Source organism: Anarhichas minor, unplaced genomic scaffold, assembly GCF_050575085.1.
Source record: "Anarhichas minor isolate MPS153535 unplaced genomic scaffold, ASM5057508v1 ptg000027l, whole genome shotgun sequence".
NCBI lineage: Eukaryota > Metazoa > Chordata > Actinopteri > Perciformes > Anarhichadidae > Anarhichas > Anarhichas minor.
The window spans coordinates 12,186,876-12,473,812 of record NW_027466473.1 but is presented as its reverse complement, the minus strand read 5'-3'; the positions used below and the strand labels follow the sequence as shown (position 1 = coordinate 12,473,812).

At 41.8% G+C, this 286,937-nt stretch overlaps 15 protein-coding genes, 1 long non-coding RNA gene and 8 other non-coding genes across 32 annotated transcripts; 9 read left to right on the top strand and 15 right to left on the bottom strand.

Annotated features, from left to right (window-relative positions):
- Positions 1-73,053: 73,053 nt before the first annotated feature.
- Positions 73,054-74,510, top strand: ovca2 (OVCA2 serine hydrolase domain containing). Its single transcript, XM_076102435.1, has 2 exons — positions 73,054-73,330; positions 73,712-74,510. Exons 1-2 carry the CDS (start codon positions 73,177-73,179, stop codon positions 74,257-74,259), a joined length of 702 nt encoding a protein of 233 aa, XP_075958550.1. The 5' UTR covers positions 73,054-73,176; the 3' UTR covers positions 74,260-74,510.
- A 16,366-nt stretch (positions 74,511-90,876) lies between these two features.
- Positions 90,877-102,161, top strand: smg6 (SMG6 nonsense mediated mRNA decay factor). 2 transcript variants are annotated; one of them, XM_076101255.1, is made up of 19 exons: positions 90,877-90,973; positions 92,084-94,478; positions 94,591-94,783; positions 95,002-95,112; positions 95,288-95,394; positions 95,737-95,815; positions 96,044-96,154; positions 96,266-96,481; positions 96,887-96,948; positions 97,075-97,220; positions 97,360-97,473; positions 97,581-97,755; positions 98,041-98,260; positions 98,426-98,602; positions 98,797-98,955; positions 99,079-99,223; positions 99,411-99,673; positions 99,850-99,931; positions 100,049-102,161. In XM_076101255.1, the coding sequence occupies exons 1-19, from the start codon at positions 90,883-90,885 to the stop codon at positions 100,177-100,179; spliced, it is 4,977 nt and encodes a 1,658-aa protein (XP_075957370.1). In that variant the 5' UTR covers positions 90,877-90,882; the 3' UTR covers positions 100,180-102,161. The 2 variants fall into 2 exon arrangements, with proteins under 2 accessions (XP_075957370.1, XP_075957369.1); XM_076101254.1 differs by having other exon boundaries at positions 96,044-96,166.
- A 2,428-nt stretch (positions 102,162-104,589) lies between these two features.
- taok1b (TAO kinase 1b) lies at positions 104,590-125,841 on the top strand. Its single transcript, XM_076101701.1, has 21 exons — positions 104,590-104,961; positions 111,680-111,940; positions 112,526-112,597; positions 114,172-114,273; positions 114,390-114,435; positions 114,622-114,718; positions 114,803-114,916; positions 115,363-115,454; positions 115,981-116,074; positions 116,169-116,250; positions 117,345-117,512; positions 117,759-117,965; positions 118,642-118,776; positions 119,065-119,301; positions 119,414-119,542; positions 119,736-119,819; positions 119,941-120,060; positions 120,168-120,407; positions 120,528-120,740; positions 121,143-121,325; positions 121,633-125,841. Exons 2-21 carry the CDS (start codon positions 111,809-111,811, stop codon positions 122,140-122,142), a joined length of 3,057 nt encoding a protein of 1,018 aa, XP_075957816.1. The 5' UTR covers positions 104,590-104,961; positions 111,680-111,808; the 3' UTR covers positions 122,143-125,841.
- A 443-nt stretch (positions 125,842-126,284) lies between these two features.
- LOC142960647 (protein ABHD15) lies at positions 126,285-128,291 on the bottom strand. Its single transcript, XM_076102584.1, has 3 exons — positions 127,542-128,291; positions 127,137-127,366; positions 126,285-127,032 (listed from the first exon to the last, which is right to left on the bottom strand). Exons 1-3 carry the CDS (start codon positions 128,289-128,291, stop codon positions 126,285-126,287), a joined length of 1,728 nt encoding a protein of 575 aa, XP_075958699.1.
- Positions 128,292-132,315: 4,024 nt separating this feature from the next.
- On the top strand, positions 132,316-140,301 carry LOC142960646 (von Willebrand factor A domain-containing protein 7-like). The gene is made up of 15 exons (XM_076102583.1): positions 132,316-132,512; positions 132,611-132,877; positions 133,162-133,255; positions 133,376-133,510; positions 135,676-135,862; positions 135,980-136,149; positions 136,466-136,578; positions 136,689-136,805; positions 137,186-137,398; positions 137,486-137,618; positions 137,817-137,966; positions 138,123-138,215; positions 138,302-138,567; positions 138,681-138,974; positions 139,675-140,301. Exons 1-15 carry the CDS (start codon positions 132,336-132,338, stop codon positions 140,155-140,157), a joined length of 2,892 nt encoding a protein of 963 aa, XP_075958698.1. The 5' UTR covers positions 132,316-132,335; the 3' UTR covers positions 140,158-140,301.
- A 5,757-nt stretch (positions 140,302-146,058) lies between these two features.
- On the top strand, positions 146,059-153,191 carry LOC142960119 (von Willebrand factor A domain-containing protein 7-like). The gene is made up of 17 exons (XM_076101746.1): positions 146,059-146,238; positions 146,333-146,599; positions 146,701-146,794; positions 146,893-147,027; positions 147,584-147,770; positions 147,865-148,040; positions 148,138-148,250; positions 148,365-148,481; positions 149,339-149,542; positions 149,628-149,760; positions 150,166-150,315; positions 150,810-150,902; positions 150,996-151,267; positions 151,407-151,700; positions 151,841-152,032; positions 152,306-152,410; positions 152,984-153,191. The coding sequence occupies exons 1-17, from the start codon at positions 146,059-146,061 to the stop codon at positions 153,080-153,082; spliced, it is 2,811 nt and encodes a 936-aa protein (XP_075957861.1). The 3' UTR covers positions 153,083-153,191.
- A 3,758-nt stretch (positions 153,192-156,949) lies between these two features.
- On the top strand, positions 156,950-163,542 carry LOC142960566 (von Willebrand factor A domain-containing protein 7-like). Its single transcript, XM_076102445.1, has 15 exons — positions 156,950-157,129; positions 157,218-157,490; positions 157,592-157,685; positions 157,843-157,977; positions 158,578-158,764; positions 158,859-159,034; positions 159,132-159,244; positions 159,359-159,475; positions 160,489-160,692; positions 160,778-160,910; positions 161,121-161,270; positions 161,645-161,737; positions 161,832-162,103; positions 162,243-162,536; positions 162,677-163,542. The coding sequence occupies exons 1-15, from the start codon at positions 156,950-156,952 to the stop codon at positions 163,082-163,084; spliced, it is 2,829 nt and encodes a 942-aa protein (XP_075958560.1). The 3' UTR covers positions 163,085-163,542.
- A 1,906-nt stretch (positions 163,543-165,448) lies between these two features.
- On the bottom strand, positions 165,449-179,549 carry coro6 (coronin 6). The gene is made up of 11 exons (XM_076102617.1): positions 179,328-179,549; positions 176,312-176,511; positions 173,327-173,449; positions 169,798-169,927; positions 169,493-169,671; positions 168,519-168,638; positions 168,302-168,406; positions 168,009-168,154; positions 167,470-167,527; positions 166,517-166,744; positions 165,449-166,150 (listed from the first exon to the last, which is right to left on the bottom strand). Exons 2-11 carry the CDS (start codon positions 176,507-176,509, stop codon positions 166,028-166,030), a joined length of 1,410 nt encoding a protein of 469 aa, XP_075958732.1. The 5' UTR covers positions 176,510-176,511; positions 179,328-179,549; the 3' UTR covers positions 165,449-166,027.
- Positions 179,550-181,387: 1,838 nt separating this feature from the next.
- ssh2b (slingshot protein phosphatase 2b) lies at positions 181,388-199,005 on the bottom strand. Of its 2 annotated transcripts, XM_076102566.1 has the most exons (16): positions 198,726-199,005; positions 197,954-198,022; positions 195,164-195,207; positions 188,915-189,027; positions 188,704-188,768; positions 188,493-188,614; positions 188,300-188,365; positions 188,109-188,174; positions 187,743-187,937; positions 187,568-187,661; positions 187,271-187,399; positions 186,846-186,892; positions 186,510-186,656; positions 186,169-186,369; positions 184,840-185,923; positions 181,388-184,393 (listed from the first exon to the last, which is right to left on the bottom strand). In XM_076102566.1, exons 1-16 carry the CDS (start codon positions 198,786-198,788, stop codon positions 183,068-183,070), a joined length of 3,831 nt encoding a protein of 1,276 aa, XP_075958681.1. In that variant the 5' UTR covers positions 198,789-199,005; the 3' UTR covers positions 181,388-183,067. The 2 variants fall into 2 exon arrangements, with proteins under 2 accessions (XP_075958681.1, XP_075958682.1); XM_076102567.1 differs by lacking the exon at positions 197,954-198,022 and having other exon boundaries at positions 198,726-199,001.
- A 2,299-nt stretch (positions 199,006-201,304) lies between these two features.
- On the top strand, positions 201,305-204,777 carry nsrp1 (nuclear speckle splicing regulatory protein 1). Its single transcript, XM_076102568.1, has 8 exons — positions 201,305-201,384; positions 201,496-201,528; positions 202,214-202,295; positions 202,422-202,478; positions 202,610-202,738; positions 202,896-203,103; positions 203,348-203,450; positions 203,557-204,777. Exons 2-8 carry the CDS (start codon positions 201,509-201,511, stop codon positions 204,413-204,415), a joined length of 1,458 nt encoding a protein of 485 aa, XP_075958683.1. The 5' UTR covers positions 201,305-201,384; positions 201,496-201,508; the 3' UTR covers positions 204,416-204,777.
- A 1,654-nt stretch (positions 204,778-206,431) lies between these two features.
- LOC142960639 (uncharacterized) lies at positions 206,432-209,466 on the bottom strand. Of its 3 annotated transcripts, XR_012956344.1 has the most exons (11): positions 209,196-209,465; positions 208,891-208,972; positions 208,651-208,694; positions 208,349-208,435; positions 208,055-208,141; positions 207,762-207,854; positions 207,468-207,561; positions 207,177-207,268; positions 206,882-206,968; positions 206,635-206,688; positions 206,432-206,549 (listed from the first exon to the last, which is right to left on the bottom strand). It is a non-coding gene; the product is annotated as an uncharacterized LOC142960639 (long non-coding RNA). The 3 variants fall into 3 exon arrangements; XR_012956346.1 differs by lacking the exon at positions 208,651-208,694 and having other exon boundaries at positions 209,196-209,466; XR_012956345.1 differs by lacking the exon at positions 207,762-207,854 and having other exon boundaries at positions 209,196-209,464.
- LOC142961467 (small nucleolar RNA SNORD65) lies at positions 206,762-206,834 on the bottom strand. Its single transcript, XR_012956873.1, has one exon. It is a non-coding gene; the product is annotated as a small nucleolar RNA SNORD65 (small nucleolar RNA).
- Positions 207,059-207,131, bottom strand: LOC142961464 (small nucleolar RNA SNORD65). The gene has a single exon (XR_012956871.1). It is a non-coding gene; the product is annotated as a small nucleolar RNA SNORD65 (small nucleolar RNA).
- LOC142961463 (small nucleolar RNA SNORD65) lies at positions 207,348-207,420 on the bottom strand. The gene has a single exon (XR_012956870.1). It is a non-coding gene; the product is annotated as a small nucleolar RNA SNORD65 (small nucleolar RNA).
- Positions 207,644-207,716, bottom strand: LOC142961462 (small nucleolar RNA SNORD65). Its single transcript, XR_012956869.1, has one exon. It is a non-coding gene; the product is annotated as a small nucleolar RNA SNORD65 (small nucleolar RNA).
- Positions 207,934-208,006, bottom strand: LOC142961461 (small nucleolar RNA SNORD65). Its single transcript, XR_012956868.1, has one exon. It is a non-coding gene; the product is annotated as a small nucleolar RNA SNORD65 (small nucleolar RNA).
- LOC142961460 (small nucleolar RNA SNORD65) lies at positions 208,231-208,303 on the bottom strand. Its single transcript, XR_012956867.1, has one exon. It is a non-coding gene; the product is annotated as a small nucleolar RNA SNORD65 (small nucleolar RNA).
- LOC142961459 (small nucleolar RNA SNORD65) lies at positions 208,524-208,596 on the bottom strand. The gene has a single exon (XR_012956866.1). It is a non-coding gene; the product is annotated as a small nucleolar RNA SNORD65 (small nucleolar RNA).
- Positions 208,776-208,847, bottom strand: LOC142961456 (small nucleolar RNA SNORD49). Its single transcript, XR_012956863.1, has one exon. It is a non-coding gene; the product is annotated as a small nucleolar RNA SNORD49 (small nucleolar RNA).
- Positions 209,467-210,458: 992 nt separating the features above from the next.
- On the top strand, positions 210,459-215,829 carry rab34b (RAB34, member RAS oncogene family b). Of its 4 annotated transcripts, none has more exons than XM_076102742.1 (11): positions 210,459-210,618; positions 211,026-211,117; positions 211,562-211,653; positions 211,998-212,063; positions 212,877-212,978; positions 213,292-213,356; positions 213,471-213,522; positions 213,599-213,704; positions 213,889-213,979; positions 214,110-214,217; positions 215,415-215,829. In XM_076102742.1, the coding sequence occupies exons 2-11, from the start codon at positions 211,070-211,072 to the stop codon at positions 215,474-215,476; spliced, it is 792 nt and encodes a 263-aa protein (XP_075958857.1). In that variant the 5' UTR covers positions 210,459-210,618; positions 211,026-211,069; the 3' UTR covers positions 215,477-215,829. The 4 variants fall into 4 exon arrangements, with proteins under 4 accessions (XP_075958857.1, XP_075958856.1, XP_075958858.1 ...); XM_076102741.1 differs by having other exon boundaries at positions 210,474-210,618; positions 210,994-211,117; XM_076102743.1 differs by having other exon boundaries at positions 210,491-210,814; positions 210,994-211,117.
- A 556-nt stretch (positions 215,830-216,385) lies between these two features.
- Positions 216,386-231,201, bottom strand: supt6h (SPT6 homolog, histone chaperone and transcription elongation factor). 2 transcript variants are annotated; one of them, XM_076102739.1, is made up of 37 exons: positions 231,072-231,201; positions 229,888-229,998; positions 229,634-229,798; positions 228,923-228,996; positions 228,628-228,808; positions 228,384-228,465; positions 227,942-228,197; positions 227,648-227,749; positions 227,375-227,488; positions 227,136-227,225; positions 226,794-226,936; positions 226,465-226,610; positions 226,211-226,321; positions 225,796-226,076; positions 225,546-225,700; positions 224,943-225,138; positions 224,681-224,820; positions 224,353-224,473; positions 224,164-224,240; positions 223,946-224,081; positions 223,626-223,763; positions 223,075-223,242; positions 222,860-222,987; positions 222,548-222,755; positions 222,225-222,372; positions 221,892-222,034; positions 221,671-221,811; positions 221,242-221,437; positions 220,822-220,967; positions 220,650-220,742; positions 220,434-220,547; positions 220,175-220,299; positions 219,440-219,552; positions 219,270-219,347; positions 218,989-219,176; positions 218,620-218,909; positions 216,386-218,301 (listed from the first exon to the last, which is right to left on the bottom strand). In XM_076102739.1, exons 2-37 carry the CDS (start codon positions 229,985-229,987, stop codon positions 218,109-218,111), a joined length of 5,280 nt encoding a protein of 1,759 aa, XP_075958854.1. In that variant the 5' UTR covers positions 229,988-229,998; positions 231,072-231,201; the 3' UTR covers positions 216,386-218,108. The 2 variants fall into 2 exon arrangements, with proteins under 2 accessions (XP_075958854.1, XP_075958855.1); XM_076102740.1 differs by having other exon boundaries at positions 224,353-224,470.
- Positions 231,202-231,490: 289 nt separating this feature from the next.
- On the top strand, positions 231,491-234,814 carry sdf2 (stromal cell-derived factor 2). Its single transcript, XM_076102745.1, has 3 exons — positions 231,491-231,726; positions 232,270-232,466; positions 233,551-234,814. The coding sequence occupies exons 1-3, from the start codon at positions 231,543-231,545 to the stop codon at positions 233,848-233,850; spliced, it is 681 nt and encodes a 226-aa protein (XP_075958860.1). The 5' UTR covers positions 231,491-231,542; the 3' UTR covers positions 233,851-234,814.
- Positions 234,815-239,530: 4,716 nt separating this feature from the next.
- On the bottom strand, positions 239,531-256,285 carry caln2 (calneuron 2). Its single transcript, XM_076102442.1, has 5 exons — positions 256,168-256,285; positions 252,836-252,979; positions 250,593-250,705; positions 241,732-241,879; positions 239,531-239,658 (listed from the first exon to the last, which is right to left on the bottom strand). The coding sequence occupies exons 1-5, from the start codon at positions 256,283-256,285 to the stop codon at positions 239,531-239,533; spliced, it is 651 nt and encodes a 216-aa protein (XP_075958557.1).
- Positions 256,286-284,063: 27,778 nt separating this feature from the next.
- Positions 284,064-285,966, bottom strand: mettl27 (methyltransferase like 27). Its single transcript, XM_076101620.1, has 6 exons — positions 285,849-285,966; positions 285,510-285,646; positions 285,150-285,278; positions 284,827-284,962; positions 284,534-284,626; positions 284,064-284,399 (listed from the first exon to the last, which is right to left on the bottom strand). Exons 2-6 carry the CDS (start codon positions 285,627-285,629, stop codon positions 284,191-284,193), a joined length of 687 nt encoding a protein of 228 aa, XP_075957735.1. The 5' UTR covers positions 285,630-285,646; positions 285,849-285,966; the 3' UTR covers positions 284,064-284,190.
- Positions 285,967-286,937: the final 971 nt, after the last annotated feature.

Below are 286,937 nucleotides of genomic sequence, written 5' to 3'. Positions count from 1 at the left end.
CCTCAAATATTTCTCTCTCTCTCACTCACACACACTCTCTCTCTCCCTCTCTGTCTTTATCTCTGTTTGTATGTCTCTCCTTCAATTAGAGCCCATATGCTAGAAGGCCCCCAGCTCTCCATGTGCCCCTTTGAAGTAAAATAGATTAAAAAAACAAACGTTTGGAAAACCATAAATGAACATTTGCAGAGCTGAGAATAGGGGAACACACACACAAATTCTGAGAAATACATTTATTATTGCATATATTTACAGTATCACAGAAATATACTCTATAGGTACAGAAACACGCAGATCTCCGAATAAATCAGTGTACATAAATACACACACAAACCCGCAGTCACCATATTAAAATTTAATTCAATATTCCTTCTGACCTCTGCCTTTTTCAGAAACGTACAGTATGACGCATGTACTGAGGGATGGGTAGAAATAGAAAAGAAATACCAACTTGTGCTGCATTCAGGAACAAGTATTCCCTGCTGAATGTAAAGCAGGTTTGGGAAATTGGATTTTGAAGCCATTTTGTCACTTCTTTAACTCCAAAGATTTCTCTGCTCAATGTATTCACTGCACAGGGATTTGTTACCTGTAGTGCAGTGCATTATCTATCTCTCACCGGTTGGCCTTAGCAAAACGTACACAGCGATTACACTCTGCAAAATGCGCATAACACTACAGACGCACTAAGGCACGCACCCACACTCGCGCGCACACACACACACATAGTACTGTGGCATACACATGCACTCGAACATCCTGCTGTGTTCAGCTGGTATTTACACCCCATCCCATAAGGCCTTGCAACGATCAACAACTAAATAATTAACAGCAATGCTTCTCAGCTGGGAGAATGAGACGAACCTCAGACACACACAAACACAAATATAAACACGCAACAAAATGTAGAGAATATGATGCAGTCATTGAATCAATCAATGCAATCTCATTTTTAAATTGGGAATATTAATGGAATGTTAATTTTCGTTTAAACAGCTCATTGGGAATATTGTCTTTTTCGGAGTAAGGGCCAAAACCGGAATATTTGGTGCATGTAAACATAGTCAATGTAAACCTCTCTAAGCTAAATCTAGAGCGCTCTACACTCTGATATTCTGGTACCTTGGCTTCCACGAGAAAAGTAGCTGTTCAGAACTGAAACATGGGCCCCAACCCCCAGTTTATTTCTGGATCAACTCTGACCTGCCGCTCTGACTGTAGTTGTGCGCACTCCCAATTTTTCTTTAGAATGTAATGAGGGATTATTACCATCATTTCCAGTGTGCTCACTTTCGGTTTAACCTCCGAAACAATCTGACTAAACTTTACTGATCACAGTTAGTTTTTTGCGGTGTCAGACTTCTAAGTAGCGATGTCGCGTAGATCTCAGCGATTACTTTGGCGAGAACGCCGTCATCATAGCCAATAGAAATGATGGCCAAAACATTGTAATACACCGAAAGTGTCCTTTTAAAAGTCCTGCTGGTAAACAAAAACTGATGACAAAGAACAGACCTGAGAATGTTTGACTAAACTGCCACAAAGCAAACATTTTGCTTATGTCTAAAGAAACCTGGACGACACCCCCGCGACAGAGCAACTTTTCTGTCTCCAGTGATGAGATGAAGTCTGACAGCACTTCAGGAGCAGAGAGCAGATTGTATTCTCTTGTTTCTCATGTGGTCTACGGAGGTTAAAGTATTTGTTTGTCGGGTTTTAGTGGCACCTAGTCTTACGGCTGTTATGTAACGGCTTTGACAGGACAAGAAGGTGAGGGAAGAGCAGTTGGAAATGTGAATTGCATGCGTGGGCAAGGTGTGTCTGCATGCATGTGTGATGTGTGTCTGAGCGTACGTAGGCACGTGCCTGTGTGTGTGTCAGTGATCCTCAAAACAGGTTCTGATTTGTACGCTTCCATGCAATTAAGTGCAGTCACCTGTCGGCTCAGGTGTGAATCCAACCCTAATTAGACCGCTAGAAGGAAAACTATCTGACACGATGGAAAGAAATCCAGAACGAGAAGATTTGGGGAACTCTGGTGCATATATTCGAATTGACACTGCAGAGCACTGAATCACACCTGCCTGTTGACAGGACTTACCTCCTCTCACAGACGACATTTACATGCACACCAGAAACCAGATTATTGTGAGAAATCAGTCCAAGCGACACGATTTACGCGTTTACATGTGCTCAAGTAGTCTCATTACATGTTGTAATCTGGCAGGTAACCGAATTTCATCCCTACCAACCTTCTGCACTGCCACCAAAGCAGTTCTTTACATGTCCTTGGTCTTTTGTCAAGCAAATAGTCCAGTTTAATCTGGTTTCTCGTATTTAGACCAATTTGCTGAAGAAACCTGTTTACATGATGTTTCAAAAATCTGGATTATGCCAAGAACGTTTTGTTAATTTGGCCTCTTTTGTTGTTATGCTGAAGTCTGCTGAGCTCCTCAAACTGACGGTGAGGTGCCACATTTGCACATCCATGCATAATGCCTTCCATTAAACCCACACTGCATATGTATATCCTGTGTAAGGTTATAAATCTGTAAAAGCAATAATGTGAGAGGGTTGAATTGGATCTCACAGGTCTTCGTGTGACATTGCAGTATTGCAGTAGGTTGGTATTGTACGGTCTTGCTCTCTAAGACGACTGTTTCACTTAGATCTCTCTCAACAGCTCTTCAGGTTTCTAAAGCAAATGATCAAACTCTCTCTTCTGACCTTCTGAAGCTGTCTTATGGCAACTACACAGCAGCAAACTGTTTACTGAGCAGCTCCCCAGTATGTTAACATGAATAGCATCTTTGGCATCCTGTGAAGCAGCACAGTGCACCGCTGTGATTGGCCATGTGGTGAGCCACATGTGAGAGCTGTTGCATTTACAGTAGTTGTTTCCATGAAAGAAACAGCAATGGTCTCTAGAAATACTGCATATTCAGTCAGGCTAAAGTTTGGGGAAATTGCCACACAACATACTGCTTAAAACATCGAGGATATCTCCACTACGTGTGATATCTGAGGCCATAAAAACATGAAAAGCGGATACAAAATGTGACAGTCGGGGTTCGAGGAGATAAAATAATCATGAAAATATCAATATTCTTATAATAAGTCTGTATTTATACATCACTTTTCAAAAACAACTATAAAGTGCTAAAATATCTGACATCTTTATGTTTCAATCATCCGATTTGTACAGTAAAACTATTTTTTGTTGTACAAATGACATGCATGAAAAGTTTATTCTTTTCCTCATCCCGTGTTCAGTTGGCATGTGGTTTGTTCTTTTGTTGTGCGAGTTTTCTCTTTGAGATCGTACTCGACATATTTGGGATGCGTGTGTGTGTGTTGTCAGAAGTGCACGGCGCTACACTTTACTGTACGCAGAAGAGCTGCCCTTATGGAGATCCTAAAATACTGCACAGCGGGCTTTCTGCCTAGAGACAGACGCACAGAAGGATTGAGTCAGAGAGCAGAGATGAAAGCGGGAGAAGAGCACAGCACAAGGCGAGTTTGGCCTGAATGAATAATAGGCAATCTATAATGGATGACAAGTTGACAAATTTCTATCTCTCTCCGTCTTTCTCCGTCTCTCCCCCTCACCCCACCCTTCGCTTTTTTCTCTTTCTCCTCTCTTCCTCTGTGCTCCTCTCACTATGACACCATGTCACTGCTTTGAGGCACATGTTCTGGAAGAAGACAGCGACTGCCATCCTCCCCTGAGCCTCTTAGCTGCCTTTGGAAGAGAGTCGCTTTACTTTATGGGCTGCTCAAATCTCCTGGAGCAGTCTCGCTCTCCTCGCTATACTTCTCAGAAAAGTCCGATTAGAGGACAAGGGATGTAAAACAGGGAGGGAGACGAAGGAGGGTGGTGGTGGTGGTGAGGGAGGAGGAAAAATGACTGGAAAACCGAAGTAAACACTCAAAGGTTTTCACAAGAATGTAAGAGAGGAAACAGCAAATGGGTGAGAGACACTCTGAGGTGCAACATTTAGCACCTGTTTGTGCTCCGTTTTTGCACTTTAAGTGGCGCGATGCCATTATCCAGCAAAAAGAAAATGGATAAAGGATGCATTTGAAACATGCAGACACTCGTTAAATGAGTGGGATATTTAACACAGTTGTAAAAAAAATCATTTATTATAGCCTCCGTTCTTTGTAATGGTTAAACAACTGCAATGGCTGCAGGAACAGACACTAAGAGAGAGTTTGTTGAGCCAAGTTTCAACCCCATCATATTTTTCTACAGCTTGTTTATTTCTTTATTCATTTGTTGTCATAAACATTTGCACCTGTTAGGAGAAAGCAACGCTGCATGATTTTCCATGCTTGGCAGCAAGCAGGATGTAGAATGGTTCAACTCTGTGTTGTTTTGTCTACAACAGCTGTGTTGGTTGTCCATAAGCTCCTAAGCTGCCTTCCCCACCGAGCCACTCCCAGTGTTGCACAGACCTCCTGCGGTGTTCCTCTGATAAGTTTATTGTCCACATCAAAACAGAGCGTTTTGCGCGTATTACGACAAGGAGAGAGATGAAAATAATAGCCGGGGAAACATCTACAACCCCTCGCCGCTTTGTGTGCTGCTATTTGAGACCGAGGCAGGAAAGAGGCAGGCAGAGGTGGAAAAGGCTCTTTCTTCATGGATCAGATTTCTTGCTTGTTATTGGATTTTAATGTCGCACAAACATAGATGTTGTGGTAGAGGCCGGTCCAGTGACGGAGACAGTGAGAGTAAACACAAGAAAAACGTGTGAAAGGAGGGTCTAAGAGCAACAACAGCTGAGGGGATTTCTTTCATTCCCCGTTGGTCTAACAGTTGTGTGGGAGTCAGCTGGGATCCAAATCGTACAGCTCACACTTTCACTTCAAATGATACTCTCAACAGCAGTTATTCTAACGTGGAAAACAAAGATAATAAACTATTATTGCCTTATTGTTATTGCTACTTTAGTTTGATCCTCATCCATTTTCCAGCTGTTAACCACATCAATAGTCCCTCTCTGTCTCTCTCTCTCTCTCTCTCTCTTTGAATACAGCAAACGCCCGTGAGGACATCAGCTGAAATATTTAACACTGCTCTCCCTGAATCCACACTCGGCATACAAGCGGCACAATGTGAGCAGCATTAAACACACTCCAAACAATGTTGATGTTGTCTCCGCTGTACTGCACTCACTGCTCACCGCTGATTGCCATGCTTTAAGGTTTGCGGGTTTCAAAACTTGATTTTAAATGGATTTGACTTTGTTTGCCAATTACGGCGCTGTGAATGAGATCAGGATGCATGCATACATACGGTAACACCCATTTGATACGTTCAGGCCAGATATATTCCAGTGAAAGCACATGCAGCCTTTAATGAAATGCAAACAACAATTTTAGGCTCTTGTCACTTTTGGAGGCTGTTTGCCGGAATGAAATAATAATTGGTTGTTGGTTTGTTTTGCACTTGAATTTAGTGACAACTGAGTGGTGTTATTTCATGCCAAACAACATGGAGATGATATTATAAAAATGTATACTTTGTATGATCCTTCGGGTGACTGACAGGGTATTTTCGTAATCTGTTTTGAAATGGGAGTGTAGGGTTTTTATTTTTATTGTGGATTTTTTCCATTTACTGTTGCCATACCCCAAAGACGTCTCTCTGTGTAAAATCCTGCACACCATTACGTTAATACCAAATCCCTGGCCTACAGATATTTTGTTTTATACTGTAGTACGCCCACCGCTATCCCTCTATAGCCTTATAGGAGAATTCCTTCAAAACATATCAACTAGACCTCCCTAATTAGCTAAGTATGTTTCTGATGTCTTAAGGTTTCCTCAAGCAACGCGAGATGACCTTCGGTGACTCACAAGAATCTTGCACGAGTCAGCAGAGACGAAACTGCCCCACAGAGACTTAAGCGTCATCAAAAATAAATCCAAGCAGGTACATGCACTTACATAAACAGGAGCACAAACACTAACACACATTTACACATTACACACCAGATAATTCTAGTCACTCGTACTGTAAGTCGCCCTTTGTTGACACAAGAACTGGGACACACAGCAGGATGTTGGGCAGAAGCAGCAGTATTTTCCTACAAAAAGTAAAAGATCCAAACATACAATTACAGTCTTACTGACTTCACAAGGTGTGTGTGTGTGTGTGTGTGTGTGTGTGTGTAGACGCACTGCTGTTTGACTGACAGCTGAGGTAATTATAGTTCCACAATGGCAGTAACCCCCGCGCAACCTCTCAGGCTGAGTCCTCACACTCTGCCACTGATGAACCCCAGCGCGGAAGGCTTAATGCCAAAACTGCCTCTGCTGAAAATATAGCGACTAAATGACCGGAAGAGGAGAGATGGACCGAGTGAAGAGGAGGGAGAAAGAGAAGATAAACAAAGAGGAAGAAGGCACACAAGTTGGCCGAGACTGAACCGACGGACCAGGAGGGTGGAAAATATGATCAAAAGAGAAAGGCGGAGATGAAGATTACCAGGAAGAAAATAATTTAGGCCAGTGTGAGGAGGAGGGAGGGGAAGAGTGAGGGGTGGGTAGCAAAGAGGTGGTGGATAAGGGTGACAACCGGCGTACACTGCTAACAGGCACAGGACCAAAATAAACCTGCAAGACCGAGCAGAGGTGATAAGAGGAAACTATTTTTGATAGTAAGAGCGGAAGACAAGGAGAGGGAGAGAGAGAGAGAGAGAGAGAGAGGCTGAGGGGAAGGAGAAAAAAGAAGTGATTGTATGAGCAGGGGGAAAGTGTGGTGGAAAACAAGGCATGGAGGAGATATAAAAGAGAGGAAGGAGAGCAACTTCTTTCTAACTTCGTAGTAGCTTCTAGCTAGTTTTAAACTACATCGGGTTACAAAATTAAACCTCAGAGCTGCAAAAGTGATGCATAAGACCTATTAACAGCTGTAGATGTGGATGTCCTCCCCTTGAGGATGTGGTCTCTCTCGCTCTCTCTCTCTCTGTCTTTTTTTTATTTCCAGGTCTTCACGAGTTTGATGAAATATTCATCATCTCCTGACGTAGCCTTTCTCTCTTACCCTCCCTTCTCTCCACCTCTTTCTTCCTGCACATTTGCCATTAAAAAAATCCAAATCACAGTTATCTTTTCTTTCCTTGTTCTGAACCCATCTGCACATCTCCTCCTTCTCTTCCATCACTCTTTCAATCACTCCCTTTATACCTTCCCACCTTTTTTCTTTTCCCTTTTTTCCAATCTAACCAAGCTAAAATAAATTGTAATTTGTGGGTTTAGTGCTATGATTGTACTGGAAATGTCAATGTTAAGGATGGCAGGGCAGGGGATTATATATACATATATATATATATATATATATATATATATATATATATATATATATATATATATACATATATATATATATATGTTAATGTGATTTACAGTAACAGAAGAGCTCAGAGAATCTGATATACAGCAGAGTGAAACATGCTCAGCGTAGCCTCACGGGACTCCAGTGATAGATGACTGATAGAAGAAATTCAAATAGAGCAATTTATCTGGAGGTAGAAATAATTTATCATTTCACATTTCATATGTTTCTCTTTCAAAGTTGCTGGTCTGTTGTTTATACTCTTTACGCCTAAAATGAGTAAGTCACAAAGCTGAAATGAGGAGCATCCCTCTAGCATCACTGCATTTGACGTATCAAGGTCAAAGTTTGATTATGTTTGGGGACGTTATGATTCTTTCACAGTTAAGTTCTGTTAGCTTTGGTTATTTCAGTTATTTTATGTGGGCTGTGTTTGTAACCTTTGCGAAGCAGGGAGGCCTATTTATAAACCAGGGCCAGAGCGCATACCTCTGTCAAGGCTGTACAATCCTTTTAAAAGTGTCATTTTAAAAAACAGTGAATGTGTAGAATTTTAAATATGCAGACAAATAGTTATAGATAGCCACATGATACTATTTTTCATTAAAGTAAGTATAGTATTTTATGAGAAAACAGTACAAATGTTCAAAAATGCCTTATATCGCACAATGTTAAGTCATAGTTTTTTGATTACTATAATAAAAACGACCTCCAGACGTACATTATTGTGATGATATGTGCACGTACAGTGTAGTGTTATGTTTCAAAATGTAAACATTGATTCCAAGCAAATTGCAATTAAAAACGAAGGGTTATTAAAGGTTTTGTTTTACCTATTTGATTGATGACGGTGATTGATGTCATGCATTCTAGTGGAAGATCATTGCATTGAATATCAATTTAATTATTTGATATAAATTCACCATGTACACACATCACTATAAATGTCACTAGTAGAGTGTTATTTTTACTAATCTTGTGATATTGATTTGAATCTTTGACCCATGATCAAACCATCCACAAAATGCACTGGACGTTTTAGCTTGACATTTTGGGAAATACGCTTATTCGATGCCGTGCTGGGATTTAGATAAGAAGATCGATACAGATTAAATCTTATGTCTGTGTTTTAAATGAATCTAGAAGCTGCAGCCATTTAGTGTAGCATACAAAGCTCAAACGGCTATGTGCCTATACCAGCGCCTCTAAAGCTCACTAGTTGACACATAAACACCAGGTTGTGGTTTTTTAAGGGGTTCCTGTATGTGCAGGAGTATTTTTTTTGGCCTATAGCTAATAACATTGCGGGCTTCTCTCCATCTCCAAATAACCGTGATAACCAATGAAGTCTTTTAGAGGAAAACGGCAAAGCTGTGACTGAAATAACCCCTTTCATACTGCGCTCAATATGACTGCAGACATGTTTAATAATGAACAATAAATTGTCTGTGCTCTGACAGGGTTATTTTTGGGGGGAGGAAGTGAAATCTTCAGATCGTTCCTTGAAAAATAAATTTCATGCCTCCGTGTGCTTTTGGTCTACTTTTTTTCCCCTAGCGATTGCAATTCCACCAAACGAATCATAACATTATTGTGAATTGATCTGAGTGACTAAATAATGTCTTGACTTGTGTTTTTGCTGTGCTGAGGGATAGTATTGAATTAAAAATTTTACGACTTGTAGGAAATGAAATGGAATGAACAAGATCACTAACATGATGACATGATGGACCTGATGCACACAGTCTCTGCGTCACATAATTACTTTGGAGAATAGAGTGCAGATATGACTGCATTTCAATTATTTAGAATCAATATCATAATATTGGAATGTTTGGGTGAAAAGAGGAGAACAATTTGCCTGTGTGAGGGAGTCTGCATGCGTGCACATTTGCGTGCACACAATTTGTGCGTCTCCGTGAGAGTCTGAAATAGAGACACGGCAGTCTTGTCTCTGTATGACACAGAGACGGCACAACAATGCTCTCTGAAGCTCTGAGCCAATCAAAATCTCCGGTAAGGGAGCTTGTCCAATCAAGAAAGAGGTAGAATATGAGGTGGAGGTAAAAAAATATATATATATATTTTGAGAGATGCAACGAGAGGAGGCAAGACACAGAGAGAGAAAGAGAGATGTTGTGCTCGATATATATATATATATATATATATGAGGCTTAAAGCAAAAGGTTCTCCTTTCTCTTTGAAGCATTGTAATACAAACACACAAATAAGCAATTTATCCCGAATAATTGGATATAATAATTATAATTGTCTCTTAGTCCTTCCATGCTGCTGACGCTGTCCTGTAATTGGCTATGTGCATGTTGATTGCATTGCTTGTATTGCCTGTGACTGTTATTTTCCTGCCTGTCCAGGAGTTTTAGATGTGTGAATGTGCAAGAGAATGTGTAAATAAACCAGTAGCACTGCAGAGAATTGCAAAGTTTTCTAATTCACGTTCTCGGCAAAGAACATAAGACATTTATTGTTCTCTCTCTCTCTCTCTCTCTCTCTAAATAAATATATTGATTTGTTGAGAGAAAGTCAACGTTGCAGCAGAGCACACACTGTTCAGGTGTTTGTCTTCATACATGTGTGACTTTAAATAACACCACATGTAGGTCTGTCACACACACACACACACACACACACACACACCCACACACACACACACACGAACATGCACTGAGGCAGAACTGCTGACAACAGTCTCTGGATTATCTCTGAGCCTTTCCATCCTTCTTTACGATTCACACAGCCATCCCTGTCTCTCTCTGTCCATTTCTCTATTCTCTTTGTTCGGCTGCATATTTTGCATTTGGCCTCCCACAGTCATGTTTTGACTTGATTTTTTTTTTACATTGTGTGTGTCTGTGTCTGTGTGTAGATACAGTATGTGTGATATAAGATGTACTTCCTGGCTTTCAGCTATTACTTTTAGAAATACTTTTTAAAAAACCCGCTCTCCGTACAACAACAACACGTGCAGGAAGCCGGATGTGTGCTTTTATTTATTTATGTATGTTTGTTCATAACGACAAATAAATAAAGATGTAAAATGTTTTCCATGACTTGACTTGGAGTGAGTCCAAGTGCAATGAGAATCGGCCGCCATAAAGTGGCAACAGGGCTGAAATACGTGTGTCATTGCATTAGTCATACTGTTGACTAGGGGCTGGGGCTGCAATGAAAAAGCTAAGCCACTGCAACCAGTGGTTAATGAGGTGTGTTCAGCACACTGGCAACTCTAACCATTATCCAGCATTCAGGGGAACAAAGCCACAGGAGGCTATTGATTATCTATTTGACATGCTGCTGGAGACGGGAGGGCAAGATGGGACAAGGATGAGAAAATTTTAAAAAAAGCAGAGTTGGTCTCGCAAATGGATGAAAACAGACAGACAGACAGACAGGAATTGAACACGTGTGGCATAAGCTTTAATAAAATGTGTATTTTGTGTGTGTTCCGGAAAATCAGACACAAGGGAGACGTGAAAAATGGACATTCTTGCAAGATGATTTCACTCCTTTGAAATAATTAGTTTGAAGCAGATTTTACTTTAACTCTCACACGATTTGCACACAGCCCCCTGATGGTTATAACCTCAAGGTAATGTTAAAAGAGAGAGTGGTATATGATGAGCAGTTTAGAAAGATTAAAGATGCTGTCATGTTCACATGCAATGTATCCTCACACAACGGTGCTTATTATATCCTAAGAAAAGTTATTTCTCATTTTCCATGTGTCCTCCTAGAGTCATTACAGGAAACAACATGCTTAGGTTCAGGCAACAGAACTAGATGGTAAGGTTTTGGAATAGATCGTGGTTTGGGTTCAAATTACTTAAGTACGGAAGACAAATAAGTCAGCATTGACTTCTGGTTTCCCACGGAACACAAACAGCCGTCTGCTGTCTGGAAGTCAGGGGATGTTGTCGCTTTTCATACTTCCCTGCAGCACAATTATGTGGATTGCATATATCTATATACATATTGGCTTTCATTTGATCTGTATACCCTAAAGCTGACCACTATATCCTTAATGCCACACCAATTAGCTGACATGTCATTGTTGCAACGGGTGTCCTGGCTGAAACCAGCATTATTGTTGAGTAAGGCGTTAAATGAACTTAATTGTCATTATTTTATTTGCTGACGAATAGTGTAAGGGTTTACAATTTGATAGGGTCTGCGCCAAAGAAGACATTTTGACTTGTCAAGTAGGAAAAGCACAGGTGTTACTAATCCATTCTATTCAAGTGTCCCAGTAAGCCGTGACAGTGAGCCTGCATTCACAATACCAGGACCCTGAAACTGAAGCGGCTATATGGAATACAGAAATACAACAGATGTGTTGGCTTGGTGCAGAGGCTAGAGGTGGTGAGAGGCAGAAAGCCTCTGCCAAAAGAGGAGGAATATGCCGCTGACTGACGGCGCTGCATAAAAAGATGCTAAATGAATGTTTTAGGCTGCAGTTGCCGATGTTGTTACCTCGAGTGGAGACTGTCGGACACAGTCCTCGGCCACAGAGGAGAGTCATTAAAACGGCGGTGTTCAGTTTTCTGGCTATTGGCAGAAATCAAGTCAGTTTATAAAATGGTAATGATCAAAGCCAACCTCGGTGTGGATGTGAGAATAAGTAAAAGAAAGAGCATCACTCCAAAGTCTACATAACAATCATAATGATCACACAGATGAATCATTTCAAGGATAACAGTACTTATATTGTGAATTGTTTTTTAAGTAGGACATCACCATTGTGTGTGTGTGCGTGTGTGTGTGTGCGTGTGTGTGTGTGTGTGTGTGTGTGTGCGTGTGTGTGTGTGTGTGTGTGTGTGCGTGCGCTGGAAACAAGAAAATCAAGACTTTAGTCTGTTATGTTATTCTTATTTGCATCTTGGTGACGCTCAGTTCACAGTTAATCAGACACCAAATTTGAGGATTTGTGATTGTTTGAATATCTTACTATTATACATAATAATTGGTTCTGAACCACGCTCGTCAGCTCTGATATATAAACCTGAAATATAAACGAATTCCATCTTAAAATGTGCCTATAAATATGTGGTACATCTCAACACAGCTGTCATACGTGACAGTTTCAACTGCAGCTGAGAGAATTGCATTTCTCAAGCATAATGCTGAATATACAATGGAGAGAGGAGAGTTGAAACAGGCAGTTATTTGTCTTTAAATAGAATATAAGGGTGTGGTGGGTGGACATATCTCGACTCATGAACAATGAATACTTTTTAATGTCTGTTGTTTAAAGGAATCCATCCAGTTCCAGGCTATTTAGTGCTTGACAACGTGCTAGACACATTTTTCAAAACTGCCTTAATGTTGCCAACAGTCAAGCTCCTATTTAATCATTGTCAAACAATAAACATGTTTGATATTTTCAGTGGTTGCAGCAGTTGCGGGACAAGTTTATTTGTTATTTTACTCCGGCTAATGTCAAGATAGAAAGTACAGCTGGGTAACACGACACGTCCTCTGATGAAATATCGTCCAGCATGAATCTGACCTCTGAACTCTGTTTACACATTAATACAAAGTAATCAGAAGAGTGCTGGCAGCGGGCGGAGAATGCCCCCCCCCCCCTCACCCTCACCCCCTGTAGTGAAGAGGCATTCACACCGTTCAGTATATAGTTCACAATCTGCATTTCATTAAATTTGACCAGACTATGCTGTTTTGGAGGTGTTGGATGTTGTGATTCTGTGAAGGGCTGGAGGGAGTGCCAGGCATTAGTGGAAAGGTCAGTGGGTTGCCATTACTAAAACAGTTGTGTTTCTGCCCAACGCAGCACAATGTGACACACCATCCATTCCCTCTCAGAATAACTGCTCCCTCAGGGATAATGTCGCCCCCCCGCCCTTCCCAAAAGTCTTCTTCACACAGACCGTCCGTTATCAAAGGCACCTGCTAAAGACGGACATCAATACGTACAATTGACCAGTGATGTCAAAGAGTCGACGGGTTACTTCAGGGTCACAAGATGATCTTCATGTTAAATGGTTAGTCTTAAAGCTATTCAGGTGTAGAGGTCAGTGCTTATATTCATGTGTGTGTGTGTGTGTATGTGTTACAATGTGTGTGTGAGAGTCTCTCTGAATGTTAGTGTGCAGGGATCTGTAAAAAGGCATCAAATAACCGGCTTCATGTTTCATTTCCCAGAGGGCTTTTCTCTGGCTTAGCCAAGGTCAGAGGTTATCGAGGAGAGAGAATAGGGTTTAGTACGGGATGTTTGCTACCTTTTAGCGAGGTGCAGACAGAAATTAGAGCAAGATTAAAACGTAGAACGTGGTGAGAGGAGTCGGCAGATTCTTAGAGGCACGGATACAACTTAATGAAGCCATCATGAATGTGTGTATACAGCTACTCTCACTTTTACACACGTCTGTAAACATCTTACTTTTTGCACTCTAACTTATAATTAACTTGCAAAGGCATCCAAACATAGCCGCAGCATGTTACCTGCACTACCTGCAGGCCCAGCACGCGGGAACATGTTAATATCTGCTTTTTTTTAAATTACAGGCAAGCTCGGTGCTGTGGGGTTTGTGAGGTGATTTTTGTTCTGCTGAGAGAAGAAGAGGTTAAAAAAAGAAGCTTTGATAGAGCCATAAGCCTTGAATAGTTGATGCATGTGGGTATTAATGGAGTAAGATTAACTATTATGATAAAATATTAGATAATGCTTCATAAATAAGCCTGCCTGTACTGAAAGTCCCTCTTATGAGGAAGCAGAACAGTGCAGCTGAGGCTGCATCATGTCCCGTTAACTGTGCTGATTGTTACGCGTGTGAACGGTACTGATTATGAGATAATGTTCTTGAAAGCATGCGGGACAATTCTTCATGAAACAAAATAAAACTTGTACCATCAGTTTACCTCAACGTGGACTCAGTAGGAGGTATTTGAAAACGTCTAATACAACCGGGCCTATGTAAAAAAAATCTCTCATTCTGAGCTCATGAGATTAAAACAGTCGGCAATGTTATAGATAGTAGAGGTCGAAACTAACAATGCCTGGAAGAACAGGCATTGTTCTCCACACACTCAAATGGTCACTTAATGAAGCGTGTCATTGGTTATTGGATGGTCATGCAGCGAGGAGGTGAGAGGTGGAGAGAGAGAGAGAGAGAGAGAGAGAGAGAGAGAGAGAGGGGAAAGAAAAATGTAAAGAACAAACAAGATGGACAGCAGGACGTATATTCAACATGCTGTCAAGTAGGTCAGCTCCATAGGGTTAATGAGCAGGAGTCACATGAACACAACCTCAGAATGTGACTCTTGTGTGCACGTGTTGGTGGCATATTGCCTCAAGAAAACATGCTAGAATAAGCTTTAAAGTCATTACGAACGAAGCACTGAGCTGTAAAATGCACATACAGTACCAGCGTAATCAAGAGTTTCAACCTATACTCAGTGACGTGGAAAGAGAATACGATAATTGTGCATCGCTGTGGGGATTTTTAAGAAACATGTGTGTTTATAATGCCGCTGCTCAACTCTCTTGCTGAGCGCCACAGTAAAGATGTTCAGGTCACATGAAGTGTACCCATGTGCTATATGTTGGCGCATAAACTCCCAGAGATGTTTGTGTTACAAACAAGTTACATGAATGATTTGTGGTGCAGGGTTTAGCAAATGGGGCTGCTGTATTGTATTTAGTGCTGTTTCTGTATTTTGGCTAAATAAGTCTAGATAACTAAATAACTAAATAAGCAGATAATAGTTAAATAATTTACGTCCGATGTCTTTTCAGATCACTTTTCATTGACCTTGATGTATTCCATTGTGAGGTCAAGGAAAAATGTAAAGGAGAAGTCATAAGGGCTTTTTTTTCTTATTTTACAAGGATTTATTTTCACAAGCAGCTTCATATGAATAAAGTTATCTTATTTCCTTTCCTAAAGGAGGGTCCAGTGTAGGGCTGCCCCCTCTAAATCAATTAGTCAACTAATTGGTCTTTTTGGTCTTAGTTGACTAAGATTTCTTTAGTAGATTCAATGTTTTTGATGCTTGTTTCATGTGGAATGACTTAATTTACAAGATGTAAAGTGGTGCTTTTGTGTGATTATTTGTGGAGTAACTCAGTTTTACAAAACTGTCAATTGATCAGACAACAAAATTGTGTGAGTCCATGCCGAATTTAGAATCTCCCCTTCTATACCACTCTGGAGAGCTCCAAAAGTGGACTATGAGTGTTTATGATTTTTGCAGTTTTGAACAAAGTGGTAGACTTTGCACAAAGCAGTGTGAAGAAGCAGCACCTAAACTGTGAGTGTACCTCAGAGACGTGTCCCAACCTGATGTGATACGACAAACTGGGTAGAAAAGAAGCTTTAAAAAAAAGATATTTCTTCTCCAAGAAATTATGACTATTTTTATTTCTAGTGAATTTCCAAATAAACAAAGGAAAACGGGTCAGAAGAAGACATTTCTTCATCTTAAGGCGTCACAAGTCTAAAATGTTTGGGAACCACAGCCCGAGTGTGCCGCGGCGGAGCTGAAGAAGCTAACAGCGACGGACGTGAACCAGCAGTGATGTGACTCATCCACACGGAGAATCAATTATCATCGCTGAACTGAGACTGGTTCTGACTGTAAAACATGAAAATGTACAACAGGAACAAGCACAGATAGATATATATATATGCAGACTGACTCATGTGGGTCAAACATTATGTGAGAAGCGTATCGACCAAAGCAGTGGAGCATCTACATCGACATAGCTCACACTTAAATAATAATGCAAACAAACACAACTGTTTGCATACTATTTCAGAATGCCCAACACTTCAACACAACTGTCCACTTATCATACTTAATGTAGAACTGCAGCGCTGCAGGCAGATGCCAATGGCATGGATATTGACGAGGGAATATGCTACGTTACAAGTCATAATTAAGAATAAAAGTGAGGGTATGCATATGGAAATAACCACAATGCAAATAGGTCATTGTATAAGAGTAAAGTCAAAGAATCGCTGCACTCCTGCTCGAGACAGGTTTTAGGGGAAATTAATTCAAGTGCAAAATGAAGGCAGGCTTGAATCAGAATAAGTATGTTTTTTATGCAGGAAATAAGCACTCGATTCCCAGAATATTTGCATACTGTTTTAAGCTGAAAGACAGCGTCTATACCGCTGGAAGTTAAGGCATAGCAGTTGGAAGAATCAAAGCGTTGACGCAGTGCATGTTCTGAACAATGATACTTCTATAATATCCCTGTCTTAACAGTTCCCTTCTCTGTCTCTATTACAGCACTCCCTTCAAATGCACAAACTCCGGCTTTACTCGCTCGTGTCACTTTGCTGTCACACAGACAAATCGTGGGCTCATTCATTATAAAATATTTTGATTTTATCCTGCGGTGCAGTGGATGTTCGCTGGCGAAAAAATATTTCAGAAATGAGTCATTTTGGTTTGAATCTCCCTCGCTGAGAATATCTTGGTTGGGAAAGTGCATGGATAATTCTAATAAATGAGTAGCCCTCAGTCTTCATTTCTTATGCATTCACCTCACAGAAAGCTGTTGTTGCTACATCGTGGCACCATATCAGCTTTCAGTACACACCTATAGTTACCAGACCATTGTTTGTTTTTCAACCTATGCCCTCTGGGAAAAGTGCGGCAGCAGCTCAGCAGAAGCTCCGTTTAAAAGGAGAACTTTTGACATTTGGAGAAAAGTTAAGTCAGAAAATTGGCAAATTTTCCAATTCAGTAATAAGCAGCAAAAATCACCGTTTTTGACTCGAGCTGTTTTGGAAGCAAAGAATGTGTGTGAGAATCTGAAATGAGGCCTCTGGATCTTTTGAGGGTTTTCTACACTGAAGAGCATATTGTAGTGTAGTACCACTATTCCCAAACTGGGGTAAGTGTACCTCCAGGAGTTTTGGAGCTCTCCAGAGTGGTAGAAGGGGAGATTCTAAATTCGGCATCAAATTATTAACAATGAACCTCATTAACTTTGGGAGCCTTCTGCTTATCATTGCCTCCATTAAATGTGAGCATTTGTTACTAGAATCCCTAAAATATGTTTTATTAACACAAAATAAGTTGAACATTTTGGACGTGATTGTGTTTTCTCTCCTCGATGGTCTTAAATCTTCAAGACTTCACTTCTATATTTCATTTTTTTTCCTACTTTTGTATCTGATGTCTGCTCTATTTTTGTCCTGCTCCTACTGTGTCAATCATATTTTGCAACTATATCTATCAGTATATCAACCTGCTCTGAATGCATTTCTGGCTCTCACTCTGTCATAAGATGACGGTATTTTATCAAGGAGTCCAAATGAGAAGTCTTGAACAATCTTGTTTAAAATCTTGTTGCGACATTGCACATTCACTTACTCTTTGATCTGCACTGTGTCTGTGTGTGCCCAAGGCAACAGAAGGATACAAAGCAGCAGGCAAACAGTAGATCAGTCAGGCACAGCGAAGAGATTTGGTATTCCTGAATTTCATCTGCTAGTAGTCCAGCCAGTGACAGTGAAGATTTATTTTCTTATCGGCATGCAGCTTGTCCGTTCCATCTCCTCTCCCATGGACGTTCTGTACGTTGTCTGTTTCCAGACTAACAGAGTAACTTGGCGTTCACAGCAACAAATCCTGCAACTGCCACACTGTTTCTAGACCACAGTGTGTGCTGTCAAAGTGTCCTTGAGTAATTGAACCCCTACCTGCTCACTCATTGAAAGCTACTACAGATGGAAGTGTGCTTTTAAATGAAAGCACCACGCTTCAACACTGTCAATCAGTTTGACTTCAGATAAGTCTTTTTAGTCTGGAAACCAAAGCTGAGAAGAACCTTTTGTTGAACTGCGAAAGATATTGATCAACTATTGTTTTACTGGAAATCAGCATGCATCAATCAATTGATCACCTAAAATGCACTCAGAGTGCATCTGAACCAATGCAGATCAATCCTCCAATGGATGTCAGACCAAAGAGCATCTTTCCTGTTTGACATTAACTGTTTTTAACTGTTTGGATTCCTCATGTGTTCAGTGGTTTCCATTTTGCCACTTGCATTCATTTCAACCTAGTTCATCCTGGAATTATTATGATCTTCTGTCATAGTTGTAATTGTCCAAATATTAACATTAATAAAAAAAAAGAAAGAAGCACAACTCCAAATTTGAAGCTCCAAATAACAGGAGATAGACATCTTAATTAAAATAAAACCAAAACATTGTGCTTGATAGATAGCTCAGACTTTAGATACACCGGATTAGAAAAATAAACAAAACTTTCAAACAAAAGTACATCACAAAATTGAATCATCTGTTCGTCCCTCTCAAGTAAGCCCAATTAAAAGTTTTTCAGAAAACTGCTTGTTTATAAAATAAATTAAAATAAAAGCCGCACTGCTGCTATTACTACTACTCGTCCTCTTTCTTTTTTTCTGATCAATACAAATAATAAGAATTCATCATTCTTCTTTTTTCATTCTTTTTACACCAAATATTAGTTAAAACTGAATACATTGACAGGTTAAACAAAGTTACTCAAGAGTAAAGTTGTTCAGAGAGATGAAATCACTAGATTCTCCAATTTACAGCTCTGAAGAGATTTGGTCATGAAAATACCTTTTTTTTAAATAGAGAGTAAGATGAAACCTTTTCATCCGACGTGTCTTCTAAAGCTCCAGGGCTCTGAATGCAAGAACCTGGTCACCTTTTGTCTTTGACTTAAGAAAGCACAGGACCCTGCGGAGTGGAGGCTGCATACTGGCTCGTGAGGGATTAGAAGGTCTGATGTGCAGCAGGGGGTTAAACCACGCAGCTAAGTGATGTCAGTGGAATCAGAAACGCTGTTTTTTTTGATTAAACATACTGGCAACCAGTGTGTGGAGGCTAATAAAACGCATTGCTACACCAAGTTCCTCTTTACTATGTATTTATTGAATATTTACCGTGATCAAGATATGGCCTATATGGTGATAGAAGCCATATCGCCTTATATAATTACTATGACAGCTGGCTTTGTCACTTGAAAGATATTATGTGCTTTTGAAACGCCTGATGCTGTTGTTCTTTTGGGGATGATCTCCAAAATCTCACTAAGAAGCTTTATGTTGATTTTTCCCTTTATTTGTCACCCATCTGTTTGGGTTGCAGTGAATGTTTTTTTCAGGTAAAGACAGGACATTTCACCTGGAGTCAGATGAAATGTAAATTCATGACCAAAACTTTGTGAACGCACAAAGACACATTATTCTTGTCAGATTTATAAAGCTGTGAGTAGGAATGGTTCTGTTTTATGAATCTCAATCATTGTAGAACGAGCCAGATTTGCCCCCCCCCCCCCCCCCCCCCCATGGTCAACCTGATAATAGATATAAACACACTTAATCAGCTGTCTTGTGCATATTGATACTTCTGGCATGACTTGTCAATGAAAATACCAGCACAGGTGTAGTGCCATTTTAGTGATTGTGTTGCATCCGTGAGGTTCATCATATTTACCTGTAAAACTTCATCAACGGTGGAATCTCAATCATACCTCAGAAAGATAATCCTTGATTCTATTAGAGTGCTGATATTGAAACAGAATTTACAAAGTACTTCACAAAATGAAAAGAGCATCAACAAGGAGAAATGGTGGCTCCAAAGTAATTAAAAACAATTATAAATGAAGCACGTAATACATAATTAAGTCATTTTTCTACAGATTGCTGTGTAGAAAATGTCTTTGCCAATGTATCATATTTTATGTCTACATCTGCACTGCAGTGTGCATGAGGTACGCACTTCCTCGCTACACATTCTGCTTTTATAAATACCAGTTTACATGTAAGGATATATATATATATATATAATATTTGTGCAGACTCATTGTTTATACATCTGGTCATAGATCTATGATGTTGAAGACAAACACACTAACACTAAATCCCTCTCCCCAGCCTCCATACTGTCTTTATTGCACTGGAACTGAACACTGCATTGTTTTTTGGCGTAAATCAAAGGACTTATTTGGTCCAGTTGAGAAAAAAGAAAAATCATATGGTCAGCCCACATGACTAAGGGATTAGGCCTCAGCAGAAGGGGTAAAGAAAGAGAAGTATTAAACAGCAGTACCATATAAAAAATCTCTCGCTAAGACTTCAATACTTAATTGATTTGTGTTTGATTTTCCATCTAGCTGGACATTTCAAAGGTGTCAAGGTTATTTATTTGCCTAAGTTATGGAATCTGCTCCTTTTTTTTTGAGCTGCTTAGCATCATACACTGTTATTAAATAAAACGGAGTCCGGGTTCAGAATATCAAAGGTTCAGTTTTCTTTTTGATTCTCTTTGTGAGGAATTTTTCTCTGCGTTACGGAAATCGATCAAATCCACCCTCTGTTAATCATACGCTCACTTGTGTGAGAGGGGAAAAAAGCATTTCAAAAAAGAAAAACTGTTTCTCTCCCCGCTCACCGCCTCTCTGAGCTCCGGCTCCCAGGAGTGGTGCTCAGTGGGCAGCCTGTGCTAACACACGCATACGCACTGACCGTATACGCCGGCAGACGCGCACATACACACCCTGACGTGCACGCTCGCATGAACACAGAGGCGCACACACACGGAGCGGGTAATCTGTTTGATTGAAAGAGCTTTCAGACGAGTAATTAAATTTCCCAATGATCCGCTGCGGTGGCTACACACGAATCTGGCTTTCAGAGGTGAGCAGACGTCCGAGGCCCACAGCAATAACACACAGCACAAGATAAACACTGGGGCCTTTAACGACCATTAGCTCAACCCTAACCTTCATCTTCAGCACTTCTGCCATCCCACTGTTATCCCAAAACAAGCACACATGTACACACACACATATACTCGTATCAGTGCTACCTGTCACCATGTAATGATAGTATCGCCAAAGACAGCCTAAACCATAATTAAAACATTTTATTTGACCATTTCTGAGGACAGAACACACACACACACATGATGACACACCTCCTCCTATCTTACACATGGGTAATCCAGGTGCAGCTTCAGAAGGCTCAACCATTTTCAGATTTTTACTGAAAAATAAAAGAATTGAAAGAAATGCATGATGGTTAAAAGGAGTAGCTCAACATTTTGGGAAATGACAACCTTTATTTGACACCTATGTGTGCGGAAGCTGGTAGTTTATGACTTTAGTTTGAAGATGTAACTCAACATTTTGGTGTATTTGCTTTCTTTCTGTTGGATGAGAAGATTGATATTTATGTAATTCATGAAGGAAGGATCTAGAGTCAGAACATATTCTACCATTGTGTCTGTACAGACGGCAAAAAACAAAACCTGTCCTCACCAACCTGTCCTCTATCTAGCCACCTGCACCATAGCCGGATCAGTAAACTCTCGTAATAGATCCAATAGATCGTCGTAAAATCAATAATCGTCAAATCAACATCTTGCTTTCCAAAATGTTCAACTATTCCTTTAAACTGTTTTTTACTCGGATTGTATGGATTGCCCAAGAATCCAAATTGTTGTTGTGTATTCTGCTGCAAGAAGACACTGTTCACTGTACACAGTGACAAAGACAGAAATGATAAGAATAGGCAAATAAGTTGCTGATTGTGCGCCCGAATGCCTCATTAAAAACAATACTAAACAGTTAAACTCCTATCCAATTTACCCACCGATAATTTGTTTTGAAAAATAAAATGCAAAAATAGTGAGCCCACAATCAGCTCATCAATGATCTCATCTTTGGTTTCGGGGGAGAAAAATCATTTGTTTTCATCTCCTCTTCCCTCTTAGCTTTTGGCTGGTTTCATTTACAGTATTCATCCTCCCAGGTGAACATAATGAGCAGCGTTACAAGGAGAACACGGTCTCTGTTCATTGCAAATAGAGGCCGAGAGACACAATAACCGCCGCTTGTCGGGCTAAATGTAGCGTATCGGCAGCAATGAAAAGAACAGAGGTTATAAAAGCACCGGTGTGATTTGATCACCAATTGGCATGGCAACCAGCCCTGGCCAAGCCGCCTAAATTAATCCAAGTCTCCCATGTGAGACAAAGGCCAAGCCAATCGAGCTGCTCAGACTCCGTCTGTTAACTTCAGGAGGCAACAACAGCATGGTTAGACAGACATCTGGATCTGTCATCAAACACAGCTAACAGTGGAGCGTCAGTAACTCATGTTGTTGTGCAGTTAAGAGTGAAAGTGTATTCATTCCTGCAGGGAAACTCTATACTTTTCAATATCTCTGCACAGAAAGGTTAGAGTGGAGAACTGAACAGGATCCCTCGAGCTCAGAGATATACAGTGTGTTGCTCAAGGACACTTCAGTAGGTGTGTGTGTGAGAGAGAGAGAGAGAGAGAGAGAGAGAGAGAGAGAGAGAGAGAGAGGAGGTGAGATTGAATTTGTATATATCTTTTAAATCATTTTGCTGTATTTTCTAAGTTGTCAGTTTACCTGAAGTTACAAAGGGGAGGTGACTTGTGTCAGAACAACACTTGCACACACACACACACACACACACACACACACACACACACACACACACACACACACAGACAAGCAATGCTCTGTCTTTTTTTTTTATACGCAGTTACTCAAATCTGCTGATGACAACAGCTCACGTCTACAGCTTCCTCGCCCATCTGGGCTGTGTGTGTGTGTGTGTGTGTGTGTGTGTGTGTGTGTGTGTGTGTGTGTGTGTGTGTGTGTGTGTGTGTGTGTATGTGTATGTGTATGTGTGTGTGTGTGTGTGTGTGTGTGTGTGTGTGTGTGTGTGTGAAGACGAGAGGTTGAGAGGAAAAAGAAAATGAAAGAAAGAACGGGGAAAGCAAGAGAAAGGAGGCTTGGAGGGTTGGAGAGAGGGATGTGTCTTCTTCTTTCTTGTTCCATCTCCTTTTTCTTTTCTTTTTTCACTGTAATTAGACAGGTCGGTGTGAGCAGCATAGCAAGCAGAAGGATGGAGGAGCCACGGTGAGGTGGGGAGGACGAAATTAGTCAGGGGAGACATGATGATGAGCCAAATACTAGAACAGTGCGTGGCGATTAGATCCGATCTGATCGGAAAAGACAGGTGGCCAAATAAACAGTGTTGAGTGGCTCAGATGAGACAAGCGGAAATGTGACATGATGTGATACTGGGGATGTGATGAAAATTCCCTACTGTGTTTTTAATTGCAGATGCACAAAGGTAGCATGCTAATCGCACAATCAGAAGAGAATGCAGAGTGCTGAGGCTCAGCCACTCTATCTGGGGTGTTTATCTGATTTCAGCTGTAATGTGAAATTGGGATTCGAGAGATAGACCGGGACAAGAGAAAGACAGTGAAGCTGAAGAGGGGGGGGGGGGGTAGGAGGAGGAGGTGTGAGCCGGTGAGAGAAAAGGAGAGGTGAAGAGGAGTGGGACTGGGAGCAATTCACAAGCTTGTTAAAATACCACTAATTACCAGCTGGCCTTGAAATATAATGAGTCTACCTGAGTGCTAAGAGCTGAGGGGCAACAGTGAGACGGATTTAATAGCAGGATAGGAGTAAAGCAGAGAGAAAATAGATGATGGGAGGGAAAGATAAAAACGGAAAGACGCCACAATCGGTGTCAAAGAGGTCACATAAACAGAAGCGGGAGAGGCTGTAATTGTAAGTGTGTGATAGAAAGATGCACATAGGGCCGTGACGAAAAACAGAGCCGAGACTATAATCACAGCAGGAAAAGTGATCAAGTTGTGCATTGTCTAAACAAGGGGTGCAGTTAATGATAAAGTTCTCTGTTGATCATTTAGAGTCATAGATTAATTCAATTAGTCTGTGAAATGTCAGAAAATAGTAAATAGCATTGCATGAGTCTCTCATAGGCATAATAGTGATTTGGGCTTATTGCTACCCGAGAGCAATGCTAAAAATAGCCATTACAGGTTCCCAGAGTCCCACATCTTCAAAGCAACAGGACCAAACTCAAATATATAGAAAATCCCCACATTTGAGGAAGCAGAAAACAAATTAATTAAACTATTAACTGGTTTATTAAAATTGTTGTATTCATATTCTGTCATTTTTAGCAATAGATTTGACCAGGTACATCTCGATGGATCTAAATAAGCCAAAGTGAACATAAATCACTTGAAATGTCCAACTATTTGGGTCCAGAGATTATAAAGTGCAGAGTAAACACAATCATGAGTTGACATGAGTGGTTTGTTTGAGTTATTGGGGAATAGAGAGTCTGCTTCACGGGGCGTGCACACTAACCACTACAGATCCACGGGATGGAGATAGACGTAAAAAGGTCAGCGCTTACAGCAGCATTGACAGTATTAAATGCAGTGTTCTTGTAGAGCACGACAGAGAAAGGACTGCAGTACCTTGTTGGGGGCACAGTGGTTGGAGAAGCTAATTTAGAAAGTCCCATGTGTTAACCGTGTAAAGGTTTTGGTGCATATGAAACATTTTTGCAGATTACTTGTGGCCTTTCTTTTCTTTTTTTGACAGGCTACTGTAGAGTGAGACAAAAAAAGGGGGCTTGGTGTTGACATGAGACAAATGTCACAGACATGAAACCAGGACATCAATGGTGCATGGTGAAACTGCTGAGCCAACTCGGTCCCCCAGGATGCTCTGAGGACTTCATGTGTGACAGTTTTTACAGAGAGGACAATTTGAAATGGGGGGAAAAAAAGGACGATAACACATAAATCTACACTCACATAATGTAAACGCTCATGCAGGACACTCGCTTCACATTCGATTGAAACGTTTGGGACATTTGGTCTGTAGCTCAAGGAAAGGTTTCTCTTTATATCATAGACTAAGTGAGTTGAAAATGACATTGTGCCAAAAGCCGTTTAATAAAACTGTGAATGTGTAGTCCAGTGTCACGTTAACATTTTGCAGCATCTTTTGATTTTAATTAAGCATTTCTGGGCTGCATCTCACTGCACACATACTAAAAGATCCTGGCAGACATTTTTCAAGGGACGGAAATACTTTGCTTGAAAAATAACTTGTGTCTGATGTTTTCCACAATTTCCTTGTTGTTTCTTATGATTACCTACCTTTCCTACCCCTACTCCCATCCCCAACAGCATCTAAGAATATGCAAATATTGTTCATGTCAACGTTGCTGCTGGGCACAAAAAGTTTGCAATATTTGCATATTGGATCGTGGTTGGTCTCAGACATCCAGGTGAAGTAACACCATGCGAATCACATTTTTGAGCGATGGAGGACTTTAAAAATAGATTAAACAATACATTTCAGCGTGTACCATTTATTTAAAAAAATAAATGTTATATGACACAAAGCTAGTTACAAAACACACATGATTCATAGGCAACATTCTGCTGCCATGTTGATGAGTAATTATGGTTCTGCTTAGAAAGTAGAATATGCATAATGAATTCAGGACTATTTATGGTGCATGCAGCTAGTGTTGTGTGAAAAGACAGTGTTTGGTAAGCATATACACCTGTACCAAAGTACTGTTGGACTATGGACAGAGATTTAGGCGTTCACATTTGGAGCACAGTGATCTCTGTCTGCAGAGTAAAAGTATGACTCTCACACAGAAATCATTATCGCACCAGTTTCACTGAAGAAACTGAATCAGACTGAACCAGTTGTTGATGAATCACCCCTTATAAGAAGAGATGATAATGAAAATACATGCAAATGTATCAGATGAGACTTATTAAAATGATATCACAAGACATTATTGTGTGACAAATGTTGAGCGTGTAGGTGGCTATGAACCTCTACTTTGAACATTATGCGGCATGCATGATTTCAAAAGCCCATCAGGATGTACAGACTACTTCTTTTTCACTGTTCAATCATCCAACTCAGCAGGAAACCAAAATGGAACGGTACTTTGTACATTGTAATCATCTCTGTCACAAAGGGTTTGTATTCAGCCAGGATTTCGCCACGCTGGGAAGCAGATCAACACTTCAGGGTTAAGTAGAATCTATAGGACGTTCTCCAAATGTTTGGCATTCTGCATCACGAGCGCAGGATCAATGGAGCTCATGTGTCTGACAGTAGCGCACATCAGAGCGGCTCTCAATCAACCTTTCAGCGATAGTGGCAGTCCGGGAGAAGCACTCTGTCTTCATCTGCTTAAAGCTCTGCTGGACTTCCTGGTGATGTTATGATGCTCTATCTATATACAGCTTACTTTTATGCAAAGACTGTCTTTTATGGCTTCATTTGACTGTTTTGTCAAGGTTGTCCAACTTGAGTGTTGTTATTTTTTTTGTCTACCCGAGTTAATAGGATGCCCTCTCTAAGTGTTCCAGTTCCTTTAACCAAAAGGCCACCACTGAGGCATCTATCTGAAATTTCAGAAATGTTTTAGCTGCACTACAACAAAGGAAAAAAACTGTGGCTCTGCCTCAAAGGGATGTGCACTTGGGGGGCCTGCTGTCATGCCACTCATGTGCATAAGCAGCAGTGGCCTTTTCCACAGTACTGTAGGATGCTGATGAGGTGCCTGGATGAGGACACTTTGACATCTTCTGCTTTACAAGTTGTATTTTTCTCTGGATGTGAATCTATTCCTGCTGGCTCCTCAACTGTTACATTTTTAAACCATCCGTTGACACAAAACTTTGAAGGAAATTTGAAAAGAAATAGTGGTGTGCAAAAACATCTAGTGGTGTATCAGGGAAAAGTTGCCTGAGTGGCTCTCAGGGCTCTCGCTGTTTCTGGTTAAAGTGTTGCTCTCATCTGTACTGCCCTACATCTTGAGCCGTAATGCAACCTCACTGTGCAATGGCATGCACCGACTTTCATTTGCAACATGTTTTGCCTTGAAGTTGTAATAAAGATTTAGGCCCTGAGTTCTTTGGCGACACCCGTGTTTAACGTGAAAACAGAAAGTGGCGTTTAACATCACAACACTTGTTGAGCAGCTACTCTGTCACAAATACGATAGTGCAGAAAGTGGAGTATCTGTTTACAGTGCAGTTAATAAACTCACGTTTTAGTGAAATATTTGGTCAAAAATGATTGCAACTGCAATAATTTGAATCCGAATCATTGAAAAGACTGATGCTACGCATGGCGTGAATGGTGTTCCACATGGTAAAGTTGGTTATCTTGCTGACAATGTCACAACTGACAAACAAATCCGACAATTACACATTTTTGCTCAACGATTGCGAGGAGGGTTGATGGCAAACAGTGAGGCTGATATCAACGAGATGAAATTACAAGCAGCAATGCCGAATTGCATTCATGCATCCTTTCCTGAGAATTCCTGCTGCAGTGAGGGATCGGTGGACTCCGCCGCGAACAATGAAAACTCTTTTATTGGGAAGTAATCACTGCATGCAGTGAATAATTATTGCAGTAAAAAGGCTGATGTCACAGACTTAGACTTTTTAAAATGCATGCGTTTGAACTCAAGATGCAAGTAAATGGCAGCAACAGCTTGAGTACATTTGAGCATTGAGTCTTCCAGTTAGTTGAATAGTTTTCATTGGTTTATTATAAATATTCAAGCTCTGAATCCAGGTAAAACACAACAACCATTCCTTCTTTAACACTCCAGCACTGTGAAACTATGCTTAAAAGACAGTGTCACTTTGTTTAAGCCTTTCTTCAAAAGATATGACAGCGCTCTTTGACAACCTTGTATAGCAGAGTGCCTGTCATCTGAAGCAAGATGACAGACCAAAACATGAAAGGGAAGGCTGTTTTTTGATGCACGACTTGAACATAACTTTGCAAGTTCAGCGTCTGGAAACATTTGCTCATGAATGTTGGACAAGTCTGAGCATGAGTTGAATAAGAAGTTCGATATAAGGTGCTGATGACCTGGACAATCTCTGCCTCATGCACGGCTTGGTCTGAGAATAAAACACTATTACTACCGTACAGCAGCTGCACTGTGATGTCGAGTGGATAATTCTTTTGTTCTACACCGGTCGCATCAAATGTTGAGCTTCCCTGATCTACATTTGCCTTCATTGCATTGGCCACTGTAGGCTTTGTGCTTCAATAGCTTTCAATTTTTTTCCAGCAGATGAAACTCTGTTTGTGTGATGGAAAGGTCATTTGGAAATTGTCTGAAACCCTCAGATGGGTTTGGCCTTGTGCATAACCCTCGAGTGCTGAACGATCTATCATCATCATTATCAACATCAAAGACTTTTCTTCACAATGTTTGCAGTATGATTTTATTTTGTATCTAGAAACCCATATCATCCTCATTCTCAACTGCAAACTCATTATTTGAATGCCGAATACTGTTACAGCCCACTCAGAAAGCCACGTACTTAAGAAATAATAAAAATGCAGTGTGTTACTAAAAGCTGCAATTTACAGGCTGATAGCATCAACAACAGCACTTTAATTGGCAGCTGACTTGTATCAACACTGCACGGTGAGCTTATTATACATCTTTTACATTTAATATAATCTAGTAGGGTGAATTGAAGTGAAGTGAAATTGCCTGTCACCTCAGTTTAAGCCTTAGAGAACCAGTGCAGAGAGTTAAGATATTTATGAGCTCTAAATGTTTTAGTGTTTTTTCAGCAGAACTGTCTTCACTGTTAAAAAGTTGAGCCAGAGTCTTAACACCTCAACCACAATTCGACCATCCACTGCAGAGCATACAGCAGCCCCCTTTTGTCTGCTGTGGAAGAAAAATAAGTTCCTGGCTCAAAGGATCATGCATTTATTCAAAATGAAGTGTTTAACCACGACAACGATCCAATTCCAAGTACGACTGACTCTTTGCCCATGTGATTTCCTTTAGCAGGAAAGGTGTGAAACGGGGTAAGCAAATGAGATCAGTTTGTGTTTAACTCTGAAAGTAGATTAGTCTAATCGGTAGAAGTGTGTAAAGTTAGACAAGGTGGGTTTTTATAGCTGTGATGGAACAACATGCTCAACAGCTTTTCTAAATGTGTCCGTGTTTACTTAAGATGCAGAGTGCTTGCGGCTATGTGCGACAGCGAGAGTATGGGATGGAAGGACTTGGCCGGTCACATCCAGACTGAGTTTGCAATTTCTCGCAATTTTCTCTGCAAGTTTCTTCTGAGCAGTGCTGGGAGAGGGGCTGTGATTCAGGTGGTTGAGGTCACGACTGTATTAGGCGTCCTCTCACGTCCACCACTCTGGCATGGTCGGTGGCTGAGATCTCACAGATTTGAGAACAGGAGAGGTTTGTCACAGAGGTGAAAGCTGACATGGGGTGGAGAAAATGAAGGAGGAAAAAAGCGTTTGGCTGCAGCCACTGTGTCTGTTTTGGTGTGGAGGAAATCTCGACATGAGTTACATTTGTCAGCAGTAATAGAGAGGATTTCCACAGTGCGAATCGGCCGTGTACGAAAAATGTACAGAGCTGACGGGATCCTGGTATATTTCTCAAGTCACAGAGGGTACGGAGCTGTGCACTGCAAGTGCAACACATTAGGGACGGTGTCTGTTTCTATCAACTTAACTGATGAAGTGAATCCAGGCAAAAGCCATTATCTCTTATTGGAGTTCCGTTATTAAATATCAATCATAAAGTTAAACAGAACATGCAAACAGGCCGATAAACAGGAGCTGATGAGAAACAGTCAAGAGATTATGATAATTAAAATGTGACTGCGGCTGGAAATCAGGAAGATGTCCCTGATGCTTTGTACTTTCAGTGTAGTTTTTCCTCAGCGGGGAAAAATTGTCATTTTAAATTTCAATTTCTGACACTAAGATTGCCTCTGATTGTAACTCGCTGCACACTGTCATCTCTCTCTCTTTTAATTGGTTTGTTTTCCAACTCGGAAAGGGTTGTGGTGCTGCAGACCTTCTCCGCCGCCGAGAGTAAAAACTTTACATTTGTGAATATTTGTCTTCTTTAAAGTCACACAACACACCTGTGCACGTGCATATTCTAACTCCTTGCATTGACTCCACATTTCCTTGAGTCAATGCAGGCTACTTACACATGAATGCTCTACGCTCTGCGATGTGCCGCCACAGCTGTCTCATCATTTCCAGTTAAGACAGATTTCTATTGCTGCTATACCTCTCATAGTGCGTCAGCGTTGACATGCTGGTGTGCTTGGGCGTGTCTGTGCGAGGTAAAAAGCAAACTATTTTGTTGATGGGAGGGCATTTATTTCCAACAAAGTTTGAAATTTGCATACATTGATATCAATGAAATCCCCTGTGAAACTGCTGTATTAATTGGCACCGTTTCATCTGGGACACGTATCTGGGAGGGAAAGAACATATGTGTGAATGCACTGTGTATATCCATATTAGTGCACTGGGCCTGTTTTGCATAAAGGCCTGAGGCTCTGTGAAAGGAGATGTGGATTGGGACAATAAAGGAGGATTAGATTGTGTCCTCTCTCTCTCTCTCTCTCTGTCTCTCTGTGTGTGTGTGTGTGTGTGTGTGTGTGTGTGTGTGTGTGTGTTTTGGCTGCTGTCAGAGGCACATGGGAACCTCCAGGCAACGGAGACTTAAAAAAATGATGAGAAAGCATCTCGCACAAAGGCATTAAATAGCCAATGAAAAAGTGAAGAACTGCTGTATTTGATTTGGACAGGGACACTAACATGTGAAATAAAATGTGAGTCCGTTCTGTTGTATTGCACAAAAACACATTTGACTCAAACACTGGGATACTTCTGTTTACAAACAGAGAGATTATTGTGAGATTATGTTCCTGGGGCGTTGATCCTCGCAAATGGGATCAGACTGATGAATGTGACAGTTGAACAATATTCGCTGAGGGTTTGAATGCTACGCCTCTTCCTGCCACCGTCTTTATAGGATTACAGGCATGACGTCACGTCACATGGACAAAGTTTTCGCACTTGAAGCGCCTAAAGACCTGGCACAAATCACCGTTGCATGTAAATATCAGCATTCAGTTCAACCTCATCAGACGTGTGGGCTTTAACCGTCAGGTCAAATCAGGTAGGTAGTCAGTCAGGGAAAACAAGGCTGAAATGGCTTTTAAATACTTTTCTCCAAGTGCCAAAACCTCTAAACTTGGCATCTCAGAAAGTCAGAAAAGTTTCTGTAAATGCTGTTTGACCCGGGTCTGTGTGCACGCCCGGGTATTCCATTCAGTCACTTCAGCCCACTCCCATGTCTGCTGTCTGCTTGTTTCACCCTTTTTCTCCCTCTCCTCCTATTTTCTCCCCTCAACATGTCTGTCACATCTCAAGCATTTCTTCGGCTTATATATCTACGAAGCCTCCGACGTCAGGCGGACGGGCTGAAATGGAAGAGTATGAAATATGAAACGCAGTTACATAAGTCCGTTGCTGAAAGTTGAGCCGAGTTAAGCATCTGTGTACAAGAAAAACACGCTCTCTGACACACACAAATACAGACAGTGTATTGTACTGCCCCCGTGGTGCATATTCATGAGGTCTAACAAACGGGTTGCATGTACTGCCTTCCTCATAAAACATGTGGAACTTTTGAATAATTTGAAACCTAGCAGTTGTCTCCTTGCCTGCCTTTGCCGGCAGAGTACTGTGATTTCGCACGCATTACCACCACCTGTCGATTAGTTAAATAATGTGCATATATAACCTGTGTGTGTGTGTGTGTGTGTGTGTGTGTGTGTTTGCTAATTTTCTGTCATCAGATATATCCAACCCTAATCCAAGCATGACCTCTGCTGAGTTTCATAGACAAAAGTGCAATCCCAGCCATTGACCTTTAGACATACACAGTACAACTCAGTTACGTCTGTGCTGAAACACTTGTTTTCTATACGCAGAAAGAAACAGGGGATTCTTCCTTGTGTCTATCCTGCTCTTCAGTCCTTATTACAGAACATAAGCCCCAAAGACCCTGTGTCTAATTCTGTGTACTCTGGCACTGGACAGTGTTATGAAACCTCCTCCTTGTAATCAGCAGCACGTCCTCTTTGACCTCTATCGGTCTGTTTGTGTTTGTGTGAGAGAGAAACGGTTCGTTTTCATTCTTCCGTCCACCTGTTGGTCTGTGACGCACGCATTTGTTCTGTGTGTGTTAAATAGCGTGTGTGATTTTGTGTTTTAAGGTATTGAGAGTGACTGTGATGAGGACTTTGAGAAAAAGAAAATGTTTATAAAGTAAGGGAAAGGAATACTGTTGCCAACTGGCTGTTTAAACGACGTATACACTTATTGTAACGCTAAGAGTACTGACTCTTTAGATATGACCACACGGTATGTGCGAGTCACCTCTGCAGCCACTCAGACTCAATCACACCCCGTCACTTGAAACCTCGAGACAAACCAGAGCTCTGCATTGAGTCGGATCGCTTTTACACGGTTATTTTCTGTTTCCTCCATGTGTAGGGAGACTTTTCACATTCATGGATCAAATAATGGAGAAAAAAAAAAAAATCTTTGTCCCATTGCAGCGTGGCTGTCGGGGATGCGGTGTGAAAAGATCAAAGCCACTGCAGCCCCATTTTGTTTTTACGCCTCATCAATTCTGCTCCAAATTCCTCTTTTCTGGCTGAGTCTGCTTAGCCTTTGTGAGAACGATTAGACTTGAATTTGATCCTTCTGCACTCACAGTACAAGTATTATGATGTGCACAATGGTCAAATAGGTCATTCACACAATACAATCACTGTTTTATGAATATTTTGTTTTTTGATTACAATTGCAAGAATAGCCACAGAGCATTTTTTCTAAAGCTCACATTGTTAACAAAATTTGGCAGAAACAAAATTCTCAAAATAACATCTTTTTTGTTTTCGTTTTTCTTTTCATGTAATTTACTTTCAAGCAGTAAAGCAAAAGTTCCATAAAATCCCTTGTGAGTAATGTCACCGTGTTACACTTTGACTCGTGCTGTCTTATTGATGAATCATCTCCACTTTTATGTTCTTTTTCAATCTTTACCAGTGGATAGTTGGTCTGTTCATGTGCCCAATACCACTCCAAAACATATTTTCATCAAATTTAAAAGTGATAAAAGACCAATAATACTGTGTTTGGAGACCCTGTGACATTCATCACTCGGTATTTAAAGAATTACAGACTTTTTAAAATAAAATTGCTGAGCACATTCGTGGTATCATGGGGATACATCTTATTCGATGTTATTGTCCACTTGGCCTCTCCTCAAGCATCACACCCAGCAACAAAAACAAATCCTGAAAATACTCTAAATCATCAAAATGTCGGTCATTCCAACACATCTGTATCCTGAAGTGTAGACTTTAAGCCTTGCTATTTCAATTGGTCATTCTTTATGGGAAACATAACCATGATTAATACGACAAATAATCTCTTCTCCCTATTGCTTTTCCACTTACTTAAAAGGTGTTGTTCATCCAAGGCTACATGAATGGCCCTCCACATATGAGTGAGCCGATTAACGTTGTATTTCTTGCATTTCTTTGATGTCCCCCTCTCGCAGTCTTTCCAGAGACTAGCCTTCAATCTGACTTCAATCCCGGCTGTACTTCAAGCTTCCTCTTTGCTCCCTCTTGATCCTCCTTCTCACGGTAGCGTTGCCCTCTCCTAACCATACAAGCTCCTAATGAGGCCAAACCCCTGTTTCACACACCAGAAATGCATGCGAGCTCACACCCGCCCAGTTCTCTGGGTGGTGTTGCAGACACTTGTGGCTTTGGTGCAAAATCTCCCCTCCATCTGTCAGTGTTTAACACATATCACTCTCTCCATCCCCGTCGCTTGCTCCTTTCGTTTTCTACTTCTGGTAAGTGGGACAGCGACAGAGATCACAAGAAGGGGTGACACAGATAGGATGCACACTATGACACAGCGTAAAGGACCCCTGGCCTGCTCCAACCTCTGTCTTTAACTCTTCTCTCGAAGGTATTTTCCAGCGGTCTGCTCACCCCGGCTGGAGAGCAGCAGATGTTACGGAGTTAAGCTGTAATCGTTCTGCTTTAGCTGTAGGCGACAGCTGCGCTTATATATTCTAAAACAGCGGCTCCATCTCCATATCTGCTGGATGAGTGATAGTTATTGGACCAAGCTTATATCACTGCAAATAAATTGAATAAAAACACTTTCTGCTCCAACACACTCTCAGCTTAAACGTTGTTCATTTGCATCAATCTCTTTCTTTTGGCTTGATGAGTTGCTTTCTTTTTCATCCATTCAAATCATTCTTTTCCATCTTGCCTTTGTTCAACACCATCAATCTGACTTCATGCACAGTCTCTCTGCGTCTTCGTCTTCCCATATTTCAGTATTTTGGTCTCACTGTCTCATCTCCATCCGGAGTTCTGTCTCCCTTTCTTAATTGGTCTGTCCATAATGCATAATGCCACTCTTTAGACGGGCTTAGTGCCTCTCTAACTTCCTAGTGGATGAAGAATCGATCGGTATATCCTGATACCATGGTGACACAGTCAATGAACGTCCTCAGTAGAATGAACTTCCTTCAATATGGCCAACACTGTGTGTGTGTGTGTGTGTGTGTGTGTGTGTGTGTGTGTGTGTGTGTGCGTGTGTGTGTGTGTGTGTGTGTGTGAGAGAGAGAGAGAGAGAGAGAGAGACTGAGACAGGCAAAAAATCTGCAGTGGAGTTTGAAAGACTAAAAATAACGTGGTACTTTTTTTGGGACCAGCCTGTTCTAAAATAGAAACCAGTAGTTAACTGCTCTTTCCCGAGAATACTTCAGTCCATTTAATATTTACTATGACGATGCTCTTACACTGAGTACTTAGCAATTAGTACTACGGTAGACTAAGCCTCTATTTATGCATCACCAGCTGTACAAGAAACCAAAGGTGAAACTCTGAGTGTGTTTACTGTAATAAGCAATATGGGTCATTAAAAATATCAATGACATGGTTTCTACAGTGGAATGTGACTGTATTACTCCACCCAGTCTGAGCTCATTAGCTCTCCTCTCCGGTGTTATCATGGTCTGTGGGTTTCCCGCGAAATTAAGATACTTTTCAAGGATTTCTACGTGTTGAGGGCTTTTTTGTATGCTTGTTGGGTGGACCTATTTTGCATGAAAATAACATGTATACCTACAAATAAAAAGCACACAAATGGACAGCACACACGCCCACACACACACGTGTGCTCTCCATCCGCGTCTTGATCTTAACTCTACTACTGAAAAAAAAAAGGTTATCCCCAGGGAGAAATGACGCCCGGCATGTGGGCATAATACGGGAAGAAATATGCAAAGGAATAGGAAAGTGGAAACGGAATTAACGAATGGTTAGAACGTGTGGCTGGGGATGATACCAAAGCTCAGTAAATACATAGTCTATTTACACATGTACTCACGTTATGATTGAAATGTTGTGAATTAACTGAATGAGGTGTAACAGTTGAAAAAAGGTAAACATAAATGCTAACAATAAATACATAACATATTTACACATAAGGCCCGCACAATATGAGGAAAGTCTGTGATGTGCGATAACGTTTTTTTTAATATTGCAATGGCGATATGCCAGAGAAGTTTGTGGTGTTATGAATACATAGTATGGAACTTTTACAGTTCTGGCACTTTCGGCTGTTGTCCAATATATGCAAGCTGTGGCAGCGTTATGTTACAGCACAGCCTGTTGATGCTTCTATTATTGGAGAAATCTGCATCACTACCTCTTACAACACATTTTATGAAAGTTTTTGGTCGTTTAAACTTTTTGGAAATGCTGCAATGTGACATTACTTCATCTGTGAAAGGTCATTCATCTGTGAAAGTTGTTATTGGTGATGCAATGTGCATTGTCACAGCTTGTGTTAATCAAATTACTCAGAGACATTTTCAAACATGTGCCACTGACTCATCACAGCTGAAGTGGAAAGACACAGAAGTACACTATGACCACAATGATTACAGTCACTGTACAGTGTGTTTATGTGTTTATGTGTGCTATCGCTGGACAAGGAACTCATATCCTTGTCTCTTTGAAGATAGATTGTGTGAATATTTCAGTAAACATTTTGCAAATGAAGAAAAATAACGCTTTGTTGATCTGTTAACAGAATAAAAGCAATCTGTGTCATGTTTCCACAAAAAATGTATAAAGCCCCTGAAAACTTGGTGTTCCTCTGTACTATTAAATATTTATGTCTAAATGAGAAACAATCCAAGCTAAAGTTCAGAAGCAAATATTCTTGGTTATTATTTAGTAAGAGCTTGCAAACTCTCCATTTTGGGCTATCTGAGGGTGTTGTTTGATCAGATGTGATTGACAGTGGCTGGCAATGTAAGCAAACAACAACACCCATTTTAAACCAAGTGACAAAACCCAGAACAGAAAGACATACAGACATCTGTCATGTGAGATAACCGAGAGAAAATACTCAAATACGTACTCTTACTAGGCTGATTGAGAAAAAAGGTTGTCAGGGCTTTACATATAATAATAATAAGAACAGTAATAATAATAACTCTTAAGATAAATGGTTGTAGGTACTGTATATATGTCTGGTGTGTGTGTGCTTGTGTGAGCACTCACTCACATCTCTGTGGGCACGCACATGCTTGTGCTTTGGATATCCGTGGCTCATTTAGAAATAAACTGATGTTCACAGTCCGATAAGAGGCTTATTGTGTAGTGAGACCATCTCGTAATTAAAGCCGAGTATGAATAATCTCTTGAGAACATGTTTCGCTAATGCAACGTAACTGGAGCGTTTACTCCAACATTTATCTATGACGCGTAACGACGCCCACGTCAGTCCTGTGATAATATCTCTGTCAGGCTATAAAAGCAATCGCTTGACATCTGATCATCTACCCGTAAAACATCACGAGTGCGTCTGGACTAGTGCTGATGTGTTTTCCAAGGAGGCTGGCATTAAAATAACACAGCTCATATCAAAGAAAGGAGAAATAACCTGCAACACAACCTGCCCCCCAAAACAGATTGAGTAATTGTTTTTTGTTCTGCCCTTGTGGAGAAGCGTTCAATTAAAAATGGAGGTCTGACTGGAAGGCAGCGGCAGAGCATGAATCAGCTCGTACAAAGCGGGATTGATAAACAATAAGCTGTCAGGATGATAAAATATGCCTTTAAAGTAAAGAAAGTAAACGGTGGCACAAATGGGCCAAAACTCACAAACACAACCAGACAAACACACACTCCACACACACACACACACACACACACACACACACACACACACCGTTGGAAGTGATGAGACAGCTCTACTTTTGAAATGAAGCTGCCCATCTTTGGTGAGCCCATAAAACTCTCCTCAGAATCACAGGTCTGGACCATAAAATTCCCTGTGATAAAGAGAATATGTGACAGCTCCCGTCCTCTCTGTCTCTCTCCCCCCCCCCTCCATTCTCTCTCTCTCTCTCTCTCTCTCTCTGGGGGCGATGGCTGTGGATGGCCCGTCCCCTTTGATGTGAGTAGAGCAAGGGCTTAACTCTGCTCTGGCCTGGCTGACTGACTCCCATTCCAGCAGGTATGACTATGCTAACTCTTTAAGGCGAGCCTGTGCTCAGCTGTCCCTGGACCACAGGGGGGCTCGTGGGTTAACTTGGAGGGCTCGTGGTGTGATGGGGAAATTGGAAAGTATAGGGTGTGGTAGGGTTGTAAACAAGGGAAAATATAATGATGTGACAGAGTTTGTGTGTGCTTACAGTTTTAGTATCTATTCCTCACATTCATATACTGGATTCAGAACATTGGTACAACAGCAAACCCCTATTAGCTATGTAAAGCGGAGTAATGTCTACCTGAGCAGAGAATGAAGTCGCTCTCCCTCTGTGTGTTGTTGTCATCGGAGCTTCTCCTTTCTTTGTTGACATAGCCGGTGCGGCCATGCATGCTCTTAGTGCATGTGAGCGTGCCCCACCTGTTAGCTCGGGGGCCACCGCTCTGCACTGCGGTCATACGCCGATTACAGCTGTTAAAGCCGTCTCGTACTGCCCAACCTCCCGTTTCCCCTCGGTTACAAACTGTTCGCTCTGTCAGCACTGTTGCCGTTGTTTGCACTGTTAGCGCTGTTAGCACCGTTAGCTGCAAGCCGCCAGCAAAAGAAATGTTCCCAATCACGTATAAAGCACCTTTAATCAAATCTATCCACCTTTGTTGAAGCGTCATTGTCTTTATTAAAACATAAAATAACTGGCAGCAATATTGAAGAAGTGGATGACAGGTTATACCCTCTTTTCTGGTGACATGCCAGAATGATTTAGGAGGAATTATGTCCCTCTATCGTATTCCACCTGTATAACAACACAACACTTTATTTACTCCACATCCTGCTTTTTCTTTCACGGTGGAACATGCGCTCTATTTAGCACACTCATGACATACACGTTAGAAGTAACGGTTATCAGACCGGCTGATCCAGACAAAATGATGGCGTCTAGAAGTAGACTCAACGCCCACACATTGTACAACCAGCAGTGCACATGTGACAACATGAAAAACCTCCTCCATGAACGTGTCTGGGGAAATGTTTGTGAAATGACATTCGGAGAGGATGTAGCTTGTCTAGATCTGTTGCCGAACGGAGCGTGTAAGGTCACGAAGACTAGCAGGGAAGACAGATGGGAAGAGAAGGGGCAGGTAGGAGCAGGCAGAGGGAAATGCAGACCAGAACACATCCTGAGAGGTAGGCGGGAACCCTGGCACTCTGTATTAGTGTCTCATAAATAACGTTTTATTTTTACATTTTATGATAGGATACAAAAATCTATTATTCAATTTGATTACATTTTTCATGTTTCATTTCATCGTTAATTTGGTTTGCTCTTGGCATAAAACTGCTTTTTTCACAATAGTGAATAAAAACAGATTAGACTTCAGTTTTCTGACACAAGAAAATTGTTTATTTTTATGCCCATTATTAGCCACAAAAATCAATATCTTCTTTCTTGCAGCCCTCATGTCCCCAGGTAACATAAAGAAATTAAACCGTGCTTTGCAGCACCACAGCAGTTCCTGGGAGAGGTCCATACCAATTAGTTTTTTCCAATTTCTGAGTCAATGAATGTTAGTGTACCTGATTCTGTTCACTAGAAACCTGAAGCTCTCCAGGATTGCATGCGTTTAGATCAATGGCAGATGACTGATTAGGTTAGGGCAATGACTCACTTTAACTTCCGGGATATACAGTATTTATCCTGGCAGGAAAATATATTTTTGTTAATAGCCAGGTTTAATATTCACGTATCAGCTCAGAGTCATCATCAGTCAGCGTGAAGACGGAGGATAACCTGTCTTTGCAATATAGACAAATGTACTCATCGTTGCCCTAAATCTTGAGCGGTGCTGCACAAATCTGCCCTGGGGACGGATGATTTGCTCTGAGAGTCGTCGCCTGACATGATGTTAGTCACACAAATTCAGAGCGAGAGAGGGGAGAGAGAGAGAAAAGGCATTAGAAGAGTATGATTGATAGTTAGACAGGTATGTCAGTAGGTAGCAGAGAGAGAAAGACACAGATGCACAATAATGATGTTTGTTCCGTTTAAAAGGTCGTCTTTTTCATCCTCCGTTTAATGTTTACTGTGGCATTTGGTTTAGTTCAGATGTTAACTGCAGTCCGACCTCAAGGCCTAGTGTTTGTACCAGGTGCTAAAGTCTGTAAGAAGTTACTTTCTGATAAATATAGTGTACTGCATTCTGTGTGGTTGCATACCGCTCTTTTATAAGACTGATTACAGGGGTATTGATCTGCGCGGCTGAGAAATCGACCTAAAACTTGTTTGACATCATCGTCTCCTCCGTCTCACTCGATCTCTTTCCCAGTACGCCCGTCGTCCTTTTCATCATTCAACAGCGGAAGGCCCTTTTTCCTCACCTCGGCTCCCTACCTCTTTTAACAAATCACTCTCTCACCTTTCCTCTCCTCTTGTTGTCCCTCTTGTCATCACTCTTTTCCAAACACTCACCTTCAACCCCACCCTTTTCCTCGCTTTACTTCTTGCTCCGCTTTACTTCTTGCTCGTCACACCTCTGTGTTTTTCCCTCACACATCCGTTCCTCATCCCCTGCTTCTCAAATCTGTCACCTTTTCCTTCCTGCTTAAGTATATGCGTTCCCCTCCTCTTCCTTCACCACGTCCTCACTTGTGCCCCCATGTTGTGCCTCCTCCATTGTTCCTATATGTGCAGTTTTCCTTCAACTCTCTTCTTCTGAACTTCCTCACCACTTGCTCTTTCTTTGAGTGAGTCTTTTTTTATCCTCGCAACTCATCCTCCCTCCCCCTCCCTCCCAGGGTTATTAAGTGATGGTTGGACTGGCACAGCTGGTGTAGTTGGGCAGGCAGCCCATCTTCATGACAGCTGTGCTGCAGTGTAGCCAGATCCTTATTGGGGCAGTAGCACTGTAGTAATCATAACAACAACGCAGGTCATACAGGCTTTTTGGGGTTGACTGTTTTATTAGTCTGCTGTGTTGTGATTATCTCTTAGTCTTAGGTCATTATATCACTAAATAACAAGTGCAAGCAAAGGTGTAAAAATTCCGTCCTTACCACCCATGAAGCTCATGAGCATGTTTGTGTTCCTGCCCACCCCTCTCATCCTCTGTCACGTTTTCCTTTCCTCGCTCTTTCACACATCCTTGCAGTGTTACAGCATTTGCTTCACACTGCTCCTGCATGCACACCTGTCAAAAACTCACACCTGCATAACCACACGAATGTCTCAAGCTGTGTGGGTGAACTGACATTTACTTATGAGCTAGCGATGCCATCTGTTAAATTGCACATCTGTAAAAACAAAAATAAAAAAGGTCTCAAAAGTCTGTGTTCTCCAGCCCGCCCTGGTTCACAGGGAGGTCACACACACACACACACACACACACACACACACACACACACCAGGCGGAGTGTTGGACTGACTTATGAGTGAGCAGAAACATCTGATCTAAGCACCATTCTCAAAGCAGTAATTGAATTGTGCCAAGGCGATGGCGCTACAACTCAGTTATGAGCTTGGTGAGCTCACTATTTGTCACAAGCTGTTGTTTACGTGGCGGGACTTTTTCCCCTCTTCTCTGCGCACTTGTGCATCATCAGATCATGGTATCAGTGTTGGTTTAGTAATTTGAATGTATCCCCTTGATATGTTAGACATAGGTTCTAACATATTTCCCCCATTTTAATCACCCAATCAACAATATACGGTTTATAGTACTTAATTTATTGTAACTTCCAGCTACAAAAATAGCATTTCCAGGCTTGAGTTCAATATGGCGAGGAAAAAAGAAAAGCTTTAAACAAAATATGTATAAGCCCATCCCAAGTATTCTGACTCACTCATTCCGGAAAAGAGCATTAGCGGTGCCTAAAATATAAATGTGATGTCATGAAAATGGCTGCCGGTTTGTGCAGCGATGTATAATAATGCTGCTGATACCCATTTAGGACTTTTCCAGCTCTGCAAAAGTTCGCCTCTGATTACTTTTTTAGTTGTGTTCCAAAAAAAAAAACGATCCAATAAAAGGCCGTCCTGGGATTCATCTTATAGTGTCCCCCAGCTGAGCATCGGATAGTTATGTAAGACTAAGTGTGACACAATCACACACACATGAATACACGTGCACGCACACACACAAGTGCCTCCGTGTTATAATGAGACTCAGACTGAAGACACAAACAAGCTGTGGCAGCAGACAAACAACACTTTCTCACACGTCCCTCATCTCCTGTTCTCTCACATCACTCCATCTTTACTTCCTGCCATCACTCTGAAGCACACATCAAACACTGACTGCCACAAGATAGAAGCTTCTTCCAATTCCAGCCATTTCATGCGTCAGTGTCTTCGTGTGCCGGTGCACCGATGCGTGGGCTTGTGCGATGTGAAGTCATTTTTGGCTTTTCCCTATTTGTTCTCGGGCTAAATTAGGAATTTAGTCAGGACTTGGATTTAGCATCAGTAAAAATGGAACAGGATGAGCTTCATTGAGCCCACTAGTAGGTCCTGGCAAATGTCTGTGTGTTTGTTTGTGTGCGTGTGTGTGTGTGTGTGTGTGTGTGTGTGTGTGTGTGTGCTGGGAGTAAAGGAGTCTGCTGTACAACCCAGTTCCCCCATAGAGCAAAGACGAATGGTATACAAGGGACAGGGGAAAGGCTGCAAGTAATGATCTCTGTTATCAATTAATCTCTCAACTATTTGTTTTACCTGATAAAACATCAAAACACTGGGAGAAAAAAATTGTTCCCAGAGCCCAACATGATGTCTTCAAACTGCAAAAAAAGAGAGACAACTGAACCAGAAAACATTTGGCATTTTTAGTTAATAAATTACTTTAACACTTATCCAGTTATCAAAGTTGTCAATTGATGAATTCACTGATTGTTCTGAGGAGCAGAAAAAAAGAAGCAATGCATAAAAAATATGACAATGAACTGTCAACTGAGTGCATACTGTATGTTGCTTTTTGCCTTGATTGTAACAAGTCAGTATTTCTCGTTTTGAACAATAATGTGCTCAGAGACGAACAATAAGGAAGCGTTAAGTCTGGTCAGTCTACTTCGGGGCAGTTCAGGTGGTCTTATATCGTTTTGCACTTGTATTGTGTGTATCATTTGAACGGAGCTCTAAGTGTAAGCACCAGTCAGAGGCAGATGGGCTCGTTAATGCAGTGATGTAGTTATGTAAGACCTGCTACTGCTGCCGCTCCTGTCTGTCTATACTGCAGTACAGAGAGAGAGAGAGAGGGAGAAAATGTAAAAGAGAGCTTGTGAGTAAGTCGCCGTGTGTCTGTTGGAGTGATTATGTATGTGCAGACACACACATGGTTTGTGCGTGCGTGTGTGTGTGTAGGAACACTGTGGGACGGACGGGAATTGATGTGGTAAATCAGGAGGAATTGACTTGTTGTCCTGGGTTTGATGAACTCTTCTCCCTCTTTCACCCATCTCCTTCAATTCACCACATGCTGGGCAACCGGAATACAGGGCTCTAAACACTTTAGTGCACAGCGGTAGCAGAACAAGAGAGAGGGAGATAGCAAAGCACAGCGCCTCGGAGGCCGAGGTAACAAATGAAGAAAGAAGGTTGTAGCTGTCTCTGCACATGCATATTAATACACTAATACATTTTGGGATACTCAAGTGCTCCATTTGCAGTTTGTTACATGGGGTAGACAAAACAGCATAAATAATAAATGAAAAATGACTTAACTATGAAGTAACTGAAGTGCACACAGCTTCAATGTAAACGGATCATATGAGGTTGAATGAATTTGTTAACGACAAAAGAGGTCCAGGGATCAGATTTTTGATATGAGCATTTTGAATGCAAAATCAGGACAAAAGGGCTCTATGGGGGCAAAGTCACCTGCAGTCCAAACTGCAGGTTCATCGATCAAAAAAAAAAACTAGACCACATCATTGTAACAGTGATCTGCAACATTTGGAATACACTGACAAGCAACCACCACCATCAGAGTTAAGGTAGGCATTAAAAACAACTTGTGGAAGGTTTGGAACAACTGTTGTCATGGTTCAAAGAAGAACCTCTTTGCTCTGCAAAGATTGCAGCCACGAAAAATATAAACCAGCATTATCTGTTGTTAGGAAAGGCTCAGCAGTCAAACAACCTTTGTGTACCCAGCCCTCCACCCCGACCTATAAGGTGTTGCGCTTCTTTAACAACACCATGCTACTCCCGTCTTTCTTCCTGATAGACAACAGTTACTGTTTGTATCGCCACCGGAGGATCTTGTTAGATAAGCATAGGCCACATTAGTCTTGCATAGCCAGACGTATTTCCACCACTGTGTCGGTGCTAAAGAAAAGTCTGGCTCCACACATTATCATTCTGTTATAGGGAGAAAAAACACTCTGGCTTGTTTGCATTTTTAATCCAAACACAATCATCTTGGGTGGCGCCAAGCCCAGGATGCGGTGACGCTGCCCTTGCAAAATAGATAACGGAAGGGGAGACGAATGCCGTGTGAAATACACAACCAATGGCAGACTTATACCCAGTCTAGATCCGGTGAGTCAGACGAAGGCCACATAAGCAGCATTCAGATCAAAAACAGCCCTGCTGAAAAAGAAAAGCAAAAGGCTGCGTTAGTAGGGTGTATTCTTTCAGTATCTGTGAGACGATGAAATATGGATCCAGGAAAGCTGATTTAGTTTAAGGAGGTTTTCTCTTGAGGACAGTGTCAAGATACTGCCTTATCTCAGTGGAATGACAGTCTCAGGTTGAAACTAACCTGCAGGGATATGACCATTTGCATGCCACCTATTCGAAGTGGATGAGTCAACACTTCTAGAGAGGTCAAAGCTGAATTATTTGGCATGCATGGAGTGTTATTTTGTCTACCTGCTGCAAAACACAAGGATAAAGCTCTGATCCTGAGTGAGATCTTATGCAACAACATGCATGTGATAGTGTGGCTGCTGCAAAATGAGCCAGCTTATGGATCATAATAAAGACCTTATCTTATTTACTTATTCTGTCTCAACAAGTTCTGATTTCATGGTAGCATCCAGAAAAAAAAAAATCAATGTATTAATGTTTGCAGGGTTGTTTGCAGTGGTGTAACGGATCGTTGTGCCGATCAACCCTCAAGGTTTGGCACACATGTGAACCGCGGATTAATTACACAGTTTACCATAACCATCACAGTGTGAAATAAAGCTTTACTGACATCGTTATCCGCCAATGACGATGAAATATGAGATCAGGACTTCGGCACTCATGCTTTTCTAGTCGCCGATCTCTGATAATGTTACATCGTAAACAAACAATCCGTGTTGACATTGACAAGAGAACGAAGGTTCCGTTTGGTTACATTATGATGCGTTCAGGCTCTGTTTGGTGAAAACGAGTAATGGGTGTGTTCACATGTGATCTCGTAAAATGTAGTGTTGGTGAGAAACCTGAATAAATCCAGTTGTTTGAAGGAGATGTTTTCACAAGAACATGCATAGATATTAGAGAAGGAACTATGACCTGTTTACACTAAGCTCTAAGCAGCTTATAATACATCATTAAAACTACTAATGACAAGATTTGTTTTAGTCAATGAAAATACAATCTTTTATTTCACTAATCATTTGAATTGTGTGCCTTTATGGAAAAACACTATAAATTACTTTTTTTGATGGTTTACAGACGTCAGAGTGGTTGAAATGATGTTTGGGACGGTGGCAAAAAAGCCTGGAGTCTTGTAGACCAGCTCCTATAATCAAACAACAAAGGGACTGTATCTGCCCATATGGATCATCAATGATCTGTAATTAGTATCAGCATGATCAGGGATCTCTAAAAGTTATATTTGCTCCCTTTTTTCTTTTGTGCTGATCCGATTTTTGATCCGATCCGTGAGTGTTATGATCCGTCGCACCGCTAGTTGTTTGTGATCAGGTGCAGAAGATGGATAGCAAGAGCTTATCTAGAGCAAAACCTGGAATAGGGGCTGTTGCCTGCAATACAGGACATGCATGCAAACATGTTACAGAGAATGTGAGTGGGGCATATCAGAATATTGTAGAATAGGAGACGAGATGAAAAAACAGGAGGGAGGCAGAGTGAAGGAGGGGAAGAGAGATAGAGTGAAAGAATGGACTTGTGATCTGCTGTGAGGAAAGCAGCAAGCCCATACTGCTGAGAGCTGTGGACCCCAAACGCCTTATCGTAAACCAAAACAGCTATCAATTATTCAACAGGTACAGAGTGAACTAGCTACAGAAGAGAAGACATGGGGGGGGGTAGAGAAGATATATCCTGCATGGGAGTGAGAGACAAAGGATTTGATTTTCTTTCGTTATTTCATCGATGCGTTCATAAACGTGCTATGTGGTGTTACCTTTTGACTAATACATCAGCAGCCATGAACAAATGTGGGACTTTAAGCCTGGTGTCAGTTAGTTGATTAATGGCTTTAGTTTAAAGGAATAGTCCAACATCTTGGGAAACGTGCTTCATTGCTTTCTGTCTGAGAATGAGGAGAAAATATCAATATCAATCTGGGCCGAACAAGGCGAGCTGTGCACGTCATGCACCGAGTGAAAAAAAGCAGCCTTACAACGCCTCTAAATCTCAGTAATTCGACATGTTGTATCTTGTTAAATAAATGCATGATGAGAAATGCCAAAACAACCGCTCATGGTTTTACGGGGAGTCTGCATCTGGATCTATCACCAATCTGGCAACCTGCGTTGTAGCCAGATGTATGAACTGCTGTTTTATGAAAGAGCTCAAACATATCATTTCCCCATACAGTCACAAATGTTTACATTTCTATATACTGTATGTACAAGTATAACAAACAGGGTACTTACCTGTTGTTTTGTAAGCTTTAGATGTCTTTGGGCATATCTTTGAACTTTGGACAGAGCCAGGTTAGATGTTTTCCCGCTTTAATGCTAAGCTAAGCTACTCTAGCTCTGTACTTTATGTACAGACATGAGATTGATCTTCTCACCTCACTGACATTTTAAATTTATGCCTTAAAATGTCAGGAATTCCAACCCCCCCCCCCCCCCCAACAACCCAGATTTTCCCTTCTGGGGATCAGTGAAGGCTTATCTTACCTTATCTTATATTATAAGATTAGACACGCCAGCGTTAACATGAGTAATAGTGTCTCATGCACTTCAGTCAGCAAACAAGGATGCTGCTGCAAGCGATTGGTTTGTCCAACTGTCTCTACCTCTGGAGGTAGGGAAATACCAGAGTTCCTGGTCCAAACAGGGAGAAACTGAAAATCTGCCTGAAACACACACACACACACACACACACACACAATCAGCTCCCGTCAGCTCAATATTCTCTCTCTCTCTCTCTCTCTGTGTTCATTCCTTCATCCTCCAGGTGAAGTCTGTTTCCAAATAATTACTAATTTTCTCCCTGTGTCCATCTTTCTGTCTCTGTATCACACTTTACTCTGCCTTTCCTCACTTTCTGCTTGTCTCTAGTACTCCAGCTCTGACATTTACACAACACTTCCTGAGGCTCATGCACACACAGACACACACACACACACACACACACACACACACACACTCACTCACAGACTCCTTATGATCACTGTTCTTGCGATCATGCACATTTGTCTCCCTTTCATCCAAAAACGTTCTCATGCTCACGTATGCTGACACAGCCATGCATCTAAATCCCTGTCTACGTATCAAGCACACGCAATACATGCACAACTAGCCTGGCTGTTGCTACGTGAACCTGCAATCCAAGGCCTCCGCAGGGCTCTTGATAGGGAGGAATGTCTCCTTTGATTGGGTTCTATTCACAAAGGACCTTCCTGCTGTGTGTGTGTGTGTGTGTGTGTGTGTGTGTGTGTGTGTGTGTGTGTGTGTGTGTGTGTGTGTGTGTGTGTAGCTGACTCTCAAGGTGAACCGCAGTGATTCATAAGCAAATTAGAGCACCATATTTACAAACAATCCAGTAGAAACTTGACTGCAGCAGCAGGTAGTAGCCTATAAGCCATTTCATTTTGCTAGCCTTATGGTTCTTACTACTTTTTTTTGTTTTTAAGAATGTCAAATTGTGCAAATGTTTCCTTTGGCTAGCTCTGTTGAGCAACTGTTGAAAGAGCAAAGCAGTATGTTTGTAGGTAAAGATAAATGGGACAGAGCTTTGTTTGGCAAGAAAGTTGGAATGAAACACCACAGGGCCGTTGTGAAATGCCATTTCATGCTAGGTGCAGCATCATTTCTAGTTGTTTGTTTCGCATCAAAACAACTCCTGCTCATTAAGTGTTTCTTTTTCTTTCTTTTTTTTTTTTTTTTGTGCATTGTGTTTGTGAGAGTTCATCACTTTAGAAGCTCGGAGCTGTAAAACATCAGTCCCTGTAATTATTTTAACGCATTTAAAGGCGGTGTATCGGTTGTGAGCGGTACACACATTATTCCGGAAAATTGTAGTGCAGCGTAATGATCAAATGTAATTGAGCAGGCAGACCACACTGAGCTCAGGGTGCAGCAGAAGAAAGAAGGAGTCTGTGAGTGACCTTGACACCAGGCAGGAGGAGCGGTTGCAAAGGGCATTGATATGCACGGCCATCGCACGGACGCCTGCTGTGTGTGCCGAAACGTTTCATCCTGCTCTCCACTGTGACTTAGAGATGTAATTGATTATCATATGAATTCCATTCCAGTCATCAGATCCCAAGATGATTTAGTTCTCTAATATGATACGTCCACAGAATTCACACAAAGTGTCACATTCCCTATACTGTGTGCCCCGGCCTAATCTGTAAAATCTGTCCACTGCCTCAGGATGTCGGTACTGCAAGAGCAAATTTGGATCAATCTCAGCACTCAATTACCCCGCCATTTGGTGCTTCACGACCCGAAAAAACATTTTGTCACTAATCCATATGTTATTATCATCCACCAAGGCTATCATAGATGCAAACAAACCCACACGCACAGCAACACAAAACAGCAACAGCAGCTTCTAATTGTTTTGACTGTAGACTACTTGACAGCCTGGAGGCAAAATGTACGTGTGTGCCAACGCAACTGTCAGCGCAGAGAGACAAAGTAAGGATGTTAGCATTAGTCTTTTTGCAATGCCATCAGATAAAATGAGAAAGTGCGTAAAAAGTGTATGAAAATGTTTGGGTTGAATCAGGACAGCGTTCTCCTTCGTTTAGGATCAAGTTAAGCAGGAACTCCATAAAACTGCCGGAGAGTTCCATAATCAGGGCAGACTTTATTCACATTTGGACCCGGAGAAAGCCATTGGCCCTCGAGCGAGGTTGAGGCGCTATTCTGAAGGAACAGCGACTTGCAATTTTGCCATCGTGTAGTGATATTGATCAGTGGATTTCAGTGCTGAGCTGAAGCTAGCTATATGTTATCGTGGCTGAAGGTAATATCACAGAACGTTCTTCAGATATTGCACATTTTCGTGGATTTCAGTATATTCATAGACGGGGGCCGACAGCGAGAGGATGAAATCATATTATGAAGTGATGATAAGAAGAAGAGACAGTGTCGTGCCTTTTAGAAGTTCAAGTTCCCAACTCGAGAAGAGGGAGTTTACATACATGTCATACACACTATTCCCCCAAAATGATCACGCTGTTTATGTAGAAATCTAAAATTCATGCTGTCTTCCACATAAATTGAACTTGTTTGTCTTTGAGACAAACAATATATATATATATATATAAATACCATGGTTATATTGCAAACAGGAACTCCTTATAGCTAATTTGGTATACAGTACTTTTAATGGTGCCATTTTGCCAAAATGTAAACAAATATAGGAAAAAAAAAGTTGAAGTGTAGATGAAACACCACATTAAAAAGTTTAAAGTGAAAGTACAAATAAACGTTTTAGATGATCGTTCACAACAGTTTTTCAGTTTCCAGTTGCCTTTTATCAAATTGCACAGCACAGCTCTCTGTCGACCAAACCATAGATTATGTTGTCATCGCTTTCACTCAAACCGCTTTCAACCACCAATGTTTTCAAAATCACTGTATTTATCCCTGTATGAAAGCATGCATACTCTCATTTTAGGTTCTGAATCTTATATTTGGGAAAACTCCTTTTAAAATTCCTTTTAAAATAATCGGCAGATGAATCGCTAATAAAAGTAATCGTTGGCTGCCGGCCTAGCTGAAACCATAAAAATCCAAATGCAACTCTGAGCGTGTGCACTTTTAAACAGACTGCGACAGAGCACAATAAAGCCTTTCATTTGTTCAGCTCTTTTCTTAATAAAAGAGCTTTTCTTTTCATAACTAATTTTAAGGTTTGGCATGTGTTTTGTTCAAGCAGTGCCAGTGCGTGCGTGTGTGTGTGTGTGTGTGTGTGTGTTACTGTGAAAAGCTGTGGATAAAGACAGAGGCAACTTAAAGTTGGAAACAGAGGCAAAGTCAAGTAAGGGAAACAAATCCAGCTTCAAACAAGCTGGGAAACAAAGCTTCGGCAGCTACCCAAACCAACCAGCTAGCAGCCAATCAGCCTGCCAGGCCTCTCTGCTCTCAGCCTGGAGCTGGCAGCAGCAACTGGCCAAGCAGAGAGATAGAGAAAGAACGAGAGACAGACAAAGAGAGAAAGAGAGAGGGAGTTTTCATTACACAAGAACACTTCTCCCCCTTCCCCTCACTCTCTCTCCCTTGTTTTATCCCACCGCAGAGAGAGACTGTGGGTAAAGGTGACAGACGTAGATAACTGTATCTCAGGCAGACTGTGCACAATTACCCTGAATTGTATTATTGTTACTGACAGCCACATATTTGTAGGAGGAGATACAAAGCACAACGCATTAGCCATCACCACTGTATCGAGTGTGTGTGTGTGTGTGTGTGTGTGTGTGGGTGCTATCCATCTGAAATGACAGCAAGATTAAAATTAAAGCTTGTCTGCCTCTAGCCAGCGAGCTCTCTCTGTCTTTCTTTTGCTCTGTCATACGTACACGCACATACGATGGGCAGCACTAATCAGCCCTCTGTCAGGCCCATTACGTCCCACCCTTAATGAGGAGGTCGCCCAGCTTGTGCCCCGACTCGGGCCAACCAAGTGAGCTAATAGAAAATGATGGGCACGTTGTTTCCCTCCTCTGCTTTGGCCCGCATTGACATGAGGAATGATAGACTTCCAGTGTCTCTATTAACGAATGTTTTTCTTTTATGTGCTCAGGGTTCCGTCAGTCGTGTGCTATCCGCATTAGCAAACTGACAATCTGCCTTTCACAGTAGCCACATTTGTAAGCCTATTTTTATTTTATTTTTTGGGGGGGGGGTTGGCAGATGACTGAATGCATGGTCTCTTTTAACTTGGATCATTAGTTTCTGTATAGGGCCTTTTATGATATGTCAAAAGTGACGCTAATTAGACCTTCTCTTTAACACACACACGTGCATGTTCACGCACGCATACATCGACAAAGAAATAGGCTTAACAGTGGGGTTGGGGCCTCCATGTCAACACGCACTGAGGCAAGGTCATCGTGGTAAAACCTGATACCTTTTCGCACCACAAAACCGCCGCGTGTCAGTGTGATAGTAAACAGCAAGGTGTTACGGGCGCGTGCTGTTATTCTCCTGCCTACACGTCCACCGGAGGAGCCTCCCTCTCTCCCTGAGCGCAGACAGAAGTCAAAATATCCGGTTGTTGGTGTGACTGCGCGCCTCATTCTGTCACGCCAATTTAACCACACGAGCGCGTGCGCTCCCGAGCCCTATAGGTGTGCGCACACAAAGTGCCCAAACAGGTGAAACTTTTATGACAAAAAAAAGCACAATTGTGAACTTTCTTTCCGACAATCTCATTCTCACGCGCTCTCCTAAGTTATCTTTCTTTCACGCTCACTGGCTCGCGCAAGCAACAGCACCAGCCATCCTCGTGCAGGCAAGTCCTACAAACTGCAGTGCGGCAGCAGGTCGCTATTTTAAGAATAATTTTCACATGAAATGGATAAATATTTAATTCCCCTTGCATACCCGGATAAAGAATTTATAAATAATAATAATGAAAAACACTCCCAAGAATTTGTATCAACTAACACACACACACACACACACACACATCAATAAACAGCTCAGCCACACGCGCTCCACACCATCAGCAACAAAAACAAGTGAATTCCTCTTTCTCTTACCTCGCCTAAACATATTGGCAGCCGCTGTTTGGACCGTCTAGTGGTGTCTGTGCTGGGGTAGCATCCTTGTGAGGGTCCAATCTTGAGCTGCCGGTTGCTAAACTGTTATTTTGATTCCCTTTGACCGCTGGCAGGCAGGCTGGAGTCTCGTCTCTCCGCGGTGGCTGTTGTTTTAACAAGTGAAGACTGGTGGAGGAGGATAAGGAGGTGGTGGTGGAGGAGGAGGAGGATGAGGGGGGTTCGGATGGTGTTTAACGAAATTTAAGACGAAGATACAAGGTCCGCCACCGGTAGAAGTTTTTTCTCGTCCGCAGTTGCTTTAAACGAGGTGAAGAAAAGAAAAAACACCCGGTCCCGTCCCAACACGCTCAGATGTGTTCTAGTGATATTTCAACTCACCGCCATCTGGTGTTTATGAATCAATAACATGGAGTAGCCTGTGACTTTGTTTGATGCCAAATCGAATTTGAAGAGAAGCAGTCGAGAGCGGATTGACCACGGCTCCAAAATTCAGAGAAAAAGTTCCTTTATGTCTTCCTGCTGTCAGGTTGCGGGTCAGGTAGAGTCTAAAAGGTGCTGAGTGCGGATCGTCAGCGTGAGTCAGCGCAGTCTACTGTGTCCGTTACCGGAGAGCTCCGAGGCAGCCGCTTCAATCCCCCTCCCACAGCGATGTGAAGGATGAAAGCCAGAGCATCTCTCTCTCTCTCTCTCTCTCTCTCTCTCTCTCTCTCTCTCTCTCTCTCTCTCTCTCTCTCTCTCTCTCTCTCTCTCTCTCTCTCTCTAACCAGCTTGCATCCTCTTACTCATTCACTTATGTCCAAGTGTCTTCCTTTCATCTCTCTTAATTTAATTTCAATTAAACAATTCTTGCATGCTTTATGTGGGCGAATGTTGCATAAACAATATCACCAAAGCCTCAATTACAATTCACGTGTACTCCCTTCTTCTTCTAATAATAATTCAATTAAGTGCAGCATTGCAAGAGCATGTTGTGCAAGATTTGCAGTGTGAGTATAATGAGTCAGAATTAGACCAACAGAGAGACAAGACCTGGTTTGGTTTGCATATTACAAGATAGCATAATTAGCATAATTATAGCACAACAATGTTGCAAAAATACTGTTAACAGTTGAAATTATCCTCACCTCGACCAGCTGCACCATTAAAAATGCCACTCATGTCACATAATAATAAAACTCTCGGAAAAAGACCAATCTTTACTTTCACTCTCTCTCCGGCTGTTTTTATGGGAATATTTTTGTTTTGCCCGACAGTGTGTCAAATTCCAGTTTGTTTGTTTTTCTTTTCTATTTTGCTAAAGAACTTGGTTATTCTATTTGAATGCAGACTGCAGTGAAGCAGGAGGTGTCACTTTGTTTTTTACTTGTGGTTGTTGACACAACTGACATAGTCTGTTTTCTCTGGGTTGCCAGGTTGGTCTGTGTTCAGCAGTCTCAATGGCCAGCTTGTGGTCACTCAGTCTGTGTCTTTCTCAGTTTCTGGCGACTCACGGTGCCCAGATGTTGTTGCTGTGTGATACCTGTTCAGTGCTAAATTGCATTGAAGTTGACTTTGAGTTTTTGCAGTAGATTTACTTCTCTTTTATTGTGGGGGGCCTAAAGTGCTCTGTCAATCAATAGTATATTTCCCAGTTAGAGTTTTTTATCACCGGTTTTAAGTTTAACAAACTTTACTATGAAACTGCCAAAGCAATTAATCACCGCTAACTCTAAAATGAGTGATTTTGAATGCTCCTGAATATGTGTTGGGATGTGCAGCAGAATCAATAGCATCATGTTTGGAGTCTTGAGATATATTTAGCCGTCTCTGGGGAGCTTTTCTCTTCCAGGAGGCGCTGCATTTTTAATTTGGTCAGAGAAGTCTCTCTTTAAATTTTTATTTAATTTTTGTAAAGAATGTGGCCTCTTTCTGTTTCTTATTTCCTAAAGTGGAGCAGAAAATGTTTTTCTGTCATCGCATTTTGAGGGCAGAACTGACGCATCCTGTTTTCCCTCTGCTGCCAGGTTTGTCTCTGTGTATCGTCCAGTCTTTAAACCCTCCTTCTGCTCGCTCATCTAACTTTGTGTTTGTCTCTGTTGTTGACGAGTGCTTTGATTGTGTTTAAATTATCTCCCTCTGTTGACGTCCACCACTACCACAAAGGCAACAAAGCCTAAACAATTAGAATGTGAATTGTAACCGTTTGAATGAACTGTAGAGTGTGTGATGTGACTGGTGTGCATGTGCAGGAGTGTGTGTTGGGGTAGTTGTGTATGTGATTGGGAGTGGATGTATCGTATGTTGAGATGTTTGTATGAGTAGACTGGGATGTGTCGTCGCAGCAGTTCATCAGTTTATGTCAGTTTCAATTTCCTACCTTCTTTTGTCAGTCCAGCAAGTCTTCTTGCCCACTTCATATTTATACATGCATCGGCTTTTCTCAGAGTGTATGCTGACAAAAAAAACAAGAAAAATGAAAAATAAATCTCGCTTAAGTTTACCAAATATGAGGAAACTGTCCTCTCGACAGATAGCATCCATCTTTGACGCCAAACGCGCATACAAAACCAGCTTTTAGGGTGTATAATTCAATTGAAAGCAGGAGCAAGATTCATCATGTTAGTTGACATTGTTTAAAAGCAGGGAAGGCCTTCCTTGGGTACAAAACAGTGAAAACTGGGGCTGAGCATCAGGACAGGAGAAAGAGATGACTGCTCCTATAGGTGCCTGCACGAAATAAGTCAGACAAGGAACCCATGAAGAGTTATACGTGTACATTTAAATTTACATTTAAAACAAATAAACATAAACATTCCTTCTGAGTTGTGTCTCTGCTACCTGACAAATGTAAGTCGAGCATTCAATTTCCTATTAGCACCGTATTGGACTTTCTTCAGAGTGGTTTAGCCTTAATGATCCCAAAGTTTCCCCGTTCTGCGATACGATATAGTAATAATTCATTAGAGACACGCTGGAGCAGATTTTGAAAATCTATTTTCAGTAACTGGCACTAGGAGTAAAGTACTATCTGCTCCTAAATGCAAATCATGCATGTTAATTCCACACTGAGATGTAAAAATGAACACATCAGCGGTGCTTGTATCAGTCCACGCCATCAGAGGTCATTTGACTTTTACAAAGTTTTTTGAATAGCTGCACTAGAGCCACATCCGCTCTGAAATGAGCGACAACTCTGCAATCAACAAAAAAATAATTGTTACAGAAAAGAATAATACTCGCAAATTTGCTGATTTGGAGCATAATAGTGTTTTGTTTCGTTGTCATTGGAGCTCGCTGCAGAATGAATTGAGTTGAATGCAGTGTTAGATTGGTCTTGGTCTCGAGACCAGTTTTTGAAGATCTCGTCTTGGAATCGATTGCATTTTTCTGGGTTTTGTCTCAATCTCAGAGTCTAGGACGGGATTTAGTTTCAAGACTAATCCTGTCCTGTCTTGACTTGGTCTCAACCCCTCAAAGTCTTGGTCTTGTCTCAGCCTCGATAAACTCTGGACTTGGTCTTATTTTAGGTGGTCTTAACTACAACAATGACGTATGAAACAACCATACAATTTGTGGGGGATGTAATCTTGAGTCCAGGTTAGGAGACACTCAGCTTTTCATATGATATCACACACACATATCTATATATATGTGTCTGTGGTGTATATATATTTCACATAAGCAAGTATCTATTAGTGTAAAAGAAGAGGAATATGTATAACTTGTGTTTAGTGTTGCAGTCAGTTCTCTTGTGCTCCAGTCGATTCTCTAACCTCATTTAGCCTAACGCTCTGTTTATTTTATAGCTCCCATGATTTGTTGTTTCTTTAAGAATTATGAATTTAAAACTATTGTAAATTGCAGGTCTAAGCATCTGATTAGTGTATTGAGAGTATCATAAGCACTCGTATAAAACATGCACCTGCGTGTAAAGCAAAAATCATGATACATTTGTTCAGATTATGTTACAGTGAGACAAATAAGTCTAACACTTGTATAAGTGGCCGAATAAAATATGCTGTGTGGTCCTCCTTAATTCTAATACTTCCGCATTATAGGGCCATAAAAAAGACCGTGCGTAAAATCCAACTCTCAGGTTTTAATGTTATACAAGATCAGCAGCTGATTGTGAGCGAATGGAGAAGAGAAAGTGATTTGTCTGGGGACTGGATGCAGGGTTTAATACATAAATTTTATACTTGAAAGTAATGCGCTTTTGGGCCCTATTGGAATGAATCCGCGTATATTCATGAAATTAAGATGATGATGGATTTGAAGATTTACTTGAGTAATCCATTAGCTAACGTTTGACATTCAGTCTTCAGTAGTCACACTTTATTCGGATGGTCCAGTATTGATACTCAGTATTAAATGACTCTAATATGTCACTAAAAATTGTCTAGCTTATTGTACAGCAATACTCTTAATTGTGTGAAAAGTTGTCCACATATGGTTGAGATCGGGGGTAGGATACATCTGTTGAGTAGAATACCAGAAATGTAGTCAGGGCTAGAGTTACGGTACATGGTTAATTTAGGATGATCACATGTGAGATGAATTATGAATAGGGCAGAGAGAATTATGTGTTATATAATGTATCTATGGAGCGCAGTGTTTTACACTGAAAAGGGTCTTGGGGAGTACTACTACAAATGTGGAAACAAGTTGTAAAGCCTTGTGGCTCCAGAGGGAGCTGTGTAAAGTCTGATAAATTGCCTCAAGTGATGTCGGTCGGGGCTCTAGATGTTTGAAAATAAAAGAAATCTGGAGGTGTGGAGTTGAAACGAAGACCTCTGTGGCTGGTCCTCATCGTCACTCGGATGTGTGAGCTTCACAGTGCAGAATGATGCAGGTGTTTGACGCTGTTATTTTGGTGATTTGCTGAAGGAGGAACATTTCTCTGTGCTCTTCTTAAATCTTACGTTTAACACGTATGAGTATCATTTTGTAGCCAATCCTTGTCCACCATGCAAACCTGTGTGATTAAGAAGTGGGATGTGGGAACTTGAAACTACTTTTCATTAAAGTTGGAGACATCTTGAGTCCAGTAGTTTAACTTTTAAAATGAACAATATTTGCATATTCATTGCGTTCTGGATTTGCCAATGATGGAGAAGGAGTTAATGTGCTTTTAAGAATATCAGACACTAATTGTTTTTCGAGGCATATTATTTTTAAATGTCTTAAAACATGTCCGGAGGGGATCTTCCATTTATTGGTACCTGACAATATTCACACCTCCTGTCGACCGCTATTCTCGACGAAAATAAGATCTGCAGTTATGCAACACTATCAGATCGTCAGAATAAATTACCTCCAAAGCAAGTTTTACTTCTGCCAAACAAGGTCTTCTTCCTGGTTTTGATGTCAGCCACCATCTGTCCATCCAGTCCCTCATCTGCCAAATGTTGCTGAGTATTATCTACTTACGGGTAATTCTGGCAGGTAACCAACCATTGTTTGGGGATTGAATTTCATTATTAAAACTGGTCGGTGGGTGAAACAATCAAAATCTTGAGTAAATACCAGGAAATATCTCCGTGAGAGAACTGTGGGCTTTTGATCATGAACTACAGCAGTTGCTTGCATGGATAAAGTACTGTATTATAGAGATGAAAGAGAAGTCATCAAGGACATCGCATTAGGTTCATTCATCTTCCATCCGATTCCAACAGGCAGTTTGTTACGGCCCTGTTCATCTTTCCTGATGATGCATACTACATATGAATTTGTTTAATTGGAAACATGTTTTTTTCCCCTTTGCCCTCTCCTCCTCCCTCCCAGCATCCCTGCATCACCGCTGTGAATTACGTGCTTCCCCTCCTTGTTATCTGCTCTTGTGAGGCTAATTTCTTTCTTAACCAGATGAACTGTGCCTATTTTCAGTTAAATGTTGTGTTGGTCTCACCTAAGCCAAATGTGTGCAACACCGAGACATTAATAAACTCCTCTCTGTCTCGCTTTCTTGCTCACCTTGCAAGAATAGGTCATTCGCAAAGATGATGGACAGGTGATCTGTGCCAGGCCGATGTGACCTCTATAGCCTTTGAGTGACCTTTCACAACCTTCTGACCAGCCGATTAGTGTCCACCCCGTCCCTCTCTGATTAGCCTGGAAATTGGAGGTATTTGGACGACCTTTTCAGCGGAAAGGTCCGCTCGCTACTCTGCTTTCCCTCTTCATACACTCGTCTTTCTTTTCTACCGCCTTCATTTGCAGCAGAACTCAACCTCACACACAAAATCCAACACTCCACATCAAGCAGCCCATCTCCCATCTCGCCTTTTTGCTTCTGAAGGGTAACATGATGAGGCTTATCGACCACCATGTTGTTAACCACAGCAAATTTGTAGTTTTGTTCTCCTACGTTACACTGTGTCCTCGCTGAGGACTCCAGCCCGAGAATGCTCTTCAATTACTCGCTGCATGCTCTCACTTCATACCTTTTGCATTACAGTATGTCATTCCTTGCCTGTTTCATATAACTTGCCGTGAAAACACCGCAAATCCAGTTACGTTATAAAACCAGTAATTCCACAAAGCACAAAGAGGCAGTGAGTCACTTTGTGAGGCAACCAGGGGAAACATAAACAGCATTTCTATCAAACTGATGAAAAGAAAGGACGGTCAGAGAATATCAAAAGACCACCAGCAGAGCTCACAATGTAACTTCATCCTCTGTGGTCAATCAACAGCTCAGGACTTAATTTCACCGGGGAACAGTGCCACAGCTGCAGATGGAAATGTTCAATAGATTACATAAAGCAGTTAGGCTAGATTGTAAACTGCCAGCAGTATCTGCCCACACACTGCATTTATTCCTCAGAGACTCAACCCAAATGAAGGAGTTATTTTATCTCCCCAATCCATATCTTTCACTTGTCCTATCATTTATCTTTCTCTCTCTGTTGTATTTTATCACTGTCTATCTTGTTTTACAGGGTTTGGGGAAATGAGATACGGGAAGAGATAGTGAGAGCGAGAGAGGAAGACAAAGTGCTGTGTTTACTGTGGAGCGCCCGTTGGCATTCACCTTGAGGTGTTTACATACAGACAAACATGCTCCTGCTAAGACACTGAAACATGCACAAGTGATTTAAGTGGTTGTACAAGTCAAATGTGGGCATTCATGTTGTAAACCTAAATCTAAAAGGGTTCTAAACGTCAATTATTATTTCTGTAATCAACATTGAGTTGTTCCTTAAAAGGTTTCTATTTTTTTTTTTTTTTTTTATATCAATCTTTAGCTTTCCAGTGGTGTTCCTTATTCAAATATGAACATTTAAATGTTGGTCAAAGTACGCATGTTTTAGCGTCAAAATGCAATTTTCCCAGCAAGCCCTTCTAAAAACATTTCCCCATGTGAGCTGATGTTTCTGCATGATGACGTTTCTACATATACCTGCATATATCCTTATGCACAGTCACAGTGCATTACCTACAGTAACTTAGGTGACGGTCAGCACGCTTCCAGTTTGTTGCAGTTTTCTGCTGAGACACCGACTTCGTCTGCAGATGATGTCGATGTCAATATCTTATCAGAGCTCTGTGCATCAGCTTCCGCGGAAGACCACCACTGATATCTCTTCACCAGGACTTCTTGCTAGTGATGACCATTCTGGCACGTCTCCGCCATTTTTATTGCCTGGCTTTCGTCTCGCCCCCTCTAGCAGACATCTGCCAGTGTGTCGAGTCATCCTGGCAGCAGACCCTGAAGACGGGAGGCGGGTTGCAGGTCAGGTGGGTTTTCTCGGGGTGCAGGTTCGCATGGAGATATCTAATCCAAGCGTGCCCCCGCACGACAAGGGCCTAGCAGCCCACCTGCTTCCACAGTCAGCCGTCTGGTGAGGTAGCATGAAGCCTCTACTACCACGCTGCTGCGTGACAGGGATATTATACAGGGATATTTTGACAAATATTTCAAACTCACGCCCCTACCCCTCCATCTCGGACTGACATTCTGGACCTTGTTTGTGCGTTGGCATGTTATATTGACCACACAGCCACCATCAGGCGCTCTGAACAACTGTTCGTGTGCTTCGGTGATGGTGTGGCCGGTAAAGCCCTATTTAAAAACAACTCCTGGCGGGATAGCTTTGTGAGTGCAGCTCCCAAGCCTATAGGCAGGCAGGAGGACACCCTTCCCCACTCTACATGCAGTGTGGCAGTGTGGCAGTGTGGCAGTGTCGGCGGCCTTGGGTTGAGTGTCGAGGACTTATGTACGGCAGTGTTGTGGTTTATGCCTTGTACATTCATAAGTTTCTATCTCTTGGAGATGTCAGGCTTACAAATGTAACTCACACAGGAGTAAATGCTGAATTGTGGACTGAATATGTTCAGTATTTTATAAAAGCCCCCTTTTATTGAAGTGATTATATCTTATCTGGATCCAAGTTTCATGATTGGGTATGTAATATCACCACCCTTCCTGTTTTATTAGTACATGTTGTCTTCGCTTGTTGCCAGGCTTTCTAGCACTTGGTAAAAACACTGCTTGCGGGGCAACAGTGTCACCATTAAAGTGGAAGCTGAAAAAAGACTGCTGGACGCCACAATTATCTGACTGCTATGAAAACTGCAAGTAAACATTTGCAAGCCGAGTACACCACCCACCACAGAGTGCAGAGCTTTCTCAGCCAAGCGACCGCTCAGCCCCTCGCTGCTCAACACATTTATTCTACTCACAGACAGCAAAATATCACGGACCAGAGCAAACAACTATGATTCACATAACTCCCGTCTCCCTCCAATAATTAGCCTTCCCCCACCATTTCATCCTCTGCAGTGCTGTCTCACTAATTGTTTTAAGTTGTGCCACTCATTCTTAACATTTAACATTTTCAAATATGAAACATAATGAGATAATAGTCTTCACTCAAATATTTTCGCAATAATAAGCTTCATGAATAATTCAAAAGCAGAGGGATATGTAAATAATGTTTAATTGAATACCACAGGGAAATGACAAGCCAACAATACCAGACCAAACGCATAATAACCTCGCAGATAACCTCTCTGTTTTTATTCACATTCTTTTCTTATTTTGTTAAGATTTTGAAGAACTGGATGAACTTATTAATTGTTGTTTTCAACATAAACAGATGTGGCTTTTGAAAAAGAAAATGAACCGAAACAGCAGAACATCTTTTGGTTGTGAATAAAATATGTTTGGTAGAACTAACTAATCAAATTGACACATTACCATTTGAATTTAAAATTGCCATAAGCCATTCAAATATGCCCTGCTCTTTTTAAGCCGTGCCTATTTTTTCTTTGAGGGTCGGCATTTGAGAGGATAGTGGAAAGTGATACACAAGCTATGGAGCTATTCATGAGAAAGATTTGAAAAGGAAATATGATAATTTGCTTTCTTGCAGAGAGTTAGATGAGAAGCTTGATAACACTCTCATCAGATATGACGCTACAGCCAGGAGTTGATAAGCTTAGCTTAGCTAAGCATAAATATTGGAAGACTATTTCTTGGTCGGTTTAGGACTTTCTCATATTTAGACAGAGCTAGGTTTGCAGTTTCCCTTTGCTTTCAGTCTTTATGCCAAGCTAAGCTAAAAATCTCCTGACTGTAGCTTCATATTTAACAGGCAGATGTGACAGTGGTGTCTGTTGATCTTCTCATCCAACACTCGGCCAGAAACCATATAAGCATATTGCTTAAAATATCTCAGCCATTTCATTTAACTTGATCAATCACATAGAGCCCCCTCGGTGGCGAGGGATAAGGGTTGGTTTAGGTTTAGGTGGAGGGAAACACATAACGACAGGGAAACAGTATTGAACACAACACCGGATTGAGCGATTGCTGCTGACTTTAGGTGGTAATTCAATTAAGTGTGTATATGGTGGGGCAGTTGCCCCTCCAGCTTGAATGGACATAACACTTCTGACTGAATCAACTCAACTTCTAGTCGTCTTCGTCTTCTAGTCGTCTTCATTTTCATCCACTATCATCCGAGGCCATGCCCAGCTCAAAACGTGCCCTGGTGAGTTGCTCCTTGGTGTTTGCAACACCTTCTCCCTCAACCTGAACCCTCGGTGGCTCGGCTTAGAGAGGGTTTTGCTGTAAAAAGCCCAACGTAAATAAAGATTCCATTAAGCCCATAAACGTAAGTGTGGCGAATATGGAAAATGCAGCGGTTTCAGTTGACTTTTTAATGCTTACTGTGCAATCATCAAGGTGCTGCCACCAGTATTTTTCGGTCGTCTCAGGATGTCCCCTGTCTGTGCAACCAATGCAAATCTTAATGTCTTTTGTCATCAATTATTTAGCTTTTTTATTTGTCAAACACTGAAGACGACTCGCCGCTCTTTAGTTGGCAGGACACGTACTCTCACACAAATTCATATAGAGCATCCGAGGGCGGGAATGATTTATGAGAATAAAAAACTATAAAATTGAGCAGCCAGCTTGACTTAAATGAGTAGTCGGTTGTTTGGCCGAAAGCTCTGCTCAAGACGGTGTTTTTGCAACGTTAGCTACACAGCGTTGGTGCTGTAGGGTAGCTGGGAGCACCTGTGAGCGTGCATAAACATCACATCCTTACACAGAAATCAGTCCGCAGGCCATTATAGGCAATCCAGAAAGTCAGGGAAAGTCTTACTTTTTAAGTTATGTTTCAATCCAGTCACACATTGGTAATACAAAGCGATTAATATATGTTAATTGTGACATAAAGTACCTTGAAATTGGGTTGAAGTAAGATAGAGTCGCAGTGAGAAGTACAGTGGGGAGAGAGGTTTTACATACCAGGTGTATTGAGGCTTCAGAGGAAGAGAGAGGAGTGCTGAGTGAGCTGAAAACAGACACACAAATCTTTAGCCTTCTCTTTTGTCAGTTGTATTGACCCAGTGGCAACGGCACCAGATCTGTATCACATTTAATGTAATCAACACTGAGTTTTCTGTCCAGAGTGCACTGTGAGTACAGATAGATACCAAAAGCACTCTTAGAGATAGTGGGGAGTAGTGATTAAAACCTCCAGCAGTGAAACTTTAAGCCCCTCCTGGCCGAGGAGTGGGTCCTTACTGTTCCCGCTCCTTGTCGTCATCCCATACTTTTTCTTATTTCTGTCTTAAAGTGAACGGCATTGTATATCGTGAAAGAATACGATCATGCAATTGTAGTCCACTCAGACCAGAGGAAGAGCCTGTGGGGAGCATTGTTTGTCACAAATTGAGAATTTTGACTCATGACTTTCTGCCCAGAAACGTTTTCTCTTTTAAAACTGGGTACGAGAGCTGGTCTGAAGTCCTTGAGACAAGTTAATTTCATGTAATTTGACATGTACAAACCAAGACACAAGTCATAGGCAAAGAAGAAGAAACACTCAGAGCTATTATCTAGGGTATAGACGTTGCAGTAGCTCAATCTATATTGTCACAAGTAAAATGGATGCATCAAACGTGTTAGCGAAGTACAGTATTATCAGCAAAAAGGGTACAAAAATAAAAGTGCTCTTCATGCAGAATATTATGATGTGTATTATATTGTTGGATTGTAATGATACAAGTGTCATTTTAATGTAGCTTTGTGTACATCTGGGTTATCTATAACTACGCATGGCATTTTATTTATTGATCATGTTTTGTCAAATCTGAATCTCTGAAATAGCTAGTAGCTAAATCCCTTAAATAAATGTAGCAGAGTATAAATGTAAGATAACATAAAATTTACTTCAAAATTGTACTGTTTGGCAGTGTTGTGGTATAAAAGCAGCATACAATATGAATTAGGAAACTGAATGTGCATACAGTAGGTCTTAGATGCTTTGTAATACGCAACATATTACATTCTTCTATCCAACGTAAACACACATCACTTCTGCACGCCACCTCTCCTGATAAAATGTTATTGTGCTAATTAATAATAATCATTAACAACATTGGCCAGCTCCCACATCTTTCATGAAGTCGGGCAGCTCATCGATACTAACACCTACTCTGCAGCCAAACCAAGGCAGCTTTGTCAGCCAATGTGACTGGAAGCCATGTCAGGTGAGTTACAATGTGGAAAAGAAATGTGTAGCCTCCCAACAAATTACAAGAGAGGCAAAATGTTTTAGTTGGGAGCTCATATTTCCTCTATAGAGCTCTAATTTACTCCTCTCTTATTTCTTTTCTTCCACCATGCCTGTCTCACCCTGTCTCAATATGTTTTCTGCACTGTTGGATAAAGTGAAAATTATTCATGAAAACCAAGCCAGCAGCATCTCTATTGTGTGCAGTCAAATACTGCATGGCCACTCCTAACTTTCCTGCAACTGCAGCTCTGAACTCTCGCAGAATACAATACCAAAAATACCAGTGAACAATACAGGGTACATTCCTGTTTTCTGGAGCCAAAACTCGTTAGAAAACATTCTTCTCACCACAGGAATCAGAGATGACACGGACAATCTATCTCCTCAAATGAATAAAATATAGCAAGGCTTCTTACTCATTTCCAAAGGGAATTGTGAAGGAAGCTACAAGTATCTTGGATCCTATTTTCATTGTTTTATCCATCATTCATACCTGCAATACTAACACCACTCACTACCCAGCAACATTGCTAGAAAGATGTACATTTTCCTGTTGTATATGTATTTTTGGTGTGGTATGTCTACTTTTACGTCATCTGAATACCTCTTTCAACTCTTGTTTTAACAGATACACTGTTAAACACATTCTGTACGGAGTCCATGTATCTCTGGTATTAACGGTGAAAGAAAGAGGTAGGCTAAGAATATGTTCTGTCTCTCTCTCTCTCCCTCTCCCTCTCTCCCTCCCTCTTTCTCGTTTTATAACCATCTAACCCAATCTGATAGCAACTAATGAGTGTGATTACTTTAGAAGCTGCTAATAGCTGTAGCTAATCCCCCCCTCTGCCCCCTTTCATTTCATCTCACTCCACTCCTTCTGCATCTCTCAGCTTTCTGACTTTGCATGCCATTATTATTAGATGTGTGCCCCTTGAATCCCCCTCACCACCTATTATCCATCACTAATGACAGGAGGAAATGTTGTAAATGTTTTACTTGAAGTGGAATTAGTTGGCGAGCGCGCGCGTGTGTGTGTGTGTGTGTGTGTGTGTGTGTGTGTGTGTGTGTGTGTGTGTGTGTGTGTGTGTGTGTGTGTGTGTGTGTGTGTGTTGTGAAGGGGAGTGTGTTAATGTTGTGCTTTTCTCTAAATGGGAGTGCTGCACATTAATACACCTGAGTGGGAGTCAGGCTGGCTGACCCGTTAATGACAATTTGTACCGCCAATTTACAGCACCAAAAGTGACGTTCACTCTGTTGGGAACATTTTCACCGTTTGTCAGATTTGAGAAGCTGTCCTTGTTTCTTTTCATGGCCGGCATTCACTTCCTCCCTCTTAAAGGAAAAAAAAGCAAAAAACGGGTCCATAGGACACAGTTGAAATCACATTACCGACATTTCCCGGTACAAGTTTTTGATGACGTTTTCAAAATGAAGGTTAAAAGGCGGTGCTGACTGGAGGTCCCCAGAGCAACCAGCGTAAACAAATTGCTATCAAGTTAGGTACACAAAAAATGTAAATGGTCTGCCAAAGTGAAAGATTGATTCGTCTCATGGTTCTCGATATTCTCATTAACTGAGATCAGCAGTCGAGTACCATCTGTGTATACCAATACCAATATTTCATTTTTATTATTATTATTATTATGTGGTAATTAAAATCTTGGAAATGCCACAAGCTCTCGTACTTGAAGCTCATAACTAATGTGTATGAAAGTAATGTATCAAACAACACTATAGCAAACCAGCGGGTATGCGGCACATAAACATGTTGGAATGTATGCATGTGTGTTTGTTGGGGGGTTGTTAGGTGAGACATGGTGCATGAATGAATGTGATGAGGGTGTGAAAGAGGCAATGCAGAGCAATACTTCAAAAGGAAAAGCATGGAGAGTTACATCGAGAGACCTTTTCTCAAGGTTATCGGTCTCTTCACGCTGTCCTCCTTTTCTCCCTGTGCATGTTCTGCAGTGATAAGGTAGATTAAAGCCACTAAATGAGCAATGGATACATGTACACGCGACTGTACCAATGCATGTAAAGCACAAATTTCTGGGAAATCCCATAAAGTTGCAGCTCTCACTCACTGAAATGAAATGAAAAAGAAGTCTCAAAATGTGAAACTGACAAAGCAAAGACATCACATACACGCACAAGATGTACACAAATCGCAAATGCATATCAAAGTGGTGTGTAGGTGCAGTTTGTAGATCAGGGGTAGCATGTGTTTTACTAAAGGTCCACTTAGTGTTTTGATATAGTTTCCTTTCTGGTTTTGGCTGAATTTTGCCCCTTTGCCTTGTTTGTCTTGGATGCACATACACACATATACAGACATTTTAAACCTCCTTATTCTCCTCTTGCTCCCATTTCTCAGATTTGCAGGAGCAATATTATAATATTTATGTTCCTCATAAATCACTGTGACAGGGAAGGGCCACATTACACCTGAGTATAGGAACTCCCCACTTTCATTCTTCTCCTCCACCTTTTTATCACAGCCCTCTTATTTGCTCTCTCTCTCTCTCTATCTCTCTCTCTCTCTCTCTCTCTCTGTGTCTCTCTGTCTCTCTGTCTCTCTGTCTCTGTCTCTGTCTGTGCCTCCCTCAGGGATCGTCACATGGCTCCTCATCAGTACGTTATAGAACGTCAACAGCAGCCATGTCCCCTGGGTGTGTTTTTTTAACTCTCCCTAATTGGCATGTGCATCACGACACAACAGTAGGCCCGTGTGCGCTTTCACAGCAACAAAAGACCTTTAATAAACCCAACTAGCACAGCCTATATGTGATACACCTCTCTAAAACTAGCGTCATATCTTTAAAAAATAGACAAATAAAACAATCACACACACTGAGAGGAGACGGAGGGACTGAAAACACTTCTGGGAGCTTAGTTGCCTTGGAGCAGGTCCAGAGACCACACCTATTAAACAGCTGCCTCACTACCAGGTCCCAGCTGGGCTCTTTGGTAGCATGTATGCTCACAAGACTCTGGTTACCTGCAGGGTGCAGCTGCCTGGTCGCTGGTGTCTCTCTTTAAACATGCAAGCATTACCTATTCTTATTTCTATCTGAAGCCTGTTGACAAGGCAGATCAGATGTGTGAGGTGACATGGATATTCCACTGGGATGATTCTCTCTAAAGGACAACCATACCATTGTTTCTGCATGTCTCAGCTAGTATGACAATATTCCAAATCATGCCATCTACTCTTCCTTCCTTCTGGAACACTTTCACTGCAGCGCAAATATCGACTTGCGAAGACTTAAAACCTGCTTGTTGCAGCAGGTGATCTGTCTGTAAGGTGATAATGTGTTCAATAGAGCTTTAACTTTGCCAGAAACAAAGTGGTTCTGGCTTTAGTCTACATTCAGCATGAAGCGATATTATCATCCCATTCGACTTTTGTTTCTCGCCACCTGACACTCTTATTTTAGTCCCCATCCCCCAACTTCTGAGAAAAGTATCTAGTTTGTTAAATGTTCAATTGACGTTGTTTCTGTTTCCATTTGAAAACTGGGTTAATGAGAGCTGGACTGATACAGTAAATGTGACATAAAACCAAGACAATGATCTGACAGCGTGTTCAGGTGTTGGTTAGGTTTGGGTTAAAATAAATAATTGTTAGAATCTAGAAAAAATCTTGGTTTGGGCTAAAATTTCTACTTTATTAAGATTATGGGGAACTTCTTGGTGATCTTGATTAATAAAACAACAACATTGACTTTTGGAAACAGGAAACACACAGCTGTCTCCAATGGCAAAGTATTGTGTTTTGTTGACCTATCCATCAACCTCTTCCTAACTATGGACTCTGGCTCTACAATAGTGTCACCCGACCTTGCGCCACTGGACAAGAGTTATAATTAGTACAGTCTCTCAAGAGGGCTTTGTTGCTAGCAAGTAAACAAATCTTGTTTCAGGGCATTTGTTCAAGCATTTGTTTAAGCGATGCTTCAGCCTCATTTTATTCAAGGTTGAGGAGAACAATATTGATTGGTGCAGCTTTTGTTCCCATGGCATGCAATGCAGTTACAAGCAACAACTCTTTCTGATTTCAAAGTTGCTCCAACATCCAAGACTTCATAGCTGCCCGACAACAACAACAACAACGTCTTAAATACAAGAAATTAACTAAATCATATGACTTGCACAGATGGTGTGCAATCTACAAGCACCACAGTATAGGTATTGGACCATAACATAAAGTAAACAAGGTTTTTAAGGAGTTCCCAATAAAATGTGAGAAAGTATAGTCTGCAACTTTTTCTCTGCCTCTCCTGCCAGCCTCTATTAAGTTTCCATTTGCTCAAGGCAATTGAAATGCCAGAACACCTTTCACCAGAAGTTGGACAGGGATGTCTTTCTCCACGGTTTAGGAGCTGTGAAAACTCTCTACACAACCCAAAGTCCCTAATATACAATTCTGCAAAAGTTCAGAGTCATTTGTCTCTCTGAATGTTGGATGACAGATGCACCTTTTTTGTTTTCGAGAAGATCACTTGTGACACTCGAGTCATTGCTTTGTGTTGACAGAGCAGCAGACTGGGTTGATATTTAATAACATGTGCAGGGGTTACTTGATCTTGAAATAAATGTAACACTAAATCGAATATTTAGCAGCATGTGAAGCAGATGATGGTGTGAGGATAAAGAGGGGGATTTCCCATGTTCAATGTTTGATTCCCATGCGTCTGATCATAAAATAAAATTTCTGGTATAGGGCCATGGTTTCCTCCCTCGTCTAGACTTTCATCAATTTGATCTCTTTGATCTATTTTTTTGATGGAAGCCTGCAGCCAAAAGCATCAGGACCACTTGTAATCCACTGAAGTTCTGCTAGCTCTGCATCAGGCAATGGGCTGAGAATTTGGACGGAGATACATCAGTGCATCATTTTGAAACACACACCAGAGAATAATGTTGAGCAGCTTTCTACAATGCAAGAAAACTCGACTGATGTTCTCCTCCCCACATGTGAGAAAGAATTATTTAAGGCTAAGGAATGTTTTTCTCTTTGCTGATTCACTGAAAGGATTGGTTCACTTACTTTCAGGTCTGTAACACGATACTTGCATGCCCATATATATATATATATATATATCTATATATACAGTTTCCTTGCTGTAATTTGTTCTCCTCTCCCCACTGACCTCGAAAAGATCTGTTGCTAATGTGATTCTGATGTAAAAGTAATGTCAAATCCACAGTCGTCATTCAAGTACGAGTCAATACAATCAATCATTACAGCATATGTATAACATGTGTAAAAGATCATTTTCAATAGGCTAAGATCATTTATATGACTTTTTTTCTGAAGAGTAACTAGGAGCTGTCAAATGAAACAAAAGTACAATATTTTCCACTGACATGCAGTGCAAGTGCATTCAAAATTGTACTAGACAGTAGTTATGCAAAATGCATCCCATCACTTAAGTTCAGAAAAATGATTACGAGGCTTCAGCAGTCTGATTTTGCCAATGATGAAATTCCTTCTTTATCCTTCTATCACAGCTCTGCATTGAAAATCTGTCCAAAGATGTCTTTAAACTTTCAGAACAGCTATGCAAAAAACACAAACAAGAGACACACAGGCCCCCATCCCCATACACCCATCGACATTTGATTTAAACAAACAAAAAGGATTCAAGAGAAGCAGATGATTGTTCATGAATGCCCAGGTAGAACACTAACCATTGAGATCACAAGGAGTCCCTCCTGTATGTAATCAGAATCTTACTGAATGCTTTAAATAAATACTAGCTCTTAGATTTCAAGGCTGCAAAGAAGAAATAGTCAGTGAGTCAAATGGTGTCAGGATTATTCCAGTGATTTCATAGGAGGGGACTACAGATCAGTTTCAGTCTGTCCATCTCTCACGCTGATTATATCACATACCTCTGATTCTCATTAGCCTTGTGGGGCACGACAGTAATGTTTACTTGCATTTGGTCAAAACAATAGTCTCACACTGATAAGCCGGATGGGAAAGCGCAACAAAAACATGGCAACAATGTCACACACTGACATTTTCAGTCACAATAAATGGCACGTGTCCAACTTTTGCTGGCTCACCTGTGACCGTTGTGCCACCACATGATGACATTTGTCATTTGACAACAATACAACAAAGCAGCCTTTTGCACTACGCTTGTATTGATAAGAATCGTAGTGGTGTCTCCCTCAAATACAACTTAAAATTTAAAGATAAACACTTCCAACAAGCATAAAGATGGGTTTCTTTTCATCCATCTGCTTTTCTCCGAGGGGCATTCACACTGTGTATGGCCTACATCACCAGCTCCAGTGAGGATCGGGAGCAGACAGCAGATTCGTCATACTCCTCTCCGTCCTCCTTTATGTGCACAGAGACTTCAGAGACCACATGGCAGAATGACAGGGTCTCCAATAATGTCACTGTAGAGGACAGCAGCACAGATCTTCCACTGGAGGAGACAACCTGCAGGCCATTCTGACCTCATGACACCCCCCCCACACTTTCTATTTTGGTTCCTGGCTCTGGCTGTGAAGCTTAACCTGTGTGTCCTCCATGGTCATCTGCACTGGTTCCTGCATCAGCAGCTGACTTTACAGTGAGAATAAACGTAGGAGTTTCTTGTTACAGATACTGTAATTCTCCGTCTGTGTGCACAGCGTAACTCCCCTCTCAATCATTATTCTGTGCAATTACTTGCAGTGGATTTGTTTTCTCGTGTTCTCGCACACACAGGTAGGTTTAGCTTGCTGGTAGTGTTTTGCAGCCAGGGAGGTGTGAGGTCTGCTTCAACCGTACAACCTGAAATTACAGTGCACCACTGCCCCCCTGTGGACTATTAGAGGGAAGACCTCATTTAACCCTACAGCCATAATTGGTAACTTTTTAAAGTCTTCTTCTAAAACAGATTTGTCAAGTTGTCTACCTTTGCCCGTAGCCATTCTACAAATATTAACACAAATGACAGTAATCCCAATCTTTTCCACAACGCCACTAGCATGGATTTGTTTTTAATCCAAGGGCTTTTTACATTTTGCTGGTTTGAAACGCTCCTGCACTTTTAATAAGCCTTATTGTGTTAAAAAAAATGATTGGATATAGATATTTCAATGGTCTCTGCCCATATGCAAGGCTCATTATTCACTGTTCATCTCATGTGTTGACTTCTGGTTACAGTTGTCATAATTTAAGTTATGTAGGTATCTTGACATCTACATTATAGTCTCATAATATAGACTAATTATCAAGATTATATTATGTTGCCATTATAGGCGTATCTAAGGGTTGTAATCTATATAATGTAGGAATTAAGATAATTAACACAGTGGTTCATGATGAAATGCTAATGTTAGTTATTTATTTTATGTTAGGATGTGATCCTGCAAGTGTGTTATTGTTATGTTGTAAGATCCACATGAGTGCTCAGGATGCTGAGTTTTGAATAACGGGGGATGTGCAAGTGTGGAGCTGGGACAGCCAGAGAGTAATATGTTGCAATAACCAATACTAGAAGGAATTAAAAACACAAAATGAAACAGGGGAGCAGTAGGGGAAGGACACATGGCTCCTCACCAGTGCTGGAGAACATCAACAGCTGCCTTGTCCCTTGGGTTTTTTTTTTTTCATTTTCCCTAATTAGCATGTGCGTCATGGCCAGGCAACACGTGAGCTCTTTCAGCAAAACAAAATACCTAATTGAGGGAACCTGTCTGTGAGACCACTCCAAAAACATCATCAAAGTAAACTATCACTCGTTGATGGAGACCCTGACACAGAAGCAGTGGAAACCGTCTCTCTGAATCAGAAGCTTGCATTGCCTTCAGGCCACACCTACGAAACAGTCGCCATCCTCCCTGCTTTATTATCACATCCCAGCTGGGTAAAGCCGGACCCTGAGCTCTTTCATAACACACAAATGCTCACAAAACATCTCGGTAAACATAGGTGTGCCCCAGAGCCACGTGAATTATTTCTTTTTTTATCAGTGAAAAGCAAAATAGGCTATATGTTAAAGATGAGTCAACAGAAAAGAACACACCAGTACTACATTAGGAAAACATAAAACACTGTTTTTGGATGTCGGGAATCGATGCAGATTAGACCTGATTAAACTATCATCCATTCTTTTTTTCATGGCTGTCACTGCTGTGGGCCATCCTCAAAACATTAGGAGGACTGGCTGAATGCCAACTCTTGCATATCATTCTGGAGTGAGAATGTGGTGTTTGGGATATTGCCTTCATATGTTTGTCAAAAGGGAATCTGGATCAAAGATAATGTCTGTATTTTTCACAGAGTCCTTTGGGAGAAGTGCGCTGCCACTGAAGCTGAAAGAGAGTCTGATAAGTGAGCTCCTGTGGCCTAGAATTAGCATTTCACTTTTATCAGTGTTGAAAAGAAAGTTCCTTGTCAGTTTTTTTTGTGTTGTTGCAGCGAGATAAAAAATGTAAGTACTGAAAAAAATGTCATGATTTTTTCAATAGCTGCTTTATATGACCTGGCTCGCCTGAGATGTAGCAAGAGACATTCTCATCTGAGTCTTTAGGGTCAGCCTCTCACCAGTTAGTAAAGAGTCAATGCTCCTGCCCCAGAAATGCATGCAAACACTATAGAGCATCAGTCAGACAGTAAAAGCATCTGTGATGAGGGTGAGAGGAGGAAGGAAGAATTCTGCTTGATTATTTTTCCCTTCTTTTTTTTTTTTGAATGGTTAAGATCATGAGTGTGAATGTGTCTTATTTTAAGTCCTTATGAATACAGATGAGAAACTGAGTTGCTCTGGCTAGTACTGGGCTTTCTATAGCCTGTTTATGGGGTGGCTGAGGCTCAGGAGGTAGAGCGGGTTGTCCTTTAATCACAAGCAGGCTGTTAATCAGAGCAGCCGCTGCAGGAAAGCAGTAATGTAAAAGAAAAAAGTTTGATTTGAAAGGCTGTCAAAAACTTCTGTCACTTTGAGCCACTACAGTCACTGAGTGTCATCTGAGGAAAAACAGACTGATGAATGTTTTGACACATGTCAGGGTCAAGCGAATCAGGTTGGCTTCTTTAAAAACATATTAAATATGACAATCTTGACAGGGTCAAGAGATATTTTAAAATGTCGAGGTCATGTTCATTTGCTGTGTATTCATCTTTGACTGTATTCTTTATTTTATACAGTGGTAATGAGAAAAACATTTCAGTCACGTTAAGCAAGTAGGGTTTTATTTTGAAAATAATAAACGGAAGTACTGTTGTTTTCTTCCGGCTGACTTCATGAGTTACACTTTCGGTATTAAGCTACACAACTCTTCGTCTTTCAACTGCTGTGTACTTTACCTTCCCCGGCTAGCTTTAGCTTGAACTAATTCAGCTAAGCTAACTCCTTCATGGCACCTCTCCGGGTCCTGTGCATCCACGGTTACCGGCAGAACGGCAGCTCTTTCCGGATAAAGACGGGAGCTCTGCGGAAGCTGTTGAAGAAACACGCGGAGCTCGTTTACCTGAGCGCGCCGCACTGTGTGCAGCAAGCCAGCGGTGAAGGTGGGTCAAACTCTCCGCCTGCCTTCAAACAAAACACACTGTAGGTGTAAGTAGAAGCTAGTTTACTTTTATGTTATTGAAAGTTTAGAGGTTGACAAGCTTGCTGCATATATGTAATAAGTGTTCTACAATGACCCATTAACAACTTAGGAATGAGTTACAAGAATATTAAGAATACAGAATGTTAAAAATACATCAAATTAAGGAAATGTTGACCTATTTCCATGCACTAATAACCAAATTAAAGATTCAATAAATGTTTAAGTCCTAATGTAAAGAGTAATAAAATAAACTTTGGCCCACTCATCTGTGGGGCCTCCCTTTTAAGTTGAGAAAGTAACACAGCAGGATAACCACTTTCTTCTTCTGTCGTTTCAAAAGCCCTGGAGAAGGAGGATGGACCTGGAGGCGACGAGGACTTGAGGGGTTGGTGGTTTTCCGATGTCCAGGCTCGGAGCTTTAATGCTCAGCAGCAGTGTGAGGACAGCCTGGGGCTCGACGAGAGCGTGGAGGCTGTGAGAGAAGCCGTGAAGACCCAAGGTCCATTTGATGGCATCCTGGGCTTTAGTCAGGGAGCAGCTTTTGTGGCCATGTTGTGCTCTCTTCAGGAGCAAAAACTGGAGCCAGAATTCAGCTTCCGCTTTTCCATCCTTGTCGCTGGTTTCCGCAGCGGATGCGAGGAGCACAAGAAATTCTACAGCCCTCCCCTCCAGATCCCCTCGCTGCATGTGTTTGGACTGGAAGACCAAGTCATCCCCGACAACATGAGCAGGGAGCTCCTCCCCTCCTTCCAAGACCCTCAGGTCTTGACACATCCTGGTGGCCATTTTGTCCCGGCTCCATCTGCTCACAGACAAGCCTACCAGGACTTTCTCACGAGGTTCCAGTCAGAAACCAAAGTTTCAGAAACTCGGTCAGGTGCTGAATAAGTGAAGAGCCGCGAATCAGACTCAAGCGCTTAAATAAGGCCGAAGAATTTTGATTATGTAATATTCAAAAATGAATCTTGTGATGCCATAATTGATTCTAGAGGCACTCTGGGTAAAAAAAAATGCAAAGTTCATGTCATGTGAGAAATGGCTTCTGATCTTATCTGTCCAAAACAATGCAATGACTGCTGTCCTTCTCAGGGAAGATGTGTTGTAACAGACAATAAAATTGAGTGACGATTGTTTCTTTCTTTCAAGTCACCTTTATTAAGACTCTATTGCTTAAATCATTGCTAATGCATTACTTAACATATATTTAAATTCATCATAGCAGAAAAAACATGTGTAACTATCATGATGGCTTTGTTACAATATAAACTGAATTTCAAACGCTGCAAGGCGATCCAACAAGTACTTTGTTTGCAGGACACTGATGCCTTTAGACAGAGACAGGTCTGGTTGGCAGATGGGAGCAATCAGGACATTTTTGGAAACTAAATGAATATATGGAAATAATTGTATAGGAATCAATGTAAATGTATTTTCCGTTCTTTTCCCGTGCTGCAATCTCATTTCATATAAGCAACGCCACGTCATCAGCGGACTGGATTTTTGAGGTCCTGAGAGCACTCCTCCATAATTGTGGAAAGTTATAACAAGAATTTTATTTCAGAGTCACAATGGAAAAAACCTTGATTTAATTAGTTTGAGAAATATTTTGCACAACATTGCTTTGCAAACTGCTTTACTCGTGTAGCTGTGTGACAATAGAACCTCATACGGAAACAAATAGGTGTTAAAAATGTCTTTGCCTCAGAGTTTGTACGAATGAAAACGATCAATTGTTGGAGTCATCTCTACACGTCGCCATGTGGTTACTGAGTCATTTTCACCCACATGGAAGTTACATGAGTGACTAGTTGGTCTGCCATCCAGAGGCGATGCATCTCAAAGACTAGTTGAGGTGTTTTGCTTACAGGGATGCATGAAGGTGGCACCTTATATGGGAGTTATATCGACAGGTTTTTGCACAAGTTTAAGGACATGTTGTTCTTTTACAGCTGAAGCATGTGCACGTCAGACTGCACTCTTGCGATTGTTTCCAGATGTGTGCTCTCTCTCCTCCACCTCTTCCTCTCCCTCCTTCCCGTGTTGCTTTCATCTCCTTCTACCTTGCTTCGAACTCTCCGCAACATCCTCCTCCCTTTCACATCCCGTGTGTCATGCGCAACATGTCTGCTGCATCCATGACATGGACAAAAATAGTCGTCTGGATATCTCGCAATCCACTCTTGATCTGAAAACTACAGACAACTGCGGGCTGTTGTGGGTTATTTGTCTTCCTGACATGAGATTCCACAGTAAGCATCAACTTCCTCTCCTGTGCACAAAAACTCTTGCTCTCTTAATCTGTCTTTGTGTTTTATTTTAACATGTTACCTGTTTCAACATCTTATGAGCCACTGCTGCAACTGACACATACACACCCACATACGTATATCATGGCTATGTCGTGGTCTCGTTTCTCCATAATAGTCCTCATATTCACTGTCTCCTGTGCTCCCCCGTGGCCCTTGTGTCCCTCCAAGACCTCACAGCACACACACACACACACACACACTCTTACACATGGTTTTGATAACAACTAGAGGCGAGTGAGAGTGAGTGAGCGAGGGAAACAGTAAAAGAAAAACACAGAGGTTCACTCTTGCCAGTAAGTTTTACAACAGAGCCGTGACTCCCTTCTCAGGAATCTGTTCCCCCTGTTGCACAACAACCGGGAAATAATGGAATGAGAGACAGAGACAGATGAGGGTGGAGTCATCCTCTCTCTCTCTCTCTCTCTCTGCCTCCCCCTTTTCCCCGCTCTGCCTGTCTCTGGCTTTTGCGGTTAAAAACATACAAGTTTTCGCTGCGATTGAAGGATCACTTTTTCCCTCTTCCCCCGGTGGAGTAGTTGGAGCAGAGGGGTGTGTCAGAGCACAGATGGGCTCTATTTTGATTATGGAGCGTTTGTTGTTATGGGAGACGGCCAGAGGGGAGGGGCCACGTGGTGAATGTGTCTATATAAGACTTGCACTTAAACTCCAAAGAGCCTGGTCATCCCATGGCCCAGGCTCATCCAGACACTGACAAAGCTGACCAACTCTGCCTTGTTACTATTGCTCCAGCTACTGACAGCTCCCACTGGAATAATCTGTGATACTCAGCAGGAGGACTTGAGATTGTATCACCTGGCCGACAACTTTTGGATGTTTGTACTTTTGTCATCGCTGTAATCTACAATTGATCTGATCCCCACAAAGAGAAGATGCTGAAGACAGAGGGATTGTTGTGTAATTTGGATTTTTAACTTGATGTTTCACACCTCTGAAAACGTAATTTAAGTCTACGCCGTGTCTGCATGTGTGTGCTTTCACCGTTGGTATGCAGATGGATGTGATGTAACATCGTGCTGGAGGTTTTCCAGAGGTATGGCCTGTGTCCAGTATCACATGGGATTTAGCCATGTCTCCCTGCTTCCTGTGCTTGTGTGTATGGGCTGGTGCGTTTGCGCCTGCATAGTTTGCATAGAGAAAAATAACCTAGCCTCATGATGTGAGAGCTGGTTAGATGTGCAGCGTGTTTGACGTGTGTGTGATGTGTGTTGACATATGAAAGAGGGAACAGTGAGAGTATATTTAGAGTTGTCAGTCAAATTGCTATTTAAAGAACGGAAAAGGCAAGAAAAGTCAATCGGTGTCAGCTAATGACATGAAACTACACAGTGAAGCAATCTATGCTGCAGTCATGGTGTGTAATCTAGGCCCATACAACGCGCAGAGGGTGTTTATGTCTGTGAGTGCATGGGTGTGTATCTGCATATTTTGTTTCCTCCATATGGCTGGGATTTGATCATTTGTTAGTTAATGCTTTCATACTTACACACTTCTGGTTTTCCTCTGCTTTATGGTTCTCTTGTTTGTGTGGACAAAATGTACATTGCCTATAGGACCAAAACATGTCTGGCTGTCTGTCCCTCACACTGATTTCAGACTTACTGTATAATGGACTGTCCTGTCACCTGGAAAAACTTCCTATTAACGGTCACATGTTTGATCTCCTGCAACGTTCTGCCTGTGATAGACCACTCAACCTGTTCATTGTGGTTGTATCTGGTTAAAACTTTAATCCCAGAGTAACTATGTTCAGAGGTTGTGTGGATCGTTGACTGAGGAGGTGCAGAGGTGAACTAAGGACACAGCGGAGGCTATCCATTTGATGTATGAGGTCATCTGCAGTCGTTTGTCTGCTTGTGTGCTTTACTCAACTGTTTTAGAGGCCGTGGCTGGGCCCTGGCGAGGACAGCTGTGGTTTGGCTGTCCTTATAGGTGCCTAACTGACTCTGCTGGGGTAAATATTAGTCATCGAGACTGTGGAGGAGAACTGTGGTAGGTTCTGGATAAAACAGAGAGAGGGAGGGGGGGTGGGGCACGTCTTGGCTCACATATCCCAAAAAAATGTGAACCCTGTTGTGCAATCTTGTTTAGTTTTATAAAATGTGTAAAAGGTTTGGGGGGGGGGTGTTATAATAATTCAATGAAGAGCCTTTGCTATGCTTGTGTGTAGCTCAGGGATATAGATGTAGAGGAATACTTTGCAGACTAAAGATCTTAAACAAGCGATAACAATTGCATAGCTACTGAAGTAAAGACCATAATAAAAGCCATAAAACCTTGATGGGTGTTAAGTTACACAATACTTTCAACCTGCTCTGGAACCTGATGCAAATGGGGTCTGAGACCAATACACTATACTATAATACACACAATATTGATTTGATATTGAAGATTCATAGGCTTCATAATAATTCAACATTAATTCACTTTGAGCCACGCTATCATATATACATATTTTCAGAATTGACAAGATTAAGAAATCCAAAGCAATGATAAACAGTAAACTGTGTGGTCTCTCCTTCATTATGGGGACAAATGTGCACGACCCCATAACTTAAATCATTAAGACTTAGTTTAAGATTTGGTTAAGGTTAGGTTAGGGTAGGTTTAGGATTAGGCTGGTAGTTATGTATAGGGTTCGGGTATAAGTCTCCAGGAAATGAAAGTAAGTCAATGTAATGTCTGCAAAAGTCATGTACTGTGTGTGTGTGTGTGTGTGTGTGTGTGTGTGTGTGTGTGTGTGTGTGTGTGTCAGATAACTTTGCTTCTCAGCCTTGAACAGTAAGAGTTTATGTGCTGTTGTTTATCTGTCAGCACATGAGCTTTTGCGGTACAGGGAGGCCGAGGATAAACAACTGTTCATCCAGCTTTCTTTTTCTTTCTCTCTCTTCTCTTCACTTTTCTTTTCTTCAGTCAGTCAGCACACAGCAAATATGTTACCATTTTAAAAGATCACAGACAAAGGAAATGATGCATAATTGGAATGTGATGGTGGAGGATGCAGTGAAGAGCAAAACAACTTCTGTAAATCTTCAGTATGCTTTGTGATACACAGTGACAACACTATGTGTCTCATATGACACATAGTTCCCCCCCCCCCCAAATACACCCTCTTTTTTTTTTTTTTTACAAATTTTGAAGAACTGCAACTGTGTAGCATATCTCAGAGTTTTTGAACAGCTGCCACACATTAATTGAAAGATAAATCAACCTGTTCTGTTATGGTGGAATCTGGAGTCACTCAAACAGCATCTGCCTAGTTTTAACCCGTTTTTCTACTCAGCCCTTAAATACCACCGCCATCTGTCCCATCAGTTACAAACTGTGAACACTGAACACGTGTTCAGTGGTACATTGACAGGTAGCTATGTAAGCAAGTATCCACAAAACACTGGCAAATGTTTTATTTTATTTTATTTCATTCTATTAAATCAGGCACATATTTTGCTCCAAAATATTTCAACTTGGAAAAGGTTTAGTAGCTCTGTTATAAGCAGATGACAGACAATTCCTGAACCTGTAGAGGGCAGAATAACTCTGAATATTATAGAGTAGTGCTTGAAGATGAGTAGGCCAAGGACTAGTACATTCTTTGTAAGTTATGTGTATGCTGGCTGACTCATCCATTCAGCATGTGCTCTTTGCATTCATTACTGTGATTAATGATCAAACCATGAAGAAAAAGCATTACCTAATAAAGTTAAAGTGAAAAGCCATATGTGTCTATATGTGTCATTGCAAACGTAATTGTTTATGTTTATATATATATGCAGTTAAGATAAACTATCTGGGGAAATAATTGTTCCAGTCAGGAACAAGTCAATCTGACGAATCTGCTCCTCCAGACAGTAGTGTATGTGGATGAGTGAGCGACCTCTGACCTGCTTTTTAAATAAGAAGAAAATGTCAACATCTTAATCGTGTGCGAACTCAACTATTAGCTACAAACTAACTTTTTACCTTCCTGGTGTCACCTGTCCCTAACGACCATGGCTGTAGACTGTTACCGTGGTGCTGTTGCTAGAGTAACAATCTAAAGCCACGGTCGCCATGGAGACAGCAGGGTGGAGGGAGATCTGGAGTTGTCATGGTAACTAGAAACCGCAGGTCTCATTGGTTCGAGCGTGGATACTACGCACTTACGTGGTGTAGGACTCCCCCAATGCAAGCCCACACAGCTTTCCTTACTGAGCAGGAGAAACACAGAGAGAAATATCTGACATACACAGTGTAGCCTACTGAACAGTGTCTCCATGATGTCTTTTTCCCTTTAGGTGGACATACGGCATGGCCTCTGCATGTCCACGCTGTCTTCAAGTGTGGTGTTTTGGTGCATTGCCAGGCTTCAGTAGCCATGACTGTAGACTGTTACTGTACTGTGACACTGTATAAGCAGTAAGCAGTCTAAAGCCAAGGTGCTGATGCTCTGGCCAAGTGAGGAGGCAGAGATGGCAAGATGGGCAAACACTCCCTTTGTGGAAACCTGCATTGGCAAAAAAGAGGAGAGGATATATAGGTATAGCATTACTGGAATCAAGCCTGACACAATTCCCAAGAGGTGGATGCTGATCAATACAGTCCTTGTTGACCAGGGGTATCCCAGTGACCTAAATAGTAATTGTGGGAGAGTAGATTAGATGCTGAATGCTACTGCTTTAACCATAATGGTCATATTTTCTTATGTTGTACCACCATCTCTGCATCATTATGCGTGACCCTGTGCAGTTACTTTAACACAACATGTTGCTGACTAAAACTTGAGGTCAAGACTATCCAAAATTTGCTTTTACTGCTATCCTCTGAACTGGGGTGAAATGAAACATTGGTGGATGGGTTTTTGTTCTTTTCAAATGTTACAAAGTGTCTAATTGGTAGTCTTGTGCTATTTTCAAGATAGAGTCTCAATCTTGTTCTCCAAAGCAATCAATGAATCATCTAAACATTATACTGAGTAGCCGGTCAGTCCGTCAAGGTACAAACTGTCATAAAATGTCAACAAATGTTCTCAGTCATTCAGCTCATAGTTTTTATCTGAATGTAAGATCCTAGAAAACTTTATGAAGAAGTGTTTGATTATTTTGATATAATGAAACAAAGTCATCAAAACAAGATGAGAATAAGAACTTTTTAGCAATATCCCCCAATTATGTACTCCTATGAGCTAACATGAGGTTGAGACTATGTTGAGTTTTTGGGTTATTATTGCATTGGCTACCATATCATCAAGCAGCCCCGAACAAGTAATTGTTAAATAGGAATTTTCGAATCTGTCTAACTCATTTACAAAAAGCAACTCTCTCCTATTCGACCTCACCACCCTCAAGCTGTTGGGGTTTTCGTCCCTTTAACCAGGACATGTACTTAATTAGATCAAGTGACTCACTGGCCAAGTATAGGGGCCTTTTAAAGCCAGTTATGGTGCATTATGCTAAAGATGACTGACAGCAGTCCACCTCTGTAAGAACCATAGGCAAAATAACAACGAATCAAGTCTGTCTAGGAAGAAGAAACAGAAAAGAAAGCCATCACTTTTCACTTTTGTGAGGATATTCCACTAACAGAGCTTAGTTTAATTTCAACAAGCAAATGTCTTATTTAAACAGATTCATTTCTGAGGGGGTTTCTGCAACAGGTTCCTTGTCATGTGTTTCAGCACCACGGCGCTGGGACAGCGACACAACGGCGCTGTCCGCGGTGCTGAAGTGGACGACACTGACAGCGGTGAGGCAACAGCAGATCAAGTCAAAGACTCAACATCCCAAATCTTAATAGTAATGTGTATTTTACCTCATAACGAATTAAATCTATAGAATGTGGCTCTGAAAGTACATCTCCCATTAGCTTCTGCAACTTAACCGTGTCTGAAGTGGACCACAGGCTCTGCAGTCTCTGCTCTCATTACCGAATAGATGTTGGTCAGGTGGTGAGTACCGTCACGCGTCTCACTGCTCGACAAGTCACGTGCCCGAGGGTACGGGCATATGACGTCACGTCACGAGCAAACCAATCGGCTCTCGTCCCATTCTGCTGCCTGGCTTATCAGAGCGCGTGGGCAGTGGCTTGGTCTGGCTCGGTTTCCATGGCACCCGGGAGAAACTGCTTAACCTGACGAGCATCCAGTGAAATATGCACGAAATCATAAAAAGTGAGTCGTGAACTTGAGCCTGGATTTTGGTGGATCTTCACTCTTTTTTTTTTTGAAGCTTAACAATAAGAAGACACCTAAACGCTTCTACTTCACAATAGTTCAGCATTATGCTTTTACATTACACTAAGATATAGCATTCAGTATAATGATGAACAAGGTTGTTTAAATTATTGTTCTGGTATCATACACTGTTCTATCATAACAGCCGGTTAATCTATTCTTATGTCTTCATATTCTATTAGAATATTTCCATAGTTCAGCTTGCTTTGCTTTAATTAACATTGTCTGATCAACGTCAGTGCAACAGTAGCCACAACAACGAGTTGTGAATGAACAAGGGGTTTCATTGACTCGCTCCACCCACTCCTCCCTCGTACTGTCCGCGCACGAGCTTCTCACATTGCGCATTCACACCCCCGCACGGCAGAGGATCACACTGCATTGAGCGTGCGCGTGTGCGTGCGCGCTATGCCCATAAAAGGGCTGTAGTAGATGACTGCGTATCATCTGCAAAGTGCGCAAGAATGACGCAGGGCTGACTTCACTGGCTGACGACGTCACAGAACTGAGACTGAGAAAAAAAGTTGAAGGAAAAAAGCCGACCGGAAGTGTACGAAGGGGAGGGAGGAGGAGGAAAAGCGGAGAGGCGGAGGCGAGGAGTTTACCGCCACACCGGAAGAAAGTGATGGCTATAATGTCATCACTATCACCGGAAACCTCTCGGTGCCACGCGCTCCCGAGAATGTAGAGGGGTTGGTGAGGAACACCCCCGCCTCCACACTCCCCCAACGCGCTCACACAAGAAACATGCATATATACACACTGTGGGGCTCAGGAGAGGTATGTGCGCCTCTGTGTCTGCGCACGTGCCAGTGACATTTGCACATCAGGTATACAATACCGGATACCCTGCAGAGGATCCAGTGCTGGCTGAGTGGCAAGTGGCAACCAAAACAGCGCCTACCTGTTTAATTGTGAACTAGTTTCAACCTGTGTGAACATTCATGACCAATGGTGATATATGTATAAAAGTACATTTGTCCCGTGCGTTATTGAAACAGATTGAGCCAGACTCTGACAGAAAATAACACATTTAGAAGGCAATTTTTGTCTGCAGTTTCTCCAAACTGAAATTCTATTTTTTTTTTAGGTTGCAGGCTGAATGCTGCCCACATGGGAGAGAAAATGAGTCACACTGCAGCAACTTCCAACCAGAGAGTGAAGATGGGAATAGCGTCAGTCAAAGAAGACTATGGGGTTAAGGGGATGGCCCGTCCAATACACCCTCTCTCTTGGTTGCACTTAATCAAAGCGGATTTTTTTTTCCTCCAGGGTTCAGATAAAGTCACACAAAATCAGGTCTGTAGGAATAGGAATTTAACTTACCCCAGTCAAAGTTCCCTCTGTGGCCATGGCTGCGGCGTCTTGCTGTAGAAATATGTCTGCATCTCTAAACTTGCTGTCTTCATCAACATGAAACTGTCAGCGCAAATGTGCCATCTTCGTGCACAGACGCTGTCGTCCCGATCTTCTCCAAAGTCGCTCTCCATACAGACCGGGCTCTCCCATCAACCGTAGGCTTTTTATAGAGATCCCGTAGTAACTAGTAGAGGGAACGGGGGAGGGGGGAGGGGGAGGGTGGGAGGGAGGGAGGGAGGAAGGTGGAGAGGGAGAGCTCATTCAAAGATTCACCTACACATGTACGTGCGTATCCCACGTCATTGAAAGGAGTGCAGCTATTTATAAAGGGGAGGAAAAGTATAGCCTGAATCACTGTGCAGGTCTTTATAAAGGAGGATGGAAATAGCATGTGTGTTGTGTATGTCGCTCTTTACGATGACATGTCATATATTAGACGCTCTTACGAGAATATTCCTATAATATAAAGACATTTGAAGTTTCTGAAGTCGCTCATTAGTGAGTGGCTAATCGCATTTCCATCTTCCAATATTGCTATAACAGCGTATTTATTGCATCGTCGTTAAATTTCGCAAGGGATACGTTTCAGGTTGTCTATTTTTATTTTTTTTGCCTCTGTCGCTGGATTTAGTTGTTGCTTCGGTGATGGTATTTTCTTCGGTTCAAGTATTTTGATGTATCGACAAAAAATATTCTGTATGTTTAAATCAGTCAACCATATAATCCCAAAACAATTGTACAGTTACAGTTCTCTCTCGATGCAGTCGATTTATTGGAGAATATCAAAAAAAAGAAAAAAAATGTCTCCAGAGCTCACACACGAATATATTCAAAATGTGTTTGTCAAATGATGATAGCGATGAGCAAATCGTTTTGTTTAGATAGGCGATGAATCACTGTCGCTGTCTGCTTAGAGTGACTGGGCATGTTTGATGCAGTGCGTTGATGTGTTTGTGTGCATATTGGTGTAATTTCATGAATTAAACTCGAGCCAACTATCCAGCGTAGTTTCCAACATATAGCTGTAGAAACCTCGGCAGAGATGTGACGGGAGTCGTGCGTAAACCATCCCGACGCTGTTGCGCTCACAACACATTCGGGGGAGACCCTCGTGCGTAAAGAGGTGTGTCAGCAGCCTCTAGATTAGATTCACTTTGGACGCAGGATTTAAATGCCCCTTTGTGTTTTCTAAGAAGTCCTCTTGAGTTGAGGAAGCACGCAGTGACGCCACGAGAGAGTGGAAGTTGAGAAAAAATTGATATGGCAATATCATATCATGCAGCTGCAGCCTGCAGGGTTTTTCAATGTCTCTAATTTGATACTTTAAGAATCAAATATGTCACAGCAGCAAATGTAGAATTACAATTCAATCCATTTTGACTCCAAGGTGTAATTTTAGACATTGTATGAGTCATAATTCATACATTCATAATGTGCTTGATTGAGTTTTCAGCTGTAAACATGTTTCCGACACAACAAACACAAACCCAGCACTCTTAGAGGAATACACCCTGACATGAAATTCACATGTGTGTGATTGGATTTCAATGAACTCATTGAAACAAACAGCAGGGACTCACCCTGTTACTCAAAGTTATTCATGTCACTCCCATTGAGCCTTAGCCTTCACCTGTGGAGAGGCTGCCAGGACTCTAGTAGCAAAGAATACAGAGTTTCCTGAGCTTGGAGGTTGGCTTTTAACATTGAGAATAAATATCTATATGCACCAGAGATAATCCTAGAATCGACAGGGGTTATAATCTCCCCCCATATACCATTACCTGTTATCAAGTGATGAAAATGCTGTACTTGACGCATACCACATTACCACAATGTCCTCTATTTGATTTCAACCAGAGACCTTTGTTGCATGCCATAACCCTCTCTCTCTCATTGTTAGATAACGTCAAAATACATGGTCTGTGGACAGTTCTTTTGGGGGGTTATTGTCTTTGATATCTTAGATTGTGAGCAGTGTAGTAATTTCAAAAACTTGAAAACTGGTTGAATTGTCACACAACTGACAAGCTGGTGACAATAATTAGAATAGCAAGGTCAAGAATCGAGATGTTTGTTGAAACAACTCTTTTTGAGGATGTCGGTACAATTTTTGTTCAGAACAATCATATATTTAGAAACTGAATTTGTTGTAAAGAAGATGTAGTGTTCTAAGCAAGGATATAGGATTATTTGCTGTGCATTGATGTTTGAAGGATGATGCAATATGAATAGATGTATTGATCGTTGCTCACTCCACCCATGACTTTAAAATTTACATTCGTATCCCCACTAGAGGCAGCCCACTAGGATGTATGCTTATCGCTTATCAGAAAAAGAAAGTATCCTTGCAGCACGGTAGGAAATCAACAATACATCCACAGAGGCCAGTGCAACATTAAGATTTGATTCACTTGGTTATCACATTTTTGGTCAGTGACTTGTGCTCTGTTTTCCTTCCTCTTTTAGCGTAAACTCCCCTCAGATATTATTGCAGAAGCGGAGGAGCGTGAATCTCTCACCCTTGGGCCTCAAAGCTGTAGAACATCCTTTGACTGCCACCAAACAGAAATATAAATGTGCTGACGTGAGATGGAGGGTGAGCACTGTGCAAGCGTGCGTACACAAGCATACACAGTCCAATTTTCTCTTTCTACACCCCACATGAATTTGCAAGCAGGGGGATGAATGACAAAAAAGTGTGAATGAAGTAGTCCCTCACTTACTCCCTCCTTAAATGTACACTATCTCTCATTCCTGGCCCCATGGTGCCATAAACACACAAACGCTGCAACAGTATCATATTCTTCAACTTATCATTTCAATATCTTTAATTTCATCGTTTGGAGAAGTTCACCTTTTGCTTCTTGTTTTGACATTAGTCCTCTGGCAGTCCGCCTTCATCTCGTATTCAACTTTCAGCTTACATCTGGAAGCTTGATTGTATATCAGGATGCAGATAATTTCCTGTTCAAATCTCTTATCTGTCTGTCATGCCCAGTTGTTGGCTCACTTTCTATCTCCTCATCTGTATTCCAAACAGAGATTGCAGTCAGATAAGAGCGAAAGAAACAGAAATTCATCCCTCCCATACACTCTTCTCTCTCCTCACGACCGCCTACCTTGCCTTCCCACCTCCCTTGCTCCCATTCTGACTCATACTGAAATCCCAGTGAGCCTCCTCTCAACCCCCCCCCCCCCCCTTCCCCCTCCACCCCCACCCCTCCGCTCTCATTTGTGTTTTCTCTCCCTTTGATTGCCAAGCTGGCTCAAACGCAGTAAGCAGGGCAAGAGAGAACGAGCAAATGAAAAGATAGAGAGGGAGGGAGACAGGGAGGGAGAGGAGGAGGAGGAAGAGGACTCCGTCCTGCCGAACGTGCCCGTAATGAGGATTCTGTCAGAGAGCAGGGGAGGAGGAGGCGCGTGTGTGTGTGTGATGGTGGTGGTGGGGGTGTGTGTCGGAGTGAGATGGAGGATTAGAAAGAGTGGGTGTTTATTAGTGAAACCCCTCTCGCCCCCGCGTCGTTACCTCCTCTGTCTCTGTGCACTTCTTGCCTGCAAGATTTGTGAGATCGCAAACCCACACTCACACACAGCAGCAACTCCACATCCACCCCCACGCGCACACGCGCCTAAGCAGTGACAGATATTGTGAACCCATATCTAGTCAGAAACTTTGGATATTTGTGTGTGTGTCTTAGTGTGTTTTTAAGGTTGTGTGACAGAGGGGGGAGGAAGAAACATGCGTGTAATGGTGCATTTACTTCCTCAGTGACATGTGTTCCTCAGCCTCTGGAGCCGATTAAATGGCCCCAGCAAAATTGACTTACCTGAGGTGCACATGACAAGATTATTCCCATGATTTCATTACATTTACAGAGCATCTGTGGCAAAGCATGCCTACATGGGCCGTCCTTTTGTGAAGTCATATGCCGTCTCGTCTCATCTGCTGTAACTCCAACAGTGACTCACACAAAACTTCACAACATTATGCCAAAGTCATATGCTGAATGTAATTACCGTGCAGTGCCAGCTGTATGTGAGTATGTGTGTGTACAAGCGGGGGCGTCGCGTGTGCTGCATATACAGCCTAGTGAAAATGAAGCAGGAGTTTCAATGACAGTGTATATCTCAAAATCAGCTGTAAAAAAACAAACTCACAGACCTGTGTCATTACAACCTCATGCTGTGTGCAATCAATTTCATGTGTTCCAGTCCTGGATACATATATTATAAAACTTAAAAGCATAATATTTAAATGCCTGTAAACTAGTTTGTTCTCATGTAGGCCAACTGGTTCCAGATAGTGGCACCGTAACACTGGAGGCCACTCTTGATTGTATTATTGGCTGCAGCCAAATATTGTTCAAATAAGCAGAACTTTAGAGCAAAGATCCAAACTGAAGTTGTAAATGATACCAACTATATCGTAATCTGCAGCACAAGAACATATAGGATATTACTATTTGGTGGATAAGTGCAGCCATTTAAAAGATATGGAGTTTGATACATTTACTCAGCTCCAATGAAGAGTTGGAACAAGATAATCCTGAAAATACAACGAGACAATAATTTATGTGGAATGAAATGATTTTAACAAGCCTGAAGCTACTTAAAGATGGTATATTAAGGGTTGAGGATAGTGTTGTTCGTGCACAACATAGTCAGGAGTAATGAAATGTAGTTTTTGTCTTTGATTAATGTCTTTAATGAAACTTTTATCAGATGATTTAATACAGTCAATAGCTTCCACTGCTACAATATGTGATCCATTCTGCATTCTTTGTTTAAGATTCTCGGTTTTCTGTTTGGCTCCTCCGCACCGACACATCACTCTATCTCATATTGTCTTTTAGCTCATTCCTCCCCTGTCACTCCCTCTATCTCATTTTGTGAATTATACATTAAAACAGTCAAAATGGATATACTCCAAACATCTAGTGCCAGCAAATATGCGTCACACAAGTCTTTCTGTCTGTCTTTCCTACACACGCCCTTTTCATTTCTGTCTCTCTCACCACTTACGTGGATCCCATTTCAGTCATCTCACTTTTCACTCTTGTTGATTTGTTACCCGATTCCTAACCTCAGCATTTTCAATCATCTCCATCCTCAACCACAATGTCCCACTCTTGTCTCTCCACCTTTCTCTGCTGACTGTATTCCCCCATCTGTCCTCTTCCTCCTCCACCACTCCAATCAGCTCTAAAAGTCATCTCCTCCCACCTCCCAGTGTCCCAGTGGGGGGAGACAGAGAGAGACGGACAGACAGATAGAGGGAGAGAGAGAGAGAGGATGAGATGGGGGCAGAAGACATCGAGATATGATTGGGCTGGAGAAACCCCCTGGTGTCAGAAATGCACCTGCAAAAACTCCCTGCTTCCCCCGCTTTTCTCATCTGTATTCACAGTGTCTCCCCCTCCTGCTCTCTCCTCCTGCATCATGCCTCCTCACCTCTTTACCTCGCTTCGTCTTTCTCTCTGTCTCCCTCCCTCACCACCTTCCTTCCTCCCCCTCTCTGTCCTTCTGTGTCTCTTATCATCCTGCATTGCTCCACCTGCACTGTGGTGCAGCACTGACAATCAGAACTCTGCACACATACATGGAGGCACGCAAGTACACACACTTACAGACTCACGCACACACAGGGAGACACACGCCCACCACTTCCGGCAGCCCCCCCTCCCTCTCTCACACCTCTCCACTGCAGACACGAAACATTCTACAACCCCTGGTGTGCCAGTGCTTCATCAAGAGACACTGCTAACACTACATCAAAACAGTATTCTGCATTCACACACAAAGTGGCTTATTGTTTGCACCTCAAACTAATTAGCGTTATTACACAATGAAAACGAGAGAAAGGGTTGATTAACGGAATAATGTGAATCATGAGAATCATGATCAACTTCTTAATTTAATTGCAAGGGCTTTACATAAAATATGAAATACATTAATAATGAAACATAGTAATAGACAACAACAATAATTTAATTGGAGTAAAACCAAACCTTGTGCAATTAGAAACATTTTGAAATAAACAGAAAATGCAAACAATAGATAAATACATGATCTACAATACAATAGCCCAATTTAACAGTTGCCTGCCTGTTTTGTGGTATGGGATATACTGCAATAGGCAATTTAGGACCAAATGAACTTATATTATATACACACATAAGTATGTGTAGACATATCTGATTACTATGCCAAAGAAGTGAGCCATCCAGCACCTTGGATGAATAATTTAGTGACAGGATGAAGGAGCGTGTACGGAAAAAGAGGAGGTTTGGCTCTGGATGAAGAATCATGTGTGGGAGATTTATAGGAAGGACACGAGTCTCTGTCCCTTTAATTTGGTGTTGCTAGGGAAATGAAGCTGTTTACACTGGCACCAGCCACACCGATGATGTCTGCCTGAACTCTCTACGCCCCCCCCCCCCCCCCCCCCCCCCCCCACACACACACACACATGCACTACTCAGTCTTTCTGTGTATGTCTGTCTCTGTCATTTGTTTCTGCCGTCCCACAATTACCCTCCTCGTGCAATGTGTCAGTTCACATCACAGTCATGAGTGGAAGACATGAGAGAAAATATGTGACAAGGAGGAGATGTTGCTTCATTCACATACATTACTTAGATGGAAAACAAAAGTAGATGGGAGAAAGTTTGCTGTTGGGCCAATCCAGAGGGTTACAGGACAGCTGAACTAAAAAGTCAAATAAGTAAGCAATCCTGACATCTAGTGGCTATTGTGTTGAATTGAGGGTGTGTATGTATATAGGATATCTGTCTGTCTGTTTCTTTATATAATGTGCAGAACTTTAAGCCCCCTTCACTCAGGTTTTATATGTAGGTCAAGGCCTACGTAAGAATTACATAACATTTTAGACTGACACACATGTCAGATTAAAACAGAAAATGCATATTATAATTATAGACTTAATTAATAGCTAAATATTTTGGAGAATTAACCAAGAGTCTATGACTATGAGGACTTCATGTGAAATCATCCACAATACTTTTTTAATCAAATAGCACATGTATACATAAACACATTTGGTGGCAAGATGTAATCCCTATTTGTTCATTTATTTTTTAATTTTTAGAAAATATTAAGATAAAATTGAATATACATATTATAGTATAGTATTCATAGATCATAGGTCACAAAACCAGCAATTAACCTACATCAAAACAACATATGTCTGATAACCTAAGGGGAAATTATGTTGATAGTCACAATAGAAAATAGATGGACAGATATGAAGACAATTAACCGAAAGGCTGGGAGAAAAAACCATAGTAAGGATTTACATGAGTTTATTCTGTGTGAGACAAATAAGGACTTTGTGTGTTTCCTTTAGTCTAAAAAGGGAAATTAACGTTAGTAGCCTATTAGTAGTAATGCTATCGTAGCCTAGTGAAATAGATGTATAATAATAAAATCTTGAATGCAAGACATTTACTTATAATGAAAAACCTGTCACTTAGGTTGAATTGACAGGGGACCGCACTCCATTACCCGACTGCCTTCGCTATTGTGTCTCCCGGTGAACATGTTTGATCCAGCTGGGCCACCGTACTTGTTGTGTTTGTTGTTTCAGTTAAAGCAAAGATGGCGAACGAACTGGACAGAGTACGAATCTCAGCTGCGGAACTCAGAGCTGTAGCGTCGAATTCAGTCGATAATATTGACTGTCAGAAAGGTGAGATGAAGTGAAGTAGATAACTAAAAGAAATGCATTCGTGAAAAAGTCGATACATCTAAGTAAAGAAGTATTCCAAGTTAGATAAAAGTAGCCTACGGAGTTGCTAAGTTTGTAACCAGCTAATGTTGTTAGCTAGCTAGCTATCTGCCTACCCATTCTTTGGTCCCGCGCGGTCTGTTTTAAACGCCCCCTTCAACCATAACGACACCAGATCGTTTATGAGCGACTGCTTTCACGACTAAACCCTGTTTCTAATAGCCATATTGTTAATTATATTTACTCCATTTACTTTAAGTCGATTAGTAGGACGAACGAGTCCGTATTATTTGAATGCAGCGTTGACGTTGAAAGGTGTTACGAGAGATAATCTCGACTCTCGTAACATTAATCCTTAAATGTTAGTTAACGTCAGATATTTAACTGTCGTTAACATGACTGTTAACTTTTCACAATTCCACTGCTGTCTGACATTTACTGTAAGGTAGTTTGTGTTTGTAAAACTTTGTGAACAGATTACCTTTTCCATGTGCAATGTTTAGTGTGTGTTGGGGGGGGGGGGGGGGCGTTATTGTGTGTACATGCACATGTGTGTTTCCAGCCTAGGTTCTTTATTAAGCTGATATATTGTTTATGTTTGTTATTGTCAAGAAATCATACTAAAAGTGCCTGTTGTAGCTGCAAAAACACATGCATTGGACACTCTATTGCACTGGATGCCTGTTGCAATGAAACAGGGACTGTAACTTATAGTTTTTTTAAATTTATTAGTCAATTCAACATACACCATTCTGCTGCCACCAATACTTGCGAGATCACTAAATGCATATTACGGACAGCTGAAAATAGTCTCCAACAAATGCACATTTTTTTTGTTTTTTATTTATTAACTGTATTTGTGACACATTTTAAATATTTTATAATGAATGAACAATGAATGGTATTGGGGCTGGTTGCCACAAACAAGGAAGGGATGTCAGAAAGTACTGAGAGACAGTCTGGGTCATTTTTAAATGAGTTTTTTTCATGGGATTTATTGACAAGAAGAGAACAACCTTATTTTAACACCCATACTCAATCTTTTTACTGTTTGTGTTTTTGCTTCTGCAGAGAAGCAGGAGGAGCATCTAGTAAACAAGCAGCATAGGAAGTGTGAAGGAAAACGCCCTGAACTACAGCGCTACCAGCCGGTAGCTGGACATGGACGGTGTCACCGTGACAGTGAAGAGGGAGAAACTGGTCAAAGTGATCCCCTGGCTGCTGATTCACATGAGCATAGTCAACCGTCACAGAGTAAGAAAAGGGGAGTCTCAGAGAGACATGGGTGCACAGACGACGGGGCAGACACCAACATAACGGAAGAAGACAGGATGAGAGGTGACGGTAGTAACACTCAGAACTGTAGAAAGGGCTTTCACTCACAGCCTAAATCAGAAGCAAATAAAGAGAAGGGCTTTGTTGAAAATGACAGAGAACACCAGGAAGCTGCTGGAGCTGCTAAGCCAACGCGGAAAGCCCGCAAACCTGACCGAGAATTTTATCAACCTGGGAGCCGGAGGAGCATCCAGGGAAAGGACTCTGGAGTTGGAACGGAGCAGGATATGCCTCCCCCCAGGCAGAATACGCAGCAAACTGAGCCAGAATGCCAGTTGAGTGCAGGGGAAAGAGAGGGTAACAAAAAAACATCCATTCAGAAGCAGGGAGGGAAAGCTAACGAAGTAAAAGGTCTACTGGAAAACATCAAATTGTCTAAATCCAGTGAAACAAACAGAAAGCATGGGAGCCGTGATGTGGAAAAAAACCCATTACCTTCTGATGCTTCAGTGGAGAAAATTACGAGCAAAGTAGAACAACTCTGTGTGAAAGACGGAGGTAAAGTGGGATGTGAAAGCCAAGCTGTTGAAGAATTAATTTGCGGGAGAGGGGAAACAATTGATAATGAAAGGCGAGACCAAGGGGGAGGAACAAAAGAGGAGGATGAAAAGGTAGAGAAGAAGAGGGAAAGGGGAAACCGCAGGAGAAGAGGAGGGGATAAGGAAAAAGAGAGGAATCAGGATTCCAGAAGAAGAGAAGATGAAGCAGGTGGTGGAGGAAGGAACGACCACGGGAAACCTGAGAAGCAAGGAGACAGGAGAGCAGCAGAAGCAGAAAGGGATACCAAAGCTGGTAAGACTGGAGACACACAACAAAGCAAAGGAAGAGAGAATCACAGAGAAAGCCGAAGAGGAGACAACAACAACCAATCCAGAGACGCTGAGAAAGATGCAAGGACAGAAAGAAATGCAGACAGGGCTGTTGAAAGAGGCGATAGAAACAAATCCAATGCAAACATCCCAACACCAACCTCAAAACGCTATTCCAAATCAGATATTCGGCGCTCACGAAATCGAACTTACAGCAGTAGCTCAGCTAGCAGCGTGACCAGCCTGGATGGTCCTCGACTAGGGAGGGAGGTGGAGAGTACCAAGCCCCGCTTGGAGCCTGTGCACAATAACAAAGAGGGGATGGCTAATAGTGGAGTCGGACGAAGGAGTCATTTACAAAGCTGGACAGCCAATGGGGAATCCTCTACGGAAGGGAGTGAGATGAGTGACATAGCAGAAGATAGGAGGAGAAGAAGAGGCGGGGGGGAAGAACTAAGTGCAGAGAGGCGGAGGGAAGAAAGGAACAGACTGAAAGGAAACAAAGGCGGAGGTCGAGGAATCCTGCGGGTGTCTCTCGAAAAAATGTCTGGCACCGCGTCACATAGCGGGACGTCACAGCAACGCAAGCCAGCCGTGGTTCCTCGTGGCAGAGGTGGAGGTATCCTGGTGCTTCCAGCTCGCACAGACATCTCCAATTCACCCGAGGTTGGGCAAAGGCTTCTTTTTGGTGGAATTAGGGGAGGCGGAGCTTGCAGGAGTCGAGGAGGCCGAGGAGGAATGAGACGACTCTGGGATCCCAATAACCCCGACCAGAAACCTGCTCTTACCAGCACCCAGTCCTCACAGCATTTAGCTCTTCAACAGCCTATATATCTCCAGACCGGGACCGGATATGGACAACTTCACTTTCTGGACACAGACGATGAGGTAGCAGGCAGTCCTCCGGTCCCGCAGGGTGAGCACTTTCAAACCCAGCAAGCTGCTGCCATGGCCTACTACAAATTCCAAAACTCTGACAACCCCTACAGCTACCCCATGTCCACCAGCAATTCACATAGTCCTGGCACTACCACCAACCAGCGCTATCCATATCCGTATCATATGGGGCCCTACCAAATGGCTTCCCCTAATGGTATGTACCCGGGTCCTGGTGTGGCTCAGTTCGGTGGAAGTTACAGGGGAGCAGGCTATTCCCAGCCTGCTGCAGGAGGTAGTTTGACATTTGAAGAGGTGGAGCAACAAGCCAGAGGAGAGCTGGGGAGGCAGCTGAGGGCTGCGGATGCACAGGAGCTCCAGCTCAGTAACCTGCTGTCCAGGGACAGAGTGAGTGCTGATGGACTGGATCGCATGGCCCAGCTCAGGTGAGGACAGGGGAGGGAAAAGATGCGTTAGTAGCATTTTTGCATGGTGTGTGTGTGTGGTTGTTTTACTCATTTGTCTTATACTGTCCTGTTATGCCCTCCCGTTTTCTAGAGCTGACCTTTTGGGGCAATACGAGCAGATCATCCTGACAGACATCGACTTCTCAGACTCTCAGAACGTGGATCAGTCTTTGTGGAAGAATGTCTTTTACCAGGTCATAGAGCGCTTCCGGCAGCTACTTAAAGACCCGACATGTGACAACACCCCTCATATCAGAAACATGCTGCTCACGCTGCTTGATGAGGTAAGGAATGTGTGGGGAAATTCAGACAGGGCAGCACTTCACAAAATCAGGAGGTTACTGCAGCTAGCATCGAACATCTGTGTGCCATATTCTTGCTTGAGGATATGTCAAGACAGATGATAACTAACTAGTCTCTTTGGGCACATAATGGGATACACAGTTGGGACCTTGCTTAGTAATTTTGATTGTCTGTGGTGATCATTGTTTGTGTTTTACAGGGGGCACTATTCTTTGATGGGCTGCTTCAGAAGCTGCAGACAGTGTACCAGTTTAAGTTGGAGGATTACATGGACGGCATAGCTATCAGGGCTCGGCCATTACGTAAAACGGTACAGCACCTTCTATTCTGTGTTTGGTTGTGTGTGCACTTAACATATGTTCAAAGATTTATCAAATGATGCATATTAAAATGATCGAATATACATTTCCAATGCCTATACCTGAATTGGGCAATTGAAATTCAAAAGTATGTTGTGAATTGTTAAATGTTTCTGTCTTTTCCAGGTGAAGTATGCTCTCATTAGTGCACAGCGTTGCATGATCTGTCAGGGAGATATAGCACGTTACCGGGAACAAGCCAGTGACTCGGCCAACTACGGCAAGGCTCGCAGGTAGGCTGTAACTCAAGCATTCTCTACGTATTTTGAAATTCCTTAACACACATTCAAAAGCACTGGATGTGTATTGGCATTGAATATTTGATTTTGACTGAGTCGGGAGGCTACCGTGTAAATATCTTGTAGCTGGTGGTCAGGAGTCAATCTTGGACTTATTTGTTCTGAGATGCTGGCTGCTAAAAATGTCAAATTTTGAACAATAGTAGACAAAGTTCCTTCCTCGCTAAATATTACCAATTAGATAAGAACCGTATAATTTAAAGTAGAAGCAGCAAATGTTGAAAGTCCACCTCGTCTCTCGGTATCTCATGATTACACATTTCCATTTTTCTGCAGCTGGTACCTGAAAGCCCAGCAGATTGCCCCCAAAAATGGACGACCATATAACCAGCTGGCCCTGCTGGCAGTCTATACAGTAAGTGACGTGTAGTTTAGTAGGGGTGGTAGGTTGAGAGCTGGAAAGGCTCTTTGCAGGCACAATTGGATAACTTGAATGTCACTGACTGTATTTTTCCTGGCATGTCTACGGGATAATTGAAAAACACAACTTAAAGAATAACGATCTGTTGTCACCCACCCAGTGTGCGTCCTTCTGCAGGATGCCTCCCTCCTCTTACTTGCTTTCCACTTTTCACATTTACAGAAGCGGAAGTTGGATGCTGTGTATTACTACATGCGCAGCTTGGCAGCTTCCAACCCCATCCTGACTGCAAAGGAAAGCCTGATGAGTCTGTTTGAAGAAGCTAAGCGCAAGGTCAGACATAAAGTTAAGTCGTTTAAATGTGCCAAATATTTTACCATTTCTTTTGGACCAAAAACTTTCGGCAGCGTGGGTGCTTCTTGTTGACAGACTTTGTTCTTGTAGGAAGAGCAGCTTGAGCAAAAGAAGAGGCAGGAGCATGAAGGAGGCTCCAGGGGGCCGGCAGTAAGAGGAAGAGGAAGAGGGGAAGATGGAGCACGTGTGGAAATTTGGATTCGCACCAGCAGACAAGCGGCAACCCCATCGTCTCAGAGGGGAGGTAGTGAATCCAGCAGAGACTCCGAACAGGATGGAGAGCTGGGAAGTCTAAGCGCCAGTGATGTAAGATCCCTTTCTTTCTTTTGCTCTCTCTCTCTCTCTCTCTCACTCTCTCACTCTCTCACTCATGCTCCCATTCACATCCAGTCTCATGTGCCTTATGCCTTTTATATGTATGCACTCAAAGACAGTATTTGTCAATGTATCCTGTTACATTGACAAAGAGGCATCTGTATGTGTGTCCTCTTTGCTCTTTCCAGCTTCAGTACCCTTTTCAGTCCGTTTCCTTCCACTCCTATTGTTCAAATCCTCTGGTGCATTTAAATGGTGACCTCCGCTCCAAACCTCACTGGATGAAGTCATGTGTTTTCTTGTCATGTGCTGTCGGGTTTTTAGCTAAATACAACTTGTTTCCCAAAGATTAGTAATACTTTATTTTTTTCGTCCTTCTCTTTTTGTTTTCTCCAGCTAAATAAGAGATTCATTCTGAGTTTCCTGCATGCACATGGAAAGCTCTTCACTAAAGTGGGGTGAGTGTTGTCTCTTGTATTCCAGCTCTTAAATCCATAGACTGAATTATTATGGATTATTTATTTTTGTGTGTGTCTGTTTTTTTCCCGTATGTTTTAATAAATGTGTGCGTCTTGCCTACACAGCATGGAGTCTTTCCCTGGAGTGGCGAGCCGTGTTCTGCAGGAGTTCAAGACGGTGCTCCAGCATGGCCCCTCCTTACTGGGCTTCACACACATGCTGCAGATCATCACCATCAACATGTTCACCATACACTATGCCCACAGCAGAGGTGAATACTGCACACAGGATCGCATGATAATAATACAAATGAACACGCACATGCTGGGGCTGCACACAAGTCATTCCTAATGTTGATATAAAGGGTGTTGAGGAAGTACTGGTTCAAGTTCTTGTTTGTGTTTTTTCAGGTGAAGACGGAGAAGTGCGGTCCGTTTTACAGGAGCAAAGCACTGCCCTGGGCCTCGGCATGTTCGCACTACTGGTGCAGCGCTGCACAGAGCTGCTCAGGGATACTCCTGCAGGTACGGACACAGAAAGTATCTGCCACATTTCTTAAAGTTGTGGCTCTAGACTGAAATTAAGGTCTATTAAGTGTTGTATTCAACAAAAATCTCGTTCTCTCTTTTAGAACCAGTCCCCATGATAGATGGAGACGAGCAGGGTAAAGGGGAGGAGCTGGAGGGTATGGTGCGGGTCTCTGCCTTTCCATTGGACCTTAGAGAACTACTGCCAAGTATCAAGGTCTGGTCTGACTGGATGTTGGGGCAACCAGACCAGTGGAACCCACCACCCTGCAGTATAGAGTGAGCATTTTAAACCTGCAGTACCTAATGTTATTTGGGCCACTTGAGTGCAGTGGAAACAAGTCGTGAACACAACATTGACATGTCATGTTTTTAAATTAAATGAAAAAGATTAGACAGAATTATGTATTGATTTATAGTCTCTTTAGATTACTACTATTGGTTCTGCTCATAGCCTCTACTGGTACTTGTACACAAACCTCACATACCAACTCTCTTCAGAGAGCAGTTCTTTAAAATACTCATTCCTCAGCATCAGTTTTGGCTTTTTCTCTCTCTCTCAAGTTGCAGCCCAGATGTTTGGCAGTGCCTGGCTGACCTGTGTAACATGCTGGCCCGTGTAGACCATGAGGAAGTGCCGCTGTTCAAAGTCGACACTGAAGAAGTTGAGGGCGATGAGGAGTTGACTGTGCTGCAATTGAAGGAGGACCGGCTGCTTGCTGGCTTTGTCCCTCTGCTTGCTGCACCACAGGAGCCGTGTTACACAGACAGACACACTGACGTGGTGAGTGGAAAGTAGAAGCGTTATTTATTTTTGATGCAACACTTCAGCCCTGGTACATGCTTCTTGTTAATTCTTCTGTCACCTTCAACATGCCAGATTTGACCGGTACCACTAATCATCCTCTTCCAGTTCTCATGCACATCTACCTCCGTTCTCGTTCCTTAGGCAATAGCAGCAGATTGTAAGAGAGTGACGGTGCTGAAGTACTTCCTGGAGGCTTTGTGTGGACAGGAAGAGCCTCTGTTGGCCTTCAAGGGAGGCAAATACATCTCTGTGGCAACTTCTCCATCTACTAACTCAACGGATACAAGGAGCAGGCAGGATTCTCTAACGGAGAAAGAGGTGACAGATTTCCTCCTACTTTCCCTCTAATATATTGTTTCCTCCTCATTGAGCTCCCTCTATGTTTTCACCCCTGACTGCACTCCTGTCTTTTAACATTTGACCTACACAAAATGGTGTAAATTAGATCTGTCTGTTGAAAATACTGGAAGCAAAATTGCTGAAAATGTGTCTTACCCGTGTCTGTTTGGCAGGCTGATGATGTCATAGTGGAGGCGGAGTCATCTCTCTCCGCATCAGAAGGAGAGGATGAGGCGGGAGACAGCGAGAATGACATAAGACAGCTGAAGGCGCGACGCCACGACCTCACAAACAAACTGGCACAGCAACAGAAGCGCAGGGACAAAATACAGGTAAAACAGACGTATACATTCATAACAATACATATTCAAACATGTATATTGTGATGGGTATTAGTCTGTATGTCTGAGATTCTTTATGTTCAGGGATTAATCAAAAAACCGTGTGTGTTCCAGGCGGTGCTGCAGACAGGCGGGCAGTTGGAGCTGGAAGTGAGGCCTCTCTTTTTGGTTCCAGATACCAACGGATTCATTGATCACTTGGGAGGGTTGAAGAAACTCCTTCAGTGTGGAACATACATAATAGTTGTGCCACTTATCGGTAAGACTGAAACGAAAAGAGGAAATACATGAATGGATGAGTGAAGAAGGATTAAATCGTGGTGTTGTGACGTGTGTAGAATCATAAGAATGCCCCATTTGGCCGAGGTTAAGTGTAGAAAAGGGACATCTTTGTTTACGTATACTTATTACTTTACTCATGGTGCGATGTGTGTTCTCTCTCACAGTGATTACAGAGTTGGACGGCTTGGCTAAAGGCCAGGACAACTTTGGTGGAGGAGTGGGCTCAGGAGGACGCGGCACTGGCGGTCGCGGCAACTATAATGTTAGCGCGGCCCATGTGCGGGCCGTGCAGGAGAACGCCCGGTTGGCTGTGGCTTTCCTGGAGAAAGGATTCGAAGGCAGGGAACCGTGCCTCCGAGCGCTGACGAGCAGAGGAAATCGGCTTGATTCTATTGCCTTCCGCAGTGAAGACACCTCTGGACAGCAGGTGAGAGACCAAATATTTATAGCTCGTATTATTTAATCTTGTTAAATTTTGGCGATTTGGTTTCAGATTGTGCAATGACGAGAGGCTTTTTCTTTTGCTGGGTAGCAGTGGTTGACTTCTGATTGAAAATGACAACTTACATCAAATGTTTGTACTGTTTTTCTGTTCCTCCTCAGGGTACCAATGATGATGTGATTCTGTCCTGCTGCCTCCACTACTGCAAAGACAAGGCAAAAGATTTCATGCCTGATCAGAGAAGTATGTAACATTGCCTGTCATTCATTCAGCGTAGAGAGTTCCTAACACGCATGTAATCTGATGTGAATAACGTTTATCTCTTGCTACTCTGGCTTATCCCCCCTTTTCCACTCACAGATGGGACAGTGAGGCTCCAAAGGGAGGTGGTGCTCCTTACAGATGACCGTAACCTGCGCGTCAAAGCTTTGACCCGCAACGTCCCAGTGCGAGACATCCCTGCTTTCCTTAGCTGGGCCAAAGTGGGCTGAACCAGGCTGAGTTGGAATCAAAGGAACCCAACTGCTGAAGCCTGCTTGCCACTCAGCCACGAGAGAAGACACACTTAAGCAGAAGAAGGAAGAAGAGAAGATACCAGGGGAGAGGAAACGATAAAGAAAGCGTAGAACCACTTCATATGAAATACAAGCAGATGCAATGACAGCAGGGTGGTTTCAATGAGCTTTTCCCCCTTGTGATGAAGTGTGCGTGTGTGTGTGTGTGTATGTGTTAAGATCAGTGGGCTTCCCCAGAAAGAGAGAGGGAGACTTGACAAGTCTCAGGAAGGCTGGACTGGAAGGAAGGAAAGAGATGGAGAGGTTGGATTTGTAAGTTGTCCGGTCCGGCCTTGAGCATCTGCGCCTAGTTGGTGAGTGTGTACTCAGCAAGCAGTGTTAAAATGTGAGGCTGATGGTAGAATGAGAGTGTTTATGGTCATTTAATTGATTAAAGACAACCGTAATGAAGGCCATAACTGGCACTTCCACACTTCTCATAGGGCCCAGTCGCATACACTGCTTCGGCCTCTACAGCAGCGATGTGATAAAGGTAGTCGGAGAGAAGCACAGCTGGAGGCTCTTTGTCGGGACAGTAAACAGAGGGTGACTGTAGTGAGGGTTAGTTGAGCCCTTGTGCAACTTCAGCACCTCCAAGTCATCACCTGCAGGTGTGGTATTTCCTGCAAACTCAGGAAGTGCTTAATGCTTGTTTGGTAGCTTGGGTTGTTCCTCCAGCTTGATGCTAATGTTAAGTCTGGATACTGTAACGACATGTTTTGATGAAGTCGACAACAACAACAAAAAATTGATTCAAACTTAATTTTTGGTTTTTACTTGTTTTTGAGTTAATGTGTAAAAAATTTAGTTTCCTCCTCGGGGGCCATTTCTCCAGAACCATGATTTTATCAACTTTTTTTTTTTTTTACAGATCTGGGTCCAAATGTATTTGTGAATTATCATTTGTTTCTGGGTTTGAGCAGTCCAAACATATGCATAATATTTGATATATCAATACTACTCTGTTGGTTTGTAGTGAGTTTTCAGTTGCAGAATATTGTGCTATGTTGACTATCTTTATGGGATTTAGCCTTTTTTGAACAAAATTCCACCCCATCATCATTTAAAACAAAACCAAACGATATGAAAATTTGCAATTAGTGTTTGATCCAGGTGTGCCTCAGACAGCCATGATGTTAGAAGAAGGCTTGGTCTCTGATATTGACTTGCAGACGCTATTATCGAGTACTTTTAGTGTCTATTTTGCTTTATTTTCTATTTAGCTTTCCCCTCATTCATTTTGTGCTTTTCAGTTCATACCACCACAGAAGTAATGTTTTTAATCACTAAGTTTTCCTTCTCAGTGTGTGATTTTTCCTTAACTTTTTTCAAGGTCGCATGACCCACTTTTCTTTCGTCGAAATAAGATACATGAGATATACCACCACAAATGACAGCATGTACAATTACCATCACGTTCAAGCAACACTTCACTGATACGCTGTAAACAAACATTTAACACAAATGTAGTATTTGTGTGTTTGCTTGCTCTGCATTGATTTGGGAGACACTTTCAGGAGAGGCTGAGTTATATATAGTGTATGTTTCTGTGTGCATATGCTGAAAATACATGTAATCTACACCCATGTTCTCTTGTTATGTTGCATCATACACAAGTCATTCACCCGTCACAGTTTGATCATATGGATTTAGAATAATACCGTGTGTAGAAGTGGCTACCTTGCTTTGTATTTGTGCTGTACATCTTTCAGCTACAATTTCCGTCAGCAGTTGATGTTGAAGTATTTGTGAGAACCTTGTTTTTTTTTCAGGCCCTCTGTTCTGGTGCTACTGTCGTGTTTAGCAATCTACCGTGTTAAGTGGCTCTGCTGCAGTGTTTGTGCAAATGTAGTAAATACATAGTCAATTTAACACGTATTACACATTCATCATCCATCATTAAAAATGTTTTCAAAGCATGTTTTTTTTTTGTGGTGTTTTTGTAAGAAATCTGCCTTTTTCCACAGCAGACATTTTTGACTTGTCTTGACAGGAAAGGCACAGGTGTTACGAATAACACTAATGAGGCCTTGTTATATTCAAGTGTCCTAGTAAGCGGCCAGCGTGCACAACACCAGGACCCTGACATTGAAGCAGATAAATGGAACTCAGCCATCATTCACTGTAGCATTTACACCTGTACGTTTCCTTCTGTGACCTGTCGAATGTCTGCAGTAACAGACAACCTGCTGCTGCTTTACTTTTTAGAATCACTGGATTTGTGAAGGTCGTGTTTTTTCCTACATTTAAATTGAATGACAATTTAGATTACAACAAACTACTTTGGACAGAGTTGAAATACTATATATACGTATATTTCTGAATACGAAGATAAATTTAGAACATGCAAAATGTTGACACAATATAAATGTAATCGAATCCATTAATACACCCAGATAATCAAAATGATTACAAGAAATGCATACTACACATAACATTTTCTGCAGAAAGATATATATAAATCACTTACCAAAACCTTTACATGTATGCCCTCATGTGGTAGTAGAGGAAGGTGACACAGGCGGGAGTGATGGAACCAAAGAGCCAGCATTGAGTTTTGGGTATAGCACTTCAATACAGGGAATATCTTGATAAACTGATAAAATAGACAAGCATGACAGATGTATAGGTTAAGGACGTCTATGGGGGGAAAAAAGTCATACTAATACAATACAAAATAATAATGAACTGCTCTGGTTCAGTCCTGATATATATTCTAGGGCTGATAAATGGTCAAATATACATAAAACTCCCATGATTTAACTCACTCTTTTATAACAAGTAGTTACTTGTGAACGTGCATCTTCAGAGAGCATATGTGAGAGAGATGCTTCCTCAGCATGTCACATCTGTAAACAAGCAGAATATGTTCAGTTCTAGTTTGAATACAACATCTGTACTCTGGGATTAATGCACATGCATGTGTGTGTATATCAGGGACAGGAAGTTCTGCAGCCTGTCCATCCATATCTTTTGCTTCAGTGTACTTCTGTGCCTGGATACAGACCACACAGACAGGACCCGATTCACATCATCATGACAACAGGGCTACCAAGCAACCAATCAAAGCCCTCTGAGCCCCACTCTGTAAGCTGATTGGTTCCTCAGCCTGCAGCCTGTTGTGGAATGCCCATCTTTAACCTCTTTGCTGCCATGCACATTTCATAGATCCTATATTTCCTGCATGCAGATTGCAGTTACTTGTGTAATCCTTTGAGATGTGGTGTCACGTCTATGCTGACATGAGAGCTTGTTTTTCATGCTAGAACTGGAACAGCTTAGTTAAATGTATGTCTGTGTATATATAGAATAAACAAAGGCTTAAGCTACACAAATGTTTGCTTCATAATGTTTGTAATCATAACATGATGTAAAACTGGCAGTACATGACATATAAACATATGTAGCACACCAATGGATTTAAATAATTTGCCAAACTGTTGGAGACTGGGGTGTTGAGCCCCCTTAAATTATGTATGGCATCCACTTAACTCTTGACTCATACTTCATATTATATAACCATGTGATACCAAGTAATATCCCACCAGGTCATGGACTATAAGGTACTGTACACACCACATGATTTCATAGGCTTCAGAGAGTGCACGCTGACAGGTCCATCAGAGGATCTAATAGTAATGGAATTAAATGTCAGTACAAAGTTAGACTGTATTGTTTTGACCACACTGTTACTGTTACTAGAAGAAATAATGGTGTTCTGATGCAAAACCCAATCTTCTCATCATACTAGGGTCAAGGACTGATGAACTGTACAATGTTGTCCCTGGACAACCAGTCCTGACATCTGTCATTGTTCTAGGATACATACAATAGTTCTTAACATTAGTTAAACGAGAGGCTATTTATAGTAGACACCAGATTAGGACTGAAACCGTTAATCAGGTTAGGAGCTCAGTGACTGAAAGTGCATAAAGCCAAACACACACAGAGTGAGAGAGAGAGATAGAGATAATGTGCAATACTTCCCCTGCTATAAAATGCATGTTGTGTTGACATTGTGTGTATGGTTCTCTCCATCCAGACCACAACCCTATGCTTGCATTTGCTGAATGGCACAGCGGTACCAAACAGTGGGATTAGGGAGGGGGCCACACTTTCCCTGCAGGATACAGCGAGACAGCATCAACAAGACTCCAGACCTGTCACACGTGTACTCTCAGTCAAAGCTGACTGTACCGCTACCACTTTAGGCTTTTCCTATTCATTGGCTCGCTGATTCATTGACGATGGAATGGAGGTGATTCTCATCGCCGCCATTTTTAGAGGAACTGCCTATTGAAGTGAGAAACTTTGCTGGCTACTGCCTAACGTTAGCAGCTAGCTGGTTGGCCGCTAGCTTGCCTGTCGTTGTGACAGTTAACGCTTGACAGTCGTCACTAGCCAGAGCAGCTTGCTTCACGTTGATGCAATTATTCCTGCGGCCGACCAGTATTTTTGACAAAGATAACGGTTATTGCTTAAGTCAACAGTTTGAGCTAACGCTAGACTTGAAGTCAGCGTGGCCGTCTTTATTGGGTAGGGCACAACTGTGTGGTTAGATGAGCGAATTAGCATTGCTAACTTATTAGCTTGCGATTTCACACTTTGATTTCTGGTGGACTGCATCGCCTCGTCTGTGATTTATCGTCAGCCACATCCTCTGTTCAGGGTGACTGGATTCATCAGCCGCCTCAACCTATGTGGATTCATTTTAACCGGGTGAGTCGGTTGCTAGCTTTAGCTTTCTGCTAACGATGGGTTCAACAACACGCTGCGGTGGATTTAAACATAGGTTAGCGTAGAGCTAGCCGGCTAACTAGATTGGTAGCTACTCGACAGCTAACCAAAAGTTGCTGTCACAACTTGTGTTGGTCTGTCGCATCGACACATTGTAGTCTTCAGTGACCCATTGTTAGCATACGGGTGTTTGTTTTGAATGCCAGGATAACACATCAGCAAAATATATCATTGTGCGATGAGCAAGGCAAGCGAGCTAACGCTACACTGTGAGTGGTGTATTGTAAATAGTAACGGTAATGATTGCTCTGCCTAAGAAGCGTTAGCTAGCTACGTTAGCTTGCTAATCCGCTTTATGCAACTATCGTTGCAAGCAGTGCCACTCCCTCGTGTTTGTTTTTGTCCACTGTGGCCGCACGTTAAGTGCAACTCTGCTGCTGGATGTGTGTGTTTCTGAAGTTTGATTGTTCATCAATTGATTCACATCCTGTTCGTATAGCTATGTGACGGTAGGTGACATTGATCAGGAGTCTCTTTCTGTGTCTGTCGCACGTACATGTCCTGGCATTGTGATTACAAGCATCATTAGTCTGACAAGTCATTGTGATTATCAGTGTGTCAGCGACAAGGAGCTAGCATCCATCTGCAGCTGATGGCATGTTGTTGTGCACCGACGTGAGTCGCATTCCTCAGTTTTCTGTGTTGATATTGCGTAACACTGGCTATCACTCTGCAAGCTAACGTTACTCTTCTGCTTAACTTATGCACGACACAGTGGATCAGCACAACACAACGATTTAATGTCATGCGATTTAACGTCATGCGATTTAACAACACATGCCTCCTTTAATGTGGTTTCAAGTGCGTGATTGAACCACACGTTTACTATTCACCCAACGTTAACCAAGACACTGTGCCATCTGTGGGAGTGATCTGTCAACTTGTGATGTCCACGATTTGATGGCTGATACACCCAAACACCTACAGCTTTGTGTTGTTTGTGCCATATATACTGCTGTTTTATTGTTCAATAAGCACTGCAGTATTAGCAGCCCACCTATCTTTGTTGGTGTCACTGAACAGACTGTCCACGTTATTAATGCAGCCTGTGACTTGTACTCTCACTCTGCTACAACAGATTTCTGCTAGGCTGCCTGTCCCCTGTCTTCCTGTCTTTACTTTCAAGGACTTGCTGGTGGCCGATGATGAGAGGTACGCGGCTGCTATCGACCGCGATCACCTCGGTGCACGAGAAGCCGACGCAAAGTTGTGTGTCGGTGTTATATCAGGGGGTGCTGAATATGGGCACACTGCATAATGGATTTAAGTGTCTCCCAGGAAAAATGGATTAGACACCGGAGCAAAGCCTGCCCTGCTCGCTAAAGTCTAGATCCAAGTCAGTGACAGTCAGCCACTGCAGAACAAGTGCTGTTTCCACAATATGAATCACTGCAGTACTGCCACCATAACTTTATTTTTTTAGTGATTTTGAATATGTAACGCAGTTATGAATCACATAGTATGGTCCTTATTTAGCTTACTGATTGTAAGACTATTGTGCTTTTATTGTACTTAATCTTTTTCTTAACCTGGCAAAACTAATCGCTAATCAAATGACAGTCTTTGCTGTGTGACATCTTCAGTGACATGGCAATTTAAAAGAAAAATGAGATAATAAAGTTATGGTCCTCTTCCTTAATTCCTTAAAGGAGTTCGTAAGCACCAGCTCAAGGTCTTTGATTGAGGCCGGCTGCTGAACAGTTGGATACCAATCACGCATTTGATGAGTCAGACTGAGAGAGAGAAGACGCGTGAGGAGGGGTTACACAAACGACACAAAATATCCACCATAATGAGGGTCTGCATGATTTTCTGAAATTATAAGATGCACATTAAAGGTGCTACATTTTACATTCAGAGCATTAATATAGCAACAAACAACCTTTTGCTATGTAAATATGTAGTGAAGTAATAACTTTTGTGTGCCTTGTTATCCTCTCTTTGTTTACAAATGCCGGGCCGGCGGCACATGCAGATTGTCGTCGTCTTTTTTTTACCCAAGTGTTTGTTGTTAAGAAGAAACGTGGGATGCTATTGATGTTTGGGGCATGTATCCCACACAGGAAGAGTGTAAATGGAGCTCAGTGAGTGAACTGGGATGGGTCAAATCCTCTTAGTGTTTGGTCGCTCCTTTCCTCTCCTCTGTCGCCATCATCTTTGTAGTAACCACAAATCGGGATGTGTTGTTGTTGACGTTGGTTAGCTAGAGAGCTTTCACTTCCTCCACTCAGCGAAAGCCACACTTCTGTGATCAGGGTGGGGAACAGGAGCATGGACACCCCACCCTCCATCTTAGAGATAGAAATGTAGTGTGTCGTGTAAAGGTCATGAAGTTAACATTGTCTCTAAAGGAACAGCTGTGGTGTTGCAGTGCTCTTTGTAATGGTTATCTTTAAAGCAGAGATGCATCGAACCTGTCTTTTCTCTCTCTTTATAGAATTTAATGCCTTACCGCAACATGTTTTATCATTAAAAAAACATTTGAATGATATTGTTAATACAACGTTGCATTGTTAGAGTTTTACAACAAGAGACAAGAAGTATTTCATGTGGACCAGTTACATCCGGATGATACATGATCGTTTAATAAGCTGTATCCGCTCTCTGCATTCCTACTTTGAATTATTTAGCAATTCAGCATTTAGCATCTTGCTGGAAGACATTTTTCAAAATGTGTATGACAGAATATATGTAGCATTTTCTGAGAGACTCCACAGTGTAAATGCCCTGCACACCCACACAGGTGATATCAGTTATTCTGGTTGATGGGATCTTCTTCTCAGGTCGACATTAAAGGTTGAAGCTTTGCTGAGATCGACTCCATGTTCCTTTTTAAGGGACAAGTTGTCCCGCCTCAGCAGGTGCAGCAAAACCAGAGTCAGGGAGACGTCTATCAAGTACAGTATGCAGAGAGGCGGCACAATCAGCCAAAATAACTAAAAACTATAATTGTAGTTAGTCAAAATAAGAACTGGGACAAAGAAAATCAGTGTTACATGTGAGTCTCAGTACTGAGTGCAACTTAAATGGTTTTATGTAGTTGTAATGGATTTTAACCAGCGAAAACATGATGAACTGGGATGGATAATGTATATTACTCTTGTGTATACCGCTCCTATATACATTCTTTTCTCTGCATTTTAATAAATCAGCAGACAGCGCGGTTGCTGCTCTGTAGCTGGCCCTGTGCAGCTAAGAGAATTCCACTATGGGGATCAATAGAGTATTTGATTATTCATCATCCCTCTCCATTTCTTTCTCTCTCTTCCTGTCCGTGACATGCCTTGCTACTCAGCTTGGTGTATTGGCTGCCTCTTCATTAGGCTCCTTGGTGATTTTATAGTGCAGAGGAAATCAATTCACATAATACACAAAGAGAGAATCCATTTTCTCGAGCAGTAAAGCAAAACAACTTTCAGTGCATTTCTTGAACACACTGTTCTTTGTGATAATGTGTGCGCTTGTGCACGCACGGTTTGCAGTCCGGTCCATCACTTCCAGATTCAGTCTCATGACTCAGTGGTGTGTGTGTGAGAGTGTGAGCGAGTGTGTGTGTGTGTGTGTGTGGATGTGATACCTGTGATACCTGATTGTATCTCTCTGTACACACAGTCCAACTTAGCCGAAGTCGAGTCTTGTCTAGTTCAATTATTCTTTAACCTTAAATTGTACAGTTTCATCAGGAAATCAAAATGAGGAACCAAGATGCTCTTGAATGTCTGGACGCACTCCTGTCCACTGAGCTATCAGATGAGATTACACTTCATGTGTGACTCATTTAAACCTATCAACTAAATATTCATAGCTGGTACTGTTTTAAAGGAAGCCTTTAGAAGACAGCCCATCATTGTCGTAAAAGAAACAATAATTATCAAAACAATTACCACAACAGGGTGTGTGTTTATGCTAATTTGTGGCATTTTAACTTTACCTGATGAAGATCCGAGGACCGAATCGTCGTAAATACGGTCCATAATGCTTAGTCGTCTATTCATGGTAATTGTACCAAGGAGTCGCATTTTATTTGACTTAAAGGATGATTCTGTGTCTGGCTGTCTTATTATTGCCCACAGTCATGCGTGCTGATTCAGGAAAAATATTTACGAGGAAGTGCAATCACATGTTGGATGGGAAAAGTCTTTAAAAAAGTACAGAAAGCTTTAACACATTGATTTATTGCTGCTGATGTTCATGCTTTGTCAGTATATCATCAGTAGTGACAGTAGTGAGTTAGTCAGTATTAGGAGGTTAGGAAGTTAATCATTTCGAGTACAGCAGTGATCTTTCAGTGCCGACTCTACTTCTTAGCCTTTTTGCCTTTCACATAAAAATGATCAAAACCTCAAAGTCTCTCTCTAATAGTTAATATATTAAATGTAAAATGCTCTAGAATGTGTACTGTTTATCTTAATAGCTTAAATCCATAATGTAATTAAAAAATATTATTATAATTCTTCTCTCTCGGGAAAGTCAAGCAAGCCAGGCCTCCTTGCTTCTCCTTTGACTTTCTACACATCTGGCATATTCATCCACAGTGCTTAATTAAGACCTGCTAGAAAATCAATCATTTTCCAACATTCAGTCAGATTGGATGGCGTATCTATTAAGGCAGTGCTTATCACCAAATGCACAGCTGCAGTAATCTGTCCTTGCTGCCTGAAAGCAAATGTAAAAGTTCAAACTTTGATTTCTTTTTTCAACCTTTTTTAAGAAGTCAACGTTTGGCGTTGTTGGTCCACATTTAGCAGCCAAACAATATACATTACAATGCTTATCTCGTAACACTGCAAGCATTGTGACAGAATGAGACAAAGAAAATGTAACGTCTCTGTTTGCAACACCAAAAGACAGGATTTCTGTTGCTGAAGTTTGCTCCCAGCAGCAGTTCTCTAGCTTCTCTCCACTAAGATATGTGTTGTCCTTGAGGACTGTGTGTGTGTGTGTGTGTGTGTGTTGGTATACCAGTTTCCCTCTTGTGTTTTTTTGTCTCAGTCAGCTGGATAGCTTTTTTAGCAGGATGAACCTTGTGACACCAGCCAGCAGTGTGGTTTTGGTACAGCAGGCTACCAGGCTGTACTGATAACTATAGCAGACCCAAAGATAAACCGAAGGAGGCGACTACTCCTTCCCACTGGTTGTTTTTGTAATGATATCCGTGCGGTGTTTAGGTGTGGAGGGGGTTGCTTCCAATTTCGGACCGGCTGAAGACGAGACAAAGAGGTGAGGTTGTGAAAGATGGAGTAATTCTTCCAGGCGGTGTGTTGGTGGTTATCTTTTGATAGGAAAAGTACAAAGGAGGTGAGAGGAGAGTGCTTGTGTGTTTCCTTTCTACTCTTTAGATGTACACCCAACATACACGTCAGGCATGTTTAACATCACGCCATAACGTCTCCGAGGAAACTTTGGGCTCGCTGTATCTCTGCTCAAAATGTGAAAGTGTCTAATAAATAAATGTTGGTAAATTATAGATGTTAGACACATACAGTAAAAGCTACAACCTCGACATGATTTCAGTGATTATTGTAACTTAATAAAGCCGATGGGACCCAACAAGTCCAGTCAAAACATTTTAAACAAGCAGCACATGTACATCAGAGCAGCGTCACTTACACAACACATGTATATAGGGCGTTGACATGCTAATTTGTATTGAACGTAATATAACCCCCATTTGTATAACTCTGTTTTAGTGTTTGTGCAGTTTATTCCAAGGAAATAGCTTTAGCTTTGACCGTTTTTAATGTTTCAATGAATGTTCTTAATTGTTTTTAAATCTCCTTTTCTTTTGCCGTATGTTTTGATGCTTTTAATGTTTATTTGTGAAGCACTTTGAATTACCTTGTTGTTGAAATGTGCCACACAAATAAACTTGCCTTGGTAGTTTGCAGTATAATGTTCGGTACACAATATGCATACACTTGCATGTACGCACATGCACAACAATGATAATCCTACATGCATGTTACTAGACTTAACTAGAGCAACACGTCTCCTACTCTTTAGAGTGCACGGCAACTCTAATTGATCGGCCGATGCCGCTCAGACCTCATTACTGTCGGCCCCCTCATGGCAGTGGACGTGAAATCGACCCGTGAGCTGGGATATTTGCATTGCCCAGTCGTTCCAGTATAGTTTACATATCTGCAAATAATTGCCGAAGCAATCTGAACCGATGCACTTGCGATGACTCTGCAATTCGTGGATTATATTAGGGTCAGCACTTGAAGGTGCGACTGTGACCTTTTCTGAAGAAACGTTATGTCGCTCTCGTCAGGCAGCGTGATGTTGAATGCCACCGCGTTACATTTAATACCCTTTTCAAACGCAATACTGCTCTAAGGAAAACTGGGGACATTATGTAGCCGAATACATCTTTTTAATGTTTGTATGTAGCCAAATTGTGTGCACGAACATGAAATCACTGAAGTAAAATATTGCACTGTAACCAAATGGAGGAGTTGTTGTGGTTTTATGTTACAAGTTTAAAGTTGTGAGGTTTCCTCCTCTCCTTTCAAAGTATGGCCTTCGACTTTTCATCACGTCAACTGAGCCAATGGACTCTTCTTCATACTGTGTTTGATCTGGTCCTTGCTAACAGCTCTCGGTCTCTGCTTCCCCTCGCCCCTTTTTGTCCATCCAGGTGCCCGTGTGCTGGTTCCTTAGGCCCATCAACTACTACAGATGAATCTTCAGCTGTTTTGGCGTAGCTCAGCACCCAGATAGTCCCCATCCCCTTCTGCGTGGGTGATAAGGGACTACATTAACCAGGATGCCCTCCACTGTAAGGGCGGGGAGCCTGAAGGATCCGGACGTGGCCGAGCTTTTCTTCAAAGACGACCCAGAGAAGCTTTTCTCTGACCTCCGGGAGATTGGCCATGGCAGCTTTGGAGCCGTCTACTTTGTACGGCAACTTCATCTTCGCACTGACTGATTTTAATCAGGGTCATGATCCGTTGAATACAAGAGATGTTTATTCTGTAAAGACAGAGTCTACACAGTCCCATGGCGGAGTTGAAGTGATCAATTGTATGATCCAAATGTCTCTTTATATTTCATTAGCGTCCGTATTCCTTTCTGTGAATGATGCAGTAACTCAAGGCTGCTTGACTTGCCAATTACAGATATCAACTGAGTCAAGCGTCGCTTATATTTCCTTTAGGTACATCAGTGGGCTTACAATGGGCCAGAGTTTGTCTCAGAAGTCTTCAAAGTGTAGCTAATTCATTAAAGAACAGAAAACAATTTAAATATAGCATTTTTTGCCCAATGCAGATTAAATGTAATAGCACCAAGGTACAGCGGAGTAAAGTGACTCAAACTAACTTTTCTGATCTGACTCTTGCTCTTGAGCGCTGCACACAGTGTGGTTTAAAAAAAAAAAAAAAGGTACAAGAGGTCTTGAAAGACGCCATCCTTAAAGAGAGAATGAGATGTAGTGTATGTTATGTTTGAAATGTGTACTGACAATTTACTTTTTGTTTCCAAGGCACGGGATATACGCACAAATGAGGTGGTGGCAATTAAAAAGATGTCCTACAATGGCAAACAGTCTATTGAGGTGAGACAAAATTGGTTTTATATATAATGTATGTATGTATGTTTGTATGCGTTTCTTCACACATTACAGTATCAAACTTTGAATTATTTACCTTAACTCTTTATTCTAAACCTTTAGTGACTTTTGTGCACTGTAATACACCTCACATAAATATACCTACTCTTTATGTTATACTTCCATTCTTTCTAATGAGTCTAAGTCTATGGGGAAATGACCCTACTTCTCTCTTGATTTATTACCGAATTAAACATGAGTTTATGGTCTCAAACCCTAGTTTCAAGACTTCTTCAATACAGCATGCTGTTCATTTAGTAAATTGTGGTCCCATTTAGAGTGAAATAGACAATAAAGCTGGTTTTGCTTTAGGGCTTAGCTACCTTGTGATTAACAGGTCGCTACTAGGACGTTGTCTGTTTTTGTCTTACACCCTCTTTAACCCTTTAACAGTGTATTGTCAGTTCATTAAAGTTAACTTTAACATTTTATATAACTCAGCATATTAACATATTCAGCGTTCGACTGTATCTAGCTCCACCCTCTCGTGTCCCTTCTGGTTGCAATAAGCCAAGATGGTGACGGCCGAAATGCAGATTTCGAGGTTTCAAAACGGCAGTCCACAAACCAATGGTTGACATCACGGCGACTACGTCTACTTTATAAATACCGTCCGTGGTTATACCTTCTGTGCCACGTTCTGACAGTACAGGATCTTGATATACAGTACGTATATCTTTTACTAATGTTTGCAACCAGATATCAAATGGTATAAAAATTTCATATCACGATTATTGTGACCCAAATTATCAGGTTACCTGTATTATTGTGATATTGTTAAAATGTGCTGAAAACATTTTTGAAAGTACTGATATACAGTTATTATTATCATTCTCTCACTGATACATATGCACACAGTCTATCTTCTGTGTTGCAATTGAGTAATTGCAATGAGCCCAACAATAAACATAAATACAGAGAAGTCTAGAGCAAGAGTCAACCCTCGTTTCCGAATGGCTGGTCCACCTTAAAGATCAGTCCACCTTAAGGTTAGGTTGTTGCTAACTTCAGGGCTAACCTTCACTTTAATCCTTTAATCAGCAGATGGCAAGCAAGACACGGGAACTTCGCTTGGGCCTTGTGGAGTTGTGACATTCACACACCGAACAAATAGCTTTAAACTGTACACGCACTGCTACATTCACAGCTATAACGTCACCGTTAACTTCATAAACTCTTTCTCACTCACTCACTCACTCACTCACTCACTCACTCACTCACACACACACAAACAACCGTTGCATCCCAGTTTGAAACAAATGGTGACTGCTGATGTCGTCAATGAATATCCACGTCAAATAGCTAAAGGTCACACTTTCAGGGTTGTCGTCCCACATACAGTTCACACCGCTCTGGATTTCAGATTAGCTATAATCAGATTACACATAATCTGTGAAGAGAACCACCATACTCCTATTTGCACTGAAAGACACTCATCTGCACACACACACACCTCTAGTGCATAAAGCCAAGCGATGCATGGCGTGTTTTACGTTTAAGACCCTTCTCTCCCCCAACAGAAATGGCAGGACATTATAAAAGAGGTGAAGTTTCTGCAGAGGATCCGGCACCCCAACAGTATAGAATACAAAGGTTGTTACCTCCGTGAGCACACAGCGTGGGTAAGTCACCCGCTAACAACAGCCGGTAACAACTGGAAGATTATCTCATTCTGCAATGTTGAAGGGCCTTCATGTGTCCATACATAGCTATTCACGACTTTATCTCTTGCTTCCAGCTGGTGATGGAGTACTGTCTCGGCTCAGCCTCAGATCTGCTCGAAGGTGAGCAGGTGTTGCATGTTTTTTTTTTTTGTGTGTGTGTGTGTGTGTGTCAAACAGATTTGACCCTTCCACAAGAGATGAAATGTAGGACTGACTGTGTGAGCTTGCAGGAAAAGAAACGCGGACATTGATGTGTCTTCATCAGCTGCTTTTGATTCCTGCTCAAACTGTTTTTCCTCCTTTTAGTTCATAAAAAACCTTTACAGGAAGTAGAGATTGCTGCCATTACACATGGTGCTCTGCAGGGGCTGGCCTACCTTCATTCCCACAATATGATCCACAGGTGAATGCTTTTTTACGTGACCTATATTCTTTAAGAAACCTGTAAACACCCGCTTTGACACGTCTATGTTTCTCTCTCTCTCAGGGATGTGAAGGCAGGTAACATTCTGCTGACTGAGCCCGGGCTGGTCAAACTGGCAGACTTTGGCTCTGCTTCCATCGCCTCGCCTGCCAACTCCTTTGTGGGAACGCCATATTGGTAAATGTAAACCCAAAGTATACGATGGTAAATGTTGACGGTCTACTTCAAGAAGCACGGACTCATGAAATTGGATTTGACTGTTAAGAGTATTTATTTATATTTGCATATCCACACATGAGTTAAAAGCGGCCTGCTGATGTATCCAATCATTTTCAGGATTGTGAACTCTATTGTCAGAAAATTTTGTTACTTATGCTTCTGAGAAAGTGCTTATGACTTATGAAAAACACCATTATTTAATTCCAAACAATAAAGTGACAACGCCTTTTAGTTTGCAGATTAACATAATTATAAATAAAACACATTTAAAGACGCGACTGCGTATCCATTAAAGTCATCTCGCTCTTTTTTTTTTTTTTTTTTTTAATTGACTGTTAACCTACTTTTTTTTTGTCCTTTTCTATTCCTCACACTCACTGATCTTCCTCCTCTGCTACATCCAGGATGGCCCCAGAGGTGATTCTAGCTATGGACGAGGGCCAGTATGATGGGAAGGTGGATATCTGGTCCTTAGGGATCACCTGTATAGAATTAGGTAGGTTGACAGTATGTGTGTATTTTATCTTTTAAAATAGAAAGTGTAAACTTAATACAAAGTATACTTGAATACACAGTCTGTGAGACAAATGCTACCAAATCATGACCTACTATCTGTTCTAAACACATGATTTGCTGTTGATTAAGGTCTTTGAGCGCAAGAAGTAACGCCAGTCACTACATTGTCTGACTAACATTTGTTTGATGGGCTTGTTTTGATTTAAGGTTCAGTTAAATCAGTCGTGTTTATTATCTCAGCAATTGAGAAAGGCAAAAAAAAATTTCTTCTAAAACTTTAATTCAGTTTAATTACATTTATTTAGTATCGCCAAAAATCATAAATCACAAATTTGCCTCAGACGGCTTTACAATCTGTACACATACGACATCCTTTGTCCCAGGAAGGAAGGAGGGATCCCTCTCCCAGGATGGACAGAAGTGCAATAGATGTCATGTGTACAGAATGCTTATAATCTGAAAAAAAACGAAGGAATACACACACTGACTTGTCATTTCTGTTCCAGCGGAGAGGAAACCTCCCTTGTTTAACATGAATGCAATGAGTGCCTTATACCACATAGCGCAGAATGAGAGCCCCACACTGCAGGCCAGTGAATGGTGAGATGCCGCGCCGCACCACAAACATGCTTGCTTTTGTTAAAAGGCTGTCGGTGTCGGTGTCTTACTCTACATCTTGTCATCTTTGTTTCAGGACGGATTACTTTAGAAACTTTATCGATTCTTGCCTTCAGAAAATCCCCCAGGACAGACCACACTCTGACGACATGCTGGGGGTAAGTGCGCGCACATACTGTGTACACTACAGCGCACATACTGTGTACACTACAGCGCACATACTGTGTACACACTACAGCGCACATACCGTGTACACACTACAGCGCACAAACAGAGAGCAGGGTCGGTGTGTTAAGATGGGAGATTGACAAAGCCCTCTGGCGATGAATCTCCCTCTGATGTTTGTGCTCTGTTCTCTCCCCCATAAGCTTCTATTTGGATTCACTAATCCTCTACTTCCAGTTTCACGCACACACACACACGCACACACGCACACACAACCAGAACTTGCATGGACACACACACACAGAGCTTGGTTTTGTGGAAAGAACACAGATGTAATTACTGTAGAGATGCGACTTCTGCATCCACTGTTAAGTAACTGAGCAGCTGTCACTTAGACCACTAATGGACTCACTCTTACACATGGAAGTTGTCCTTGGGGTACGAAAGCACTGCACGCTGCGTCTTTCTCCTTTAAATGTCAACTTCCCAAACCATACTTGTTCTTAAACTGAATTCAAAGTGTTACGATGTTCAATGTTAAACGCTCTTTAAATGCTTCTCAATGTGATTTTCTTCAGTTGGACTTCTGGCCCAACTTAATCTTAAAAAGGAGTTCTTGGATTTAAATATATTTTTGTCATTTCATGTCGATTTTGACAATTGGCCGTCATCTGCATGATCCACCGTACTGCACAGTTTTGCGTTGATCATAGAGCCTGACAAATGTTGTCCGTGTTAAACAAACAGCCGTACACATGGAGTAACCGTGTACGCTGTCTTACCTTAGTACAGACCTTTCTTTCTGCAGTTTCAGCGCAAAACCATCCACCACATCATTAAATCCAGATCGCTGAAGCTGAAAGCAAATTCAGCACTCTGAGCTAACCCAGTTCCTTCTTGGGATATATTTGATATTTTTCACCCATTACATTTGTGCAATTTATTGCAAAAAAAAAACAAGTTTACATGTTGATCTCCTCATAAGCTCTCAGTCACTCCAGTCGTTTTAGTTTTGAGAACAGTATTCTTCTTCCTCTTCCTCCTCGTCGACTCTTGTTTTCATGATGCTCTGTCTCTTCCTCTCCAGCATGCGTTTCTGCAGCGTGAACGTCCAGACTCCGTGCTGATGGATCTTATTCAGAGGACCAAGGATGCCGTGCGAGAGCTGGACAACCTGCAGTACCGCAAGATGAAGAAGATCCTCCTTCAGGAGACCCACAACGGACCCACAGCAGAAGCTCCTGATGGAGACGAGGTGTGTGGATGCTTGTTTAGTAACAATCAATCAATTTGTTTTCGTTTTTTTTTAAGCTCAGAAATACATTTGCCACTTTAAAGGCATTTTACTGTGCTGAGAAAATAACCAAGCATGCATTGGTTTGTATGCATGTCTGTCCGTGTCTCTTGGACTTTCTTGCGTTCCCCCTATCCCGCTCTCCCTCTCTCTCCCTCCCTCTCTCTCCCTCCCTCTCTCTTTGTGCTCTTTACTCTCGGTCTCCAGGAGCTGGAGCCGGGCGGCGGTCGGACGGGAACGGTGAACAGTGTCGGCAGTAATCAGTCCATTCCCAGCATGTCCATCAGCGCCAGCTCCCAAAGCAGCTCTGTAAACAGTCTGAACGAAGCGGCCCAGGACAGCCACAGCGAGCTGGACCTGATGGAGGGAGACCACACAGTCATGTCCAACAGCTCCGTCATACACCTCAAACCGGTGGGGAAAGTCACACGGACACACACACACCTCTTTAGAGAAAGTATATCGGCGTATATTCATGATTTATTAAAGGGGCACCGATTTTTACACATGAAGATGAGTTCATAAAAATGTCTGTGGCTCTAGTGGGAGCTTCGTGTACGGCATCGGTTTACCACAGAAATCCTGTATTGCAAATTGGGGATGTCAAGTTAAAAAGACATGGACACATAAACGTCTAATGAAAGATGCTATTTAGTTACACTACAGGAATAAAGGATCCAGTGTTTTGAGTTGAGTTGACTCATACTCCGGACTAAAAGTCAGGATATCTCAGGCTCTGCTACATCAGTTTTCACCGTCCGTCCTTTTAATCCGTCTCTTGCAAGCACCAAGATATGACCAGAAACATGTTGATGGATTAGAAGGTTGAGTTAAAAAAACACACAATGATGTTTTGGGAGGATGTTGTTTTCAAGTTAGTGAGAAGTGTTCTCACAGCAGTCTGAGACACACCGAGCACTTAACTGCTGTAATATCTTTGTCTCACTTTGGCAAGTCTTTTCTGTTTCTCTTCTGTCTCGATCTCTTTCTTGCCTTATCCAAGTCTCCCCATCCCCCCCCAATGCTTGATTTGAATCTGTGAAATACAGTAACTAAATAATATGTTCTTTCTGCTGCCTTATGTCTCCAGGAAGAAGAGGAGAGTCTCTCTGGGGAGCCGGCAGCCAGCAGCGAACCCTCTGAGCCCCAGCCAACACCAGCTCCGGCCCCGAGGAAGCACTACCGCAACAGAGAGCACTTTGCCACCATACGCACAGCGTCACTCGTGAGAACACACTTGCTCACTCCTCCATGCATCTCGCTTACTAATTGCATTTATTAGTGGCTGTATAACAGAAAGGGACAGATATTTAGTGCGTTATGTTGGACAAAAGGTCCGAAATGATTAGAAATGTTCAACATTTAACAAACTCTTTTAACATTGCTGTTATACCTACACACTTGAGTAGGATGTCTTCATCCCCATGTCATATTTCTATATTTTATAACCCTTTTCAAATAATCTGAACCCAAAGAGACTGCGATGATTCTTACCTGCGTCTGCGTCCTGCAGGTGACCCGTGAGATGCAGGAACACGAGCAGGACTCGGAGCTGCGGGAGCAGATGTCCGGATACAAACGCATGAGACGGCAACATCAGAAGCACTTGATGGGCCTGGAGAACAAGCTGAAAGGGGAGATGGATGAGCACAGGCTGAGGCTGGACAAAGAGCTAGAGAGTCAGAGGAACAACTTCACCCAGGAGATGGAGAAGCTGCTTAAAAAACACCAGGCGGCCCTGGACAAAGACGTAAGTGGAAAAAGGAAAAATACTGTGATATGCAACTATTCATGTTTTCGAAGCACGTCCCTACAACTGAAGCTTTTTTTTGTCTCCGACTCAATTTTGGTGTTTGGTTTAGCTGAAGACTTTTGCCAACGATGAGAAGAAGTTCCAGCAGCACATCCAGGTGCAGCAGAAGAAGGAGCTCAGCAGCTTCTTGGAATCACAGAAGCGGGAGTACAAACTACGCAAGGAGCAGCTCAAAGAGGTAACACGCTTCAACCACACACATGGTTAATACATGGTCACCACTACTATTTCATTAATTACAAATTAGTCGCTGATTCCTTTTCTGCTGGTTGAGTAATACATTAATGGACTAATTGTATCAATATCTGTAACATCAATAAGGCTAATGTCCTGACGTACTGAAAGAAAACAAAATAACACCTGTGTGGCAGGAACTGAACGAGAACCAGTCCACTCCCAAGAAGGAGAAGCAGGAGTGGCTGTCCAAACAGAAGGAGAACATCCAGCACTTCCAGGTCAGGAACTCTCAAACAGTACACTTGACGAGCCCGAGACCAAATGCTGGTTTTACACAGGCCTGGCAGTGAATTCACACAGTCTGTAGAATCTGTGACTTTAACAAAACTTGATTCCCAGGCGGAGGAGGAGGCCAACCTGCTGAGGAGACAGAGGCAGTACCTGGAGCTAGAGTGTCGACGGTTCAAACGCAGGATCCTCATCGCCAGACACAACGTGGAGCAGGATCTGGCCAGAGAGGTACTTAGTCACACAGAGAGAACCAGCCGCCACCACCCACTCTACTGTTTTTGATTGATTTGACTTATTTGATTGCTGTCAACCAGCATTTTCTCCTCTTGTTTTAGGAGCTCAACAAACGGCAGACACAGAAGGACCTCGAGCACGCCATGCTGCTCAGACATCACGAGTCGATGCAGGAGCTGGAGTTCAGGCACCTGGGGACGATCCAGAGGGCGCGGGCAGAGTTGATTCGGACCCAGCACCAGACGGAGCTCACCAACCAGCTGGAATACAATAAGAGGAGGGAGAGGGAGCTGAGGCGCAAGCATGTCATGGAGGTCCGACAGCAGCCCAAGAGCCTCAAGGTACGTGTACTTGTTTTTGAAACGGACCCCTCTACACACTCTCACTGATACAACACTTGCAGGGGTAAAGCTCCCTTACTCAACATTTTAAATGTTTCCTTTTTTTTAAATTTGTTTTAGTCTAAGGAGCTCCAGATTAAGAAGCAGTTCCAGGACACTTGTAAAACCCAGACCAGGCAGTACAAGGCCCTCAGAAACCACCTGCTGGAGACGACGCCCAAGTCTGATCACAAGGCCGTGCTCAAGAGGCTGAAGGAGGAGCAGACCAGGAAGCTGGCCATCCTGGCCGAGCAGTACGACCACTCCATCAACGAAATGCTCTCTACGCAGGCCGTGAGTACCTGGAAGAGAAGCCCTTAAGAGTTTAGGAAACAAAAATTAGTTTAGTCACAAAGCAGTTGTACAAGACCATGATAAAATACTCAAATATTCTAAATGATTATTTGAATTAGGAAATATCTAATTTAAGAACATCTAAACGAGACTTAAATGAACAGTGTGTAACATTTAAGAGGATAAATTGGCAAAAATGGAATATAATATGCATAACTATGTTTTTATTAGTGTACAATGACTGAAACTAAGAATCGTTATGTTTTATTTAGCTTTATATCTGTAGGATATAAAATATACTGCTTGTCACTGACATTGAGCCAAAAACAATGGTGCTTCCAAAGAAAGTCTTGTATATCCCGTCTTCATGTCTTTCTTTCTCTTTTACTTACTTGCCCTCAGCTGCGGTTAGACGAGGCTCAAGAGGGCGACTGTCAGGTTCTGAGGATGCAGCTGCTGCAGGAGCTGGAGCTGCTCAACGCGTACCAGAGCAAGATCAAGATGCAGACAGACGCTCAGCATGACAAGGAGCGCAGGGAGCTGGAGATGAGGGTCTCTCTGCGGCGGGCACTGCTGGAGCAGAAGGTAAGAAAGGCCCTGGACTTAGTGTAGTGTAAGGATGTGTGGCAATACATTTGGGAGCGACAATAAACACTTTTTGGTTATGAGACTACACTTCTGTTGACGTTCACTTACTGTGTCTCATGTACTGTGTCTTTAAGTTAAAGGCCATTCAACCCTTCCTGTTTTTCTAATTTTGCCGATTGTTCTATTTCCCAATAATATGAATAGTGTGGTCGAGTGATTAATTAAAGAAGAATTCATCGTCCTTTCAAATGGCAGACTTTGCTTTGTCTCTTGGCATGTATTTTAACTGTGTTTATCTCCGCAGATTGAAGAGGAAATGCTTGCGCTGCAGAACGAGCGTCTGGAGCGAATCCGCTCCCTGCTGGAGCGCCAGGCCCGAGAGATCGAGGCTTTTGACTCGGAGTCCATGCGGCTGGGCTTCAGCAACATGGTGCTCAGTAACGTGGCTGCCGATTCCCAGGGAGGCTGGGGGGGAGGAGGTGGAGGTGGCCAGGGGGCTCAAGGTGGAGGCCACTGGCCCGGAGGAAGTGGAGGTGGTGGAGGAGGCGGCCACCAAAGTCATCACCACCAGGGGGGCACCAGCTCACAGCAGCCCTGGGGTCACCCCATGCTGGCTGGGGGCCCGCCACCATGGAGCCTCCACCACCCCGGAGGAGGGAATCAGAGGGGGAGCGCGGGAGGCGCAGGAGGGGTGAGGAACAGCCCACAGGCTATGAGGAGGACGTCATCAGGGGGGAGAAATGAACAGGGCATGAGCAGGAGCGCCAGCATCACCTCTCAGATCTCCAACGGATCCCATCTGTCGTACACCTAGAACACACACACACACACACACACACACACACAAGCAACACGATAATTGTCTTAAAGTCGAATCCTTGTGCACCGAGGTGACACTACGCAGACGCACGCTATGCATGCACCACACATGCACCACACATGCACCACACATGCACCACACATGCTTTACATACACTTATGTCCCACAGTACGTCTGACACATACTGCACAGTACTGAGACTGGGTTTACGGCAGCCCAGTTGCTCTCCCATCACCACTGCTCTCTTAAATCAGTGTACTGATCGCGGTAGTCTGTGGAAACCCAAAAGTCTTGAGACTAATCCAAGATGGCTGAGGGCCATATACAGTATGCCACAGTGCAATAGTGTCATTTGTACTGTATCTTACAGTGCTGTTTTATGCGTTTTGCCATGTTGGTCTCTGTTGTCATAGACCCAAAGTAGTATATTCATATTCTCTACCACGGAGTTTGTTTGCAGTACGCTGTTTTATATATATATGCGAGGTAAACCTGAGGCTTTCAGATGTTGTGGTAGCACAATAATGTGCATCATGGGAAATGTTGCATTCAGTTATGCAATTTTTAGAATCACATAAAAAAAAAAAAAAAATGTGATCACTCAAATATCTCACAGCTTGAGATTGAAGCACAGACATCTTACCGTTTAGAACGTTTATTGAGATTATGGTTTACGTGCAGTGACAGAGGAGTGAGAAGGCAGGAGGTAATGTAGGCGTCTGATTTAAGATGGAAGAGCAGAATGTTTCGGAACACGTTGGAAAGCTCTAGAAGGAGCATAGAGAAATGACCAGTGTTGTTGTAAGTACAAGTGGGTTTCTCTGACTTTAAAGAAGTAGCACAGGGGACGTCTAAGGTGTCATGAACAGCTAAAAGTATGCAATCTTTCATTCCGGCCTGAGTGACTTCACTCCTCCACCAGAGAGGGAATCTAACCAGTGAAGTCCCCGTGTGCAGTGTTTTACTGGGATGAGTTAGTTAGGGCTGCAAAGATGCCAAAGGTAAAGGTGCAGAGTCAGCGTTGTCGTTATAATTATCCATGCCAACATACTGTTATGTATTTCATGAGATTGTGCCAGAGATGTAATTGGAAGTTCAGGTGATACTATGCGGCCAAGTTAGATGCACGCGTTGCTGGATTGGAGGGAGTCCATTCTCGTGCATGCTCGGCCTCATTGGCTCGGCTCTTGGGTTTCCACAGACCTCTGCCCACTCTTTGCTCATGCCCTGAGGGATACCGTGGCCTTACCAGTCCAAAGCCCTCATGACAGGGACGGGGTTTTCAGCAGCACCTAACCTCTACTTGAGTAGAAACTAGTGTTCACCTCTCACTTGTTGTTTGCAGCAGTGTTCTGGTCTAATCTGGCGCCGTGTTGGTCGGTGAAAGCGACGCCTGTTGGTCTATACCTCAAGAACACTCAAGCAGAGCTTCACAACAGGGTGTCGTGACTTGACAACGACTGGTACTTTGGCACAGGCTTTCATGCACACGAAATGATTGGTGGATCAGATTTACATACATGCATATAATAGTTATGGGTTTCTATTCCCCAGTCAAACAGTACGTCCCTTTGCACACTTGGTTGATGAATGCATGTACAGGAGAAACATTTGTGAAAATGGGATTGGGACATAAAAGTGTTTAAAACAATAAAAAAATGCACTTAAAAGTTGCTAGCTGAGTTGGCTGTTAATGAGCAACACAGCAGCATTTCTGTCGGGGCAACATTGTCCATCTCAGTTGCCTAGAAATGTGTGTTTTTAATTAATAAAGTAATAGTTTTAAGGGGCTAGAGTTGCACTGAATGAACAGGGAGCGTGAAGGAGGAGCGTCACTAGTCCTCTGCTGGTTGGTGACTGCTGAATGTCTCGTTGGGTTGATGGGCGGTGATGCTGGGATCTCCGCTGCCATGTCCCTGGAACCCCCTCTGGTCCGACATCCCGCTCTGTCTCACCCCCGGTGACCCCCGGAGTCGTGTTCTGACCGATGACCTCCCTGATTCCCTCCACGTTTGTTTCCTCCCCTCCTGAGCCTGATGTTGTCTTCACCCCTCCCTGATCTATCTGGGAAGAGCTCTTTAAGTGAAAGAAAAGAAGAAGAAGAACAAATAAATATGTATTATTATATAAATCTATTAAAAAGAGGATTATAGAGATAAAGGTGGACGTCTAATTGTGAAATGAAATGCAGAGATTATGCGTCGTATGATTTTCAGAGGTGGAATGTACAGTAAACCTGTTAATATTGTATATTTTGAATTTGAAAATATGAAAATCTAATTGACAAATCAAAGACAAATGAAGTAGTGGTGATGCTGACACAGTGATGTGGTTTTGGACCAGCGGTATTCAAATGAACATTTGATTAACAGCCGCTGGGTTTTCGCGGTCTTACTTGCAGCTGCAGGTTCTGAAACGTCTTACAGATATTCTGTTGTGAATGATAACAACACAACTCTCGGTCGGACTGCCTTGAGTAAAAGGGTAACTTTTTGTTTAATGCTGAATTAGGATGATTGTGCCCCCTTGTTAGGTGTAGCCTTTGCCTGAGCAAAGGTTATATTTAATTGACGTATGATACCCAATATAGAAGACTCAATCTGTCTGTTTAGGTTTTTCACGTTTTAGACTCTGACCTAAAGTCGAGGTTATACCATAGAAAAATAAATGTCTTTAAAGATCTATTAAAATTTGGAAATCAATATTTGGCTGTATAAACAATATTCCGTGCACTCCACAACAGAAATCCTTGCACAAGACGGTGAAAATATATCTGTTGTTTGATATCTATGAGGGTTACTCTGAGGGGTTGTGGGGTCCACGGATATCATTTGGACTTCATTTATGAAACATGCGCCCTCCTCTGTTGTGGTTGTACACAAAGCATTTTCACACTACACTGAAGTATCTGCCTTTTTTTTCAGCTTTTTTTTTTTTAATCTTACCACCCTGCACTCAGTTTGTCTGGGCTCAGTTCCAAAAACTGAAAAGAAAAACCCAGAATGTGGTGGTCCCATTCTTCTCTTCAGCCAGTATGCCATTGTTTCCAACATCTTTTAACAAACCTTTTTCCAGTTCTGCCGTGTTTTATTTGGTTTTATGCCAGAAAGGGTCATTTTATTTTCCAGATGATGTCTGCAGAGGGCCAAGCGAGTGGCAGGTTTTTACTCCCTCTCTTGTGTTTACTAGAACTCCCAGGGGGTTTTTTTTGCGAGGTGGTCGGGGGCAGAGTCTAGTTTTAGACCTTGGTCACTCTGAACTGGATCAGTTGCACTGCTTGCACAAGTGATTGACCAGATTAAAGAGTCTACTGTGATCCCCCTCAGTGTTGCTGAGGGATGGCTGCCATTGGTTGAAAGTAGGCGGGAGGCAGGGTTACGTCTCTGTACAGTCTGTTTATCAGTATTCCCTTTATCGCTCCTGTCATTTGGTGGATCTTGCTGTTTTATCTCCGTAGTCCAGAGACCTGTATTAAACTGTATTAAATTGTATAGATTGTGCAAAAAGCTGAATGTCGCATAGCAGAAGAGAAAAGCTATTCCTTACAGATGACAAAGTGATTTAAAATGTATAAAAGAAATCGAGAAACCATGTTTAGGGGATAAATGTAATATTTTGTTTGTAATTACAATTTTTTGTTGGAAGAGGGCTACTGGAGAAAGAATGATCTGTAATAAAGTAATTTTAATATTTCTTTGTCCCACTGTGTGTTTGTGTGTGAGGAGCATGACGGCTGAAAAACAACAAACTGACTTAATAACCTTTATATTTGAATTATATTGATGCAGTGCTACTCTCGACATGTATTGGACATGAACTGCTTGTTTAATTTGCTTCATTGCCTGAAAACCTCTTGCTTTATTTAGTAAGTAACATTTCTGGATTCGTCTTTCTTTATTTTCAAAGAAGAGTGAAGACTTGTTCTGACACCATGTTTTTTTGCTTGGTTTACCAAAAGTCATGTCTCCTCTTGGATCAATTTTACAAATTTTACCAAGTAGTCCAGTGTCCTTATTTTGCTGATTTGTTTTCCAGTTGTTTGTAGGAGTACTTTCATCCTCTTTAAACTCCAGCTGTGGACAAATATTGTCCAATTATTTTTTTTGCAGATCTCATCTCTCACCATCTCTTCCTCCTCAGCGTGTGTAAGACCTCTTCCAGGTGAAGTTCTCTTCCTCTTCCTCTGCATCTACGCTGCTCTCTTCAGGTGTCTCCAGTCTTTGTTTCCTGATCATGTTGGCTCGCCTCCTACGAGGGGGAGCCACGTCGCTGGTCCTGCTCCTCAGCCCAGCCTGACTGTATTCTCCTCGCGGACCATCCGAGCTCACCCCATCCCTCTCCTCCCTTTTCAGGAAATCAGCCACTACTCTGAAGTACTCCAAAACTGCAATATGACTCCAGTTACCTTTCTCCTCCACCTCATTTCCATCCCTCCCTCCCTCCATCTCTTCTCTGCCCTCCAGAGTGAACCCACAGTGCCCTCCTCTGTCTGTCAGCACCAGAAGGAAATAAGGATTGCTCAGGAAAAGGGGGATGGGCAAGGTTGAGGCAGGTGGGAGGAGAGGATCGTCCCGGCTGCGGATACATAGCACGGGGACCGCCACCTCATCTGCATCCCTCAGTGGTTCGTTCCTCTCCCAGTAGTTGTCCCAGTCCTTGGCTGGGTAAGCCCTCTCTCCGAGTGACCAGGCCACTGAGGGCGCCAGGCCCCGTGAGGAATGAGATCCAGTGCTCGGTCGTGACTTTCGAGAGCTTATTGGAGGGCTTGGGGTCCTCTGCTGAAGCTGGGCCGAAGAGCAGGACAGAGTTTCCTCCAAGTCTCTCAGGGAGGAACAGCTGAGGGCCCGGTCCACATCCAGGACTCCTCTGAAGGAGCTTGCGTATCTTATGACGGCGACATGTCAAGAAAAAAAGGCTTTAATAATCCTGCCCGATATTCCATTCATGTTATAACTAATACATTTTCATCTTGCTTTAATTTCTCTCACCTACTGAGCTGCAGTTTCCGGTGGAACAACACCCCCCAGCGATAAATTGAAGGCATGGCTGTTTCGAACCACAGCTGTCCCTGGAGGACAGGTGAGATGGCTGCAGCCGCCGTCAGTTTTGAACTTGATCCACATTCCCCCAAGTAGGAAAGAAGAAGCCCCGAGCCTGAACCCTCGCTCACTGCAACCATTACAGAGGATGGGTGGCGGTTGTGGACATAAGCCACCGCCTGAAAGTAGAAGACATCAAAGTTCTCATCATTGGTAAAATAAACCATTCAAATATTGGACATTTTGCAAAATAAATGACCAAAAAGTTTACAATGGGCTAATAAAATCACAATCTAAAAAAAACTAAAAAAAACATGATAAAAAAAAGAGTGTACACTTGGCATCTTTCCATACCTGCTCAAGATCAGCTGGGTCTCCAAACTCAGTCAGTCGTGCTGTGGTCAGCGGGCATCCCGCTGTGCCTCGAGCGTGAAATACTACCACATAAAAACCCAGACGCATGGCCTGATGGCACAGCAATTTTAGATGGGGGGTCATCCCTCCCCAGGACTCAGGTATGAGGAGGAGGACAGGAGGCGTCGCCGTGAAGCAGCCAAGCGACTTTCCCCCTGACTGATGCTCCTTCCTGCCCTCCCATCGCCTCCTCCCGACCACCTCATCCAGTCTTGTTCCCACCGCCCAGTCCAGAGCCACAATACCCCCGTCTCTCAGGAACACATTGTCTCTAGTGAACTGTAATGTGTGACCCTGTTGTCCACATAGCAGGCTGGAAAGAGTCTGGAGGTGGGGGTCTCCCTCGGGCCAGGAGGCCAGCCTCGGCCTGGCCAGAGAGCCACAGTGGTGGAGCAGATATCTGGCCAGCGCAGTGGGTTTGCAGATGAGTCTGTGACCATCTGAGGCCTGACCTGACCCAGACAACATATCTTCCCCTGGTGATTTGGGCTCCCTGGTCCATGCTCTTATATTTCTGTCTAGCGGCAGCTCCAAGATCACGCAAATAATGACCCAGAGTCTCCAGCTTGCAGCCCTGACAGCCAGTCTCGTCCAACCACGTATCCTGGACCTGCGCAGAGCCAGATACAGCAGCAGAAGAAGCAGCGATGGACCCAACCAGAGCAAATAATCCCATACAAATGATGCCATTGGTAAATAGAGAGGAGATTGTTTTAAAATCCAATGTTTTTCTCTTAGGGAAGTGTTGCTGTGATTTCCTCAGTATTGTCTAACCCCCATATTTTACAAACTCCTGCCTTGTTGCATCACGTACCAGAGTGAAATTGTTGCCTCTCAAGTGGACTGACGTTGTGGATAGTCGTCTTCTTTCTCCAGTTTGTTAAGAGGAGTAAAGGGAAGTCTTCAACGATTGGCAAACAAAGAAACACAAAAATAAGAACTGGAGAAAAGAGTGCCTCATGTAAACTGTTGTTTCTCAAATCCTGCTGCTGCACCACCTCCCCCCCCCCCCCCCCCCCCCCCCACATGTTCTCCTCCCTCCATAAATCATTTACTGCAAGCACGAGTTCAGATCGAAAGAGAGCAAACACAGGCCACATAAATCTGTCCCATTAATGTTATCATGATTACAGTCGTTGACCTTGCCAAGTCTTTGACAGTTTTATTCTATCACTAACGATATAAAGAGGTCTTAAAATGAACATTAAATTGTCATTCCCTTTTTAAGTTGGTCCGGGAGTGTTGTTGATTTCGTCATGATTTAGAATAACTTCCTTTATCAAAAGCAGTTTTTAGGACCGATGCACTTGTGATTCATGCACTGTTTGTGAGTTGCATGAGATTGCTTTGACAACATGCATTTAAAGTTATGACTACTTCTCTTTGCATTTGAATTAGATAATTCAAAATTCTAAGTGTTTTTTCAGTTGTAAAAATATGTGAGTATCTGTTAATGGGTGTATTGTCCTCTATCGGTCCTATAATTATACTGTAGCACAGTATAATTAGTCACTATTATACTGTTGTCGGGAACATTAGGTTACTCACACAACTTGCTTGAGAAGTGAAAGAATTAAAACGGACACAGAAGAAATCTCTGTTTGCTTCTTCCAATATGAGCAGTAAATCTTGAAGCATCCAGTCCTATGGTAACGGAGAGCTGTATGTTCATTGTATTGAATGCAGAAGAGAAGTCTATGAACAGCACTCAGCATATGGTTTTATTTTCAGTGCATGCAGATGTTTTGAGACAAGGTGCATGACGGTGGCAACAACATCTTCAGTGCTGCCCTCTCGCTTGTACATAAACTGGTTTGTGCTGTGTAGACCGTGTCAGCGTGGGTTCCCTCCGGCTTCCTCCCACAGTCCAAAGACCTGTGTCCAAAGACAGCTTAGGTTAATTAAGGACTCTAATTTGCCCATGGGTGTGATTGTGAGCGTGTATGGTTGGCTGTCTCTATGTGCCCTGGGATAGTCTTGTGACCTGTCCAGGGTGTAACCTGCCTTCGCCCAATGTCAGCTGAACAGACTAAGCGGTTCAGATAATGGATGGTTAGATGGACGTTTACGTGACATACCTGGCAGGTCTAACCCTGGGCCAAGCAAACCCTTCTTCAGCTTGATGACCTCCTTTGGTGTCCAACAGGGTCTAAGACATACGGCAGAAGAACTGATAATAGGACCACAAAGTTGATCATCTATCTTTGGCCTGAGGTGTTTTGCTACCAAGTTCATTTATGAATAGGGACAACACATTTAATTATCTCACCTGTCCAGTGATTTTTGACTTGGAGATATTGTTTCTCTTTAGTAATGTAGCGCCACGAGTAGATCTCATGAACGATGCACTTATGATTCATGCACTGACACGTTTTCCGTTATTGAACTGTTCAGATTGCTTTGAAAACATGCTTTAAGGTTATGAGTGTCACTGCAAACTATACATGAGCAGAGCATGGGACAGAATCTCAAGCTACTTCTCTTTGAATTTGAATAAGACAATTTAAAATTCTAAAAGTGTTTTCAGTTGTAAAAATACGTGAGTATCGGGAAATGGGAGTATTGTCCTTTCTCAGTCCTATAATTATACTGTAGCACATACTATTATCTGCTTTCAGGAACATTAAGTACAAAAGCAGGTTATACTCGCACAACCTGTCATCATGAGAAGTGCAAATTAAAGAGTTAAAATGGACACAGAAGAAGTTTGCTTCTTATTTAAACATCCAGTCCTATGATACCGGGTGAATAGCAACGGGTAGCTGACTGACCTTGTGAAGCACCGCAGCTAGTTGTGACCAGGGGGGAGTAGGTGTTTTTAAACCTAACCAGCTCTTGCCTGTTGAGCGGGAATAAGCAGCACCAATTGATGAGATGAGGGTTTATTGCCAGCTGATCCATTTTGTATTTAATGCAGCTGAGCATAGACTGAACATGTAAACTGCGTTGAAGTCCCCCAGCAAAACTATAGAATCCCTCTTACTGGCCCCTCCTCTGGGACCAATTTACCTTGGGAGACCCCACCAGGATTGCTTTGAAAACTTGCATTTAAAATAATGAGTGTCACTGCAAATTATACACCAACAGAACTTGGGAGAGAAGCTCAAGCTAATTTTTTTTTTTTTTACCTTTGAATAATACAAAACATTAAAATTATAAAATTAAAGCTGTTTCAGTTGTAAAGAGACTTGAGTAGCCGTGAATGGCAGCAGTGTCCTCTATCAGTCCTTCAATTGTACTGTAGAACAAACCATCTTTTTGTGTCGGGTACATTACTGCAAAAAATTGTTTGTATCACCGTGAGAAATAAAATAATTCAAACAGACACATACCATTAGCTGCTGTCATGTACATTTACTGGAAAATCAAGTTTGCCCAACCCTCATGGGTTTATAAGACACCAAAAGTACAGCTGCAGTGGACACACCTTTCATTCAATTGCAAAATGACAGGTTACTTTACCGCTCGGTCACTAAATATTCTGCCTTCTCTCCCAGGCCTGGCAAGTAAAATCTGCTACAAAAAAGGTTCCTTTCCTGAAGCACAAGTTTTTCATTGTCATGCAGCCAAAAGAAATCAACATAAATGGAAGTAATTTTACTACAGAGTACATCCCTTATGTCCTCGTAGATAGACAGTAAAACAATTGGAGCAGTACATCTTTAAGCACTGTGCTTCTCCATGTTACCTGCCTGCAGTGTTTGATATGATTAGTGCCTGTGTGTGCTTCTATTTTACCCCCAGACCCTATCAACACAAGTAACTCAATATAAGCAATATCGTCCAAAAGACATACCAGAAACCATGTCATCATGGTAAATGAACATGACCCACTTGATGTTACCGTGCCAAGGTAACAGGTCAAACCTGTTCATCACAGTAATGACTCCTCCCTGGACTTGGGGCATTATAAAGTAAGTTGCCATGATGGATAGGCAACAAGAAGACATCAAGACCTAAGGTACAGTGTATTCTTATGTGATTAGTATTCGTAATGTAAAAATACAATCTCAGATTTGAATATTGTCTAAATGGTGCAAGTGTGTGTTACTACATCAGAGTAAAGTAATTTAGAAATATAATTTTTATTATTTAGTATCAAAACAATTTAGTCACTGTTGAACTGTTTCCAAATCTTGGATTTTTGAGGCTGCAGGAATGATCAGTACAGTACATTATAATGATGTTTATAGAAAAGCTCCAAAGTGTGTGTTGAGGTCGTAGTCCTTAAACATCAACATCAATTTAGTAATGATGTATGAGCTGCTCTGATTCTTTGAGTGCTGGAGGGGATACTTGTTATGTTTTGGTAAAGTTATTTCTACACTTACATCCAGTTCAATGGAAAGATTTGTCAGCCCGAGAACAGTTCTCATTGAAAAATCTAAACTTGTCTTGGTAGCACCCTTTTGTGCAAGCAGTACATTTCATCTTACATTTGTGCCAGATGTAGTTTAGTAACGGGGCTCCATGGTGGTGCAGTGGCTAGCACTCTAGCATCAAAGCAAGAGGGGCGAGTGTTCGATCCCAGGCTGGGTACTTTGTCTTTCTCCCACGGTAGTCTAAGTATCATTAAGAGGAAATGACAACTGAAACTGTGATTCTCAGGGGCTCACTTAAGGGGGTTGTTTAATATTGGGAAGAATGAAGATCCTTACCAAATGTCATAGCAGCATATCAGACCATCTATGATAAACAATATATTTTTTTATCTCTTTGACAGGTTGTGTAGCAATGTCTTGGCTGGCTGTGTTGAGTCTGCTTCTTCTGCAGACTGAAGCTTTTCAAATTGGCCTATTTAGTGGAGACTCTCTGACTCATCAAGAGATCACTGAGAGAGCGATCTTAAATGTCACTGTGCAGGCGTGCCGCGCCTTGGCCCGGGCTGAGGGCAAAGACTTCAGTTTACCTGTGAGGATAAAATTCAACCATATTTTAATTTAAATGACCAATGTCTTTATTTTTTCGGGACTATCATTAGTTATTAATATCATTAATTGTGTCCACAGAGTTTTACTGCTGAGTCTGTTGCTGTTGCCTGTGAAGCGCCAAAATCATCCAAGAGCTTTCGCCAAACCATCAAATTAATCCAAGAAAAGAACAAGGGAGTAGATATTAGTTTTGTCTCTGACCCACGCTATCACTTTGACGATGAGAATTTTACAGAGGGAAGAAAAATCATCACAGACGGACTATCAGTTGTTAAGGCCAGCAACAAGCGAAATAACTTTGAGACAGCGAGAGACCAACTGGGACAAATCTTACACACTTTACAGGTACAGAAAAAGTTTAAGGTAGCTTATGTTCTATTGTTAAGACAGTTTCTTACACAAATGTTTCATTTCAAAAGTTCAGCAAGCAGCAGACAATGTATTTCTATTGGACTGTTTGAGAATTTATTTCAAGTTGTGTGCACTACAATTCTTTTTTTTCTTTTTACAACAGCCTCCTAAATCGTTAAAGTGAATATTTCTGAAAAAAATGATCTTGAAATTAAGAAATGTAAGAGTGATGCTGCCGTGTTGCAAATATTTAACTTGTCTTCCTTTTTAAATAATAGGACTTCTACAGTCATAGTAACTGGGTGGAAATGGAAAACAAACTGCCAAACTCCAATCTGATCAGATCAAACGCCGTCATTGGTAACATCGCAGGTAAAGAGATCTAGAAATGCCGGTGTGTGTTTGTTTCAAATCGAGGATGGATAATGATGGAGAGATCGTTTTACAGAAAAAAAAAAAAAAAAAACCCTTTCAAAATATTCTTTCCCACAGCTGAAAGCAGAGCAACCTGTCGCAACTGCATTGGAGACGACTGCACAAACAACATTTTGGAAGATATCCTACGGGAAAAGATACTTACCTCGGGATATTTTGGTTTGGTGCCTTTTTCATCCACCAAACCAACAGGTAAATGACGTACCTAACTGCCTACGTTAAGAATTGTATTTAATTAATTTACAGTACAAATATTATTTAGAAAATTGAGAAAGTCATGTTTGTCAGGGTTGCAAATGTAATTGTCAAGTGTGTCATATAGCTCTGAAGCTAAAATCGGTGTCATCGTCCCCATGTATGAAGAAAAACCAGCTGTGGGCAATGATAGCTGGCAAAATTGTTATACTGAATGAAATACACCAACAATTTGTCGAACCTGAATCTGCTGCTCCCCTCGGTACAGTTTAGTGTGTTGCTGACACGCCGCAACTTTTGGTTTGTGCTCACTGCTGTCATAAAGCTGTAAAAACTCACTAAACCTGCTCAGCACCAAAGAATAGACACACATTTAGCAACTAGCTAGTGAACATAGTGAAGCACTTTGCAGCTAGAGAGACAAACATTCTCCTCAGGAGTTGGTGGAGAGCAGAAACAGCACAAAGGTAAGGGTAAACATTGGAGTTACATTCATCAGATTGCCAGAAACACGACTCCAAATGAATGATAATGTTGCTTCATAACTGCAGGATGTGTAAATAAGCAGTTGTTTGTTAATAAGTTTGGCCTATCAAATGGTTGGATTCAAATTAAAAATATATAATTTTTGGAAATACAAAGCAAGTTATTTGTATATTTAAATGGTCTCAAGAATGCATATACAGACAAAACACAGTAATTCAAACAAAGCATAATTATCATGGTATCACCATGACAGTCGTGACGCATCATCCAATAGCCCAAATGTGTTTTGTCGCTGTTAGCTGGCTAACATTCGCCAGGATAACATAAAGATGACATAAAAAGTATTGTTTTTTTAAACAAAAACGTGATCTGAGAGACAACCTGTGCCCCTAAAAGCTCCAAAGTGTGTGCTGAGGTAACCTGACCCTGAATGCATTACATTTGGGTTCATAGTGGCAGTCTGTGGTGGGTGAGGTTAAGCAGAATATTTATTCTGGTCCTCACAGCTGACAGTCACATAACATGTCCACAGCGTAGTTTATTTTTTCTCCTTTTTATTTGTCATGTTATGTTTTTTTTTCTTAATTTTTTGTGAAGGTGGCCCTGATTTTTTTTAACAATCAGAAGTGGGCCTAAAGTTAGGAAAGGCTGAGAACCCCGTGTCAGTTCATGAGCATGCCGCACTGTGCTGATACAGTAGTTACTATCAACACCAATTTCATATTGAACACCTTTTACTACTTTATAAACCGTTGGGTAGCTGGTGAATACCCCCTGGGGATCAATAGAGTCTTAACTCAATCTGTAATGATATATCATTACTTATTTATTTATTAAATTGTGTATTCTTTATCTGAATCTGCAAAGTAACTGAAGATATTAGAACATTTCGTAAATTAGAGTAAAAAGTACTATTTTCTTGTAAAATGTTACAATATAAAGCAACAGAAATGGGGAAACAAGTACAGTGCATGGGATAATGCATTTAGTGACTTTCACCACTGTTTATGGTCTATTATTATTTTTTTTTGTTTATTTTTCAGATAGCACCAAGCTAGAAATCAACATATTTAACTTTTTTGTACTAAAAGGAAATTACATAATAGGTGCCCTGCAAAGGCAATCAAGTGACTTTAAGATACGCCAATTAAATTAAACAGAAACTGCAACATTAAATAGTTTTTGTTTTCTGAGCTTTTTCTGGAGACGTTTCATCACACATCCACAATCCGTTTAAATTCATTGTAGTTGTGAGCAGCCCACCCCTTTGTTTCCATTGTGCATTGAGGGAGAATAGTTTTATCAATGGCACACACAGAGTTTGTATATTGCCTGTTTTGTTACTTTCCAGCGTGAACCAAACACTACTAACTCTGCTAGAGTTTGTTTGAATTCTGGACACAGCTCTATGTTTTCAGGATATTGGTGATGTCATAATTAATCTGCTGGGCTCTCTAATTGTCCGCACAAAATATAATTACAAACTATCTGTTAGTTGTTGATACTTCAGTCTGGGCCAAAGTGGTGAACCGACCAACAAACAAACATTTTTGCTACTAGTGTGGCTAAAAGCACACGTTCACAGAGAAGTCTTTTCCCTAATATTTTCTGAAAAAGAGGATTTTTTAAAGCTGTATGAAACATTTAGTTCTTGTTCTGTTTCCAATGCTGAACAGGAAAGTGCAGCCATGGAGGTACATTTGATCAAACAAGTGGGATTGAACCTAAAGGTGGGATCAACAAAGACAATTTGGATGCCAGCCACGGACACCTCCACATGAAAGCAGCAAACTTGGCGATTGCTGCATCCAGTGAGCTACTGGACGACATTCGAGGGGCTGCTGGTGACATATCATTCCTCCAGTATGAAACATATTCTGCATGTTTCATTTATATTCTATATTATAAGAAGGTGGATTGCAAAGATTTTTTTAAATTTGTTATCTCTTTTTTTCCCGCCCTCCTCTCTTCATCCCTCAGAATGATGGGAATCTCCAAAGGTAAAGCTCTTTGTTTCGTGATCGACACCACAGGAAGCATGAGAGATGACATTGCAGCAGTGAGGGACGTCACTGCCTCTATAATCAACAGTAAAGTGGGAACAGAAGATGAGCCCTCAATTTACATTCTTGTACCTTTCAACGACCCAGGTAGGATCCAAATGTCCCAGACTAGATTTTACAATCCTGTTTGTTTTGTCCCTCTAAAGTGAAGTAACGGGATATTTGCAAATTTATAAATTTGCTTTTTATCTGCCTATCTGCTGAACTGTAACTAACTAAATGAAGTAAACCAACAGATTTGTGTGCACTGAATACTTGTTGGAATATTATGATTGTTCAAATCATATGTCAGCAATAAAATAAGAACAATAACAGTATCTGTAAATCCTGAAGTACTTAACAAACACAAGCACAAGATGAAGAATAAAATAATTTATTTTTCCTGTCTCTACCTGAACCCCAGAATTTGGGCCTCTGACAAAGACTACAGACCCAAAAGTTTTCAAGAACGCTATCGATTCACTATCAGCAACCGGTGGAGGAGATTTTCCAGAAATGAGTCTTTCAGGGCTTCAGGTGCTGTGATGTCTTTTAGACTACTTCCTTATTAGTCTCTGCAAAACTTGATCATAAAAAAAAATTAAGAGTTAATCTTCTGCAACATTGCTGTCCTCTCTTGCTCATAGTTGGCTTTAACTGGTGCTCCTCGTAATTCTGAGATCTTCGTCTTCACTGATGCACCCGCTAAAGACCAACACCTGAGAAGCACTGTGATCGCTCTCATAGAGCAGACCAAGTCAGTGGTGAGTATCTACTAGATGGGCCTGCTAAAACATAAAAGTGATCATTTTCACATTCAGTATTTTGTTTGCTAGATAGCTAACATTAGCATTTATCGTGATGATATTGTAGCTAACAGTAGGGCAGTGAGCTGAACATGTGCTCAACGTTGTTGGTACTTTATTTGCAGATGTTAATAACAAGGATAATAACATCGTATAAAGTTATTACATTATGAACAGTTTACTCTATGTATAGCAATAATAAAGATATAAACAGTACAACGTATACACATACATAAACAGCTATTTAAGACCTTTCTGATTTGTTAACTTAAAACATAAAGTCCTTATGAGTGGACGTTACACCTTCAATTTTCTGACCTTTTTCCGTTTCTTTTCAGGTGAACTTCATGATAACTGCCATACTGGGATTTCGTGGTCGAAGACAAAGTGATGATGGCCAACAACAACAATTAAGCAGTCGGATGGTGACATCAGATGGCCAGCTGTACAGAGACCTGGCTCAGGCGTCAGGAGGTCTGGCTATTGAAGTCTCAAAGAGTGAGCTCCCTGTGGCCACTAGCATCATAACAGAATCTTCCAGCTCCTCTCTGGTATTAACGCTCTCACTGGCCATTACCAATCACTTTTCTAGTTTAAACAAAATGCAGTTGTGTCACCAGGTTCATTTAACCTCCTAGGTGACCATCCTGCAGGCAGCCAGGAGTCCAGGAAAGGCTGAAAACTTCACCTTCACAGTTGATGAGTCAGTAAGAAACCTCACAGTTTACATCACTGGGACCTTTGTCACCTTTACTCTCATCAGTCCCTCAGGTAAATCGCTTTGCAGATTAGATATTTTGAAGTTTTTATTTGCATCATTGTAGCATTTTAAGCAATGACAACCACTTCACTGAAAAGCGCAGTCATTTTAAAGCATATTGATCTTGTTTATTGGCATAGAAAATTATTTAAAAGCCTCCTTATGTGGAAATTCTTGACTTAAGTTTCTTTCCATGGCTTTGCTTTTAGGTGTCTCTCAGGAGAGCGCTGACACCACAGGATCATTGATCACTGCATCCCAGTCAGTGGGAAACTTCAAGACTCTGAAGCTAAAAACACAACCTGGACTTTGGGAAATTAAAATGGTGTCAACAAATCCCTACATTGTGAAGGTCATCGGTGAGTACTCCATGATTATAGGGTTGAAACACATAATGACACAACTATCCATTACCTTGAAGTCCTGGTTCTTGCAAATCACAAAATGCTAATGCAGTCTTCTGCATGTGACTTCTTTGGTTGAATTTCTTTTGTAATTTTTTTTTTTATTTGCAGGTGAGAGCCTCATTGACTTCCTGTTTGACTTTCTGGAGGTATCACAGAGCCCGTTTGGAGATTTAGAGGTTGTAGACAATCGTCCCAGAGCTGGTAAAGGAAACAGAATTGTGTGATATTCCAAAGTAATTTTCTTCACGTCAGTGTATTTCAGTGGACTTCCTTATCTTTTTTTGAAGGTGTTAATGGTAGCCTGATCGTGACAGTAACTGGGAGTGACTCCACCACGGTGACAGAAGTCATTTTGGTTGAATCGTCGGGCTCAAGAGAGGTTAATGGCAGTGTGGAGGCTCTGGGCGGAGGAGACTTCTTAGCTAAGTTTGACAGGATACCAGCAGAGGAGTTTGTGGTGCTTGTGAAAGGGCAGAACAGCAATGGATCCTCAGGGATCTTACAAAGGCAGTCCTCCACCACCATCAAAGCGTCTACTTTGATTGTTACTTCTGTAAGTAAAATGCATCCATCTAAAAACCTATTATATGACTTTTGAGTATAAGTTGCACTGCCACAGTCTTTTTATATGTAACAGATACTGACTGTTTCCTTTTCTTTTTTTAGCCTAATCCAAATCGCGTCTTGGTTCCAGGAATACCACTTTCAGTTCCCTTCTCTGTGATGACGAGCGGTGCAGGAGGAAACTTCCGCATCCAAGCTACCAATGACCAAGGTTTTAATTCAAATTTCCCGTCCAGTTTATTCCTGGAAACTGGAGGCAGCGCTAATGGTACAGTGAACCTCACAGCACCCTCTACCACCCCGTCTGGTACTGATGTCACCCTGACCATTGAGGTCGAGGCTCCGACGAGTGCAGACATCAACTATGTTGTGCTGCGTTTTGCTGTCCTTAAAACGGTAACTCATCACAAATCACATTTCAATATATGTTAAAGGCAGTGAATGATCATTCTAGCTCATTAAATCCTTTCATCATTGTGCCCCAAGCGAGGGTGTTCAAGTATATCGGGCTCTTGTTCATGAGTGAGGGTAGAATTAAGCAAGAGATGGATTGTGCAGTACAGCAGTGATGCAGGCGTTGTACCAGAATGTTGAAGGAGGGAGCTGAGCCAGAAGGCAAATCTCTTGATTTACCAGTCCATCTACATTCTGACCCTCACTTATCTGGGACCGAAAGAATTAGATTGCAGATAAAAGTAGCCGAAATGAGCTTCCTTCGTAGGGTGCTGGGCTCACCCTTAGAGATACGGTGAGGAGCTCATCCGAAGTAGATGACCGAGTAGAGCTGCTGCTCCTTCAAGTCGAAAGGGGCCAGCTGAGGTGGTTTGGGCATCTGATCAGGATGCCTCCTGATTGCCTCACATCAGAGGACTCCCAGGGACATCCAGGAGGCCCCAAGGCAGACCCAAAACAGCAGGAAAAACTGGAAAATGTTGCTGGGTAGAGGAATGTTTGGCATAACCTGATAAGCCTGTTGTCCCCGCAATCCGGCCCGGATAAGCAGAAAGATAATAGATGTATGGAATAGATCATTGTGTTTATTGGTTGAAGGACTGATGTAAAACTGGCTGTATTCATCCACATTTTCTCCTCATAGGTGACTGATTTCACTCAGCCGGTGTGTGAGGTGCTCAGCCTGCAGTCAAACTGCTCTGACAACTGCAGCTTATCGATGTGGGAGCTCTCTGTTCAGGTGACTGATGGGGCTGAAGGGACGGGTGTTGAGCGTGTCAGCCTCAGACAGGGCAACGGGACCATGAACACCAGTTTGACCGCTGGCACCGGGAACATGACCGCTGGCAGCGGGAACATGACCGCTGGCACCGGGAACATAACGCTGGTGTCCTACAGTTCGTCCTGCTGTTCGCCTGATGTAGAGCTGCTGGTTGTTGATCGGGTGGGTAATGTAGCCTCCTGTTTCTACAGCGTCCGGAAAGCGGCCACCAGCAGCTCACAACCTGCAACCACCAGCAGCTCACAGAGTCCAACAACAGCTGTTGTGTCTTTGTCTACCAGAGCTGTTCAGTCTTTTCTTCTTTGCTTTAGCATCACAATCCTAGGGCTCAGTTTACCGTTTTAAATGGGGATCAACTGACCTTCTACATGTTAGTGTGAGGAAGAGTTGCGTTTTGTAATGTTCTTTTGGCTTTGGAAAATCACCTACATACTATATACCCTCAGTTGCCAGTTTATTAGGTACACATAGGTAAAACCAATGCAGTCTGGTACAACAAAGTGAAGTTTTGTACAACCAACACTCAAAACATAAAGATATGCAACTAAATGTGTAATATTAGATTGGTCAGCACCATGGCACGTAACTTGTACCATCGATGGACACAGTAGCATGGTAAAACTGAATACACGAGCCATTAACATTATTATACCACACTAGGTTTTTGTATGGTAAAAGTTATAATGTTCAGCTCTCTTTGAAAGCATTTATAAAGAGGTACAATTCAACTTTAGAGTAATTTTGGAGGCTGTATTTAGTTGTGCTGTTGAATTATAATGCAGTACACTGTGTTTCTAATATTAGGTCTATATTTGGTCATTGATAAAAATGGATTGAGCTCGATGAACCTAATAACCTGTGTATGTACAACTGGGTGATATACTGTAAAATGAATGCTGAAATCTTTATTACAGAGTACTTTGTTTCATTGTGCAACTTTCTTTAAAAGCTTAGAGGGGTTATAAAATTAAGACTTGGGCCATGTGAACATGTACATTTCATTATGATACTTCAATCAAGGATTATTCATTCATATTTTGATTACTACTGTTTATATTACATTGTGGAATAGTAATGCTGAAGGACTAAATCTATTTGGTCATTTAAACATTCATCATATATTATGTAAATCATATTTACATCTGAGGGTTGCTTAGTAATTAAGTGATGACACAATAAAGCAATGAAAAAGGGCCTATGTTGACCACTGTGGTCCTTTTGGGAGAAAATCATATGACAACATTTGAAGGAAGATATATGATGTAGAAGTGTCAGAGTACACCATCAGAGGGTAACGCCTTTATTAGATATCCACACAATTGGTAAGAAATGAATACCATTCAATACATTGGTTTGTGTTGTATGACTTAGGTTGAATATCTGCAGGTCCAGCATCAATCACCAATGCAGCAACATATGATTACATACATTACATATATGCAATAAAAATCATCAATGGTTGTTATCACCTAAATGTGACATAACAATGAAAGAAAATCATGTTCTATTGTTTCACATGGGGAGCAGCAGAAAACAAAAGTGATTCCCTCTTCAACCAAACAGGTATAAAATCATTTGAGCTCCCACTAGTGGAGGAGCAGTTTAAAAAGGTATGTGTTTATACAGACAGTATGTGGCCCTCAAGTTATGCATCTTCTGCTGTAAGTGATGAGGCAGGAGCAAAAGAAGGACACCTCAACTGGGCATACAGTTTGGGTTAGATTAGATAACATCAACCACGGTGCACAAAATAAAATACAGCAGACAACATATGAAAGACACACTGTCACAACAGCAGTAACACGATCACACAAACTAATACATTTGGTATAGATCAGTAGCCCCCATAGCTTATCAATCATGTTTCTACTGCATTTATCACAAATATCAGATGCTGTCAGTGTACCTGTGGTTCTAGAGGAAAGTCACTTTCAGGAGATGTGTTCTTACTCGGATCATGACGGATAACATCATGATCTGTTTTCAACAGTCACATTAAAGGAACCGCCCAATTTCCATCTCTACAGTATCTGCCTGCAATGTTTGCCTTGGTTCGTGTCCGTGTGTGTTTTAGTTTTCTTTACAGCTCTTGCCAATTGTTTCACGTGAAGAAGAATGCAGGATGTCATCCTATTGCTTCAGTCATTCCCACACAAGACAAATATTGAGTATGCAGCACACAAACCTTACCAGTAAAGAGACCTTTACATTTAGGTGAAGAACTCTGGAATTTGTAAGGTTTCACTATCACATCTGGGTTCATTGTGTACTTCTTTCAGATGTTTAAAATGTATTCCGTTACCAGTCTTTGCCAGGTATTGTTTGACGTAAAAGTTTATCAAAAGTTAATTTGAAATTCAGCAGACTCCACAATGACTGTTTAGTCAAATATTCTGAAAAACAATATAATCTTTACAGAAGTCAAAAAGATTATGACACATTTTAGCTAAACAAGGACTTTTGTCCTTAAAATAAATAATCAAATAAATAACTAAACAAAGAGTGTAAGATCATGGCATCAGTTGGACAGTGCCTCTGTTACCACCCAGACGGACATTGTTGGGGCAATTTATCATGTTCTTTTAGATATAACTTGTATCGCTTCAACCTAAACCCAATCTAAAAGAGCCAGAGAAAGTAAATGTAGTACGTTAACTAGTTCAGTCAACCGATTCAGTAACTGTACAGTGAAATATTACAGAGAAAACATTAGGACAAACCTAGGACAGTAGCAGGTCCACAAATGCAGGCATACGCTCTTTATTATGTTAGATATCCGACCAATGAAAATTAAAACATAGAAGAAACAAAAGCGTGAAGTACATGGACCTGAAGACCAGCGGGAGGTTCTAACATTTTTCTCGTATGAGTGACGTGAGTCACTCAAGGGGGGAATGTGGGAGGAAAATGTATTTGTGTCTTGAAGTATATTTGTGTAAAATCAATCATATCCATAAGCTGAAATGTATCCATGTATATTCACATTCATACTGTGATATTGGCCTGTATCATTGTGTTATTCACGTCACTTAGGCAGGGAGTCTAGTATAGCGGCCTTGGAGCCCGGGTGAAGATGGAGGGGGGATGACTTAGATAAACAAGTAGTGCAAGATGTCTAACGGAGGGAAAAGACGAGAGCCGGTCGCTGTGACGGGTGGCCAGAGGTGGAATCAGGAGAAGACGAGTGGAGAAGGAGACTGTGGTGAATCAAAAAACCCTCTGTTATGACTTGTCCGAGGTGCACAGTGTAACTTGTCAAGGTGAAAGTTCAGAGGAGGAGGAGGACATTGCCGAAGAGGGGGGAGACTTAGGGTAGACTGGAGGTATAAAGTAATGAACAATGCTATTGTGAAGCGAGTTGACAGCTCGGTTTAATTGTATACTTTGTGATGCAAATAAATCTGCGTGAACTGAAGACAATCCAATCTCTCTTGTGTTCTGTGGGTGTTCGTTACTGAGTTCCTAATAGTGAGATCCTGTGGTGTCTCACCACGAGTCAGATAGATAACAGTTACTGAGCCAGCCGTTAGGTAAAGTCAAAGAAGCGGCTCATCAACGGGAAAAAAACACAACATTTGGTTGAGCCACCACGAGGAGGACTCCACGGGGACCATGCCCGAGCGGGGCGACCTTTGCTCTCTCACAGACTGAACATGCCATGAGCTCAACATAAAGGTAAAGCAAATGTTCTGCATTGGTGGTGTCGGTCTGTGAGGAGGAAAGGACGGCTGCGAAGGTGTCGAATGTTCCCTGGGACGTCCTAAGACCGTACGATAGGAACTTTTATTCAGTAACAGTGTTTTTGAACCCCACTAACTAATTCACATTTTAATTATATAGTATAATGCTGAGTGACAATAAAGGGGGAACGGGGGGGGGTCATAACATTATAAAGGTGACATTTCAGTGACTGACATCATGGCAGCAAGATGTAGTGTGCAACAGGCCCTTGATCTGTTCTTCCAAGATGAGGAGGTTGATAGTGATTTTGAGGATGTGTCAGAGCAGGAAGATAATTAGCATTTTATTATGTAATGTTTTGTGTTCTAAGTGGTAAATGTTGAATTAATGTTGATAATTAGGATTTCTTGTGACATAGCAGTGAGGACAGCGTTTGACGGTTGCAATGATTAAACGTGGTTATATTATTAATTCCAACAGATCCTGAATGTTCATGCCATTTTCAAATTCAATACAATATATTTAAGTCATTATGGCTTTTATGTTTTTATGTCTTATGTAAAACAGGACATGATAATGTGTAATAGAGGTTTTTGTCCAAAGACGAATGTTGTAAAACTTAAAAAATACACTCTCCCTGCTCTCTGAAACATTTATTAAGGATTAATCATTAATTTGTTAATGAGCCATAGGATATTTAGACACTCTACATAGATCTGTAGTTTAAAATTTGGTATAGCTTACTATGAGGGAATTCTTGGTCTGGGTCAAAATTGGCCCGGACCATACTGTGAAGGCATTAAATATGAACAGTATGTAAGGATTAAGTCTCGGGATCGCTAAGCTGTATATTTTTAATAAGAAAAAAACAAAGTTAAAAATAAGAAATAAACAGAAGATTAATAAGTCTTTGGATCACTGAGCAGAAGCCTTTTAAGACTTACGCGGATAAGCAGATGGGCACTAAGACTCAGGATCTCTAAGCGGTATATTGTTTGATAAGAAAAAATAAAGTTAAAAATAAAAAATAGAAAATGAATAAGTCTTTGAGTCGCTGAGCAGATGCCTTTAAGACTTACGGCCGATATGGACACTAAGTCTCGGGACTAAGCGGTATATTGTTTGATAAGAAAATAAAAATACTATACAAATATTACTAACACTATCCGGGATCCCAGCGCTGCCTTGCATCAATATTGATTCAGAACAAATAATTAAGATAATTATTATTTTAGATGAATGCAGTGTGTTGATTTTATGCTGATACTGTTCATAATATTGTTCATATACACGATTTTATGCTATTTCTACTATTTCTATTGATGCTTTGTTGATTCTATGTTATGTTGTGAACCTACTTCATTTTGGTTCATTTCCGCTCTATATTATGCGGTATCTGCTTAATTACAATTATTAACTGACACACACACGCCCAATTTACATATCTACAGTATCAACCTGCAGTGTTTGCCTTGGTTAGTGTCAGTGTGTGTTTTTTTATTTCATTTACACATCTTGCCAAGTTTTTTTTTTTGTTCACGTTAATGCAGGATGTCATCCATGGACATGTCAACAACCTGTAAGTATCGTTTCAGTCATTCCCACAGAACATATATTGAGTATGCAGCACACAAACCTTACCAGTAAAGAGGCTGTGGAGTGCTGCAAAGCAGGTGCTAGAGTGGAGAGGACCGGATCAAGACCTAAGGTACGTTACTCTTTCAACTCATAGTTATCAGTAATGTAAAGATAGACAGAGTTGTATTACATTGTGCAGACCATATATTCTTATGTGTTACCTATCCTCTACTATGAACCACAATTAGAAAATCTTTAAGACAAATGTTACCAAAGAAAGCGTTATTGAGTTTAAAAATCAAATGACAGTTTTAAAGTGCTCTTTCTTTAATTTAAGATTTGATGGTGAAATAAACAGGATACTCAATAACAATATATTATTGTGAGCTATGAAGAGAAGTATGAGGGCTAAAACTATATGTGAAATGTGATATAGATAGATAGATAGATAGATAGAAACTTTATTCATCCCCAGGGGGAAATTAGTTATTGTATGTAATCACAAATTAAGTTTGTTACATAAAGTAGGTTATTTTAGTGAGGTGAGTGTTCGTGGCATTGGTATAAAGGTGCTCCACTGCATCAAAATTATGTTTTCAGAGTTTCAGGTCTACAGCACTGCTGGTGTTATAGAAACAAGTGATGTTACCCTCATATTTAGTGTAGTGTTGTGTAAACATCATCTATTTTCTGGCTGACAGCAGTTAATTTAAGGCCAACTATCTCAACTCTCTCAGTTACAATTAAAAAAGAAAAACATAAAATCATTTACACTCATTTGTCTCTAGCAGTTGTGACCATTTACACACCTTTATGAACTTAGTCGACTGTAGGAATTGTCGAGAGCACTTTTGTTTGAGACTAAATAAAGAATAAATTAAAGGACCAATAACTAATATACAGTCTACCAGGTAATGAACCACTGAAGGAAAAATGGAGAGAAATGTGTTTCTATCTCCCGCAGATTATTCAACAGGTTGAGCAATGATGTCTTCAGGGTTTGCTGCGTTGTGTCTCCTGCTCCTGCGCACTGGAGCGCTGGGCTTTGGGCTATTGCCAGGAAAGTCTCTGAATCACCAGGAAATCACGGAGAAAGCGATATTAAATTCCACCTTGCAGGTGTGCCGTGCTCTGGCCCAAGCTGATGGGACAGACTTCACTTTTCCTGTAAGAATTCCCTTCAATTAGGTTGTTTTACTAGAAATGTTATGTCGTCTTTTAGCAATGTTAATATGATTTGACTTTGTGTGTTTAGGCACAGCCTTTCACTGCAAAGGCTGTTGCTGTGGCCTGCGGTGAACCACAGTCGTGCAAGAGTTTCCGCCGAGCCATTATATTTATCGTGCTGAGGAATATACGGGTGGACATTCGTCATGCCCTGAATGCAAGCTTCCACTTTGATGATGAAATGTTTGTTCAAGGAAGGAAAATCATCACTGAGGGAATACTGGCTGTGAAAGCAAGCAACAAACAAGAGAACTTTGAGGCAGCGAGGCAGAAATTGGGAGAGATTTTACATCCCTTACAGGTTCATTATTTCTCAAAGCATTACTGAAGCCGTAACTGTTTTAAAATATTCAAGGAAACTTGATGGATTATTAACCTGTGTCTTCTTTTGTCAACTTTAAGGACTTCTACAGTCATAGTAACTGGGTGGAACTAGGAAACAAACTCCCAAACTCTAATCTGATCAGATCAGACACCAGCATTGGTAACATAGCAGGTGAATAGATTGTGTAATGTCAGAGATGGTAGGCTATGATGTGACTGTAGAGGAATTATTTCACGGAGGAAAACATAATTCAAATGTTTTTTACTCAGATAAAAGCAGGGCGACATGTCGCAACTGTGATGGAGACGACTGCAGGAACAACATCTTGGGGGACATCATAGAGGAGAAGGTACTGACCTCTGGATATTTTGGTATTGGGCCATTTTTCTCATCCAAACCCAAAGGTAAGTGATTCCTTACATTTAACCGCTAATGCCACAGCATTATATATTCAGATTCACATTAACAAGCGAATACATTCTTGAGATTTGCTATAAAATATTTGGATACAGTATAATGTCTTGACAGCAATAGATAATATGTCCTTTTAACAATGTTTACTTGTTACTTATGTTTCAAGTGCCTTGTACAGTATAGTATGTCCTGTTAGTGGCCTAAAATGCACAACCTTTCCCAGTCAGGATACACATCCACTGTCTGTTTGGGGCCAATAAATATGGACTATAAGATCACCTCAGGAGTCACATTCCTCTTCAGTTTCACTTTCCCCTGTTGTGTTTTCTGTCTTCTTGACTTTGCCTTCACACGTTGTTGTTTTGAGGCTTTTGTAAGCTTATGTTCTCAAAACAATTCAGGTGGAACTTTCCCTAATTACTGCACAATATCTAAAGTTAAAAAGAGGTCTATAGAAATAAAAGCACATATTTAACCACCAGAATGCTCTTTAGAAAATGACTAAAAAAGTAAACAGATCTCTCTCTTATGGTATCTATTGCAAAGGAAAATGCAGTCACGGAGGAGCATTGGATCAAACAAGCAACGTTGAACCTAAAGGTGGGATCAGCAAAGACACTTTCTCATCCAGTCACGGACACCTCCACACTGACGCAGCAAACTTGGCGATAGCTGCAACCAGTGGGTTAATGGAGGACATTCGAGGGGCTGCTGGTGACAGACCATTCCTCCAGTATGAAACCCATTCTGCATGTGTCAAGTATGTACTCTAAGGAGGTGTAGAGTACGTTTTTTATCCATTTGTTCCATCTCTCTTCATCCCTCAGGATGTTGGGAATCTCCAAAGGGTCCAGCAAAGCTCTTTGTTTTGTGATTGACACCACAGGAAGCATGAGCGATGACATTGCAGCAGTGAGGACCGTCACTTCCTCTATAATCAACAGTAAAGTGGGAACAGAAGATGAGCCCTCAGTTTACATTCTTGTATCTTTTAACGATCCAGGTACAATCTTGAGGATGCTATACATTTTGTTGTTGTTCTTGTTGTTGTACATCATCATCGAGGTGTTTTCTTTCTCCTGTCTTCAACTGAACCCCAGATTTTGGGCCGCTGATAAAGACTACAGACCCAAACGTCTTCAAGTCTGCCATTAATTCATTATCCGCAGCCGGTGGAGGGGATGAGGGGGAACTGAGTCTTTCAGGGCTTCAGGTGATGTGATGTGTGGTTGTTACTACTTCAAAATCTGCCCCCAGAAGCTTGTTGGAGTGTTTAAAGTTTTAACTAAAGCTGTCCTTGTTATTCCACACTCTCTTCCTCATACAGCTGGCTTTAACCGGGGCTCCTTCAAATTCTGAGGTCTTCCTCTTCACAGATGCACCAGCTAAAGACAAACGCCTGAAAAGCACAGTGATCGCACTCATAGAGCGGACGCAAACAGTGGTGAGTATCTAAGTACGAAATCATTTATGGTCAGAATAGAATTTCTTCACATCTACGTATGTTGTGATATTGTGATCATTTCTTGACATATGTTTTAAATTTTCATTATATTTTTTGCATTTGTTATGTTTTGTTATTGATAATTATCTTTGTACAGCACACAATGCTGGTCTGGGATGTGCTATGTTGAGACAGGCTCGGCGATGTACATCTATGTATGTAGATTACACACAGCCATTTGATTCCTCTAAACCTGACGAAACATTGTAGAGCTGCAGCAATACCATTAACACATTAGTTGATCGACAGAAAAATCATTGAATGCAATTTTCATAATTCAATAATTTGCTTTCAGTATTTTTCTAAAACAAAATTACAAAATTGTCTGGAAAAATGGATACATTGATAATTAGTTGCAGCCTTAAAACTTTGTAATTTTGTTGATTTAATAAAAGAGGAACAGGGGACAGCAATCCGGTCTCACTCCCAACGTGGGTCAGTGCCCCTCGGTGTCTGATACCGACGCACTGCGCTTTTAACTCTAATGTAAACCCGCCCGCGTCATTATTAGACGGTCAGAGGAACTGACATAGTATAGAGATCGTGTAGGTGTATGGATCAAACAAACAAGACATTCGTACAAAGATGGCACTAGAAGGGTACCTAGAGTGTCATAGTTTGAAGCTTAGGGCCGCTGACCAGGCGTCTGTATTTGACTAGTTGGCAAAGAGAATGTGTTGGGGACAGATGATGGTATTCCTACCTTCTTTGGAAGATTTGTTTGAGGTACTTTTTTCTCACATCAATGGTTACTCAAGGCCGTTTTGATTTGGTTGATTGTGCTTCTTGCTTTCCAGGTGAATTTCATGATTTCTGAGTCAACGGTGCTCAATCGTAGGAAACGCAGTGATGACACAAAGATACGTCCCAGGATAGCAGCATCAGATGCTCAGCTGTACAGAGACCTGGCTCAGGCTTCAGGAGGTCTGGCTATTGAAGTCACAAAGAATGAGCTCTCTGTGGCCACCAGCATCATAACAGAGTCCTCCAGCTCCTCTCTGGTAATATCACTTAGGTCTCACTACTACTTAGTTTGGTCAGTTCAAAGATTTCAGCTGTGTCATCTGTTTAATGTTTATCTCCTAGGTAACCCTTCTGCAGGCAGCCAGGAGCCCAGGAAAGACGGATACCTTTTCTTTTCTAGTTGATGAAACGGTAACAAACCTTAGAGTTTACATCACTGCGCACTCCCTCGCTTTCACTCTTACCGGCCCCACAGGTAATACTGCCTTTCTAAATTAAGTCTTCACTCTTTATTACGACTAAAGTTAAGGCATTATGTGTATTATTTCATATAAAAAAATAAAGTTACAGTATAGTAAGTATGTCATAAAAATGTCATTGTATAGTGTCATAAACAAATGCCAAAGTATGCCATAAAATAGTATGCCATTACATGTCATACAAAATTAAAAAGCATATGTTATAGATATGCCATGAAAAAAATCATATGATAGTATGCAATAAAAAAATGTAATTGTATAAAATCAATCACATACAATCTCATTAAAAAAGTCATATAGTGTGCCTTAAAAAAATCTTATTTGTAACAAATGTTTGAAGCAATGAAATCATTATCAGTCTGTCACATAATGAATTATTCTTTTAACTGTAATTTTTGAAGGGCAATCTCAGCAAATATCTGAGAGAACAGGATCATTGATCACTGCATCCCAGTCAGTGGGAAACTTCAAGACTCTGCAACTCAAAAGACAAGTTGGACTGTGGAAAATTAAAATGGTGTCAAGTAATCCCTACACTCTTATGGTCATCGGTGAGACCCCCATGATTGATTTAATGTGATCACAAAATGAATGTTAGAGCCATGTTGGTACGATGATGTACGGCTACTAACAACTAACAACATTGTCATCAAACTCAGCTGTATTTATTTTCTGGTGCTGTTCAACAACTATTAGCTAAAGTAAGATGATGAACATGGTAACCATTATACCTGCTAAACATTAGCAATGTGAGCATGTTACAGTAGCATGCTGATGTCAGCATTTAGCTCAAAGCACAGCTGCATAAGCTTTATACGTCATACATTTACGCAGATATTTGAACCCCTTGTTATTTTAACAAATTTAAAAGGCAATCTTTTAAAATGCAGCTCCCACATTTAAGAATTGCAGGATATGTTGCTCATACAGTAGTAGTAACCATAAAAAATAAAAAATAGAATACTCCAATATCGTGTGCTGTGTTGAAATAAACACTGAAAGAAACTCTGTATATTTGATCCTTTCTTCATGACTTTATTTGCAGGTCAGAGTGCTATTGACTTCCTGTTTGACTTTGTGGAGGCATCACAGGGCCCTCTCACAGGATATGATGCTCTTGACTCACGTCCCAGAGCTGGTACAGAAAATTGTTAAGATGTGAATTTGATGACACGCTGATGTAACATAAAATGATCAAGTCAAACATGATGAATTTCAACTTTCTTTAAAGGTGTCAACGGTAGCTTGTTGGTGTCTTTAACGGGAAGTGACTCTGCCACGGTGACAGAGGTCGCTCTGGTTAAATCGTCAGGGTCGGAGGAGATTAAAGGAGTCGTGGAGCCACAGGGGGGTGGAAGCTTCTTAGTTCACGTTGACATGATGCCCTCGGTGGAGTTTGTGGTGCGGGTGAAGGGGCAGGAGAGTGTTGCCCCCGGAGCTCCATTGATAGTCTTCCAAAGGCAGTCATCCACCAACTTCAGAGCCTCTAATCTGACTGTTATGGTGAGTACCCAGACCATCACTGTGCCACAGGAACATCACATCAAACATGAGAGGAGATGCAGCAACTAAAAATTGTTGTAATGTTCACTTAAATCATCATCACAAACACTGGTCCTTGTCTGATCCCCTCTGTTTTCAGGCTGATTCCGATAGCATCTTGGTACCAGGAACACCGTTCTCTGTGCCCTTCTCTGTGATGACCACTGGAGTCGGGGGAAACTTCACCATCCGAGCCACCAACAACCGACAATTTAACTCAACATCTCCAACCAATTTATTTCTGGAAACCGGGAGTAGTGCTAATGATACCGTGACCCTCTCAGCACCTCTTAACACCCCATCTGGTTCTGACGTCACCCTGATTATTGAGGTCGAGGCTCCTGGTGGTGGAGATACAAACTATGTTGTGCTGCGTTTCTCCATCCTTAACACGGTAATCCTCACGCTAAAGAATCCCATTTACAAGTACAATTCTTTGTTTTACAGATTTGTAACTTCCTAGATGTAATTTGTTACTGATTATAGGGAATATATTATAAAAAACTATATATCTACTTTTTGTTCTCCTCATAGGTGACTGATTTTACTCCTCCTGTGTGTGAGCTGCTCAGCCTGCAGTCAAACTGCTCTGATATCTGCAGCTTATCGATGTGGGAGCTCTCTGTTCAGGTGACTGATGGGGCTGAAGGGACGGGTGTTGAGCGTGTTAGCCTCAGACAGGGCAACGGGACCATGAACACCAGTTTGACCGCTGGCAAGGCGAACATGATTGCTGGCACCAGGAACATGACCGCTGGCACCGGGAACATGACCGCTGGCAGCGAGAACATGACCGCTGGCAGCGGGAACATGACCGCTGGCACCGGGAACATGACCGCTGGCACCGGGAACATGACCGCTGGCACCGGGAACATGACCGCTGGCAGCGAGAACATGACCGCTGGCAGCGGGAACATGACCGCTGGCAGCGGGAACATGACCGCTGGCACCGGGAACATGACCGCTGGCACCGGGAACATGACCGCTGGCAGCGGGAACATAACGCTGGTGTCCTACAGTTCGTCCTGCTGTTCGCCTGATGTAGAGCTGCTGGTTGTTGATCGGGTGGGTAATGTAGCCTCCTGTTTCTACAGCGTCCGGAAAGCGGCCACCAGCAGCTCACAACCTGCAACCACCAATAGCTCACAAACTGCAAACACCAATAGCTCACAAACTGCAACCACCAATAGCTCACAACCTGCAACCAGCAATAGCTCACAAACTGCAACCAGCAATAGCTCACAAACTGCAACCACCAATAGCTCACAAACTGCAACCAGCAATAGCTCACAAACTGCAACCACCAATAGCTCACAAACTGCAACCACCAATAGCTCACAAACTGCAACCAGCAATAGCTCACAAACTGCAACCACCAATAGCTCACAAACTGCAACCAGCAATAGCTCACAAACTGCAACCACCAATAGCTCACAAACTGCAACCAGCAATAGCTCACAAACTGCAACCACCAATAGCTCACAAACTGCAACCACCAATAGCTCACAAACTGCAACCAGCAATAGCTCACAAACTGCAACCACCAATAGCTCACAAACTGCAACCACCAATAGCTCACAAACTGCAACCACCAATAGCTCACAAACTGCAACCAGCAATAGCTCACAAACTGCAGCCACCAGCAGCTCACAACCTGCAGCCACCAGCAGCTCACAGAGTCCAACAACAGCTGTTGTGTCTTTGTCTACCAGAGCTGTTCAGTCTTTTCTTCTTTGCTTTAGCATCACAATCCTAGGGCTCAGTTTACCATTTTAAATGGGGATCAACTGACCTTCTACATGTTAGTGTGAGGAAGAGTTGCGTTTTGTAATGTTCTTTTGGCTTTGGAAAATCACATACATACTATATACCCGCAGTTGCCAGTTTATTAGGTACACATAGGTAAAACCAATATATGCAACTAAGAAGCTATAAATGTATAATATTAGATTGGCCAGCACCATGGCACATAACTTGTACCATCAATGGACAGTATCATGGTAAAACTGAATACACGAGCCATTAACATTACTATACCACGCTAGGTTTTTGTATGTTAAAAGTTATAATAATAATATAATAATATTCTGTTTCTAATATTAGGTCTATATTTGGTCATTGATAAAAATGGATTGAGCTCGATGAACCTAATAACCTGTGTATGTACAACTGGGTGATATACTGTAAAATGAATGCTGAAATCTTTAAGCTATATTAACTACATTATGTGCTGTATGTATTACAGAGTACTTTGTTTCATTGTGCAACTTTCTTTAAAAGCTTAGAGGGGTTATAAAATTAAGACTTGGGCCATGTGAACATGTACATTTCATTATGATACTTCAATCAAGGAATATTCATTCATATTTTCATTACTACTGTTTATATTACATTGTGGAATAGTAATGCTGAAGGACTAAATCTATTTGGTCATTTAAACATTTATTATATATTATGTAAATCATATTTACATCTGAGGGTTGCTTCTTTAATAAATGATGACACAATAAAGCAATGAAAAAGGGCTTATGATGACCACTGTGGTCCTTTTGGGAGAAAATTGTATGACAACATTTGAGGGAAGATATATGATGTAGAAGTGTCAGATAACACCATCAGAGGGTAACGCCTTTATTAGATATCCACACAATTGGTAAGAAATGAATACCATTCAATACATTGGTTTGTGTTGTATGACTTAGGTTGAATATCTGCAGGTCCAGCATCAATCACCAATGCAGCAACATATGATTACATACATTACATATATGCAATAAAAATCATCAATGGTTATCACCTAAATGTGACATAACAATGAAAGAAAATCATGTTCTATTGTTTCACATGGGGAGCAGCAGAAAACAAAAGTGATTCCCTCTTCAACCAAACAGGTATAAAATCATTTGAGCTCCCACTAGTGGAGGAGCAGTTTAAAAAGGTATGTGTTTATACAGACAGTATGTGGCCCTCAAGTTATGCATCTTCTGCTGTAAGTGATGAGGCAGGAGCAAAAGAAGGACACCTCAACTGGGCATACAGTTTGGGTTAGATTAGATAACATCAACCACGGTGCACAAAATAAAATACAGCAGACAACATATGAAAGACACACTGTCACAACAGCAGTAACACGATCACACAAACTAATACATTTGGTATAGATCAGTAGCCCCCATAGCTTATCAATCATGTTTCTACTGGATTTATCACAAATATCAGATGCTGTCAGTGTACCTGTGGTTCTAGAGGAAAGTCACTTTCAGGAGATGTGTTCTTACTCGGATCATGACGGATAACATCATGATCTGTTTTCAACAGTCACATTAAAGCAGGGGTGTCCAAACTTTTTTCAAAGAGGGCCAGATTTGACAATGTGAAAATGCCCAAGGGTCAACAGTCCCTGCTGACATTATTTTAAACAATACAAGTAGCCTATACATACATTGTTATTTAATCATTTTATTTTCAATGACAGCAAATAGCAATGTAACCAAATGTAAGCATTCCTGTGTGAACACATCTCAACAACTATTCTGCCTTTCTTTCACATCTTGAAAGTCAGATAACACAAAGAACAAGCCATCTAAAAGCTAATTACATAGAAACCGATCAATATTCTCACCTCAAGACAATCTTAAATATGATTAGTGAGGGTAATGAAACGTTGTCTCACATTTAAGTTCAACACACATGAAACAGGCTAACGAAACAAATCAAGTTGTTGATGATAGCTCTTCAGTGTTACGAACCAGGCAAACATTAGCAAACTCGGTCTTCTTCTCGGGGCAATTATGTTTTCTGCTATTTTCATAACACAGTCTTTGATAAACTCACCTTCCGTAAAATGTTTGTCATGTTTAGCAATTGCCATGGCCACTTGGTAGCTTACTTTGATGATGTTTTCATGTGAAAAGGACCGCTGCTGTGAGGCCAAGTTATCTTGGAGGTGCTTCACTTTTCTAGCTCGGTCGCTCTCTGATAGCTTGTTGTAGCATTAGCATGTTTGGTCTCGTAGTGTCTTTTTACATTATATTCCTTAAACAAGGCAACAGTCTCATGACTAATTAGGCAGATACAGTTGTTTCGGTTTTCGGTGAAAAAAACATTGCGATCTCCACCTCTCCTGGAAGCGGCGGCCCTCATTATCGACTTTCCTTTTGTTACTTGCCGTAACATGACAGGTCAAGGGTCAGAGCCAATTTCAAACAGCCAGACAGTTACAGAGTGGTGCTGCCACCATGAGGTAAAAAGAGGAATTGCATGTTGAATTTGTATGATTTATTCATTCCGTTTTGACTGTGCTGGCGGGCCATAAATAATGCATTTTAAGACAGAAGGTGCGGGCCATATACAATCTGACCTCGGGCCGTTATTGGACTTTGGACATGCCTGACTTAAAGGAACCGCCCAATTTACATCTCTACAGTATCTGCCTCTAGTGTTTGCCTTGGTTAGTGTCGGTGTGTGTTTTAGTTTCATTTACAGCTCTTGCCAAATTTTTGTTCATATTAAGAAGAATGCAGGATGTCATCCAAGGACATGTCTACAACATGTAAGTTTTGCTTCAGTCATTCCCACACAAGACAAATATTGTGTATGCAGCACACAAACCTTACTAGTAAAGAGACCTTTACATGTAGATAATGTGATAATAATTGTATTAGGTGAAGAACTCTGGAATTTGTAAGGTTTCTCTTTCTGTTACCACCCAGACAAACATTCAAATCATACCCAATGGAACAGGTAGAACAAGTCCTGCGTGATCCTGCCATAGGTGTGGAGTGCTGAAAAGCAGGCGTTTACAAAGAATGCTAGAGTGGAGAGGACCGGATCAAGACCTAAGGTACGTTACTCTTTCAACTCATAGTTATCAGTAATGTAAAGATAGACAGAGTTGTATTACATTGTGCAGACCATATACTCTTATGTGTTACCTATCCTCTACTATAAACCACAATTAGAAAATCTTTAAGACAAATGTTACCAAAGAAAGCGTTATTGAGTTTAAAAATCAGATGACAGTTTTAAAGTGCTCTTTCTTTAATTTAAGATTTGATGGTGAAATAAACAGGATACTCAATAACAATATATTATTGTGAGCTATGAAGAGAAGTATGAGGGCTAAAACTATATGTGAAATGTGATATGTGTGTAATCACAACTTAAGTTTGTTACATAAAGTAGGTTATTTTAGTGAGGTGAGTGTTCGTGGCATTGGTATAAAGGTGCTCCACTGCATCAAAATTATGTTTTCAGAGTTTCAGGTCTACAGCACTGCTGGTGTTATAGAAACAAGTGATGTTACCCTCATATTTAGTGTAGTGTTGTGTAAACATCATCTATTTTCTTGCTGACAGCGGTTCATTTAACGCCAACTATCTCAACTCTCTCAGTTACAATTAAAAAAGAAAAACATAAAATCATTTACACTCATTTGTCTCTTGCAGTTGTGACCATTTACACACCTTTATGAACTTAGTCGACTGTAGGAATTGTCGAGAGCACCATTGTTTGAGACTAAATAAAGAATAAATGAAAGGACCAATAACTAATATACAGTCTACCAGGTAATGAACCACTGAAGGAAAAATGGAGAGAAATGTGTTTCTGTCTCCCGCAGATTATTCAACAGGTTGAGCAATGATGTCTTCAGGGTTTGCTGCGTTGTGTCTCCTGCTCCTGCGCACTGGAGCGCTGGGCTTTGGGCTATTGCCAGGAAAGTCTCTGAATCACCAGGAAATCACGGAGAAAGCGATATTAAATTCCACCTTGCAGGTGTGCCGTGCTCTGGCCCAAGCTGAGGGGACAGACTTCACTTTTCCTGTAAGAATTCCCTTCAATTAGGTTGTTTTACTAGAAATGTTATGTCGTCTTTTCGCAATGTTAATATGATTTGACTTTGTGTGTTTAGGCACAGCCTTTCACTGCAAAGGCTGTTGCTGTGGCCTGCGGTGAACCACAGTCGTCCAAGAGTTTCCGCCGAGCCATTATATTTATCGTGCTGAGGAATATACGGGTGGACATTCGTCATGCCCTGAATGCAAGCTTCCACTTTGATGATGAAATGTTTGTTCAAGGAAGGAAAATCATCACTGAGGGAATACTGGCTGTGCAAGCAAGCAACAAACAAGAGAACTTTGAGACAGCGAGGCAGAAATTGGGAGAGATTTTACATCCCTTACAGGTTCATTATTTCTCAAAGCATTACTGAAGCCGTAACTGTTTTAAAATATTCAAGGAAACTTGATGGATTATTAACCTGTGTCTTCTTTTGTCAACTTTAAGGACTTCTACAGTCATAGTAACTGGATGGAACTAGGAAACAAACTCCCAAACTCTAATCTGATCAGATCAGACACCAGCATTGGTAACATAGCAGGTGAATAGATTGTGTAATGTCAGAGATGGTAGGCTATGGTGTGATGTCTGTCTGTGTGTGTTGACAAACAGATAACAACACTGAAGCGGAATGCAGTTTGGGTGTGACTCCGTGTGACTTCACGGAGGAAAACATAATTCAAATGTTTTTTACTCAGATAAAAGCAGGGCGACATGTCGCAACTGTGATGGAGACGACTGCAGGAAGAACATCTTGGGGGACATCATAGAGGAGAAGGTACTGACCTCTGGATATTTTGGTATTGGGCCATTTTTCTCAACCAAACCCAAAGGTAAGTGATTCCTTACATTTAACCGCTAATGCCACAGCATTATATATTCAGATTCACATTAACAAGCGAATACATTCTTGAGATTTGCTATAAAATATTTGGATACAGTATAATGTCTTGACAGCAATAGATAATATGTCCTTTTAACAATGTTTACTTGTTACTTAACCTAAAACACATTTTGCATTATGTCTCAGTAAAGCTGCAATAATGTTTCAAGTGCCTTGTACAGTATAGTATGTCCTGTTAGTGGCCTAAAATGCACAACCTTTCACAGTCAGGATACACATCCACTGTCTGTTTGGGGCCAATAAATATGGACTATAAGATCACCTCAGGAGTCACATTCCTCTTCAGTTTCACTTTCCCCTGTTGTGTTTTCTGTCTTCTTGACTTTGCCTTCACACGTTGTTGTTTTGAGGCTTTTGTAAGCTTATGTTCTCAAAACAATTCAGGTGGAACTTTCCCTAATTACTGCACAATATCTAAAGTTAAAAAGAGGTCTATAGAAATAAAAGCACATATTTAACCACCAGAATGCTCTTTAGAAAATGACTAAAAAAGTAAACAGATCTCTCTCTTATGGTATCTATTGCAAAGGAAAATGCAGTCACGGAGGAGCAGTGGATCAAACAAGCAACATTGAACCTAAAGGTGGGATCAACAAAGACACTTTCTCATCCAGTCACGGACACCTCCACACTGACGCAGCAAACTTGGCGATAGCTGCAACCAGTGGGTTAATGGAGGACATTCGAGGGGCTGCTGGTGACAGACCATTCCTCCAGTATGAAACCCATTCTGCATGTGTCAATTATGTACTCTAAGGAGGTATAGAGTACGTTTTTCATCCATTTGTTCCATCTCTCTTCATCCCTCAGGATGTTGGGAATCTCCAAAGGGTCCAGCAAAGCTCTTTGTTTTGTGATTGACACCACAGGAAGCATGAGCGATGACATTGCAGCAGTGAGGACCGTCACTTCCTCTATAATCAACAGTAAAGTGGGAACAGAAGATGAGCCCTCAGTTTACATTCTTGTATCTTTTAACGATCCAGGTACAATCTTGAGGATGCTTTACATTTTGTTGTTGTTCTTGTTGTTGTACATCATCATCGAGGTGTTTTCTTTCTCCTGTCTCCAACTGAATCCCAGATTTTGGGCCGCTGATAAAGACTACAGACCCAAACGTCTTCAAGTCTGCCATTAATTCATTATCCGCAGCCGGTGGAGGGGATGAGGGGGAACTGAGTCTTTCAGGGCTTCAGGTGATGTGATGTGTGGTTGTTACTACTTCAAAATCTGCCCCCAGAAGCTTGTTGGAGTGTTTAAAGTTTTAACTAAAGCTGTCCTTGTTATTCCACACTCTCTTCCTCATACAGCTGGCTTTAACCGGGGCTCCTTCAAATTCTGAGGTCTTCCTCTTCACAGATGCACTAGCTAAAGACAAACGCCTGAAAAGCACAGTGATCGCACTCATAGAGCGGACGCAAACAGTGGTGAGTATCTAAGTGCGAAATCATTTATGGTCAGAATAGAATTTCTTCACATCTATGTTGTTATTGATAATTCTCTTTGTACAGCACACAATGCTGGCCTGGGATGTGCATCTATGTATGTCGATTACACACACCCATTTGATTCCTCTAAACCTGATAAAACATTGTAGAGCTGCAGCAATACCATAAACACATTAGTTGATCGACAGAAAACTCATCGAATGCAATTTTCATAATTCAATAATTTGCTTTCAGTATTTTTCTAAAACAAAATACCAAAATTAATACACGGATAATTAGTTGCAGCCTTAAAACTTTGTAATTTTGTTAATTTAATAAAAGAGGAACAGGGGACAGCAATCCGGTCTCACTCCCAACTTGGCAAATATCGACATGGGTCAGTGCCCCTCGGTGTCTGATACCAACGCACTGCGCTTTTAACTCCAATGTAAACCCGCCCGCGTCATTATTAGACGGTCAGAGGAACTGACATAGTATAAAGAGTGAGATCGTGTAGGTGTATGGATCAAATAAACAAGACATTCGTCCAGGAGACCGCTGTTCGTGTCCTGTACGAAACTAAATTAAATGTTAGCATTTTGTCACGTTAAGCATGTGAGTCGTTTGTCACTCGTGAGTCATTTGTCAGTAAAGTTATCATCATCCACTCTCGTTTTCTAAATCTAACGAAGTGGTTTTGTTGCTTAAACCTAACTTACTGTGAAGACTTAAGTTTATTTTTAAAAGCCGCTATGAGCGTAACAAATGGAAACTGACACGCCGTCGCTGACACATACAAAGATGGCGCTAGAAGGGTACCTAGAGTGTCATAGTTTGAAGCTTAGGGCCGCTGACCAGGCGTCTGTATTTGACTAGTTGGCAAAGAGAATGTGTTGGGGACAGATGATGGTATTCCTACCTTCTTTGGAAGATTTGTTTGAGGTACTTTTTTCTCACATCAATGGTTACTCGAGGCCGTTTTGATTTGGTTGATTGTGCTTCTTGCTTTCCAGGTGAATTTCATGATTTCTGAGTCAACGGTGCTCAATCGTAGGAAACGCAGTGATGACACAAAGATACGTCCCAGGATAGCAGCATCAGATGCTCAGCTGTACAGAGACCTGGCTCAGGCTTCAGGAGGTCTGGCTATTGAAGTCACAAAGAATGAGCTCCCTGTGGCCACCAGCATCATAACAGAGTCCTCCAGCTCCTCTCTGGTAATATCACTTAGGTCTCACTACTACTTAGTTTGGTCAGTTCAAAGATTTCAGCTGTGTCATCTGTTTAATGTTTATCTCCTAGGTAACCCTTCTGCAGGCAGCCAGGAGCCCAGGAAAGACGGATACCTTTTCTTTTCTAGTTGATGAAACGGTAACAAACCTTAGAGTTTACATCACTGCGCGCTCCCTCGCTTTCACTCTTACCGGCCCCACAGGTAATACTGCCTTTCTAAATTAAGTCTTCACTCTTTATTACGACTAAAGTTAAGGCATTATGTGTATTATTTCATATGAAAAAATTAAGTTACAGTATAGTAATGTCATCGTATAGTGTCATAAAAAATGCCATAAAATAGTATGCCATTAAATGTCATACAAAATTATAAAAGTCAGTATAGTAACTCATTTAACTGTAATTTTTGAAGGGGAATCTCAGCAAAGCACTGACGCAACAGGATCATTGATCACTGCATCCCAGTCAGTGGGAAACTTCAAGACTTTGCAACTAAAAAGACAAGTTGGACTGTGGAAAATTAAAATGGTGTCAAGTAATCCCTACACTCTTACAGTCATAGGTGAGACCCCCATGATTGATTTAATGTGATCACAAAATGAATGTTAGAGCCATGTTGGTACTATGATGTACGGCTACTAACAACTAACAACATTCTCATCAGCCTCAGCTGTATTTATTTTCTGGTGCTGTTCAACAACTATTAGCTAAAGTAAGATGATGAACATGGTAACCATTATACCTGCTAAACATTAGCAATGTGAGCATGTTACAGTAGCATGCTCATTTAAAAATTGCAGGATATGTTGCTCATACAGTAGTAGTAACCATAAAAAATAAATAAAAATAGAATACTCCAGTATCGTGTGCTGTGTTGAAATAAACACTGAAAGAAACTCTGTATATTTGATCCTTTCTTCATGACTTTATTTGCAGGTCAGAGTGCTATTGACTTCCTGTTTGACTTTGTGGAGGCATCACAGGGCCCTCTCACAGGATATGATGCTCTTGACTCACGTCCCAGAGCTGGTACAGAAAATTGTTAAGATGTGAATTTGATGACACGCTGATGTAACATAAAATGATCAAGTCAAACATGATGAATTTCAACTTTCTTTAAAAGGTGTCAACGGTAGCTTGTTGGTGTCTTTAACGGGAAGTGACTCTGCCACGGTGACAGAGGTCGCTCTGGTTAAATCGTCAGGGTCGGAGGAGATTAAAGGAGTCGTGGAGCCACAGGGGGGTGGAAGCTTCTTAGTTCACGTTGACATGATGCCCTCGGTGGAGTTTGTGGTGCGGGTGAAGGGGCAGGAGAGTGTTGCCCCCGGAGCTCCATTGATAGTCTTCCAAAGGCAGTCATCCACCAACTTCAGAGCCTCTAATCTGACTGTTATGGTGAGTACCCACACCATCACTGTGCCACAGGAACATCACATCAAACATGAGAGGAGATGCAGCAACTAAAAATTGTTGTAATGTTCACTTAAATCATCATCACAAACACTGGTCCTTGTCTGATCCCCTCTGTTTTCAGGCTGATTCCGATAGCATCTTGGTACCAGGAACACCGTTCTCTGTGCCCTTCTCTGTGATGACCACTGGAGTCGGGGGAAACTTCACCATCCGAGCCACCAACAACCGACGTTTTGACTCAACATCGCCAACCAATTTATTCCTGGAAACCGGGAATAGTGCTAATGATACCGTGACCCTCTCAGCACCTCTTAACACCCCGTCTGGTTCTGACGTCACCCTGACTATTGAGGTCGAGGCTCCTGGTAGTGAAGATACAAACTATGTTGTGCTGCGTTTCTCCATCTTTAACACGGTAATCCTCACGCTAAAGAATCCCATTTACAAGTACAATTCTTTGTTTTACAGATTTGTAACTTCCTAGATGTAATTTGTTACTGATTATAGGGAATATATTATAAAAAACTATATATCTACTTTTTGTTCTCCTCATAGGTGACTGATTTTACTCCTCCTGTGTGTGAGCTGCTCAGCCTGCAGTCAAACTGCTCTGATATCTGCAGCTTATCGATGTGGGAGCTCTCTGTTCAGGTGACTGATGGGGCTGAAGGGACGGGTGTTGAGCGTGTTAGCCTCAGACGGGGCAATGGGACTATGACCTCCAGCCTGGCCCCTGGCAATGAGAACATAACACTGGTTTCCTACAGTTCGTCTTGCTGTTCACCTGAAATGGAGCTGCTGGTTGTGGATCGAGTGGGTAATGTCGGCACCTGTGTGTACACTTATCGGGGAGGTTCAGCAGCTGCTTTCTCTTCTTCCACAAAAGTCGTTCAGTTACCTCTTCTTTGCCTCAGCATAGTGGTATTCGGCCTCCATATACTTTCAGAACTGGGCATCCATTGACTCCATGTCAAAGTGGTAAATAGCTAAAGCTGCATTAATGTATATTCTTTATACATTGAATCAATTAACTGTGTGTACTGTGAAAAGGGTTACCTGTAGCAGCAAACTCACAACTTTAAGCTGTTTTAGCTCACTGTAGGTTTTACTGTGCATAGTTCAGTCTCACTCTTCTAATTAACACAGTTTTTTAGAACACAATTGTTTTCAGGGAAAACCCACTGGACACCGTTGCAACCTGACCTGAACCCAATGGCTGTTTTTGTGTGTGTGAGCATCGCCAACAGACAGAAGAGGCAGGAATGATGAAAAAACACTGTTTTTTTAATTGTTGTTATAATGTGTCGAATGTATAATCATCATACAAAAAACACAAAGTGTTCTGCTTTTCACATTTTTTCTCCTGTTTCCCTTGTATTACTAATTAAATTTCCAGAGAGACTTAATAGACTGGTCAGTGATCATCTGATTCAGTGTGTGGTCTTTGCTTGATGTCTGTCTTTCATGGCGATATGTTTCTTAAACTATGTAATTTATGGAGTTTTTAGATGCAACTTACCAAGCCCAGACCATTCCAGGCAGAAAGAATTTTTCTGTCGTAATATTTTTCTGTTATTTCTGTAATAACAAAATCATAGTTCAAAAGCCATAAAGTATGGCATAAAAAATCATATAGAATGCCCTAAAAATGTCAAAAAAGCCATTACATAGTATGCCATAGACGTGTCAAGACAACATATCATACTATAGTATATTATAAAAGGTCAAAAAAAGTTTGCATGCCTTTAAAAAATATATAGTCACAGCATAGTTAGTCATAAAATGTCATCAAAAATGTCATGGCAGAGTAGGCCATTAAAAAGTAAAGAAAATGGTATTGTATGTTAGAAAAAGCTACAGTCATAAAAAGTCTTTTAAAAGTTATATTGTTGTTTTATTTTTTTTTAAATCACTGTATTGTGTGAAAAAAAAGTCATGAAAGTACATAGAATAGTATGTCATAAAAAGTCCCAAAAAAGTAATTGTACAGTATGTCATAAAAAGTCATAGTATAATATGTCATAAAAAATCATAAAAAGTCAGTATGAGTCTGGCCTTTGTCTCTTTTGCGACGGGTTGTTACTCTTTGTGTGGCGTTTGGAACACATTGTTATTGCGAGTGAATTCCAGTGCAGCCGTATGCCCATGTCGCCGTGTGATGTGACCACAGGAGCCACATGGTGACTGAAGTTACCGGTGTCAAGTCGAGGGTAACCACGGACGTTCTTGCTTCATTGTGAGGAAACTATTTGATGTAACGTTTACGGTAATTCTGTGGCATCCTGGATGCCCGGGTAGGAAATAATATGATACCTTTTGCTTCATAAGAGAGCTCACTTTCTGGCGGTGTGTTCTGGTGCAATGCTGCAAATGAGGTACATATGTTTATATTTGTCGATATATATATATATATATATGTCGAAAAAAAAGTCATGTTGAAAAAGTCATTAAAAATCAAAATTTAGAATGTCGAAAAAACATCATAAAAAGTCATATCATAGTACTGTATGTCCAAAACCATTGTATTTTACCGAAAAAAAAGTCCTTCAAAAGACCAATAGGCCTATATAATATTTAGAAAACAAGTCATAGTATAGAACCGTTTTTGATATGGCAACCACCTCAGCTGGGTAAGCCAAGCCCAAAAGGCCTATTGATTGATGACCTCCTTCACTGTCCAGCAGCAGGTTCTTAGGCTGCAGCAACGGCAGGCACCAATGATCTTCTGACCAGAACTCCTGCAGCCGCTTCCAAAATGTACACTTTCCATTAAGGTTCACCATCTGCTTTCCTTTCTCTGTGTCCTTACTTCAGTTACCTGTTCTTTGCCCAAGCATAGTGCTATTAGGGCTCCATGTTCTGACAGAACTGGGGAACCAGTGACTCCATGTCAACGTTGTTAGTTAAAGTTACTACAGGGAACTTTAATTTTGTGTTGATTTTGGAGGTTCTTGTGGACAAAAGTGGTAGTGTTTCAGAGCACCAGATTCCCTTTAGAAAAAACTCTAATTTTACTGCAGCAGGGTCTGACAGTGTACCCTGCATAGTCCTGGTTCTGATTCTTCTGCGCCTTCCTTCACTCCAGTGTGCCCAGCAGCGAGGTGTCAGTGTTGACTGCTAGCGGGGACCGGTGGAGCGGCTTGGAGAAGTTCTTCAAATGGCCGGAGGAGCAGCTGCTTTCCTCCTCTCACCAGAGCTTCCAACTGCAGGTCGAAGGCAGCAGCGAAAAAAGCAGCAGGAAAGCTCTGATAAACCCAGAACGCTAGAGTTGAAACCTGACCTGAACCCGATGGCGGGGAATATTTTTTGTGTGTAAGCAGCACCAACAGACAGAAGAGGCAGACATTATTAAAAAACACGTTTTTTTTATTGTTGTCATAATGTGTCTAATGTATAATCCTTTACAGAACACAAAACATTATGCTTTTCACATTTTGCGACATTTTTTCTACTGTTTCCTTTTATCACTATTTACATTTTTAAAAGTTTTCAGAGAGATTTAATGAACTGGTCAGTGGTTGTTTGATACGGAGGGACGAGGCAAATACATGTGCTGAGTGTGTGTGCTTGCTTGAGTCTTTTATGGTGATGTCTGTGTACTGTGTCGTTTGAGGAGATTTGTAGATTCAACTTAACAAAAAAGACTCGATCCATTTCATGTAGAAAAGTATTTTTCTGTCATTTGAGTTTTGCTACTTTTTGTAGACCTGTTCTTCTCTGACAGTATTGTATTAGTACAGATGTAATTTATTCAAATTTGTTGGACTGCCAATTAACATTTACAATGTCCACATTCATATTCTTACACAATGGTATCTTTTAAACACTGTTGGACTTCTTGAGTGGTTAATCCTATAGATATTCTAAAATTTAGACCAGTTCTTCAAAAGGTGTGTGTCATGCATGTCAGTCAGTGCCATTGGTGTACTGGGAAAGCTTATTCTCCAAATCACAGATTCGCTTCTCTTGGGACAAAACTGTGGCCTTTAGATTATGAATTTCCTCCAACAGCGTCTCAAGCAGCTCAGGCTGGACGGGAAGAGAGTGAAGAGAAGGAAAAAAAGGGAAACAGAAGAAGAAGAGAGGAAAAAAGACAGTGACAGGAAGGGGGAAATTAAGGATAAAGAAAAAAAGATGAAAAATAGGTCAAGGACAGTGTGCAACTAGGAGAAATAAACCAAAACAAAGAAGGGAGCTTCTGGAGAAAAAAAGTTGAGGGCAGGTACAAACAGAGAAGAAATAAACAGAAACGTGTTAAACAGAGAGGCAGATGTTCAGGAGTAACTGTGCATTCAGATTACAGGCTGAAAACCTAAAGTGAGTCTTTTTTTTAAATTAAAAATGTAATAGTAGGTACCTGAAGGTATCTGAAGGTATCATAATGCCACAACTTACCGGCAGACTGTTGGTGTCCAAAGTGGACATGCTTCGTCGGGTGGTGGGTTTGGAATCCAGCACGTTCTTCTTTGCCACTTTGAGCTCCCGGCTCTTGGGCGGCATGTAGCCCTCCCTCATGGACACCAGTATTGGATCTTCATCACGACCATCCAGCCACTCTTCAGCCTCCATGGCGGGTTCGGCCCCCGCTGTGTCCGGGTACAGGTCATCTTGGAAGAGATCCGACTGTGAAAGGGAGTTGGCAATGACGAATGAAAGAGCGACAGATGTGGTTTTGTTTTTTTTGTTTTGGGAATTTACTGTACAGTGGTTGATAAAAATTATTCATTTATTTCTGTTTGTCTTTCTTGGAGGATGGGTGGAAGATAAGATGAAAACACAGCAGAGAAGGAAACAGTGTCAAAATAAAACAAAACAATCAAGGGAAAATGAATAAGACTCAAAGAGCATATTGTGGGAATGAGAATCAATTAAAAGTTCAGTCGTGGAAGTCTTCAGATCCTTTGCTTTAGTGAAAGTAGAAATACCACACTATAAAATTGCTCCACTGCGTAAAAGTAAAAAAGATTTACGTAAAACTACAGAACTTATTGGAAACAACAAAACAAATCATTGAAGCATTGAAACAAGCAGCTCATTAATGTTGTAGCTGGTGAAGGTGAGGCTAATTTGAATTGCGTTACATACTTTTTGGGAGTTTAATCCTTAACAATGCATCACAAATCGCATGTTTTGTATTAAAAATATTGACCAGAAGCTAACAAGTAACTGTAGCTTTGGGGGAAAATAATGTCCCCTTGAAATGCAGTGGAAGAATATGAAGAAGCATAAGATGTAAATAAAATAAAAGTATCTCAAAATCTTACTAAAGTACCGCATTTGTGTAAATGTAAGTGTAAAAGTAATCCTCCACCACTGTAAAGTAAAACGCTTGTAGAGTATGACCTTACTTTTCTGGGCACTGTCATTGTGATGGGTTCACACTTCTTGTCAAGGAGCTTGAATAACCTAAGAGGACGTTAAGAGATGAGACAGAGCAGAGAGATAAGAGACCCATCAGTTGTGCTTTTGTTACACATGAGTGTATCAGTTTATACTTATTATTACTTACTCTGAAATGATCTTATACACACCAGGGGTCACAGTTCAGTAACGATAAGAGAATAAGTGTAAATCGGGAAACTGGATATAAATGCAATGTCAAATATGTAAATAGACAATTCATTAATGGACCATATCTTCAGTGATGGACAGTGCAACAACTTTAACATATTTGGAAATGCCATTAACCTATACTCTGGAGGGTAAAATATTGTCAAATCCATTAAAACAATGGAATGCCAAAACACGGAAAAAAGCGACAAATGGTTGTAAAGAAGACAAATGGTCAGCACTTTGAGCTGTATCACGACTCTCATGCAACATCTGTAGCCTTTACATCCCATCAAACAAATACAATCCCATGAAACAATGCTGATTTGTATCTCACCTAGCGATCTCACATTTGGTGACGTCCACACCTCTCTTGGGCATGAAGCCCATCCCTCTCTGGGGCTCCTTAGTGCTGAAGGTGCTGAGGTAGTGGACATATGGCGGCTCATCTGTGATCTCAAAGTAACGGATACTGCTGTCCCCCTACAGACAAACACAGACAAACACATATAAAATATGTCAATAACGTGTCATTATTAAGGCTGGAAACATAATGACACTGCACACACATATATATTACACAGTACTTTTACAAACATGATTAGAACCAATAAACCAGTATCTCTGTACCTTTCCACAGAGGTAGACCATGTTTGCATCTGCGTCATAATATGGTAGCAACACTCCGTTACTTGTGTCCAATTCCAACAGTGCAATGGGCTCCTCAAAATTTGTCTGTGGAGAGTAAAAAGGATGAACAAAAGCCCACAATTTGCATGTACGTGCATGTACATTTCTGCACCTTTTCATGTCCATGAACAGCACATGAAATGTTATTGTTTGTTACCGGGTCCCAGAGTCCGAGCTCTCTCTGGCTCATCCTGGTGAATCCTGTGGTGAAAATGTTTCCATCTCTGGTGAAGATGGCTCTCATTGGCCGGATACCCTCATGTGGAGCCAGACGTTCCTGTCGATCGGACGAGGGACAGACAAGAGTTACTTCCTTGTTCACCTTTTCAAACCTTTTAGGTGTTTATTGGACTGTAGGCCTATGTGCGTACTCCAATGTCAGTGGCTTTAGATCAACAAACCTGTACACAACCATTGAATTGTTAATCTAATGATGTATAATATAAACACTGTGCTTTATGTATTCAAGGAATAGTTCAACATTTTGGGAAATACGCTTATTTGGTTGAGTTAGATGAATTAGTACTGATCAGTATTCTCGTGTGTGTCCGTTTTAAACGTAAAGGTACGCAGCTGGCTAGCTTAGCTTAGCATAAAGACATGAAACCGTTAGCCTGGCTCTGTCTTAAGTTATCAAAATCCGCCTATCATCAACTCTAAAGCTCAGTAACTAAGATATTCTATTGCTTTTCGTTAAATCCGTACAAAAACTGAAGGAAGTTACTTCTCCCAGCCAACAAATAGTCATAACCCCTGAAAAACGTCCAGATATAACGAAGCAAGGTAAAACATGTTAACTGGTGAGCTGTAAAGGTGCTGTTAGACTGATTTTGATACAGTTGGACAGAGCTAGACCAGCTGTTTCCCCCCCGTTGCCAGTCTTTGTGCTAAGCTAACAGGCTGCTCGCTGTAGCCGTATATTTAAAGGACAGATATGAGTCTGGTATCAATCGTCTCATCTCAATTAATCCAAAATATCAAACTATTACTTTAATGGGTCCTTTCCAGTATCAGTGTTCAACAGATATACAAATAATATACCCCTAATATGTTGCGCTCATCGTGGTGTTATTGTATTGGAATTAATTATAATGTGAGACATGTATTTATTAGTATTTTCTACTCACTCACCGCAACCACCTCCCTCTTGCGTGGGTCGCAGACACGCAGACGTCGGTCCTTACAGGTGGTGCAAAACAAGCTGCCGTTTCGGTTCCAGCTGATGCTGTAGATGAGGTCTGGGTGGTCATCCATGGTGATGAGGGGCTCGCCTGTCCCCACGTTCCAGACTATAATCAGGTTATCACTGCCTGGGGAGAGCAAAGGATGTACATTTGAATGTAGTTACACTCCTAACTGTTTACATCAAGTCAAACGTTTATACAACTTTCAAGGAAGCAAGTGTGTGTGTGTGTCTGTCTGTCTGTCTGTCCTACCCGCAGTGAGTAGTATGTTGCGTGCGGTGGGGTGCCAGGTGACAATACCGACACGTTTGGAGTGTCCCTCCAGGACGACAATGGGGTCGGAGATGGGGCGGGTCAGTGAGTGATCTGGGATCTGCCACACCTGGAGAGGAGGGAGGAAGGACAATCAGATGGATTCTGTTTCTGATGTTACACAAGAAGTGTTTTCTGTCAGTGTATTGTAAATTATAGTACATTGGTATCTTAATGTTTAATCCATTTAACCTATTTAATCCTCCTGGTTTATAATCAAAATTACAGCTTTTTTTAATTTAATGTGAGAAGTGAGAAGAAGGCACACATCAAGAGTTTGACATTCTGCTATATAACAAGAAGACCCAGACGATGGAAGATGAAAGTAACTGCACTTATATACTAAATCAGAGTAAAGTATTTCTATGTCCCTACTCTACACCTCTGTACAAACATCCCTTGCACATCAGATGATTCACAGAATAGTTGTGAAGGCCGGCATCTTTCATTTTTCCATTAAACTCAGCACACTGCCGCAGATTTACTGCTTAGTAATTTTAGTTGGTTCATAAATTTATTGGCAGTCACTGCTATCGAAATACATTTCAGTTGCTTCATAGTCAAGGTGACAACCAATGACACCCACACACTAATGTCCACACCTGTGTGCCACTCCAATAGGCTGCTTACTTTTGCTCTTAAAACTATGATTAACACTAATTCATGATTAATATTCACAAATACAATGGCATGTTTGTTTTAAATATTAGCACTTTTTCATCCATCAATCCATTCATTTTTGCCTGTCCCAGCATACACTGGGTGAGCCAGGAATGTAGAAATACCAAGATCAGGAGTCCACGATCGTCCTGCACAATCCAACCCCCTCAAAATATGTTTGACAGGCCACTCAAAAAGTACATTTCCTTTTCAACATTTAATCAATTTGTTTAACTATTATATTTTGTGTAAGTGTCTTGTCTAAATTATGTTCCAAAGCCTTCCCCTTACTGTGAGGAATACATCGTAGAAAGTCCCTTTATTTAGAATTTAACATGTTTTTGTCTGAAAGGGTGTAATGTAGAGATATTGGGTTGAAGACATAACAGAGTCACCCTTTAAAAAAGACATCATGTGAAATGTCTGTATAATTGTATAATACACAGAAACAACAAAACATATTCCTCATTAATGTCAGCATTCTTTTTTTAAACCAGTTTTTAACCAGTTTTTAAAAATTCCATAAAATTTCCATTACAGCACTCAGTAGGTGATTGGTTGATCCATATGCTCAAACACAAACACACACACACACACACACACACACACACACACACACTAGTGAGCCTTTTCAGATGACACAATGAGCCGTCTCTGTGAACTGAAGAGAATGACTTCACAGTTATGACCTTTCTGCTTCACAGACGCAACACTGCCAAGATTGGACAGCTGGAACTGTCACACACACACACACACACACACACACGCACACACATGCACACACAGCACTCAAACAGCATCCCAGCAGCTGTTGCCATAGGAGAAGCAGCGATTCAATCATGCGATTGCGCGAAGATTCCTGCGATATCATTGTGAACAAGTGTGGGCAAATCTGTCCTCAGTGACAACTGTGCTGATGTACAGATACATGCTGAGTCAAAACACATGTTGTCATAATACAAACAAAGATTCTTTTTGAGTTGACACACGCTTACATACTGCACATTTGTGTGCGCACACACACACACACACACACACACACACACACACAAAAAGCAAAGTAATGCGTCTTAAGGAGCATATCATCTCTTAAAACCGAAGTGACTATTTTATCTGTCTATTAAGCTGAAAAGATTTGAGATTTCCTGACGTACAGTGTATTGGTTAATTTTACTTGGACATCTGACTTTAACATTGAATATTAGAGTAACTGATATACAATATTTTTGTTGTATTTTACATCAAGTACACATTCATTTGTGCTACCATTACAAAAGAAGAAAGGTATCTATATTAAAGCTGATACATGGATGTAAACAATTTATCGATTAGTCTGTCGACAGAAAAATGAACCAGAAGTTATTTTTAAAGCTTGCTGCTCCTCCAATATTAGGTTTGTTTTATATAATTGGAAACTGAATATCTTTGTGTTTTGTACCATTAATCAGGCAAAACAAGACATTTGAAGATGTCATCTTGAGACTCCAGGAAACTGTGATTTTTTTTTGGTCATTTTATCAACCAAAACAACTGATTGATCCTTTTCTTATGTCAGTGGAGCAGCTAATCACTTAATTACATCCCAGACACTAAACCTGGTTCTCATTTCCTGCGTTTGAACAGTTTATGTTTATGTCATAACTCATAATCAACTGTTAAACACTATGGAATGCAATTGTGTTTATAATGGCAGGGTGTGAGCAAATATTGCATATATAAAGGGCGATTATAAATCCTAGATGCCAAAATGGAATTTTACAATGGTTAATCTGTCATTCAGGGTCACAAGTTATTTGCATAAATAATAATACATAGTTATAATATTTTATCCATCTCTACTCATCTCTCTGTAGTGCAGGTCTCACAGTGGCCCCTGCTGACTGCACTCAGTTAATGAGCTTCAGGGCCACAGATGCAGTGTATCACAGCAGGTTTGAAAGAACTACCAGAGCCTCCGTTTTGTCTTCAGTTTAAAAGTGTAAAATGTTGTGTTTAAGATGGAGCTACAAGGTGTGTTTACAATCCCTCATAACTAATCCTCTATGTGTGCATGCTTTAAGATTTGTTGTTGTGCTTTTCCTTCACTGTCAGAACTAACTTGTCCAAGTTAAACACAAGAAGACTTGGATGCCACAACATAGTTGGTGACAAGGTGTCAGTGATTTAGTGATTTTAACAGGTTATTTCCTGTAGGTGTGAGGTGATTGACAGCAGGTAGAGCAGAACATAATCACTGCAGACTAATGGTGATTATCTATTATATTATTGTCCTCCTGTGTGTACCAATCCTGCGTTCTCCACCATTTTCTGATCTGATAAAAGGAAACTGACCGATTATCAAAGTACTTCACGTAGGCACGGTAAAGTATTAGAAAACGAGAGTCTGTCATAAAAAACATCCCACTGTGCCAAAAATCAGCCACAAACCCCCCCAACAAACACACACACACACACACACACACAAATACTTTTCTCCTAAACTGGACTTTTATACACAAACACATGGAGCAGCAGGAGTAGCAGCAGGCTCAAAATGACGAGGTCGGTTTCAGACAGACAACTTGTCAAGGACAAAAATATGACGAGCAGCTCGATGAAGAGATAGAGATGCGACTGAGCAGGTGGGTGGACAGTCAGACAGGTATACACAATGATGCCTTGACTGACTCACTTCGCTCATTTAACAGCCAGCCAGATGTGACAAACTCAGCTCAGCTCACCTCTGTGGCTGTTATCTGAGTCATCGGACAACAAACTCCTCCACATCTCCCACTCAGAACTTTTTTCCACACACACACACACACGTTACCATTGCAGTACAGTCCTCCGAGCAGCTGGCCAGGATGTTGTCATCATGTGGGCACCAGTCGATATCGAGGACAGGTCCAGAGTGCCCAATCACAAGCGGGTAGTTTTTATCCACACGACCTGACTGCAACACACAACAGCAGTGACACACAGGACTGTGTTTGTACAATAACCTACCATTAATATTCATCAATTTCTCATAAGTAAAAAACAGTAGTAAGCATTGATTTGGTGATTTGCAGGTCAAGAAATGTCTGGAAATGTAGGTTAAAACAAGGGGAAAAGTGAAAGGTTATTTAATCGTCTAAAGTTACAGTGACTTTATTTCAATGTGAAACAGTTCCAAACTAGTTCAGATTGAAAGTATATTCATGACTTCGGAAAAAAAGCAATCTCACCCAAAGGTCTATTTAGTAGATGTTCCTTGGCTTTTGATCATGTCACACATCTTCTTCAGCTGATGAAGTTTGCCTAGTTGTCATTAAATTCCATTTATTTTTTGAGTATTTTTATGGTAAAACTTTCTCAACTTCTATTTCCAAGGTCATAAATGAACTTTCAATCTACATTTTTTCAGCTTAGATGAATGAAAAGTCCCTAAAGCTTTCAGAAAAAAAATTAATTTGAGCAGCTACAATGCCACAACAACTGGGCAAACTAACTCTGATAAAGGTCATGTGATATGATCGAAAAATTTACCTTGAGGTGATATTATTGGTCCAGAGAAGTACATAGAATGAAATAGTCAAACACTGAAATGGAGTAAATTAATTGCTGTTGAAACAACCATGGATTTATCCTGCTAGCAAGTCACAGAGTTTAAATTACTGTTGGAGCCCCCACCTCTTGCCCTCAGCCATCACATTTTGACACTGGGTTCCTCGACTACAAGATTAGATAGCAATGCAGGGCCCACATTAAGTTAAGTTAAGTTTTAAGTTTATTGTCATATACATATACACATATACGAAATTTGTCCTCTGCATTTAACCCATCCCTAGCTTATTGGGAGCAGTGGGCTGCTGAGAAGCGCCCGGGGAGCAGTTAGGGGTTCAGTGTCTTGCTCAGGGACACTTCGGAATAGGACACGTAGCAGCCAAGGACCGAACCGCCGACCTTGCGGTTGCCGGATTAGTAGGTATTGAACTGTAATGGTGCCCTGTTTAAGTCAAGGCTGCTAAAGGTGGTGTCAAAACCTTCAACATGCACCCAAAACCTTTAAAAAAAACGTTCAGCATTGTGGTGGACTTCCAGGAAACAGATAAAACCAAACATTTTAATATGATGCACACTAAAATCATGATGTCACATCGAGGTTAGTCCATGTTGCCCTGTTTCTATAGTGTGAACACATGTACTTTTGAGGTATCGCTCCCCCCGCACACATACAACGCACACCCCAAGTGAGGTGTATTTATAGCTGAGCAACGAGGCGTTGAAAGGGGAGTTTTTCTTGAGGCCTGTTGGGGACTCAGAGGGGGAGATGGAGGACGGAGAGCACGTTGGTGTGTATTAATAGCATGTCTGTTCACCATGACTCCAGTATATAATCACATCCATTTCCCTGTGCCTCCAAAAAGCTCTTTGTAACTAATTATCGCTGCCGACACACTGATGAATCTCAGAAACGATGACCATGACATTTCTAAATTCTCAAAAAGTAAAACATTGTTCGTTCCACTCTTTATTAAAGTTCAATTATAACTCTACAATTTTTTGGCCTGTAGTCGATTAACTTCTCAGTTCTCGTAATGCTGGACTGTGATTGGCGTCCTTCCCAAGGCTTCCCCAACATGACAGCTAAAGCAAATATTATGTCTTCTGCTATTAGAAGGAAATCATTCAAAGACAAACAAAAACTATTATACTAAAATAACCATTGCTTTGCCGATACTATGACTTGACACTGATCATTTTTTAAAAGCAGCTCGTCTTCCGTCTTCTTGCCAACTTTAGAATTACGTTAATAAAACAGGAGATTGAGACATAGGCTTTTATGTGTATTTTAAATACCTGGGGTCACAGGAATTATTTGACCTCAGCACAGAGCTTCTTTACTGTCCCCATTACGGTCTGCTGATTATGTCATGCAACATCGATCCCGTCATAGCTCCTTATAGCCAAACATTACAGAACGTCAGTTACTGAGACAAGCCTCCAAACAGGACTACAGCTTAGTCAAGGAATCTGATGCCACACCTGTGAGAAATGAGTGTACGGTGTTTGTAGTTTGGAAAATACACTATAGCGTAAAATGTCATGGATATATGAGCATTCTTAAGGTCTGTCTAATGTGCCTGTAAGATTAGCTCAACCTTACGGTTACTTATTTATTATGTGGATATCATATACTGTATTTCTCTTGATAGAAACCTCCTTTTGGTACAAAGATCCGAAACTAAAGAGGCCGCACTGATTTCAGTATTCAACATGGCATTGCCTTGCGTGGTCTTGATGAGCTGAGCAATAAAGTCAGCTCATGTACACCGAGATGCAAAAGGTTACAGACTGTCACTTAAGGGAGAATAAACAAGCAAACTATCTTTTTTTGTCTTTCTTTTCTTCTTCGCTCCCTGTAAAGTTCTGCCTCTCTTCTCTCTCGTTACCTCCCCTGACACATGTATGACACAGACAACCCATGCTGATAGCATCGGAGATGTACGACCCTGGAAGTTGATTAGGACTACAGTTTTTTTTTCATAAAACACAATTTGAAAATGTATATTTGTCCGCAGCATTCACAACCAACATCTTAAACCCACACAAATCCCATCCAAACAGGAAGGAACAGCGTGTAGCTTGGATTGATAGAACAAGAGGATTATTGATGTGCAGATTTGATCCCATTTTTTGGCCAGTTTTGGGATAATCAGCATTTTGTCTCAACTTCAGTGGAAGTTATGGTCACATGAAAACTGAACTCATGGACACTCTGTTGTGTTTCCAACCTGCCACCAAGAATTCCTTCCCCTTTGACCATACTGACCTTAGAGATTGGCAGTACAAGGAACGCTCCTCCTCCGCTGGATTCAACGATGACTGCCAGGAACTTTGGGTTGACGGCACAGAAGGAGCTGTCCCACGTCACCTTGGAAACACGAATGTCATCGTAACCCTGCTCAGCCTTGACTGTCTGGCCAAAGACGTGGCGAAACTTACTCTGCCGCACGATGCTGCGACTCATGGCTGAGGCAAGCGGAGGAAGGTGGGAGGATATAAAGAGGAAGAAACCAGACATGGGAGAGGATGAGCGAAGAGGGACGGGGGAGTGAGTAAATGGTGAAAAGGAGGAAAGAAGGGATAAAGAGATTTTTAGCAAAAGAGTTTGATCAGATCTCAACCGAACAAATGTATTTAGCCTGTCACTGTCACTGAGGCAGGCCGTTGGACAGCGTTGTAACAGCTTTTATTTTGCGGAAAAGTAACTCTCAGTCAATGTGTTGTTATGAGCAGCCTTCTGCTGTTTTGACTTCTTTTGTTTTCAAGGGTGAAGATCATGACTTGGTAGCTTGATGGTGGTTTCCAGCCTTTCATTTTGAAAATTGAAAAGGGCAGTTCACTCACCTTTTATATACTTTTTTATTCAGATTGAAAGTCACATAAAATAGATACAATATTTTGTCTATGCGATGCCAGCAATCACTGAATGTCTTTTGCTTTCTACTCCATTCATACTGTATGTCCATCAATACATTGTGAAGAAAACCTTTTTGTCTCAGTCACCTTGACTGACGGGATTCAAATGAACACACTATTTTCTGTATTTCCGATTACAATTCAGCAACATTTGATGGATGAGAATCTGAAGACAGTTGGTGGGTCGTCACTATCAATAATAGGGTACATAAAGATTTGTTTACTATTTTTTACACGGATGTTGCTTGTTTATTAGTCTTGAATACATGATGTTGTAAATATATACTTTGAATTGAAGCCAAGCTTTCAGTGACTTTAAATAACCTTCTGCTTATCTCTGAACGACGATCTCTGTCATGCGTTTGTTGACGGACAACTTGTTGTTGTGCGGCTGTCCCAGGCACCCGGCCAGACGGCCTGTAATCCTCCAAAACTCAGGAGATATTCTATAACAGTGCCTGCCATCAGTGCAGATATTAATAGTTGATTGTCCCACCAAACACTATGTGATGGCTGAACATGAAAGACAAACACTAAGGAGACACAGAGAACTGATAAAACGCAGGGACAGAACAGATACAATGACCATACACAGCATATCAGTCACATTTAATCACACCCATGTGCTACAATCCTTATGAGAATATTTAGTTTAACACTTATCTAACCAGACTGCACTGGCTTACATAAGGCCAAAACTAAAAACCCAAATCTGGAAATAGGTCTGCATCGGTCCCTGAAGACGTCTGATGAATGCAGCAGAGTTCTTCCTCTTTTTAATAGATGATCAGAACTCAAATGATCAAATCCTATAATCAAATGATCTGGCTCCACACAATCAAAAAGAAAACCATATGAAGTCCGGTTCTGGTTCAGGCCTGTGACAAAGTAAACATAAAGTGACCCAAATCCTGCTGTCATCAGTGATGATATCTGAATGTCACACTAGAATATACAACATTTAGCCGAAAGACTGTGGGATACCTGACCAACCCGACTGATGAGGAGACAGAGGCTCTCGTTTCTTTCCTGGAAGCTCTCGGTTATCAAAAGAATTTGCATTCCAACGACCACTTCAGTCGGGCCAGCTGTGAGGCATTTCAGGGCGGGCTCAATATTATACATACTTATATATTCAGTGTCAGTGACTTGTAATAATCATTCTTTATATTATCTTTTTTTCCTCAACATATCTGTCAAGATAAGATGCTCCGCGGCATGAATCAAATACGCCTCTCTTAATTTTCTTAATTCGTTTCAACCATTTGACAAAACAAATAATTAGAAAACTGAGTATTTATTTATGGTACATGCCTTATCATCTCATTTGAAAGTGAAAATGCCTTTATCGTGGTTTGCTTTAAATAAAGAGGGTTTGAAAACGTCAAAAAGCAACAGGCGGCCTTATTGAAACGGTGTAATGGTAAGATTTGAATCATTTAACAATCTAAAAACTTGTATGCTCTGGGAATATGTGATGTGATTTATAATAGGCCTAAATTAAAGGGGCATTACGCCAAATTCCAAAATGCATACATCTTATTCCTGTGGTTTAAGACAGTTAAGAAAGTATAAGTAAATATGAACAACTTTCTTCCAAATCCCAAAACTATTGTGCCAAAGGCTAAAATTGTGATGGAACTGCTCCATAGACAATGAATTGATGTTCAATTCATATTAATTCATGTTCATTGACAATACAGCGCCTCCAGAGTTGATAGTCTATACTTGATGATATAGGTTTGAACTTCTTCTCTGGTTTAAAAAACAAAGTAGCTCATGTTCACAAATACTTGAAGAATTCCCCTCGGTCATGTTAATTGTGCCTCAGGTTAATGAGATAGCCCTCCTCTGTCGCGCGTGGCACGGCTCTGGAGAGTCGACACAGAGCGAAAGAATGACACTGCCACTTTCCTAATATAGCCATGACAAACTGCACTGTCCCACCACGGCCAGCCGCTCCTCCCACCCGCCAAACGGATCCTAAATAGTCCCAGAATGAAGGCAGTGCACTCGGTGGCGCTTTGTCGTTACTGAACCGGACCGTAAATGAAAACGCAGCTTGTAGAAACACACATATAACAGGGGAACATGCGCTGTCGGGGGCGCAGGAGGTGTGAGAGAGAAGGAGTGTGTGTGTGTGTGTGTGTGTGTGTGTGCGTGCGTGTGTGGGTTGTAGGCTACAACGTGCTCCTTAAAGTAGCCCACAGACGCCATGTACGACGAAGATTTTTTTTTTAAGATAACCAAAGGTGGGGACGCACTCACTCCTCTCCAGCAGTGCAGTACAGAAGCTGACGCACTCTCAGCCCACTGCAGTACCGACACTGACACACAAATTAGGAAAGGTAGTCTGGACAGCTCACCTCAGGTTATGGGGAGAGCCCTCTTCCCTGGACAACTCTCACTGTTGATGTGCTGTGATCTACTCCTCCACCTTCTGCTTCCTTTTTGAATAATATTCCCCGAGATCCGGTTTCCTGGAGTTGCTGAGGAGACTCCGTGCGTGACGCTCCTCGGCAGGGAAAGAGAGAGGGGAGAGTACCGGGGCCGAGCGTGTGTGGGTTGGTGGGTGTTGGGTGGGTGCCGTCTATTTTGGAACAGGCTCTCTCAGTACGGGGGAACGTGACGCGCGCCGGTTACAGGGGGCCAGCGCGTCCCCTGGGCGTCAGTGTCACAACTATGGTGGCTCTGGACAGTGGGACATTTTAACTAACGCACGTATTAAGACGCAGACTAAATAAAAAGGTACACGGGTGATCTGATCTCCCATGCTGCCAACAAGTGCTCCGTGTTTACTCCTGCAACCAAGGTTTCTTGTATGGCCACAAAGAAAATACACTGTTGACCTGCAGAAGCTGGTTTGAATAGGGCAGGATGGAAATAAAAAAAGGGCCAGATGTTATTTAGAAAAAAGAAAAGTAAAATGACCCAAGTTTGTGTTTGTTATTTTTAAAAAGTGGGTTATACATTTTACATATTTAAAACTCTTCACACAGTTCTCTGCGCCAACTCTGCTCAGCACTAAAGTGCCGTAATCCAAAATGCACAAATGCAACACTTCATACACATCTTCAGGCTCACCATAACACTGACATTTGCCTCCCAACTATACCTTTCATAAAAAATGTACAATTAAACAATGAGCGATACAGAAAGTAGCTATGTATTCACAAGGGACAAACTCTCACTTTGCAGTTGTTGTTCTAGTTTGTAGTCCAAAGGCTGTGAAAAGGGATATTAAAAAGTAGTTGTCTGGTTTTGTAGTTAGCGATAGTGAGTCTTGCATGCTACATATTAAACATGCTGGGGTCATGGTGTTTCCTTGTTGCTGTCAATCTAGAAAGAGGTCAAACTTTTCACTGCGAAAAGAGAAAAATGAACAGAAAATCAGAAGACTTACCTTGCAGCAGGATTACTGTACTCACTCGGTTTTATACTACAGTATTAATGGGTAGTGAACTGCAATAACTTTGACTAACAAACAGAATATCAAAGTTATAAAAATGTCACGGTGGTTGTTTCTGCTATATTATATTGGTCAGTGAAGATACTGCACCGTACACACTGCCATCATATTCACAGCGAGTCACAAAACACATAACTGAGCCTACTGACCTGCTGAAATATATATTTTTCTCTATTTATGGTTTAAGGCCTTTCCACTGGTGTGTTATGACTGTTTAGATTACAGTACAAATGAAAACTGCAGTTATTCTGCACTGTTTGCAAGATATTGTACATGTACAGTATACATGTCAGCTAACAAACCCTGCTGTATACAGTACATCAGTTCTGAGTTTCCAAACTGAAATAACCTTAAACTGTTTGTTTTCCATTTTTACTCACTATTGAATCTACTTATTTGAGCTAAAAAGCATACTTCTGTATGATATTAAATGTACCACAGACTGAATAACTTTCTTCACTATGACTAGATTAGAGTTTAACATTTTTTATATATATTAAAAATTGACCAGGCAGGCTTTACCTGCAATTTTGTAGTGTATTAAAGTAAACTGTTTTCCATGAAACTACTTTCTATCAAAGAAACGGGCATTATGACAACGGACCATGTGCTCTGTGGATGATCAAGAGTAAGAGTGACGCCTTTAACATCAACTGAAAACTTACAGCCGTTTAAAGTAAGAGAGAATACTCACCTCATAGAATCCATATTAAAGTACGGATTATCTGCCTTTTATTTTATATCGTAGTAAGCTGAATATCTTTGGGTTTTGAATGGTTACTCGAACAAAAGAAGCAAGTTGAAGATGTGACCTTATGGCGTAAAGGGGAAATTGTGGACATTTTGTAGACTAAAGCAATTAAAAATTGCTAAACGCCAAATACTTAGCAAGATTGTTAAAAACGTATCTTGCAATCTTACAATACTGTAAACAGTCTCACAGCAAAACAGACTCAATAATTTCCATTATTTAATGGTCACAGTTGAAGCACAATATATAAAAGAATATTTACACTTGACAGTTTAAAATAAAACACAAGAAAATCTGGTTTTTGACAACACACACGCAAACCCAACAGCTGCTACTACCTAAGCATGCTCCCCAGAAGTAGCAACCATACATTAAAAAAAGCCACATTAAAAAGAAAACGGGAGTAAAGTGCATGTATGACAGACCTCCCAGTACAGACATCTCTGATAGACTGCCGAGAAGCTTCACTTGCCCGTCACAGGCACACTCCTAAAATTTGTACAAAATAGATAACGATTATCAAAAATAAAAATAAAAGTTACATAGTAATGTTGTGCTACACAGTCACACACTGACAAACCAGATACAAAAACATGTACAGTTCCTAGAAGGTTAACACTCACGATATAGACCTTTACATCCCAAAGAAAACAGCAGAAAACTCACAAATATACACGGGGCCTTCAACGCCCAATCCCCTAACCTACCCTTCCTCCCACACAGCAATGCATACATAAAATGTCTCGATTGAGAGGACATGAGAGAGACGAGTTTGTTTACTTCAGTTCATCAAGCTGTGAAGTTGAAATTATTTCTGACTGAGACATTCCAGGAATCCTGACGTTTACGCAGGTCAGATTTGGGTCACACTTACTGAGGTATTGAGAAGTCAAAACAAACGTTAAAAAAACATTTTTAAAAAAACAAAAAACACTCAGCATGCCTCTTCTCTTTGCATCGTGTTTCAAAAAGAATCCTGCCGCTATTTTCAGTAGATTTTTCCCGCTCTCTGCATACATCTTCCTTTCGGGTAAAACACGAATCTGTTGCGTCTGCGGTTCGACTCTGTGCATGTGTGGATGAGCTGCTGTTAGCATAATAACCCACGTTTAAAAATCGGTCTGCAGACAGCAGAAGTAACTTTAATTGGAATTATTCGCCAGTATGGTATTTCTGCCAAGTAATCAAAGTTTCTCTTTACATTTTTTTCAATTTTGAACCAAATCTGCAGGTTTGAGAAGTGTGTTTGAATGTTGGGTTGATTCATTTACCTGTGAGATTGTACCAGCTGTATGATTTTCTTGGCAGCAACCCAGCACAACCGGCAAATACTGAAGAAGCGACATTGGACGCAAAAGAAGAGGAAAACAGAGGCTACATTCCACCTAACGCCAGGTCGAACTATTCAACGAACAAACAACAAGTAAATATCAAGTTCATGATGGAGAAACCAGCGATGACGTGAAGAGAATATGTGCAGGCTCAGGCATGTTAACATTTGTAACAAGTTATTCACTTTTGATGATCGTTTTTGCTGCTTTTTGAATGACTTCTTCTGAAAGTGTTTCAAACTACTCAGCGCTTCTTCCAATTTCATTCAAATGTTTATTTTCAATTGACTGGACCCTTCATAGCCTTGTCGCTGTTCCTGCATTGAAAAGCATCTCATTTCTCGGATTTCACTGAGAGGAAAACATGTACAGAAACATATTCTTTAAGGCAAGAGGCATTGGTTTGTTTTGCTGAATGATTCCAACATTATGCACTTGATTTCCAATTCTCACAGGTGTGCATAATCCCTCTTTCTCTCTCATACACACACACACACACACACACACACACACACACACACACACACACACACAAACACACAAACACGGTGAGGGTTACATGGTGTGGTAAAGGGTACTAGCAGTTTTTTTCGTAAGCTGCCGCAGGGGGTGAGTCCTTCCATATTGCTGCCTTGTTGCCATAAGTGTGAGCCCAGACACATGCAGAGATTCTTGGTCAGAGTTCGGGAGTTCTCCTGTTTGTGGACTGGATGGTGGAGAGGCTCCCGGTGAGGTTTCTCCAGCTTCAGAAAGCCTCTTCACACCCGTCCCGAGGACTTCCGGCTGCTGGCCGGCTGAGGAAGAAGAGTTGTGGACCCGTTGCTTCTTGGACTCGTCGCTAGCTGTGTGGATCAGAGGTTCTGCCGAGGACGGAGCTACAGAGGAGCGGCTGAGCTCCCACTCACTCAGGTCCTTGGCGAGCAGCTCCAGACAGCCCAGTTTGGCCAGAGAGGCGGAGCGCTTCATCAGGGATGGAGGGGTCAGTCCAGCCTGGCGAATCCTCGCTTCCACCTCTCTGACCCTCTTCTGGAAACCGCAAACTCGATTCTGAGCGGTTCCAGCACTGAGGCCAGAAACCTGGCCCGCACACCTTCCCCTACAGGCTCCGTCCATGCTCACCTGCTGCAGGAAGGCACCCAGCTCGCACAAAGTCTCCCATGTCTCCCTCATGATGATGTCACTATGAGGTCCCTCTGTGGAGCAGTCCCAGTCTGTGCCTGACTCCAACTCTGTCACGCCCTCCAAACACAGGAAGTTCACAGAGGCAAAGGGAGACTGGGCCGAGCGGTGGAAAGAAGACGAGGTAGAGAGCAATCGAATATCAGCAGGCTTGAGTTTGTGTCCTTTTGTGCTTTTGTCATTATTTCCTAGTACACCCACATCAGCTACATCACCACTTCCCCTTTTAACTGGTCCAAACGTATTACCACCGTCCTCCTCCTGCTCTTCCTGCACAGCGCTAACTTCTGACACTTGCGGGCCAACTGATGCGTTCTGTGGATTCGACGTTGTTGCAGCATGGATGCTGGTTGGGCGCTGCTGAGAGCAGGAGGAGCTGCCGGAGAGGGACGGAGGAGATAAGGAAGGTGACGGAGTCTCATGCTCCTGTTTCATTCTTTGCTCCAGCTGTCGCGTGACGCGCCGCACGGACCCCCTCGTCCAATCGCTGCACAGACGAACAGGAGCCTCCTCCTCCTCCTCCTCTTCTTCTTCTTTGTTGTTTTTCACTTCCTCTTTAACATTCTCGGCTTCCTTCTGTGATAAAACATCTCCATCATCAATTTCCTGCCTCAACTTGCTCACTTCCTGGTCCTGGGGGCCCTGTGGCTCTGTGTGCACGGAAGGCTTCAGTCCTGTGACCTGCACAGGGATGGTCATTTCCTACAAAGACAAGAGAGATAATATAATAAGATAATTTGGTTTAAAGGCCAAACAAAACTATATCCATATATTAAAAAAAAAAAAACATTCAAGTAAAATGGATTCTGATGTTACACCAATAGATGGCGCCTTGGACTAAAGAAAACACAAGCAAGCGAACAAGACACTAATTTGAGAACAAATTTACTTGCTGTGAGCTCAATACACTTCCAAATGTCACCAAAATTCAAATGTTATCTAAGAATTATTTGGATAATCTATATTACAATGTGCATCTTACACAAGTGTAGCCATGAAAAAAGACTAAAACATCCACACACTTAACTCCAAACACCCAAAATGACACCTGAGGGACGCTCTGATGAAAATCTATGTCTCCCAAAGTTTAGAGAACAATGTAACTGTGCAGTAGTTCTGGAAAGTTTTGCTACACGCAGTAACCTTACCTTTGTTTTCTCCTCCTCCTCCTCCTCCTCCTCCTCCTCCTTCCCCTCACTAATGGAGACCTCCTGAGGCAGTGGTTGTTGTTCCTTGCCACAAGTCTTCAGCTGCGGCGACTGCTGCACTGCAGCACAGTGACTTTTACCATCTTGACTCATTTCCTTGAACTTTTCTCTGGCACTGAAAAAGTTAATGTGATCGGGGCTGTGGCTGAACAACACCTCGTTGTCGTGCGGAGTGGCACTGGGGTAGCTCGTAAAATCACTATTGGAGGGAGAATGTGCTGGTAAACCGTCCACAGACGAGCCACACATGTGCTCGTCACAGTCGTTTTTTTTGACAGGCACTGGTGCAGACAAACACTGGGGTCCAGCCTGTTGTGTGCTCGGTGTTTGTGTTGTCAAGGGCTCAGCAGACGACACTAGCGTCGGTTTCATCACAGGTAGAGAGCAGCACAACGCCTGCGGTTTGATAACCTCATCCATGCAGACTGGAGTTGGGGATGGAGCAGGGGAGAGGGGGAGGTGGTGACAGGATGGAGGCAGGTGAGGCTGGTCCACGAAAACACTTTCTGCAACAGCCGCCACGTCCGTCTTTTGAGGTTCAGGCACCACGGCGGCGGCCCTCGGATGGGGGAGAGGAAGGGAGGAGGGCTGCTCCTCAGAGTCACATAAGCCGTTGGAGAGTGGAGGAGATAGCAGAGACACAGAGCCAGCTGTGGACTCGGGACAAGGAGAGTCCAACTGGCTGAGTTGGACTTCAGCAGGATGAGAAGGGGCTTCAGGGTTTCGAGCTTTAGCATCGCCTGATCGAGCTGCCACGCCTTCAAAGGACGACGAGCTGAACTGATTGGAGTGGATGCCGGTATCAGGCTGGCTGGTGGAGTGCGTTGCTTTGCCAGTGATGGTCGAAGCTCCCAGTGAATCCAGCAGTTCTTTCACGGAGGGACCAGGCGCGCTGCTGGCCTGGTTATGGGGGTCGGAGCGACCCAGGCTGTGCGGTTGGCCGTGAGATTTAGACAGTGGCTCGTGGTGCTCAGACAGGTCGCTGTCGGAGTGAGAACGCCACAGTTTGTTGTGCCTCTGCTTGCTGTAGGAGGGTGGGAAGAAACATGAAAAAAAAACCTTATACTCTTTTCACATAACTATATACGTGCACATACATGCTTTTAATGTCATTTTATAAGGTTATAGTGCTAAATGTGTCACAAATAAAATAAAAAAGGTGCACTAATCAATATTTTTTTCTTAACAATAGATCAAAATCCTGCTGTACATGCATCAGCTACACCCTCAAATTCACATTAAATATGTTGTGTGTGTTTGTGTGGGTACCTGGCCAGCAGTATGCCCTGATACTCCTCCAGCTGTCTCATGAAAGACGGGTTAGGTTTGGTCACAGCTCGACGCTCCTTGACGTAATCAAAGGCTTTATTCAGATCCCAGCCGTGCTCCTTCATGGCGTATGCAATCACTGTGGCTGCAGAGCGACTTACGCCCATTTTACAGTGCACCAGGCACTTGCCTCCGGCTTTCCTGGAGTAGATTTGAAGAATCAATCATATCAATCAGTGTCAACAGTTCTGTACGGCATTTTGTCTTTTTTTATGTCACTGCTCTCACGAGGTGAGCCGATCTGAGAAGAAAAAGAGAAGGCGCAGCCTTCAGAAACTCACTTGGCTCTAGATATAAACTTGTAGGTGTCATTCCAATAAGCAAGCAGGTCGGTGGCCTCCTCATCGTAAACACGGATGTTGTGGTACTCAAACACACCGGGGAAGAAATTATCTATCTCCCTCGTTACATTCAGGATGTACTGGACCCTGAGTGAGAACATGAGAGGAAAGATCAGAAGAAGGCGAGAGAGATGATTGTATATGCAGCCTGTTAAGAAAACAAAACATTTAATCTAATTCTAACAAAATGATTGCTCGGGTCTTATCATATAATACTTTGTCTTTATTGACTTCAGTACAGCTTGTGTTGTTGTTTTTGCCCCCCCCCCCCCTTACCCGCTCTTCTGCAACTCCTCCAAATTGGATGCATTCCACTCAGATCCCTTTAGGAAACAAAAGCAATATTCAGACTAGTTCAGAGCCTCCCAGTGATTTTTTCATAATGCTTAAATCCTGTTGCAAAGCATGCCAGACATCCAATGTGCACTCCAAACCAAACAGGAACCTCAAGTTCCTCGAAATTTGAATTACGAAAGACAATCTCATATTTTGCCAAGTTCCCCACACACGGATTAACCCTGTGCATACAATTTAAAATTTAAAAAGAACTGAGAGACTTTCAATAGTTAAGTGTTCTTATCAAATTGATTTGTGATCCAGCTTCTCTGGGACTTTTTCATCCCGTGGACTTCAATGTAATGAGACCATCACTGTTGCCAGATGCAGCAGTGGTACTCTAGAGGTGTTTTGAGGTCACCTACCAAGAAGACGTGATCAAAGATCTCCGTAGGACTGTCCATCTGGCCCAGAATGATAATCATCTCATTGTCAATGAACTCCTTGAACTCTCGCAGGTTGCACGTCATGTGCATTTCCAGCTCTGTTCGAATCTACGGAACACAGGCACCAGAAAATCTTAAAACAGCAAATCTAAACCTAAAACGAAGATATTACATTTTATTTTAAGATAAATACTGGTGACTAAAATAAAAATGTCCCTTTAAAAAAAAAATCCGTTTGAAGCATCTTCAAATCCAACATCTGGAGCACCGACTCACCTCTTTGCAGGTGACATTCTCAAGATCTTTCTGCATCATAATCTCCCTCAGACTGGTTTTGACCCGACGCTCTGTCAGCTCTCTCTCTGTAGGTCTGCACAAACAATAAATCAATTCTAACTCAAGGGAGGAAATAAAAAGTGAAAAATACATGCCACGTGATCTCGATACTTACGCATCAGAGAAGAGCACGGGCGAATCGGCGCGGTGCGACTGCACGTCCTGCATGGCGTTCCACTCGTTGATGCGCACCTGGTCGGAGCAGACCCTGCTTTGATAGTAGCAGACCCAGGTGAGGAACAAGCTGCCTGGGAAGTAGTTGTGACAACGAGCCACGTCGCATGCTTTATGGAGCGACTGGAGGGCCGACCTGCGAGTAAGACATTGAGAGTGAAAAATGACATTGAGAGACGGCAGATGAAGGGGAGAGTCAAGTAAATGCCAGGGACACGCTTTAGAGACTGAGATGAACGCTTGCAAACAATAAAATGGCAGATATGGATATCGGTTTCTACAGAGTGATTAATGCAGTGTGACTCACCACATGGCCTGCACAGAAACCGGCTTGAATACATGCACTTTGTTATCAGTTGACACACTGAAACCCCTGGGAGCAAGAAGAGAGGGGAACACCAGAGGAGAACAAATAAAAAGACACAGTCAGCCATCTTAGCATCCTGGTGTTCAGTGTGTGTTCGCTCTGTGATTAAAACATGCTGGATATTTTCTTACCCATCTCCGTCCAGATGTATCAACGTGTCGCTCCATAAGGGCAAAACCATCCCTACAGAACAGGAGCTGGGAGGAGAAAAAAAAACTCCATGTTACAACTTTATGCAGAGTATCAAACAGGCAGGTACATATATATATATATATAAATATATATATATATATATATATATATTCATGTATGTTTCTGTCTCACCTGTCTACAGGACTGAAATCCATTCCCAGCACCACGCTCTCCTCCGTGTCTTGGCGACCGTTGGTTGAGACCACCACCATGTAGCGAGTGATCGGAGTGTGTACGCTCTCCAAACGAACCGCCTGCAGCAGGAAAAACACAGCTGATGTCTGAGCAGCTGATTGGCAACCTTAAGACTGAATGTTGTGTCCGCGCTGAAGTGTGTACCCACCAGTTTGATGTTGTCCTCTGGTCTGAGGAGAGTGAACATTGTTTGTAGATGCTGCTGGATGTCTCCTGGTAAGATAGGAGTAATTGAACACATCTTTGATCAGAGTCTAAATCTGCAGCCATGCATAAATAACAGCTGCTTTTTATTTAACCAACAGCACTATCAACAGTCGAACAGTCGATTGTTCTTGAGTAAGACCTTTTTAGCTCACCTGCATGTTTGCTTCGCAGCTGTGAGAAGCGAGAGACAGACGAGGGAGAGGAGCCATTTCCTCGAGGTAAGAAGAGAGCAGCTCCTTTAACTGTCAGGAAACTTTCACTGATGCTGGACAGATAGAGAGAGGAAAAACAAAATCAGTGATAGACACCCATACGTAGTAATAAGACTCATCCTGGAAATTACTTTTTATTATTTTTACAGGTAAGTTTACCCAACAATCAAACACTACTGGCTCCAGCTTAAGAAGAGATGAGTTTTTGTGCAAATGTATAGTTTGTAGAACTGAAGTAATCAGTGGAATAATTAGTTCAACAGAAATATAATCAGCAGTGCTGGTGTTGTTGGGATGATGTCTCTTTATTCCCCAACGTAATAAAGCAGAAGCTTTTGTTCCTCATCATGAAAACATCTGCTGAATATTGAGTGACCCTTTGTCTAAAGGTTAAATGTTTTTCAATAATAGTGATTTAATCTAAATCTAATCTAATCTTTTCTTTTCTTAGAAAACACACATTACACCCCCTACACACACACACACACACACACACACACACACACACACACACACACACACACACACACACACACACACACACACACACACACACACACACACACACACACACACACACACACACACACACACACACACACACACACACACACACACACACACAATACATACACAACAACAATGGGAGAAATAAAGTGCCTTTATGAGTTGAAGACACTTCACTGAGTAGTTTACTACACACTGCAGCTGGTTCCAATAACATACTGGCTTACCTGGACATGTTCATAAAATGTCAGAAGGTACAACACACAAAGACACTGAGTCACAGTGAAAAAGAACTAACAAACTGGTCACCCATTTAACTATCAAGTTCATTTTTCACATGAACCAGCAGACATACCTGCAGTTGTTATCTTTGTGCTCTACAGGCAATTACAAACTGGCTGTCTGAGCCTTTAGTACTTTATGGCACATAACTAAACAAATATACCTGGCATGAAATTGGCATTTCTGGCTGAGTTACTTGAAGCTACTGCTCTCTAAACAAAGAATCATTGAAACGGACTAAAACTAACCGATGCAAACCTTTGATTTCTTTTTTTTAAATCACAGCTGAAATCATAGCAAACAACGATACATCCAAAGTTCGACAAAGTGTTTTCTCGCCTTGGCATTAAGCTGACATCCTTGTGTTATGAAACAATGGAGTGAATGCACCACTAACACCAGTAATACTGTCCATACATACTGATGGCCAACGATAAATATAGGCCAAGGAAGGACTATAAGAAACAGGAAGTCCTATTATGTCACCTTCTGCTGTGAAGACAGAGGGGGAGAAGGGCAGCAGTAATTAAGAAAGTGATAATTAGGCAATCCGTGACTTCAGAACAGCAGCTTTAAAAAAGTTTAAAACATTTAGTTAGTTAGGTATTTGTGACATCTACATATTGGATGTTACAATTTTTTCTGAACAGTCACAGCCCACATATTACTCACATTAAAAAAAAGGTTCTACCATTTGTGAAAAAAAAAAAGAAAAATCACAGAGAACTGGATCTGAGGCACATAGCATGCTAGTAAGCATAATTGTCTCCCAGAGATACTTTTACATTTTCAAGTGCAAAAAGCCTCGACGTCCTCCTCAGGACAACAGGGGATTGCGTGCCGTCAGTCCCTTCAGGACAGAGGCTGACAATTGAGTTTGCTCTCTGTCACCAAGTATAAATCCACTCACAGTGGTACTAGACAGAGGTCTTCTACCACTAAACTATGGCTTGACTCGGTTGATCAAACCCACACAAACAGAAAGTAAATGCCAGGGTTCATTCTCTAGAGACACTCGGCTGGCATATCAATCACATCCTCTGATGCATGAACAATCTGTACACAGTGTGCCTTTCCTGCTGTGGCCCCTCAAGATGCATTTTAGTCACATCCAAAAAAATGCATGCGAGCAGATGAGAGTACATCTGGCAGACATGCACATGGAGCAGAAGGGAAGGAAACCTCTTCCTGCAGCCACCGACTCTGCTGCTGATGTGCCGTCACATCCTTCCCTTTAAGTCATCGTGGGGGGAAAACCACATGCCTTTGTCATTCCAGATCACTGGAACCAAATATTGTAAAGCACGGTAATTGAGAATATGAACCGTGCCCATAGAGACTATGTCAGGACGGAATATAAGGAGACTGTTTAAGTAAGCTTCAGCTGGCTTCATTGGGCATCTCACTGATGATAATACAGTAGCCTCAAGACTGCAATTCTTAGTTAATTATTTGTACACAGAGAGCCTGCGTCTCTGGGTACAGTTTAAACTTACAGCTGATAAATTTCCCCCTGAGAGATCACGGAGTTCTCGGTGAAATAAGGTCTCATCTCAACCACGCTGCAGAAGCATCCGGCTGATGAGCTCCGTGGTGCGGTCACAACACCGGGAGGCATCGCTGCTCTGGTGGCGGGGGCAGGTCGCACAGCAGCGCGCTGTAGTGGAGGACGTCACTCCGCACTTAATAGTGAAAACGCAGAAGCTCTGGTGAAGTCCCACTTTGATATTTTGCTTTTGGTGGACATTCAGGATTTAGGGAAATATCCGATAAACACGATAAAGCGCGGTATTATAAAATTCAGAAGCGGCAAAAATAGACATGATTAGCACATGTCGTAGCAGGACAGGTGTCTCTACATCTGCTCAGTGTGATAGTGTTATGTCTGCAGCAGGCTGCAGTAGAAAAAAAAAAAAAGAAAAAACTCCAGTGGGAGGGGAAGACACACTCGTGGTCCAATCGGTGAAAACAGCATTTATTGTGAATGTAAATGTGGATCGGTTGTTGCCGTCTTGGTGCCGACTACAGAGCCTTCGTGTTATTATTTCATTACTTTCATAAAGTATAAGTCCAACGCAACCCTCGGCTCCACAAGATAAACCAAAAGCTGTCTGTATGTAGGCTAACTGTTTAGTTTAGTCTGCCACGTTTCTTAAAATTTGGCAAATCCTGAGAAAAGGCAGCCCCTCCTCCCTCTACCAGCAGGCAGTGATTTACATCATCGGATGGAGTTCAGTTTGGTGAACAACTACACAACATCACATGCTTTTTCCTATCAAGACGTTGTCTGTCTCTGTCTGGAGAGGGTCTTCTTAGTATAGGAGAGTGTAATTTTTGTCAATAACTGACAATTTTGTATCTTCTCATGACTACAGCAGCATCAGAAACCAAGTAACTTGGTAGCAAGTAGCTTTAATTACGCCCCACAAACACAGGGGCATCCTCTGGAGAGTTTGGGCCACACACTGACCACACATTGTGGCGAAGTTGTGTAACCTACTCTAGGTCTGTAGCCTTTATGGAAACTTCTCACCAGAGTAGGAGACACCCGACACCTAAATGTGCTGTTGCTTCCAGCAACAGAACAACAACAACAGCAATGGAAAAAGGATTGAGAAATCAAAGAAAGAGACACCAGGGGACCTGATTTACTCCATGATGTTACAGGCCCTCAACAGTCTCAGTGGTTCAACTTATCAAAGTATGTATTATAAATGTTGTAACAATACCATCATTAAAGGAGACAAGAAATATGCAGCAGAAGGTCAAGAGTTCAGTGTAGGCGTAATCACGGCTAAAGATACACTAATTAAACTTAATCTCATGAGATACTCATCAATGACTGATATATGCTGCTTAATCTGACTGTTACCCAATCAACACCGCCGCTTCCTGTTCAACTCTCTGTGCTCGGCCTTCCTTTTCTCGTCATGAGTTTCCTCCTCTGACTGACTTTCTTCCTTTGCACATTGACCCCCACTAATCCCTTCCATCTCTTTATCCTCTTTCTTTCGTTGGTCTTATCCATTAAGGAAATATCTGTTACAACTGTTGTAAGCGTCTAGCTAGGACCAGTCCTGGGTCATAGTCCTGTTCTCCAATCCCATCCATGGACTCTTAACAACCTACATGCTTATGTTTGTGGTGTTGGACCCATCTCTCAAATTCCAACTTACTGTTCTTTCATTCGACTGCTGAAATGTACACCGTCCAATGACAAGCAGTGAAGGCTTGTGTGGTTGTTACGTACATGCAGGCGGACACCGAGCACTCGTCTGTTACTCTCGTGTCTCCATGTATACAAACAGACAGGCAGTCACCTTAGTGATTACAACATCACATATATAATACAGTACACAACTTTGCTTCAATACACACACACACACACACACGAGTGATTAGCAGCTCTCCTATAAACAGTTGAGTCTTGTATGAATTATGCACAGACAGGAAGTCAGTCTGATTATTTACAGTCGAATCAATCTGCCAGAAAACATACATTAGATGACTTTTAGAGGCACACAAATGACTTTTAGAGGCACACAAACTAAACAGTAAGGCACATGGGAATGATTAATGCTTGCACCATTATTGCATCTGAAACAATGTGGATTATAAAAAGACAAGAAATAAGCCGCATCATAATAAATTCCTCTCTGTACTTCCACCACTGACGTTGCTGCTTTAGCTGATGTCACCGACTTTAATCAGCAGCGCTGCAGCCTTGCTTATGCAGACAAACACACTGCATCACTAAAGCCTCATTACAGTCTGAATGTTACTCCCCGTGTCAAAGATGAGCTCTGCAGCAGCTGCTGGCTTCTAAGGCACGACACAAACACAGACGACGTCATCATACGGGAACATTAAGTCAGTGTTTCAGTGGGCAGGCTCACTTATATTGAATGATTTTTTTTGTCTCTTTGCCAAAACACCTCAGCCCATGTGAATACATTACAGCTTGGACTGAATTAAGACAGTAACATGTACAATACTTTGTGTTAGTTGTTCACAATTGCTCAACAAAAAAATATGTGACTATTTTATTAGACACGACACAAGTGCTGGCCCTAGACTAACTGTTAAACTAACAAAAACTGAAATGAAAGTGTCCCACTCGAGAAGGAGTGAGCCACTACCCAGAGCAATACAAATGAACCAATCTTAACATCCAACAACACTCCACCATTCAGATGTCAAACTAATTCCAATATCTCCTGGCCTCTGCAGCCCGGTATAACACCGCTATCCTGAAGTCAAGACAAGGCCCAGCTCCTAACTTGATATTTATACATTGATATTTGCTCATTTGAAACATTTAATGGCATGTTCATACAAGTAAAGAGGTCGTGGCGTTGCATATTCCATAAAGGACCCCTGCTTTTACAGTCCATGATTGAAAACAATACATTTAGCTGAATGTGTATGTCTGTATGAAAGGGCAGCATCAATGGTCAAATAGTCTTAGAACTTCAAAACAAGAAATTTAAAAACAATATTAGTTGACAAAATTCCGTAAATGACATCTGCGCCCATACCTATCTGTGTTCAAACACACACAAACACACAGCCTCACTGTGTGAATATAGATTTCACTCCCAGCTGCACAAATAGAGAAAGCCCTCTCAGTATGATGGCAGAGAGCTCCAATGACCAGACAGACACAGAGGCGCTCTGACTTTGGGAGGGGCTACCGATCTGCCCCTGGATCCCTTGACCCACATACACAGACCTGACTCACATGGGGCCCACTGCCCTCTATTGGACAGCTAGCGAACCGCAGTTAATCGTCTTTAAACGCGAGAGCATTTCAAGATTCCATCCGTTATTAAAAGGGCCAAACAAAACAAAGCTGGAAGAGTGTCACTGAAACTTAAGTTCACGGGTATCATGTGTGTCTAGAACAAATAAACGCCGTAGGCGGTTGAAGGAAATTGCTGATTGCTGGTGGACTAACAAAACAGTTGCAAATGCATTTGAGTGAAACAGGATAAACCAGATTCCGACTTCAGTACAATGCCAGAGGCAACGAGGGACAGAAGCCGATTGTAAGACCACAATAGCACAGCAGCTCAATGTATCAGGACGGGAAGGAAGTTCTGCAGGGTCAGACATATTTAGTGATTCATCATCAAGTGCTTCTTCACGTAAAGTCCATTTCCTCCGCCTTTGGTCCAGGTCAGAGGTCAGGGGCAGCAACATAACAGGTCCTCTGTTCAGACACTTCAGTAGACGCTCATTGTCTTATTAACCACTCGCCTGGCACTACAACGTCACCGTTATCCAAACTCCTGGTTTATAATAAATCTCACCGCACATCCTTTTTGTGGGGAAACTGGAAAAAGGTTTAGTTTTTTTTTTTTTTTTTTGCACCGAGGTGACATAAGGGACGTGTCTTACCTCCTCGGCTGAGAGCGGCGGTCATCCTCCCCACTACCGGACTCCTAAAGAGAGAAAATGACGTTCACTTCATTGTGTAGCACTCTATTTACATAACACAACACACAAGCTCTTATCAGCAACGTGCAAACATTTCTCTTACAACTTATTTTAAAATAGCAGTAGATAGGTTAGGTGTGTATTTACATACTAGCAAGCACAAATACAGACACAAACACATTAAAAGTGCAAGTAGCATCCAACACAATATTCAGTATACGGTCTGAGCAAAGAGCAAGAGTGCAGAGAGACGGGAGGGAAAGAAGAGTTCAGCTTTAACTCAATCTGTTCACTCTCCAGGAAAATGACCTCAGCCTGTTTTTAAGGTGTGGCCGGTCAGAGAATAACATATTCACATACAAAAACAAGTGGCGAAGAGAGAATAAGAGACAAATCCAAATCACACTGTGAAATATGTAACTTTGCTAAATGAGCGGGCGAAGGATTAGTGGCGGATTAACACCTGGCACTTAACAAGTCTTATCTTGTTTACAACATTACAAAAACATTAGCAGCTTAATAAAAGAAAGAAGTGGATTACAGGTTGATGAGCACAGACAAAAACTTGCACTTGCAGGGCTGCTGGTCAATTTCATTTCCAGTATGAGTGTAACATGGTATAGAATGGTCAAGTTATTGTTGAAGCAAAGTAGGAAAGGCTCTACCAGAATGTACTGCCGGATCTTGTGACTGTGTTGCATAAGCACTCTCAGCCACATTATTCAAAGCAGGTTTCCATTGAGGGCTCTCTGACTCATTACATTACATTACAGTCATTTAGCAGACGCTTTTATCCAAAGCGACTTACAATTCAGAGGCTATCACATTTCTACACCGTAGGCACAACTACGGGAGCAATTTTGGGGTTAAGTGTCTTGCTCAAGGACACATCGGAGCCGGGGATTGAACCGCCAACCCTCTGATTGAAAGACGGCCCTGCTATCCACTTAGCCACAGTCGCCCTCAAAAGCACAAGAGATACTTAAAACAGATCTTGTGGATTGTTGAACACCTCATGTAAAGTATGCGACTCTGGAGACAATGTGTCCAAAAGATTTCCATTCAGAATCTTGATTGTACATCATTATGTGAGGCAACCCTACATCATAGTGGAGTTTATATTTTAGTTTCTATTTCAGTTCACTAGATGGGAAAGGGTTTTAGCGGTTGTGCCCTACATCAACCAAACTTTGTTTAGCTGGCAAAACACACTGAGATTTTACATATATGAAAATGTGCGAGGATTTTCCCCAAAGCTTATGGAAATGTGTAGCCTGAATGTGAAAGCTGGGCCGGGATCTTCACAACAGGAGACAAGTCTGTGCTGCACTGGGAGTCACAAGTTACAGCATCTAGAGTCACCGGGTTAAAACTAGTAAAGCCCCCCCCCCCCCCCCCCCCCTCAAGGCAAAATATGTAGTACACAGTGTGTGTTTTCTACAAACACCCTTATTATGAAGCAGACACACACCAGTGAGGCTGAACAGGTTTAACATATGGTTCAAGGAAAAACAGCTAGTTTGCATCTCAGAGAGACCTCACACACACACACACACACACACACCACGGCAATACACCGGAAACCAGACATGTCTGTGCGATGCGTTATCACTGTATGTGTGTGTGCGGGTTGCAACTTGAAAGCATATTTCCACAAGAAAATGCTTCACATCCTTCACCGGTCTGCCTCACCTTGCTAAATTACACATACGCATCTTCTTCTTCCTCTACTTTTACAGCTCGTTGTGATGAGAGACGTCCTGGCTCACATCTCTAACATGCACGATCAGTCAAAAGGAGAAGCTATCGTGAACACTGAGTTACTTAGATTCTGTACTCCTTTATACTGATGTTGACAATCTAAAAATGCTTGTTTCATCTACTGTTGTATATATTTTGAGTCGCTCTTGATAATAGAACAAATAACCTAAAATGTGTGTGTACAAAGCAAGACAGTTATCATTATGCTTACTCACAGAACCTGTTTTGATGAGAATACAAAAAGGTGTGAAGGACGGGGTCCCTTTCAGGGCCACATAACTCAGAGCTTTTTATTGACTGACATTCTTGGTTCAAAAAAAATTACTTGACTGCAGTTTTTGTGACAGCGGGGGTGTAGAAAGTACATTTGAACACAGTTATTTTAATAGCTAGTAAGGAAACAGACAAAACAGTTCTGGTTTTACTGTAGGGTTGGGCAATAATATGCTAATACACACTGTTAAGCAAGATAAAGTCATCAGAAATTAAAGATTATATTCCATGGAAGCTATCTCTTCGGTGTTTTGGTAACTTGCAAATCAATGAGGAAGACTGCTTAACGACAACATTAGACTTTTATTGGATTTCTTAACTTGATTTGTCACGTATTTAATTAAAAAACAGACACTGCAGTCTGGTCATCTCATTCCAAATACACCTATATCAATGTCACAATATACAATTATACATATAGATTAGACCTTAATACTGGCTTTAATCCATATCGGCCACTCTTCTGGTCTATGTCTTACTGGTAATATACCCATATAGAAGTTACAAACAGTAACGCTGTCTAGTTAACCAGCTATGGGAAGTAAAGCAGATCATTTCTCACATAATGTCACAATGACTGAATCACTCTGAAGAACATAAGGACTGGCGCAGACACGTCAACAACACACGCAGCAGAACTGACACAGGAAGTGTGTAAAGTTGTGTGAAACAGACAAGAGAACACCGCTTGAATGGGAAACAGAGAGTGCTACTTCCTGATTGTCTGGTGGGATTCCTTCTGTAGAAACAAGACGAGCAAAGAGAACCGAAAAAACACCTGCTCCTCTGCTTTGAAAGGGCACACACACACACACACACACACACACAGGCAGAGAAAACGTGCAGAAAAGGACTGATAGTCTGGGGAGGACACAGACAGAGAGACAACACACAACAACAGTTCAAGAGTAAATACCCGCATTTATGCAGGTCACAAGGCGCTTATTACGAGCGGAAGTGCATGACATATTTCTCGGTAGATAGCTAAACTAAAGCTCCATTTACGCTAGTTAGCTAGCAGTATAATTTGCTGTTAACTCCACCAGCCTATCGATGAACGTCGGTATTTTCTCCTTTATTGGACGGTAACGTTAGTAGCTGACGTTACCGGCCACTCGGACCTTTGAACTGGCGGAAATGTGCACACGAGAACCATGTCAACACTAGAATAGAAACACTAACAGAAGGCTGTGCTTTCTTATCGAGATAACGTTACTAAAGGCACTGTCTTGTCAAACTGCAGTAAAAAAAAAAAAAAAAAACATTCCCGAGCAGGTTAATTTAGCAGCGAGTAACAATACTGATAATGATGAGCGGCTATATGTCACGCATGCGCAGGAGTACAAAGGCAAGGCACTTATGATAGTCGGCAGCCGACGAAAAGACAGCGGAAATGGAGCCTAAAAAGCACCTTCGACAGCTAAAGACATCTGTGTTTGGTAGTGGTGTCAGCGGTAACGGAGGAGGGTTAAATAAAGGCGACTCTCACCGAAACGCAGGGGCTGGAGCTGGTGCTGGGGGTCGGTGAGCGCTGCACGGTAACCAGCGCCATTCAGCGACCGGGAAGCGGACATCAGAGATGAAGCGACAGCGGCGAGACGAGCATAATGTATTTGAGACCCGGGGTTGTTGGTCTACTCTCGTTTAGCTCGCCCCTTCTCTCTCTGACTGACCGTAGACTATTTGACTACTCCCCGGCTCTTTCCTCAGTTGGCGCCACCTGCGCATGCGCAACTGTCCATAGCTTGTCCGTCTCGATTAACCCAATGTGTGCTGGACGTAAACAAAGAAGCCAGAGTAGTGTCTCTCAGTCAAACAAAAAGCCTGCTGCAGCTACTGGTTTAGTGGTGAATTATGGTAAAAGATGAGTAAATATCGACCTCCATTGTCAGGCAATCAACCAACAACAATTACTTTCAGATAAGGTATATTTTAAAGGTGTACTCTAGAAATTTATATTGTATTTCCATAAAGTTGGGGGATTTGAGAGACACTAAATCTTTTAAAATAGTGGTCAAAATCGATGCAGCAGAGGCCGAAATACTTTTACTCCCTTAATTAATTCTGCCCGCCCACTTTTAATAGTTCCCCTCAGTGTTGCCAGATTTGGCTAGTTTCTGCTCAACTGGGCTACTTTTGTTTAAGTTGTGATTCCTGATTCCTGTTATACTTCCTCTAAACTGTCACGTCAACTTCTAGTAGCTTAGCTGGTCAGACGATTTCGATATCAAAACCAGGATCTGCTTCTTAGATTTATTTTATTTATAAAAATAATTAACATGATATACCTTTTAGATATATGTCAATTTAAGTTTTAGCAATTTTGCTCAGATGCAAAAACAGAAAAAGCATGACACCCTCCACGCCTGGTAAATCCTCAGGCCAAAGTCAGACATAAATCCAAATCAACATAATCCTGATGACATTTTTGAAGACTTTGAAAAGCACAGAGCAAAGAAAAACACTATACAACTGTTTTTACAGGCTGAATAGTAATCCTCATGACAAGTAAACTGATCTGGATGTGTACAGTTGGTTGAGGTCCCCTTTAAAAAATACCTTAATATGCTATGTATGTGCATGCATTACACTTATTTACCGCCTGATATTATGCAAACTATCAATTTAATGCATACATACTACCCTTAAGTGTGAATTAAATCTCAAGTCACTGGAATTTATGTCAAGTCAGCTCTTCCGTAATTTTCTTAAAATCGATTCAAACTTCAGGTTGAGTAACATAACTACATGTTATCCCTAAATCAACCTCTACAGTCAATGTGTCAATTCTAAGCATGAAATAAAAAATATGTAGGTTTACTGTACAATATCCACAGAGTGTATTCATGTATTGGTTTAAGAGAGTTAACCTGTGGTACTCTAACGTAAGGCTGCAGTTTAGAAAAGAAAAAGTATTTGAAGTATGTGTCATTGTGAGATTCAAAGGTCTGGAGCCAGGCAAAAACAATACACAACAATCAAAATAATGAACTGTATTAGCTTGTCTTTCATCAGCAAGAATGGGCCTCTCAGTTAAAAAGGGTATTTGTTCAATTTTCACGCTAACTTTACCGTGTATAGTTTCTTTCCATAACTCCATCCATCCTCCTGTCCTACCAATCCATTTATCTACATGCCCCGTAATTCATTTTACGACCATTACATCAGTCCATCCACCCTTCCATCCATCAGGCAGCTTTGGTCATTCTGTTTGTACCAGAGGGATTAGCAGTGAGGTCAGAGATGAGATGGAGATTACGACAGAGATAATGGTGTTTTGATTTAGAGTCACTCAGAGGAGGCACTGGGAATTCAAAGCTGCAGCTTCAATCACAGGTGAGCCACATGGTCTCTGATCTGATTTAAGACGAACAGACCAGCTGACATCATCGAAAGTAACATAACATCATATAAAATCAGCGAATAACGTGAAATGAGAGCAATTTCTTTGCTCTAAGACAGATAGTAGCCGCAGACTGTCATGTCTTTGTTTCCTCTCCAGTAAGAATAGCAGACTCACTTTCATCGCAGTATTTTCTGTATTTTTAGTGTAGCACTTTGCAGCTATATTATGTATGGTTGCAGGAACATTATATAAAATACTCATCTACTCTACTTATCTATTATAAGCTTTTATGTAGATATTGTGGTTGTATAAAGTAGAAGACTGGTTCCCAACCTGAAGGTTAGGACCCCTTCAATGGGTTGTAAAATGAGTTTTGGATGATTACACTCAGAGTAAGCCTAATTGAGACTAGATGTTTAATGTTGGTCTGTTTAATGTCTGCATTTTAACTTGATAAAATGCAGACTATGTAGGAGACTAAATCAATAAAATCCCAGTGATAAATGGTGCCTAGGATTATCAAAAATAATCATTGGGCCTGTCTTTTAACAGCTTTACATTAAAAGCATTTGTGTCCAGTTAAATTCTGTTATCCCTTTACATCTTATTTTGAAAACCGGATGTTGTCTCACGTTAATCTTTCCGCTAACTTTGCAAAGTCCTCGCGTGCTCCCGATCTTTGCCGTTAGAATGCGTTTACCGTGAATTTCAGCATATAGGCGCACTCAAATTGAAGTGTCTGCTGGGTTGACCACGGAGATCCGAGTATCTGCTGATTTGACCGCAGTCCAAAAACATACATGTCTGTCGTGTACATAGCAGAACTTGTCATTTATGAGTTTACTCAGAGAGAGTTATAGAGCATATTTGGTTTAATAAAATATTGTGTCGAATCTGTTGTTCTCGTTCACAGTCAGCAGAGCAAGATGGCGGCCCCTACTAAACAGTAAGTTGTAGAAAAGCTAACGCACCTACGACACTGTGTGATACACATTTAAAGACGACTGTTTAACTTGGTCGGGGTTGTAGTAATTTCAAAGAGTTTAGTATGTTATATCAGCCGTATTGTTACGGCTCAGGATTGTCTGTGAAAACGGTGGTTCTCCCTCTGCTGCTCCTGCAGCTAACGCTAACTGACGTTAGCTAACGTTATGCTAACCTCGCGATTAAACCAGCTACGTTAGTAAACCTACACAAATATGGTCCTTTTTTTTGTACGATGCTTTGGATTTGCACCGTTTCATACCTGACATTTATATATCAACTTGCCCTTCAATTTCTTAGTGTTTTTTACCTCGCCAAAGACAACCTGTCAGGGACTGTGTCACAGCTAAAGTTAGTCATTCAGAGTTACCTCATTTGGTAGATTTCGTATCGGTTTTAGGCGTTTTGTGTTTCTCTTTCTTTGGTGCTCAACGCACTGCATTAACTTATTGTTTGCAGAAAGTCAACCGTCTCATAAAGCATTTAACAAACTATGAATATCGCTGCCCTCGCCACTGGAAAATGGAAAATATATAGTTCGCTCTTTACGGGTTGTGTTGTCTAATTCTAAGATAAACTTTATTGATGACAGATATGTGTTTTTTGGTATGACCTGGTTCACGAAGCCTTGCTTCCGTATTGTCCAGGTACGGGCTGATCTTGTCACAGAAGAAAGGAGTGCAGAGCCTGCAGAAACACTCGGTGTTCGAGGATGACTCGGACGATGAGGTGAGTCATCACTGCATTGGAATTGAATGTATTCCCCCTATTATGGTAACTAAAAATAATTCTGTAAAATAAATGATAATTAAAAAATACTGATACAAAAAGTGCTGGATGTGTTTTGTTCCTCAGGCCACAGTTGGGGAGACTCTGCAGAAAGAGGCTGTCAAAAAGAAGATGATGAAGCAGGTGAGAGGAAGAATTAAAGGACCCAATGTGATTTCAGTCCATGTAGCTATACACTAGTTTACTTTTTATTTTTCAACAGTCATACCTCTGTGATTTACATTTCTCTGGTCTCTCTCGCTCTCGTTCTAAAGACCCGTTTGGAGATGCACAAGGCCCTGGAACAGGACAGCACTGTGTATGACTACGATGGTGTGTACGATGACATTCAGAAACAGAGACTTGAGACCAACAAAAAAATGCTGGGAGGCGCTGACAAAAAGGTAATCTCATTATGTCAAACACCTGTATGGCTGCAGCATTTCAAAGTGCTGGTTAGAGAGAGAGAGAGATAGAGACTGTCCAGCGTGCACTAAAATATGTTGTGCTGCCGATATTGAGTTCTGACATCCTACTGGTGCGTGTTTTTTTTTGTTCCAGCCAAAGTACATCCACCAATTAATGAGAGCAGTTGAGGACCGAAAGAAAGAACAAGAACGAAGGGATGAGAGGAAGATCCAGAAGGAGAGAGAGGCAGAAGGAGAGCAGTTTGCAGATAAAGACGCTTACGTTACGTCCGCCTACAAACTCAAACTGCAGGAGCAGAAGGAGGAGCTGGAGAAAGAAAAAAGAGTGGACGCGATGGAAGGTTAGAGCGAGACTTTAAACTCCAGATATGAACATATGAATGTGTTTTAAATTGTATTTGTTCATAGCAACGCTTTGTAATCTCTAAGACATCTGGTTATGTAAAAAGTCTTTGGAGAAGTATCTCCTTCCTTCGGGCACACAAAGCATGACCTGAAGAGACGGTCTTAAACATGTGGAAAAGAGGCCACTTCATACGAAGGTATGTAAATGATGTGTTTTGAATAATTTTTTGTTTTAATTAGCGGCTTTGGACGTGAAGAAACAAAAAGATCTGAGCGGCTTCTACCGCCACCTGCTGAATCAGACTGTAGGAGAGGAGGCGATACCGGATTGCTCAGCCAACAAGTCAGTCACAGCTTCGCATCACTTGTTCATCCGTAAAGGAAACAAGAACACGCACATCATTTTAAAACTATTCTTTATGTGCATCTTTCTGTTTCTGCCTCCACAGAACTGAAAACTCAAAGGTTTCAAAAGACACAGAGACGACTTCACCCGTTCCCTCATCTACGTCCCGTGACAATGTTCCAAGCTCCTGCAGCGACAGCGAGGAGGGGCATGAGCCGAAATCTGAATTTAGCAAGCCTGGGGCAGGCTCTGCACACTCAAAACGCCAATATAGACAGAGGTCACCTTCCTCAGGGAGCGGAGAGGAGAAGGAGAGAGAGAAGGAGAGAGAGAGACAAAAGAAGAGGCACAGAGATCAAGAGAGGGACCGAAACAGGGGAAGGGAAAGGGACGACCGACACGGGGGGAGGAGAGACGACAGGGACGGAAGGAGAGACGACAGGAGAGACGACAGGGACGGAAGGAGAGACGACAGGGACGGAAGGAGAGACGACAGGGACGGAAGGAAAGACAGGGACAGGGGCAGAGAAGACGACAGGAGCAGAGGCAAGGATACAGACAGGGAAGACAGGCACGGGAAGAGGGAGAGGAGCCCGAAGGAAAGAGAGAGGGATAGGAATGGGGAAAGAGAAAAGAGAAGGAATCAAGAGGAAGACAAGCGTAAGGACAAAGATCAGGAAGAAGAGAAGGAGAGAAAGAAGCAGCCAGAGAACGAGAAGGCAGTGAAGGGGGACGAAAAAGATCCAGAAAAGAAGGAAGCAGTCGGAGAACCGAGCACGGAAAATAAAGATGAAGAGAAAGAGAAAGAGAAAGGCGAGGAGAAAGAGGATACGGAGGAAAAGGCGAACAAGTTTGCCAAGCGCTGCACGGATCATACCGTTAGCACGGCGAGGGACAGGTACATGGCCAGACAGATAGAACGCTCGTCCTGTAAGACGTATATAGAGAAGGAGGAGGACTGAGAGCTGTGCAGCACAGGGTAGAAGATACGGCTTCTGTTATTTTACGTCTTTGTTTTTCAACAGATCCTATGAAAATACCAAAAACCAACATTGAGTTAGTGTCTTCTACTGTCAACACCTTCCGACTTCCAAGCCCACTGGTGACTGAAGATGTAAATCTTTCAAAACTTTTCAAGGCTCACTGATTTTGCTAAACAGCTGAGCACTGTAGTTTTTGCAAGCTTTCTTCTATCAGGAATAAATATCATGTTATATTGCTTTTGTTGGGTATTATTTTTAGCCTTTATTTTTTGGTGCTCTAGTGAGTATTTACTGGAACAAAGTTTGTGGAATTAACTCAAAATAAAGTCGTGGTAAATGGACTGTACTTGTAAAGCGCTTTCTAGTCTTCCGACCTCTCAAAGAGCTTTTAACACCACGTCATCACTCACACACTGATGGTAGGGGGGGGGCTACCACCTGCCCACCAGGACCATCTAACACTCTTACAACATTCACTATCCGAAGGCTGCGGGAGCAATTTTGGGGTTCAGCGTCTTGCCCAAGGACACATCGACACGGACTAGCGGAGCCGGGGATCAAACCGCCGATTGAAGGACGACCCTGCTCTACCACGGGGCCACAGTTGCCGGTATAAGTCCCGTGTTTGTTGTAATCAAAGAACATGTCACCCAGTTCCATAGTGTGGCTTATTGATGTAATAGTTTCGGACAATAGAGGTAGCTGTGGCATCGACTAACCAGATAACTCACAGTTTTAGTCTTTTTGTGGGATCTGCTGACGATATGGAGAATATTGCCAACCGTATCCTGTATGTGCTGACTCCACTTATTCACTGCAGTGGACGGATCCAAACAGCAGAGTGTGCTGGTCTTCAGTGACGACACAGAGCTGGACGATCTTTCTTTTGAACTAGAATTGGTGGATTTGGACTTTATTATTGTTGAAATGAGAACACAAACTTCTAAACGTGAGACCCACGTCACACACAGGAATGAGTGTATAAAGTACATTTTATCTTGTGTAATTCAGAAGAAGTGTGGAACGACATGTGAGCCAGTGATGTTTCTGATCACTTGTTTAATTCTTTTGTATTTTTGCCCTGTAGTCCAGTGATGAGTTAATAAATCATTAAGAAACAAGCTTTTTATGATGAGTTCTCACACATGTCACATTCTCCTCATGTATCGTGTAAAGCAAAACAGTTGACAAGGAATGGTTGATGGTTGCATGTGATACAACACAGCATGCCGTGTTTGCTCCAATAAGACTATAAACACAATTGTACTAAGTCTGCTGCTTGAACGAGCATTTCTGCAGTTTGAATGCACGTCTAAAATAGATCATGAAATGAAGGCAACACTGACTCAAACATTAGGACATGTTCGCTGCAGTGAAACAGGAAAGCAAACTAAACTTGTGTTTAGATCTAATCATCACTGGGTAGTGCAACATGGTACGTTGATCATGTGACAGGATCTACATTCTCTGCACACTTGTCACAAACATCAGCCCGACCAGACATGTTATTACTGTCAAAATAATCTCCATGTCTTCAGAAAAATATGGGGTTTTGGACTTTGTGTAGCCAGCAATTATGTTTCTCGAAGATCCACAAACCCTGAAACAAAAAACAGGTGGCATTGAAAGTTAAAATATAAGAATTTGTTCTTTTTTCTGCCAAGGAGGTTATATTGTTGACTTTGCAAACTCATGAAAATATTTTTTAAATACACAATTCTGTGAACTAGTGTAAACTATACAGTTTACCACCAGGGCCTAACGAGATGGGTGAAGCTGCTGCAAATTAGTCTTTGATATCCGGCTGACTAGACGTCAGCTTCAGGCGGAGATTGGATTCAACACCCCTCAACGCGTTACCTTAGTTGGTCTTTAAGGCCACAAGCACCAAAATACACCACTTCACAACTCAAAATAAATCTGCTCATTACTTCAAAAATGTTACCTTTATATTTGTGTGTTAGTGTAAGATCAACAAAAGGCAAGACCAATCAGTTTTTTTAGGCTGTTATGACACTTTATTGACAGTTAATTCTGCTTCTTGCACAGCGAGATGATTTTTAAACAAACATGTTGACATGCAGCTTCAGATGGTGCTCACAGATCTTGTCATCTGAAGAGAAGAAGTCTTGATTAATAAACAAAAAATACTATTATACATAATTATTCTCATTAAAATGAATCGGATGGCTTCTCACCAGATGCAGCTGGCAGGCTTACAAAGGCAGTCGCTGCAACCACTTGATCCAATTCTGAGGGATAAGAAAGAGGAAGTTGAGTCCACAAGTTATGTCACCAGTGCACTGTGTAAAGCCGCCACTAAAAGTTCAGAAAACCGAGTCTCACCACTAAACAATCTGACGGTAATTCCAGCATTTCAGTTTAGAGTTCATCACAACAGGAGCAGCGAGTTGTAGTTTTTTCAGACTCAAGAAGCATATTCACCTGCATGATCTTTAGTCATCTGGTGTAGTTGGACAAATACACAGGATGGCAATATCACATCTTACTGCAGCTCACGAGCCTTTTCATCTACAAAAGGGGGAAAACAAGGTTACAATCCGTTAGCGACATTATGTCAAATAACTTTGAGTTACAAGTTACAGAACTGCATCTTCTAATGTTCAGAAAACCGAGTCTCACCACTAAACAATCTGACGGTAATTCCAGCATTTCAGTTTAGAGTTCATCACAACAGGAGCAGCTAGTTGTAGTTTTTTCACATAGAAAGTATATTCACCTGCACAATCTTTAGTCATCTGGTTTAACTGGACAAAGACGCAGGATGGTAATGTCACATCTTACTGCAGCTCATGAGCCGAGCCCTTTTAGCTACAGAAGGGGAAACAAGGTAACGTTTTGTTAGCGACATTAACTTTGAGTTACAAGTTAGAGAACTGCATCTTCTAATGTTCAGAAAACCGAGTCTCACCACTAAACAATCTGACGGTAATTCCAGCATTTCAGTTTAGAGTTCATCACAACAGGCGCAGCTAGTTGTAGTTTTTTCAGACATGAGAAGCATATTCACCTGCACAGCATGAATCTTTAGACATCTGGTGTAGTTGGACAAAGATGCAAGATGGAAATGTCACATCTTATGGCAGCTTACAAGCCTTTTTTATCTACAAAGGGGGAAAACAAGGTTACGATTTGTTAGCGACATTATGTCAATTAACTTTGAGTTACAGAACTGCATCTTCTAATGTTCAGAAAACCGAGTCTCACCACTAAACAATCTGACGGTAATTCCAGCATTTCAGTTTAGAGTTCATCACAACAGGAGCAGCGAGTTGTAGTTTTTTCAGATAGAAAGCATAATCACCTGCACAGCATGAATCTTTAGACATCTGGTTTAACTGGACAAAGACGCAGGATGGAGATGTCACATCTTACTGCAGCTCATGAGCCCTTTTAGCTACATAAGGGGAAACAAGGTTACGTTTTGTTAGCGACATTAACTTTGAGTTACAAGTTAGAGAACTGCATCTTCTAAAGTTCAGAAAACCGAGTCTCACCACTAAACAATCTGACGGTAATTCCAGCATTTCAGTTTAGAGTTCATCACAACAGGAGCAGCTAGTTGTAGTTTTTTTCAGACTCAAGAAGCATATTCACCTGCACGATCTTTAGTCATCTGGTGTAGTTGGACAAATACACAGGATGGCTATGTCACATCTTACTGCAGCTCACAAGCCTTTTCATCTACAAAAGGGGAAAACAAAGTTATGATTTGTTAGCGACATTATGTCAATTAATGTAGAGTTACAAGTTACAGAACTGCATCTTCTAATGTTCAGAAAACCGAGTCTCACCACTAAACAATCTGACGGTAATTCCAGCATTTCAGTTTAGAGTTCATCACAACAGGAGCAGCGAGTTGTAGTTTTTTCAGATAGACAGTATATTCACCTGCACAATCTTTAGTCATCTGGTTTAATTGGACAAAGACGCAGGATGGCTATGTCACATCTTATGGCAGCTCACAAGCCTTTTCATCTACAAAAGGAGAAACAAGGTTACGATTTGTTAGCGACATTATGTCAATTAATGTTGAGTTACAAGTTACAGAACTGCATCTTTCAATGTTCAGAAAACCGAGTCTCACCACTAAACAATCTGACGGTAATTCCAGCATTTCAGTTTAGAGTTCATCACAACAATTTGTTTAATAAAGCTTCAAATCTACACAAATAAAGACACATTAAACTAACCTCAGTTGTGACTTGGCATCTAGAATGGCTCCATTTTGACTAGTCTTAAAAAAACAAAAACATAATGGTATAAGTACCATTGACATTTTCTAAAGATTGATCACAGAAATGCAATTTTGGACTCAGAACAGTGAGAATGAAACATCGTCAGTTGTCGCATCAGACGGCACTTCCTATTCACAGTTTTCATCACAGACATCTGCATTAAGACACATTAGGGTTTTCATCACCGTAACTGACCTTGTAGATACATCAGGAGGCCCAGTTTATCCAATGTATGGCCTGTAAATCCTGTGCAAAGAGCTGCCAGCAGGAGGGCAACCTATGGAGAAAAAAAACAAAATTAGAAATATTTATAATAAATAAAAATCACGAGTTTAATTTAAGATTACACTAAAAGGACAAGATTCTAAACTCATAGGTAATGTTTTAACATGAAAAGCCAACAAGGTAATTTTGACTCAACTTGTATATGAAACACGAGTTACAATAATGCAGCGAAACGACAGAAACTCATTGAAAGCAAGGCTGAAAGAAAATCTCACTTCTTTTTCATTTTGTCCATCTTTCGGGTGTTCTCCACGTGGCTGCTTGAGGCCCTGTCAGGATAACGCTAACGTTACACTTAAGCTAGCAGATACCTCGTGTCAATCACAGTCTCAAACTAAAGCTCTACTAAGGTGTTGCTGGGTCCGGCAGTGGTGCGTCTTTCTAAACGTTGACTACTTTTAACAAGTTAAAAAGTGACCGCGGTGGCGGACGCACCTCTAGTCTCAACAGACTATTCGGAAAGAGGCAGAACAGTCGCGATGGCGAAATATTTAAACCCTTAATGTCGCAGGAATACAACGTCACTTGGTCTTTAGTTTTGGCGCGCGATCAACCAACTCAAAAGGCATTCTGTCGCCCCCTGCTGTACCGGAGGGTAAACAACACGACATCATACTGGGTTTTTGGATGAATTTACTCTTGTGTGAATAAATAATTCAAGTCAAATTTAAATACGTAATATACGGCACTATATTTAAGCGTAGGGTTATAGACAAATACTACAATATCGTTCACTTCACTATAATTATATATTGGGGCAAATTATTGAATTACTTTGCAGATTAAGATTAGAACCTAAAGACATGTTCTTTGTGAAACTACTAATACAGTTATTGATTAGTTTGATTACTGTTGTTTACTCATTAGAGCATGAATGGAAATATTCTAAAGTGTCGATGTTTTAATTTATTTTAAAACATAGTTTATTTAACTGAACGTGTGTTAAACTCTAGGGCTCCTGTTACAGCTATGGGCTATAAATTAGGTCTCTTTTCTCGTCACCTGGGCTTGGTTACAATCTATTTTTGTGTTTTACCTTTTAATTGATTTTCTGCTGGTATAAAATGTGTATTAGTTCTGCTGCTCAAATCTCTGCCTTTTTGTTTTTACTGTAAACTTGCTTTCTTGGTCGATAGCTTTCTCTAGTTCTTCCGGACTGAAGACAACACATTCTCTTGTGTTTGGACTTTCTTTCATCAACACCAAGACGACACTAATGTGATAAAGACAGTGTAGGCTGCGCCCCACTGTTCCACATGATACTCACACCTGCCCCCCACAAAACAAAACCAGAAACTAAAATTACTCTCAAGCACGCGATGGCAACTTAAATGTTGCACATGTAAATATATACTAGCCACATCCTATGAATTATAATGAACTAATCTAATTATTGTAGAATATAAAAAATGTAAAAATACCAGTTGGCCACACGTTGGCGCTGTTTCACGGTTTATTGGCGGGTTTCCCCACTAATTACACGGAGAGTCTCATTAGTTGCATGCCTGTGAGCTTCTCAGTCCGGAGACTCAGTTCGTTGCTGTGAGGATCATTTTGTTCCGGGTTTATTTTCTCGACAGACTTTGGATATCACATCTCGCACCTTTCCTTCTGCATTTTACCACCCAGCAGTTTCAGGTGAAGTTGATCAACTTACTTAAACCTGTTTTTAGATTGTTTTTGTTTTACACAGTAAGTTTCTTTTTCGCTCCATCCCTTATCTGCAAACACACTTATAACACACCCTTCCTCAAATCTTGATCTACAAATTGTCCAATGAGAAATGTCACGCAGTGTTGCCACTTCACAATTTGATCCAACCTGATTTGATGAGGTTAGTTCACTGCAAACTGTTTCTGATTTATTCTGCATATATTTAACAACATATTAACTTTCTGTTAGTTGCTCTCTTTCAGGAAAACTGTGTAGACATTACCTATCCTTCCCTAGTTTTGCGGAAGGAGTAGTGGAAAAGAAAGTTAACTGTGTGTGTGTGTGTGTGTCTTCTTGAAGTGAATGAAAAGTGTGTGTTTGCTGTCAATCAGAGGGGCACTTTGAAGGTGTGTGCGCATTGATCCACTGCAGCAGCATGTTGCCACCTGTGAAGAAGGACCGGGTCATTGCTCAGCTTCCAACTGTTAGTGACACACACTCACTCACACATGCCTCGTAATACAATTACAGCTAACAGTGTTACTGCTGATGATGAGGGTATTTAGAGTCTTAAATGCTGCTCTTTGTTTCTCTGGAAATGGCTGCACATTTGGAAAATGTTGTCCTCACAAAATGTTGTTACTCCAGCCTTCGATATGTGATATTTGTGTTACATTTACGATAAAGCAATGCCTCTTTTCATTGCCATATGTAAAGCTGACTGTTTAGTAGCCAGAGGAAGGAAGGGATGATTCAAGTTTGTAACATTGCAACTTCTCCACTTTTTAGATTTTCTAGGATTGTTTTAATAGCCAGGGAAAAAAAACACTCGGTGTACCTCCCCTCTACTTTTTTTTTTTTTTGTTGACTGTCCAATGAACCTTTTTCAATTCATTTCTTTCCATTTCCTCTCCCACTTTCTTTACAGTGTTTCAGTCCGAATGCAGCGCTGCACACCAAAGATGGCTTCCACCCACAGGTGAAGGCTGCATGCCAGGTACAGAAGACAGACACAGTGAGGTAAAGTCACAGAGGGGTGAACCAGACAACACACCACCCGGCCGCCCTTCCTGCTACTACACACACTGTGATGTCTTTAAATTCAATGAATCAGTTCAGGCCGGGCCCTTTAAGTCATGCTGAGTCAGCTGACAGACCTCGACCTCACCCTTCACATCTGACTGCATTGATCTGTTGGTCTATTTAAAGCTACTTATTTAAGAATATCTAAACGTTATCAAGGGGGCTGTAAGGCATAGAAAGCATGTTCAATAACGTCTGCATGTCATTGATCACGTTGCCGTGTGTTTCATGCTATTGTTGTCTGGAGTCGTGAATGACTGTTTTAGGCTTTCTGTTGCCAGCTTTAATATCGCGAAGGTCATCGTGGTGGGAGATGTTGCGGTTGGGAAAACGTGTCTGATCAGCAGGTAAGAAGCAGTCATGAATAATTAGATCAATTAAAGGATTGTGTGGCTGTCTTTAGATTTGTTAGTAGATTTTAGTCTGATTTGAATTATGGCTGTATTACTTGTTGAAGCGTTTTCCTCTGCAGATGTATATAGCTGCAGGGATTTTGGGCATTATTCAATTTTTTTTACATAGTTCTGGATGACTAAAATCTTTACAGGTCAATGACTGTTTTGCCTTTTTTCATTTCACATTTTTGTGGAAGTGCTACAACCCTGCTACGGAAACACTTGAATACGTAGAAACATATGTTTATTAAAGCTACACGTGTTAACATAAAGTTGTTGTGTAATGATGTGGCGTTCAGTCACACACGGAAACACAGACTTGACTGTTTTTTATATGGATTTATTAGATCTGAAATGTCAGTCAGGGTTAAGAATATGATACTGCAAACCTGTGACTATTTGTTTTTTCTCCAATCATTTAGTATTTAATTAATCAGGTGAGATAAAATGAATGTATTAGGTCTGACTGTTGATCAGTCAACATTTTCTATTCATCAGAATGAGTAATCTCTTTAAAATCACCTCATAAACCCGTTTCAATAGACTTGCTTTCTCTTGTGTTTTTCCTGCTTTTATTCTTTTCATTTTATTGACATGTTTTATGACTAAGATTGTGATTATTGTTAATAAGAAGAAGAAGAAGAACACGATGTAGAAGAAGAAGAAAAAGTAGAACTCAGTTATGCACCACACACGTTTATGACATTTTCCAGACATGTCAGAAACGTCTCTCTCTCTCTTTCACTGTTCCCTTGTTCCTTTAAGGTTTCGTAAGGGTGCGTTTGATAAGAACTACAAAGCAACCATAGGAGTGGATTTTGAGATGGAGCGTTTCGAGGTGCTCGGTGTTCCCTTCAGCTTACAGCTGTAAGTATGTCGCCACACCACAGACACACACACACACACACTGAGCCCTCAGCAAACTAACTCACTTCCTGCACTGACTCATCGGGGTCAAATGGGTCAAAAAGGTCTTTTTAATGCTACACGACCTAAGTTTGACTTAAATTGAAGGCCTCACATTATGTAATTACATTTCTCTGTGTTGGCTTTGGTCATGCAGGTAAGTGCACGTGTGTAGAATCAGTGTCATTAAAGGGGACAGCGTCCCACAGCTCTTCTCTCTCCTCTTCCCGTCATCGGCACCAAATATCTCAAAGCTGCATCTGATCTATTTCAGGTGGGACACTGCAGGTCAGGAGCGCTTCAAATGCATCGCTTCAACGTATTACAGAGGAGCACAAGGTGAATGTAGCTCGGTCTCCAAAGTCTAGTGTTAAACGTCTCACCTCTTACTAAAGTGAATGAACAGTGTCGTCTCCAACACCTTCTCATTGTTCATACTGTCTGTCTCTCCAGCCATTATAGTGGTGTTCGACTTGAGCAGTGAGAGCTCTTTAACACATGCCAGGTGAGGAATTATAATCGAATTATTGTACCACTAAAATGCCATTTGAAGTCTAATAATTGTCTGTCTGTCTATGCAGGCAGTGGCTGGAGGACGCCATGAAGGAAAACGACCCGTCCAGTGTTCTACTGTTCCTTGTCGGTACCAAGAAAGACCTCAGTGTGGGTGGAATTAATCAAAAACGAGTCAGTTAATTGATTGATTGTCGATCGACAGAAAATAAATCCTTAACTGTTTATTTGACTGATTGTTGCAGCTCTGAATATCTTACCATGATCAGCTTATTGCTACAGTGACTAATGGCCTGAAGCTTCATCACTTTCATCCTCTGCCCCGTTCCAACTGCCTTCTTTCTGTTTCCCTCCTCAGTCTCCTGATCAGTTGGTTCAGATTGAGGAGGAAGCCATCAGACTCTCTGAGGAAATCAAAGCAGAGTACTGGGCTGTGTCTGCCAAGTCAGGTGGGAGTCAATCACATGTTATTATCATGAACAAATCCCCATCAGTCATCATCCCTGCATGCTTTTCATGTTCCGCTTTGTCCTGTTTCTGTCTCGCTAAACTCTGTCCTCCATCTCTTTATTGATCCAGGAGACGGTGTCGGGGACTTCTTCTTCCGCGTGGCCTCTCTGACATTTGAGGCAAACGTTTTGTCCGAGATCGAGAAAAGTGGCTCGAGGCACGTCGGTGACATCATCAGTGAGTCAGTTTGCTCAATTAAGTCTCGTTAGTAAGAAGGCAGCGTCACACTTTTACCCATTTCTTTTGATTTATTTACTAATTGATTAGTTCCATAATTGAAAATCTGTTTTTCTCATGACATGTGAACCCAAGCAGTGCTTCAGCCTATGTTCTGTATCTCTGGCATGTCTAAAGTTGGGATCAGAAAATGTAGAGGACAAGACGGATGTTATTAAGACAAACATAATATTTTTATGATTTTGTCGACAGAACTGTAAAACTGAGTTTCTCCACAAAAAAAATCATGCATCAGCAATGCCTTACTCCATCTTCAACACCTCAATACGTACAATTTGTTCTTACCGAAGATGTAAATCTGAAACAATTATTAATTAATTAATCACTTAATCAGTAAACATTTCTCAAACAGAAGTAAATAATGCGTCTGCACGGGGCTAGTTTCAGACGCAGATTAATAAAAATGTAGTGCTCAGTGGTCACCAACCGTCTTTGCTTGTTTGTCCATAAATTTAAATGTGCCCTGTGTTTTTATCTCACCAGAGTTTTATAAAACAAGGGTTACCATGTAGACACGACCATCACTTGCTAGCAGTCTTCTTCTTCCTCCCTGCTTCTGTGGAAGGTAGCATCGCACTGGTTCTCTAGATGAAAAGACGACGGGATTCTTGCATTGGATTTAGAATTTTTTTTGCAGAAAATAAGCTCTGTGGCAAACAAACGTTTATGACACTTAATGAAATAATCTTTTTTTGGATTTTAAGACTCATTCCTGCAGCTCTGTGTGTGAAACCACATCAGGAATGCGTATCACATCACATGCGTCTGTTTGCACGAGCACGAGACAAACAAGACCCTCCAGAGTGCTACTAGTGATTGTAATCTCTTATCACACATTATACAACTGAGAGCAGGTTTTATCACAAAGTGATTTTTTCTACTCAGATTGTTTGCTGTGAAGGGTTTTAGACATACTGGATGAAAAAGTCTTATTTCTTTCTTATCCCTTGAATCATTTTGCGTCCTCCAGGTTGGGAACCACTGCTCTAATATATATATATATATATATATGGCATCCTTCATATACTTAAAATGATCTACATTACCCACGTTTATGGTTATGAAGGAACACGTCTCCCAGTACAACAGTGTGGCTCACTTAATGTTCAGTTCCTTGTTTGTATTTGCTTCACACAGGACTCACAGACAGAACAGAAGACGACGACGAACCGAGCAAGAGGAAATCCAACTGCTGCTGATGAGAGAGAGAGAGAACGGCCGCTTGGAGACACTTTACCGACAACACAGAGCGGCACAATGAGGCGGGAAATTAAACTCTGCACGCTCATTGTGGATGTCATAAACAGGCCGCGTCAATAGCGATGTAATATCTGTAAAAGCTGCATTTGTGTTGTTCTGCCAAACAGCCTGAGAGGAGGTTGTACATAATGAGTTCTAAGACGAGGATGTAACCAACAAAACGTCCTCTCAGGAATGTTTGCGCTGCTGGCCGGGGTTACAACAAATAAAGCCTTGTGAGATGCTTGTTAACATTTTTATGAGAGAAAATCCCTCTAGATGTGTTATTAAATGGCTCTTGCTTTCATAAATAGTCCGTCTGTGGCAACTTCTTTCTCACACATTGGAGAAAATATCAGCACCACACTTGGTGTGCGTTTTTTTTTTTTTGTTTCCTCGCTGGTCTTTCTTGTCATGTGTCTGTGGTGCTAATGTGACGCATACGCCGGCTCCCGTGACCGCAGTCAAACCCACAACACACTCTCTCCTCTGAGAGAACCGTTCTCATGATCTCGAAAAAAAAGGAGGGATTGTTTCCAGGGACAGAAACAAACAGGAAGTTACATCCGAGACTAATTGATTCCCTCACTCAGTTAAGTCAGACAGGAGGGAGAAGTCTCCATAAGTTCTCTCGTCTATTAAACAAACTTTTATTACAGCTCTTTAACTGCTTTTGATCACTGTGTTGTCTTTCTATTGAAGTGGAAAAAAAAAAAGATTGTGTAAACGAACCATGAAGAAAATTCCTCACATTCTGTTCCCAGCTAATCATATTTGTACCGTGAAGAAACACACACACACGCTTATATGTACATCACATGTCCAGACTGCCAGTTTGTTTCCCAAATTAGCACGAACAAGACTCAGGGTTTTAATATGAACACTTTTATTAAAGGGCTCACAGGTAGAAAAGGTCATCAGCAGTGCCAGAGACATCATTTCTCCTCAATCACCAACTACCGCCGAACCAATCGCAGCCACGCTGAGAAAGATCTCAATCTGGCAAGAGACGTAAAACCAAGTTTACTCCAAAAACAATTATTTAAAACAATATGCATATTATGGGACTATGATACTTTGCACACCGCAAAATGAAGCATACCATTGAATACCAGCGCTGCTCGTTTGTACTGTGGCATAGAGGCACAGCAGAGAATAAGAACAACCCGATGCATAAGTCAAGAGGGATGCAGAGTGTGGCTTAAAACTGCCACACGACGATCACAATAGAGAGTCAATGCGTTTTAAACAACAATATATTCATTCTACTGAAATAGCTGCGTGCAGTTCAGAATATTATACATACAAACGCAGTGGGAAGTCAGTCTGATAGTAGCTTCTTCTGACAGTGAACTCATCCACTGGAACATCTTAAATTAGTTTTTTTTTTTTTTACTGTTGATACTGTCTTGAGCTGAAATGCAGCAGCTGTGCTTCGGGAGATCACATCCTGCAAGGTGGCAAACATCAAATCCCAAAAAGTGTCAAAGGCTAAAATACTCACTGAACAATGAAGACACATGAGAGCCAAATTTGAGTGAACTTTTCAAAAATGACCGTTACACTGACATGACGAGGTACTTCCACTTATGGGTTACTAAAATCAACTGTTTAAAAATGCGAAACCGGCTTCTTCTGCGCCGCCTCACATAGACGCAGACCAAGTCTTCTCAAACAAGCACTGGTGCCTTGAATGTTAGTCCACACAGAATGCTCAGGCTAAAGAAGAGTGAACAATACAATAGAGGCTATCTACAGGAGCCAAATAAATGAAGCCAGCTGATCATAATACAGCACGTAGTGGAGACAGACGACTAGCAGTAACTCAAGCTCACATGAAGGTTTCTCCTTGAATTCATTTAGATTTTTTTCTTTCTTAAATCAGCCTCAGCCCTCACACTTGACGCGTGTCGGTACGGTCCCAGGTGTGTTTGGTTTTGACAGATGTGAAGAGCGAAGGCTTAAGGTTTAAACAGAAAAAACAGGCTTTATTTATTCTGACGCATTCCATACAAAAAATTATATTTCCTGATTGGCTTGGCATAACGCTATTTTGGCAACTGCTCGCAAAAATCCAGAACCCATAAAAGGAGGAAAAGCGGATTCTGGAAACGGCAACTGTGCCCCTCTGTCAAAGCCATTCATGGATCAAACTACAACCAGTCGCAAAAAATAAAGAAAGAAGGACAGCTTGTCTGACATTGTCTGTTTTAGGTCCATATCCTATATTTAACTGCTGTCTGATATTCAAGTTTCTTTTTTTTGCCATTGAAATGACTTTCTGCATGACACATAACGTGTTAATCTGACTGTACAGAATACTGTGCAGCCAGAGGGCATGGCTGCATTTCAGGAGGTGAATCTGTCTGGGGTGAGATACAGGAAGGCAAGAGGAAGGAAGGAGAGGAGCCATGATACCAGACAGATAAACTGCAGCTACAATATCAGCGGGCGAGTATGAATGGACAGCCAGGGGCTCATGGGCTGTGGGAGAGAGACAGTAAAGGTGGAGGGTTATCCAGACGAAGAAGCGGCACGAAGGATGGAGTTGAGTTGGGGGGCGGGGGGTGTAGCGACTCCCCCCTCCATGTCCTATCGGTCCATCTCGTCCAGTAGGGGCGTGGCGTCTCCGGCGATGGACATGGGTGTGCTCTCTATCATTGGGCTGGGCGACGGTCGTGGCGTCATCCTCTGGGTTTTCTTCCGCCCCTCCGCCTCTTTTTCCTTCAGCCACTGCTCCGCCATCTTGCCCCAGTCCACTGCAGAGGCGTTGCTGCCGCCGGCCCTGCAAGGAGGGAGGACAGACGGGGGAGGTATTTTAGTCAAAGACAGTGACAGTTTGAATGGCTGGCTGCTGCTGCTTGGCCTTAAATGATGCAGATTGTGGGTTTAGCACCATCTAATGGCAGCAAAACAAACACTCAGCCATATCGTTCAACAACTGGTTGGATTTGAGTTGTTGAGTCTTACATTTCTTATAGCTGGGGTGATTACTAGGATCACTGTACATGAATACATGAATGAGTACATGAATAATCAGTTTCACTACCAAAGAACCAGGATGCCTTTTCAGGTCGCCCACACATATTCCCGTTGTACTTACTTTGGCGGCTGCGGCGGCTGCTGCTGCTGCTGCTGCGGCGTCGTCCTTCCTCTGGATGAGGTAGAGGACGACGGCGTGCCGGATGAGTGGCTGTTGTGACTGCTGTGGCCGTGATGGCTGTGGTGTGACACATGGCTTCCTTGGGGATGGCCTTGTGTGTGAGAGTGCGAGGACTGCGGAGTGGTGCTGGTGTACTGCGGCGTGCCCAGGGCCTGCTGGCTCGGTGTAGTGTAAGAGTAGCTGGGTGTCATCAAGGGCGTCGTCATGGGCTGCTGGGGTGTGGCAAATACCTGCAGAGGAGGAAGTACTGGTGATGAATGTGGCTCAAGGAGTTACCAGAGAAAAGTCATTACATGCACCTGCACTCACATGATAAGCAGAGGAGCTCCCTCCTCCTCCTCCTCCTCCTCCCGTGCTGCCACCGTAGCCGTACTGGCTGGAGCCCCACTGTGCGGGGGTGGTGTTGGGGTTCTGGCCCTGGCCTGTGACTGCGGCGATGGCACTGAACATCTGGGAGGTCATGTTGCGTGGGAGGGCGTTGACAGCTCGCGTCAAGTCTGGGGAGGAAGGAATAGATTCGGAAATAGTAAAATGTACTACAACTACACTCAAATGTAGATTGTGTGTGTACGGAAGAGAGCGGGACTCACCTGCGATGTTGATATTGGCTGGCGTGGCGTTCAGGGATGCGGGCGTCCTTGTTCGGCTGCTGTTGCTGGGAGTGATACCTTTGACGGAGGGGAAAACGTTCATAACCCACAACATCCTTCGACTGGCGTAATATACACTACGATTAACATTAGGTACAGTGCTTCCATACCCGGCACAGGCTCTTGGTAATGGTCCTTAAACCAACGGAATAGTCCATTCACTGTGGGAAATATCTGTGAACGATAGCGGAAGCCATCCGGGGTGATGGTCAAATACTCGACCCTAGATAAAGAAAGAAGATGACATGTTGAAATTCAGTTCTACTTGTATTTAAACCCTGTTGTCAATAAATGACGTAAAAAAATGTCTGGGCAGATAAACAGCTGTGCGCGGTAGAGTGGATAAGAAGGATGTGGTGTTTAGTAATTTGGCACAACATGAATGACATCTGAAGGACCTGCGCATGTCACCATATGTGACTGTGGTATTTAGAGCAGCGATTATCAAACTTTTGTAGCTTAAGGCCCATTTCGGATTGTTAAAAATATTCAGAGGACCTCCATCCCGTATAAATAATGAACAAAACATGACAATAAAGGAAAAAAACGGGGTGTATAATTACATAATATATATTCTGCTTACCCTCACCCATCACTGCCGCCATTATGAATCATAATTTTGTGTATTCTCCCACATCCCTTTTTTTAATTAAAAAAAATGAAAAAGACATTTTGTGTCAATGCATCCGAGGGAACGTTAGCTCGGTGATAAGCTATTCAACAATTATCTTTTATATCAGCCTCCACTGAAATCAGTCCAACTTGTTCATTCAACGTGTTCAATTCATGGCATCATGACAGCGAATAATCAGAAAACAGAAGAGTCAAAAAACATTCCTGCTCACCGTGGTTTTCCCCGAGGCTGGTAGCCCAGTATGAATTTTCCGGGCATCTCTTTACACGCCGAAAGAAAGTAAGGGATAAAAGTAGGCTTCTCCCGCTTTGTCTTGACCAACAGCTCCTCCATTTTCTATTAGAGAGAGAACAAGACAAAACGAGATATGAGAGGGGTGCAACTCGTGGCAAAAAACAAGTAGTAGAATGAGACGAGTTGTCGAGTTATGTAAGAGTAACGAGTAATGATATCAGAGTAAACAAGTATACCTCCTTGATCCCCCAGAGGCCGTCCTGGAAGTACTTATGCCCCAGTAGATCCCTGGCAAATGACGCCATAGGCTGAATATACCGAGCAGTGATTTCATCCAAATCTTCAAACTCCTGCAGAGAACGCAACAGACTCTTGAGGAACATGGAGCAGCCAAAACAGCACTGATGTGTCACAACACATCTTCAGGCTAAACAAAGAGGAAAGCAGCGTACTTCACTGTTGATCCAGAGAGTGTGGCCCAAGCTGAACGCGTTCTCTTTGCCTTCTTCTCTCACATCCACATGCTGGTAGATGCCATCCGCCACCTTCAAAACGTCACAGTTAGAGACTGGGATATGTTGAGCGACTGCCACGTTAATAAGTACCTCTCTATCGGGTTCTTACTTTCCAGGTGACTGTGAGGTGGTTCTCTCCCTTGCTGCTGGGTCTGATGATCAAGTCTCCCTGGTCCAGGGCCTCCATCATCTTCTCTGCCTGGTTGAAACTAATATTGTGGAAGTTGGGGTGGGCAATCACACGCTTTATGTATGCTGAAAAGACAGAAAGCAAACAAACAGTATAAGGACAGTGATGTGGAGGTAAATGTTAACCAAAGTGCATTATGAGGAAACAATACCCAAAGCGCACTGTTCTATTAGTTATTTCTATTCAAACAACTTTTATCATTGTTATCTCCGCCAGGAGGGCCGTGCAATCGCTTGTGTGCGCGCCTGTGTCTGTCCACAGCTAATCTTGCATTCTGCTGCAGCAAACAGAGTATTCTCAGGAGATCTGCATTCTCGTTAATGCTGTTATTATACTAACGTGTTCGCTGTTGTTTCTTTTTGAGCTCCTCCTCCTGTTTTTGGTCCTCGGTCTCTGTGTCAAAGTCATAGTAGCTGTCTTTGGGGAGCTTCCACTCGTTGGCCTTGTCCATCAAATCGGAGGTGCGGCACGTGAGGTCGACGCTGAACTTCTCAATGTCGATTTTCATGATGCGACAGTGAACCGTCATGCCCACCTGAAGGAAGAGGAACAAGCGAGTGTTACACAGGGGACACAATAGACAGAAACAAGACAGGAAGCGCAGAAATAAGACAACAATTAATCACGGATAATGTCAGGATTGGGATGTTTAACTGGCACCGACTGCAAACTCTCAGACATTCAAATGTTTACAGGTGACATTGATAAAAGTAAAAGAAAAACATCAGCAAAGCACAACAAATATCACAAAAACAAACGACGCCTCACCTTGACCCTCTCCTCGGGGTGTTTGACCACTTTGTCACTGAGGAACTTGGTGGGAATGAATCCCTGGACGCCATTATCTAATCTGGACCGCACCCCGATGGCCTGACCTGGACATGAACCGCTGTCAAAGTGATTCCACACCTAAAGCAGGGACACAAGAGAGTTTAGATGTCAGACTCTCAACTAAGTCGTCAAAAGAAGAACACTCGGGTGTGCAGTACCTCGCTGAGTTCAGGGAAGTTGTCCTGCTGGCAGAAGGGACACTGCCACAGCCCCGTAGAATCATTACGGATGGCCTGGTCGTAGCTCTCTCCCTGAGGCCGCCGGTGAGCAATACCAGTTACTATACTGGTGATCAGCTTACCTGGAAGAAAAGGAGGAAAACACATAAACCACACCGGCCGACAGAGCTGCATCTGTACTGTGACTGGTGCTCCAGCAACATCATTCTGCGCCATCGTCTTAGTGCTAGTGGGTAAGAATATATTATTGATTTTTTGGGTGAAAATTAATTCAAGAGATAAATATGTTTACTTCAGTGTGGTGTATATTACCAATATAAAAGGTCTCCGGAGTCTCCTTGGTGAGCAGGTTGAAGACCTCCTCAGTGTTGGGGACTCTGTAGGCAACTCTCAGGTCTTTGTATCTGCAGCTCAGCTCTGCACGGATATCATACAGAGTAATCCCCTTGTTGCCGTAACCCTACATGGAACCAAGCAAAGAAGAAAACAGGAGTGAAAACTTTGTGAGAGGTGAGTGGGTGTGACACACTTTTGTCGGACGGCGTTTAGAGTGCACAGCTGGAAGGAGCCTGGTTTGCTGTTCATGAATGCCAGACATTGCTGCGGTCAAAGCCACAACACACACACACACACACCTGTCTCTCAAGCTCTTCAGCAAAGGCATCCAGGTCCAGATCTTTGAGACGTTCTGGGTTTTCCAAAATCTCCTCCAGAGCTCCAGCCGGGTTGGCATCTTCTGCCGACTCATCATACTCGAGGGCGTCCACAGCCATCTTGCGAGCCCACTCGTACGTCTCAGGGTGGACACGAGATCCATCCAGAACCTCAATGTAGGAGTCGGTACTGTGTGGAAGAAAGAAATGCTGATTTAAAAAGCTGAATGGTCGATCACAACTTTGTCTGACAATAGTCTGAACGTGTAACAGACCCCTATACAAGGTACCAACCTGTCCCCAAGCGATGCTGTGTCGATCTTGATGAAACCAGCGCAGTTGATAAAAACTTTGGGTCCCATGTGACACATTGTGACCAGCTGAGTTCTGTTTTCAAGTCGAGTGTTGTTTTGCTTCAGAATCTGCACCAAATACGGTGATCATCAGTTCAGCAGAAAGAGCTCAATACTTTAGTATGTGACACAATAAATGAATGAATAAAAACGTACCTTGAGCAGCTGGGAGCCCTTTCTTGGTCCCAGACCACAGACATACTGGACTAGGCTCTGAGTGTGAGGATGGGCGATGGCCTTGTTCACATCCACTCCGACCTCATTAACGCGGTTGATGAACTCACAGTAAAGAGCGCAGAGCAGATCTTCCTTCACCACATGTTCCTGAGAGAGACAAAAACTCTCTTTCACACAATTGTAGCTACAGAATCACGCTTGATTTTATATCTACAAGCGTCTAATCATTTTAACAGCCATTAGTGAGGTTGGAGGAGCAAAACGTCACATTATTATCTAAATACTGGTCAACTGATTGGTTGATATATTATGCATCGGACTAGGCTGAGAAGAATATTTAATGCTTGTTCCTGACGGATATGTGATGGTCTGTGTGACGCTACAGGAGAATAAAATGTGGACAAACAATGACAAAAAAGCAAATGTCACAGGAAACATTGTAAAACTGGCCTTGATCATTTTTAAACAAACTATGTTTCAACAATATACAGCAATAGATGGAGATAAAATAACTTTCTTCAATGTCTCACCTGTAGCGGGTGTAGTTTGAGGCAGAGAATGTCATCATCACTGCTGCAAACCTGAGCATACTCCATCAGCGGATCCTGGATCTTCCTGGCTATCGACACAGCCTGTCGCAGTAAGGGAGGGTAATCCCTAAAATCCGTCTGCGCAGATAGAAAGCAGACGGTCAGGAATAAATGAGCAGCAGAGGGAGCATTGAGCCACATCTGGGATCCACCAGTTAATTAAATTGCTGTGGTTACCTGCCATAGTCAAAGAGCAAAACCACTGATGTTCCTGTGCTTGTGTATGATGAAGATAGCACGGTGAGGTGTTAAGCATTTACCTCAGATCTCTTGCTGTTCATGTACAGTGTGGCCAACTCATTGTCAACAAGTTCCACACCAACAGCAGGCAGAGAGGACTCTTGCTCAAGCTCGCTGACAGTCCTCTTGATGTCCTCCATGATCATTTGAGCATCTCTGCACACACAACATTATTTTACCATCTCCTTTATGACTTGTAAATGCTGTTCAAAATGTCCAGATGAAATCAAGTATTTACCGGCTTTCCCCAGCGACAGCTACCACATGAGGCTTCTTGCCAGACAGAAACTTCTTGAGACTTTCGATGTCGTGGGCCTGAAGATACACACACACACACACAAATGAGCGATCATCTCAAAAGATCCATCCACCCGAACAAAAGCATCTGTTGGCTGCAGAGAAGCACGTTTGTGTCCTCTGCACGTACCTTCTTCTCTCGGTCATCCTCCCTAAAGGCGTTCCTCCTCTTCATGAAGTAGGGCAGACGCAAGAAGTCGACCACCTCCCCTTCGCCATTGATCAGAGCACAGAACACCGGTGTATCTCTGCTGGAGTAAAGTAAAGTTCACAAGTAAGAACCTGAACTATTTGCCACATAAGTGTGTCTTTTATGCACTAAACTTTGCTTGGTCTTACACGGTTGTAAGAACGTGCAGTATTTCTCCCACATTTTAAAGTGAGATCTCTATTGTTAATACCAAAAAATTGTAGCTACTAATATATATGAGGAAAAGAAAATTGTGTGGGGTGTATACCTGCTGGGCGCATAGGCTACACCCAGCACGCGAATGCCTTTGCCCTGACTCTCGTCCATCAGATCATCGTCTTCCTCAACCTGCTGATCTGGCCGGTAAGGAGACACCTTGAGCCAGTTATACAACCGACGACAGCAGGACTGTGAGGAGAAATGAACAGCAAAATGTTCACAATGAGTTTACCGTGTTATTTTTCTCTGCGCAACACTACTTCAATAATGTAATATTACAATGTATGGCGACAGATATCATAGGAACTTACCCTGACAATGCTCTCTTTGGCCTCAGTGATCAGTTTGCTCTTGAGCTCCTTGGCCATCTGAGGGTAGAGGAACTGAGTGAGAGCTCGCTCTATTGCTAAAGTTCGCTGCCTGTTCCACTCCTGCACCTGGTGACTGAACTCATCCCTGTAGTAGAACTGCTTGATCTCATCAAAGTACGTCTGGTCTCCAGCATACCTGAGGGAAGACACAGGAGAGAAGCGGAGACAGAAAGGAGAGCCTTAACATTTCCACGGTCATAATTCAAAAGCGGCACGTTCCACTGACAAGGATGTGGATTAAAAAAAAATGTAAGCTGCAGCTTAAAAAGAAATTAAACTCTGTAGCTCTGTAGTATAAAGCTATACAGATGCTAAAAATGGCACAACACATCAGGTCCTGTGCTTAATAAATGTCCTATGACCAATGGATGTGTACGAACAACAGAGGTGACAAGAATTATAAGACCTCGGGATGTTTGTATATTTATGATTTCCTCCATCTGGTTGATTCAGTCTGACTTAATGTAAGTGGCCAAAATCATGAATTATTCAACATTGATCTTTCGCCATTTTCGTTTGTGTCAGTGTTGTCACTGTGCTTACCCTTTGACCCCTATAAGGTCTATACAGATGTCAATGGAAAGCAGTCCCTCCTCCTCTGCCAGGCACATCTTCAAGAACTGATCCCCATTCAGCTCTTTTACAGCCTTGTTCTTAAGATACTTGAAGGAGTAGGCAAAATGAGCCTCGTCTACCTCCTACAGGAGGGAAGCAAATGGCAAAGCAGATTTAGATTAACCCTTTTCTGTTTATTTTTTTGTTTTTAAATGTCTCTGAATAAATGTATCCGTACCTTTTTGCCCTTCTTCGTAGGCTTGATGTTGATCTTGGCCCTCTCCTGAAAGGTCTGTCGGAGAACATGTCTGACCAGCGGTTCACGAGCAAGCTGCATGGCCACCATGTACCTGGTTCCTTCCAGCACTGCCTCGGGAGTGCTGAACTGACTGCAAACATAATCTTTGGCCAGCTCCACAGGCTCGGCCGGGAACTGCTCGGTCTCGTGACGCTGGTAACTGTCTCTCAAATTTTCTCCAAACTGCTCTGGAGTTAAGCCAAACTTTTTAGCCAAGCCATCTGCAGGAAGGAAGAAACAGAGAGAGAAGTTGAAGTGCTACCAAGCTAGGAAAAAACAAAACAAAATACAAATGAATATAGTGATACTTGAAGACTGGGACTGTTGTGTGCAAAGTAAAAAAAAGAAGACCAACCAAGTCCCACGCTCTGACAGATGGTGTACATATCTCTACGAGACGCCAGCTTGAGGTCAGGTCCTTTCTGTTGTTCTTCTTCTTCTTCTACCTCCAATTCCTCTTCTTCACCTAAAGAGGCAACAAGCAAAATCGGTCATGGAGCAAATTGTTACAGTAAGGCTCTGAAAAATTTGTTTCAATTAGAACTGAACAGTTCTGCAGAATCTGTCCATCATCTAATGAAATTTTCAATTCAGACGCGTTCATCTTACCATCCTCGGACACTTCTTTGATCTTCTTGAGCCTCTTCTTGCTGGACTTGGCAGTGTTCTGCATCTTGGGGATGTCTCGGCCGTAGTAGAGCAGGAAGTGGTTGTACACATCACCCAGCTCTTCAAGAGTCTGCACATCTTTTAGCCTATAAGAAAATGATAAAATAGGTTTGAAAGCGACAGAAAACTGTGTTTATCGTCGACCACCATGTGAACTTTATCACTTTCATCTCCTGCAATTATTCCTGGCTTCGTGCAGTCACAACTAAATACAGAACACAACACATAATAAGATATTATCTTTTCAAGCCTCGGCCCTTGAGACGTACCTCTCCGTGTCAGCGGTGTCCAGAGGACGGACGCCGTCAGCCAAAGGTTTGTCGGGGTCGGCTGAGATCTGCTCAAACTGGTAGGACTGCATCTTCCGAAACAGACGGGTCAGGTTCTGCTTGCGTGACTTCAGTTGAGTCCACTGGTGGGTGACAATGTTGAAGTCAAGAAACCAGAAGTGGCAAACAAAACGCCAAGATGGTGAAAACAAATGATTGATAATGATTTAAAACAATGTTTAATTCATCTTAGAATTGATTATTGTAAGATTGGCTGTGCACCCAGAGGATCATACAACGGCTTTCCGTTCAGTCTGTAATCTATTGCAATACCAAGTCTACCTTTTCATCCCACTGCCACACCTTCCACAGGTCATTGATGTTTAGCTCAGGCTCCACATATTCTTTCCTGTAGAAAGCGATGAATGGGACCTGGGGAAAAGAACACGATGAAATTGGTTCTTTGCGATAATGCATCCTTTCTTAAAAGACACAATGTTATAGTTTTTTTTAGAAAAAATGTAACTCAAAGGAAACAGATGAAGGAAATGTATTACATGGGTACGGTGAGCTCACTGTACCTCAAATTGTTGATTCCTCATGAAGTTGAGGGCCTCTTTGATCTTAGCAATCGTGCTGGGGCCTTTCCGGCTGAAGTTCGTGGTCGTCCCTCTGTCTAAATAATCTGTGCTCTCCTGGTTAGGGCACAGAAAAAAGAAGAAAGCATCTAGATGTGATCTAGAGCTAAGGAGAATCCAATGATCTATCCCACAGAAAGGAGAATCTAACCAGGTATCATGACTGCATATCGCATGGATGCATTCCTGAGTGTGTGTGTGTGTCAAAGGACGTACCTGCATGGAGATAGTAAGAGTGGAGAAGCCATGTCTGAAGATCCACTCTGCTTCCTCTTCCAGCTCGTCATCCTCAGCAGGTTTAACAGGGATGGATCGTAACTATAAGACGGAGCACAGATCAGGAAAATAGGCACTCAAATTTGATCAGTGACTAAATGAGATGTCAAGGCTTAACTACACATAAACCTGAGAAAGCAGTCATTAAGAACCTATATAATAATTTATATGGTCCATATAAGAACGTAACAACAGTGACAACACTGTTAGCATCAAAAACACTGACACACACACCTGGAACCTTTCGGGCATATCTGTCGAGCGGATCTCATTGTCTTGGTCAGTCATGTGACTACTTTCCAGCTCACTGGGCTCGTAGATCTCAAAGATGCTCTTCCTCCCCTGCCTCCTCTTCGTCTGCTTCTTGGGTCGATCCCAACTCTCTTCATCCTGGTCCTCTTCCTCCTCCTCCCCCTGGTCGTATGCGTCTGCGTCAAAGTCAGCAAAGTCAAAGTCTCCGCCAAAGATTTCTTGGGCCTCCTGGAGGGCTCTGTGGGAGGATGAACAGCGAAGAGGAGAGAAGCAGTGATTGACTGGTTCACTTCACTCATATCTTAAAGCAGTTTGCCATTTTGTTGTCTCATTGTTACCAAATATAAATATGTATTAGCACGCTTCTTGTCCTACCAATGTTGGATCTTATATTGGATAGATTTGCTGTATAAACTATACTCACGCGTCCGTGTATCCTGAGAATTTTTTGCCCCTCTTTCTGGTGATGGGTTGGCCATCATCATCAACAATAAAATCGTCTATATCTGTAAGACAAAGGCAAAACATTTAAAACAAACCAATTATATACCACGTTATTTAGAAATCAAGCGTGGGACTGAGTTTACATTAGTCTTTTTCTCTATTATCACGCAGCTTTTTAGATACTCGGGTCCACACAGATCGAACCACCTTTATTCCTGGCCTACCTGACTCCTCGTCCTCTCCTTCTTCTTCGTCATCTGCGTGGTGAAGAGGCTCATCGACAGCCTCGCCTTCCTCCAGCTCTCCCTGATCATCTCCATGAAAGATCTCATCTGCGATCATGTCCTTCTGGTCGTCATCCTCTTCGTCATCATCAAGCGTTTTTACACGTTCATATTTCTTTTTCTGCGACACAAGACAGGTACAACATCAGTACTGCTAGAATAAGCTTTTTCAAGAGTACGAAAATGTTTGTACACACTTACTACCGAGATAGTAGTAATGAGAAGCCATTCTTACCCTCCTTTTCACTTTTACACCCAAGTTTTCCTCAATTAGGTCCAGATCATCGTCATCGAGGTAGTCGTCATAATCTGCAAAGAGGAAAAGTCTCAGTCAGAGGAAACAACTGCTACGACTGTAAAGACAGTGCTCTTGTTCTTGTGTGTGATACACGTGAATACGGTATAGGGATGGGAAAATAATCTATTTAGACATAAACCTATATTATAAATATATGGCACCTTTGTACGACGATGATTCAAAATTCATATTTTCTGTCTTAATAGATGCTGCCAGCAATTATCTGTTTACAGAGTTAAATGCAGGTAAATGAAAACACACTTACACTTTGTTCGATAATGAAAATATTAAAGTAGATTATACACCACACCAGCAGAGAACTAACATCAAATACCACCTGTTGCGGTTAATGCACCAGAGAACTTATTTAAAGAACAATTAAATGTTATTGGAGTATTACAGAATGGCGATTCATCTTGAATTGGCACCAATCAATTCTGTTTTATGTTGGTAAATAACTGCTGACTAAGATACTTGGAAAAACACTAATATGAGGTCAATTGTATTATTTCTTCAAGACAAGGTACACAATAAGGACCTGATCTGTTCCGAGTTAAGTTTGTGTACTACGGTGACTAACCCTAACCCGGATAAAGATATTTTAAGAAAACATATTTTATTATACTTTATAACATATGATGCACTTACTGCGCTTTTTACGGCGATGCCTGACTTCCTCTTCTGAGTCACTCCCCGCTGCACTTGCAGTTTTTGGACGCTCTTCCTCCCCCTCTTCCTCTTCTCCATCATCAATGAGTCCGCGTAAATTTCCTCGCTCATCCTGGTCCTCTGTGTTCTCTTCTTCCTCTTCATCTGTTGAGAAATTAAGAGATAAATGGTTCACACGTCATGCAGCCCCACCTTTGAAACACATATCCAGAACTGAACAATTCAAATCGTACCATCTTCCTCCAGAAACCTCTGGGTCTTTTTAGGCTTGAGGTCTTTCTCATCAAACTCCTCCTCTGACTCCTCGGCCTCGCTCTCAATAAAGTCGGACATGACTGCTGTTCCTAAGAAGAAGATAGATAGATAGTTACTTTATTAAGAAGTGCAAGAGGCTGTCAGTAAACATTCCCAACACCATCAAAGCATTAGTCAAAAAGCAAAACACACACATGCAATATGCTCTAGTGTTATGATGTCTTTGCAATATCACTGCATAACATCCAATTTTCATTCATTCCTGCTTCAAGATTGGGAGAATAACATATGTTCTTCATCAGCTTGTTCGAGCTCTTCGTTAACATTAAATGACAACATTGAGTGAAATATTAAAATGTAAGTTTGTTATGGTTGCACCACTCCACCAAATGGAGACATTTAGGTATCTTTCTAAGGCTTAAGATCTCCTCCAGAATATCAAAATAAAGTGTTGTGTGTTTGAACAATTGTATTATTTTATTTTCATTTAAACTGACCATTGATTTCATTCTAACTCAGCGATATAGCGTGCAACAAAACTAGATTTAGCTGGCGTTTAAAGAATAAAATAAAAAATAACGTGACACCTAACGTTGTCGCATTGCGCACACACAACACCGACGCAGTCGATCACTCAAACGCATTAGCGCCTTGCTTTAACGTTAAATGTAACAGTAGCTAACGTTATCGAGATGATAACTCAGCGTTTCGGTCAACAAACTGTCACGCTAACGTTATATTGGGAGTTCTAGTCAACAAAGTTAGCTTACTTTACTGTAAGTTACCTGTGCGCTAGCAACCACCAACTAACGTGAGCTACGACCTATGCTAGCATGCTAGTTAGCTAGCGAGCAATCTCTTACCAAGTAACGGTAGCTGGCATTTAACGTCATTCTCACGTTGTTGGTTTGAAATATATATTGTACGTAGCAATACATCGACTGACAATGAAATAACAACCAAACCTATTTCACTGTTTGTAGAAATAGACCAAGGCCTCTGAGCCAACTTCGCAGTCTAACGTTTAGCACATCAGTGTGTTAGCCTAGCATTAGCTAGAACGACAACAACAGCCAACTGCATGCTCGTTGGCCAGTTAACGGCGGTTAGCTGAGCGGCACAGTGATAAGGTCGCAAAGTATCACGGAACAACTGGACTTACGCGTCTCACTGCAGTGGTATACTCCGTTAATGTTTACAAAAATAACGGGATTGTGTTGTGTTTAGTGTTTCGGGGAGCTTGTACTTGTAAAAATGGCCGACAACGAGCGGCGTGATGGCGATTCCGGTATGCTTCCATCCTTCTCAGTAGAAATGTGACGACCCCTGCTGGTTCACCTTGATTCTACACAAAATAAAACAACTAAATAAGACTACACAACCTAACCATTATTAGTATTTAATGGGGATATTGATCACATTATCATACACATAAAAACATATCACAATGACGCCAAATAAACCCCAAAATAAACTAAAACACCTCGAGAGGTCTATGCAATGAGCACTCCGAGTCACTAGGGGGCGCTGTTTCACGAGCTCCCCCTTGGCATACGGTACCTCTTTAATGACGTAGCGAAAAATAATACATATCTTTAACAGTCATCGGCCGCTGTATTTGGATTTAATAGGAATGGGTTATTTAGAATATGCTGTTCTTCCACACTCTCTACCAACCCTTTTATTATTGCTAACCTGTATATTTGGACTGTCACTTGGTACGGAGCTGGGTTTTGTGACATGCGGATCCGTCCTTAAACTGTTAAATACAAAGCACAATGTGAGACTACACTCGCACGACGTACGCTACGGCTCCGGTGAGTTTCCTCTCAGAAAACGATTATTACGCATTAATAAACATCATTTGTGTTTTTCATATACATTAACTTAATTCACCGTTGCCCACCTCTGTAATTGTAATGACTGATTTCTATGTACAAAGGTTAACAGTGTTTGACATATAATGAAGGCTGTCACCATTATGTGTAACCAGACTGTCAAACACATTCTCTTTTTATTTTAAGCAGCACCTCACAATCATAAAAAGTCCAAACTTTCAGCAAATATAGAAATGTTGTAGCCCTCAAAGTTAACCACAATCTGTTTGCCAACATGAGCCCTTGGGTTCAAAGTCAAACCCAAAACAACAATCACCAATTCAACTGTAAGTGACTTTACAGACCTTCATACCATGAACAAGCTTCCTTAATTACCCTATATTTATATATATATATATATTTATTTTTTTGTGTCAAAATCCTAGTTTGGTCTTCTGCTCACTGCGTGAACTTATATGTGTGTGTGTGTGTGTGTGTGTGTGTGTGTGTGTGTGTGTGTGTGTGTGTGTGTGTGTGAGGCAGGTAGCGGTCAGCAGTCTGTAACAGGGGTGACTACAGTGGAAGACAGTAACAGCTACTGGAGTGTCCGTGGGACAAGGGACACCATGTGCCATCGTGGCACCCCGGTCAAATGCGGGCAGAATATCCGTCTCACCCATGTCAACACAGGCCGTAACCTGCACAGCCACTACTTCGCCTCCCCGCTGTCCTCTAACCAGGTGGGTGGTGTGAGGAGTACAAGGGAGAGAGAAGAGGTGTCATGTTCTGTGAAGCATCATCCACATAGACGCCTGCAGAGATTGGGAAGTTATGTTAATGTTTTAAAGATAGTTTGACATTTCCAGCATAATTCAAAAAGTTGGACATTACTGATATGCAGTAATCTATGTAAAATAACAAGATGTTGATGCTCACATTTAGTGAAGACCAACATTTTGAGGGGGAACTGAGTTGACAGCAGCTTTTTACACTTCAGGAAATTCACCAGACTCTCTGGGAAAACAGCCTCGGGTCAACAAAAACCCTCTCCAATGCTGAGGAAGTGTGAAAACACTGTCGTTGAAGTGTAACAGGGTTGGAAGACGTGTACCATGCGATTTTAGAAAATCTGTCAACTGTCAGACATTTTTGTATACTGTTTACACCATGGTAGTTATTCTCTTAACATCCAGCTTGTGCGGCTGATCTGAGCCCGACTGGTGACTAAGAGCTATCCATCTAATATGTTGTAAATCAATAAACAGCTCGCCTTTATGTCACTTTGGGATTTTCAGGATTGTTGCATCAACATGATGGAGTTCCTTTACAGATGGGTATGGGAAGAAAATAGACATTCTTGTCTGGTTGTTTTATTTGTAAGCAGTTTCTCAACCTGGTTTCCAGAACATGTACCAAATGACGTTTTTCACATTCCACAACAGAAGATTTCATCCACATACACACGACGTATACAACGTAGGCTGTCTGGCCTCCCTCATCCACTATACATTAGTATCAGTAGTATTAGTACACCCTTCACTGGAGACTAAAGGGTGGATGTAACTGTACGTTTGGGGAAGAAACAAGAAGCCAGAGACAAAACCAAACATGTCTTTACGTTTACTGTGTTGGATATCTAGCTTGGTAAATATTGGCGTCTGTGAAAGCTGTTCCTATTGTACAAAAATGGAAGTCGGCTGATAGCTGAAAATTGAAATAAAAACAAGTTTTGTCTGGAAAGTTAAGAGATTGTAAAATGTCACAAAAGCAAGGTGCGCCATCCTCTCCTCTATGTCTTCTAATCTCTTTCTCTCTTGTCCACAGGAAGTGAGTGCATTTGGCGACGAAGGGGAAGGGGACCACCTGGACGAGTGGACGGTTCAGTGTGGGGGATCCGTATGGAAGCGCGAAGAGGCCGTCCGCTTCCGTCACAAGTCCACTGATGCACTACTGTCAGTGACAGGGGAGCAGTACGGACGGCCGATACACGGTCAGAGGGAAGTTCACGCCATGTCGACCCCCAGCCAGCACAGCCTGTGGAAGGCCATGGAGGGCATCTTTATGAAGCCCAGCGAGAACCTGGCAGGCAGCCGAGACTACAGTCACCTACACACGGAGTTCTGAACACGACTTTTCTTCTTTGTTTCCGTCACTTCCCATTGTCCTCTCTGTCTACCATCGTATTCCTACCTCTGTCCCTAATTACACATGTTCCAGCAACCTCTTGTCTCATTGTCCTCTCCCATCACCTTTTGACTATCATCTTTTGAGGAGACTGTGCCAAAGTCTGTCATGGATCAGGGTGCAATAACTTGATCTTATCAATCCATACCAACCTCTCTCATTCATTGCGTTTTACGAAACACAACTTGAATCCTCAAAAATCTAGCAGCTACACGCAAGAGCGCAAATAACATTTGACTAGAGTTATAGTTTGCCTTAAGGTACAAGGAGACACAAAGGTATTAAAAATGCTGTTTTACTGTACAAACACATTTTTATCACAGTTTTGATGCTTTACATCCTCTCAGCTGTTCTTTTTTGTTAAATAACTGGCATCATCAGTCACACCACAACACAGCAGGCAGGTTTTGCAGATAAGTATTAATTCATCAAGTGAGTCTTATGCTTTGTTGGATTTAAAAAAAAACATTGTTACACTTGTGCCTTTATGCTTTTTAGGTGTTTAAGCTGCGGAGCCTTTTAAACTTTTGGAAACATAAGAATTTTATTGTGTTTTTATGGTATTTGTAAGCCATATTATACTCAATGGATAAGCAGTATTACCTTTGTAAATTACCTTTTTTCCCCCTTGAAGTCTAATTAAGTGTTTCATATAAATTATTTACCACTAACTGACAAGACAGAATAAGCAGTTTTTTCCTTCGGAGGTGTTTTTCTATATGTACATCATTGAACTGGATGCTGTTTGTTGGTTTGATCAGTTTCTAAGTGCTGGGAGAAAGTACAGTATTTTACATTCATGCTGTCTGTGCATGCATCCGTGTTATATCAACTCTTTGTTCGAGAGGTTCATGTGAGCAACAAACATGCAATGAATACCTCATATTAAAGAGATTTTTTTGCATACCGGTATTAGCGTCTCTTCTTTATTGGATTCTTTTCTTTTTACTTTAGTTACTATGGTGCAAATTTTCCTCTTAATATAATTAAAACATGAATTTAAAGAGAGCATCTGCCGTTTGGAGTTTTATTGCAATAAATAAGATCCACATTTGCAAATGCGGCCCTCCCACCCAGCCGGTCTGTTGAAGAGCGAGAGCTACTTAATGAAGTTCAGATAAAGACAGATATTTTCCCCCTGAGTAGGTGTCCTTAAACACATCTTCTCAGTGCTGTGGGGATTAACAAACACCACATAGTCTGATGATCTCAAAACTAATGGGCAAATTGCAGGAAATGTACACAGAGTAAAGCAACTACCAGTTGTAGTTCTCTTGGGATGCTGCCGACAAAAAGTCAAGTTGTGGTGTAAATCTTCCTCTTAACAGAATAAAACTCAGAAAGACAGATGCTCTCAGTGAATTCATGTTTTATATTCTGTTAAGAGGAAAATTTCCACCAGTTACCACGACAGTTGAGACGATCTGGCAACTCTTCTCAGCTGGTCCTTCATGCATGATTACTTGTAACGAATCACTGATGTCATCAATGACTCTCCTGATAACTGCAATGCCAACATGAATTATGAGATAAAAGCAGCGCAATGAAGATAGACAGATAATGTAAAGCTTCTTTTTTATGGGTGTCCCTTTCCTGGATCAAACATTAATTGAGCAAGTTGGAATCACTTTATAAAAGCCAACACCCTCATTTTACCCACAAAGATAAAACCAGACGAAAGGATTTGCAAGTAAGGCAAGCTGTTAATGTCTGCCTGGGCCATTGAACTTAGCATAATGCCTTGTTTGTCCACTTAATGGAATGTTTTGGTTCATTATCTGGCAGTTAATGGGGTTTGAGGGCGTCTGCTTTGAGGCTATTCTCACTTGTGTTTGACCAATGCTCCCTAATTATCACGATTTAGAATAAGGGCTGATGTGTGCACTGCTCCATAGGATGCCTTTTTCTAACACATGTCGAAAAAAATGACCAAATTGATCTCGAGCCGTCACATATGGCATCCAGCTACATAGTATTTTTAAGATGCACACCTCAGTGGTGGAGGGGTAACCTTTGTGCGCATGTCTTTCACAAATGCCAAGGTTAACCCACTCAAAGCAGTTATGTTTGTAGTGCTACATGACGTGCATATAAAAGGTGATATGAGAGCTTTCTGCACTTGAAGAGGCTGCTCCTCTGACTCACAGCTCCTTTATGTACGCTCTGGCACCTGCATGGGGAGACTGCAGTAAAGGGCGCTCAGTGAAAACCATGCTGTGTTGTCATCCTATTTTTAGGGTTAGTATTCAAAATGGCACCAGCGAGTTTGATAACAAGTGACAAGTGAAGCAACAAGCCTACCTAATACTGAGTTTTATAATTTGGAACAGTCAGTAAAAATGTCCCTGCTCACCAGCTTATTGAAAGCCAAAAGTTATATGAACGTTGGAGTCTTATGTAATGATGTTTTATCTTTTTATAGTACTGGGTATTATTGTTTGGTTATTAGGTACAAAATTGCAGAATCCCAAGGCACAAACATCTCTCACAAATAAATACAGATGCTTTATATTTCTATCAAAACAAGGTTTTATTGCATAAACATATATGGATATATTTTTTTAGATTAAACAGATTAAACTTGTTATTTGCATTTTTAAATACCCATTCGGTTGGCGACTATTGCTGTTTTCTTTCTCCTTTTCTAGGCAGCATGCCACGGTTGTATTACATATCTGTGTTTAATTTTATCTCCACAATCTACAAGGTAAAAACATGTTTTGGTAAAAACAAAATCTCCAAAGCAACTTTCAAAAACGTGAAAATCATGAACTGATTCCGTCCTGTTACAGATGTACAGTATCATAATGTAAACTTCAAAAGTGTTGATAAAAGGTCTTTCAAATAAGTTCCCTTACATAGTCATGCAAGGATGTCTGAATGGCACAATTATTCGAGAATTGTAAAGATAAAGTGGTCTATGCTGGTTTCAAAAGGACCATGAAGTTAATAGACAAAGGTGAAAACATGGTCCCGCTGGTCAAATGCCAATGTGCTGAGAATATCAAAGACCTAAACTGACTCACAAAGATTAGTGAAGCAAACATTATACAACAGTTTATACAGGACTATGAGGCAGTGAAAACATTCAATAAAAACCTAATGTGACTAAAACACACAATATATTGTATCCAATGTCAGTTTTAACCAACCACAGTGAGGCCTACAGACTCTAACCTAGAAGACGTGAAACACAGACGATGACGATAATGATGTGACCTTGTATTTGCATATTTATGAAAATGCCCTCTCCTGCACTCTGATTTGATTAGTAGCTGGTAGAAATTAGAAAAAAATGGCTGTTATAGTATAAACTGGAAAGTCAAATATGTGGGAGTAGTACATACTTACATTTAAACCAAGGCAGTGCCACCACAAAGAAAGATTAAATGGATTTCCCTGTCTTTCAAAGACGTGAAAATCTAAACAACAACATGCATACTGATTTACAGTATAATACATTTTTGCTGTGATACTTGATCTTACAAAGCTATTTTTTATTTCAAGAGAAAGCCCTCTCCCCTTTATATTTCGTCTTACCCGGACAGCGTATAAACTCACACGGCTGCACATTAGTGTGATTGAAATATCTCGTCTGGTTTTCATCAGAACAAATAATGGCTTCAAAGGTAGTAATAAGTCCAAACCAGTCTCTGATCCAATCAGGTCCAACGGGAGCACCGTGCAATTTAGGAATCCACATATGTCGCTGTTATGACACATAATGTTGCAATCCGTATGAACGAACAGTGTATTTCAAAGATGGCATCAACATAGGGCCGGGTGATGTGGTCAAATGAATTGTCACAACATTAGTGAAAATATGTTTACCATATCTATTAATATCGCAAAATAATCACATATAAAATCATAGAACTGATGTTCACCGTAATGAACTGTGTTCCACTGACTCTTTAAATGTGTTTAATAAAAACTTAATCGTAATCTTAGCTTTGAATGACAAGAAATGTTTGGAAAACAATACCAGAATATGAACATATAATTACAACACTATTCCAACATAGATAAACAACGATGTTTCTCTGTCTCCCAGGTGTCACTAGGATGTTCAACATCGGGAAAGGGTGTTATTATTATCCATAATAAAAGAAGAGGAACATGATTGTAAACTCCTACAAGGTCTTTTCCAAACATTTTCACCACAGTATGGTTTATAAAATTGTAGTGCTATCAGGTCTAAACCATAACACATAGCTATGACGCCAGAAACTACCACAGCTACTTCAGCGGTCACTTCCACGCTCTCATCCAATCCTGAGCTGCACACTGGTACGATGACACAATTTGGGTTGTGGGGGAAACTATTTGTAGATTTGCCATTAAAAATAGTGAATGTTCACCTACACAGACCAAACCGCTCCAGTGACACTGACGCAACACATGTCAAAAGCTCAAATTCAGTGGCGTTGTTCCTCCCTTCTGAACACCTTGTAAACGTGGCTGTTGAAGCGTTTGGATGCAGATCTCATTTTAACCACTAGACTGCAACCTTTTCTAAGAAAACAGCTGCTCGAACAGCATGTCAAAGCTCTACTGTATATCCCTGAATTATCTCACTAGTTTCCACCCTTCATACACTCTGCTTGAGAAAAAAAATACTTTACACACAAACAGTAGGCTACTACTTTATGTAGTACATACAGTGAAATCCATGGGAGTTAGAGTATTGTTTGATATGGCAGTATATATACTGGCATGCTTTTTGTGCGGCCTATTTTACCACAGTTGGGCAGTATTACAATGAGATGCTGAGGTGAAATATATCTATATCTGGTCTTACTAATAACCAAAACCATAGCTCCGCCTTCATACAATTTTAACCTCTCAGACAGCCTGAGCTGACATTATGTACTGCCTTACACACCCACACAAATGTCAAGGGATCATTCAATCAATCACTCAATCACTCAATCAATGCCAAGACTTAACTTAAGAGAGGCGGACAGTGATCATTCTTAACTGGTTCCTCACTGAGTATTGAGTTGTGCTCCTTGTAGATACACATAAAGACTTCATGTGCCCCAAGATTAGTGGACTGAGTCGAGTATGTCGATGTTTCACAGAAGGAGTGATGTTAAAACATCACTAAATGAGATGTGAGGGATTTACTATGCATCTAAATACTGTGCCCAACATTCAGCGCCCACATTCACTCACATTTAACGCTACTTCTCTAGGGTAAATATGCAGTTGTCCATAATAACCACTGTTTGATTTCCAAATTAGGAATGACTCAAAGCACCTTATAAACATTTTCGTAATTAGAAAATCAAGTTTAAAGGGCGGTCAAAATAATACCCTCAATTTATTCTCACAGTTTTTATACAAACAGAATTATTTTCCAGTTCAGGTTCCTTGTGACCAGTGAGTCCAGTAACTCTACGTGATGACATCTTCAATGCAAGACAAATATACCTTCACTTCTCTTCATTTCACCCACGTTGTCTGCTTCTATAAGGTAAGTTCAAATTAAACTTAAAAAAACTCAACTGATTGTTTAGAGAAGTGCTCGGGTTGTGGCTGGTCCTGCTTTGGCTGCAAAGACACGATGTGAGGTCATGGCTGTTCTGTCCACTCCCCATGCTCACAGGGCAATTGGTTACTCCATGCCGTTCCGCAGCATCTGATTGGCCGCGATGAGCATGACACTGATGATGAATGCCATAGCGAAGGCGCAGATCAGGCTTTTCCTGACACACGTCTGTCGATTCTTCTTCTTAGGATGGACTGAGGGGAGTGAAAGAAAAGAGAAAATAAATAATAGACAGGAGTATGGTTGTTATTCTTTATCCCCAGTTTTTGCCTCTCATGTGATAGTGATTAGTTAATTAATTGATTAGTTTATTGACTACAATGTAATGATACAAAAGAAATATAAAATACAACCTTAAAGGACATACACTTTTTGCTTTTTGATGGAAGTTAGAGCGCAAGGGCGATACCACATGGAGAAAGAGCCAGGACACATGTTAGCTTAGCTTAGCATAAAGACTGGGAGCAAAGGGAAAGAGCTAGCCTGGTAACATGTTATATTTCACTCATTTAATTTGTTAAAAAACAACAACAGTGACTCCACGAAGTCAATAGAAATAGTCCAGCACATAACCAGCTGTACATTGTAGTTTTTACACTTTGGTTTTTGTATGGATTAAATACACAAGTTATTACATATTAAGTTGTGTACGTTAAAAAGAGCTGATAGGCAGATTCTTTGGATAGAGCCAGATACATTTCACATCAATGACCATCCTTAAACAGGGGTCATGATCTCCCACCCACACACAGTATGAACAGCTACCGAGCGGGTAACTGGACCTTTCAGTTAAGGTTTTGCAACTTATCTGTGACCCAAATCATCAGTGGAAATATCTCCAATATAAAAACGCCGAAAAAATGAAGGGCACAAACTTGTTCTAATACTTTCTATGATGCAGCAGAAACAAAGACAAGAGGAGTCCCCCCCGAAGACAAATAGAAAAAGGAAGAGGAGCAGAGGAAGATGTGTCGTCCAACAGCAAGAGCAAGCAGCAAAAGTGTCCTCCCTGTCAGCCTCCTTGTCTCAGTTTGTTATATCACACGCTGCATCAATAAATCAACTCAGAGCTCTGAGTCGTGGATCTAAGAGGGACTGTGGAAGGCGTTGAAGTCCCGACGGACAGGAAGAAGATGGAAAGGAAGCACGCATGAAAGAGGGAACCTGAGGATGAAGAGGGTTAAATAGGGAGTAATTCAATTGTGCCTTACAAGAGAGGCTCTTTACCTCTTCATCCCTTCTTTACTCTCCAGCTTCCTACTCCTCCTCTTTCAACGCCTTTCTACAGTTTCCTCTCACTAACTCCTTCCCTCAACCCCAAAAACTTTGTGAAAGAGAATGCCAAGCCAGCAGTTCCCTGATCCCTTCTTTAGCCTCTTATCTCCTCCTTCACTGTCCCTTGTCTGCTAAGTTTCACCATTTCCTCCCAGCTGTCTCTTTTTAGGTTTCCTTGAGACTGTAGGCCACTACCCAATGGATTCATTAAGACTTTCCTGGTTTTCTTGCGTGTTTGATCCGTCTTTACTTTTGTACTAGTTTAACTTGTGGATGTTTCACAGCAGAAAGGCAATTTCTTGCTCTGCACCATAACTGACACAGGGTCAGATTTAGGTGTTTGCCTCTCCTCTCCCCAAAGCAGCATAACTTGGTCTTACATCTGAAGAAAAATGCCTTTTGTGTTTCACTTTGTCTCTCAAACACTGGCTTTAAAACGTAACAAAAAAATGCATTACCTTGAGACTAATATAGTTTATCATTTAAATATCACATCTGTTTTTTTGACCTTGACCTCGCTTTCAGGTTCCCCCTGTTACAGATGAAACCCTCTGTGATGGATATTCATGTTGATAGAGCAGCAGATTAAAAATGAAGAATTTCACCTTGAATATTTCCAAGCATGACTTAAAAAGTCATTTAAAAGTGTGTTAGTTAAGAAGTGTTTTTTTCCACTTTATTCTTACTGAACAAAAACTTCAGAACAAGTTTCCATACTGTTGCTGTTTGTGTCCTGATTGAACAAACGAGAGTTAACACTAGTGAGCTTTAGAGGTGCTTATAGTTGAATGTTTGAACTTTGCAGGGACAGACTAGCTGTGACTGTGTTGGCCGATGTCTTGTAGGGAGGGTATTTTGCTTAATTTTGCCCTAACCAATAAGTAGTGACATATCTCCCCCATGGACGTAATTTTTAGTTAATGCAAACTCCACGTATATTATATACCTATATATTTATAAAAGCAAAGTTTCCACGAGAACAGCTTCCTCACCTCCCTCATACTCAGGGCAGTAGTTTTCATTGAGGCTCTCCTCCTCGGTGATGATGATGTTCTCTATGTCCTTCATTGTCAGGTGGTCTTGGAAGGCGTGGAACAGCACCTGCTTCAGCTCATCCAGAGACATCTGCTGCATGTCAAACTGCAGCGGGAAAAGGCGATCAATGCAGAGACACAGTCATCCACAAACTGGCTTTATGAGGGCAGATAAATACAGAAGATAAGAATGAGGTGTGAAATGTATAAGCTGCACAAATTTATGGCATGTACGAGTTTGTGTTTTATTGCCTAAATGTGTAATTTATAGGCACAGTATGAACCTTGGAAAGGTGTCAGCTGTAATGTAACGGCAGCATGATGCCTAGCATCACTGGTGCTATTTTTGGGTGCCTGAATCAGTATGCAAACCAGTGTGTGTGTGTGTGTGTGTGTGTGTGTGTGTGTGTGTGTGTGTGTGTGTGCGTATTAATAAAGGAAAATAAATGTATGCAAGCCCAATTGGTTTAATGGATGCATCAGTGGCAAAGGACAGACAGGCACATGTACGCCCCTTTAAGTGGTTGTATTCTCAGTTGTGTGTTCACGTCTGTGTTTAAAATGATTAACGGGCTCTGACCAATTCCTGACTCGAAGTATGAATCTTAGCCTCTGTCCTATTCCCTATCTGCCTTTCCAAAACACCACGTCCTTCCTGCCCCCCCACAGCTGATGCCCTCTAAAACCCATAGACACAGTTGAACACACCATCCTCAAACCCACCAGTATCTATGTCAAGATTATTTACCTCAGTGACAGTCTCAAATACAATCAGTCGCTTGGTTTAGCACAACAGATGGACATACTGAGGCAGGCGACGCAAAGAGGAAGAAATGGGGGTATATACTGTATATATCGAGAGAGAAAGACAGAGATACGTACTGTGAGATGAAAATAGGAAAGTATGGTGTGGTCAGAGCAAATGAGGCAAAAGAAGTAGTAGGAGACACAGATGGAGAAAACAGAACGGTAGACAAATTGTGGTAGAGACGTAAAAGAGTTGTGATGGTGATGAGATGTTCATTTCAAGAGGGAACGGTATTTTCATGTTCGCTAAACCCTTAAAACAGCATCTGTTATGCTCAACCGCCGTAGGTAAAACGTCAGATGTTGTTTACCAACAGCTGATAGGACTGGGCATCGAACCTCAATATTGGCACTGACCGAAATGACTGAAACCTGACCTTGAATGCTTGGTCAGATTTGCAGTTTAATCCAAAGGAATAGTTTGACATTTTGGGAAAGCTGCAGAGCTGCATAGCTCTCTTGCTGAGAGTTAGATGATTAGATTGATACCACTCTTATATTTGTCCGTTGAAATGTGAAGCATTAGACCGGAAACAGAAGAAAACAGCTCAACCACTGGAAATACTCCACAGTTCTGATGTGACTGATGCTATTGCAGCATCTACGCTAACACACACATTTTATACATGCATTAAAGTTGGAATACTGAGTCTGTTTTTCTTATGTATTTTGCATGTCTGCTGATGTGTGTATATGCAGTCAGAAGGCACTGCAAATGTGTATTAATTGCAATCATTCATACTGCTTTTTCAGGTGATTTACACCGTAATTATGAAAACATGCCTGTGGATGCACACTCATGTATGTCACAAACAAAACATAACAGCAAACCTGGGACATTGCAGTAAATAGAAAAATGATCTCACTTGTACAAAAACAGACACACTCATTAAATCATTCTGGTTTCGATGCAACATGTTTTTGTTTACTCTTCCCTCTGTCACATGCAGAACACTCCATTTGGTAACTACAGTAAATAGAAAAACAAAAAAACAAAAGAGCCTAACATCAATATTATTCTCAATTTGGCAAACTTGGATCGAACTAAAAGTACCCTTTTCTCTTCATTTTCAAAGGGCTTGGTTTCACAAGCAGGCCTTTTTTGAACAGCAAACAAGCAAAAGTGACAGCAGAAGATGAAGATAGAAAAGTGGTCTGACACATAAATTATATGCACCTTTGCCAAAATCCAAAATGTAATTGTTGCGTTAGTCCATGGACTAACAATAGACAAAAACTGAATCTCAGATTAATCTTCAAAATGGTCCTACAATTTTAATGATAATTTTTTCAATCTTTGTTTAAGTTCTTTACATTACATTACAGCAGACGCTTTTATCCAAAGCGACTTACAATTCAGATTCTATCACACCGTAGGCACAGCTACGGGAGCAATGTTTGGGGTTAAGCTCAAGGACACATCGACATGCGACTAGCGGAGCCAGAGTCGGGGAACGAACCGCCGATCCTCTGATTGAAAGACGGCCCTGCTCTCCACTTAGATTATACCTTGAATTTATACGGTGAAACAAAAATACTGATTGGATGTTTAACTGCTCTGACTCATGCAACCTTGTGTGGCCCTCCAGGCCAGAGAAACAGGGAACGGCAGCAGCAGTTGGAGGGCCTGAGCTGCCTGAGCTGCCTGATCTGCTCACCTTCTTGCCAAAGCTGTCTCTGCGTTGAATGGATGCTGGGAAAAGGAGGAACAACTCTTTGGATCGCAGCCGTAGGACAGACAACATGACAGCTCAGAGCAGGAGCACGGAGAATGTGCAATGTTCCTGTCTGTCTGTCGACTGGGGAAAAGGCCACAGTGGAACCGCTACCTGTTACAACCAACAGAGTGATATCTGGTCTCTGAAGGACATCCACAGCCACAGAGAGAAAAACAAGTTTGTAGAACTTGGCTGGCCACTAGTTGTCCCGAGGACGCTCTTTGGGATACTTTCTTCACTAAAATTAACCTAAATCATCCTGGACAACCAGTCTCATGAAGCTGGTTATCACCTGTCACTGTAAACACCCGGGTTTCCAGCTACGAGCAGAAGAGGCTAAGTTACAAGCCACATAATCAGAAACATGAATACAGGTATTGAGATAAGATATAACAGTCAGGTGATTGTGCAGCAACAATTAAAAGTGATATCAGACAAAGTAAAATGCAAAAAACTAGAAAATAATAATAAGCTTTAGAAAAATAAGAAATAATTTCCAACTCTCACTCACTCAGTCTCTCTCTCACTTAGTCATTCGGTCCCCCCGAAATCTGAATGAGGATTTCGTCCTTGGCGAGCAGTGACCGGTGACTGAAGGAGCCAGGACACATCAATCAGAAGAACAGGTGCTTACACTCCGTCCCTCCCGTCCTTGCTGCCCTCCTACAGAACAAGCTTGTTTCGCCAGTCGTCCACCTGCTTTGTCTTCTGACCCGTCTCTAAAAAGTCACGCACAGTGACAACCTGCGAGCATTGTTTCTTTTATTCTGTACTCCTTTTGTCTTGTTTTTCTGTCTCGCAGCAGTGCTGTCAGGGTTAGCTGGCACATTCAAGTTCAAGTGAAGCTTCTGTCTCACTTTGGACAATAGTTCTTTAGCTTAAAGGAAACTGTATGTACACAAATACAAAAACATATAGGGGACATATCTTAGTATGAAAGTGCAGGTGAGATAAGTTATTTTTAACAAAGAAAGCAGAGGCTACAGTCAACTGCAAACGAGTAATAGAGGAATTAGATCAACAGAAACAGAAACAGAAAAAGTCACAATTGAATGTGATTAAATGCAACAAACACTGCAGCAGCATCAAAAGTTCTTCATTATCATCTACTCTGTTCTTTTCTCTCTGCAGTGGTGGATATTTGCATTTTGAAGACAATACTCAGTATGTGTTGTGCCTTGAGAGCACTCTCTGCCAATCGGTGCCTTGGTCTCTGAGGCTATAAATACCACACAACAGAAGCTTTCCCCGATGGACACAGACTCACCACAGGTCTTGATTACACCGAATTTATTATTTTTCGACTACTTCAGAACATCTTCCCTAGTGTGTAACCTCACTGTGGATCTTAGCTGTGTCGGGCACACCCCAAAGTTTACTAGGAAACCACCCTCTCGGTGGAGCTGTGGGGTTTACCAAACACGCCGCAGTCATATCATCTCAAATCTTCATGTATTTTGCATGCCTGCTTCCAAGAGCATTCAAGAGCACCTTCGACAAGAGGAGGCGGGTTTTAACCGCTACGCTACGCCACATCATCACATACACGAATGAAGTGTTGAGATTGGATAAAACGTTCAGGTGATAGATAGATTGAAAGTGTTAGTTCAGGTAAAATGTAATCACAAAACTAGATAATAATAATAAGCTGTTGATAATGTCCCACTCTCTCTTAGTCATTCGGTCCCCCCTAAATCTGAATGAGGATTTCGTCCTTCGCGAGCAGTGACCGGTGACATGCTGAAGGAGCCAGGACACATCAATCAGAAGAACAGGTGCTTACACTCTGTCCCTCCCGTCTAATCCTTCCTGCCCTCCTACAAAACAAGCTTGTTTCACCAGTCGTCCACCTGCTTTGTCTTCTGACCCTTCTCTAAAAAGGTCACCCAGAGTGACAACCTGCGAGCATTGTTTCTTTTATTCTGTACTCCTTTTGTCTTATTTTTCTTTCTGTCTCACAATGCAAACACAAAGATGCACACATGTCCTTTACTGTATGTGCACGAATACAAACATAGGTGACAGATCTTAGCAGAACATTGCAGGTGAGATAAGCTATTTTTAACAAAGTAAGCAGAGGCTACAGTCAATGAATAATACATGAATAAGATCCACAGAAACAAAATCAGTCACAATTCAATGTGATGAAAAATATTCCACATTCGAGGCACTAAAACCGAAGAGGCCCTATCGCAGTCACTGTTTATATACTAGCGTTAAAATAATTGCACTCACGTTACTGCACTTTGGATGAAACCATCCACCAAATGCAGTTATTATATAATGTTTTTCACTCTACATTTGGCATCACCGGTCGTCAGTATGAACACTTCAGACTGCCTCAACAGATGCAGACATCAGTGATAAGCCTGTCACTGTCCGGCTATTTCGTTCTGCTTCCTCCATCCTTCTCTTCAGTTTCTGTTTTCATCAATGCTGACAGGTAGTCGACCAAAAAGAAACGAATAAAACATGTAACTAACTTGATAAAACTTTAACTTTTGACACAAATGAGTGCAGACCGGATGTTCACAAGTTAAAAGAGTCTGTCATTCTATTTTCACACTGAGTAGATAAAGGGACGTAATTGGCTGCTTGGAGAGACTGTCCTCACCCAAAATAAATGACATTGTAGGTTTTTGAAGTACTGGAAGGTGCCTAGGAACCGAGATTGGGTGTATTTTGATTGCCTCTCAACAGCTCTCAACATATCGACGGTGAGCTGGCAGCTCATAGCTACAACAGTGCAAACAACCAGCTAATAATGTCCAACCAGGGGCAGCATTGTCAGCTGTAAACGCCGTATGAAAGTAGCGCAGAGCAGCGTTTGGGAGCTAACCAGTGGGGCACGCTCACATGCACTAACTAACATAAACTAAAAGCACAGAGAGGGAGAGCAACTTCATTCTCCACTCAGGTAGACATTACTCCACTATATCTTTACATGGCAAATAGTTATTTGCTGCTATATTCATGCTCAGAATGTTAAACAGCCCCATTAAAATGTCTTTTGTTAGTTTTCCTTTTTTCTGACAAGCTAACTCTTTCAGTCGCACAAATAATGGCTCTTCTGACTGATTCACAAAGGTGAAAGTAGACCGACGGTGTGTATGTTACTGAAGACATCTTGGAGAGAATGTCCGGGTGAATCGTGGGCCGTACAAAGTCTAACTTTTACACCCCGACAGGTAATCGATGGCTTCCCATCGACTACCGTCAGTCAATACATGACCACAATCTTTCCCTAACATGAAAGGAGTAATTCGTTTTGCTTTGTTTGGTGAGAGGATCAATACCCCTCTGATGTCGGTCGGTTCAATACGTAAGAGTGACTTCGTTGTTTTTCAACATGGACCCTATTTACCCATGTCTTTGTGTCTAAGGGACTCCTGGGGACAGTAATTTTTTTAATTGGTCCAGTATTGAGGGAAAACGCTGCAGCCACCAGCTGCTATGCAATGTAAACTCTTGGGGCAAATCCTCATCGTCAATTAACGTCAACTAAAAGTGTTTGTTTTAGCCACTGACAGGCTCAGGTTGTTATTAGAAGTTCCTGACAACATTCAAGAAAGGACCCTACAGAGAAATAAAACAGTTTTCTTTGCCTTTGACTTCCTGTTCGTTATTGTCATGTGCCCTGATGCCCGAAGACAACGATGGAAACGTAAGTGACAGTTGGAGAGAGGACTCTTGTGTTGTAAGAGTTTGTGCAGAAAGAGGAGCTAGTTTGTTATCTAAAGGTTTTTCAATGTCACGGCTGAATATTCAGCTGATTTCGACAATTTTGTTGCAATGCCAGATTTTAGAATGAGAAGTCTCCAAGCGAGACACACAATAGCAAACAGACGGGATCAAGTAAAAGATAAAGTAATTAGTCTTATTTCTCTTTAGGGTCGTTTCCATAATAAGAATCTGGGATTGTCAGTGGCAAAAACAAGCACTTTTAGTGAAAGCATATATCGCAGCATCAAAAGTTGAACTGCTCCTTTAAACAAGTAGTTTTAGTTGCATAAAATCAAGCGTATAGCCGACAAAACACTACAGCACGTACCGTTTTCAAAGTGGGCACTTGTAAGGTTGAATAGTGTTTCACTGCCCTCTCGCGTTGAGCTCTGACCACACATAGCATCACTGATGGTCAGAAGTGTGCTTTGTTAGACCGATAACCACACCAGTAATGTCACATGGTCCTGGAGTAGCTACATCTGTATATAACTGGAGCAAATGTGAGAAATTAGACTTCTAAAGGTCAGCAATACCCTAATACTAACCCGCAGAAAGATATTGGCTCAAAGGATAGTTGTTGTTTTCCATCTGTAGGCACTGTAGCTTCATTTGGTAGGCAGGATGCTGACTTTTTCATTTACCGTCAGCACAAACTAGTTTTTTCAAAGCAGATATCTAAATCTCCCCAGCAGCTGTTATTCAGACCATGCTAGAGAAAAACAAAAATGTTTTTCAGATATTTCACCTGTACACTAAATCAAACAACAGGATACAATCACCTTGACACACAAAATGTATTCCACACACAAATACACACAAAATGTAATTACACTCAAAAACTACCATCTCCAGTCCCTATACGAAGAAGTCAATCATTATACATCTCACTGTGAGGGGATATTATCTGAACATTGTGAACTGAGTCATTATGGCCCACCATGATGGGCCTCCTTCTCCTCCATCGCTCTCTTTTTAATGACACTCCCTCTCTTCCTGTCTCCCTCTGAGGTCTGTGAAATATAAACAGACAAACAAAATACACACACAAAACGCTGCTCTCACCGTCCCCAGAGACACACTTCCTCCCACCATTTCTTCCCCTCCTCCTCTCTTCCTATATTCTTTCGCTCTGCTTTCATTTCTCCCTCTCTCTCCTATCCTGCTTCTCTCTTCTTCCGCCTCATTTTTCCTCCCTCTTCTTCCTGTTTTCTCTTAGTCCGTCTTCCTCTTTGTGGGACGTGGATATTTTAAATCAACCCTGAGACGAACACTGTCTGCGACCTTCATGAATCACAGGCTCTACCTCTTCTTTCATTCTTTCCGATGCTCCTCCTTTGTGATTTTCCTTTATATTCCTGTATCGTTATGTGGGGCACCCCCCTCCCCCCCCCCCTCCCCTGCACCAACACCACCCTCCCCATCCTCGCATATTGTCCATCTCGTCTCTCTATTCTCTCATCTATTTCAGCCTTGCTGGCTGACACACTGAAGTCCGTCTTGCTCCATCCCTCCTTCAGATGCAATGTGTCACATTTATAAAAGGTGTTCCATTTCACACGATTCAGAAAGAAATTATGTTGGTGTTAAAATCTTATGTTTCCAACATGTGAATGGCATAGATAGTTGTTGTTTTTGTTGTTGTTTTTCTGCGGTGATTGCACAATAAAAAGCTAAGATAAAAAACTATGTAAATGTGGCCCAGTATGTGTTTGTAACCTGAAACACACAGACACACCTCCTCGTTTTAGTGAGTCACCCTCTAAATGTTTCTCCTCTCATTTGACTCAAGGAAAGCAGAGAACTGCTTCCTGAGAGCTGTCTGCTCAACCAGCCGTCCTCACACTCAACACTCCCCCCCCCCCCCTCCCTCCCTCTACACACACAAACACACACTCAAAACCCTGCACTTTTCATTATTGTCGCATGTCTTACCTAAGAGGCAAAAAAGCACTTTGACAGCAGCTAATTTTCTGTCAGGAGCAATTTTCAAAAACAAAGCAAGCACGTTCAAAAGCATGCAGATGAGTTGCAGCCTTATTAACCACTGAGACAAGTTTGGACACTTGAAAGCACACAAGCTCAGACTTTCCTCATACTGGGGCACATCCCTGAAAGCTTTATTATGGAAATACCCTCTGCAACACTGTGGATGATAAACACACACCCAACCCCAAAAACGTACACACATACTCACAAAAAGAAACACACTTTAATTCTCAGCAGGTATCTTTTCCTTCGAGGCCCTGAGTCGAAAGGAGAAAAAAGTCTCTGTTTTTGTCAGAGAACAGAAGAACGTTGTGGGGGGCCTGAGAGTGTTTGTGTGTGTGTGTGTGTGTGTGTGTGTGTGCATTTTTGGACTTAAGTAGGTGCGTGCCTTTGGAGAGTCCCTGCAGACACTATAGGGTTTGTGCTTAAGGATGTAAGACTTGAGCTGACTGCTGGCATACGCAGTGAGAGGTGAGGCAGAGTTAGAAAGAGGAGGCGTAAAGGACGTAACTCATAAGTGATGGGGATTGTGAGTGATGAGAAACTCCAGCGTTGGGAGGAGGAGAAAGTTTTGTCTTTCACCTGCCAGAAGATGTTGTCAATGGTGTTGCCCAGGAATCCTTCCCTGTTGTCAGATGACAGCAGTTTGGGCCCCAGTATCGTCATGAACTCCTCAAAGTCCACCTGGCCATCCCCTGCACACACACACACACACACACACACACACACACACACACACACACACACACACACACACACACACACACACACACACACACACACACACACACACACACACACACACACACACACACACACACACACACACACACACACACACACACACACACACACACACACACACTAGAAAATCAGAAACACAGACAGGAATGCTGGCAGAAAAGAGCTAAATAATGCATTTCATGCTGAAGTTTATTCGCTTGCAGAAACAAAGAAAAGCCACCCTGAGATAGATCAACAGATGAAGTTCCCTCATCCATGACAAACACCCATGCATGATCAGCACTAATTCACCTTTCAAATAAGGTGTGTGCACCTATGCAAAGTCGTGCCTGTGTGTGTTTGCATGCGAGCGATTGTAGACAGCGTTTATAGATTTATTTTGTCTTGAAGTGACATTTTGCAATTTTAAATTCAAAGGACACAACTTGGCATTGGCATTGTTGGCATTTAGTATTCTACTGCTGCACGTTGTTTGAGATAACAATCAACAGCCAGCGTCCCGTGGAATTAATACACAGTGAACAGACACAACAGAGTTACTGCATAAACAACTTATACTATGTATCGCCGAAATTGATGTTACCACCCTTTTACAGTTATCTGATGCTCTATTTATTGTTGGCAATAAGTAGCTTATCAGAAGCATTACATGCAGTCTGTACAAGTCTCAGTGCTGCTGTGCTAGTATTGGAAGTTAGATACCACTTTATTTTATGGGTCTGTAATTTCTGAATAATTTCCAAGAACTTCTCTTGAATGAACCATGTAATTTGGTGCTAATTACAGGGGAAATCGAGACAATATTCAATCAGTACACTTCTAATCAATTATAATTAACTGCTGTACTAACCTAGGTACTAACCACAGGCAAGCATGCAATTCAACATGTAAGGAGAATTAAGTTTTCGATAATATTTAGGTGATGTTTGATTTTAGTTGTTCTTTCCAGGAAATTCATTTTTTTCCCCACAATTAGTGCCAAGTTACACAGTTATTTGTAGGAAATGTCTTGTAAATGATCAACAAATGACTAGGAAATTGCAGACCTGTAAAATGAAGCGTTACCTTGTAATACAATATTATTATTATTACAAACAGCATCAGTTCTCTGTTCTGAAACCTGACTGCAGTTTCTAAAAAAATGCGGCTTTAAATTAGCATAATATAATCTTGTGTTTTAAGACTACTTTGCCTTAAACCTTAGGGAGGGATAAGAATATAATGCAAGAGATCAGTGGATTAAGATTTCAGAAGCAGGGATTTAATGACGTAAAATTAATCATCTGAAGGACTGTGCAGGTTGTCTATGACCTGATAATAATTGACATTCTTGAACTAATTGAGCTGCGACCGCTTTCAGTGCTTTGTTAGCGCCATCATGGAGATGATAGAAGTCAGAGGTAGAGGATTTTAAAAGAGATACTGTCTCCTCTCAGAACAAATGGCAGCGCTGCTTTCAGATGGTCAGACTCATGGAGGCAAAAGCAAAAAGCTTTTAGCTTTGACCTTTGATATTTACCGCAAGCTGTGAATCAAGAGCAGGCAAATAAGAACCAGATGAAAGATTGTCTAGCTTGTTTGTGATTCGGGGACTACTTTGGTGTAATTGCAATCCTCTGTGGATTTACAAGCAGCTGGAGTTTAAGGAGCAGCAGCAGACAGGTTCTCTCTTTATTTGTCTCCAGGGGGATTGTTTTTTGACAATTGTCCACCTGCTGCTATTAAGGCAGTTTAGAAACTGTTTTGCCGGGACATTTTGAAGGTGACAGTAACACAGAATATCTCATTTTGCCTCAAGCAATTAGTAGAGGCATTAACTTGTGTGTTTTTGGCATCTTTTAACAATTATCATTTTACAGCACATTCAAATTCAACACAGCAAATATTCATACGGCTTGCTTTCAATGGAAGGAAAATATTTTTACTTGTATTTATCATATTGTAATATAGACACAGCAACTAAAACAAACATTATACACATGCAGTATATATTGAACAGACTTTTGTGAAAAGGTTCACTCTGTGTGTTTGTGTGCTCTGTGCATGCGCCCGTGTGTGTGTGTCCTTATGTAGTGCCTCACCATCCATGTCCAGTCTCTGCATGATGATGGCCAGCTCCACTTCGCTGGGCATGTAACCCAGGGAGCGCATGGCCATGCCCAGCTCTTGTTTGGAGATGAAACCATTCCCATCACGATCCAAAACACGAAACGCCTCACGGATCTCTGCACGACAAACGAACAACATATCACTGTGTTGTCTGTCAGTCTGCCTGCCTGACATATCATTTATTTTCCTCTCTGGAGAAAATGCTGATGTGTTTCAATGACCGATTTACTTGCTGTTTAGGATTGAGGATTTTTTTTGGATCTTAACAAGTTGTAATTGCTTAAATTCTTACACATCGTAACAGTGAGTCATCAGGTGATGTAAATGAAATGAGTGATTAACAGATTTTAGCAGGTCTGTACACGGTGCTGAAATGTGCTTCCCTGGTGCTGATTACAGGCTTATTAACTGGAAGTGCTGCATCCTTTCTCCCAGGCTAGTCAAGGTGATGGCGATCTCCCACTCTCCCTCCCTGCATTGCCCCCCCCCCCCCTCTATCTCTCTCTTTCCTTATCTTTCTTACATCTTTATATACTTATTGTATTTTACAAACCCCGAGGGGTCTGTATCAATCCCTCGACAGAGCACAATCTCCACCAGCACTGCCAAGGTCATTTCCGATTCTCTCCACCCACATAAAAGGCTTCCTTCTAACTTGAAATTGTCAGTAAACGCACTCAGCTCATGAGGCATCTATCTGTTCGTGCAGCAGAATTACTCAAACCTCTGAGGACCTTCTTAGAAAATACCCTGGTCAATCTCCGGCTAATTACCTGCCCATCAGTTGGCACTTTCTGAGCGGAGGTGGAGCTTTGGGCTGGAGGTGGTCAAATTGATCGACTTTATAAAGACAGCAGAGACAGGACAGACTTTGCCAGAGACAGGACAGTCTTTATTCAGCATCTTTGCACGGGCGAGCATTTTCCTGTGGATCTCTACACTTCAGGGGCGGGAGAAGCTGTCATTTCAGCTTGCATTGACCATTTGTGCCGATCTTTGCAGAGAAACACAGCTGAGAAGAGTAATAGCATGCTGCATGAAGGAATTTAAATCAGAATATTCCCAAGACTAATCTTTATTCCTAACTTAAACAATGCATTTTATATGAAATTTGTCTACCTCAGGCCGTGTGTCAATTATATTCTCGTCCTGACATGCCGCTCCTTCCTTCCTCTGTGTAATAAGTCAGTTTTAGATCTGCCTTCAATGACTGTCTTTACTCTGTCAGCTGCGTGAGAGCCGAAGTTCAGTCGCAGCCCCAATATAAGCCTGTAAACATCCCCAACGGCTGATAACTAGACTCGGGCGCCAAGCCACTGCCTCTATAAAGTGAGAATCAGAGGCCAGGGATTGGGAATGCGGGCGAGCGTGCAGCCTCCCAAAACAAAGTGAGACGTATTTATATGAAGCTGAACAGTGAAGAGTACATTTTCAATCAGGTACGAATGAGCTGGTCGTGGACATATTACTGTGCAATACCTTTGTGTGTGTTTGTACCTGCCTGTGTGCGGCAGTGTATTACGAATTCAACCCCCCAGAACTGTACATGTTCTCACTGTGATTGATGAAATGCCTCAAAACCAGAGAAAAGGATAGCGCCGATCCATCTCTCTGAAGTGGGATTAGGAGTTTTGAAAAACTGGAAGCAAACGCCACGGATATTTTGTCCACATCAAACAGTCCAATTGGTTGCTTTGGATCTGTGGTTGACAGGGCTTAGATAATGTCTGGAGGCCTCATCATGATGTCTGGAGTCTAAAAGTCCAAATTTAATTTACCTAATAGCTCTGCACAGGTCCAAACTATCTTAACCTTCTCGCTGCCCTTGACAAACCAAACTGATGATGGTGAGACATTTCAGTCACTGTACCAGCTCTGCTTTCAGCACACCAAAGCAACTGTTTTAGTGAACTGGGTTGAGTCGAGTTGTGCACAAGGGACATTGGATTAAAAGATTTATGCAACAAAGTACTTCATACCAAAGCTCATTCGAGCAAACTACAACAGGCCACATCAATAAACACAAACAAACAGCCTCAGTCAGAAACAAACTCATGCTCTTTGCCCGCGCTCAGTGTCAGGGTTAGCTATTTATTTCCCTCCAAAGCAACCCATGAAAGAAACATATTCACTCATTGCAGTGTAGAAGTCTTTGTTTTGTGCAAATGGAACATGTGAGGTTATGTCATAGCCTATAATCAGGACCTAAATGTAATGACATGCAGTATGCTTCAGAATTCAGCCTAAACCTGCAGTTGGTTACTACTTGGGTAACACAGATTTGATACCACTATGTTTGGAGGTAACACTGAAAGTGAGTACATCTGTAATGATGCTGCTAATAATCGAATGCTAATGCACAGGAGAACTGTGAGTGCACAGCATAGGCTGTGGTGCACACAACTACGCCAAGTATTGCCTTGTTTTTGCTGCTTTGACTGTCAAAGCACTTTGTGAACTCTGTTTTATTATTATTGTTATAAGTACTGTCGGTCAAAGATGAAGTCTGTCTGTACAGTTTGAGTTGTTATTTCACTATCCGCCTTTGTCTTCTCCTCATGATGAATTGGACTAACCTTGTTTACAACTTGCCTGTTGTTGAATCGATCATGCTTGTAGCCCCGATGCCACATTCAAGATCTCAGGAATTACTTTGGGGAGTACAATGTTATCATAGCTGATACAATCAATGTCCAGACCTACGAAAATGAACCCATGTTGTAATAAACCATAGTTTTCCTTCAATCAGAAGGGTGTTGTTTCAGAAACACACGATTCCTTTTTGATGCAATCATATTGAGACATTTTCGTAAACTTTGGACTTATTGAACCCAACCTAAGGGCTATTGTATTGACTGTAGAATAACATACTTGTGTAAGGCTGCATTCAATACTGGGGATTTCACCTATGATTTTGGTTGTTTACAGACAAAACACATGGCTGTGCTTTACCTCAAATTGCCAAAGTGCAGTTGTATTTTCATACAATCTATTTACCAAACAGATCTTTTTGAGCACTATGCAATTTTGACACAAAATGGATTGAAAACTTGAATGTAAAATACAATATCAATACACCACTTCAGGCATGGTCATATATATCTTATTTCTGTCATTCTGAGTCTGATTTTCATTCAAAAGCACCATAATTAGAAACCAATGCATCCAGTCAAGCTCTGACAAAATGGCTAAATGGAGAATTGAGGCATTGTAACTGCATTGTTCCAGTAGTGAAACATTAATTGCTAGTATACCTCACACACTCCTCGGCAGCCTCACCACCTCTCTCTGTAAGCACACTCACCTCCCAGCTCCTCTGTGGAGATGCTGTTGAGCTGGAAGGCTTCGCTGCCCTCCGCCAGGGAGCTGCTCAGGTAGTTGTCTGGATAGAGCAGGCCCGCCCGCACATGGTGGAATGGCATCTTCTCCCTGCAAAGTAAACACACACACACAATCTAAATAAACTCTGCGTGTGTGTGTGTGTGTGCGTGAGCGAGAAAACTACAGGTAAAAGGGATTTGAGTCTCAGTGTGTGCATGTGTATTCAAAACCTGACTACCAGCACAGTCATGAGCCCTTTTTAGAAACACAAGCTCCTGTGAGGAACAGTGTTCCTTCCACTCTGCTAATTCTCATTCCTGGGAGAAACCGCTGTCTCCTCGTGACAGAATCACAGTGACAAATTATGTAATCACATTATAATTCAATGGATTCACAAAAAAAAAAATCCAGTGTTGTTCATTGTTCTGATAAAATACCATCAGAATACATTCAGGAACTCTGAATAGCAATCATTCTCTCGCTGTCTTTGTTTTGCTTGTTCTTTGTTCACAAAACGTACTAAAGTCCTGTCATTCCCTAACGTTTCCTTTAACCCCACACTGACACCTAACACCTCACCAAGAGACCTCGGGGCTTGACAGGGCATCAATCAGCCACAACCGCTGCCGTCGTATGATCAGAGTGAAGCGCTGCTTTGATTCATGACAGTTGCCCCTCTGAGGGCTTTCCCTGTGTAAGATTTGACACTGGCGATATGCTTCATGTAATATTCCTGCCAATAGTACATGCTGAACTGTTGCGGTGAGCGATCGAAAGAAAGTTACAGAGGGAGGACAAGATAGAGATCCCGAGAGCATTTTGTGAGTGTGTCAGTGCCAGACAGGACAGATAGAGATAGAAGTGGGACTGTCTCGCTCTCTGGAAACATGGTCCTCTCCTCTCCTCTCCTCTCTTCTCTTCTCTTCTCTTCTCTCCTCTTCTCTCTCCTCTCCTCTCCTCTCCTCTCCTCTCCGCTCCTCTTCTCTCCCCTCTTCTCTTCTCTCCTCTCTTCTCTTCTCTTCTCCTCTCCTCTCCTCTCCTCTCCTCTCCTTCCTCTGCTCTCCTCTCCTTCCTCTGCTCTCCTCTCCTCTCCTCTCCTCTGCTCTCCTCTGCTCTCCTCTCCTCTCCTCGGCTTGTTTTGCAACACAAATCGGAAAAAACACAAGAGCCTTGTTTCTTCTGTTTCTAACAACCGCACATGATACAACAGAAAGGTTGACTCAAAAATAAATCACACATGTTCATTCTAAAGTGATGGACAGAAACATTTGACAGGAAGCAACAGGTTCATATGAAATATGGCTGCAAATAATACTAAGCGAGAGACAAATTGGTCATATTTCCCTTGACAATAATGTGTTTATTTTAAGCTGTGAATGATAAGGCCGGCAGTACAGATGCAGACACTAAAGTAAACATGTTGGGGGTATGTTTATGTTGCTCTTTTGGTTAATGTGTTGGCATGTATACAGCAGATGTATACATGTGTATTGTAAATGTATATGTATGGGCAAATTATTTTGAGTGTATTTCTGCAGAAATTACAAATTAATGATACATGTATGTTAAATTCTTATGGATGCATTAGTGCAAGCATGGCTGTAAGACAAGTTCACCAAGTGGATGTCGGGTACGTACTATATGAGATGTACCATTGTTATTTCCTCCCCTTTAGGTGGCCGTGGTGTGAAGAGACTGGTTGGTTTATATTGGTTTATATTATGATGTATGACGTTTGTACAATATGTATCAGTGATCTGTGGTGCAGTTGAAAGAGGATATCCTCTTTCAACTGCACCACAGAAATTAATGAATTACTCGCAAGATTAAAAACGAGTCACAATGAAAAATTAACATTTAATTGCTGTTGAAAAAGCCACAGCCACCTGAAATCCCTAAATTCTTCAGCTCCTCAAATGAAACAGAATCCAGCAATTATTCAATCAGTCCATATGCGCTCACAATTGTTCCACTGATATAAACACCCACTCACTCATGGCAAAAGAAAAAACAGCGGCGACGCAGACACATACATCGTATTCAGTCACACACCGATTCTTTTTTCTAACTCTCTTTCTCTCACTCCTTATTTTTCTCCCATATATTTTTGGATAGAGTTTTTTTCTACATGTGAAAACACAGACTGTTGTCACAGAGACAGGCATGAGAGCTGACAAGGACAAGCTTTCGCACAAAACCTCCATCTGATAAGCCTCATTGCCTGGCTGAGAGCAGGAAGAGGAGTGGCAGACAGACAGACAGACAGACAGACAGACAGGTGAGAAAGAGAGAGGGAGGAGGGAGTGCAAAGGGGATGAAAGAAGCAAATGAAAGTGGGCTGGCTGACAGTGTTTGAACTGTGGGGTCACCTGCACCCCAGGGGGCCGAGTTTCAAGTCTGCATGGGGATCAGAACGAATTGAAGCACAGACTGTAGGGGAGAGGCTGAGATGAAGGGAAAAGGAGCAACTGAGATTGAGCCAAAAAGAACTGGGAATGTGAAGAGAGGAGAATCATGTTTTTTCCTCACCTCCTTCTGTCCCCATGGAGAGGAATGCATTAGCAGAAAAGCAGAAAAGAGCTGAGAGGTCACAACGGTGTTTTTCCCCAACAGCACATGCACAGCGCTGCCATCACAGGCAGGTAGCCCAGACAAGACAACAGTATTAACAGAATCAAGCCTTATTCGTCAGATGAAAGGAAACAGGTTGTTACTACTGTCGCAGTCACAGATTAACCATCAAAGCAAAACTGTGTGATTTAACGTCATCCAAGGACTGTCTGATGTGGGATGTGTTGGCTGGCCAGAGGGACTTCAAGATAAATCAACAAATTGTTCTCTTTTTACTTCAAGCCACTAAAACGTCAGTTAGCTCCCTAGTCTTCTCCAGTTTGGGAGATAAGGCCCCTGCCACCTGCTAAATATAATGACAGACCACATTGATTAAAGCACCGGATAAATGTATAAACTACAACTCTGTGATTTGTCAAATAGACCACAAAGCCAAACAAAAAGGGACAGCAGACACATTTTACACAGACAGACATGTGTTACCTCAAAATGTCACGATCAGGCTTTGCCCTGTGTGTTCTGTGTCTGTTTCTTTCTGTAGCTCCTCACTCACCTAATCAGTTCATTCAGTGCACCTGCCAGTCACACTCACCTCATCAGCTCATTAGTCTCACCTGTTCACTCTGCCTAGTTCACTATTTAAACCCCTGTCTTTCACTCACTCACGGCCAGATCATTGTGTTTGTTTCCTACCTACCCGCCCGTTTTGCTCATCCTGTTCCCGGTTTCCCAGTCTGTCTGCCCTGCCCTGCCGGATTTTCCCCCTCGTCTTTTGTCTTGTCCTTGGATTACCTGTTTTTGTTTGTGAGCTATTAAAGACCTTTTTTCCCCTACTCTGACTGTCTGCGCTTGAGTCCTCATCATGCCCCGTGACACAAAAGGTAACAATGAAATGGCTTCTTATTAGAGTTGCAGCTAAATCAACAATAAAAACAATTAATGTAAAGCAAATAACTTGCTATCTTTTCTGTCTCCTGTCAATGTCACATTGTCAGTGTCCTCCTGGAGTCACCTTGGGCAAAGACAGGCAGCCTCTACAGCGGTGATCACTGCCGTCTCTCTCTTACCCGTCAAGGCAGTATACTCTAGAAACATTTCCTCAACAGAGGCGCTGGATGGGTTGCCCATCTTGTCGCCTACAGCCGTTTCTCCCAGAGGTCAACCTGGGTCATCCAACACGCTCTATCTGACCTGCTGCTGCGCCAATTGGAAAGCTCTGGTGCTTGACCACCAGCCCAGGCAGAGGAGATGTGGACGTGTGCGCCCTTGATCTTCCGTCAGGTGATCTGAAACGACGCTTGATGGATGTTAAAAGAGTCCTAACCGACGGGAAAAGAGTTGGACACCCATGAGCTGCCACACTGCACGCATCTGCAGCGGAGGGAGCAGCTGAATTCACACCGCCTGATGCTCAAAGTCGGCGCTACATGTCGCCCTCATTGCACCGAGAATGGGGTGTCTAAGAATGAAAATATTAAAAAAAACACTCATGCGCGCGACCCTCCAAAAATGCTCGCACCCACACTGCCCAATACCACGCACGTATTCGAACAACGTACACAACACATTCCATCCGTTCCCATCAACAGGCGGGTCCCCCAGGGCATCAGATGATGAATGTGAGGCAGGTGACAGATTTGGCGATCGCGCATTATGGCTGTGGAGTTTTAGGGCATCTGGCAATTAGAATGAATACAACTGGGTTTAGACTGCAGCCAGTCGCCGTTCATCACAAACAATATGTTAGCTGCCAATATGCGTGCTGAGACAATTATACTGTAATTACACTTATAACACGTGTGGTGGACCTATAATCACCTCATCACACCGATCAAACCCACGCAGCGCGCACTGACGCGCGCGGCGCACGGAAACAGCTGGAAAGAGATTTATTTTTAGAAGCAGTTGAAATATAGCCGAGTCGGATACTGAATGCAAATATACACAGACACCATCACGTTGTCAGCCATTAAAACAGCACAGCTCATCTAGGCTGTCAACACATATAGGTAGATTTACACACGCACGCTCACAAGCACGCCCCGCACATTTACACAGAATACAACAGGTGCAGTCGCCTGCGCGGCTCCGCGACCGCCAGCGGAACCGCCGCATGGGCGGTCGGTCGCGGTAATCAACTTGATCACCTTTAAGGCACCAACCCAGAGGTGGCACACTAATAAGTCGTCGGAGTGTAGCCTACCTGCCTGTGAAACGACTGGTTCCCCGGTGTCAGGTTCACCCCGCTCGGTTAGAACATCGGCGGAGATGTTGAAGGTGTTTTGAATTTCAAAGATGTGTTTAGTCTGTTTGCATCCGTCCTGTGCTCTTGAGGAGTCCGTCCGACAGCCAAAGATGGACTCATTCAGTCTGTGTGTGGGACCTGCCTCGGGGACTCACCAGTGTGTCATGTGCTCCACACTTTTTAGATAGTTATTTAAAAACAAACATCCACTGGTTAGACGAGGAGGAGGAGGATGATGATGGTGGTGCTGCTGGGAGATTTTGTCCGTTTTAGCTGAAGCCCAGACCCACTCCCATCAGTTTTCTACATCTCACTTGTTATTGCCATATCTTGAGAATTTGGGATGAAGCAGTTGGTAGGTAGTGCCAAATCTTCGTCCTATCAGCTCGCCCAGACGGACGCCACCCAGCCGCCCACGGGTCTGGGTCTAACAACCGGAGCTGCGTGCTGCTGCTGTTGCCAGTCACCTCTTACAAAAAGATGAATCACGATTTAAATGTAATCTACTCTGTCGAATCAACGCTGGATGATGGCCGTTGATAGATTTGAGCGCAGATCGGTAAAACAGCGGAGGGATGGGCAGGGATTTTCCGACGCTCCCAGTGCATTTATCTCGGCAACTCCTGGTGACAGATTTAAACCATTTATCAGTCCAGTCCAGTAAGGGAGGGGCCACATGGGGGCCACGGCAGCAGAGGTGCGACTGTGTGTAGGTGAGCGGGGAATATGCGACGCCGTGGCGCTCAATGGGAGCTGCTTGCAGGTGTGTGTGGAGAGGGAGTCAGAGAGAGAGAGAGAGAGAGAGAGAGAGAGACTCAGTCAGAGAGAGAGAGGGGGGGGGGGGGGGGGGGGGGTATGGATCAATGAAGGTATGGATCATTGAAGCTACAAGATCTCCCCTGGGGAAGTGTGTGTTTTCATGTAGCCATTCTTCGCAGCTAGTCATTGATGACCAATTATGGTGCTTAGGAAATGACATCAGCGGCAGTAGGCTTTACTTAAATGATGCAGTGTATGTAATCCCCCCTCCTCTTTCCGTCCCACTACCCATCCTAAATGTTCATCTTCTTCGTGGACCAGGCGTCAAGATTCAAGGCATCTTCCTCCACCCAAACCTCTCTTTTTGCCACGGTTTATCCCCTCCTTTTATCTCCTGATCAGACTGTCTGTGTCTTTTGCCCCCTGCCTCATTAGAATACCCCACCACTATCATTTACATCCCCTGTACTAATTATGTAATAGCCTGTGACGCCTCTGTTTTCCTCGCCAGTGGGACCACAGCGGCTCAATTGCGGTCCTGGCCCTGAAAATTGAAACTGTGTCTCCCGCGCTGCATGCGCTGTTATAATTAAAGGTGGTTACAGCAACTTATTTAACCATCTATCTCCCTCCCGCTGATTGAAACGGGTTAATGCATTTGCGCCTTGGGGGTGGACAACTAGACTGCTCTTTGTCACTGGGAGTTGAGGCATCCGTGAAAAGTATAACTCAAATGATTCACGAATGTTTCACCCTGGTGCGATAACTGCACTGCGGGCAAATCTAATGAGCATAAGAGAGGTTTCGAATAGAGTTTCTCAAGGTTCATGCGGCCAATCTGAGACACGGAGTTAACAAATGTAACCTTTAATTCTCACAGAAATCATGGTGGTGGAAGTTATCCGAACACGTGCCTATCTGTGGCGCTGATATTGTCTGGCGCTGTCCATGGTGCTGAAGCTTTCTCCAGCAGAAGACGGACAAATGAAGGTTAAGTGATGTGTCTCATGTCCTCATTTACAGACAATCTAAACTGCATGACAGCGATTTGTGCGTTTTTATATTAGGTTTGAGTTTGTTCAAAGGCGCCAACATTATCTTGAGAGAGAGTTAGAGGCCTTTTCCTTTTCATATATCACCACTACTTCTATAATGAATCCATAAATGTCATTTGATAGATGTCACTGAGGATTGATGAACCCTTATAGCCTAACAATATTATAATACGCCAGTCCCAAAAATACTACTTTCTGACTTTTTAATAGCCAAAATGTCCGGTACAGCTGGGTGACCAAATGAAGGAAAAACCAAACAGTGGAAGATGGAAGGTATTAAATTACAAACTATTACAAAAAAGTAAAGTATGTTTCCGACTTATTTCCATTATGGTCATGATGAAAAAATACAGATGCAGGACTATTTGACATCATACATCAACAATAAATACAATAAATATGTCACAATCTCAACACTAAAAGCTCAGAGCCCTGAGTAATACACAACAGTCATATTTTTCTAAACATTTATACTTGTAGCTGAGGTTTTATGTATTGAATGATAACTTCTAATACCTCAGAAATTAAATCAAAGAGCTAGACCTTTGCTTAATCGAGTGTTGCGCTTGTTTTTACTATTTCTTTGTTGTATAAACTCAAAACTGTGATACGCATCTTAAGTGGGTATACTCTACTCTTTTGTATGTGACAGTTGCCTTGGCCGGTTTATGTTGTAGGACAGAATATCAATGAATAAGCAGCCACAAGCCTACAGAGCAGCATCAGTGCTCCTTCTCATAGATTCAAGGGATGGAAAACATTCTTCCAAAATAAATTCCGTCATTTGCCGTTTTGATGGGAAAGGCTGTCTGACATTTCGCTCCAAAATCTCCCATAGGTGTTCATATGGGTTGAGATCTGGTGACTGTGAAGGTCATAGCTCATGATTCACATAACTTTCATATTCATCCAGTGAGTCCTGTAGCATGTTTCCTTTCATTTGTCGCCCATCAGTTGGTTGAAGGGCAGTTTAAAAGGTTCAATCCACGACTGGGTCCCATCCAGGTCCTAGTTCTGTAAGGGTTGCCATGTTACCGGAGTCCATCTGCTGTCCTAACTCGACACAGCTGTGTGGCGGATATATGGCCAGGTGATAATTTAAAGCTCATGGTGAGCTGAGCACAATTTTCACAGGTACTGAGAAATCCTATTTAGTTTTTTTTTTTAGGTGGATGGTGAATCGGTCATACACTGTTCATTATGCAGCAAAGAAGCGACATTTGCCATTCACGTTAGAAAAGAAAGAAAGAAATCCCTCTGTCACATAATAACAAAATGTCAGCCGCTCCTCTTTGTGTCTCCATCAATACAAACCGCTCCACTGAGTCAAAGAACTTGATTTATTTTCAGCTGTGTTGCAGTTCCCTGCTGACTGGCTTATACACTTCACCCTGACTACAATACATTCACAGCTGGATCCTGCTAAGTGATCTGAGAGATTTGGCAATTGTAAAAACCTCAGCCTTCACAAATAGGAGGAGTCATGAGACAAAATCTAAACCATCAAATAGAGCCACAGGGACACACTTACATGGACTCTGAACTTACAATAAATCAATACAGGGAGTCATGTCTGCAATCAAAAGTGGCTGCCCTATTTCTTCCAGTAATGTTTGCTTTGTCAGACCATTCATTGCTCACTAATAGAGACATGCCTTTATCCTGCCATCAGAGCTTTAATCACGACAGAACTGTGACTAAAACATAGCCTAAAGTGACAGACTTAACACACTGGATTATTTTAATTAGATTGTTGACAGTGGAGAGTGACAAAACATATAAAGGAACGACATGCAGTAAAAGGTCTTACAAGGGCTGGATTTTGGAATCTTGGAGCATTTGTAATGTCCCCAATACTCAAATCCAGTAAAATGTACTCAACAAATAACAGTATTAAATGGTCCACATTAAAACAAAAAGAAGAAAACTAGGCAGTAGCAGATCAGGCCAGAATTACATCCTCGCCATTGTATGCCTCCGCCAACCAAGTTGCAGTTTACAACCCAAAAACATAATGCCTGCTGCCACGGCTGTCGTCAGCGTGGGGGCATTAAGAAAAATGGGCAAGAGTGAATTTATAGATTGAAATAGTCTCTGTTGAGGTCTCACTACAACAGTCTTCTGAACAACATTAGCATTTAAAAGTTCATAAGGTAATCTATTTCCTCCGCGACAGTGAAAGGTGGTGATAATGTGCTGCTTTAATAGCCTCTTTCAGAGTGGTGTATTCATCAAAATTAATGGATTATCTTGAGGGGTGGCAATGTTTGGGCTTTCTGTTGAGTCTTATGATGATAAAACTGAAACTGGAAATGAACTGTATCTTTCTGTCTTAATACTGCGGTGTAAAGCTGCAGACGACAGACGGTCCTCTTCCGTATACACGTGTGGCACTTCAATTACTTCTGATATAAATTCTGTCTATCTTTGTAAAGTTGCAACTACCTTGATCTTGTTTCCTGCTCCCTCGTGAAGTGGGAACCAGGCAGCCACATGAACATGAGAAAGCATATTATGGTTTCAGATCACAACCCTGCTGCATAGCCTAATACATCTCTTCAAATCCAACCTCATTTTCATTAGCATTTAAATATTGCCATCATCCATTCCACTCCACATCACTGCCATGCTTATTCCAAGTCCTGCAGCAACGATGACCTTCCATGGGGAAAAAACAGGATATTCTGTCAGCTAGAGTTTTGCGCTGTAGGCATCATCGAGAATTCAATTTTAAACCCCTAAGGAGATTAATTCACATTCACCTATGTACCCAGGATTGTGAACATACTAAAACAATCAGCAGATAAATGTGATATAGTGCGTTTGTGTGCACACATGAATAAGTAAATGATTGGCGAATTAACGAGAGAGAGAGAGAGATCAAGACAAATCTGTGGTAAACAGGTGAATGCTGGAACTGGACTTGACATAAATATATAATTCAATCACAACATTACAGCTCAAAGGTCAACCAGCCAAACAAGAAGCTTGGTCATCATGTGCCCTAATTAAAATCTCTATCTCGAACTGCTCCTCATGCAGAAACGCACAATACATGTCCTGTAAAATATGCAATACCCTCAAAAGGGTAAAATGTAAAGTTCCCTCTCAGGGAGGTTATGTCTGCAACACCTCATAAGTAATGCAACACTGACTGGATTCAACATCCACATGTAGAGAGCGTATGTGCAGACACAGACGTGACATAGAGACATTAAACAAGATAATGAACGTTATGACAGATTTAGCTTCACACAATAAAGATGACTGACATTGTCTAGGTTGTGGAATTTTGGGCTTTGTAGAAAATTAAATTGCATTTTTTTTAAGCATCATTTTGCTTGGGGCACTAAGGCTAGGCATCTTTTCAATGGTACATAAAGGCACTACATATTTAACAAGATGGTTTTTCACACAGAACCGTCTGAGAAGCCGTCATTGGAAATTGTTTGGAAAAGGGCAGGCCATTTAAAAAAAAAAAAAACATGCTAGGTGATTGAATGAACCATCTGTCAATCTAATTATACAGAAACCAGTGAGGAGTAGAATGAAACCATCTTTTCCATAGAGAAAAGCCTTCAGGGCCGTTCTTTGCTTTTCTTTCTATGAAGAAATACTCTCCAGTTCTGATTTAACTGATGCTATAGCAGCATATATGTTAACCTTCTTTAGAAGCCTCCATTGTAATTTGGAACGAACAGTCATCTCTCATTATCATCTCGCACACACCTAAGCCACGTAGCTGCCAGTAGCTCCTCACAGGACACTGATTGGTCCATGCATGGGCTTGCTGGACATAAAACGCATTACTTGAAGCCTGACAAGATGATATGTGATCCCGCAATTCTTGCATGATTTCATGACATCTCGAAAATCCAGCTGCTAGTGCAAGGTAACTACAAATTCCCAAAATACACATTAATATGTTGTACTTGATATGTTACTTAAAGAATTATAAGTAAAAAATTTGACTTTTTTAGTTCACCAAAGCAAGAGCTAGATAGTCAAAAACTGTATAAACAGTGGCAAACCTTTGAAATGTTTAACAGATATCTCAGTAAATAATGTACTTGCGAGCAACACTGTATCAATGTTGAATGTTGTATCTATGCTTTAATGCCTCAGATATGAGGCTAAAAAATAATGCGATCGCAATACATTACTGAGGACTAAGGAGGATTCTATTACTGGATACAGCAAGTACCTACTTTGTAAGAAGAAGTAACCTTATTCTGTCAGTCAGTGAGTTCCCCATTCCATATTATGTAGAAATAGACTAACATATACTCTGCATAGTAAATTCTGAGATTTTGGCAGAACAATCACACCAACAATCACTATTTCCAGCTGTAAGCAGATCCTCTATTTCCTTTGCGGAATGAATGATGTGAAAACAGTGTCCATCTGCACCACATTCAGAAATGGGGCGATTTTAGATTTCATGCTTGCATTAGTGAGCATATGTGATTCAAGCATTTTTCCCCCACTAGGAATGTGCTGTTTTTGCATAATGGAAACACTGTCGGAATTAGTATATAGCATGCAACTAGGACCCAAAGAGTGTATTTGAGAAAGTCCATGAAGCGTCACCTGCTCACTGTTTGTAAACTGTCAGCTAAATGACTAAAGTAAAGTGTGTTTGACAGCCTGTAATGACATAAGCCACTGTGACTTTAACGTAGCTTGTCGCCCGTGCTGTCCACAGACCATAAAATTAGGAATTACTGCCAACTCCGGAGTAGTAATAGGCAAAGCGAGAGGCTGGTGGAGCTGCTAACGAGTTAGCTGTACCCGATGACCTGCGCGTATACCTGCTGGAGACATGATGGATGTATCCTCAAAATGTAACACTGCTTCCATTTGGAGATTACCGGGTGACTCATCATCTCCCTAAAATAGAATGATACACTCAGGAATACACACACACAATATATCACAATATATCATCTTGCTACGTGTCAGTCAGTCAGTGTTGTTTATCGCTGACATGACTGATCCACAGATCCATTCTTTATGTTCTTTGCAGATCTCATTTCCTCATTTAATGATCCAATAATGTGTTGGTAAATTAAAAGCTCAATTTATCCCACAGTTTACCCCAGCATTCAATAGGCGATGCTAAACCCTGGAGCAATTGCATTTTTAATGGGGTTTCAGGGGAAGTTTTAGTGCAACATGAGAGTTTAAATGCTATTTTAGAAGCACTTTCCACCTGAGAAAAATGAGGTGATAGATAGAAATATTGTCATTTTTGGCATGAAAATGCTTAAATATAATGGAGAAAATATCAGCTATGCAATGAAAAAATATCAAGAATCAGCCTTCAAAAATCTCATATCAGCGGAACCCTGGCAAACATATACACATACACACGCATGCTCCCACGCACACACACAGCATGAATAAATCTCACACCTTGGTGGGTTTAAGCTGTTCTAGACCGTTTCCTCTTCTGAGACAGGCAGCTGCCAGTCCATCATCCCTCCAGACACCTAAATTCAGCTGCAGCAAAGTTCTTCTTATTCTGTCTGGTTCCAAATGGTTTGAGGTTGGATCAGCCTTAATTTATATCCAAAAAGCGCACACACACACACACACACACACACACACACACACACACACACACACACACACACACACACACACACACACACACACACACACACACACACACACACACACAAATAAAAACATTTCTCTCTACATATATATCTCTATAACTGTTATAACTGTATGAACAGCGACAGTAAAGGGGCACATCCAAACCTGATTAAATTCAGGCCGTGGAAAGGTAAATACAAACCAACAGCAAGAGATGAGCAACAAAAAGAAAAATGGAAAAAGTAACTGAATCAATGAAATGAGATAGAATTGAGAGTGCAGCCAATAGCCCGTCTCCGTCTGAGCAGCATTATGAGCACGTGCACGACAGGGGTTCCTTTAAAAAGGGATGCTGGAGTCACTCATGTGCACAAGACACACACAAAAGCACAGACTCACTTCTGTAGACACACACAACAGTAATAAAAACCCATCATCCCCCCCCCCACACACATACACACACACATACACAGACAGACCTAAATGAGGATTAATTAAAACGCGATTACATGACTTTTAATTCATGATATGGAAATTTTCCTGGCATCACTGCTGCTCTCAGGGAAAGTCTGAGGGATGAAAATTAACAGGATTAGAAGTTCATCTGAGCTCAAAACTTCATGATTTGCAAAGTAAACAAACTATTTTGATACACAACGGCAAATGAGTTCACACTGAAAAACACTGCCCAAGAGGGGAAAAAAGCAGCAAACGCAATTCAGAACCGCGTCTTAGTAAAAACCTTTTACTTCCCTGTATTCTTATCGGTTACCAGAAGGAATTTCCTTTAATTCGTTTAAAAAGCAACTCAACAATGCTGCACAAAAACATTTTACTCTATTCAATTTGCAAATAAATGTAGTGGAAAATGTTTTGAATCCTATCAAGCAAGACTCACAGCACTGCAGTGGCCTAAATAAAACTGTATGTTAAATAAAAACTGATATATTTGTTGCTACAATCAATTCTTTGTTTTGACATGAATATTCTCATATGACTGGAGCAACAACCAAAATTGATAAAGCGGGTCTTTGCTCGCGGCCTCTTCTTTCAGTAGATACATATCACAGATAACACTGCATGGACAAGATTTTACTTTATCTCAGACTTTTGGATCTGTCCTCTGTAGCTTATAGAATAGCTCCTTTGGGATGAATTTAAATGGGAAATTCACTTTTGTCTTTATAGCGTACTGCATATATAGCAGCATGTCAAAGCAGTCTCGAGATTATTGCAAGTGAAGACCATTCCCTCCAGCTAATACTTTCCTTGTCAATAATGCATGCAGTCATATAATCACAATATGTCTGTTTATCTGGCCTCCCCAAGGTCACTTCTCTTCCTCGGCTTCCTCTTCTCATCTATTTCTCATCCTGCAGCCCTCATTTCTTCCTCACAATGGCTATCTCAATATTATCCCTTATCATCCTTTCAATCCGGCTCTTCATACTGTCTCCTAACTCTTACTCAGCCGTGTAAATAAGTAATAACCATCTTGGCATGATTCTAAGTTAGTTTGTTTTCTTTGAGACAAACTCAGGCTGCAAAAATCAAACATCTCTGCTCCACCGAAGGGCATGTCTGTGCATGTGTGCACACTGCAGACCTGTAAATGCATGCACATGCGCGTGATCGTACACAAACAGGCACATACACACACACACACGCGCGACAGTACAGCTTCACCCCCGAATCCCTGCTGAGCCATCACAAGTCACGGCTCTCTAAATTAAATAACATCAAACTAGATTAAAGTAAATGAAACATCACTGAGGAGCAGGGGATGGAAGGGTTGTGCAGGGATAGTGAGGGGGAAGAAGAGAGGGAGAGAGGTGGGAAAGACAGGCAGCTAAAGAGTTTATCTGTATTTAAGGTGAAAGAGAGGTCGTGGAGAGAAAGAGGTGAGGAAGAAGAGAGAAAGGGGTGAAGGTGAAGTTAAGGAGAAAGAGTGAATAATGGAGAAGCGAAGAGCAGGGACGAGCAGGAAGGTTACAGTAAACAAACACTTGATGAGGAGTCAGGAGGACTGCGTGTGCGTGCGCATGTGTGTGTTTGTCTAAATCTGTAAAACATCTCCCTTTGTAAACCGAATCTGAATAGAAGATAATGTGATGGAAATACACATCGCTTCAAGTGTGGCCAGCTATTCAGACTCAAGCGACAGGAATATTCAACTCAGCTGCCGTGGGAATTGCCATGGTAACATATTAGCGTTCTGAGTCATATGTTCATTGGACCAAACTCGCAGCTGAAACCAGAGCTAACTTCTATGACAACACTTATAAATGTTTCACAGTAAATGTAGCAGTCACCCGACAACAAAAGTCTGTTTTGTTTCATTCAGGTTCTGGTGAAGGGCCATAACAGCTCTGTGGAGCGTTCTCTATTGCTAAACAGAAAATAAATTTGCAACTACATAGTACTACACTTTTTTTTGTGAGTAATGCTCTTCGTCTCTGGCAGTGAAGTGCCCTATAAAGTCCCCACTGCAGCAGGTGAATAGAAGCACCGTGTTTCCTCAGGTATTAATATCACCCCTGGGAGGGAGCACTAAACGGGAGACAGATGCAGACGACAGTGGAGGGTATCTTCATTCGGTGCTGGGCAGTAAATCAACGCTAGAGGCTCAAGGAGGCAGAAACCAGAGAGAGAGTGATGGACCTCCATGTGCCCCATCACCCCCAACCCACCCCCATCAGCTGTAACCCGTTCCACTCACCCCAATCCGTCGACCTGTCTTCCACCTTAATTTCCCCTGTTCCCCTCTACTTTCACACCTCCCAGCCTTTTCTCGTTCACATGCAAGCCCCGTCTACAAGTTTCCTCGCCCTCCTCATCTCATTCCAGTGCTTTTACCTTATATTTCATTTAACTCCTTTACCTCACCTTTTCCTGCCACCAACCCAATCTTACCAGTTCATCGTCGACAGTTTCTCATTAAACACGTCTCCCAAGATCCCCCCCCCCCCCCCCCCCCCCCCCCCCCCCCCCATCCTCTCTTCTCAGCTCATGCTGGCAAAATCCCCGGAGCTGCGGAAAAGGAGGCCATGCTTTGTCACAACACAAGTTAACATTTCATTGCCACTGCGTTGAGGCTGCGAGGATGCAGGATTGATGGTTTGGGGGTTTTCCGCTGGTTCAGAGAGTAGCTGTAGAGAGCAGAATAAATACAAAAAGAGCCAGAGATAGCCAGGTAGAAAACAAAGAAGGAATAATATAATAAGAAAATATTAGAGGGAGACTAGAGGACCGAGTGGGAACCACTGGCTCCGTTTTGAAAAGGTAAACCTGTTAATAAGCCCCCGATTTCTCACTAATAATGCAAGGCCTATAAACAAGTTAAAAACTAACCTAGGTAAATTATTAGTTAATCTTACTTCTTCTAGTTTGTGTCCTTTAATTATTTGTTCTTCTTTGTTACTGCTGCTTAAAGATGTAAATAAAATGGGGTATCTCATGGCAAGTGTTTGCTTGACTGACAGGTGTCTCATACTAAACTGTGGTGACTGTTGCTTGTTCAACATGATGGCAGTGCAAAGTAAATGCTACTCAAGGCTTAAATACTCTAAAAGAGTCACAGATTGGATATTGTCCTTCTTTGGTCTAACATCTAAGATCTTTTTACCCCTTTTTTGCAATCATTACTTGTTGTGTTTATATGTTTCCTGTCATCTGCTTTCATTCGTAATTTGTTTCATCTTTATTAACAATGTCTCCTTGAACTACAATGACTTGAAAGAGACAGAGACAATGAACTGAATGTATTTAGTGTGTGATTTATTAATACTAATGAGCAAAGCATAGTTGCATCAAGCAGGTGTGAGCTCACACATACACACACACACACACACACACACACACACACACACACACACACACACACACACACACACACACACACACACACACACACACACACACACACACACACACACACACACACACACACACACACACACACACACACACACTAATAGGGCCAGACCAGGGACAAGGCAGAATGATGATATTTCCCCTTGCTTGAACTACAACAGCGGGCAAAGGTCTCCATCTGTTGCCAGTTTAATGCCCCATAATAAACTCTCGACTCTATCTGTCAATAATGCCTTTATATAGTAACACTGCTTTCATTGGTCTCTATCTAAACAGGACACTTCTCAATGTCTCACCTTAGCTACAATAGTGTCTGACCAGGAAGTCGGAGCATGATAGATGTTTTGTACAAATACTTTTTGTGCATGTATAGGTTGAAGTTGAACGTGGCCACCTTCTGCAAGTCACCATCTGTCACACAGCAAACACAACATCCCATCTGCATGTAAACATGCACAGATGTTCATGAACGCACCGGCTCTCCTTTTACATGCAATCAAACACACATGCAATAAATAATTTGAACATCTTGCGTAGTCAGTTTAACTGTTGCAGCACAGTGGATAAAATCAGGTTTATTATCCATGAAACTAGAAACTAGAAAACATAAAAATCCACCTTAAAGCGATAATCATTGTTGGCCAGTCTACATGATTTTTTTCTTTTTAAATAACACATGAATTCCCATCAGCACATGACAAAGAGGAGCGCGCTCACGCAACCGGCACAGCTGCTGCAGCCGGCATCAGCCGACTGACACATGAACAGGGTGGGGGAAGCTCACCTTGATGTGGGACAGCCAATCAGAAGCCAGTATACCCGTCCATCTCATGTGCAGCAACAGCTCCATAAAAAAGCCTCCAAGCATCCTGGAGAGTGGACCTGGAAAAACGGCATGAAGAGTGGGATATTACATCATCAATGCACTTCACACACACACACACACATATCAAACACACCACACACAGAGCGCCTTGGTAGCCGAGTGTGTACAGCGCATTCCATAACTGCAATGTCCGAGGTTAGATTCCGGCCTTGGGACCTTTGTTGCATGTCATACCCCTCTCTTTCTCTCTTTCTCTCTCTCTCTTTCTACACTATCCAAAATGCCACAACAAAATCCACACCCACCTCAGCAGACTTCCATCTGTTTTGGGCCTGAATCAAGAATTACCTGCAACTCGAGTACATTTTTTTCTTATTCAATCTTTCCGAACAACGTAACATTGAGAAAATCTTGGCAGCAGAACACCTGCACAAGGTGTTCTCTGCAAATATCAGTGTATGTGCCTGTGTGCCCTTGTTTGTGACTGTGAGTGTGTCAGTATGCATTCATGTTTGTCTGCTCTGTATTGATTCTGCAGCAAGAGAATCAAAGACATGCGGGAAGAAGGCTCTCTAGTGCACAATAAAAGGCTAGTTTGTGTCACTCGGTAGGTTTACATGGAGCTTCACCCTCTTACTAATATTCACTCAGTCTTGTCATGTGGGGCAAACGTACAAAGAACATAAAGGACTGCATGGAAGGAGAGGGAGCGAGAAAGAGAGGGAGAGAGAGAGAGAGAGAGAGACATCAATCATTTGTTCTTTTCAGGGGGTTCAGACTTACAGTACATGGAGCAGGTTTGGAAGAAGAGACAGCAAGGTTTTTCTGCAATTACAATGTTGCTGGTGTTGTGAATGAAAATAATGAGGGTTGTGTTTAAACAAATTTTTTTCATTTCCTCCGCCTTTGTCTGCTTATTAGCTTCGTCATAAAAGGGAAAGCGTGAGCCAGCAATATAATGGGGTAAGAATTTGGAAATGCTAAGTGCGTGGGTATGATTGAGTTTGAGTGAATTACGTGTTTGAACTTTGAAAGATACAGAACAAGGTGTGTGTGTGTGTGTGTGTGTGTGTGTGTGTGTGTGTGTGTGTGTGTGTGTGTGTGTGTGTGTGTGTGTTTGTCACGCACGTGTGTAAGTGTGCATGTTGAAAAGTTTGTATAATCTGATTCAGGACCACATCAGTAGAAGGACGAAGGGATCAAGGGCGTACTTAATATGGAACGGAGCCCGCCACTAGCATGACAGTGGCCTGCAGAGTAACAAGTTAAGAGTACCTGAGCACCTCTTGTTTTAAGTCTCTTGTTCCTGGAATTGCAGAAAAATATCTTCTTCTTTTTTAGAATCGACAGAAAGAGACAATTGAGGATGTTTCCTCCTTAGTGATTTCCAGCTCATGTTCACATGTATCCAGATCCTTGTGGTTATGCAAGCAGCTTCCCAGTGCACCCTCCGTGTTTACTGGTAAAGCTGAGGTCAAGGGCATTTTATCAGCAGCTGGTGTAGGTGGGGATACATATGCAATAGCCAAAACCAGTGAAAAGCTCTCATAATTCAAAAGAAAATGAGACTTCTCAGAGTTAACAGCAGCACAGACTCATTTGCTTATTCTGTGTGTTTACATTGTGTTTTGGTGTAACTACTGGGAGTGAATTACAATCAAATCCAAATGTTTGTGTTTTTTTCTAACAAAGCCACGGCACATCATTTAAATCTCCATTTTTGTCCCACAACTGGACTGCACTTGCATGACAAACATAAAAATGGTCACGTCTGTCCTGGTATCCAATCTCTATAAACAGATTCTGCATTCACATGTAGACTCTGTAGGCAAAAGGACAAGATCTTGTTATTGGAAGCTTTCTGGTTTCTGTTTGTAGTCCGCGTAGAATCTACTTATCTAGTTCCAGCGGGCTTTGGTAGAATGCAGGGAAACAGTCCTTCTGGAGAGCAAAACAGGCAGAACACATTTGCTGAAATGCATTCCCGGGAAACCGCCGGCTATCGCCTGACAATGATTTCGATTTTTATTAGTTAAAAATGATTTTGTTATCTGGCTACATGTCGTCTCTTAACTCCAAGTCCAGTCTCGCATCAAGTTGCAAATTGGACAGTAAACAATGAGCAGGGCACGGAAAAGGAAGTCTTGGTCCGAATATCCGCTGGCTACACCGGAACCCCAGAAATATAAATCCTGGCCCCTACAGGCTTATCGGTCATCAACGGGAATACAACGCAGAACTAGCACCAACACCTTACAAGTTTAGAAAGGTTTAGGTTCCAGGAAGCTCCAGGTTATGTGTCGTTAAGTTCCTGTATTTGAAGACAGCTATTAGTTACAGTCCTGTTTCAGATATGTTGAACGGTGATGTGAAAAGAGGGATTGTTGCCTGAGGAGGTTGAAGACCAACAGAGTCACCATTTCAATCCTTGCACAGAGCAGCTAATTTCCTCGGCAGTCACAAATCCCGTCAAAGTGCGCTTTAGCAAGACACTGACGTCTCTTTATAAATTGGATGAACATGTACATCTAAAGTGGGGGGATCTAATATGACGACACAGAGATCTTGTCAGTAGAGTTGGAGTATTGACATACCAATAAGCAACAACTGAGGTTGAGACTGAATAGGCAAACAACACACACACACACACACACACACCCCAGAGGCGGTGTTCGCCAATTACTGACATGAGGATTCTCAAGGGGGCAAGGAAAACAGAAAGGCATCCTGACCTGTAGTGCCCTCAGGCATTGTTGGACCTACGGTGCTCCCAATTACTCACCGTCGCTGCCAGCTGGTCACATGATCAGGGAGAAAGTAGGCCATGTGAGAGAGAGAAAGAGAAGGTAAGAATAAGAGACCACATGAGAATAGTTAGACACACACACATATTTTAATATCTAAATATAAGTACACAGACAAACAGGGAGAAGATGCCAAATCTCAGATGATAAGATGAACAGCCTGAGGATTTAGGAGGTTGAGCCAAAACACACACACACACACACACACACACACACACACACACACACACACACACACACACACACACACACACACACACACACACACACACACACACACACACACACACACACACACACATTTAACAGGACCCTTCTAAGAGGGTAAAATACATAAAGCACAATCTATCATGCTACAGACCATGAAAATATATTTCAACATTTGAATCAAAACTTATTCCCGACTATTGAAGATGGGAAAGTTAAAAGAGTAGTAAAAGTCAATGTGTGGCTGAATTTGTAAGGAGAGACAAATAGAATGTAATAATGCACACAGAGAGAGTTACACTTTGTAAAGTGATAATGAAGCACAACAATACAAATAAATGATAGATGATAGTAAAACCACATTTCTATCCTCAATTGAATTTGCAAAAGTGATCCAGAGGAAAAAGAAAGTGAAGCCTGAAACTGTTTACTCAAAGAAAGTTTAACTGAACCGTTATGTTCAACTTACGGTAAAAACGGTTTTGCACAATAACAAGTTCTAAAAATATCCTGGCCCTTGCTGAAAATTAGAGTGCACACCAAACAAAATGCATTAAAAATGGCATCAGCAAACACATGATGCTGTGAGTGTCAGAGGTGCCTCACTGTCTTCTGGTTTGACAGTATCCTGTCCTATTGATCCATCGTCAAATCAACAGTGTGACCTCATGTTGGTGAGCTGCAGAACAAACATAAGGAGGACTCAACCTTCACATTGAAGGGCTGTCCACACAAATGAGAATCGATCCACTAATATTTGTTGAATGCATGACACACAGCGCACACACTCACATTCAAAGAAGGGAGAAGACATCAAATATGAAACAAGCTGCTGGTAAATTACTAACTTGATATCAAAGAATGACCTGTGGTTCATAGATGCTATAAAGCTTTTAGATAAATCCATTACAGGTTGACCGGGAAAAAAAACCCACACATAAGCTCACACACACTTAAGATCAATATCTAATTTGACACAGCCGTCACCTTCACCAGATCTGCGGAGCAAAGCAAAACACAAAGTGACCTCCAATCACAGAGCAGTGACCATATGGCTTGTTTCTTTTTATATAGGATGACTTGTTGTAAGCTGTTGTAGCTGTCACAGTTGCTCCGATGGTAAATTATCATGAGTCAGGTGCTTCCCCAAGGGGATAGAAGACTAACGCAGGGATCAGATCCAAATATGTTGGAACTATGGAAACGGAAATGAAAGTTATGAAAGAATGATATGCTACAGGGGAGGGAATAACAGAGCCCATCTTCACCACGAGGGACAATAAATGGTTCCAAGTTCACTTTTATTTGTATAACCATGACTAATACGTAAACAATGTTGGTGCTATCAGGTGGGACGGTAAAGTCTGTCTGTGACAGCATGGATTTATATCTCTATGACGGCCTAATCTGACGTTAATACCATCTAAAAAAACGATTGTGTCATCTGATCTCGGTATAAGTCAAACAGTAGCAGAGGCGGGGGGGGGGGGGGAGATTAAAACTCTTTTACGCCCACTGATAGTACAATTCATTTTATAATAACTGGCCACACTGAAGTAGGCTACTCGTCCGTTGGAGCCACATATTTAAAAATGTTTACTTTCCAAAAGTTTGAGACAATCTACACTTACTGCTTCTGCTACCAGGATTCTGCTCATCAGTATAAAAGAGTCCCTACATGAAGAATGTACCATCAACTGTGAAAATGTACAAACTAAATCCAATACCACTTCAATTCGACAGTTTACCGAGAACTTTTGGAATGGAAATATCATGTGTTGGAATGCAATTCTTCTGTTATTGAATAAGGCCCCCCACATGGAATACCTGTATTGCAGAATGATTGGATTGTGTGAGGTTGATTGGCTTGATTCAATTTGTGCACAGGACTGCCCCGACGGCTCTGTGTGCTGCAGCTGCCATCGACGGTGTGTGAATCACTAAGTGACTTGTCAAGAAGAAAAATATTTTTACAATGCAGTTTCTCAGTGAATGCATGTATTGTTTGAAGCATTTGAAGAAGAAAGCTAGGCTTTAATATTGTGCGTGCGTGCGTGTGATTGAGTGCGTGCAGGAGCTCAGCTCTTTTGGCTTTCTCCCTCCTCAGTGCTGCATGGATTTGCATCTCATTGACAAAGTTTATCAGCTAAAGAAGCCACTCAGTCTTTGTGTTACACCAACATAAAGACTCTATAACAGCCCGTTTCAATCATAGAAAATATCTATATATAAAATCAATAAAAGCATCTATTTCTCCTGTTATTCTCGCTGACTCAATCCAAATGGGAAGGATAAAAAAAATAAAGTTGTCATTCTGTAGCCCGTTAGTCCCTTCTGAGGCTGCAGAGTAGTTACAGAATGCATATATATAGTTTTGTCTCGACAAAGAAATACGCATACAGATATAACACACAAACACACATAACTCACACTGAAACAAGCCCTGTAGATATAAAACAGACAGTCTGCATCTACCATGTGTTCCGTGCAGTCAACTGTTGCTGGAGTTTGACAGATTCGAGAAACCCCATAGCCCCAGATGACTGATGTGCAGCATTGATCTTGCCAGGTACAGACGGTGCACACACACACACACACACACACACACACACATATGTTTGTAATGAGCAGCCATCAGACCAGCTTGTATATCGACTTTGTGCCAGGTATGTGGGCATTTGGATACAAACAATCATAAGTGCTTTGTGAACAGCTATTAATTACATATTGAACCGGTACACCATCAGAACAAATACAATTACAGTTTTTACACTTAAAGGTACAACATCCGAGATTGGGAGGAACTCGATTGCCTGAGCTTGTCAACAAAGCAAGGAGAAGCTTGGATAACAACATACACGGAGTCAGAGCGTCTTCATTGTCTGCTCAGGACATTACTCCACTATATTTTTTCTTATATCTTTTTGTTGATGTATTAATGCTCTGCATGTTTTATACAGCTCCTTTAAACTTAGGAGCGAGCCAGGCAAGCTTCAACTCTATTCTCCAGCAATATACTGAACGCACAAACATGACATGGGTTTCAACCTTCTCGTCCAACCCTTGGAAAGAAAGTGAAAACACATAAATCCCAGAATATGGAACTATTTCTTTAAATCCCTATAATGCAGGACATTATACCCTAAGCTGAACCTAATCCTAAATATGACTTTTGACAGTAAATCCAAGAAAAGTCCAAAAATAGTGCGCTATTAGAAGAATTCTTTTTTTTCAAATGTCATCATCGCGGAGAATTGTCCTCAGCCTTCTTCATTTGGGGAATATCTACATTTATCTATTTTTGTTAGAGCGAGGAGATGGATGATAGAGAGTGAAACTGATGCCTTCAGGAGTTTGGACTTTGGTTCTCAGTATCTAAGCCGGCACTAACCACGAATTGTACACAAACTTTAAATCAAAGTGATGACCTGTTTGAATGAAATATGGGTCAAATAACCTCAACTCGGCTCCATTCAATTACCATAAACTAAATGAAGATGAATGAGAATAAGCTTGCCCATTCTTGTCCTATTGTTCTTTAAACCATAGCCCAATTGAGGCAAGAATAGGTCGTGGGATTGAATTAAACTCTTCTGTCTCCATTGGTTTCTCAGGCATTCATTCATTCCTTGCCAAGTTCACCGTGGCGATAGCAGGCAGGGAAGCAGCTCGCTTTCATCTGCAGTGGAGCAGAATAGCCATGAAAGGATCAATATCTCTGAAGAAGCAATACAGTGTGTGTAGCTCCTGTGTATAACTTGGCTTCTTGCTGAGATACAATTCTGTAGAAAAAAACGGCCCTAATTCTGTTTATATTGAATGTGTGAAAATAAGATATCGGTTGTGGTTTTACTGGATGACAACTCCCGTCTCCTGACTTCACCTCCTCCACGTGCCTCACCCTCACGGGAAGAACGGGGTTTGCATTCTTGCTTTTGCTGAGACGAGGCCTCCAGCATCCAATTATTTCATTCCTTTTAATGGCTTCACAGCAAAACCCTCTCAGAGGCCTGTTCTCTCTTTCTTTCTGCGACTAGGACGTGATTTCACTCCTTTATGTCTTTGTAGCCCTCCCTCTTCAGTCGCCGCTGCCTCGAAAGCAATTCACAGTCTCTAAACGTACCGCTGCCCCTTCTCTCCTATTACTCTAATCCGTTTGCCAAATGCCATGGGACCGATCACAGTTGAAACAGATGGGAGAAACTGTCTCAGGGTCTCAATAGTTAAAGAGGACGCAAACTCATCTCCGGGGAAAATGAACTCTCTGAATGATACTCACTCTCCCAAACCTGATATTCCCATGGCTGCTGGGCATCACGCTGTGATGAGTCCGTAAGGGAAACCCTCTCCCTCATCCACTTATCTCCTTCACCCTTCTTTAGTTCTTAGAAAATCCTTTTTTGTGTGTAATCATAATCTCATCCGAGTGGATCCATCATTGCCAATGAGACCGTTAATGCAGCAAAAGGCCCTTAAAGTCATTCTGTAATAGAAATTTATTTTTTTTGGAACTTAAAAAAAAAAGAAAAGTCTGACTTTAATGTCTTCCAGGCTCTTGCTTTACAGAGTGGAAGAGGTAATAGTCAATCAATTAACGCAAAAATTCAGAGTTTGCACATGATCAGTTAAATCATAATTGATTGTTAAACTACCCGACAGTATGTAAAGGTTAGGATTAGCTCCACCACAACCAGCTCCAACTTTAAAATGCCACTTTAACATTATGTCTTAGTAACAATTGGTTGTGTAGCCTGTTACAACAACACTCACAGGGTCTATTTTTTTGTGCAATTCATTTATTAGTTTGAACCGTTAAACAGTTTTAGTATTTGAACATCAGTGGAGTTCATGTTTCTATATGAATATAATCACTTTTTTAAATTTATTTAAATGTTTTCATGTGATGACACAAAAAGCAAGTCAGCTTCATAATCAGTGTAGCCAATAACAGGGTTTGTGACAAATGAATCGCACAGCAGCCTAAACGACATGCTTACAGTGGGAAGAGAAGGGTGCCACTGAAGGTGCTGTGGTTATCTCCATCGTCATAGAGAGAATAGGTTGATGGGAGAACCAGGTGGATTTCGTCTCCTGCCATCAGCTCCAAGACAGCAGAGTTAGTGAAATACTTGTAAAGTCTATCTTCCTTCCACTCCACGTTAAACATGATCCTTTGGTTGTTCTTGTACACATAAACACCCATAAGACCTGTGTGGTTACCACACACAGTGAACTGGATAAAGTAGACCCCTTTGACTGGTGCTGTGAAGAAACCTACAAAGTAAGAGTAGAAAATGAAAAGCAATAATAATTGATTCGTGTAGACTTACATGTCCATGTGTCCTGAAGCATTACCTGTAGCTGGACTGTAAGCACTGCCAATGTTGGTGAAGACTTTGCTGTATTTCAGTGTGATGTCTGTGTTGTGTGGTCCAACATATCCTGCATCAGTAAGAGCTGTGTAAAAGGCCACCTTTGGTTTCTCTGTTAACACAAAAAAAGGTCAATGTATGTCATTAACCTTAACCTGGAGCTCACAACAAGTCCATCAGCTCCCTGACACACTTCATCACCTGCATTTTCTCTCTCCAGCTGGTCAATCCTGGACTTGCTAATGAGAAGTTCAATCTCACCGCTGCTCAGTCTGGTCTGTAAGTCTGGAGTTAATGCAATGACAGAAAATTACAGAGCAGAACAAGCTGTTTACATGCACAACAACTTATGTACATATTGACTCTCATCTTATCTGTTGAACCAGTAATCAAAAATGTACCCCAAACTTTAAACCATATTTAACTCTCACTGTCCAACAAGTCCTCATGCCTATTTGACCAAATAGGTCATTTGTTGGAGCCGTCCAAAACAACCATTAACATAATGTTAAAATTGACTCGCATTAGTCATTTCTCATCTCTCAGCTGTGTGGTTCAGGTTTGGTTAAGTGTAGGCAACTAAAGCCATTTGGTTAATTTGAACTAATAGTTGTTTTTAATACATTGAGTGTTGCTGGAGTTTTTGACCGTTTAGGACTGCTTTCCCTTCTCCATGCACCTTGTTTACTTGTCGCAAGTAAGGTTGTGTCAAGATGGCTGCTTAAATGTTTCACACAAACACCAAATAAAAACACAAATAACAGACTTAAAAAACTAAACTGCAAAAAGTTAAAAACATTGATCAAATTATCCTTAATCCTGATCACAAAATAATCTAGTTTATCTCTGTAGATCACACCCAGATCCAAGGTCCAAAAACCTAATCTATTAATTTTCAATCTAGCGCCATCATCAGGTCAAATTTGTGTCCAACACCTTAAATACGGAAACATTTTCAATGCTCTTTTCTTTAAGCTCTTTTTCGTTTTAAAAAAGCCGAAACTAAAATTACATTCAATGATGTACATGTGAAACCTTCAACTAATTACTACAACCAAAAACAAAAATAATCCATAATAAACCATGAAAAGTATTAAACTAAACACGTCAGTGAAATACCTGCATTCTCTCTTTCTAGGTCGCTGGTTTTGCTCTTGGTGGCAGTCAGTCGAGTTTCTTGGACTGAAAAACAGAAAACGTTTTTTGGAACAGTTAAATTAATTTCTTAAACAATTTCAATAACACAATGAGCTCTGATTTTTCACAATAGCAAAATGATCTTATCCATAATATACCAATTTTTTAGAATGTATTATTATACAGACAGACAATTACAGAGCAAACTGTTAACATGCACAATAAATTATATACAACATCTTGACTCCCTTCTTTTGACCCAATACTCAAATAATATACTTGAAACACTTCAATCTAACTGTTAAAGGACAACATTATGAACACTCAACAGGAAAAGTAACCAGTCTTTACCAGAATTCTCTCTCTGCAGCAGCTGAAGGTGCACCCTAAGCTCCACCACCATGTCTCTCAGAGCCCTGACCTCCGCCCAGATGTCAGGGGTGGTTTGATTCGTGGTCAGCCCGATCGATTCGTCAGCCGTGTCTCCTGGAGCTGTCTCCTGAAACTCTCTGATCTCACCCACCTTGGCGAAACCCTCCTCCCGAGCCCCTGACCCACACAGACTGAGCAGCACCAACAACAAACCACGAACAAGCCTCATTGTCCAGTGACACGTCCTCACAAAAGTACAGTGGTACAGTTGAACCGTCTTATATAGTCTCCAAACTTCAGCTGGCTGAACTAATGGGAAAAACAACACGTGTCTGGCGTTTGATAGTTTGACTCAAGGCCTCAGATGATGACGATTGATCGCAGTGCTGGTGAGAAAATACAAGCTGCTACAGACTGGTGCAACACTTCAACTATAATACCTTCTCATGCAGTCACAGCTGTGAATACACTGTGTTAAACAAACTCACTTATCCTAATGCTGAGGCCTTTTAGTGTGACTGAAGATTATCTGATTAAATTCAGAGAAGGGAGTGTAACCTTTTTCTTCACTCTGTCTCACTACTTATCTCATTCTCTCTGATATATTGTAAATTCATATTAAAAATGTCCTTGGTTAGAACACTGTGATAATCTTTAACATCTTGTGATTTTTCTTCATGTTGTAAATTATTTGTTAAATCATTGAAGCCCACAGAAAGTTAATATGGTCTCCATGTCCCTCTGGTGGCAACCCAAATAAACTCAATCTGGACAAAACAAAGTCCTTCAGATTGCTGAACTATGGTCAGGGGTCATGGGTCAGATAATCATGCATTCACTGTCATTAGATATGAGATTTCATTATGTTCTGGTGATCAGTGTAAGATATTAAACAACAAAACCTTCATGGCTGACGGGTTGCCTGAGATCTAATTGACCCCGTTATTTGAATATTTCTGCTGAGTTACAAAGTGCACGCTTCATATTCATACTAAACTTTTAAATTGATTAATGTGCAGCAGATATGAATGCATTAAAGACACACAGTAAACAGACATAAGTTTCAACTTTGTTTATCACATGGTTGTCATGTTTATACAATCATTTTCTATTAGGAGGAATTTACTGCACAGCCACAAGATAGTGTACACCTTCGGTGTGACGTCACATCTTCGTGCAATGTGCTATAGTTGTAGTTTCTTATAGAGGTACACAACACCAGATATGTAGCCGACCTCCTCCTCTGACACCCCTCTCTCCCAGTCCTCCACCTCAGCGACCTCTACACAAGTCCAGAGCCCTTCGGCCTCCATCTGCTTCAGCTCACGCTCCAGGGCGGCTTTGTATTCCACGTTGGTATGGTTACTTCTGGTTGTCATGCAAACGTGGCCACCTAGTGGATTCAGGTCACAGTGAAGTGGTGTTTTCGTTTGATTAAAACTCACCTACAGTGAGGAGGTACTGATTTACTGCCAAGAATCAGAACTGCAGTAGAGGCAGCATCAAACCAAAGAAACACATTCTCACCTGGTTTGGTGGACTTGCACAACTCTCTGACGACACCAACCGGGACCTGACCAACACTTAGTGCTCCAACGATCACAACCACATCAAACAACCCTGCAGGAGGAAGTGACGGGGGGAAGATGATAAGACCGTTTGCAGTAGTAGTGGAAATAACAGGAATGATTAAGAATATTAAATAACCATAATATCATAAAATAAGTCAATAAAGTCGGCTAACCTACCCCGCTTGAGGATCACCTACTGAGTCACAGAGATGAATGACCCATGTGACATAACTTAAACCATAACATTACCCTTCTGGACCGGGAGTGGCCCCTCTCCCAGCATGGACTGCTTCAGGTCCTGGTATAACCCGCTCTCTCTGGCCAACATCAGCATAGCCTCGCTTCCATCAATCCCCACAAAATGTCCAAATCCATGTCTCTTCATCTGTACAACACATTTTGTTTTTAACAGTCATACTGGTCAAATCAATTGAACATGGTAACAAAAAAACTGACATCGCAGAAGTCATATTTCATAGAAAAGAATATTTTTATTCTGGTAACTCTGAGAAGAAGAAAAAATAAACATTAAATGACTTATTACTGAGTCAAGCATGTATCTTGTGAGTTACCTGTTTGGCCACCAGTCCTGTGCCACAGGCCACATCCAACACTACAGCTGCTTCCCGATCACCGCTGAAATGGGATGAGATGCTGTTTACTGCCAGACTTGGTGCACGGTAGTCCAGAAGAGCCAGATCCTACTCACAACAGGTGTTAAAAAAGAAACAGTGGCTTTAAGCAGCGATAAAGAAGGTGAACATGAGAACGGCAAATCTACATTTGGCTAGTTTTAAAGAAAGTAGAAGACACCTTTAATGTCTCCCTGCACAATAATATCAGTTAAAACAATCCTATAATTTAACTGGAGAAAAAAAAATACTGCCAACATTTTTGCTCATTTCATCTTATTTTACTTCTATAAAACTCACCTGATCATAGGTCTCTGCCCAGGAGTTGTAGAAGTTGACCTTTACTCCTGATGTGGCGCCTTCATGAGCTGCTAAGATGGTCGCTTTGACATGTTCAAATGTCTTACTGACAGCTGCCATCAGGCTACTAAATAAACCTGTTCAAAGGAAGAAAGAAACAGAGACAAGTGGTAATAAAGACATGTATCAGAACATGCATTATTGAGTTCAAGATTAAAGTGTGAATGAAAACTGCAGCTCGGTAGCCTGCTGTACACCGTGCAACTACTACGTGGAGCATCTGGGGTGCGTTCGAAAAGTCAAAAAAGTCCGTCCTAATGTCTTTTATAACCACTTTACCTTGCACTCGATAGAAAACCTGTGGAGTCAAGTTAAGATGTGAAGGAGGATTCAGATAGAGGTAAGAAAAGACGACCAACGTGTACAGAAGACACCCCTCTCCCCCCCGCACGCTCACTAAGCTGCGTAATTATAATGCGACGGCGGTTGTTGTTGACGTCTGCCGTGATGATGCTCCAATTTTCCGAAGATGGACTACAAAAAGCTTGTCTTGCACTTCGCCCCGTGCGTTCTTGCCACTTTGTTAGCTTTATAAACAGCTCTTTAAGTGACACGTGCTGCTTCATACGCGGTGTTTGATTACCGCTGGTCTTTCTTTCCTGCTGCCCCCAGTAGACTGCACATATACGAAAACGGACAATTCACTCCTGCAATCAATTAAACTGTTCAATATTATGTTTTCCTATTTAAAAATGATCTGAATCAAACCGTTCAGTTATATTTTGCTTATTTAATGTTTGATTATGTTTAAAGGACTAGCTTGTTTTTTAACTGATAACTGCATGTGTCCTCGCAATGAGACTAAAAAAAGGATTATCTTCTCCTGAGTGTGGACAACCTATATTATATTACTTATAATGGGATTATTAGGCAATCATTATTAGCTGCATTCTGAATTCCTACAGTGAATAAAAGATACAAGGAGATATTGGGTATGAGGGTCCTCTCCCAAAACAATTAGAAGGTTTTTGACTTTTGCACTTTCACATCCCAAAAAGCTTGAAGACTAAACTTGCCATAGTTAAATAACTATTAAAGTATCTACATATCACAGCCTTCATGAAATGCTTGCCCTGTAAAATCATATTCTGTAAATCAATAGAGCAGATTCATACTCTAACGTATTTTTTCATTACAAGCTATTTGTTCACAAAAAAAGCCTTCTGAATGTGAATCCGGTATATTGTGAACCGGTGACTGGCCCACTTTGAGCACCGATTATAGGAGTTTTTCTGTAGTTTTACTACATTAACAGTTTGATGGTTGATTCATTATAGGTAACAAAGTGACCCTTCCTGCTTTTATATATTCCCTGGTTTGGCCTGCAAACATGAGCGGAAAAGATAATAAATGGGTAATGAATGACCA

Bases quoted from the DNA above. Each gene is read 5' to 3' on its own strand.
- caln2 (XM_076102442.1), bottom strand. From the start codon at position 256,285: ATGCCATTCCACCATGTGCGGGCGGGCCTGCTCTATCCAGACAACTAC. The intron at 252,980-256,167 runs GTGAGTGTGCTT...TTTGTCGTGCAG, and splicing joins CTCCACAGAGGAGCTGGGAG to AGATCCGTGAGGCGTTTCGT. The intron at 250,706-252,835 runs GTGAGGCACTAC...GTGTGTGTGCAG, and splicing joins GCAGAGACTGGACATGGATG to GGGATGGCCAGGTGGACTTT.
- LOC142960646 (XM_076102583.1), top strand. From the start codon at position 132,336: ATGTCTTGGCTGGCTGTGTTGAGTCTGCTTCTTCTGCAGACTGAAGCT. The intron at 135,863-135,979 runs GTATGAAACATA...TTCATCCCTCAG, and splicing joins GGTGACATATCATTCCTCCA to AATGATGGGAATCTCCAAAG. The intron at 138,568-138,680 runs GTAAGTAAAATG...TTCTTTTTTTAG, and splicing joins CTACTTTGATTGTTACTTCT to CCTAATCCAAATCGCGTCTT.
- LOC142960566 (XM_076102445.1), top strand. From the start codon at position 156,950: ATGTCTTCAGGGTTTGCTGCGTTGTGTCTCCTGCTCCTGCGCACTGGA. The intron at 157,686-157,842 runs GTGAATAGATTG...TTTTTTACTCAG, and splicing joins CAGCATTGGTAACATAGCAG to ATAAAAGCAGGGCGACATGT. The intron at 161,738-161,831 runs GTACAGAAAATT...TTTCTTTAAAAG, and splicing joins TGACTCACGTCCCAGAGCTG to GTGTCAACGGTAGCTTGTTG.
- coro6 (XM_076102617.1), bottom strand. From the start codon at position 176,509: ATGAGTCGCAGCATCGTGCGGCAGAGTAAGTTTCGCCACGTCTTTGGC. The intron at 173,450-176,311 runs GTCAGTATGGTC...TGTGTGTTGCAG, and splicing joins TTGTACTGCCAATCTCTAAG to TCAGGTCGTGTGGATAAAAA. The intron at 169,672-169,797 runs GTAGGACAGACA...TGCTCTCCCCAG, and splicing joins CAACATACTACTCACTGCGG to GCAGTGATAACCTGATTATA.
- smg6 (XM_076101254.1), top strand. From the start codon at position 90,883: ATGGCGAACGAACTGGACAGAGTACGAATCTCAGCTGCGGAACTCAGA. The intron at 97,756-98,040 runs GTGAGCATTTTA...CTCTCTCTCAAG, and splicing joins CCACCACCCTGCAGTATAGA to TTGCAGCCCAGATGTTTGGC. The intron at 98,261-98,425 runs GTGAGTGGAAAG...CTCGTTCCTTAG, and splicing joins CAGACAGACACACTGACGTG to GCAATAGCAGCAGATTGTAA.
- ovca2 (XM_076102435.1), top strand. From the start codon at position 73,177: ATGGCACCTCTCCGGGTCCTGTGCATCCACGGTTACCGGCAGAACGGC. The intron at 73,331-73,711 runs GTGGGTCAAACT...TCGTTTCAAAAG, and splicing joins GCAGCAAGCCAGCGGTGAAG to CCCTGGAGAAGGAGGATGGA.
- rab34b (XM_076102742.1), top strand. From the start codon at position 211,070: ATGTTGCCACCTGTGAAGAAGGACCGGGTCATTGCTCAGCTTCCAACT. The intron at 213,523-213,598 runs GTGAGGAATTAT...CTGTCTATGCAG, and splicing joins AGCTCTTTAACACATGCCAG to GCAGTGGCTGGAGGACGCCA. The intron at 213,980-214,109 runs GTGGGAGTCAAT...TTATTGATCCAG, and splicing joins GGCTGTGTCTGCCAAGTCAG to GAGACGGTGTCGGGGACTTC.
- LOC142960647 (XM_076102584.1), bottom strand. From the start codon at position 128,291: ATGGCATCATTTGTATGGGATTATTTGCTCTGGTTGGGTCCATCGCTG. The intron at 127,367-127,541 runs GTATGGAAAGAT...TTCTACTTTCAG, and splicing joins ACCCAGCTGATCTTGAGCAG to GCGGTGGCTTATGTCCACAA. The intron at 127,033-127,136 runs GTGAGAGAAATT...CGCCGTCATAAG, and splicing joins CGGAAACTGCAGCTCAGTAG to ATACGCAAGCTCCTTCAGAG.
- supt6h (XM_076102739.1), bottom strand. From the start codon at position 229,987: ATGTCCGACTTTATTGAGAGCGAGGCCGAGGAGTCAGAGGAGGAGTTT. The intron at 227,226-227,374 runs GTACAGTGAGCT...TCTTTTCCCCAG, and splicing joins TGAGGAATCAACAATTTGAG to GTCCCATTCATCGCTTTCTA. The intron at 219,177-219,269 runs GTGAGTCCCGCT...CTTCCTCCCCAG, and splicing joins AGCCAATATCAACATCGCAG to ACTTGACGCGAGCTGTCAAC.
- LOC142960119 (XM_076101746.1), top strand. From the start codon at position 146,059: ATGTCTTCAGGGTTTGCTGCGTTGTGTCTCCTGCTCCTGCGCACTGGA. The intron at 149,543-149,627 runs GTAATATCACTT...TTTATCTCCTAG, and splicing joins AGTCCTCCAGCTCCTCTCTG to GTAACCCTTCTGCAGGCAGC. The intron at 152,033-152,305 runs ATGATTGCTGGC...GGCAGCGGGAAC, and splicing joins TGACCGCTGGCAAGGCGAAC to ATAACGCTGGTGTCCTACAG.
- sdf2 (XM_076102745.1), top strand. From the start codon at position 231,543: ATGGGTTATTTAGAATATGCTGTTCTTCCACACTCTCTACCAACCCTT. The intron at 231,727-232,269 runs GTGAGTTTCCTC...TGTGTGAGGCAG, and splicing joins CGACGTACGCTACGGCTCCG to GTAGCGGTCAGCAGTCTGTA. The intron at 232,467-233,550 runs GTGGGTGGTGTG...TCTTGTCCACAG, and splicing joins CCCCGCTGTCCTCTAACCAG to GAAGTGAGTGCATTTGGCGA.
- taok1b (XM_076101701.1), top strand. From the start codon at position 111,809: ATGCCCTCCACTGTAAGGGCGGGGAGCCTGAAGGATCCGGACGTGGCC. The intron at 117,966-118,641 runs GTGGGGAAAGTC...TTATGTCTCCAG, and splicing joins CCGTCATACACCTCAAACCG to GAAGAAGAGGAGAGTCTCTC. The intron at 120,408-120,527 runs GTACGTGTACTT...AATTTGTTTTAG, and splicing joins AGCAGCCCAAGAGCCTCAAG to TCTAAGGAGCTCCAGATTAA.
- nsrp1 (XM_076102568.1), top strand. From the start codon at position 201,509: ATGGCGGCCCCTACTAAACA. The intron at 202,296-202,421 runs GTGAGTCATCAC...TTTGTTCCTCAG, and splicing joins AGGATGACTCGGACGATGAG to GCCACAGTTGGGGAGACTCT. The intron at 202,479-202,609 runs GTGAGAGGAAGA...CTCGTTCTAAAG, and splicing joins AAAAGAAGATGATGAAGCAG to ACCCGTTTGGAGATGCACAA.
- mettl27 (XM_076101620.1), bottom strand. From the start codon at position 285,629: ATGGCAGCTGTCAGTAAGACATTTGAACATGTCAAAGCGACCATCTTA. The intron at 285,279-285,509 runs GTGAGTTTTATA...TGTTGTGAGTAG, and splicing joins GGGCAGAGACCTATGATCAG to GATCTGGCTCTTCTGGACTA. The intron at 284,627-284,826 runs GTAATGTTATGG...TTCCTCCTGCAG, and splicing joins GCCACTCCCGGTCCAGAAGG to GGTTGTTTGATGTGGTTGTG.
- ssh2b (XM_076102566.1), bottom strand. From the start codon at position 198,788: ATGGCGCTGGTTACCGTGCAGCGCTCACCGACCCCCAGCACCAGCTCC. The intron at 187,938-188,108 runs GTGAGTCACACT...TCTTACTCGCAG, and splicing joins GTTTCTGTGCAGGCCATGTG to GTCGGCCCTCCAGTCGCTCC. The intron at 186,370-186,509 runs GTGAGTTTCTGA...AATCTACTCCAG, and splicing joins AAGTTTATATCTAGAGCCAA to GAAAGCCGGAGGCAAGTGCC.